This window comes from Phascolarctos cinereus, unplaced genomic scaffold, assembly GCF_003287225.1.
Source record: "Phascolarctos cinereus isolate Bilbo 61053 unplaced genomic scaffold, phaCin_HiC Scaffold_1;HRSCAF=81, whole genome shotgun sequence".
Taxonomy (NCBI): Eukaryota; Metazoa; Chordata; class Mammalia; order Diprotodontia; family Phascolarctidae; genus Phascolarctos; species Phascolarctos cinereus.
The window spans coordinates 81,510,368-81,755,945 of record NW_027555514.1 but is presented as its reverse complement, the minus strand read 5'-3'; the positions used below and the strand labels follow the sequence as shown (position 1 = coordinate 81,755,945).

General features: G+C 36.7%; 2 protein-coding genes, 1 long non-coding RNA gene and 2 pseudogenes across 4 annotated transcripts; 3 read left to right on the top strand and 2 right to left on the bottom strand.

Moving 5' to 3' along the window:
- Window positions 1-10,151: 10,151 nt before the first annotated feature.
- On the bottom strand, window positions 10,152-125,612 carry ESYT2 (extended synaptotagmin 2). Of its 2 annotated transcripts, XM_078152542.1 has the most exons (23): window positions 124,930-125,612; window positions 76,334-76,375; window positions 74,350-74,484; window positions 71,781-71,857; window positions 70,870-70,942; window positions 70,516-70,605; window positions 45,870-45,925; window positions 41,147-41,267; window positions 38,203-38,379; window positions 37,289-37,371; window positions 35,368-35,416; window positions 34,408-34,497; window positions 33,831-33,926; window positions 27,932-27,994; window positions 25,447-25,521; window positions 23,935-24,021; window positions 22,499-22,648; window positions 18,525-18,913; window positions 17,140-17,238; window positions 16,081-16,212; window positions 14,386-14,491; window positions 13,462-13,511; window positions 10,152-13,363 (listed from the first exon to the last, which is right to left on the bottom strand). In XM_078152542.1, exons 1-23 carry the CDS (start codon window positions 125,284-125,286, stop codon window positions 13,318-13,320), a joined length of 2,643 nt encoding a protein of 880 aa, XP_078008668.1. In that variant the 5' UTR covers window positions 125,287-125,612; the 3' UTR covers window positions 10,152-13,317. The 2 variants fall into 2 exon arrangements, with proteins under 2 accessions (XP_078008668.1, XP_020846007.1); XM_020990348.2 differs by lacking the exon at window positions 27,932-27,994 and having other exon boundaries at window positions 124,930-125,611.
- Window positions 18,909-25,451, top strand: LOC110211212 (uncharacterized). Its single transcript, XR_002325305.2, has 3 exons — window positions 18,909-20,304; window positions 23,629-23,708; window positions 25,046-25,451. It is a non-coding gene; the product is annotated as an uncharacterized LOC110211212 (long non-coding RNA).
- On the bottom strand, window positions 46,083-65,255 carry LOC110211170 (programmed cell death protein 5 pseudogene; annotated as a pseudogene).
- Window positions 125,613-145,983: 20,371 nt separating the features above from the next.
- DYNC2I1 (dynein 2 intermediate chain 1) lies at window positions 145,984-230,090 on the top strand. The gene is given in 28 exon segments (XM_020990347.2): window positions 145,984-146,179; window positions 156,810-156,863; window positions 158,562-159,006; window positions 166,492-166,580; window positions 169,214-169,519; window positions 172,152-172,210; window positions 174,246-174,303; window positions 176,622-176,687; window positions 179,004-179,081; window positions 179,851-179,974; window positions 179,977-180,111; window positions 182,705-182,776; window positions 182,779-182,806; window positions 185,971-186,100; window positions 190,796-190,907; window positions 194,646-194,737; window positions 200,602-200,731; window positions 202,228-202,400; window positions 203,889-204,051; window positions 209,713-209,773; window positions 209,775-209,824; window positions 209,917-209,978; window positions 210,926-210,977; window positions 215,267-215,327; window positions 218,869-218,968; window positions 219,938-220,069; window positions 222,026-222,249; window positions 228,733-230,090. Coding segments are annotated over 28 exon segments (3,243 nt in total). The 5' UTR covers window positions 145,984-146,164; the 3' UTR covers window positions 228,905-230,090.
- On the top strand, window positions 159,683-160,318 carry LOC110211171 (E3 ubiquitin-protein ligase RNF170 pseudogene; annotated as a pseudogene).
- Window positions 230,091-245,578: the final 15,488 nt, after the last annotated feature.

Here is a 245,578-nt window from a genome sequence, read left to right as displayed (position 1 = left end):
AAACTGGAAAACCCGAGTTCAGATCCTGCTTCTGACACGTTTATTAGCAGTATGATTATGGGCAAGTCTTTTAGTGACAGAGGTTACTTTTCTGTACTGATGAAGGGAATAACCACTCTCGGAGTTCCCCACTTGATGAAAACACAGGCTTATGCCAAAAAACTTTTTTAAAAAATGGAGAAAGAGAAGAGGAATAACAACAACTCTAATTTAGAGCAGTGGTTTCCAACGTGTTCTGTTCAAACTCCTTTTGTGTTGTGAACTCCTAGAATAATTTAATAGGTTAATCAACATTCTTTTAGATTGATTTAAATACAATAACTACAATAACTTTTGCTCAAGTAGGCTCCAAACTAAAATTTAAAATATGTAATTATAAAAAAGTTATACTGTAAGTATGAAAACTAAATATAAAATTGTAAAATATTACGAATATCTATGTAGGGCACTCTAAAAGCCATTAAAAAAATAATCCAGCAAGTTCTTGTATGCTTAATATTATCTATAAGACTATGAAGTTAATTTTGTTGAATATAAACAACATTTTACTGAAATGTCACAACTTGAAATATAACATAATCACACATACTTAGATTTAAATTTGGTTCCATGTTGAATTTATTGCAGTACTGTGATTTAAACAAGAATAAAGTGAATATATTTGCTTATATCAATACAGTGGTGGAAAATAGAATGAGCTTTCTCACTGAGAGATAGAAATTTTTTTTTTAATTTTTAGCCAGCTAATAGCTTTATATGCAAAATGTTTACTTTTCTGATGGCTAATGGTGAGTATTATATTAAATGATACATGTACTTAGATTTCAGTTGAATATATTGCTTTACAATTATCCCTTCCAAATGAGGACTTTCCCCATCAGGTTTTGACATGTCTGGGGTCTGCATAAGAAATTAAGTGGGAATTTTGGAGGAGTTTTGTGGAGGCCACAGATGACACACTAAGGCCAGCAGACAACACAGAAAAAATTTGGAAACTCAGAAATACATAAAATATACAAACAGTATTACATAATATCAATGTTTTATTTTTTAATGCCATTACAATTTGGACTTCTTTGATACAAAGGGAGGGCTAAAATTTTTTATAACTATTTTCCATAACATAGGGGCACCATGCCCCTAATCCCCACACGGTATAGAAGCAATAACTATATTTTATTTTTCTAATTTAATTTTTTTTTTTTTAGTGAGGCAATTGGGGTTAAGTGACTTGCCCAGAGTCACACAGGTAGGAAGTATTATGTGTCTGAGGTCACATTTGAACTCAGGTCCTCCTGACTCCAGGGCTGGTACTCTATCCACTGCGCCACCTAGCTCCCTCCAATAACTATATTTTAAACAACGTTTATACATAAACTAACCTTTGTAAGGAAAGAATCTTCTGATGGTACTTTCTTCTCTCTTACACTGGCATTCTGGCCATACTCTTACAGGAACTATATTTGTTTAATGACCAGTCTTGCCAGCCAGTTCATTTGAAAATCTACCTTGTTGAAGAATAGTAACATAAGCAGAAGATAAATGTAAAATATTGGAAAACGGCTCCAACACTGCAAAGAGCACCTGTAGATTTCTTTTCTACAGAACGTTTGGGATAGTCTGTAATGGTCTCGAGATAGTTGTAGGAATTGTGGTTTTCAAGCAACCTGACGTTTGCACTGCCAGAATGTTATTTTTTTTTAATTCTGTCTCACTAAGAGAGCTTGTAAAATTTTCTGCCACATATTTGCATGAATGAGCATATTATATCACTTTATTCTTGTTTACAATCAAAATACAGAATTTAACTCAATACAGAACCAGATTTAAGACTGTCCAGTGTTAAGCCAAATATTGCAAACCTTTGTTCAGATGAAAAAGTATAACACAAAAATTAAGTTTATGTACAATTATTAAATGTAAACATAATATCTTGATCATGTGATTACACAGCTGATGAAGTATAATTTCAAGGTAACAAGAAAGAGGGAGCTACTCTGGTATAGTGTAGGCAAGGCTTCTTAAACTGTGGGTCGTGACCTTATATGGGGTCATGTAACTAAATGTGGCTGGCAGTTATGAAAAATTTGGCAACCCTGCAACAACCAAAAATTCAAAATCAAATGCGTAATGAATCTGAGGTGTTTCTGGCATCACTTGCTCATGTTGCATCCCACAACTTCACTGCAGCCTGTGTTCTGAACACACAACATGCGCACTTTGCACTGCACATGCCATCAGGCCATGCAACACCAACAAAATGCTGCCAGAAACACCTCAGCTGAGGTTCAAGATTATCGTGTGTTATGAATTGCAGTGTTTTTACCATATATACAAAGTTTTCTGTCGTTACAGAAATATAATAGTTTACTTACAGAAAATAAAGACTTTTAATATTTTCCTACCATCATTCCTCAGCATGTAAGTATAAAATTAGTATGTCTTTGGATTGTATTGTGTTAGAATGTTTGATTTTAAAAATTTGCTGTTATCTCCTTTTATAGAAACATAAGTATTTAATTGCAGCAAGTGAAAAAAAGCCCTTTAATAATATTTGTCCATCACTGCTATATGTGTACGTGTGAACATCAGTTTTTTAAATGAGGCACAGGCAAATGCAATTTCATAAACTAAAGCTAATATTCATTCGAGAAATTAATAGCAATATTAATTCATATTTTAGGACAAAAATTTTTCAGGTATGGATAAGTAGGTAAATTTAGACAGGAGAGGTAAAAATACTGATGACAATGCCACAGAGTTTTTGCTACCAGGTTTAGTACACCTGAATTGACAAGAAAAAGAAAATATGTCGAATCATTTTTGCAGTATGGATTTACATCTAATGAAGATGGTGTGGAAAAATTTCTTTGCTTAATTTGTAATCCAGTTTTGGCTGTGGAGAGCAGGCAACCAGGCAGACTAAAACAGTATCTTAATACCAAGCATGCAGCATACTGCAATAAAGTAAATGAATATTTTGAACAGTTTTTCAAATCTCCAAATAAAAACAATGTTTTCAGAAATTTGTTACTGTCAACAAAAAGCATTTACTTGCATCTTAGGGAACTTCTTATTTAATTGCAAAAACTAAAAAGTCCTATGTGATAGGAGAAGGTCTCGTGTTACCTGCTGCTATTAAAATGTCAGAATCAGTTTATGGGAAAAAAGTATGGGGATGAAATTTGTAAAATTCCTTTATCAAATGATACTGTATCCAAAAGAATTTCTGAAATTAGTAATGACCAATTCAAGCAGCTTATCACTAGGCTTAAGGACAGCCTAAAGTCTGCAATTCAGTTAGATGAAACAATTGATATTTCTAATGGCACAGTGGCACAGTTGTTACTTTACATAAGATATGTTTATGAAGGAAGCATACATAAAGAATTATTGTTTTGGAAGGGCACACAGAAGGGAAAGGTATATATCTTAAAGTCGATGAATTTTTCACAAATGAAGTTTTACAGTGGAAAAATGGTGTAAGAGACTGTACAGATGGAGCTGGAGCAATGATGGGTAAGAATGTTGGATTTGTAGCAAAAGTTAAAGCTGGTGGCAATAAACATACCACTTTTATTCACTTCATGATCAATCAGGAGGCATTTGTAGCCAAAAAAAAATATATAAACAGAGGTATCATAGGTCATATCATAATTTTTTTTAAATAGAGGAGCAAAGAAGAAATTTCTTAATATATTGGTAAGAGTTCTTGATCAGAAATGGCATACAAAGGATCTCACAGACCAGGTGGACAATTTTGATTACATAAAACTAATTTTTTTTTTGCATAATTAGTGCATCTGGAATTGGAATGGAAATAGTTAATTGGGGGAAAATACTTGCAAGAATTTTCTCATTTCCAAGTTATATAAAGAAATGATTCAAATTTATCAACAGAAACATCATCATAATAGCATTTATATAGCATTTAAGTTTACAAAGTGCTTTAAAATATTGTATCATTTTATCCTCACAGCAACCCTGAGGGGTAGGTGCTATTATCCTCATTTTGCAAATGAGGAAACTGAGGTAGATAGTTAAGTGACTTTGCCTGAGTCACATAGCTAATGTTTGTCTAAGGTGGAAGTTGAACTCATTTTAATGATTCCAGAATAACTCAGCAATTTTAAATATGTAATTTATCACAAAATAAAATTGTACTCCAAATTCCCAAATTGAAACTATTCACAAAAAGCTATGTCTTCAAAACAGTGAATTCAAGAAAGTTGTGAATTCAGATAATCAGATGAGACTGCATTTTCACAAAGCACCAAAGCAAATATTTTTGTAAAATTGGGACTACCGGGAAAAGCTTGGTTCAGAGTAGGTTTGTAAGCCATTTTCAGAATTGTGGGTGTATTGAACATGAAATACAAATATCAACACATGTTTTGTTAAGAATTACATTAAAATTTGTATTTTGTTTTTAATACTTAATTAGTACTTTGGTTGATTAATCTATATTGGCTATAAATGACAGAATTTTGTGTATCATTATTTTCTTTGAATTTACAAGGGATATCAAAAACAAAAGATCCTAGCCCCAGGCACCATCCCTCCCCCAAGACCACTTGCCTGGGTAATTTATACCAGTTTCTCCCACTTATTGGCCACAATGTTCAAAGTGTAACCTGGTCTCCCTCTTGCAAGAGAAGGTTAAGAAATAACTTCATTTTAGAGGTTACTGGAGATAATGGAGTGCTTCTAAAGAGGATTTTTGTGGAACTTCACTATTATTCATGGTGTACCTCTGATTTCTATCTGTGATGTTATCTGATTTAGAATTAGAAACTGGTACATGTTCCTGTATAGGGCCCATCGGCCCGGTGGTTCTCATCTCTTCTCAGATGAGGTCCATGTCCTCAGTTTTAAAGGTGATTGATTGCTGATATTCAATCATGTTTAAGCTACTTGCCCAGGGTCACACAGCTAGTATCTGAGGATGAATTTAAGCAAAGGTCCTCCTGACTCTATCTGCTGTGCTCCTAAAAACATTTTTAACATTGTCAACAGTAACTGCCAAAATATTTTTCCCAAGGCATTCATTTAAATTTGCAAAGCACAATATTACAAGATGAACAAGCTTCATGGGTCTTCATGTTTTCTACACAATATCTCATTTCCAAATATAGTTCTCTTTCATCCTTCCCCAGGGAATCAGCTTTTGTAACAAAGAATGAAAAACAGAGAGAGGGTGGGGTGGGGGAGGCCAGGAATAGTTCAAAACCAACACATCAAACAAGTCAGACATCATATGCAATATTCCACACCCAACTACTCCTATCTTGGCAAAAAGTTGCATCTTTTTTGGAAACAAAGTTGATTGGAGCATTTGGTTTTGTTTTTATTGTTGCTGTTTTCACTTACACTACTTTATCAAAGCTAGGCAGCTTGTTTTATAGCTGATCTATAGTTAAACCTTAGGTTAAAGTGATAATAGCTAAAGTTAACATAAGTGATAGCCGTAAGTTGTATAGAATCTTTTCAGTCATTTCTTGTATGTCTTCATTTAGAGGTACCCAACACACACACACACAAAATATATATATATATATATATATATATATATACATATATATACACACACACACATATATATATATAATTCTATATGTATTTTTATATTTGTTGCGTAGGTATGTCTGTATTTTGTACATATTTGTCTTCGTATGTGTGTGTATATATATATATATATATATAATATATATTTTTGATAGTTGGGTTTTATTTTTTAAAGTATAAATGATTACACCATGAACACTATCTTTGAAAGGTCCTGATCACACTCAACTGGGAAATAGAAACTGCAAATGCTAGGCTCCATTACTCAAGGCACCACCTCCCCCTGGTGATAGCTAAACAAATTACAACTATTGAATTTCAAAGGAACATGACTTGCTTGAATCACCCTATTTTGGGGGCAGTAATAACCACAAAAGGAAATAAGCTGGAAAAAGCAAGGGTAATAGGAATAATACAGTGGTGGAAGGGATCATATTCTTATTTGAGATGGTCTTATTTGAGGCTTTGTACTGGATAAATGTTGAGAAAAGGCTACTAGATTGGCAGTTGTAACTTTGGAGGTAAGTTTCACTTGAATAATGATGCGAGAAGCCAGATTAAAATGATTTAGGAAGACAAGAGGAAATGAAAGCAAGAAGAGAAGATAACTTTTTCTAGGATTTTGTTTGTGAGAGGAAAACATAATATAGGATGATAGTTCAAAGGGATGATAGGGTCAAGTGAGGATAATATGCTCCTTGAAGTGAAATGGCCCAACTGTCTTGGGAAATATTTTAGAATTATTCCAGAAATATGATAACTAGTCATACACCTTAACCAAGTGACCCAATTGCAAGGCATTCACTCCAAAGCCAGAAATAGAAAGATTCAAAGAACTAGAAACAAGGTGATGCTAATCAATCTTGGAATACCTAAATGAACTGTTTAATATTATTGTATAATATGAAATACTGATCTGATCTGCATTCAGACTCCATAGTTCTTTCTTTGGATGTGGATAGCATTTTCCATCATGACATTTTTGAAGATGTCTTAGATCCTTGCATTGCTGAGAAGGGCTATAAAAATGTGCATACCCTTTGACCCAGCAATAGCACTTCTAGGGCTGTATCCCAAAGAGATCATATGTATATATAGAGCCTATATTAGCCTATATTGCATGCTGTCTTGGGGAGGGAGGTGGGAAAGCATGGGGAGAAAATTTAAAATTCAAAAGCATATGGAAATGATTACTGAAAACTACAAATAAATTAATAAAAAGGGGGGAAAAAACTATTGCATACTCTTTGATCCACAATACCACTACTAGAGCTGTATCCCAAAAAGATCATAAAAAAGGGAAAACAACCCACATGTACAAAAGTATTTATAGTAGCTCTTTTTGTGGTGACAAAGAATTGGAAATTGAGGGGATGCTCATCAATTGGGGAATGGCTGAACAAGTTGTGGTATGTGAATGTAATGGAATACGATTGTTCCACAAGAAATGGTGAGCGGGCAGACTTCAGAAAAACCTGGAAAGACTTGTATGAACTGATGCTGTTAGCAGAACCATGAGAACACTACACAGTAACAACCACACTGTGCAATGACTGAGTTGATTAGACTTAACTCTTCTGAGCAATGCAATGATCTGAGACAGTTCCAAAAGACTCATGAGGGAAAATGTTATCCACATCCAGAGAAAGAACTATGAATGCAGATTAAAGCATACTATTTTCTCCTTTTTTGTGTTTTCTTCCTCATAGTTTTTCCCTTTTGTTTTGATTCTTCTTTCACAACTTGACTAATGTGGAAATGTTTAATATGATCATGCATGTATAGCCTATATCAGATTGTATGCAATCTTGGGGAGGGAGAAGTGAAGGGGGCCGGATTTAGAACTCAAAATCTTATAGAAAAACAAATGTTGAAAACTGAAAATAATTTTTTTTTAAGTTAGGTTCCTTAAAGGCAGGGACAGTTATTTTAAGTTCGTGTAGCCCAAGGACCTGGAATAACACCTTGCACACAGGTGTCAACAGTTATCAAGGGCTTCCTCTGTGCCACACACAGTGATAAGCCCTGGAGATAAAAAGAAAGGTAAAAAAACAGTCCTTCCTATTCCCAGAAGATTCATAGTCTAATGGGAGAGACATGTAATCAGGAAGGCACTAGCAATGAGGGAGCCTGGGAAATGGCTTTTTGCAGAAGGTGGGGTTTTGGCTGAAGGAAGCCAGGGAAGCCATGAGGCAGAGATGAGGACAGGATGGCAAGAGAGGGAGATGCTAGTAAAACTGTCCAGAAAAGGAGATGGATCATTGTGTACTAACGAGAACATGCAGATGAGTGTCACTGGATCCTATGGTATGTTGTTAGGGGGTATGGAAGTGAGAAGACTCAAGGTGTGAAAAGTCTGGAACGGTACAAAGGGGCCAGGCTTATGAAGGGCTTAAAACCAGAGGATTCTATATTTTATGCTGGATGTAATAGGAAGCCATTGCAGCTGAATGAGTGTTTGGAAGTGGGATAGGGTCAACCCTGTCCTTTAGAAAGATCGCTTTTGTTTGCTGAGTGGAGGATGGATCGGAGTGAGGGGAGATGGTATTTCTTGAAATTAGCAAATATTTTTCATTCCTTTAATTTGGTGTTGGAGGATGTGTTGGAAAGACCTTTGCAGTAAAAGATGAGGGACTTGGATGATAAGATGCTTTAGTATTTAGTACATGTGTGGTATTAGGACATATACTTAAAACTCTTTGGGGACATCACAAACGCTAATCCTATCTTACCTGCCTAAAGGCGCTGGACCCAGTCTCTTGGTGTCGTCCCTGTGATGCTATGACAGATACCTCACATAAGCAGTTTTCCTTTGTACCAGCTAAGTCCCTCAGTGGATACAGTATCAGGCCTACAGTCAGGAAGACTCATCATGAGTTCAAGTCCGGCCTCAGATACTTACTAGCTGAGTGACCCTGGGCAATTCACTCAACCCTGTTTACCTCAGTTTCCTCATCTATAAAATGAACTGGAGAAAGAAATGGCAAACCATTCCGGTGTCTCTGCCAAGAAAACCCCAAATGGGGTCACAAAGAGTCAGACAGGACTTAAAAAAAAACCCAAAAGCGACAGGACAATCCTTATCGAAAAGATGAAGGAACAACGGTACGTAGTTCAGAGATGTTTAGTGACTCGTCTGTGATCAAGTAGCTACAGTATCAAGGGCAGGATTTACACCCAAGCCTCTTCTACACCCAAAGGCAACTCTCTTTTGAAAGTGATTCTCATTCTTGCAGATTTGTTATCCTAATCACATTTGGCTTAGACCAAAACTAAAAATAATTTTCTTTGTGAAAAATGTTGGGTGCAAGGCAATAAACCTAGAAATAAGAATATTATGGATGATCTACAAATTGGTGATTTGAGGATCCTAAATTTCAATGAATGAAATAGGTTATAACCAGATTATTCAATGTCTTTTCATGTTTACAGTAATCTAGAAAAAAATAGGAATCTATTATGACTGGTATTCAGGTGGGGGAAAACAATTTTATCAGATTTTACAGGTGCTTAAATATTACTTGAAAATAGTTTTCTTCTTATAGTTGATTCTCATTTAATGATTCAATCCTGCAGTTAGAAACCCTGAACTCTAACTGGAATGGCTAAAAATAGCCAAATTATATTTCTTCTTGATAACTACTCTTATTCAACTCCCCCTCCTTTGAGGGCAGGAAGGGGCAAAGACATTTTTGAGTAGAACTGTAGTACTATTTCAAGTATGCTAGACTTTTATTTCTCTTTGTCTGTAGGAACAAATATGTGAAGTAGATAGTTCTGGAGCTGTTAACGGATGAGTTAAGTAATGAGAAAAGATGAATTACTTCATAGTGCTTTCTTAGCTGTGATTGAGGTTCACTTACCTGGTCACACCAATGTAAAGGATCTAACCATCTATATATTTTCTCAGCTTCTAAGCCAGAGTTAAAAAGACAGCTGCCTAAACTGGATCTCAAGTCTTCCTAGCAGATGCACTATGCAGTAGTTTCCAAACAATTTAAGTGAATTGAACTTCTTAAGCCCAGCACCAGCTATGTTCTCATTAAAACAACCAAAGGTCTAATTTTCCATTTAGTTTTCTCCAATCTTTGAATGTCATCTTTTATTTGAACTTTTGTCTTTAGGCTGGGTGGAATCCAGTCTACTGTATGCTCATGAAAAGTCCTAAGTCATATTTAAGGCAATTCTTCCCTGTTACTTACACAACTTCACAATGTTTGGTTTAAAACCAGGTAGAAAGGCGTCAAATCAGGAAAGGAAAAAACGGGAATAGTTCAAATTATTTATTTCATATAGTTGTGAAAACAAAATAAATGCATAGTGTAATAAAATAACCAGCCTTTGAAGGGCAGCTAGGTGGTGCAGTGGATAGGGCACCGGCCATGGAGTCAGGAGGACCTGAGTTCAAATCAGACCTCAGACCAGATGCTTGACACTTACTAGCTTTGTGACCCTGGGCAGGTCACTTAACCTCAATTGCCTAAAATAAATAAATAAATAAAAAAACTATCCTTTGGATCATTTGGACTAATCCTAAAGTTTTATTTTAGAACAAATATTAGAGAAAAGAAAAGTCATAAACCATCCACCATATGAATCATTTATTGAATAAATACATGCATGTATTTTACTTAAGCATGTAAATTACTTAAGCAAAAAAGGATAACCTATAATTAAAAAAATTCCCTCTTCACTGATTTCCAATTTTACAGATTCCTGCAACTCTGAAATAGAAGGAATTGTGACAAAAAGAACAACTTTATTTAGTCCAAATTACAAGTGCTACCCATACTGAATCACGTTTGGTGTACATTTTCACTGATTTTTTTTAAAATTTATTTTTTAAAGCCCTTCTCACCAAAGCAAGAGAATTTTGTACAAATTTTCATAGCATAAAATATAAATGTTGATATGTACAGCAAAAAAGAATTTTTTTCCTTTAATTTTTTTTAAACACTGAAAACAACAATACTTTTGCACTTTATACTTTAAGGCACAGGATATACAATCTACATGTACAAACCAACCAGAATTGCTGTTTGAAACTCATTTAAGTAGATTTTTTTTTCCTGTTTGGCTCAAAATGAAAAGTGTTAAGTCCTCTACTTAACACATGTATCAAAAATTAAAAATCAATACAAACTGAATTTTTCCACTATTAAGAATATAGTTCTAACAATCTAGGCTTCATGATCATCCCATAATCTAATCTTTCAAGTATTTCATACTAGATCCACCCCGCTTTTGTTCCTAATCTTACCATTGTTTTTATGATGCTATAACATCCACCTTAAGCTGTCGTCTTTTCTTTTAAAAAACTAAGGACAGGTACTGGAATTCTCATACTCTACAGATAAAGGGTCAACTTTCAAACCATTCGGGAGTCAAACTCCTTGGGGATAGCAACCCTGGGGTACTTAACTAACAGAAATAGGAACTGTGCCTCACAAAATTGAGCTCTGGGCCTAGGCTACTAAATATAACACTGCCAACTACTTTACCTTTGTCTTTTGTTTCTTTCTCTTGATATTTTTCTCCCCCTCTAGTTGCATTTATACTGTCCTAAATAATCTAATGAAGCATTAGTCCCAAAAAGATATATATATATGTATGTGTATGTATACATATGTATATGTATACACACATATATATATTCTTTTAGGTAAAGAAGCAAATAACTATATGAAAAATTCTTTTGTTCCAGAACTTTAATCCAGATGACTGTGATGTAAAAAGCGTTGCATTTTCAGGCTGTGCCAGAGGCCCAGCAATAGAACTCACTGTAAAAAGGTGGTGTTCAGTAAATCATGGATAGACAACTAGATTTTAACAGGTTAATATATAGATCTTTCTCATGCTATAGGACTGTGAGATATATATTATATATATACACACACATATACACATATATGTATATATACGGAATATATAAACACACTTTCTTCTGGAATGGTCACCAACACGACACATATCCACATTGGAGCCTGTTAATGATGAGGTCTTCCAGTGAAATTTCATTTAAAGATAACACAATTATTTCACTTCACTGTGGCACTATCATTTTTACCAGAATGAAAATGAGTAGTGAAGATACTTACTCCCAGTATAAGTAGACCTCAGGAATCAAAGTATTATCAACTAAAAGTGACGTTAAATTAGAAGGTTCTGGAATCTAATATCCACAACAGGCACTTTGGTACGTTTGGTCATGTGAGCTGTCATAAGTTGTTGAGTTTGAAGAAACTTGAGCTGAGTTCATTATAAAGCTGTTTTTAAAAGAATTTATTACATAACCTTAACTTATTCTCATAGGTAATGAAGTCATTTGTGTCGCTTGACTAAAAAATTTTGTTTTTAAACTAGGTGCATACTTTTTATATATGAAGTATATAGCATATCCCTCCACACCTAAGCAGGCTCCTGTGTGTGAAATATGCTTTCAAAGTCTTTAAAAGAGGATTCTAAATTTTGTATACAACAACGTTCATAACCAAACTAATGAAACCAATAAAATTTTGGGTTATAGCCAATAGCTGCTGTTAGTCACAACCCTGCAGCTACGTTAAATCCCCTTTGGTCATACCAGTAACTTCTACATAGCAGCAGAATGTAATAATGTCTCAGTTTAATGGTGATAATGTCTGATACATGGTATAAACTCAGGATGAACTATCATTAAAAGCACATTTTTCACTTCACTGAAGTGGGGTCAAGAGAAAGATCAGGTTTGAATTCAACATTTCATAATATACATTCTCAGCTTTTCATTGCCAAGTTTACAAATCTCTTTTTAATAGGCTGTTAAAACAATGAAAATTAACATGATTTATGAGTATTTATTTTTGACATCTTAATTTTTAATATGGAAAATTGCTTTACTCATCTTTTAGGAAACAGATAATATATACCTAAGTTTTAGATTACATGAATAAGTTACAATAAACAGGCAATTAAAAATAAATTCAAATGTCTTCATTTCTACATAAGAAAGCCTAGATCTGCACTCTATGATTTGTGGAGCATGACAACCATCTCTTCAAATATAATACTATTATATTTCTTTGTACTAAAAACACTTTTCTTAGAGGAGTCATTATCGTGACTTTTCAATAATAGAACTTAACGTAAAAATGTTAATATTTTGTACACTCTGACAAAGCCACGATGGACAAGAAAAACAGTAATTTTAATAGTCTTCATTTTTTTTCTTTTTTAAAAAGAAACCCCACAAAATAAGTGACTGAGACCATTTTGCTGCAAAGGCCAAATAAAAGGATTATTTGTCATAAATATGAACTTGAAGAAAATATATATATATTCCCTTGATCCATTTTCATCTGACTTCAAACCAGCATGAAGAGATTATAAAAAATAGCCTATTTACATGGCATAGTATGCCTTGGTGATATACAAAACAAGGCAGGAATAAAGCATATCATATATTCATTTTCTAAAAGACACAAATGACAAATGTTTCCATTTAACACAGGTCACTCTACCACTCTATTGCACATTATAATAATAGGCAAAATATTAGAGTAAATTAAAATATGAAATTTAACAATAAAACTGGCTAAATCTGCAAAAAATGTCAATGTGTTAAAATTTATAAAACCTTTGGGGTGTGTAATAACTAAATACATAAAGCTATAAAAATAATATTGAAACATCTGTGAAAATGATGCATTTAAAGTATATAAAGAATGGCTAAGTACAATATGCAAGTAGAAATTCTTCACGTCGAAAGAAGATCTAGTTTATAGCCTGTGGTCTTGTACCATCTTCTGTCAAGTCATACCTGAGAAAATGCATAAAGATTTATTGAAATACACTTAGGGCTAATTTTGTTAACTGTACTAAATCAACAAACATGTACTAATAGCAAGTCTCACTCACCACTGAGTCCAGCCTTTGGCAAGATCCTCAGAGGCCAGAGATACTAACAACTGAAAGAAAAAGAATAGTTCAAAGGATAAATCAGTCATCATTATTTTAACTAGGGAGGCCCATTCTCAAAAGTCTTAGTGTCATTTAAAGCTACTTAAGGCTTAAAACATTTATAATTTGTGAAGATAATCCAGAATTGAGTATTGCTATTCATAGTACATTGTCCATAAGCTTATACAAGGTGTCCCAAAAGTCTTAGTGCAATTTAAAACTATCTTTTTATCTTATCTTTAAATAACCTAATAGCATCAATGAGATGTATAATTTAAAACCTTACTTCTCTGTGAATTTCAACCTTCTCCTAAATTCATCCTTTATCTCAATTACTATAAAAAATGAAATTCAACCCTGAGCACATCAATTTTTCAGCCTCATATGCTTTCCTGGAAGGTCCCTGTATGTCTGCACCCATCCTTCACTGAGTGCGTCTGTGGGGAGAGTGTGATCCAAGGTTATATGTAATTAACTGTTATTTATACATTAACCTTCAAATTAGTAGATATGATATTAATTCTTGTGCGATTTTATTAAGTAAATTGGCTTGTTTCCTATCTCATTAAAAAAAAAAGAATTCCCTCCTTCTGCTACTTCTTAAAGTTTACAGCATCAATGAGACAACCCAGCCAGTAGCAGGAATAGGAAGAAAGGGAATAACATGCACTGCCGCATATCCTCAGTACATATGAGGTACTCTGGTGGTTGTACAATGGTGTTGTACAGTCCAATCCTTTCTTTCTCATAGAGAACTGACCAAATATCAGAACTTTGTTATGTCATACAGACCATCATCAAGCCTTTAAATGATCTTTTTGATAAGTTTAGTTTTCAGAAAGAAGAAACACTTGACAATGTTGATTTACTGTAAAAACTTACTTTACCCAGAAGCCCTTTGTCTTTGGACAAGAAGCCACCACTGTTCTTGACAGCTACATCCAGGGTTCTCCTTTGCACTTCTGGTAATGAAACACTAAAATCAAAGCTAACAGGGATAAAGATGTTACTTGCATCTTCCTAATTTTACCATTAAAAAAAAACACTTTAAATCTTGACATTTCAACTTGAAGCAGCTTTCCAAATTTTAGCTTTTTTTTTTTAACCACAAAACTTAACTACTAGGCATTTTTATTTCACTGTCCATAAATAGAAACTTACAAACCTAGTTTCAACTGGCAGACACAAATGAGGGGTTGCCATGGCATTGTAAATAAGACAAAAATTCCGCTCATGGATTCATGAGTAATATGACAGCAGCATACAGTTCTGTTAAGGGCAAGTGGCTGTCATTCTGGGAAAAGTTACATGCAATGTAACACTAAATTCAAGCCACTTGTAAGATTTCTCTCTAAATGACGTTAGTCTTTTAAAGTCCTAGTCTTGCCATGCTCAGAAGTAATTTTATGCTACAGAAGAAGTGAAACAGACTTCACAAGAGGTACACTGTCTCCAAAACACACTGTGGTGATGGAGATAAACAAAGCCACTGGCATCTGTAAAATGAAAAATGAGTAGTATCTAAGGTTTCTTTTTAACTTTTCTTTAAAAGACAATTTAAAAGGAATATGAATCAGATGGCTAAATTATATATGGAAATTAACAAAAGTTGACATCACTTAAGATTTCTGAAGAAAAATACAACTATACAAATAAATGCATTTTAACCGTTATTCTTTCTCCCAGTGTCTATCTTCAGTACATATTTTTTCACTTAACAGGAGAGTTTAGAATAAGATACCAAACAGGGGTGTGTGGGTGTGGGTAATACTTGTTTGATTTCTTTTTCCTGAATTACTATGGTTATAAAAGGAGTTATAATGGTAATTAAAAAATTAGAATTAATCGAATTTTTAATAAGTGACCTCTCTGTCAAGTGATACTGATTATGACTTGAAGTGATTATTCATAGCATTTCCCTCAAAATAACTGCTTATCGTGGTGTTAGTATGTTATGTTTATATTAATCAGAAGTCCAACAATAAAGTGAAATATCTATAAAATGAAAATAAATATGTATACATACGTGTGTGTGTGTGTGTGTGTGTGTGAGATCTTAACTATAGATCACAGTCTAGTTTTATATAATATGGGGCAGGAGAGTGGGGTAAAAAAAAATGTAAACCAATAGGACAGTATTTTAAATACCATATAACCAATCTCTCCTCATATGAATGAGAAAATAGAGATCCAGAGAAATTAAGTCAAGGTCACACCACTAGCTAGAACAGCTGGACAAAAAGCCAAGTCTTCAGCTTTTCAGTCTGGTAATCTAGACCATACCTCATGCACTCTACCACCCACCAGAGTTTTCAGTCTCCTTGCACAAATGTTAACACCAAAAACAATATGCGAGCCAGCACTAAGAACTGGTTGAGTAAGTCTTTAGACACAGGTTTGCATCCTTCCTCCAACACTCATTGTGTGACCTTGTATAAATCACCAGAGGAAACCATTAATGTCTCCAGCTATAAAAACAGGGATACAACTTCTACAACCATATAGGGCTATTGTGAGAAAGATGCTTTGTAAATGCAGGTTGTTATTAGTAGTAGTAGTAAGACAATGAGAACATACCTTTGATCAAAGACTGGATTTAATGTTTTCTTTGATACATGTGTTTTTCTTCTTCCTGATCTTCTCTTGTCTGGAAGTAAATACATTCGGACATACGGATCAGAGCCATCCTCAGAAAAGGCAATAAGATTTCTGTAATACAAAACAAAAAGACACAATATGTTAGACTTTAAGACCATATAAGCTCCTCAAAAACAAGACTTATTATCTAGATCCTGTAAAAGCTATGTGGCACACTGCCAAGCACATACTAGCTATGTATATCAATAAACAACTTGTTGATTCAAACTGATGCATTAAGTCTGAACTTCATTAATTCCTCAAGTTTATCAAGTCTTAACATTATACAACCAATATTATTTCTTTAATTTGACTTCTTAATGCTTATTTATCAAACTCGAATGGCTTCTAGTTTTAAGACTTCTTTGCCTGATATATATCTACAGATATATTCTCCTATGCCCTCCCTATGGCCTCTTTTACATCATCAGACAAAAGTTTTCCACATTTCCTTCTGGCACTTTCCAATATCGATATTTCTTCTTCTACATAATTTCCTATGCCTGGACAATTTACAACTTCATATTCATGAAACTATCTCCCTCCTTTATCCTTGCCCTGTTTCTTTCATGAAAGTAAATATAAGCAATACTAAATAAACTAATGGGAAAGGCCTTCCTTCCACCAAAAAAAATTAGAATATTTGCCCAACAATCTTATTTCTAGCAAATATATTTAATGAGAACAAGGTATTTTACAAGTGCTTTTTGAAGTAGACTTTACATACCCTATTTAGTACCTTGAAATATATAGAAAACTAATACTAATAGTGATGTTATACTGTTCTACCAAAACACAGAATTTCCTATGTACTAGTTTGAATGATTCTGATAATAAGAAAATCAAATCTAGATTAACCTATTCAAATACAATAATGCATTATCTAGTGTATGTATTTAAACTGTCCACTTAAAAATAAAACTTAAATGATACTATAACATGTTTAAGTTATTTTTTTAAAAAGCCTTATAGACATAGACCAGGATATATAATGCTCACCTACAGGAATGCACAACCACAATAAGTTTATTTCTTTGTGAACTGTGACGTATTGTCAACTGAATCTGCCCCAAGGGAGACTGCCCCAATGTTGTTCCACTACGAGAGCAAAAAAGAGTAGAGAAATTAGTTATTCCCAATCAACATTTCACATAAAACTCCAAATACTAAAGATACATTAGCAATCGTTCTCATTTGGTAAAAAGGTGTCATATGGCTATTAAGAACTACATTTGTCATTAGAGTTATTAAGAAACTAACTATAAACTTAATAGGGAAATCTGTACAAAGAAAGTATTAGGCAAGTTTTGAGGGCATGATTGACTGTTGTATACTCACTCCCCTCTACTGCTCAAAATTTGTCAGGTTTCTTTTTTTCACTTAGAAGTAAACTTCCAAGTAAGACAATAATGTTGCTTACACAATAACATTCTAAAGACATAAACTTTAAGTTACCACTTAAACATTCTGAAATGAGGTCCATTAGGTAAAGAAATTATCATGGAGGAGGTATCAAGAAGAGGACAAATGACAGATTCTATGATCAGCTGTTGAGATATCTAAATCAGCTTATAGTACAAACTGAAACAAAGGAAGGCTGAGAAGGAACAGGTACCTAAAAAGAGCTTCTGGAGCCAGGATTCTTATCAACAAACACACTAAGATGATTCTGTTACCATTTAATATGAAAGTTATTCCCTGCTTCTCCCTTTTTTCTTGCAATTCTGATGTTAAACAGGCTTATTTATAATGCTGTGAAGAGAACTTTCAAAGGTCAACTTTAATTCCCTCCACTGAAAAGAAAAGGTCAGACACCTTAAGCTTATGGTAACTACAGATTATTTTTCATGCTTATCTAATGAAACATATCAGTAACTCACTAATCATACCTTTTAAACAAGGCAGACAATGTAAGTGAAATAAAAGTAAATGGGGAGTTGAACATTTAAGGAAGAAAAAGGATACACAACAAATCTTTTCACATCCCCATAACATGAATTTGTCATTCCAGCTTTTCAGATTTCTTACTGACTTGTGGTTAGCTACCACAGCACTTTTATTGACTGTAACTAGCTTTCACTAGTCCTCTACTTCTGCCTCTTCTTTCCCATTCCTGAAACCTATTCTATTCTTTTCCATATTTTAATAAGGTAATTACTTGATTCTTAGGAAATGTTAACTTCAATTTCAATGCTACTCAAAAACCATAATTAGTTCATATCATCTAAGGTTTTAAGTTGTTCTCTTAAAACTACTTTCGGTCAACTTTTCCATCCAAGAGACAATCAATGTGAAAACTGGCTATGTCTATTTTGTAACATTCTCTCCATGAATTTCAAAGGTTGCATGATAATTAAAAAAAAATCAAGTACTAAATACTCTACTTTTCAAGCTGTCGAAGTCTTTGCCGAAGTTCCTGTGTGGCAATGGGCAGTGAGATGTCTGATGCTATGCTGGGGGTGGGCTCCTTGATGGAAAGGTGGCTTGGGGAAGAGGTAACATTGGAGGTGTGGAGGCTGGAGGAACTTTGGCTGAGATCGGATGGCCACTGAGGACTAGCGTTAAGAGGTTGACCTTTTTCATCCATATCAGTCTTTCTTATACTGTCAGGTATTGATGGGATTGAGACCATTTTGCTGGAATCAGAAACTACAGGTGCAGTGATGTGAGATTTGACAGATGTTTTCCTCCCTTCCTTGGAAACAGAAGGTCTCTTTACTTGGGCCGAATGTTGGTGATCTGGAGACCTTTCTTGTTTTTCAAGATATAGGACCTAGGGAAATAGAGAGCAAAATTCCAAAGTGGAAACATTCAATAATTCAATTCAACAAGCTTTCATGTAGGGCCTATCATATGACAGACTTAGCACTGGGGATACAAAGACTAAAATACAAGTCTCTGCCCTCAAGGAATTTATATTGTGTAGGGAATGCAACATGTACAAAAACAAGTTGAAACAAGATATACACAAAGTAAACATAAAATTATTTCAGGAAGGGGAAAACATTAACAATTAGAGGGATCACGAAAGGCCACAGGTAGGAGGTGGCACCTAAGTCTTGAAAGAATAAAGGTTTTTAAGAACAGAGCTAAGAAGGAAGTGTACTGAAGTCATGGTGGATAGTCTATGCAAAGGCTGAGAGGTGGCAGATACAAAGACGTGCACAAGGAGTAACAAGGATGGACAGAACACAGAATGCATGAGTAAGAGTAATGTGAAATAAATCTGGTAAGGTAGACAGGAAACATTGTGAAAGGATTTAAATGGCAAATAGAAAACTCTGTATTTCATCCTAGAGGCAATAGACACTGAGGATTCCTGAATGGGGAGTGGCATGGTCAGAAATGTGCTTTAGGAAGATTACTTGGGCAGGTGTATAGATGACTGACTGGAAGAAGGGGGAGAAAAGAAGCAGGGAGACTGCCAAATTATGAAGCTATTGCAATTGTCTGTATGAGGTGATGAAGGCATCAACATGGGCACTAACTGTTATCAGCGAAGACCTGGGGACAGACCTGAGAGAGGCAGTGAAGGTATAGTCAGTAAGATTTACAAACTCACTATATATGGGGATAGAAGGAGAGTGAAAAATAATAGGTGACTATGAAGGCTTAAACTTGAGTGACTAGTAGGACTGTGGTGACCTCAAAAGAAAAAGGCAAGTTAAAAGGAGAAAGGAGCCACATTTGTAACCATCTATTTACAAACATAGCCTTTAAAAGTTTAATAGAAGACTTTTTTTAAAAAAAAATTACTAGTTTAGATCTTTACTCCTTTTGCAGTAGGAATATGCTCTGATTAAGTAACTTTCCCAAGGTCACAGACTTATTAAGTGCGTGAGATTACATATGAACCCAAGTCTTCTGACTCCAAGTTCAGTGATCTATTCACTGCACCACCTACCTGCCTCTACTATCTGAATTTTACTAAGTTTTACTACACTTTAAACCACTTCTCTGCTCATTTACTTCTTATAGATCCATATACATTTGTTCTAATATGATAATTTTCCAATTCCTATAGTCTTTTACAGCTTAATTAAAATTTTCCCTCTTCACTGACCTCTTTAAATTAAATCTCTGTCTTAAGGGAAAAGGAGGACTCAGAAGCGCTGCTATAGACATCTATAACTGTCAAGCCAAGGGGCTGAAGCAAATTCAAATGTGAGTATTTAGTAATTTTTGGTCTATGCATGCAATCTATTGCCAAATACTGCCTTCCCCCCCCTTTTTTAGTAATTTATCCTGAATCTACTACTCTATGCTCTCCATAGCCAGAGTTACAGCTTAATTCTATGTCCTTTGTTATCTTCATATGGACCCTTTGCAATTTTCTTTTCACTATACTACATACCTTTAAAATCTGCTACTGTATCATTAATTTGGATAGTAAAATTCTCATCATTATTTTAACCACATAATTTCTTCCATTTCCTTTTCCCTCATTTAAAACAAAAAATAACATGCTAATAGATTACTATTTTTTTTGGATTAGAACCTAGTTTCTCATTCTCTCTTTCAAAGCTTTTTTCAAGTCGTCCCCAAAGATTCTCCTTTCTCTGACATATTTTTTCTTTTTTTCTGGAGCAACTTCCTTTCTTTGATTTCGTCACTTCCACATCCTTCTAGATGACAATTCATGTTCAATACGCCTTTTTTCTTCCTTGCTTCTAACAATCAATCAATAAACATCTGCATCTGAAATTCTTCTCTAGCTAAATGGCAGACAGAGAATAATTCAACCTGGCTCCTCCTCTCTAAACATGCAACATTAACATGACTTTCTATCCAACACACAACATACACCAGTCCCCAGGTGTTTGCATCTTGCTAATAAAACTTCTTTCAGAACACCTCTCCAAAATTATCCTCTAGAATAACTCTTCATTTGTGGCTCTACTTCAATGAATTTTCAAGCACTGTGCCATCAAAGATCCTTTTTATTTGAAAATTAATCTAATATCCTCTATTTGAATAAAAACTCCTAGTAGGGTATATATATGTATGTAATAGCTATACACACATATCAAATGTATATACATATATATATATATTGCACACGAAATGTTTCTCAAAACTCCCCATGTCCAAAATAGAGTTCACTACACTTCCTCCCTCTATCTTCATGGTTGCTTATGAAAATACATCATTGTTCCCATCTCCCATGCTTACTGCCTCGGTGTTATCCCAGATTCCTCACCCCACATAGCCAATAAGTTGCTAAACCCTGCCATTTCAACCTCTTTCTCCTCACATAGCTATCACTGTATTTCAAGCCTTTCATCATCTCTCCCTGGGAGAACTCAGTGGCCTCTTGCCACAAGTCTCCTTACAACTCCATACTCTACACAGTTACCAGTGTTTTCCTATAGCACATATCTGAGCATGTTACTCCCTTGCTCAATAAATTTCAGCTTATTGGCTCTAGGATCAAATATAAACTCCAGTTAGGTTTTTAAACAACCTGCCCCCCACCTACCTTTCTAGGCTCATTACATGCTGCCCTCCTACGCCAACTCTAAAGTTCAGCCAAAACAGACTTTTCCTTGTTCCTTACACATGGCACTCCATATCTCATCTCACTGCCTTTTTTGTATTGACCATCCCCAATGGCTAGAATTTCTTCTCTGAAATATCTCTTCTCTTACCTCTGCCTCAAAGAATGCCTTCAAGCCAGAGCTCAAGGGTCACCTTTTGTTTTTGGGGGGTTTTTTTGTTGTTGTTTTTACTTTTGAGGCATTTGGGGTTAAATGACTTGCCCAGGGTCACACAGCTAGTACGTGTCAAGTGTTTGGTCTGGGGCCGGATTTGAACTCAGGTCCTCCTGACTTCAGGGCCAGTGGTCTATCCACTACACCATCTAGCTGCCCCCAAGGATCACCTTTTACAAGATACTTTTCCCAATTCCTCCATTTGGTAGTGTCCCATCTCATACCTTGTATTTAATTACCCTGGGTTTATTTTTATTTATTGTGAATATCTATTCACTGTGCACATAACACTATACACACACACACACACACACACACACACACACGTTTTCTCTTTTGATAAGAGTATAAGCAACTTGAGAACAGGGATTATTTCATTTTTGTCTTTGTAGCCCTAGCACCTAAGACAGTTCCTAAAACATAAGAGGTGCTGAATAAATGTTGACTGATGTTCAATTATCACCTAATGTGTAAATACAAACCATGACAGCATACTGATCCAAGTTGTTTAACTAGCCTACTCAATTTTTTTTTTAAAATATAAATTGGCCTAATGTACTTGGATGGAAAAATCCAAAGAATATCCATACATCAATTCTTTAAAGTTTCTATTCTATTCTTATACTGATTTCCAGAGATATAAATACCCTGAGGGCAATCTTCATTTTTATAGTGCTGTTTGGACCAGAATTACTGAGCTGGAACCGTTGATTCATAGTCAAGTCATCACTTGCCAGCAGCTGGCTAAGAGGAATCTTCAGGTTCCCCAAGGAACACTGATGCTGTTCATCCTTGACCTACAGGAAGTAAAAAGGCAGGATATATGTTTCAGATCTACTATTGGTAAATGAAGAAAATGGCAGTTTTGACGACACTGATTTTATTTAGGCATATACTTCCATAATTGATTAGCACATTGTAGAAGGGTTTTACTAAAATATAAATCAACAGCTGTTATTTACAGAGAAACTAATGTGTCCTACAAGTACATTCTGTCTGGACTATAGACCATACATTTTATTATGGCACCAAGAGACTCCAGTGCTCAGAGGCGACAGACTATCCAAATTTATTAGAGGTCAGAAAAGAGACTGTTTTAAACCCTTTGAAAACATGTAGCATTCAAACATCAGTATTAGCATGTGAGTAAAATGAAAGAAGAATACAACAAATATGCACTTGTAGTGGGAAAACCTTTCTGTTTTACAATTCGTGGAATTTATATCTAGAGCATTCCAATTTTTATAGAGGAAACAACAATTTTCCCCCTGCACTGGTCTTTCCTGGGTCTAATTCCACTGCCCATCAGCACAGGAGCTTTGACTTACTCCAATTCTGACATGGCCTGGCTCACCAGTCTCTAGGCAGCATTGTGGCCCTCTGTTCTCAGAGATTTATCATACTGATACCTGGTTTAATGGGGGCAACCTCACAAGCAATCCACCAGCCTTAGCTTCCCCAGCAGTGGGAATTACAGATGTGTTACCACACCCAGCAATAATTTGTGATGACATCATCACAAATCACAACACAGGTCTTTTAAAAATGACTAACATATTTTGGGCCCATAGGGGAATTAGTGTATGGAATTTAAGGGCTCCATTGCTTAAAAAGAAAGTGGAGAGCTCAAATCTTAAAAGAATAAAAGGTAGGTAAATAAACCATTAAAGAAGGGTTTATAAAGGGGGCCTAAATGAAAGATGTTGCAGGAGAGTATTCAGACATTTTAGGAATCACTGCATCCAGAAAGGTGACTACTTATTCTCCATTCTCTTAGGATATAAACATAAGTGAGCAAGAAATGGAGTGGAGAGAAAAGACAACAGGAATTTGAAAAAGAAAATTTTCCAGTAAAAGGTAAGGTAACTAAGGTCTGGAATGTGTGATAAGAATTAATTTCAAGAAAAGGAAAAAATACTACTTTTCTTTAAGTACATGATTGGGAGACAGAGGTCAGCAGACAAATTTCAAGAGCCAAGAGCAAATTCCCCTATTTATCCCTTCCCACCTTCTCACTGGATCTTAGGATTCCACAATTCAAAAGTAGTGCAGGGGCGGAAGGGAGGAGAAGTAAACAAAATACCTCAACTTCAAGGTCCTGACGCTTGGGATTGTGAATGAAAAAGGTGAAATTTTCTTCCCAGACAGGTTCGTTGGTCTTATATCGAATCTGAAAAAAGCAGACATATATCAATTATGCAATATTTAAAAATGATTTTTCAGTTAGTGAACTTGATGAAATCAAATGATAAATTTTTAACCTTTCAGAACTGAAATTGAGATAATAAGAAAGAAAGGAAGCCCAAACCGTTTCAGGACATTCTGGAAATCATTTGTTTAATTGCAAATGCCAGTGTTCCTTCCAAAGGTTCTTAACTGGCTTCTATAAGAGCTATGACTATTTTGTTTGACATCAGTTATCTACACTTAGACCTTCTTCCGCTGATTGCAAAGCACTCATTACATACAGGAGATCAATATAAATTACTGAATTGGTGAATTCATACAATAAGAAAGATCAGTCAACATGATTTGAAAATTGTTACTATAACTTTATTGGTCAGAAACATAATAAATATAATACTCCCTTTTAATACAATTATAAATGATGAATATCAGAAATGTCTGTCTTTAAAAAAACACAGAAATATACTATTAATGCTAAATTGATTCCACTTTTTTTTTTAGCACAATGCCTTGTACATGTAGAAGTTTACATATTAATTTGTGATTACAATGGGTAAAAAAAGCACCATGTTTTCCACTGCATTAAATAAACAACAGTAACTTCCACATTGTCTTGCCACTTTAAGACTACCTGCTTATGACAATTTATCCCTAAATGTCCATCCTGGAATTTAAAACCCTCTGTAGTGTGACTCCAGTCTATTTTCCAGGGCAGATTCTATAGCCACATTACTACTCCCCTACTGTACTGCATATCACAGCCAAATTAGCTTACTTGTTATTCTCTTACACAACAGCCTTTTCACAAGCTGTCCCCCACACCTGAAATGTGCTCCTTCTTCACCTGGACTTTGTGGAACCCACCTCCCTTCATGGTCAGATCAAGTGCTACCTCCTACCAGAAACCTTTCCTGATTCCCCCAGCTGCTAACCCCACCCCCATTACTTTATATTAATTTTGTATGAATACATTTATGTGCATACATTTTTGTATTAATTATTTTTAGATACAAGGAAGCATAGCACAGTAGATAAAAGATCCAGCCCCAGCGTCAGGAAGATCTGGATTAAAATTCCACCTTTGACACATACTGGCTGTGTGACCTTGAGCAGATCTCTTCACTCGGTGCCTCTGGTCAACTCTCTAGGACTCTTAGCTGCAGGAAAGTCCAAATCTTCCTTGGTAGAGAGAGCTCTTCCCAAAGAGAAGTTCCCCACATGAATAAATAACCAGAGCAGTCCTATCCCACCTTTCTCTACTTATCTGTGTACAGAGTATATCCTTTCCATCAGAATTTCATCATTTTGAGGGACAAGTATTTCCAGTGCCTATCACATAACAGGCATATAATAAAGGCTTACTGAAGGTTAAATCAAAGAATGTTAAATGAAAATATTATTATTTTACCTTGCTCTCCTGGGCCTTGTGTCCAACTGATATTTGGACCAGTGGGTTAGGGTTGCTGTTTATTTTCTTCCCGGACTAATAACAACAAGAAAAAATAAACATTTAAAATCTTTAAAACAGGTTAACCGTGATTCTCATCTTTTATTCTTATTAAAAATGCTAATCTTTCACTTACAAATTCTTTCACTTTCTCACTGGTCCTTGTACATTTCTATTAGTTCCTAATGCTTACATTAAGGACATCACACAAGAACAAGTCAGCGAAAGGACAATTCCTAAACAAAGTTCAAAGCCATAATTATATCTATCATGTAACTGAATTAAGAACAAAATGGCTGTTCATTTGCAATTTAGAATTTTTTTTCCTTTTAAAAAGTAATTTGTTTTTTAAAAAATGTAGCATTGTTCATTCTTTAATGTGTATTATCATTTTTAAAGCTAGCATGGTTAAGGTGACAAAATGAATAAAGCAGAATGGATGAAAATGGAAAAAAAAATACATGAAATAAACATAACCTAAAAGAAATATTTCCTCCAAAAAACTTAATATTTAAGTTAGTACTAACATACTAAAGTAACCAAAATGTTCCTTTGGTAGGAATAGAAGAAAAATTCCAAGGTATCATATGCACATTCCTACATTTTGCCAAGTGTATCTAAATACTGAATCATGCTTACCAGCTGTTTAGCAGTCTAAGAGGAAGAATAAATGCCACTTTCAAATCATTTACATTTGAAAAACATAAATGCAAATCAACAGTAACTTCAGAAATAAGAAAATATAGTGAGAAATGAAATTTTAGCACAAGCAGCTGACAAAAAAATACAAAATGCACAGTAATGAGGTTTATTTAGAACTCAGCCCCACAAAAGACTAACACAGTTAAACATGAATTAAACGACTTAGTGGAAACTAATTGTAGCACATAAGGTCGCAAAGAGTTCATTTTAGTCACACTGTTACAGAACTAATCTCAAAGAATCTAGCTAATTGTGTTAACTATGAAAACAAAGGACATCAAGAATATTTGGTTTAGGGGGAAATTTCAGTTTACATCTACAGTGATGTATTTGAGGATAACTGCTTATTAAATACACCATGAGCCATAGAAGTAATTCACCTCTAAAAATACAGGCAGCCTACCAGTAAAGACTAAGTTGATATTGTAAGAGCAAGCTTGCTATTATACAACAGAATACAGAAGTCTGATGATATTCAGTGATGGCGTTAGTCTTTTTATGCCCTTCAACTCCAGTGAGAGATACTACTTCTTCCAGTTCACTAGCTAAACAGTCAACAGTTAATCCACTGCTAAAACAAGAGCTATTTATGTACCATTCTGATTCTCCCACACTATTCAAATTTAAAATGATTTTTGTAGATGTGATAGTATAAATCAACACTTATTGAATGTATAGCTTTGGTGGCAGAATTTTCTGGGGGGGGAGAGGAGAGGAGGATGCAGGATAGCAATAGACTAATTTTTTCAGCATCTACATGGAAACATTTAACATCTTCTAAACATTCACGACAAAAATAGTTTTGTTTTTTAACTAGTGGACAATATCAAAATTGATCATCAACATCAAGAGCAAAGATACTTCTACCAAACAGAATTTCAAAACTTCGCCTTTTAGGGAGTGGAGCTCAGTTTTCAATATACCTCATTGAATGGAGATTTAAAGCTTCCCAAGAAAAGCTATCATGAAACAGTACCAAAAGACATGACTACTGATTCAAAGATGGACTTTATTAGTTTATTAACTCAACATGCTGGAAGAAATAATCTTTCAGTGTTCATATAAAGTTGGTCGATAAAATGACTAAATCATACTCTAAATTTGGGGAGATTTAAATAGAATCTAATCATTTTGAGAAATGCAAACCAGTTAAGACAGGGGTATGACTTAAAACAGCTGGTTTTTATCCAATGCTCACTATAGCATAAAGGATATTAAATTACATCTAAAGGGCTGTCATATAAACAGGGATTGACCTTGTTCTGCTTAGCTGTAGAGGAAAAACTAAGAATGATAGATGAAAGTTGCAGGGAGGCAAATAAAATTCCCTACCATCAGAACTATCCCAAAGTGGCCTGGGTAGTGCTACTCCTTCACAAAGGCCCTCAAAGTGGAAGCTGAATGGGCTCTTGTCAGAGATGACAGGATGAGAGATTTAGAGCTGAAAGAGACTTTAAAGATGGAGGAAGGATTCCTGTCCAGGTAGCTGCTGAACTAGGTAACATCAAATTAACTAGAAGAATCTGTGATTCTGTGCAAATGTTTATATTTACCCACAAAGTTGATTTAAATGCTCCTGACCACAAACCCTTGGAAGTAAAGAGGGTGGTATTTTTAATTATGCCAACTACAATTATAAGATATTAGATAATTTTGAATAGGTCTATATGAAAACTAAAGGTTCATCTCTTTCAACATGTTTCAGTTAACTTTGTGACCTTAATGGAAAACTGTATTAGTTTACCTTTAAAGCTTTCTGAACTGCAGCCTTCTTCAAGCCATCATGGTTAAATTCTAATGGATTACTCTTTCAAGTCAGAAGAAAATGAATATACCAAGGGTTAATACAACATGCAATGAGGAGCTCATGTAAGGTTAATGACACAAAAATGGGAACCCAAAATTTAAAAATAAAAAAAGTCCACCACGAAAACAACTAAATTAAAAAAGCAAACAGTAAACAAAAAAAAGCCATTTGTTCACATTTCTTGAAGCACAAGAACTAACAATAAATATTTAATCCACAAATATTCTGAAATAATAACTGTCCTCTATAATACCTTTTTTTTTTTGCCCTTTACTTTCTCTTTGCATTAAAGAACAACAAGAACAACACAACATCAATAAGCTTTTAGGTCAGGTTACATACACTATTTTTTTTTTGTCCCAGTCCTAGCCCTTGTTTGCACCAACTGTGGTTAAATAAAAGGTCAACTAAACTATGAATCAGAACTAGGAAAAAAAAAACAAATTGCATCTAAAAGGAAGTCAGAATATGAAATGATTAAATGGTATCTTGCTTAAAGGCCTATATTAGAATCACTCTACTGAATTAATCCTGTTTGAGACATTTTAAAAAACTATAATCAAGAAGGCCATCCAATTTCATCTAAAAAAAAAAAGGAGTGGGCCTGGAAAGAGATGTCCTGGGGATATTAAGACCCTTCCCGTCTTAATTCTGTCCCGAATAGCTGTGTGACCTTGAATAAATACATCACCCATAATTTGAGGGGCTTCGGTTCCTTTACCAAAAAAAAAAATTGAGGAGACTGGACCAGAAGACACCTTTTAGCTTGCAAATTCTGTGATTTTAAGTTTCATTTCTGACTGTAGTTAGAACTTAAATGATCTCAACCAAAGTGCCCCCTCCCCTTTAAAGATAAGGGTATGTTTTGTAACCCATTATTTTCACACTTTCAAAATGATTTAAACTATTAACTTCATTTTGTTATATGCAAACTTTTCTTATCATTTTGGTTGCAATTAATTCCCAGCTGTTGACCATAATTTTCATTCTAGTAAAACTCCTTTATATTAATTGAAGAAAACTAATTTATCAATCTTCAACAACCATGGCAATCTGAAAGAAGTTAGAAAAGATCATGTAACTATTTTTGACTGACTCTAATTACTGAGATGCTCTAATTATTAAGGACTAACTGATTACTGCCCTATCATACTCTTCAGGTTGCATAATTTAGAAGCATTTCTCCCAAGCTAACCTCTACAGAAAACAGTGGTCAATGTAATCAGATGCAAAAATACTAAGGGCTTAGCAATACACAAAAGCAGAAGTGTGATATGGGTTAATTAGCAATAAATGAAACTTCTGACTATAAGTAATTCATCCTAAGTATGGCAGACATACAGAATTCTGAATTTAAAGAATTCATATAGCAGAAAACTATTTCATTTCATATATTCTGAAACACAACTGTGAAAAATTCTAAGGATCACTGACATCATGTGCTGGATGACAGCACCTGATGCTATATTTTCATATTAATATTAAATCTTGGGTGACTGGTCAAAAAGGAATTCAAAATAAACTTATGTGGGCTGTGAGTATAAAGATAAGTGAATCCCACATATGAAATTCTTATATCACACAGTGGAGTCTGCAGAAGGGGAGTTAGTGGTGATAAAGAGATCTTGGAATTTGGAAAGTTCTACACAACGATCTAAAGCCTGTTGAAAGTGCAATGGTTAAAGGCCCACTTGTACACTTAAGTACCAAAAATTTCATAGGGTCTCATACCATTATGAATCCTTCACTACTAATAGTTACCAACAATTCCATTTAGGACAAACTTCTGAGAAGATGCTACTGTTCATACTTCAATAGAAATTAATGTGAAGGGAAAATAACTTCAATAAATTTGCAAAGCAACCAAAAAAGCCCCATATAAATGGTAAGAAATCCTCTCCTTAAATTATTCACACAGTAGAAAATAATTGAGAATAATCTGTGGGGGGAAAAATGGGACATATCCAACATGATACATCTATCTTTTCAACATATTTCATTTTATAGTATCCTGTTTTATAAGGTTTGTTGTTTTTGTTGTTTTTCAGTTGACATGTATTTAAATCATGGTTCTTTCACTAACTAGTGAGAAACTGGCCAAGACACTTAACTACTCCAACCCTCAATTCCCTCATCTACTTGTCTTTCCCCTACAGGGCTGTTATAAGATCCAAATAAAACAATGTATATGAAAATGCTTTTATATATTATAAAGCATCCCATTCATTTGAATTATCATGAACATCCACTTGCCATATTCACTAAATATTGAAAAACTCTTACAGCTAGAATTTTGCTCTGTGTGAGTGTGTGTGTGTGTGTGTGTGTGTGTGTGTGTGTGTGTGTGTGTGTGTGTGTATTTAGTAAGCTGTCTGCGACTTTCCCAGAAAACGAAAACAACTAAATAGCACCAGTGGAAAAAAATCAATTGAATGAATCAAATCATTAAAAGATAAGATTATGGGAAAGAGGCAAAGAAGCCAGTATCTGGCATCAGAATCAGTCTAGTGAACTCTCAACCACCCATTTGGGGAAATATCCAAGCTCCACACATCTTCTCTACTAACACTAATGATTTTGGGATTATTTTACTGGTTGCCCAACTCCATCAGAAAATGAACTTGAGCAAAAAGGAGGCTGAGATGTAAATAATCATATGTTTTCTTTGTTAGAAGCTAAGAATGAGGAGGTGGGGAAAAAGTCTTCAGTTTTCTACTAATCTCTTAGAATCACTGAACACCTATTTTGTGCAAAGTACATGTGATCCCCATCACTGTTGTCACTGATAATTGAGAGTTGACTATATGTTGGAAGAATATAGAGCAAAAGAATATAGAGTCATAGCTTAGCTTGATATTTGACACTAATTATTTTGTTGGTGCAGGGCACTGGACTAAAGGGAAAGGACAACTGTAAGCTCTAAAATCATCCTTACATCTTACTTGAAAAGCAATCACAAGGAGAATTTGATCAATAAAAGTTAAAATTCCCCTCAAAATTTCTTTAACTGTATGCCAAAATCAACCTAGGAGTCCATATCTATGACTTCTTAAGAATTCACTCAGCTTGTGCTTCTCATCATAAGATGTAAAATACTTACCAACATTAGATAAAAAAAAATTCAAGTAGCACAACAAAATGCATAATAGTAAAAACCATGCAAGGAAATCAAATAAGCATGCTTGGTCATTCCGCCAAAGTTGATTGCTTTAGAAGCACCAGTCCACACTCCAGCAGTCTCCAATTAAAAAGGAAAAAAGTATAACACCAGAGAACTCACAAATAGGGCTCTATAGACTGAGGTAGTATTTTCACAAAAGACTAGTCCCGATGCTCTCCTCTCTTTTAAGTAGCCACACCCAAAGTTTCCCTCGTAGATACTCTTAAGAAGGTGAAAATGGAAGGAGAAAGCAAAGAGTGATGGATTGTGGTAAAATGAATGCACAAGAAGCCCTTCTATTATAAAAGTGTAAAGAAAAAGAGTCAAAGGATTCCACAACAGCTTGCAGAAAGACCCAGTGAGCAAGCTTCTTAAAAAGTCAGCAATTTAGCAAGTAAATATTTTCCAAAAATTCTTTGCCTCTGTCAGCCATACTTCATGCACAAAGTGCCCTTTGTGAAATCTTTAAGCATGTTCATTTTTTTTACATTCTCCAAACTGCAATTTGACATCGTAGAAGTTATATAATATTGAAGCTACCTAACCCAATCAACTTACTATTTTTTTTCAAATACAGAGTACATTCCAAAGGTTCAATATAGCTAAAATGGGGTTTTTAATGGCATACTATTACAGTAAAATGATAATAAACTCTATGGCAGGGTTCTATTATGAGAAAACAACAATTCACAAAGCCCAATTAAATCACATAATCTACACATGTTGACTCCAAAAAATATTGAAGACAGCATTCTAGGAGGCACAGTTATATAGAATACATTTTCTTCCTTTTGATGTAAAATAAAGTATACAAAATGTACAAATATATACACATAAAAACACATTGGTAAACTGTTAAAAAACTCAAAGGAAGACTGTAAAGAAGAACAATGTTAACTATACTGTCATCAATCAAACTGTGGTAGCAACTAGAGCAAAGGCGTATTGGAGACCTTCTTGGGACAAAGTAAAGCAGAACCAAAGGTGTTGCCCTTTGGCAAGATCAGATCAACTATTGTTTTTACTTTTTTCTACCAAGTAAACGAGAATCCTAGTCCAAGAAGAAAGAGGTAACTAGCTGAGGCACTTATGTGAATAACAAGCTCTGCTAGGGCTCCATTTTAATCTTATGTGGCTATGTAAGCAACTACATACACACACACACATATTCTCTGAGTCAAAAAAAAAAAACGGAAAATTCTCTAGCTGAATATTCACCAATATTTATAGGAAGAAACTGTCCTCAAAAGCTAACTAGAAGCTTAATAGAAAATTACAAGATTTTACTAATGTGCAGTAAAGAGTATAATAAACTGCTATGAAGAAAAATGTAGAAAATCAAGCATTTGATGCCTATGAGGTTTTTTTTACCAGATCTGCTGAAACTACACATTGAAACAAAGTATAAACAGTCATTTAATGAAGTAAACAAATGCAGTCAATCAAGATGGTACATCTATGAAGATCTACTAGATTTTGTAAATAAGAAAACCACTAAGTTGCATTGTGTGTATTTTTTTTTCATTAACTACTTTAGGGGACCACATTAACCAATGTAACATGGTCTCTTTTCCATGTTTTAAATTTTGAAAATGACAAATTTGCTTCAAAACTTGACAGCCAAATGGCTATATTTATATAAACAACATTGCGAATAGAAGTTAAGGGGAAAATTTTTTTAATTGTTGATACTTTTAGGTTTAAAAAAGCCTACCTTAATTTTTTTCCCTTTTAATATGCAACAATGAAAACTCAGGTGTTAAGTACTAACAAAAATTCATAACATCATATAAAAATAGAAGCATTCTTTCAACCCACAACTGCCATCATTACCCAGCCTACTCTACAGTCTGGAAACTACAAATAGTAAATACTTTAGATACTAAATCCAAATTAAGCTAGAATGCAACAAGAACAGAGCTCAGATTTTGAACTTAACTTCCGCTTTAGTGTTTTTCTGTTTCAATGAATTATAATTTCTACTTTAAGTTCACATTTTATTGATAATAATCCTTAATGTAATTTCTTGCTCTTTCTTTTTACACATCAATCTTTCTTTAGGGCTACTCTTCATTGGTTTTCACGGTTTATTGATGTTTTTTTTCCACTGCTATCACTTCCTAACTCCTCTTCTCTCGCAATAGGACCATCCCTTAAAATAGAAAAGCACAATTAAAATCAAGTGATCCACTGCCTATATCTGAAAATATATGCTTCACTGTCACTAGTCACCTAGTACCAACTAAGAACATTAGCAGCCTACTGCCTCTCTAATGAGAAGAGGGAAGTACGTTTCATCATCAATCTTCCCTGGAGTCAAGAGACTGCATGATCTGAATTAATGTCACACTCCTACTTTTATGAATGAAAACCCAATGTTTATTTTTCTAGGCACAAAAGTTACTCATATTTAAGAAATCACTATATGTGTGAATCCTATAAAAGAGATCAATCCAAAGAACTATCAAAATCAAAATATGCTTTCTAAGTCAAATTAAAACTCTTTGTCTTTTTTTCTGAGACACAAAGTGACTAACAGTGTGCACAGGAAAACATAAGCAAGGTTAGAACATGTGGCACAATGTGTTTCATAGAAACAGCAAGACACATTCTCAAGCAAAATGTGCTAGAAAGAAATAGAAGCATTCAAGGAAAAGTCACCAGCGTATAACTTACTGGAAGATTTCTTGCTGAATCCAAATATAAGATAAGCAATGCAGAAGAAAGGCCATCATTAGCTTGGTTTTTGTCAGCTTTAATGCCTGTTAGCACCTAAAAACAAAGTACTTGTTAGAAATATTTTGACAATCTGTTTGATACCTTATTTTTTTTATTAGACTAATCGGTTAGACAAGTTAAAACTAATGCCTTCCTTCAGCTCAATGAAAAATAAGATGGTACAGAAGCAAACATGAGTGTCATGAAATCAGACAACAACGTTCCTTTATTCACTATATATCTGTCAAATAAATGGCTCACTGGACATCCGGATCTTCATTCTCTTCTAGTAAAGTTTTGCTCTTACAAAGATGATATCAATTACTTAAAGCTGAAATTTGTGTAAACCAAATATGTGTCCTGTAAATTTATTTTAAAATACTTTGAATGTTCTTAAACATGGAACAGAATCTTGCTTAGGAATAAAAAGGCCTCATATGAAAACTCAAAAATAATGCTGTCATCTTTTTTTAAACTTAAACTTGAAAGGAATGAACCCAAATAAAACCAGGGAGATTGAATGCAGAAACAGTACCTTATCAAGATTCAAAACATTTGGCATCAACGTGAGCCACTCCAGTTTCAAATGCAATTTTCCTTTAGGGACCTCATCCAGAGTGAACCACTGAAATGAAATATTGGGCCATTTTTAAAACCTGATCTGGACAAGTCTTCACCCATAAAGGCTTGCTGAAATGCATCAAAAAGCTTAAAATACAATAATATCTCCAAACATTTTAAGCCTCATTACACTGAAGCATCAATACTTTAAAGGACACAATTTGAAGAATTCAAGTGCCTATACTTGTGTTTAAATGTTTATGTTGTTGAGTAACAATAATGGCCCTGAAAATCATAATTATAAGCAAAGAAAGGTTAGAAAGCTCTATTTTTACACTAAATTTATAATTTGTTTTACTGACTACAACAAAGTAAAAGTTTATTCATTCCTGTTTTATCAACTATAATGTGAAAAAATAAAAACTTATACTATTATTACACAGGTGTGGAACAAATGTATTTTTTTCCCATTTAGCCAAATCCTTCATCTCCTTCAACGCCAACTCAAATCCCACCTTTTCCATTAAACTCTTTCCAGAATATGCAGAATATGGTTTCTTTCTCTCCTATAGATCTTACTTTATATACCTTTCACACAGCCTTAAGATTTCTATTATTGAATTGAGCTATTAAGCCTCTATTACTTAACTTTATAAGTACTTATATCTTATGTCCCAAACCTGTTTATACTTCTTTTTATCCCCTATAGTGCCTAGCATAAAGCATTCAAAAATGTTACTGATTTGTATTTAACTTTGCTGTAGTATTTACTTATATGTAGAAATATATTGGCTAATATCAATATAAGTACTTAGTTCATCAAATTCTGCTTAGGATTGTTTCTCTGTAAAGGTTACAATGACAAAATCAAGAGGTTTAAGACAAAACTGTCAGAAAGGTACCCAAAGAATTTAACCAACAAAAGGGAACTTACTTCATCTAAGAGGCGTTCCTTCTCAACTTCGATCAGATCAATCATAAGACTAAAGAAACAATAACATCACAGCTTCAGAGCACTAGGAATTAAACATACTTTTCTTTTCTTTTTTTTAACAAATGAAGCAATCATAAGATATTAGGATCACAGATTAAGAGTTTTGAAGGCATCTTAAAGGTTATTTGTCCAACTCGCATTTTATAGATAAGTAAACTGAGGCCTAGAGAGAGACATTAAGTGACTGGTCACTGGTGACACTAGAAAGTAGCAGAGGCTTTGACCTCAAATTAAGCACTCTTAAGCACAGACCCACCTAAAGGTATTACAGAAATGCAAGCAAATTAAGAAAGCTATCTATTAATTATCATGTTAAAGAAACGAGTATCTACCTCCATTCTGGGTGTTTATACAACCTTACAGACCTGTCTAAACAGTAACATAGTTGCCATGGATAAAGAGGAGGGAACAAGGATGGGATCTCATGAGGGATGGAAGGAGAAGAGGACGAAGCAGCTACAATAAAGTTGAATTTCTCTTAAGTGCTGCTGCTCTAGCTATTAAGTTGTTACAGCTGCTCAAAATAAAAAAGTCCACACTGTTAATAAGAATCACAACGTTTTTCCTGTCATAAGGGCATTCATATTTAGAAGAATCACCTCATCCCCCAAATTAGAAAGAGTAAACCACCTAAAAGTTTTCCAAAAAGCTCAACATTTTTAAAATAGAAACTAGATAATAAAAGAGAAAGCCCTTGGGTATGAAGAAGGAGTTAGGAGAAGCATATAACTGGGTTTTAGATGAAACTAAATAGGAAAAAAATCGCAATGCATAAATATTCTTCTACCAGTAGAAGATGATTCCAAAAATGTTGTGTAGTTCATCCATAAGTGAACCATCAGAAAGGGGCCTCTGGAAAACTAAGTCAGAAGAGATAACTACATGATGTTAGGAGCAAAGCGAAGGTAAAAATAATTTCAAATTTTAAAAATCTAAGAAAAGTACATTTAGAAAATTAAGACACTAAGGCATGGAAGAATGCCAAGCAGAAGTGAAGAAGGAAAACAGAGAAAATGAAAGCTATTCAGGCTTTGCACACATTCAAAACTTCTTCCTAGAAAAATTCAACAAGCACAATTTGATTTTTTTTTCTTTTTAATAATATGCACTCATTACACTGGACTGTACAATTCAGAATTTTATTACTGGAAAATACCATCTATTAAGGCTATATCAGTAATATACTAACAAGATATTCTGCTTTAAAAACTTTTTAGCTAAACTGTCTGAATCAATCATTTATTCTCCAATGAATTACTGGCATTATGGCAGGCATCAATGCACCTAGAGCAATAAAGTGCAGTAAGATCTCTTTCTATAAGATCGTTTTGAAGTGGTTTTATTTGGCTGTAAAATTATTTCCACATTCTGGAATATTCCCTCCAAATGATATTTCATCTGAGTTTCTCTATAAATTTCATCTTCGTGAAATTATTATTTAGTAACAACAGTGACAATAATAGGGACAAGGACTCAACTTATGATTTCACTGATATAGGGAACTCCCAGATTAGGAAGCTCCCTCTACCAATGTAGAGCAGTATCTTCTCTTCAAGTCATAATCTTAGAGGGTTTCTAGAGCAATAAGCAGGAAAATGACTGACATACTCAGGGTCACACTGCTAGGACACATTAAGAATCAGGACTTGAACCCAGATCTTCCTGGCCTTAACACCGGATCTCTAACTACTATACCACCTTTATATCGAACAATAATAATATGTTTAAGAGATACTAAATCAACCAAACATTATTTCTCATATCATTATCAGTACATACAGTAAAAGAACCTAAATATGGCATTTTATCACAATACAATTCAACAGATTACATTCCAATGTCATATACACATGGAATTTACCTTCCAAGGAAATCATCCTTGTCTGGGTCTTCATCAAAGAGCTCAATTTCTAACTCCTGTCCAGGATGTTCATAAACTAAAGCCTAAAAAATAAAACATCAATTGCTGTTTTCTATTACTAATGGTAATAACACATTTCTAAAAAACTTTAACATTTTCAAAATTTTCACACATCCATTCTTTCCAACCCTCACAATGACTATTTGAAATGGGAGAGGTAGGCATTGTTTTACAGAAGGGGAAACAGAGTACCAGAAAACTTGGTTTATTTGTCCAAGATAAAGGCATGGGAAAAGCAGAGCCACAACAGGAAATCAGATCTTGACTCTCAGTCCAATCTTTTTGCCACTATGCCAAAATATACTCAAATAAATTAGCATTAAAATGCCAAAATGCAAGTAGTGTTCCAAAATATATTTATATATTGTTACCTTCCTGCACAAACATACAGAGAAATTGCAAGGCAGGCAAGCCAGATATTAATTCCATTTTATAGAACAGAAAATGAGGCAAGGGATGGTTGTCTAAGTTCACACAGCTACTTTAAGTGGCAGGGCTGGAATCTGAATCCACATCTACCAGTTCCAGGGCTATGATGATAAATGTTTAACAACCAGCTCATCAGCAACAACAACAACAAAAGACACACTTTTAACTTTAATCTGCATTACTAACATTTTCTCCATCACTTTCTTAAGGCTAAACCCCAACCAGACAATATGTCAAGCCAATTTCTAAGGTATAAATGCTTACACTGAAAATTTACCAATTAGCTCTTGTGAGCCTCTCTGAGCATGCTCCAGCACACCCCTAGTTAGTTTAGTATTCCTTTCACTAAAGCAAATGACTTTGATGGCCTAAGCTGGAAGCATTCGAATCAATATTGTAAAATTAAATACAGTGTGTACAATTACCTCATAAACTTCATTCCACTTTGGGCTGAGATTTTCTTTGATGACCTTGCTTTGAAAGATTTGGTTGCCGACCCGAATAACTCCATAGGGGTCTGATTTTCCCTTGACAAGGCCCTTAAGATAAGTATCTTTACCCTGCAGATCCTGAGCTTCGATGAAATGTATTCTTAAGACACCCTGAGAATGAAGACAAAAAACAAAAGCGATAAATGGCTGCTTACTTTGAGGAATTCTTGACTTATTTTTACATGTTAGTTTTTTCAATATTGTGGCTTTAACAGGACTACTCTAGAAGGGGAAGGTGCCCTTTTAATTAAATTGTTCACATTTTATCCAGAGAAAAATATAACTGCTCAAGTTTTATACTTCTAAGTTTCTGGTACATGAAATTAAGTTAAATTTGGCAACAGACTTAAGGTAAACATGTGCCTAATCTTAAAGTAAGTACATTTTTTTTAAATTTTTTTATTTTTAGGCAATTGGGGTTAAGTGACTTGCCCAGGGTCACACAGCTAGTAATTGTCAAGCGTTTGGTCTGAGGCCAGATTTGAACCCAGGTATTCCTGACGTCAGGGCCGGTGCTCTATCCACTGCACCATCTAGCTGCCCTTACAGTCAGTATGTTTTAAATGGTACCAGAAAACAATTTCTAAATTTCAGTGAATTTTTGGCTTTTCAATGATGAAAATTTGAAGTTAAAACACTATCTTGCTCTCTTCAATGTACTACTAACTAATTCTGTTGAATAAAGTAAAAACTACATACTGTTTTCTGCATTTTCTTTGAATTCTCCAGCATTTATCAGAGTAGTTAGTATGCAGCAGGCACATAATAAATGCTTATTTTCTGACTGATTCTTATCATGAATTTACCTGGTGTGACACAGCTTATACAAAACTACGCCTCTCACCTCCAAAATACAGCTAACCACTATGGCATTTAGACTCCTTACTGTAATCATTGGATCAAAATTAGAACACTTAACAGGCTTATCCAACTTATATAAAAGGCACCTGAAGGAAGCAATGAAGTACTCATTATCTCTACTCCCTCCAAAAGGGGACTGAATTTCTTTTGATCTTAGTGAAAACAATGGATTCTGTGTGTATGACATCCTATATAATACATCATTCCAGAATCCACAGAAGTGACAGGTAACATTACTGACTTCTGCTAGAAAGGTGTGTGTTATAACAACCCTACTAAAAGAAATTAAAGAGGCACCTTTCCATTATAAGACAGAATTCAAATCAATTTCTTGTATCAATGGGAAAAGGATATAAAATTTGTAATAACTCATGAAAACTTCAGGAGATAGAATAATACGACTTTGAGAAGACAACTTTTCTACCCTTCCCCATAAGATCATTTTTTAGAATTTAAATATTTTTTTGAGAAAGTTCTTATATGACCTGAATTTTTTAGTATATTTTAAGCTGAATTCTTTCCTTTTCAAACTAGAAATATCTAATGTAACCATCTCTAAATTAACTGGCTAAAGAGTATATGAGTCATTTTATGTCATTAATGTTTAATGAACAGTATAAATGTACAAATATATTTTGTATACTTTCCTCAAAGAAAGTATTTAAGAAGCCTATGAAGAAATTTCAAGTATACTCCAAATAAAATTATGCTGACATCTTATTTTTCAATCAACTACATGTTAGTCTCTTATCACAGGGATTATTTCTCTCAAACCAGAAAGAGTTTATGAGGAACTAATAAAACATACAAAAGTATTTTTATCATCTTTGTAGAATAGTTCTGGTAGCTTTGAGAGAGTATATTAATTCTTTTCTCTTGAAAAAATAATTTTTTGATGATGCCTTTATTATTTTTTACAAGATTAAAAAAGAAAAACAGGGAAAATGAGCATAACTGGTCAATACATCTAAAAAGTCTGAAAGTATGTGTACTAGACATATTGTGTTGTGGACCTCCTTGCTTTGCAAAGTGGTAGATTGGGACTGTTTTATCATATCTTCTTTTTTGAAGCATGCTTCTTCTTTATAATTTTATTACGTTGAATTTTTTTGTGTGTAGTCGTTCTTTCCCTTGCCATTGCTGTAGTCAATCACGTATTGTTTTCTTGGTTCTACCTACTTCATTCTACACTTCTTGTGGGTCTTTCCCTGCTTCTAAGCATTGGTCACATTCTTCATTTCTTATAGCACAGTAGTATTCCATTACATGCACATCCCACAATTTGTTTAGCCATTCCCCAAACTATGGACCTCTATTTCATTTCCAATTCTTTGCCATCACAAAAAATGTTACTATAAACATTTTGGTTACGTATGTCTTTCCAACCAGAAATGACAGCATCTCTTCAAATCCTACCAAACAATTATCTTGTTAATAGTACTAAGTTTAGCTCAGAGAACTGCAGTACAAGAACTTTGAAGCCAATCCTTTAATACATGTTACCTGATCTCTTTCAGACTCAAATAAGAACCGAGTTCTAATGCTTGGGTGACAACGGTTTCATAACATAGGGAAAACCTCTCCATCTTGAATATACTACTACTAGTATTGTTTCTTATAATGCTTTATCAAAAGAAAAAACAAATGTAGAAATAAAGTATTTAATTTGGATTCTTAGACATGTTTTTTAGGATATCACATAAGCAATATCACTTTCAAAGCTATCATCCAATTCAAATGTAACATTTACTGGATTAAACATCTGGCTTAATAAGTCTTCTTACTTTAAGAATTACTGAAGCTCCATCAAACATTTATAAATTGTCCTAATATTGCATTATACTTTTGGCTCAAAACTTCTTCTCCAAGGTGACTGGGTTAAGTTTATATTTCCACAGCAAGAAATGGACTTATTGAAACAAAAAATAATGTTGGCATCAGAAGAGGTTCTAATCAGTTAATTTTAAAGAAAGAAACGGGTTTTGTTTGTTTTTAAATAAGAATAGAATATGTTTACCTTTGGTATAGGGAATCGCAACTGAGCAATCTGAACTTCACTGACAAGAGGAACTGTGATTCGATTAGGAAGCACCAAGTAATTGGATATTATATCCAGAATGATAGTATCTGATAAGCCACTGTAAGATACAAGAAAATAACTGTCATGTATCAAAATAGGTTTTCATAGGTAATAATTAACTCACACGATAGTGACAAAGTTAAAAATTTCCCTTGCTCACCAAGGTAATAGCCTAGTTTTTTTTTAATATAGCATTCAGAATTGGTTAATAGGAAGGCTTAAACATTCTCACTACTAAAGCTGCTATAATTTATATTGTGGTCTGAAAACATAAAAGGGTTTGATTAACTTGTGTAATTTCCTAAAAGCAAGACAACTTATTGGTTCCATCATTAAATATTTAACATTCAAAATGAAAACATATTTCATTAAATTTCAGTCTCCCACTCTGAATGAAGTAAATGAATATTCCACACATGAATCCTTCTAAAAGACAATAAACTTTTGATTCTAGTATGAAATAGAAATTGTCATTATCTACTATATTACAACCAAGGAAAATTGAGTACTGTAGTGAATCATAGACAAAACAAAACAAATAATTATTTCAACTGATACTTCCAACCACCCTGCCCTCCATTTTTAATAATACCTGCTTTGGCTTTATATAGGGTTGTTATGAAGATCCAATGAAATTATGTTTGAGAAAGCACTTGTTAACTAAAAAATGCTGTATCAATATAAGCTATTATTCTTCGATGTGTAACAGAATACCCTTCATTTTCAATTTTTCTGTATATAAAAGAAGAAAGGCACTCCTTGATAGTACCCTTAGGGCATAGATGCTTAATATACAATTAATATACTTTAGTACTTCCAACTATAGACCTCTATACATGTTATTAAATACTCACATGATAGTGCATCTCCCACATCTCTCCTCTCACTGATAATTAGTTCAACACTCATACTGACTATTTCTCTCTCCTTTCACCCCCTTATTTGCTACAGTGATTTTTACATTACATACTGGCAAAGCAGATGTTCTTTTCCCTGTCTACTCTGGCACAAGAAATGCAATAATTTTCCTAAAAAAGGAAACAAACAAACAAAAAAAAAACACTGTCTAACTGACATAAGTACTTTGGTTACCAGTTGCATCACAATAATAAGACTGCTATAAGCCACTACCAAACTCTACTGTCCTTGTTAATGGTAGGAAAGACCTCCTGAAGAAGGTAGGATTTTAGCTGAGTTCAGAAGGAAATTAGGGAAGCAAAGAGTCAGAGGTGAGGAAGGAGAACCTTCCAGGCATGGTGGAAAGCCAGCACTACTGCACAGAATGGGACACGGAGTGTGATGTATAAGGAACAGCAAAAAGGCCAGTATAACTGGATCACAGATTGTGGGGAAGAAGGAAGAGTCAAGGAGGGGCCGAGGTTACGAACCTAGAAGGCTGGAAGAATGGTGGAATCTTCAACAGAAATAGGAAAGCTCAGTGTGAGGCTTTGGGAATAAAGATGATGAGCTTTATTTTGGACGTAGTGATTTTACAATGGTTATGGGAGAGCCAGTTTGAGTTCCTTTTTTTTCCCAGTAGGAGAATTAACACTTGTTAAATGAAAAAAAATCTAATTAAAAATTAAATATCCAATAAGTAGTTGGGAATATAGAAATGGAGGCTCAGGACACAGTCTCAGCTCAGATATATGAACAACTGAGTTATGTATATACAAATGATATTTAAAACCATGGGAGCTGATAAGGTCACTGAGACAGAAAAGATAAAGAAGGAGCCCAAGAGAGCCTTAAGGGTATGCCCAGTTAGCACTGGATGATGAACCAGCAAAGGAATCTGAAAAGAACTGGTCAGACAAGAACAAAATCAGGAGAGAGTACTGTCTGAAGCCCCCTAAAAAAAAAACAAAGAGAGAATATCCAGATGGTTAATAGTACCAACGTAGCAAAGTAGTCAAGAAGAATGAGAACTGGACAAAAAAAAATCAGATTTGGAAATTAAGAGATAATTGGTAATGCTAAAGGGAGCACTTTCACTTGATTGATGAGACTGAAAGGCAGACTGAAGGAATGAAGGAGAAGAAAAGAAATGTACCTTAGCACTGACAGCTTTTTCCAGGGCTTTGGTTGAAAAAGGCCAGAGAGATAAATAAAGAGATACAATAAAGCTTATGGGGAAATTAAAATTTAATGAAGATTTTTTTAAGGATAAGAAGTTCTGAGCACATTTCAAGGCAATAGGCAAATAATCAGTAGACTGAGAGAAAACTGGAGGAGATGAGTGAAGGGACAATTTGCTGGAAAGGATGAAAGAGGATAGGATCAAAGATACATGCAGATGGGGGTTGCCTTAACAAGGAAGGCCACCTAATTTTCAAAGACTGTCTAAGTGAAGAAGGTAGTGTCAATGCAAAGATCACTGACTCTGGACTTCACAGGCCTGGGTTCAAATCAATCCTCTGACAAAACCATTATGACCTTGGGTATGTGACCCAAATTCTCTGAGCCTTTAGTATGATCTGCTACAAAAGCAAAAAAGACAGTGATCCAGGGAGGGAAAGCAGGATGCGGAAGCCCTTAAGATCATGCCAAATGAAAACTGTTAGAGGAACTGAGGATCTTTAGCTTGAAGAAGAAGACTCATGGGGAATATGTTGTGTCCAAGTACCTCCACGGCTGTCATGTAGAAAGATTCTTAACTTTGCTTGGTCCTAGAGGGAAGAACTAGGAACAGTGTAGAATTTTTAAGGTAAACAATTTTAGGTTTAATGTAAGGAAAAATTTTCTAACAATCAGAGCTATCCAAAAGTGGAACAGGTTGTCTCAGGAGGTGGTATCTTACTATAGGCAGGTGTTTAAGCACTGATCATACTTGTCCTACTAGATTGAAGAAGGGTGTGGACAGGATTATCAAATAGCCTCTAAGATCTTTTTTAACTCTGGCATTCGTGATCCCTTACAACGTCACAGCAGAATGCTATCTACGGAGTATGTTTTTACAAATATTTATTCACTCACTGTATAGTTTAGGAGGAAAGTAACAATCTATTTAGGAAAAAGAAGTAACTTTCCCCCTAATATATAGATTTTGAAGGAAAACACAGTAACAGCCTGTTTAATATCAGAAAAAACCAAAGTTATGTATAAAATAGGTTAGTACTAATATAACTGTGCTTATTAAATATTTCATAAATTCCTAACTTATATAACAGTAACATATTTGAATTATACCTAAGAGCTTTTCAATGGTGAAATTCAAAGACATAAAAAACAAATATGCAAGCAATGGACAAAAACACTCCTTTGCTGATACGATACAGAAATATATGTAAATTGAATGAGTATTAACTTTCAGATATAAGCAGCACCACAAAAGAGTTCACAACTGCTGTCCATAATTACAGAACTTCCTTTTCAGGTTAGTGACTTATAGCTTTGCCATAAATAAGCACCATTCAAAGCTTGGGGCAGATAAACAACAGAACTAGACTGGTTACATTTTTCTCACCAGGAAGGGGTGTGTTCTCTGGAAAGTTTATAAATGCTTACTGCATGAAAAGGCTTTACACTTTCTGTCAACATTTCATTGCTTCAGATTAATGAATAGACTCCAAATAGGTGACTTGACCTCTGAAGTTCCTCATTTCACACCACCCCCCTCTGAAATTCCAGAGAGTACAATGTAATTTGTGCCCAGTGCCTTCAAGCAATCCTTCTGGCAATCAATGATTTTAAATTACAAAATGTGGCAGAGGCCTGGATGATAGAATAACTTGAAAAGCAAATTGAAGCTAATGGATCATCCTTTGATGACATGTTCAAATGTTAGGTTTTTGTTTTGTTAAATTAAGATCTAAATAAATATAAACATATGTGTGTTTATATGTGTGAGGTTTGTGTGTATGCATATACAAAGGGGTGTGTGTATATTTGTAGCTAAAAAGCTATTTTCTTAATTTGTCAGATGAAAGGTGATGGTAATGAAGATGATATCTGATACTTACAGCATTTTATAATTTACAAAGCACTTTCCTCACCAATAACCCTTGGAGGTAAGCAGTTCAAGTATAATTATCCCTATTTTGCACATGAGGAAATTCATGTTCAAAGACTTAGTGATCTGCTCAAGATAACAAAGCTACCAGCAGCCATGGCTCAAATTTGGACCAATGAAACTTATTCACTTTACCATACTTCCTTTCTAAAGGAAAGGACATGGTGATGAAAAAACATCAAAATAGATTTTAAAAGGGGCCAGGGAGGAGGGGGTGGGAGATAGGATTCGGAGGCTTCTGAAATCATTATTACTCTAGCAAATCTGGAGCTAAGTAGGACCATAGAGAGGATTTACTCTAGCTCCTAACCCTCACCCCTGCCTCCCATTTTACTGATGAGGAAACTGAAGCCCCAAATGGTGTACTGGCTTGCCCAAGGTCACACATGTAGCACATAACAGAATCTGGATTCTAATCTAGGGCTACTAACAACTCTAGTGCCCTTTCTCCTTATGTTATGCCACGGCATCCTCAAGTCGCTTATATTCTTACATAGCTGTTATGATGCAACCTCCTTTTTCAGAAGAATATAAGAAAAAGATCCCTTCTTCAACATTATATACAGATGCTCAGCAACTAATCACTAAAAATAAAATCTATTAAAGTATTAATAAGTTAGCTATTAAACCACATTATTTAATGCTTACTTTAGTCCAGGAATATCCAGAAGATTAGTTAGTCCTGTCCAATTAATTTCCAAAAGCTGTAAAAAGACAAGAAAGAAAAAATCATTACTTATACTTTCCTACAAAAGAAAGAAGTTTATTAGTAAGAGTTAAACATATTCTTCTCATTCTACATGTTATACTCATTTTTAAATTTAATGGAAAATAAACAACTACAAAATTCACAACAGCGGGATCAACCTCTCTCTCTCTCTCTCTCTCTCTCTCTCTCTCTCTCTCTCTCTCTCTCTCACTCACACACACACACACACACACACTGCCCCCCCCGAATTCTGAATTCATGCTTCTACCAAACATGTCCTCACTATAAATCAGAAGTATATGAGCTGAAATTTACCTTACTACCATAGAATATATTTGAAATACATACCATCTAGTAAGCAGGAAAGATCTTTCTTAGGAGAAGAAAGATTCAATTAGCATTGTATAGACTAAAATTCTTAGAATTATAAAATGGTAAAACCGGAAGGGATCTGAAAAATCACCTAGAACAGGAGTGGGGAGCCTGCAGCCTCAAGGCCGCATGTGGCCCTCCAGGTCCCCAAGTGCAGCCCTTTGACTGAATCCAAACTCCACAGAACGAATCCTTTTATTAAGTGGACTAATATATGTAATACCAAAATAAAAGTGTTTTTACAAGCTTTCAACATAAAAACTTAGAAAAATGTCAATAAAACAAACTTAAGAGTACACATCAGCATTACAGGGAAAGCTGTTTTTGCCAAACTGAACTAAAGATTCAACTGAATGCTTCTAATCTCTCTGCCCCTGAGCACTTTGATGGATCTCACACCCAGGGAGTTTAAAGCAAAGACTCAAAGCAGTAAGACCCCACTGCTATCACTTCTGATGTTCTGTCAAGTAACTTAAATCTCAGTTTTCCATATTAGCTAGATGTCAGTGGAATCTTTCACAGGGCTAACAAAAGGAACATTTTCACTGCTGCTTAAAGAGCCTACTACCATACTCCTCGCAATGGTTGTTTTCCACTCTCAAATTACCAAATCTACATGTGCACTCCTGACAGACTCACTCAGAACTCCTCACTCCCTTACTCTACTGAGAAGAATGAACTCTCTCAAGCTCTCTTTCCATCCTCTTCCATATACCTTCTACACAAAATGTTCACCTGGCCTTTTCTCCTGTCTCAGGAATTACTATGTCCTTTCCTCTGCAAGGCTACCCGCTCTCTTGAACAACTATCAATGAATTATTCCCTCATCCTCATATATCCACTCATTCTTTAAAAATCTTTTTATCTCATTCTTTAAAAAAACAAAAACAACCAACCAAAAAAAAAAAAAACCACCTCCCTCAAGCGTGCTGACTTAGCTAGAAGGGGCCATAGAGATCATCTAACATAATGCACTCACTCGGACAAAGGAAACTGAAATTCAGAGAGGTTAATGACTTGCCCAAGGCCACAAGGCTTGGACTGGCAGGACTGGGATAAGACCCCAGGTTTTCTGGTAACTCTTGTGCTCTTTCCACTACACCACACTGCTGCTGCTGCTGCTTTTTTTTTTTTAACATAAACAAGTCTTTTTTATTTGCCTCTCTTTCTCAAAATGTATATAAAAAGCAAAGTTACCATTTAATTAGATCTTCACTTCTGCCAAGTATTATCGTTTTCTAGAAAATTTTCAAGAAGTTCATGAGTCTTTAAACACTAGATTTCAATATTAATCATTTTTATCAGAATCCATTACTTTTCTTCTGTTGAACTTAACTGTTATTTTCTTTTCTGTTTGCGGGCTTACTTTTTCAAGAATTTCTATCAGTCCTTGCTCTGATACATTTGCACTCACTTGTCCACATCTTGCCATCTGTATTTGGTAGTTCTCTACTGCTTTAGCCTTTTCTGGCTTTACAAGAGCTAAATCACTTAACCTGGTCTGTGCTGACTGATCCAAAACTTCAGCTAAAATACTATTTCTCATCTCTGCTTCCCTGTGTTTTGCCTCCTGTTGCGCTGGGTTGCCAGGAAAGTCCCTGTGCTTTGCCTGCAGTTCAGCCAGCCTCTGCTTCCAGAGGGCCTCCAGGTCTTCATCTGCCACAGCGGGTCTAATTGGGTGGAAGATGAGCTGACTAGAAACATCAAGGACCGAAGCCCCTTGACTCCCTACACTGCCTCTTTTTCTCTATCTTTTCATTTTTGACTTTGCTGACAAATTCCTCAAAATAGTAATCTACACTTATTACCCAATAATTCCTCAACTCCTTGCCAGCCTAGCTTCTTCCTTTCCATGTCCACCTGCTACTTCTATTAAACTGTTTCTTAAAGAGGGCAGAATAACAAAAAGTACAGTAATCTCAAAAGAGAAAAAAAAAAAGGAAAATTTCTTCCAAAACATCTAGAAAATGCACCAGACTGGATACTTACCAGGAAATTCAGAAAAAAAAATCAAAGTGAGTCATTTTTCCATGCCAAGTAGGCAAAGAGAGACAGAAAGAGAAGTCTGCAGACACTGGGGATGGTGTCTGGCCTACAGCCAAGCATGGAACCCTCCACTGCAAGGAAAGGTTGTACACCATGGAAAGAGAAGGTACCAGATGTAGCACAAGAACCTTAAATTTGCATATGGTACAGGAACAGGTATTTGGCAGCTCTACCCACTTCCAAGTCACAGATGGAAGGTGGATTAAAGGAGGGGGCAGTGGTGTCACAGGATGAGGTATGGTCACAGACCTAGACTGTTAACCAAGAAAGGTTCAAGTTCAGAAGCAAGTAGCAACTATATGGCTTTCACTCCCAAGAACAGAGCAAGTATTCATTTTCAGCTTCTAACCTAGTCTTAAGCAGAATAATCAGAGCAAAAATCCCAAACTAAAGGGGAGCCTTAAGTTCTGCCATTCTGGTTTTTCAGAACATTTCACTGGTTGAAAGCAACCAAGTTCAGAAGCAATCTCCTAAAAGGCAAGCCCAAAAGCTCCCTGCTCAGACCCAAAACCAGGCTAAGAATTCACCAGGCACCCCCTACAAGAAATCCCAATATGAGAAGTCCTAGGAGCATTATAGCAAAAACTGAAAGCAAAGAAAAAATATTTTCATTAGTCAGAAAGACAGAATTCAAGTACCAAAAAGCTACAGCCAAGATCACGCAGGATTTAGCAGCCACCATTTAAAGGAACAGAGAACTTGGGAGTGTGATATTTCAGAAGGCAAAGGATATAGACATATAACCAAGAATGACTTACCTAGCAAAAGTGTATAATCCTATAGGGGGGGAGGGGAGACAAACCTTTGATGAAATAGAGGACTTCTGAGCATTCCTCATGAAAAGACCAGAACTGCATAGAAACTTTGAAGTACAACCAGAAGAGTAAAAAGAAATATAAAAAGGTAAACAAGAATGAACAATCATAAGGGACTTAAAAAGGTTAAACTCTTTATTAAACTGATCAAAAGACAGAATACACACACATAGCTGGGGAGAGAAATGCATTTCACTGAACAGGAAAATAGAAGGAAAAGGTGAGAAACGAGGAAGAATTAGAGGAAGACTAGATTAAGAAAGAGATTAGTCGTAAACAAAACAAACTCCATAAGAGGATATAAAAAAAATTTACAATTCTTTCTGTGATGTCAAGAAATTAGAAACTGAGGAGGTCCCCATTAACTGGGGAATGATTGTACAAGTTATAGTACACAAATGTAATGTAACATCATTTTGCTGTTAAGAAATAATGAAGAGGATGGTTTCAAAGAAACTTGGAATGACCTATATGAACTGATGAAGAATGAAATGTAGAGAACCCAAAGAAAAATTTATACAGTAACAACAGTATTGTAAAAACAAACAACTTTGAAAAATGTAAGAATTCTGATCAGTGTAATGGCTAATCACAATTCCAGAATCATGCTACTCACCTCCTGATAAGTCATTCACAGTGCAGAATATTTTTTGAACATGGCCAATGTGGAAACTTGTTTCACTTAACTATACATGTTTCTAACAGAGGTAAGAGTGGGGGTAGGAGGGAGAAAAAATAAATTTTTGTTGACTGAAAAAATGATATTTTTTTAAAAGTAACTATTCCTTCCAAGATTAACAATGGTTTTTCCCAGTTGCCAGATACAGCAGTATTTCTTTAGTGCTCATCTTCCTACACAACTCTGGAAAGCCATAAAAGACTGCTGATTATAACAATTTCTTGAAAGTCAATGAAGTTTTTAATTATCTGGTAATACAGTATTCTAGTTCTTTTACTTCTCAGATTTCTCCTCTTCTTCCTTCTTTCATCCTTCCAATGGTACTATTTCTATAGATTCTACACTAGATTCTTCTTTCTCTTTACAAGTCATCTCTGGGACTTTATCTTCTCCCAAAGCTTCCAAATATGCTTTCATGTTAAGAAACAGGAAACCAAGTCCTCCAGTCCCACCTGTCTCCAGAGAGCTAGTCTCATTTTCTAAGATGTTCAGGATATTTCCACCTGGATATTCTGTTACAACTCAAACTCAATATTCCTAAAGTCAAAAAGACATTTTATTTCTATTCCAATTATCTCCTACTTCTTGATGTCAAAGACTACTATTCTCTTAATTACACAGGCTAGAAACACTATAGTCATCCGACTCTTCTCACTCCCCCAACACATTCAGTTACTAAGTTCAATAATTTTTCCTTTAAAGTGTCTACTCCACTCCCTTCTCCCTTCAGGGGCAGCTAGGTGGCACAGTGGATTTCACACCAGGCTTGGAGTAAGGAAGACTCAACTTCATGAGTTTAAATCAGGCCTCAGACCTTTACTAGCTGTGTGACCCTGTGAAAGTCACTTAACCCTGTTTACCTCAGTTCCTCAGCTGTAAAATGAGCTGCAGAAGGAAATGACAAACCACTGCCAAGAAAACTCCAAATGAGGTCAAAGAGAGTCAGATACAACTGGAAAAGGACTTAACAACAACCACTGCCTTCTACTAATCAGTAAAATGAAGGTAAACATTTGCAATACCTAACTTCAAAGGACTGCTGGTCAAAAGTTTTATAGGACTTCAGACTAAGATAGCTGCTTGAACAAGAGGCAGATTGCCAGCTCCCATAAATCTATAGTACCAACAGCATGAAATTCACACCAAACTGAGTAATGACTAAGAAATCCAATAAGAAACTACATTATGTTACTTCTTCCACGCTGAAAATTCACAAGAGGCCAATCAGAAGCCCAAAGGCAATAGGAATGGGGACCTTGTCAGCAAAGCTAGCATAGCAGAGAGGATCTTCCCAAGGTGTCCTAGAAATGGGCAAGGGACAGATGTTGTCTGCAAGGCTCCATGTTAGAAGATAGCAAGAGCTTAGAGCCTCACTAATATAGCTCCAAAGTGGTCAGATACCTCCAGGGTCGAGACCCTGGAAGCCTAACAGAATAGCAATGGGCACTGTCAAACCAAAGTTGTTCCACAGCACTCAGAGCAGAACAGCCATGGCCCATCCCAGGGGCCCTGAGGTTCCCAGCACTCTGTCATAAAACACTGTAAATGGCCCTGAAGAGCCAGCCCTTTGAACCTCAAAGATTTAGAGGGGCCTAACTGTGGAAGAGATGGAAGTCAGCATGGAAACCCAGGAGACTCAAGTAAAGACAAAGCTGGGCTAACTATCCTACTCAAAAGCACACTATAGTTGAAGCCAAAACCTAGAACAAAGCCCTAATTCAGACTTTAAAGATGTATAAATGAATAAATCAAAGAAAACATTGACTATATTAAAAAATCATTGCAAATGTAGAAATCCTCCCAAAGAAGAAGCAAGTAATTCAATTATAAACTGGAAATAGACTTGAAGCATTTTCCACAAGCAAGTCCAACATCCTGATCCTAGAAGAGATTCTGAAAGGGTGGAAAAAATAGAAAAGAAAAAAAAACTAGATCCAATGAGGTAAAGAGCCAGGAAGATCTGAATATGAGTTCTACCTCTGACATGTACAAGTACTGTGATCCTGGGCAAGTCAATTAAGCTCTCAGTGTTCCAGTAATTAACAGTTGTAGAGAAGGTGCTGGCTTACACTGGCAAAGAGAGCTTGACCATATGTGAATACCCTTTACCAATAAAGTCCTCTCCCTATCCTGTTGTTATTGTTTAGTAACTTCAGTTGTGTCCAACTCTCTCACCCTATTTGGCCTTTTCTTGGCAAAGATACTGGAATGGTTTGCCATTTCTTTCTCCAGCTCATTGACAGATGAGGAAACTGAGGCAAAAAAGATGAAATAACTTGCCCAGGGTCACACAGCTAGTGACTAGGACTGAATTTGAACTCAGGTCTTCCTGACTCCAGGCCCAGTGCTCCATCCACTGTAGCACCTAGTTGCCCATCCCTATCCTATGTTCTGCTCATTCTCTACAGTAATATATAAACTTTTTTCTAAGTAGTCAGTATTTTATGAAGATCAGAAGATATTACCATTTCTTTACAGTAGTTTTTAGGACAATTTCTATGTCCTGAGATTCCATTAAGAAATATACTAGCATGTGTACTTGAGTGATGTATAATAGAACCAGACAATACAGACACTGGAAATCTAATACATCTTGGAAAGTTTGTTGTTATTCAGTTGTTTCAGTCACATTCGACTATTCATGACCCAATTTCGGGTTTTTCTCAGCAAAGATAGCCATTTCTTGTAAAGTAGGAACAGTTAATAGTATACAGCATTAAGGAACTTATTAAAAGAATTAATGATTTCCCAAAGAACAAACTTAGGAACAAATAATATGATGAAAACTTGCCAACAGAGATAATGATCACAGACTTCTTTTTTAGAACACATTAAAGAAATTTCAGTTCTGCTCATGATACAAATATTGCTATAGAAAACACTCCCTGATTCTGCAACAATGTGCACATTTGTAAAAAAGAGAATAATAATACCTATAGTACACAATTTATTGGGCTATTACAAGGAAAATGGGAAAATATATTGCAAATAAATCCTAAGTCACTCTATAAATGTTGACTAATACTTAAAATATAGAAGTGGGAAACCAACATATATAAACAGTATGAGGAAATGTCTAGGTTGGGTGAATGAGAAAATATATGGGAAGGCATTATACGAGCTAAGGCTAGCTAGTTAAGGAGTCTGTACTTTATTTTAATAAAAGCAAGTCACTAAAAGATCCTTAATAGAGGAGTTATGTGATAACATAAGGAAAAACAATCTGGTAGTAGTGTGAATGATGAACTGGAGGGGAGACAATTAAGATACCTGTGAGGAAGTTACTGAGAAAAGAGGGTCTAGAATAGGGTCATTGGCAATGAGAAAGAAAGAAGTAAATGGGTGTGGAAAATATTGCAGAAGTAGATCTAGGGATTCAGTGAAAGGAAAGCGTCAACTAGGGAATATTAAACTTCAAATTCAATTATATGTTCTATCCCTTGTAGGAAATAATCAAGCCAAACTGCTCAAATTTTAATCTTTATCACAGCTGAAAGAACAACAAAATGATTCAGTGTCAGATTATGAAAATGAATACATGTCCAAATTTTAAGGAAGAGAAACAAAATTCTACTTGACAGTATAAAAACAAAAATGATAAATGTGTAACTTTTGGTTTATAATTTTTTTTTAAATGAGGCCTACTACATTTTCCTCTGTTCCACCAGTTAACTTTTTTGGGGGGGTAAGGGAGGAAGGGGAAGATTGGGTCTTCCTATCTTGCCCAAGTTAGAAATGCAGTGGCCACTTATAGCCCAATAATTCCAGGGTTCAGGCAAACAAGCTTTTAAGCACTTGGATCTTCTTTTACTTAGAGCGGGTTCAACCCCTCCCCAAGCAGCCTAGTGACTCTTTGATGACCAGGGCTTACCACATTTGTACAGCAGGGCAAACACCCAACAGACTTTAGCCTTATTTGCATCAGAACTCCTGAAGGCAAGGGTTTCTTGAGACTTAGTAATCTCTGTAGCGGGGATTACAGACATGTGCCACAATGACCAGCTACAAGTCACTCTTAAACTTAGAATTACTTTAAAATAAAATAAAATTTTTCAGAAGGGTTTATTTCAATTAGCAAAACTGAATTACTTTCATGGATACTTGGAATTCTAGAGTTAAAATATACACCAAAATCTGATTTTCTCTGTTCACGTTCAAGATGAAAACCATTATTTTTAGAATTTAAATTATTCATTCCACGGAAATTTAGTAGATCTGATTCTGTACTATGCTGCATAGTTCAGGGTCTTAATACCTTTTCTTCCTCCTAAATGGATTCCAGATTACATATCCTTAAATCAATTTTCTAATATATTGGCATAATGTACCCAAACTGCTCTTGGTTGTACAAACTCATATAAGTTTTGTATTTCAATGACAGAAAAGAAGTCTTTTAACTCATGTGGAAAAGAGAAGTATCGGGGCAGCTAGGTGGTGCAGTGGACAGAGCAACGGCCCTGGACTCCGGAGGCCCTGAGTTCAAATCCAGCCTCAGATGCATAACACTTACTAGCTTTGTGACCCTGGGCAAGTCACTTAACCCCACTGCTTAGCTTAAAAAAAAAAAGCATTAGAAAAAAGTTCAACTGAGCCATGAAGCAGAAACGACAAAAGCAGATTAGCATGGACACACTCATTAAAGAAACTGAGACCTGGAGAAGTTAAGTGATTTGCTCAAGGTCATAGGAAGTGTCAGAGCCAAAGACTACAAGCAATGTCCTCTAGTTCTGGGGCTTGTGCTCTTTTCAGTTCTGCTACCAATTAACCAAGTGTTCCCTAAGGTAAGTTACTGTACTGGTCTGGGCCTCAGTTTTCTCACTTGTAAAATGACAGGGTGAGACTAGATGATTTCTTTTAAATTCCTTTTAAAATGTTTATTACAAACTTCACAAACATTACTAAACATGAATATGTACACATTAAAAAAGAGAGCTATATACAATAGTGTAAATATCTATTACTTATGGATTATTTTAAAAGGGTACGTTAAATTCAACATAGTATTTGCTTTATTTGTCTCCATATCCTTCTGAACTTCCTTCGGCCATTTTGTATATAAAGTATTTTTAATGCTTAAAATATTCTATGAATGCTCTTTTTTGTCTTATTTTTTAAAAAATTACTATTATTATCAATGATATATTACATGCGGTTTTCCTAATGATGAATCAACTCTGGGTTCCTGATATAAATATTATCTGGTTATAGCTTATAACATTTTTTGCTGATGCTAAAGCTTATTTACAGATATTTTATTTAGTACTTTTGTATTGATATTCATGAGAGCTATTAGTGTACATCAAGAACTCAACTTTTTTGCATGAAGCCTATGGATCCCTTTCTCAAAACAATGCTTTTAAAAGCATAAAATTAAACCCACAGGATTACAAAGTAAACCAAGTATAATGAAATATAGCTATCAAAATATTTTTTAAAACCAACTTCATAGGTTGAAAAGTGTAGAGAAGTGTTGTTCTACAGTTTCTTTTTCTGCTCCATCTCCCTCTAGTTTAGCAATCAGGATCATATTGAATGAAAAGGAGTTTGGTATAGAATGTCTTATTTTTCTATTGTTGCAACAATTTATGCAATATTGGAAGTCTTTTTTGAATGTCTGATAAAATTAACTTTAAAATCTGTTTTCAGGGTTTTCCCTTTTGGAGGTTTCTTACAGGTTTGTTCAATTTTTTTCCCCCTAAGATTGTGTTATTTCATTCTTCTGTTTCTTATTCTGATGATGTGGGCATTTTATAGTTTTGTAAATATTCATCTATTTAACTAATCAAATTGGTTGGCATATAAATAACTAATTGGCACTTTCTGGTCTGGCTGCTTGAAATATTTTATCTTTGAAGACCTGGAGACTTTGCCACATAATTACAAATGTTTCAGATTGGTTCATCTTTCTAGAGCTGGTCTCATCTATTTTCATGCTGCCCTCTGGTTCTAAAAGATGTGCAGTTTTCTTTTTTTCAGTTCTTGAACATAGTACCAATGTTTTCAGCTCAGTTTTGTTTTGTGGTGGTGTTTTTTTTAAGGAAGTTTGATGATTCTTAAATTCTCTCTTCTTGATTTTCTTCGAAAGTAGATAACTTAAATATTTTTTCCCCTAGCTTCTCTACTCCCACCCTGTTTCCCTAATCTTTTGGCTTTGTTTTGTTCTAATATTCCTTGCTGTCTATTGTAGTCATTTATTTCTGATAGCTCTATTCTCTACTTTAGGAGCTCTACTTCTTCAGTAAAGTTTTCTACCTTGTGTTCTAAGTGAGTTACTCCACTTTTAATGTTTTATTCCAGAGCTCTTATTTAAATTCTAATTTTAAAAATCTTCCATTTCATTTTTTTCTAGAAATTCTTTTTTTCTTTGTAAGTCATTAAAAAATTTATTCTGAATTTTAATAACACCAAATAAAATGAGCATTTCCATGTACAAAAAAAAAGATCATATATGAAACTGTAAATCTTTTATGTAGACTTTTGATTTTTATTTTAAAGTATATAATATATTCAAAATGTACCATTTATTTTAAATATTTTATTTTTTTCCAATTACACGCAAAAACAATTTTTAACATGGATTTAAAATTCAGTTCCAAATTATTTTGTGCCTCCCTCCCCTCCCCTTCATTGAAGAGGCAATCAATTATATGCTATACATGCGCAGTCATGCAAAACATATTTCCATTGGTCATGTGAAAAAAAAATTAGACAAAAAAAGTTAAAAAAAAAAGTATGCTTCACTCTGTATCCAGACTCCGTTAGTTCTTTCTCTGGAGGTAGATAATATCTTTCATCATAAATCTTTTAGAACTGTCTTACAACACTGTATTACTGAGAACAGCTAAGTCATGCACAGCTGATCATCATACAATATTGCTACTACTGAGTACAATGTTCTCCCGGTTCTGCTCACTTCACTTTGTATCACTTCATATAAGTCTTTCCAAATTTTTCTGAAAGCATCCTATTCATCATTTCTTATAGCACAATAGTATTCCATCACAATCATAGACCATAACTCATTAAGCCATCCCTCAATTGATGGACATCCCCTCAATTTCCAATTCTTGGCCACCACAAAAAGAGCTACTATAAATATTTTTTGTAGCAATAGGTTCTTTTCCATTAAATAAAAAAATCTCTTTGAGATACAGACCTAGAAGCAGTATTGCTATGTCACAGTATGCAAAGTTTTATAGCCCTTTGGGCATGGTTCCAAACTAACCTCTATTTGGCTGGATCAGTTCACAACACCAACAATACTTTAGTGTCCAAATTTCCCCATATTTAATCCATTACTTGTCATTTTCCTCTTCTGTCACAGTAGCCAATCTGATAGGTGTGAGGTAGTACCTAAAGTTGTTTTAATTTGCTTTTCTCTAATGATTTAGGGCATTTTTTCCACATGAGTATAGATAGCTTTTATTTCTTTGTCTGAAAACTGCCTTTCATATCCTTTGACCATTTATAAATTTCTTATAAATTAGATTCAGTTCTCTATATAATTGAGAAATGAGGCCTTTATGGGAGAAACTTGCTGTAAAAAGTTTTTCATAGTTATGATTACTGTGCATTTCCTTCCATCCTATTTTTTCCTGTTTATCCTTCTCTTTCCTTTCACACTGCCCCCCCTCAAAACTGTTTCTGACCACCACCTCCCACCATCTGCCCACCCTTCTATCAGCCTCCTGCTTCTCTTTTACCCTTTCCCTCCTACTTCTCTGTAGAGTAAGACAGATTTCTATACCCAACTGAGCACGTATGTTATTCCTTCTTTTAGCCAATTCCAATGATAAGGTTAAAGCATTGTCTATCACCCCATGATTTTCCCGTTCTCCCCTCCACTGTAAAAACTCTTTATCACCTCTTTTATGTGAGATAATTTATCTCATTCTACCTCTCTCTTTTCTACCCCTTAATTTTATTTTTTAAGATGTCATCCCATCACAGTCAACTCACACTTTTGCCTCTGTATATGTATACTCCTTCTAACTGGCCCTAAAACTGACAGAAGTTCCTAGAAGTTACAAGTATCATCTTTCCACAGAGGAATGTAAACAGCTTAACCTTACTGAATGTCTTATGATTTTCTTTCCTGTTTATCTTCTTATGTTTCTCCTGAGTCTTGCATTTGAAAGTCAAATTTTCTATTTAGCTCTAGTCTTTTCAACAGGAATGCTTAAAAGTCCTCTGTTTCACTGAATGTCCATTTATTCCTCTGAAGGATTATATTTAATTTTGCTGGATAAGTGATTCCTGGTTGCAATCCTAGATCGTCTGCCCTCCAGAATATCATATTCCAACTCCTCCAATCCTTTAATGTAGAAATGGCTAAATCTTGTGTTATCCTGACTATAGCTCCTGAATAACTGAACTGTTCCTTTCTGGCTGCTTGCAATGTTTTCTCCTTGACCTGGGAACTCTGGAATTTGGCTATCATATTCCTGGGAGTTTTCACTTTGGGATCTCTTTCAGGAGTAGATTCTTTCAATTTCTATTTTACCCTATGGTTCAAGGTTATCAGGGCAGTTTTCCTTGATAATTTCTTGAAATATGATGTCTAGGCTCTTTCTTGATCATGGCTTTCAGATAGTCCACTAATTTTTAAAATAAATATCCCCAATCTATTTTCCAGATCAATTGTTTTTCCAATAAGACATTTCCTATTTTCTTCTATTTATCATTCTTTTGGTTTTCTTTTATTGTTTCTTAATGTTTCATAAAATCATTAGCTTCCACTTGCTCAATTCTAATTTTTAACGAATTATTTTCTTCAGTGAGTTTTTGTGCCTCTTTCCATTCGGCTAATTCTGCTCTTTAAAATCCTTCTCTGCAATGACTTTGAATTTAAATGCCTTTACTTTGCTTTCATTTTACAAAAGCAAGGTCCTACTTCTTAAAAATGACCCTGTCACAAGCTGCTAGTAAGACTAGCTCTCAGGGCAGCTAGGTGGCACAGTGAATAGAGCTTTGGCCTTGGAGTCAAGAGGACCTGAGTGCAAATCTGGCCTCAGACACTTAACACTTACTAGCTGTGTGACCCTGAGCAAATCATTTAACCCTGATTGCCACACCAAAAAAAAAAAAAAGAAAGAAAGAAAGAAAAAAAGGACTAGAGCTCAGTGTTCAGCGTTATGTAGAAGAAAGTCCAATTAGTGGCAGGACATAATGGGAGTGGACTAAGACTTGTTTTCCTGTTTACTGTGGGACCTGATACATGTCACTTCACCACAATGAACTCTCAATTCCTTATCCCCTAAAACTTGGTTGATAATAATACTTCTATGAGCTGCCTCTCAAGACTCATCTATTAAGTAAACTTTAATTAAGTTCCTACTAAACAGAAGGCAACATGCCAGAAGCTAGGAAGAGAAAAATGAGGCAGGTTACCCAAAAAGAATGTTGTGCATTTGGTACAATGAACACAAGTAACTATGACACATTGTAGGGAATGATGAGTAAGGAAAAGACCTCGACAGTCTTGGAGACACAACTTTCTTAACTGAGTATGGGAGAGTAATCAAAGCAACTAAGAAGAGCAACATTTCACAATCGGTCACAACTGCCTTTGTTTCAAAACTTCCAGGAAGAGAGAACCCACTACCTCCAAAGGGAGCCCATCCCATTTTGGAAAGCTTATGATTATTGTGAAGTTTTTCATTTTATCAAGTTGATTTCTAGAGAGTGAGAAGTGAATTAGTAGTGAGTAAACAGAGGCTACAAGTATAGACTATGCTTTCTAAATACTAGTTTAGTAATGAAAAGGAAAAATATGTGATGATAGCTCAAATGTTGTAATGATCAAATATATAAAATATATAAAGAATTTTATAGATTAAAAGCCAGCATGTTAAGGATAAGATACGATTATTATGATAGCAGTTAAACAAATCCTTGCTGAATGATTAAAGACTGGGTAATAACAGTAACTTGCATTTATATAAAACTTCAACGTTTTGTACCTCCACTGAAGTCCTGCTCCAATACCTCACTGTGGTGTGGAGGTGATGTTAAGGTCCCGAAGGCTACACTAAGCTGGAAATACTTTAAGGATGTCTTGATAATATATGCTTGCGGTCTGAGTACCAAGCCTAAGGTGATTCAAAGGGCTTCATCACTAGGAGAGCTGTGAGGTTCTGAACTGTTCAACTTCAGCAAGGATCCAGGGAAGTTTGAAAGGGCAGAAATTTTCATCAGTTAAAGGTTTACTCAAATGACAAAATTACAGACTGAAGATGAAGCTAAGGTTTATAAAGCATGCTCTTCACAATAATTTTATGACTTTATTAGCATTATTATATATACGTTTTTATACACAAGAAAACAGATTATTTAAAATTATGTAAATTAACCTGAGGATTACACCTAGAAGTAAATTCCACGGCTATGTTTGAGTCCTAGTCTCCTATTTCTAAGTCCAGCATTCTCTTCATTATGCTATATTCCCTCTCTTTTTAGAAGAACATTAATATTAATCAAACATAAAATATGAATACAAAGACATTTTAAGAAAAGATTATTTCAGGTTTTCTTTAAGCCTCAGTAGTTTACACTTTTAAGAGTACTCTACTATTAATTTACTATTAATTTTCACTGACAACTCAAATTTCCTGAGCAGCATAGCATTATTTCAAGTTTATAGATAAGGTAGGGTAATATGGTACAGGGCAAAAAGCACTGGGATGTTTGTAGTCAGAAAACCAAGATTCAAATCCTGGCTTTATCACATCCTCGGGTGATCCTGGACATGTAACCTCTGCACAACCCATTTTCTTACCTGTGAAATGATAGGGCTAGAGGGATGGATGAAATGATTGCTAAGGCCCTTTCCAGCTCTAAGTATATGATCCTGTGATTTCCAAGAAAACTGAGGCTAACCGAGGTGAAATGACTTGCTTCTGGGTCACAGCATGAGTACAGTATTTGAACCCCACGATTCTGGCTCCGTACTGCACTATGCTGCCTCGCAAATGTATGGCATGGGGCTGTACTGTGCTAGAACTGCCAAAAGGAGTCCAAGAAACAAAGTAGGTTAGGAATCCCTACAACAGATTATTTAGAGAAATTATCATTATTACCATCACCATGAAATAGCAGTTGTCCACAACTTAGGGCTCCAGGCACTAAAATAAATACCCTTATTTCTGAAGATGCTATGTCCTACTCAGACTTCAAATGAAGTAGGCATAGGCAGATGAAGCTCAAGGGTTGATATCACATAGAGAATCACAGAAATGGATGAACTTTTCTGGAAGCCCATGTAATAATATTCATAATAAAACTATTCTAGAGATAGCTATCTACCTGAATACTTTCAGAAGCATTTATTTAACACATTTTCAGCATGGCTCTGGGCATTTTTGAAAAGTACTACAAAACATTATTCTAACAGTTTATGGCCCACATTTGAAGTCATACATATTAATAACAAATTAAATTAGAATTAAAACAAAGAATATAATCAAGTGCCCTGTGAGTGGGCCAGACTATGGTCAGAAAAAGGGGAGATCAGTGTGGGCTGGAGCAGCAGTAGGTTGAAAAGGCAGAGTGAAATGTGAACTGGGGGAAAATAGGTGGCATTTTGACTTTTAAAGGGAAGACACTCCAAGCTGAGGGAACAGGTTACGCAAAAGGCATCAATAAAGGTGGGAGGTTTTTGAGCAGTGGAGGGACATGATAAAATCTATGTTTTAGGAAAAAGCTCTTGAAAGGCAACTAAAATAGGATGCCTATTTCCACACAAAGAACAAGCCTCAGAGCAACTGAAACCAATGCAACTGCATGAGTAAGACTTCTATTTCGGGAAGCTGTAGAGCCAGTGAGACTTGCATTTCTGAAAGCCATGAACTCATTCCACAAAAACCGTTATGCTTCGCTTGGAAAAGCCACATCTTATGATGCAAAATGTTAGGTTCGTCGCTGCAAACAACTCCAGAGTTGTCATCAAACACTGGAAATTAAGACTATGAAGCATTCCACCGAGATTTTTCTCTTTTCTACTCTACTATAATTTTTGTCTGATTAATTACACACTTCCATAAATCTGAATGAAGTTCTTTGATGAATGACAATTCATTAAAGATACTTTCTTAATTACCATACACTTTAAAATGTGTGTCACATTGTGACTCCCATAATTAAAGACACTGGATTCAGTCACTCTGGAAATAATAGTCCAGATTTAATATAGTTTAGCATATAAAAATGAAACTAGGCAGTTTCTGAACTGCAATTTAAATATACTATAATATTTATATATAGAAGTCTTAATGAAAAATCTCTATAATGAGAAAGCATGATAAAGTAGAAAGAATGCTGGATTTTAAGTCAGGAATACCCAGGTTCATATCTTTTAATTAGAAGGGTAAGAAAAAATAATCCTTACTCTCAAAAACCTCAAATTCTGATAAAGGAAGACAACACACAGAGAACGTTTTAACTTCAAGGCCTACAGAACGGCACAATGGTCGTTACTATGAAATAGCAAAGCAGACAGCAATTCATCTTCTTTAATGCCATTTCCTAGGGACAGCTAGGTGGCGCAGAGCATCAGGCCTGAAGTGAGGAAGACTCATCTTCCCAAATCTAAATCTGGCCTCAGACACTAGTCACTTAACCCTGTTTGCCTTAGTTTTCTCATCTGTAAAATGAGCTGAAGAAGGAAACGTCAAACCACTCCTAGTACCCTTGCCAAGAAAATACCAAAAGGGGTCACAAAGAGGCAGACATGACTGAAAAAGACTGAACAACAAAAATACGCCATTTCCATTGTAAATATTACATCCACTTAACTTCTTGAAAGTGTCAAGTACTTTAGTGATGAGAATTGTCTCTTTTAGGTCTTCAGTAGCTGTGGCTGCCAAGGAATGCTAGGTTGTAGAACCTGAATATGTAGTTTCCAGGTTACATCTCCATAAATGTTACTCCTCAGAATGATGGCCATGGGGGGCCTGGCTAGAAGTGGTGTTGGGGATCTTACTTGCTGTTCTTACAGTTCTTAGGTGCAGAGTCCTAGACTTTCTCTACTGGAGTCTAAGGGGAGGTAGTGGTCTAGGCAGTGTGAATGGTTGACTCATCCAGTACATACTACCCCATCTTTCCCTCAAGAAGCTTTGCTATTTCTCATACAAATGGGAAAAGGACCCACATGTACACAAATATTCATAGCCGCTCTTTTTGTGGTGGCAAAGAATTGGAAATTGAGAGGATGCCCATCAACTGGGGAATGGCTGAGCAAGCTGTGGTATATGAATGTAATGGAATACTATTGTGCTACAAGAAATGATGAACAGGCTGACTTCAGAAAAACCTGGAAAGACTTGTATGGTCTGACGCTGAGTGCAGTGAGCAGAACCAAGAGAACTTTGTACACAATAACAGCCATGTTGTGCGATGACTAATATTGATAAACTTAACCCTTCTCAGCAATACAAGGATATAAGACATCCCCAGAGTCCTCGCGATGGAAAATGCTATCCACATCCAAAGAAAGAACTATGGAAGTTGAATCGCTATCTTTTTTTTCTCTTCTTTTGAGTTTTGTTTCCTCTTTCTAATGGTTCCTCCTATTGGTTTTAATTTTTACTTACAACTTCACTAATGTGAAAATATGCTTAATAGGAATGTAAATGTATAGCCTACATGAGATTGTGCGCCGTCTTGGGGACGGTGGTGGGGAGGAAGGGGAAGAAAAATTTTAAACTCAAAAGCATATGGAAGTGATTGTTGATAAATCAAAATAAATTAATAAAATTTTTTTAAAAAAGAAAAAAAGGAAAAAAATTTAAAAAAAAAGAAGCCTTGCTATTTCATATGCATGAAAGATACTTTGCTGGAAGAAAGTTTTTAACGTTGTATTACCAAGTTCTTTGTAGAGTCTGTCTTATCTCCTCATCTACAAAAGATAATGGCACACAAGCTGCAGTTATTTTTCTGGTGATCGTCTTACAAATGCCATTGGGATGACTATGCTTATCTAGATGGCCTGCCAAGCTTTCTTTAGACCAATTTTGTCTTCTACTGCTTTTATTCATTTTACGAGAAAATACTGCTCAAAATCACTCATCATTCTTTGTCTCCTTAAGACTTTACAGATCAACCAGGAATGACTTTAGCTATTCTCAGAAATGCAATGATCCAAGACAATTCCAAAGGACTCATGATGAAAAATTCTATCCACACCCAGAGAAAGAACTGATGGAGTCTGAATGAAGATTGAAATATATTATTTTTCACTTTATTTTCTCATGAATTTTTTTAGTCTGTCTTTTTCTACAACATGACTAATATGAAAACATGTTTTGCATTATTTCATATGCATAACCTATATCAAACTGCTTACCATCTTATGGAGGGGGAATGGGAGGGAGAGGGAGGGAGAGAATTTAAAACTAAAGATTTTCTTAAATGAATGTTAAAAATTCTCTTTACATGTATTTGGGGAAAAGACAAAACATTATTTTTTAAAAGAATTTACAGATTAATTTCTATTCTAACCCATTGCTCCTTGCGGCAACCATTTCTCTGCCTAGCAAGTAAGTCAAATATTTGCTGACACCTATTTCCAAGGTTTTTGTAAGGATCAGATGAGAAAATATTTATAACATGCTGTGCCTGGCATTTAGCAGGTGCTATATAAAAATGAAAGCTATTATTAGCTATCATTACAAAGTATTTTCTGGGCTCTTTTAATCTTCTAACAATTTCTCATTTTACCAATTACATTTGTCTAATTTCTAGATGACATTATTAAAGTTGGTTTTGATGTCATTTTCACTGTTCACTTCCCTTTTTTTTATTTTCAGAAGCTTATTTAATGAAGGTTAAATCAATTTTACTCTACACATTTGGGGGGGGGCAGGGGCTAAGCAATGGGGTTAAATGACTTGCCCAGGGTCACACAGGTAGTAAGTATTATGTGTCTGAGGCTGGATTTGAACTCAGGTCCTCCTGACTCCATGGCTGGTGCTCTATCCACTGTACCACCTAGCTGCCCCTATTCTATACAATTTTCATTCACATTCTTTCTCCTAGTTTATAAGAAAGTGTGTCCTTCACTCTGATGATGAGATGATCACATTATGCAGACAGCAGGCTCAGGGATAACTCCTGTATCAATAATAAATATTTTCCTGTCTGTTAAAATTTCTCATTCTTTGAGATATTACTTGGTGCTGGCCATGTCCAGTCCCTACCAATTCTTTTTATTTTGATGAAAATGCTTATGATATACAGATGTGAAGCTTTGGTATAACCTAAAGGTTTGTGGCCTCTCTGAACCACTTTCCCATATATTTCTCCTCATCTCCAGCTTTTCCCACCTTTGCAATTCCCACTACCAGAGTCCATACTGACTGGTGTGTCTTATCAAGTTCTTTATAGACTCTTTCTACCATTTTATCCTTAACAACCATTATTAGTGCTTAAGCTGCAATTATTTTCAGGTTAATATTTTTTAAATACTCATCATACTTTTAGTACTATAATATTTTCCTAAATCACAAGTCCAATCATGTCAATCTTCTATTTAATAAACTCCAATGGATCCCTGTTACCTTACGGCTCAAATAAAAAATCCTCTGTTTGACGTTTAAGGCCTGTCATAACCTATCCCACTTTCCTTTCCAAACTTCTTACACCTTATGCTTCCCAATATTCTCTTAGATCAAATGGCACTGCCTTCCTCGTTGGACCCAAAATAAGACATTCTGTCTCCTGGATCTGGATGTTTTTCCTGGCTGTCCCTCACACCTGGAAAGTCCTCCATCCTGGCTTTGCTGGTTCTTTCAAGTTCCTCAAGTCAGATGGGCTTCAATGTCACCTTCTATAGAAAACCTTTCTCAAACCTTCTTAATTCTACTGCCTTACCTCCATTGTTGTTTTCCTCTTAATCTTATGTACAGCTTATTTGTATACATTTGTTTGCATGCTGTCTCCTCCATTAGATTGTGAGCTCCTTGAAGGAAGAGACTATCAAGCGTCTTTCTTTGTATTCCCAATGATTAGCATAATGCCTGGCACATAAGAAGGCACTTAATAAAAGTTTACTCATTGACTAATATGTTATGACCAAATGTTCCATGACATAATAGTTCTTGTAGCTCTTGAGCATACTATAAAAATCCACTGTCAACTTTTTTCTTTGATTCTCTAAAGATTGCTTTTGAGCCATCCTTTCATTTAGGTAATACTTCTTTCTTTCTCCAGGGTTTGTTTACAGCAAGAATGTCAAGATTGTTATCACTCAGTTCCTCTAGAAATGTCTACTTGTTGGTCCTTGGACAATTACATTTAGACAATTAATATTTAAATTAAAATTTGCGGATGGTCTAAAAACAGTGATTCTTAACATGTTCTGCCCTCATTCCTATCACTCTTACCACTGCTGAAGCAAAAGAATGCACACAAACTGCCACTTTCAAAAATTTGCCCTGTTTCATGAGTTGCCATAGTCAAAAAGGTTTTATCATGTCCTGCCTAATAACTATAAAATAACTTCATTTTATGTCCGTAGAACATCCATTTGTCATCCTTATACCTTAACTACAGACCACATAAATGATCTACTGCTTTTCACTTCTCTAACCCCTACCCCAATGGACAATGGTCAGTTTGTTTGGTCAGTGGTCACCTTTATTTTTCTTCTAGAAAACTCTACATTTATATATGAATCATAAACTAAGATGAGTTTGAATATTCAATGGCCTTCTCCAGTCTACGATTAGACTGGAGCCTATGTTGTGGTTTTCCACACTGTAAACAGTTGAAAAGATTGAGCAAGTAGAATCCATGAGAATATCCCTGAGTGGATTCCAGTACTATTATCCTTACTCAGGGACCCTTAGATCTTTACAACTGTACTCAGGCCACATAAAATTCCTGGTATACTTCTGAAATGGGTTTTCTAGATCCACTCCTAGACTGGCCCTACCTGCATGAAATGCATATGAAGTCTTTGAAAAGGTCCATGAATGGGGGCAGGAGTTGGTGCAGTGGATAGGGCTCTAGCCTTGGAGTCAGGAGGACCTGTGTTCAAATCCAACCTCAGACACTTGACACTTACTAGCTGTGTGACCCTGGGCAAGTCACTTAACCACCACTGCCTCACCAAAAAAAGAAAAAAGAAAAAAAGGTCCATGAATGTGGGAAAGGGTTACACTTCAGGGAATGAGAGTCAGGTGGACTACAATAAAGCATCCAAATGGCTAGCTATTCCTCAGATCCAAAGACAATATTGCCAACAGAGCTAATGTTCTATCAAAGAGGATTATCAGTCACACCAGAACCAGCTTTTATCTCTAGGCCTTTAGCAAGAGACTACACTTATAGTAAATAAAATATCCCCTAATTTAATCTCATTAATGAGCTATTCAGAAAATGAATAATCTAGCTAAGGATTTTCTTTGGCTTTTCAATATAAAAGTTCACAGAGCACTAAATCGAAGCATACCCTTTGACCCAACGATACCACGACTGTGCCTATACCTCAAAGGGATTAAAGAAGAAAAGGACCCATATGTACAAAAATATTAACAGTAGCTCTTCTGGTGGTAAAGAACTAGGATGCCAATCAACTGGAAAATGAGGAACAAATATATTAATATAACGTAATTACTGTGTTGAAGGAAATCACGATGTGGAATGAACTATGAAGGAGAACAACTTATACTATAACTACAACACTGTAAAGGCAAACAACTTTGAAAGACGTAAGAGCTCCAATCAATACAATGAGCTACCACAATGCCAGAGGACCAATGAGGAACACGTAACCAACCCTCCTGATAAAGAGGTGACAAACTCAAGAAGCAAAATAAGACACTTTTTTCACATGGCCAATGCAGAAATTTGTTTTCTTTTACTATGCTTATGAGTTAGAAAGGTTTGGTCTTCCTTCTTTCCTTCCCTTTTTACTTTCAACTGGGGAAAGAAGAAGAGGAAATAGAAAAAAAAAAGCTTGCTAACTGGGGGGGAAATGTTAAAAAGCTCAAAGTTTACAGAAGTTCAATAATGTTACTAGCACCAAATTTCTGAATAATAAGGACAGCCAAAAAAGCTTTAAAGTATTTTTTTATTAAAGAGGAAGAATTACTTGGCAACCAGCAGTGGATTTTGTTCTCACATTTTCCAGCTTGAAGTAACTGACAAAAATTCCCTTCAGTCTGTAGCATCTGTGGGATAACTGATTATTGCCCATATAAGGCTGAGGTGTCTAAATTAATGACTCCTAAATCTTCAGCTTCCAGCCTTTTTTATAAGCATTATAAAATTCTGTTTGCAAGGTCTTCAAAAAATATATAAATATACTTTTTTAGAGGTAAACCATACATATGGCAGATTTAAGTGAAATAAGAATAATACAGATTTTTGAGTAAAAGTCAAAGAGTAATGCACTAAATTTTGCTTATCTTATAAACTAGAAAAAACAAGTATTAAATTTCATAGATAAAAAATAAAGCATTAACTTAAAATACTAGGTGACTTACTGAACTTTAACCTAGAAGCTATTTAAAATATGCACAACAGTTTGTACTCATGAAGCATTTAATAGTTTTTTTAAACTAATTATGGACCTCCTTTAAAAAAATTGTGTAAGTCAAGTTTAGATATAAAGGTAAAAGCAATAGACTAGTCTTTAAATATTCCATGCATCTAACAAAATCAAAACTGACCCTCAAAATATAAAGATTAAATTACCAATATATCGATGTATTTTTAAAAATTAACAGAATTTCTTAGTGGAAAAAATAAAGACAACAGTAGAAACTCTTTGCTTCTGTCTGGAAATATAGGTAGCCTTGCTTTTAAAAAATGAGGCCTGAGTTAATCAGGCATTCTTAATCTGGAGTCTTTGAACTTAAAAAATATATATTTTGATAAATGTATTTCAATAGAGCTAATTTCCTTGGTAACACCATGTATTTTATTTTTATGCATTTAAAAACATTATTTCAATAAGGGGTTCACAGGTTTCACTAGAGTGCCAAAAGGTTCCATTTACATACAAAAAACAGTTAAGAAGCCCTGGGTTAGATAAACCCATCACATAACAATATAACACCATATACTGAACCATTTCAATGGATAAATGATTAACTGTGAAGTATTAATGCACTGGTTTGACTACAAACTGCATCTCTAAAATGAGATCATTTCTTCTGTTAAATATAAAAACTTACATATATTATATAAGGCGATTATATAACAACTGAGCTATTTAGGATAAATTGTTGGGGTTTTTTTCTTTTAAAAAAATCTGCATTGTTTTTGCCACGCAAAAAGTATGACATCATTACAAGCTAAAAAACAAAGAAATAAACCAGGAAAAGTATGGAAATTTGGAATTGCCAAAAACTATGGTAAGTTAAACTTTTCCTGGCTGAAGAGCCCAAAAGATGAATCATCCTCCCTCCCTTGCTCTCCTCCTGCCTTCTCTCACTCCACTCCTACAGCAAGCCCTGGATCAGTTCAAAGCTTGGAAGCTTGGTACTCTTCTGCAGGCACCATCCCCCACTTTTCCACTCTCTACAGGTTCCTGGTACTGGCCCAGTATCACCTCTCTACCAACAGTGGAAAGCTTGAGCCCAAGCAGAAGGAAGCAAGTACAAAATCTTGGCAAAGGTAAAGCTTAGGGAGCTCCTTTCTACTCCACATCCACAGGACTGCTTAATAGTCTCACTGATATGTGGTAAAAAAGAAAGCTTGATGAACTTGACAAGGACATCTTTATCTCTAAAGACTCACAGCAAGGATGTAGGCAGCTTATTCAAGTCAATGGAAGGCAGCCTGGCACAGAAAGACAGCTAGATTTGGAGTCACAAGAACTGGGTTCAAAATGCAGCTCTATTTACTGTACTTCACCACTACATGTGACCTTGAGCAAGTCCCTTAACTTGTCTGGGTCCCAGTTCTCATGTGTGAAATGAGGAAGTTGGATGAAATGGGCGATGAGGTCTCTAGCAGCTCTAAATCTATCTTTATATGATCATTCCTTATCTTGCCATGGCAGCAGCAGGGGTGATGGGCAAAGACTCATTCATCATGGAGGGGGCCCTGCGAGGAAGCTATTGCAACAGCCTGAGAAGACAGTTAAGTTTAAACTTTATCTACAGCACTAAAAGTAAAACTATGGGCTCTTCAACTTTTTTTTTTTTTGGTGAGGCAATTGGGGTTAAGTGACTCGCCCAGGGTCACACAGCTAGTAAGTGTCAAGTGTCTGGTCTGAGGCCAGATTTGAACTCAGGTCCTCCTGACTCCAGGCCTGGTGCTCTATCCGCTGCGCCACTTAGCTGCCCCCAGGCTCTTCAACTTTTACATGAGCCAGACAGAAAACAAAATGGCAGCTTATATTCAGATGAATATAATAAACATGTGCAAATTATATCTAATATGCAAAACTGACCCTTTAAGCATAACCATTGTTCATAAAATATATATTACTAACATGAAGGAAATATTGATCTTTTTTAAACAACTTTATCATCATAAACTTTACGAGGGTTTAAAAATTATTTCTTCACAAGAGATTCTTTAGAAAGAAGCATAGAAGTAATCCTAGGATGTATTCTCGGTACAAAGAAAGGAAGGTAAATAAGAATACGTTTTCCTCTTCATCTGCTCTTCTGTACTTTACTCTATCAATGAAGAGATTAAAAAATAGTGATGTGGACTTACAGGTTTTCTGAGGAAGAAAATGGACAGAGCTCCAACTAATGGCATGTCCCCAATCAATGGTTCTAAGATGACTCTCATTGTACCATGAATCTAAAATAAAGAAAAAAAGTTATTATTACCTTTATATAAGCCTAAAGGACAAAGTATAGGAAAACAAAAAAGTATTATTGTTTAAAAATTACAGTTTAAATGACTAGTACTATTGATTTCAAGTTTCTCCAAAATGGTTGTGCCATAGTCCTCAACTTGTAAGCAAAAAAATCTTTCAAAGAAAGTATGATGTAATGGAAAAAAACAAGTTCTATCTTTGATGTACTATATACTGAACATTTAGATTTTTAAAAATGAACTTACCTGTATACTTTTTACTCCAGCTCTACAGAAGTATCTCTTGATCTCCAAATCAATCTCACAATTTCCCACAAAACTAAAAGATGAAAATAGATTATTTTTAAAAAGAACAATTAACAATAACCTACTGTAACCAGACAAATTATTATATATTCTTAGGTCTAGGGCTTAAATGAAATTAAACCAGGTCAAAAAGAAATCAAGTCACAGTCAAAAATATTTAAAATAAAATAAAGAGACGTAATCATTTTATCAATAGCAGAGTTGAACAATGAATTAGACCATGATCTGAAAAGGAGAAAGAGAACAGGCTGGATTACATCTGAGTAACTATATAGTGCTTTTAATGATCCCAAGTGGCTTTACAGCAAAAAACCCTACCTTTTTAACCCAAATATTCTACCAATGATTCTGCACAGCTGAAAATCTTGGCATACAACAGACCTGAAAAATCAATGTTGTAGATGACCCAAAAAGAATACAGAGATGAGTGGTGTATGTAAGTAGGCTGTAGCATATTTTGAATGATGACACAGTTGCAAAAAGTTGTGTGAAGAAGTGTGATGCCAGCCAGTCAGACAGCAAGATAACAGACAGCCTACATGTCGCAGTGGTAACTACCAAATACTTGTTTAAAGCCTGGAGAAAGGACTCTAACACACTGGGTTGATCCTCCTGGGAATATCAATCTGAGACCACAGGCAAGAACTATAGGGGATGATAACGCATGGCTGGATTCTGACCTGCACTCACAGAAGAAAAACCCACACCCACAAAGTCACAAAACCAAAGAAGAAGTGAAGGTCAAGAGGTGGCATTAAATTGGTCAGTGGGTGACAAGCTGGTTGGGTGCATCTTCCCTTTTTCTGGTCAGGCTAACTCCTAAGTTAGTGACAGAGAAGAACAATAATTACCTGATCTGAAGGTCCAAAATAATCTGTCGTTTGTCCACATTTTCAGTGTACACTTTAACACCATTAATCCTCAGGGGCTGAAACAAGTAAGATTTCAGAATTTCTCAGAGACCAAACCCTAGTACTCTATTACATTTTTAGCTTTTCCTCTCTGTACCACTGTCTTTCACAGATGTTCTTATTTAGGTAAGTTAGATATTTAAAAAACAGATACCACAGGGAGAAGGTTTGCATAAACACGCAATTCTGTAATTTTCCTTTCATAAATGAACACTACCATGACAAAAGAGAACTTCATTTAATGTTCTATGTTTAAATGATTATTAGCATTTTCTGAGTAGGAGGTCATCTAACCTCAGCTCCCACACAACTTAGGATTTGGTCTGGATCTAGAGACTGTTTCAAAGAAAATTACTCTGGAATCAACATTTCTGTTTTAAGATCATCAAAATTAGTATGTATCCATTACTTAAAATGAGATCCAGAAGACAGAATGACAGTACCTTAAGATTTCTCTTCTCCCACCAAATGCTCCCCCATTATTCCACACCTTGACAACATTTCAAAATTTTCAAGGAAACGTGACTTTATCAGTGTGGATACACCCTCTACCAAAGATGGCAATTACAATCCCTTCAGACCTTAGCAGGTGGAACAAAAAAAGAATCATCTGATGGTCAAACTTTTGGCAATGAGCCTCTGTGAATTCCACTAAGATGGGTGTCAGATTATAAACACAAACTCACACACCATCCATGAGCTCATACTCAAAATCTATTCCTTGTAAGACCCCGCAGCATGGTCTTCAAGAATCCAGAGTAACTTTCACATCAGAATCAGATTCAAACTCTAGTGGAAGGTAGCAAGCTACTTGAAAAATAACATGCTATCAAGGGGCAGCAAAGTGGCACAGTGGTCAGAGTTCCTGGCCTGCAGTCAGGGAGACCGACGTTCAGATCTGATCTCAAACACTTACTAACTATTCAACCCCAGGCAAATCACTAGACCGCTGTCTGCCTCAGTTTCCTCTTCTGTAAAATAGCGATAAGAATGAGCACCTAACTGCCAGGACTGCTGTGAGGATAAAATAAGATAACAGTAGTAGTGCTTATTAATGACAGTGCCTGGCACATATTAAGTGCTAAACAGATGTTAGCTGTTGCTGCTACTTCTATCATTATTATATTATTCTTCCAATTATGTCCCACAATTTTCACTTTCAGGATCTCTTTAAAAAGGTTATTTGTGGGGGAACTTAACATACTAACCACACACAATTGCCTTTTTTTTTTTAACATCTGTTTCAAGGCCTCTGTGGCAGAGTGAAAAGAGAATAGGTCTTGCAATCCTCTGGAAAATACTGGCTTTGTGATCCTTGTCTTCAAACTCTCTGGACCAGAATTTTCTCATACACAAAATAAAGTACGACTCTAAAGTTTCTTCCTAGCTCTAAGAACCTATGAATCTTATACTACTGAAATATCAAAAATAAAATGCTAACATATGCTTTGTAATTCTCATTTTGTTAAAATTATATCAACTGATTATGATTAAAACAACAATAATTGTAGCTATGTGTTACCCAAAATTTACAAGCACATATGCAAGGCAGGAATGCTAAAATTTCACACAAAAAAGATTATCTAATTGAAAATTATGTAAATCTGGATCAAAATATTCCTTAAAAGGAATAGTTAAAATATAGTTCTCTGTGTCAGCATGATATACAGCTGCAGTAAGTGGTTGTTACATGATCTGGTTTTTGAAAACACAGTGTGTTCCTTTATCCTACTTATTGTTGTTGCTTGAAACTCTACCAGTAGAGACAGCCACCCCTTGGGGTAAGTTTTTAATAAATGTTTTGTTAAAATGTAAATATCCCCCAAGAAATACTGCATAAAGCTAATTATCACCTATTTAACCTAAGAGTGAATTCCTTTTATATCAGCATCTCAATATTTCTAACTGGACATTTTCTAATTTCTCCAATTTAAAACAAAAATGAGTCACAGTAAAAGTAAGCCTAAAATAGCAGAGAGCGATGTGGAGAAGATACGGGAGACTGAGATTTTTTTTGACACAAGGAGTACTACTGGAAGAAGACAAAGCTAGGTAGAAGGCTAAAATGCTAGACCCTGAGTAGCAGGACAGTACAGCAGAGGAAAGGGAAAGCATTCTGACATGAGAGAGGAATAATAAAAAAAGGAAATTTTCATCTTTCAAGTGAAGACAAACTTCCCCTACTTCACAATTTTGCTAGGGGCTTATTCTAACGAATAAATAACAGTACAAATGGGAGAGATAAAATGATAAAGCAGAAAGAGTAAGGCACATCAGTAAGCAAATATCAGTTCTCTCATCTGTAAAATGGGAATAATAATACCTATAGTACTTAACTCAGAGTAGTTGTGATAATCAAACAAGAAAGTATAGAAAGCAATGTGTAAACCTTAAAAGCGGTCTAGATAATTGTTCCCTACTGCTAAGTAGTTCCATAGCAATTTGACTATGTCACATATATCTTTCTCTAAGTGCCTACCAGAGATAAAATAATTCAAAAGACACTGACCTGATGACCCATATCAATCTTTGTGAAACTGAAGGTACTAAGGTGAGCATTTGCTCCCCGCACAGCTGGTTCTATTGTTTCTCGAAACAATTTCTCTATAAACTGGCAAATAAAAGGCCACATGTGCTTTACAGTCTAGGAAGGAAAAATAAGAATCTGTTAAAAAAAAAAGTTACAAAAACACAACCTGTTTAAGTCATCGAGAACAATGTACCTTCAACTGGATTTATTTTTAGATGCTGCCTGTACATTTTATATCCAAAGTGTTTGCTGTACTTCAGATGATGGTGGAGAGGGGGAAGAAGAGAAGGTGGGGGGTGGGGAGAGAACAGGATAGATTAAACAATTCTGTTTATTATTCAGTACGACTGTAACAAACCAGAATGTTCCAGGCAGAAAGTGTTCTAGGTAAATGAGTTTTCTGGTTCTTTCATATTCATCATAGATATTTAATATCTTAATTAAATTTAATTCAGGGTTAGTCAGATAACTCTTTTTGCTAATCTTTTTCATTTTAATCTACTTTCCTTCCTTATAAAGTAAATATTATTTTTATGACTAAGGAACACCTAATATGCCTTAAAGTAATCATTTAACATCAATTTTCACTATAAACCATTAAAAATGTAGAAGGTTTAGGACATATAGGCGAATATGTACCAAAAGGCACACCCTGAGACATGCTTTTGTTTTGAATTTTGACTGTCCCTTCACATAAACCAAAACCAAAAAAATTTCCAGGGATTACTACACATTAGTATGGCCATTACTGTGAAGAATCCGTCATAGAAAGTCAAAGTATAGTGTATTTGCTGTGAACTGGACCAGCCATTCTAAAAAGCAATTTGGAACAATGCACAAAGATTTACTAAAATGTGCATGCCCTGTGACCCATTCATAACTCAAAGAGATCAAATAAAGAAAAAATGGACCCACATGTACAAAAATTACTATAATACACTTTTGGTGGTGGCAAAGGACTGAAAACTATGGGTATACCCATCAGTAAAGGAATGGCTAAATAAGTTATGGTAAATGAGTGTAAGGGAATACTATTCTACTGTAAAAAATGACAAATGGTAAAGTTTCAAAGAAATCTTAGAAGATTTGTATGAATGTATGTATAATGAAGGAAACAGAACTAGGAGAACAATTTAAACAATAACAATAACAATATAAAACCAGTTACTTTGAAACCTCAAAGAACTATGATCAATTCAATGATTACTACAATTCCAGATAATCAATGATGATGATGCATATGACCCACTGCCTGACAGAGAGGTTATGGACTCAAGTTACAGTATGAGACATATAATTCCAGACATAGCCTGCATGGTAACTTAGTGAGATTGTTTTGTTTTTCTTTTTTCTCCTTTTCAATGAACGGAAGTAGAATGGAAGTGGAGGGGGGGTGGGGAATAAGGATAGAGTTGACCTCAAAAAAGAAAGAAAAGGGTTATGGAAGCATTTTCTTACACCCACAGAAGAAAAAAATAGATATGCCAGAAGAAATCATAAATAAGCAGGAGAGCTTTAAAAGTGATACACTGAATTTACTCTATACTCAAGAGGAAGAAATTTACATCTACCATCTTCTATTCTATGGTGTATACATACATACATACATACATATATATATATATATATGAATGAAAATCCTTGTTTCAAGGAGTATAGTTAGTATTAGAATAAAAAATTTTTTTAACAAAACAATAAAGTAAGCAGGAGGTCACAGAAATAGAAAGTATGCTTGCAACACTCCCTTAGGCTTTTCTTTAGCCACAATTAAAAGACACTTCTTCTCAAGGTATAACAAGTAACCCAACATGACTGAGTTCTAGTTATCTATAACAAAGAAAAAAAAAAACAAACAAGATTCTGCTACACAGTTTCTAATGTTATGAATTTTAGAATCCCAAACAATAAAGGGTAACATATCATTTTCTAATTCTTACAGAAGACAAGAAGATTGGGGTCTTACCTTATTTAGCCATTCTGCTCTTTCAGTGTCAGGAAAATGGACCTACAACAACAACAACAACAACAACAACAAAAAAGATATGCCAGATTAATTTGAATATTAATAGGAATAAAAAAACTCAGATTACTATTTAGCATGTCTATAAATACTTGCCCTGATTATATAATATTGCTTTACAAAACCTATTATTTCTATGCTCTATAGCTGCAAAACTAGGTCTATATTACTCTACTAACAATAGTAGGACATGTATAACCTGTATTGAATTGCTTGCCTTCTCAATGAGAATGGGTAGGGAGAGAGGAAGGGAGAAAATTTGGAACCTAAGTTTTAAAAACAAATATTAAAAATTGTTTTCATATGTAACTAGGAAATAAGAGAAACAGGCAATGGGATATAGAAATCTATCCTGCCCTACAGGAAAATAGAAGGGCAAAGGGATAAGAAGTGGGGGGGGGAGATAGAAGGAAGGGCAGATTAGGGGAAGGAGTATTCAGAATGCATACCATCTTGGGGTGGGGGAGGGTAGATGGGGAGAAAATTTGGAACTCAAAATCTTGTGGAAGTGAATGTTGAAAACTAAAAATAAATTAATAAGAAAAAAATTTTAGATTAAAAATAAAAAAAATTAAGAAAAAAAAACAATAGTGGGAAAATAATCTAAGAAGTGAAATAGGTAGCTGCTAGGTGGCACAATGGATAGAACACTGGCCCTGGAGTCAGGAGGATCTGAGTTCAAATTCGGTCTCAGACCAGACATTTGACACTTACTAGCTGTGTGACCCTAGGCAAGTCACTTAACCCCAATTGCCTTGCCAAAAAAAGAAGTGAAATAAAGATATGATAATTTGGCCTTTGACATTTTAGTTTAATAGTGCTTTGATGGGGTTTTTTTGGGGGGGGCAGTTTTGGTGAGGCAATTGGGATTAAGTAACTTGCCCAGGGTCACACAGCTAGTAAGTGTTTAGTGTCTGGTCTGAGGCCGGATTTGAACTTAAGTCCTCCTGACTCCAGGTCCGGTGCCCTATCCACTGCGCCACCTAGCTGCCCCTAATAGTGCTTTGAGGAAGGGAAAAAAAACCCTGCAAGTTTTAAGTACCAAAGAACCAACCTACCTCCTGTATTTTTAACTATTTATAAACATTCTCACTTGTATGTTCTGCTTACACCTGAAACTATGCAGAATACGAAAGTTGGACTCATCATCTTCCATCTAACTAGGCACCTCTTTGACATTTCCTCCTCAGTAACAGCAAAAATCTAAGCAGTAAGTCTAATCATTCCTAATGGAACATCACAAGAGGGATATAAAATGCACTTTCCCCAGCCTCAGCAAAGTGAGAGGCAGCCGAAACTCATCTAACATGGATAAGTGACACAGCTGGGTAAGATCACAATGAAAAAATGTTGCAAAAATCCCATCTCTTTAATAATAAAATTGTCCCATAGACATTCTGTGGCTATGAATTTTCAACACCATGCTGAGGCAAACTTTAAAAAATGGGATATGCTGCAAAGCATTACCAATTATGACTAAAGTGATACAAAATATTATCAACAGTAGATAGGACAGGAAAAGGGGAGGTAAACTCAAACAGAATGACAATCAACAGCCCAAGGAATAAACTAATATCACTAAAACATTAAAATAATAAAAGAAGGCCTTCAGTGCCTAGTACATCCTCTCCAAAGGAAGTACATACATATAAACATCACAAATGGTGGAAAAAGTTTGGAATGGTTACAATCTGTAATAATGAATATCTAAACTGGTGAATAATGTATCTACCAAAGTACTCTTAGGAACACAAGGATTCTGCTGATACTTAATACATATTCTTTTTGATCCCTACTCCTCTATTAAGACACACAGAACACTATAGAAAGTCTGGGCTCCTAAGATGAAATCTGCTATTAAAAAGGAACATATTATCATTTCTGAACCACCAGTTAAGATGAAGACCTTTCTTCACCAGAAAGAATAACCTTAAGGGTATTACTGAAATGTGTTTTTTAAGGTGCTAAATTCTGAATGGCTGGGGGTCAAACTGGTTGGTGATTGAAGGAAACTTGGAATCAGGGATGGTTAAGAAATGATAGGGAAAAAAAAGAATTTACTTACTTGACCCAGCAAAAAAAAAAAAGTTCAAAGATAAGCAAAAGGCAATGTGACAAAATGGGGGGGACCCCCACACTGAGTGTGGATTCAGAAGATCTGAGTCTCAATTCTGCCCCTGTAAGATGTTGGGCCAGCTACTTAACCTGCATCTCAGGGCCTTTACCTATTTGATCTATGAAATGAGAATAGTACCTGTGCTACCTCACATGGTAGATATGAAGATCAAATGAAACAATTTAAAGTTCTTAACAAGTAAGATGCTACACAAACACAAGAGACTAATTATTAAGAGAGAAGAATCACTGGAGAAATTTATCCAAACAAACAGAGCCTTAGGGACTTGCTAAAGAGGTTTCCAGTAATTGTGGAAAGGGCAAATTCAATCTGAAATTAAGGACTGGGTTTCCACGAAGGACCAACTTTACTTAGAAATGTGTTAGTCTCAAGAAGAAACAGGTTGAAAATTAAGTAAGATTAAATTGCAAAAATCTCCACTTTTAATAATATCTCCCCCCCTCAATCCTCCCTCTCCCCATACACAAACATTTTATAGTATGGCATTTCATCACATTGTAATAAATTAGTTTTATTCTGAATGGCTGACGGCCAGTAAATATTGTATATATTTCTTCAAAACTGTTTTCTTACCTTGCCTTCCCCTAAACCCTTCTGAACTACCAGACATTATGATCTGTCCTGTGGTTTCACCTTCCAGACCACAGTCCACATACCCTGAAGGATTTGAAATCATTTAACCCTCTTATCTTTGGAACTCCTTTCACAGGCCTGCAATGCTCTGACTAATGAGTATGTAACATAACCAGTACATCTTCACATTTGAGCCTGGCAATCATCTTGCTTCCTGCCCTACTTTTCTTCCTTCCTGCAACCTTTTCCAGCTGAAATAAAAACAATAGTTAGTATTTATATATTGCTTCAAAGTTTACAAAGCACTTTACAAATATCTCATTGTATCCTCCCAATAGCCTTGGGATGTAGTTACTATTATTTCCATTTACAGATGAAGACACTGAGGCAGACAAAGATTAAGTGACTTGTGCTGGGTCATACAGCTGGTGTTTAATCAATGTAATTTTTCCATTGGTATTAGAAAGGGTATGTCAGCTGACTCCTCTCAATATTGCCGTAATTTCACAAACCAAAACATTCCCTTCTGGGCCACAGGTCCCAATGAACTGTCTCTCTCTAAAGCATGAAGCTCCTTGAGGGCAGAAACCATTACACTTATGTATTTATATCTTTAATGCTTAGCACAGTGCTTAAAAATACTTTTTCACTCATTTCTTCCCTATTAAAGCTGTCATAAAGGTGAACAGTTTGAAGTTGGGCTTTGGTCCCAAAGTTGTACCACTAAAAGGGCAAACGTTTCATTTCCCTCGGATGGTGAGGGACCTTGGATAGTAACTGAACAGAAAAAAAGAATGTTGAACCCAGAATGATTTCATCATTAAGTTATTCCTTCCTCTCTCAATTTAAAGTGACCATTGCAATCTAGGATCTCATATCATCTTACTTATATATTATATCTCACTAGTCAATTTCTACTTACTCTTAGTATGTAACTCAATATTTGGTGAATTAAAGTGAACTCAGGTTGAGCCAGAGTAACCTTATGTACTGGAGACTATTGTAAATCTTTTCCATTGTATTCCACTTTTCTGCCTTATACAGCAAAAATAATTTAATGAACCACTAATGCTTTTTGAACAATCGTTGGGTAATCAAAATTCATTTTTCTCACTATAAAGTATCACTTCTGGTATTTCTGGTAATCCTAACCATTCAAGCTATTTTAAGCATAGATGGGAGATATAGTATCTGCTCTGCTTCAACCCCACCTTCCTTGAAATACCATTTGCTCACATTACTTCCCGCTAAAGAAACGACAGGGCTCCCCTAACGTGTATTACATCAAATCCCAACTTTTCAACTTGGTTTTCATTTGAAACTACTAACCTCCTTCACCATCAACCTATCTCATCAACTACATTTTTTTAATCACTCTAACTTTTAGACTCTTATCCAGCCAAATTTATCTGTTTAGCCCTTTACACAAAGTTTATTTATGCAGGCTTCTTTATACAGGACCTCAGAAACATCTAATCGAACCTGTTCACAACTAAGAATCCCTTCGCATTCTCAACAAGTGGTCATCTGGACTACATCTGGGTGTGAAGGAACTGAAGGCTCTCATCTCATCCATGTCTAACATTCAAAATTCAGCTCAACCCATCTCTTCCAGGAAGCCAGCTCCCCCAAATCTGACCATTCCTTAAAAACTCCCCTCAGCATCTCTGCTCTAAGTTTATACTTTGTGTACACTTTCTACCAGAGTGATTAGCATGTATTTATTCATTTGTTCCACATGCCCAAGCATATTACAAAATCATACTCAAAGGCTTTATCTGTGTTTATCCTTCCAAGAGCACACAATAAAACACTGCATATGTACTCAGTGATCAATGTTTTTTGCTAAGCATAAAATACATTTCATTGTCCTAATTCTTCCTAATTATTTATGATTTAACTTTTTATAGGCAGCTAGATGACACAGCATGTTGAGTACTGGACCTAATGTCAGAAAGACCTGAGTTCAAACAGCCTTAGCCACTTAGTAGCCATGTAACCTTGGGCAAATCATTGCTGTCTGCATCAATTTCCTCCTCTGTCAAATACAGATATTACCCATTCCCTCCCAGAGTTGTTATGAGAATGAGATTATATGTTGTGATTTGTACATCTTAAAGAGACATATAAATTATTACTATTATCATGGGAGGATCACCTAAACTTACATATATTTTCAGTACTTATACTTCTCATCAGAAATTTAAACCACCTTTAAGATGTCCTTACTTTAATACCTGAAAGGATCCATGACTTCATCACTATAGTGGGCATTCTCTAAATCACCAATCCACCCATCTTAGTAGACAGGTCCACGAATTTAGGTTCAGAAAACTTCACTGCCAACTTTCTAGTGATAAGCCTCTCCAAGTCTGGCCAGTCCTACTGAGCAAATCATCCAAGCTCCCTGGGCCTCATTTTCCTCATCAGTAAAATTAGGATAAAAATACCTGTAAATACAGGGTTGTGAGGAAAAAATGAATATGTAAGTGCTTTGTAAACCATTAAGTGATGTATAAATGTCAGTCACTATGATTTTTTTTGTCCACAGTCCATTATCGTGCCCGTATTCAGAAGTTTCCCAGCTCCTTAGCACCAGTTTGAGCAAGAACTACACTGGCACAGTCAAGCAGCATCATTTAATAAAAAGAGAAGGAAACCAATGCAGCCAAAATTAGAAGAAAAGAAGAAAAGTGGGAGAAAAACAATTTTATGCCAAGCTTCTCTGATAAAGGTTTTGTTTCTCAAATATTTAAAGAACTATGCCAAATCTATAAAAATAAGAGCCATTTCTCAATTGATAAATGATCAAAGGATATGAACAAGCAGTTTTCAGAGGAAGAAATAAAAGTTATCAATAGTCATATAAAAATATTCTAAATCACTATTGATTAGAGAAATACAAATTAAAATAATTCTTAGGTACCAACCATCACTACCATCAGACTGGCTAAGATGACAGAAAAGGAAAATGGAAAATGGAAACACTGGAAGCGACGAGGGAAAATAAGGACCTAATGCGCTGCTGGTGAAGCTATGAACTGGTCCAAACATTCTGGAAAACACTTTGGAACAAAGCTCAAATCCATACCCTTTGACCCAGCAACACCATTACAAGATCCACACCTCAAGGAGATCAAAGGAAAAGGACTCAAAAGTACAAAAGTATTTACAGGAGCTCTTTTTATGGAGACAAAGAATTAGAAATGAGGGGATGCCCATCAATTAAGGAATGGCTAAAAAAGCTATAGTACAAGAATGTAATAGAATACTGTGCTGTAAGAATGAAGAAAAAGATAAGTTTCAGAAAAATCTGTGACACTTGTATGAACTAATGCAAACAGAAGTCAGGACAACAATTTACACAGTAAAAGCACTGTTGTTAAAGAAAATCAACTGTGAAATATTTAGTAAGCCTAATCAATATGGTAATCCATAAAACTCCAAAGGACTTACCTCCAGTTAGAGAAACTGATATACTCAGAGGGCAAATTGAAACATATTTTTCCCTTTTTGTTTTTTTTAACATGAATAATGTGAAAACGTGTTTTGCATCACTTCACATATATATTTATTTTTTTAAAGAGCAGCAGATTTAGAGTCGAAAACCTGAGTTCAAATCTCAGCTCTGATCTTTATTATTTACTTATTTATTATGACCTTAAGAAAGCAACATCACCTCTGTGGGCCTCAGATGGCAAATAAGAATAAGACCTCTAAGGTCTCTTCCAGCTCTAAATCTGTGAGTCTGAGGTTACCACCTTAGGGCTCAGCAACCCTAAACCCACTCCTTGGTTTTGTAGATGACGAAAATGAAAACCAGAAAGGCAAACTGACTTGCTCAGTCACAAGACTAAAAGTAGTGGCAAAGCTAAGATTTGATAGATTCCCTAATTTTCTAGGTAGCACAGTGATAGAGCTCTGGGCCTGGAGTCAGGAAGATCTAAGTTCAAATTCAGCCTCAGATACTTATTAGCTGTGGGACCCTGGACAAGTTACTTAACCTCTGTTTCCCTCAGTTTCCTCATCTATAAAATGGGGAAAATAATATCTTCTTCCCAGGGTTGTCGTGAGGATTAAATGAGGTAATAGTCATAAAGTATTTAGCACAGTGCCTGTTACAGAGTAAGCACCACATAAGTGTCAGTTATCATTATTATTATTATTATTATTATTATTATTATTATTATATTATCATTATTATTACTGGTCCAATGCTCATCGTACTATACCAGATACTTATATGGACTGTGATGTCAACAGTTTGTACTTCTTTCAAAGGTGCTAATCACAATCATTCCCAACTTTTAATCCTCTAAGATTATCCATAGAGAACATACTCAGTATGCCTGATGTCTTCCTTTAGCTGTTTTTTTGTTTTTTTGTATGTTTTGTTTTGCTAGGCAATGGAGTTGAGTGATTTGCCCAGGGTCACACAGCTAGTAGGTGTCAAGTGTCTGAGGTCACATTTGAACTCAGGTCCTCCTGATTCCAAGACCAGAGTTCTATCCACTGCCCCACCTAGCTGCTCCATTTAGGTGTTTTTAAAAAACATTTTATAACTATTACTGAGGCTTTGTACTTCGGTTTTCCATCTGTTCTCTTACACTCCTGATAGACACTTGACCCATCCTCCTTTTCTAATTATGCATTTCCTAGATTTAACAGTTCTTTACACTACATTGCAAACAAATCATCATGAATAAAACACTGCCACCTACTTAGGTCCTCCAAGCTTCTTTCCATTGAACTCTGGGTTGCCTGTGATTTTGATTCTTTAAAAAGTATGGTGTTCCCTGATTATAATCACATAGAGACAGCAGAGAATAATGCTGCTTAAAAATCAGTTTTTGGTGAGAGCAAACAACTTGGAATTATCAGAAACATTATACAATTTTCCAAATACCATTCAGATTATCCCCTCTTCAATTCTGGGCCCAGATCCAGTGCCTCTCTCAGACAGATACAGCGATGCACTGTGACAGGCAATTTGATGGGCAGTAAGAATTTCTTCACCATTTGGCTTCTTCTCTATGTATGGTCTGGCCAATTACTTTGGCATGGCTCTGAATGCGATCAAGGACACCATGTAATGTTTCTGAGACTTGAAAGAAGCCAAGTACTACAGGGCTTGTCTCTAAACAGGGCATGTTGCATAACAAGGAAAAAAATCTTTGAAGAACTCTGTTTTATGCTCTGATGATGATAATTCAAACAATCATTAAAATATTATTTCTACAGCACCATCTATCACATTTATCAAAGAATCTTCAAGGAAATGCAGTGCTGGAGGTGGAGACTCCAAAGCTTCATTTTGTTCTACTTAGTCAAATGCTTTTTTATAGTCAGCAATAAACAGAGCAGGATTTAGTATTCCCTACACTTTTAAGTATATAATGACTACAAAGAAAATACTGTAGAGTATAATTTGTAAAAGCCTGTTTTCTCATTTCTTATATTTGCATAACATACACTTAATACTTTGGTAGATGTCAATTACCCTATATGGATAAGAAATTAGGTCTACAGAACAGCTAATGTCTTTGTAGTTGCCTTTTTTTGAATAAAAATAGATCTTTCCATTCTTTTGGAAACTCAGTTTTTAGCAATATCAAACTTGGCCAAGACAGTTTATCATTAAATCAATAGAAGAAGTCTCCTAACTGTTCTTCTTGCTTCCAGTGTCCTCTCTAAGTACCTTCCATGGATATGCCAAATTATTATTACTTTACCAGTCTGACCGCAAAACTCCCCAAGTTCAAGAAGTTTCAACGGTTCACCACTGTCATAGGGGTGGGGAACCTGCAGCCTCCAGTCCACAATTTTTCTATGAAGTTTGGATTCAGTCAAAGGTCCACACTTGAGGACCTAGAGGGCCACACATGCCCTAGAGGCTGCAGGTTCCCCAACCCTGGTAGACTGTTAAATATAAACTCCTCTGTTTGGCATTTAAAGCCATTTACTAACTGACTACAGCTTTCTCTCTTTCTCTCCACCCCAAATGATCTACTGACTTTTTACTGTAAATGACACTACATCTCCCATGTCTGGGTCTTTGTGTAGGCTGATCTCCATGGCTGGAATTCTATCTCTTCCTCTCTATCTTGTAGAACTTCTCACTCTGTTCAGGGTTCAGCACAAATGCCACTTTACTTTCAATCAGAGTGTGTGTGTGTGTGTGTGTGTGTGTGTGTGTGTGTGTGTGTGTGTGTGTGTACACACACACATGTATATATACACACACATATACACACATACATATATACAGCACTACTGAGAATTGTCATGGTTAAAGATATTAAGGAGGCAGAGGCTAAGACTATCCTAACCAGAGGGGTCTACATATTTTATCTTTCCAGCTGGCTCCAAAACAAAAACCAAAGCTCAAGACTCACATTGCATGAAGTACTACTACTAGCCAGCCAAAACTGAATCACTTTGCACGTTTAATAATGGTTTGTTTATCTGGTGTTTCAGAACTGTGTCATGCCCTAAAACAGTTGGCTAGCAACATACCAAAACTTAACAAATATTACATTCTTTCACAACTAAAGCTTTAGTACCAGATCCAGTGTCTTATACAAAGACCAAAAAATATTTAAAAGCTGCTTTCCATTAAGTGGTGGCCAACACTAAAAGTTTTCCTTTAAAAGCCATAGGACTGTGGAAAAGATTTAAGATGTAGTGAAGAAATGCTGTTTATAAAGTCACAGAAGCCCAAATTTTGATAATTAGAGCTAAGAAAATAAATTATTTCCCTACCCAAAGATGAGCTAAAGCAGAAATGTCAAATATACATGCAACACAAGTACGACCAAACTAAATTAAAATATAATTAGGAAATATTTAACAAAATCAATAAAATACAGTAGAACATGGATAATGTTAATTTATGATTTTCTAAGTCAATATGCTCAGGGATACTTAAGTACACTTAGCAGTCTGTTTCTATTTGAGTTTGACATCACTGAGCTGAAGGATATCAAAGTAATCTCCAGTTTTTCCTTAAACAAATTGGCCAAAATTATGAAGATATATGATCATACTATAGTTAAACAAAGGAATTGCCACATAAATTTAGGCTTTTATATTAATTTTATTAAATACTGAAAAATAATTTTAATAATAAAAATTAATGTCTTATTAATTATATAACAATATAATGACTGTTTAAAAAGTAAAGAAAGTACAGAACTTGAATCTTCCAGTATCTTTTGGGGGAGAAGGCTTTGAGGAAAAAAAATGTCTCAAAGCATAACTGCTATAGGGTCTTTAAACTAAGTATGAGTGGTTCCTAGACTCTTTTTACTTTACCAAACTACAGTAACCTGAAGACCTTAGAATATGAAGAAAAACTGTCAGCCTTGACAAGTTTTCAACCAACCCAGACTGACAGCCTGTCTCACCTCCTCACTTCCCTGTACCTTCACCACCTCTAATCTCTTCTACCACACATATAGCAGCGCTCTTTACAAGCTTTCTCAGCTCGATAGATTGCCCTTAAAGGTTTGTGACAAAACTCCAATTACAATCAAACACAGGAAGTTCATACAGCCAAATCTGAAAGAAAACATGCCTAGCATGAATGAGTTCCTGCGAGAAATCTTGGGCAATAATTCTTTTTTAATTCTACAGTAAGTAAGGAGTACAGAGCTAAGCCACAGGAAGAACTCAATATGCACTGATTGTTGTAGGTCCCCTTAACTATTAGAATGCGTTATTTGGTGTCTGGTTTAAAGTTTCTATGACCTTTCTTATCATGTGAATTTTTAACTACATTTGCTAATGCAAATGAAGTGATATCGCTTGCTTGAAAACGTGTGCATACACACATTTATGCATAACAATATTAATAATCAAAGCCTTTTCCCCGGTATAAGGATCCTTATATAGTGAAGTTTATTCCCTCTGCCCTTCAAAATCACTCATCTGCAAGGAGCAAGCTGAATCCACCTCCATCAGAGAGCCTTTGATCCTAATTAGAGAGAACAAAGCCAAGGGCCATTCTCCCAGGACTGGCTAGACAATTTAGAAGTAGAACTCCAAAGGAAGATTCATGTTAATAATTGCTTACTAACCACTATATTTGTGTAGTTTTAACTGTTACTAGCTTTCTTTTGTGTTATTTCCCAATTCTAAATTCATAGGAAGCTGTTCACCTGGGTCCAAATAGCCTCATAATACCTAGGATAATAAATAAGATCCTCCACACACCCCTTTCTTAGCCAACCTCAATTAGATGAACAACCATTCCAATTCCATATTCTCATACCCAGTAACCAATTATAGTACTCAAAGTTCTCAAAGTGTGGAACTGGAAAGAGGTATAACAGATCACACCCGGCTCTCCATCAATCACTATTCTGGGAACCACCCAAAAGGAGGAAATATCCTTAATACATGTTATATATAAAAGGGTTTTCCTCTTTAAAAAAAAAAAGGAAAAGTGGGGAGGCCATGTTTGAAGCTGTCCACCACTACAACCATCCAAGCACCGACCTGGAGGACTACAGCAGCATGCTCTCCTACAGCTAGCTCTCCTGAGGCCTACGTCAGCCAAACACCATATTCTTAAATATATCTCATTAGGACATGTAAATCTTAGAGTGGGCTTTCTCCTTTTCTCTCTATGTGAGAAGCTGAGTTATCACATAATCATTCCTTTTGTCTTCAAATGCTGGAAATGAAACGGATAGAAGAAAATGATCAAACCTCCTTTCATTTTAAACCTCCTCTAACTTTTGAGAGCCTTCATTCATAGTTCTATAGTGAACTATCCTTTATCAACCAGATGAAATTCATAGCTCACAGTGTCACGAGGCTAACATATGCTATGTACTTGAAGGAAATAGCCATACACATTCTCCTTCATTTCTTATTCTAGATCTAATGATGTAGTAATCAGAACACAGACACACACACACACACACACACACACACACACACACACACACGGAGAGGGGGACTTAGGGAGTTAGGAAGTGGTGGGAAAGAGACCAACAGATGGAGTTTCCTGCAGTGCACACGAACTGGCCTGGGGCTCCATTTCCAGGAACACATTATATAACAGTGCTTATATCTGTCCTTCAGCCCTAAGAGACCCTTAACTACAAAGAAAAATTAAGAAGAGTCTCAAAAAAGATGGAGGAAGAAAATCATTATTCACTGAAGAACTGTTGGAAAATTGCATAGCACAGGAAGAAAATAAGATTAGATCAACCTCATACAGTGCCATACAACAAATTCCACCTATAACAATGAATGTTAAAGCACCTAAAGTCTAACAAAAAAAAAGGAAGCTATTTATCACAACTGAAAAAAGAAAATTCATATCTATTTAATACTTCAAACATCTAAACTACCTGTATGTAGTCATAATCATCTCTCTTTATGCCTTAACTAGTCTTCACTTTCCCTCTCATCTCTAACTCTCTGTAGTACTCACCCAGTTCATCAACTGGGTGCTCTAAGACTGCTTTTCCCCTGCTCCATCTCCATCCTAAAATTAATCAGTTAAATTTTACAGTATCATCTGCTCTTGAATATCTTGTCCCCTGTCCTTTCAATGCTCATGCAATGCCAAATCTCAACTCAGGACCATTCCCACAATCCTTATCTGCTCCTACTAACAAGATGCTGAACAGAGCTGGAGGAAATCACACAAAAGAGCCCAGTAACTACAGGCAAATTTATATGGTCTATTATCAACTAGACCCTCACCATAGTAATCAATCAACAAGTAGTTAAAGTTTCAGGGGGAAGGTAAAAATGAAAAGAATAAAACAATCCCCATTCTGAAGGAGTTTACTTTCTAATGGGAGAGCCAAGAACACATGTAAATACAAATAAATACAAAATAGATAAAAGCTGGTTAGGAAGGAAGGGAGGACACTAGCAGTTGCAAGAATCTGGAAAGGCTTCATGTAAAGTGTATTTAGAAGGAAGAATGGGATTCCATGACCCAAAGGAAAGAATGTATTCCAAGCATGAGGGATGCCCAGTGCAAAGGTATACTGATGGGAGATGAAGCATCATAAAAAAAAAAAAAACCCAAAAACAGAGAGAAGCCCAGTTTGGCTGGATTGCAGAGGAGGAAAGTGGGATAGTGAAAGTAATGTCCAATGAAGCTGGAAAGTTAGGTTGGGGTCAGATCATAAAGGGCTTTAAAAGCTACACAGAGAAGTTTGTATTTGATCCTAGAGCCTAATAAGTTTACTGTTTAGGGAAAGGGAAAGGAACGAGCATTTATTAAGTGTCTACTACATGCAAGCATTGTGCTAAGCACTTTACAGATATCTCACTGGATCTTCACAACATCCTGCAAAGGCAGGTGCTATTATTATTCCCATTTTACAGATGAGGAAACTGAGGCAAAGAGTAACTTGCTCACAGTTACACAGCTAGTAAGTGTCTGGGGTTGAATTTCAACTCAAGTCTTTCTTCTTCCTGATTCCAAGCCCATCATTCAATCCGCTGCACAACTTAGCTGGCTGTGTAGCGGAGTTATGAGATTAAAAATCACAATCCTTTTTCCCTGCACTGACTTTCTATTCCACTCACTACAGCAGCTGTTTCACACTTGTCCTTCTCTCCTCAAGGTTACCATACGATCCTTTCCCACCAACACTCCTTGAGGACGTTGCCATACACAATGCTGGGGGGAAAAAGGGACCATTTGCCAAGAGCTCCCTCTTTTCCCCTTTTCTACGTCTCTGAACACCTTGACATCATCTCTTGCTCTCCTCTTTTGCTCTACTTGCTGATAAGGTGACCCTTTTCTTCTAGTGCAATCTCTCTACATGCCCCCCTCTTTGTCAATTAGGGCAGACCGGCCATCCCTCCTTTCAATCATCATTTTCTCTCTCGTACTAACAGTGAGCATGAAGAAAGCAAAGGTAGCCATGCAGGACTAGAAAGCTACAGAACTCACCATTAGCCACAAGATCATCAATACCGGACTTCAAGAATAAAACTCTATGGGTGAATCAAGCAAAAGGTGTTGTGTTGTTTTTTTCTCGTTCAGGGGCTTGAGTTATACAAAGAGAATTACTGATTCACTTTTACAACTCTGCAGTGCAAAAACATCAACTAGGACACATCTTTCTATGCCAATGAAGCAACAGTTTGGCTGGGGGAAGCTATGACAAGATGGCTGGCTTTATTTCTCACAGAAGAGCTGAAAGGAAAACCACTCTTCCAGAGGAAAGAGAATGAGGGAGTGGCTGGGAAGAAACAGCCTGACTTATAGCAGTAGAGTAGGGGTAAATAAGCAGGAGGGACTAAGCTTACTCATTCGCACAACATAGAACTGCCCCATCACTGATTTATGTTGGTATGTCTTATTTCTTTCTCCGGTGAACTTTGAGACCGCCTTTTCCATTTCGCCAGTTCTGCTTTTTAGGGCGTTCTTCTCCTTATTGGCTTTTTGGACCTCTTTTACCATTTGGCCTAGCCTGTTTTTCAAGGTGTTATTTTCTTCAGTATTTTTTTGTGTTTCCTTTTCCATGCTGTTGACTCGTTTTTCATTATTTTCTTACATCATTCTCACTTCTCTTCCCAATTTTTCCTCTCTCTTACTTGATTTGCAAAATCCTTTTTGAGCTCTTCCATGCCTGAGACCAATTCATATTTTTCTTGAAGGCTTTGGATGTAGGAGTTTTGACTTTGTTGTCTTCTTCTGAGTGTATGTTTTGATCTTCCTTGTCACCATAGTAATTTTCAATAGTCAGTTTTGGGTTTTCCCCCCATTGTTTGCTCATTTTCCCAGCCTATTAGTTGACTTTTAACTCTTTGTTAAAGCAGGGTTCTGCTTCCAGGGTGGAAGGCACACTGTCCCAAGCTTCAGAGGTTCTGTGCAGCTATTTACAGAGGTACTTCTAGGGACCTGTAAGTTTTCAGTTCTTCCAGGACAGTATGATATAAGGAGAAATGTTTACTACTCTCATGGCCTGTGCTCTGGTCAGTAAACAACCACAAGCACTCTCTTCTGCCCTGGAACTGTGAGGAGAATCCCCCTTCCACTGTGGCCATAAACTCTGCTACGCTAGTGCTCCACCTCACCCTTCAACTGCCACCCAAGACAACAACCTGGATTCGAATGTGAGCAAAGCAACAGAGTCCTGCCTCGGTGCTAGCAAAAAGACTCCTGAAATCTCCTTCTGACCAGTTACTCAACCCCCTTACCATCTGTGGGCTGAGAGCTCCGAAAGCAGCAGCTGCTGCAGCCACCACTGCTGATTCAGTCACTCCCATGGCTTGCTCCTGGTTTGCTGTGGCCAGAGCTGTGCTAGTACAGCCTTCCATTGACTTCGCTCTTTTCTCACCCAGATGCAACAGACCCTTCCTGCTGACCTTCTAATTTGTCTTCAGCGTCTGTGGGCTGAGAGGTCTGGAAACCACCACTGCTGCCAGTGATTCAGTCACCCTGAGGCCCGTTCCGGGTTTGCTGGGGCCAAGTCTATGCTGGCATGGCCTGTACTCCACTCTCACCCCAGGGTGACAGACCTTTCTTGCCAACTTTCCAAGTTGTCTTGGGCTGGAAATTTGTTTTCACTCCATCTTTTTGTGGGTTCTGTTGCTCTAGATGTTTAGAGTAATTTTTTAAAGGTTTTTGGAGGTTTGGGGGTGAGAGTTCAGGAGAGTCCCTGCCATTACTCTACCATCTTGGCTCTGCCTCTTATTTTTATATACATATATACATATATATGTACGTTTATATAAATATATATATATACACATACATATACACATGTATGTACACATATATACATACATATACATATATATGTGCACATGTATTATATATGTATATATACATATATGTATATACAGAGACATATTTATATATTTGTATCACTATCACTACCAACCAAATCCCCTATGAATCCAAACAAATCCACAGTCTTTACATTGGCAATGTCTAAAAATGGATTATTTTCCCCTCAAAACACAACCCTCTTCCCAACTTCTCTATTTCCAAGAGAGGAACCACAACTCTCTATTTATTCAGATTCCCAACCTTGGCATTATTCTCAACATTAGTCTCAACTCCTTATTCTCTCTCACCCTACATACCAATTAGTTGCCAAATCTTGCTATTTCTATGCTCACAACCATCTCTCCCATCCATCCACTTCACTCTAGTCAGAATGTTACCACATTAATATCAAACATAAACTCCTCCATCTGACTTTTAAAGCTTTTCACAATTTCTAACTTACACATGCTGTTGCATTCTCACTAGACAAATCCTCTATGAACTCCACTTCCTACACAATCCTATCAAACACACCGACCATCTTGCCATTCCTCACAGTATACTCCCAGCCTGGAGTGCTCTCCCATTTCACTCCCATCTCTGGGAATCCCCAATATTTCTTTCTAAGCTCTGCACAAGCCCCACCTTCAGAATCTGAGACTTACCAGTAAGGAGGAACTGGTTACTGGCCTACAAATGAGCTATACAGTGTAAATGTTACTACAAGTCAGACGGACTATATATGTCCCTGTGGGAAGGGAGCAGGATAATTTTTTTGACTTTGTACATTTTTTTAAATGGTGAATAAATAAAACCTTTTCTTTGTTTAATGCTCTTATTAGCCTGAGTGCTCATAGGAAAGCTGAGGCCCCTTTTGTGTAAGCAAAATGAGTCAGATACTGAAATCCCCAGGACTGGGATATAAGCCAGAGAAAACTTGTGGAGTGAATCTCAAAAATTAACTGTTAAGTCTCAGATTCTGAATGTAATCTCCGTTTTTTGAAGGATGAAATTATCATTCAGGTAAGTTAAGAATTTCTTAGATGAAGACAAGAGGGTAGAGTACAGGCTGCGACCCATCTGAGCTCTCCCAACATTCCTACAAACAACTTTAAACTAATGCTTCAATTAATTTTGGAATGGCAGAGCCACCGAAAGGTCAGAGGGAGACCTCTTCCTAGCCTAAGACAACTCAGAAGGAGATCCCCAGCAGAGGTCTGTAACATGGGGGTAGGCACAGGCCCAGAGTTCAGCAGGAGCACCAGCAGAAGACCTTGGAGGCAGCCACAACAAAAGCAGAAGAAATTCTGGGAGCCTGAGGACAGAGACAGTAAGGGAGTCAGACAACTGGTTAGAAAGAGACTACAGTGGATCCTTTGCTGGCAGCTAGTGCTGACTGGCAACTCTGATACCTATACACAATTCTGGGTTGCAATTCCATGGCAAAGAAAAATGTTGGTAGTTGGTCACAAGGGAGCAGGGGCCTTGGTCACAGTTCTAGGACCAAGAGGAAGGCTAGCAGCAGTGAGGAACAGGGGACCTGACCACAGTTCTAGGGCCAAGAGAAGCACTTGCTGCTACAGGGGAGCAGGGGCCCTGCTTGGGTAAAGATTAGAGCACAGGCCAGGAAAGCACTGACCACACCTCTCCCAGGATAACGCTACCTTGAAAGCACCAAAAACTCTAGAACTAGCTCTGAAAATAGCAGCATGAAAATGTCTGAAGCTTGGGACCCTGCCTCTCTACCACCTACCAACTCCCCAATGGTGAGCAAAGCCCAATTTTAACATAACGTTCAAAGTCAAGAAATTGGCTGGAAAAATGAGCAAACAACAACAAAAAACGAACTTTACCATAAAAATCTACAATGGTGGTAGGGAAGAGCAAGACATAAACTTAGAAGTCAACAGTGTAAAATGCTCAAAGAAAAATGCTAATTGGACCCAAGTCCAATAAGAATTCCTAGAAGAGTGCAAGAAAAAGTTAAGAGTAGTAGAGGAATAATTGCGGAAAGAAGAGTGATAAAAGAAAGTTATGAAAAGAGAATTAACAGCTTGGTTAAAAAAAGGGACACAAAATACTGAAGAAAACAGCACTTTAAAAAAATAGAACTGGGCAAATGGTAAAAAAAGATACAAAAATTCACTAAAAAAAAGAACTCCTTAAAAAGCAGAAATAGGGGGGCAGCTAGGTGGCACAGTGGACAGAGCACTGGCCCTGGAGTTAGGAGGACCTGAGTTCAAATCCAGCCTCAGAGCAAACACTTGACACTTACTAGCTGTGTGACACTGGGCAGGTCACTTAACCCCAACTGCCTAAAAATAAAAAATAAAAATAAAAAGCAGAATTAGTCAAAAAGAAAAAGAAATACAAAAGCTCACTAAATAAAATAATTCCTTAAAAATTGGAATTGGACAAGTAGAAGCCAATGATTCTATGAGACTTCAAGAACTCAAAAGAATGAAAAGTCAAAAGAATGAAAAAAAATGTGAAATATCTCATCGGAAAAACAACTGACCTGGAAAACATATTAAGGAAAGATAATTTAAGATTTATTGGCCTATCTGAAAGACATGATCAAAAAAAGGGCCTAGACATCATATTTTAAGAAATTATCAAGCAGAAACTGACCTGATACCTTAGACTCAGAAAGTAAAACAGAAATTGAAAGAATATACCAATCACCTCCTGAAAGAGATTCCCAAAATGAAAACTCACAGGAATATTATAGGCAAATTCCAGAGCTTCCACACTAAGAAGAAAATATTGCAAGCAATCAAAAAAAATTAAGTATCATAGAGCCATAGTCAAGATCACACAAGAATTAGGAGCTTCCATGTTAGAGTAGAGAGCCTGTAATAATATTCTGGAGGGGAAGCTAGGATGACAACTAAAAATAATAACTGATCCAGCAAAATTGAGCATGATCCTTCAGGGGAGAAAATAGACAATCGATGTAACAGAGGGCTTCCAAGCATTCCTAATGAAAACACTAGAGTTGAATAGAAAATCTGACATCCAAACAGAAGTCTCATAAGAAGCATAAAATGGTAAACATGGAAGAGTAATTATAAGGCACTCAATAAAGTTAAAGTGGAAGCTACAATCCTACAGGAGAAGATGATAGATGTAACTAACTGCTCTAAGAATTTTTTCATCATTAGGGCAGTAGAATCTGCACAGACAGAGGCCATAGGTATGAGCTGGGATGATCTCAAAAAAAAAAAAAATGAAGGGGCAAAAAAGAGGGATGCACTGGTGGAAGGGAAAGATAGAATGGGGCAAATTTCCTCACATAAAAGTGGGTCCACAAAGAAGAGCTTTTTATAGTGGAGGGGGAAATGGTGGTAGGAAATGCTTGGGCTCAATCTCACTGGAATTGGTTCAAAAGAGGGATGGAATTGGTTCAAAAAAGGGAAGAATGAATACACACACACATACACAGAATTAGTTGAGAATAGAAATCTATCTCAGCCAATAGGTAAGAGGGAGAGGGAATAAGAGATATTGGGAAAGGGGGAACATATGAGGATGAGTGGATGAGGGGAGGCAGTAGTCAGAAGCAAGACAGTCTTTTGAGGAGGGACAGAATAAAAAGAAAGAAGGATAAACAGAGGAAAACAGGATAGAGAGAAATGCATAATTAGTGATCATAATGTGAATGTGATGAGAATGGGAACGGGATGTGAATGTGAATGGGATAAGCTAACTCATACAATAGAAGCGGATAGCAGAATGGATTAGAAATCAGAATCCAACAATATATTGTTTACAACATACAAATTTAAAAGAGAGACACACACAGTTAAAATAAAGGGCTGAAGCAGAATCTTTTATGTTTCAGCTGAAGTAAAAAAAAAGCAGAGATAGCAATCATGATCTCAAAGCAAAAGCAAAAATAGATCTAAAAGAGATAATCAGGAAAAGTATATTTTGCTAAAAGATACCATAGACAATGAAGTTATATAAAAAAAAATTTAAGGGCAAATTACTCTGATAAAGGTATCATCTCTCAAACATACAGGGAACTGAGTCTAGTTTATAAAAATAAGAGCCATTCCCCAATTGACAGTCAAAAGATGCAAAGAGGCAGTTTTCAGATGAAGAAAGTAAAGCTATCTAGTCATATGAAAATGCTCTAAGTCACCACTGATTAGAGACATGCAAATTAAAACAACTCTGAGGTACCACTTCACACCTATCATACTGGCTAATATGACAGAAAAGGAAAATGACAAATACTAGAGGGGGGTATGGAAAAACAGGTAGACTAACACACTGTTGATGAAGTTGTGAAAAGGTCCAATCATTCTGCAGAACAATGTGGAACAAATGCCCAAAGGGCTGTAAAAACTATGTATACCCTTTGACCCAGCAATACTCCTATTAGGTCTGTATCCCAAAGAGATCAAAGAAAAAGGAAAGGGACTTATGTGTACAAAAATATCTATGGCAGCTCTTTTTGTACTGGCAGAAAGCTGGAGACTGAGGAGATGTTTATAATCAGGGAATGGCTGAACAAGTTCTAGTATGTGATTGTGAGGGAATACTACTATGCTATAATAAATGACGAGTGATGTGGTTTCAGAAAAAACATGGCAACACCTGTATGAGCTTATGCAAAGTGAGGTAAGAAGCAGCAGGAGATCATTGTGCACAGTAACAGCAATGGTGCAGTGACAACCAACTGTGAAAGCCTTGGCTCCTCTGATCGATAGAATGATCCAAGACAACCCCAAAGAAGTCGTGATGAAACAATGCCATGGCCTTCCAGAGGCAGAGCTGATGAATGGAGTATAAATTGCAATATAATTTGCTTGCTTTGTTTTCCTTGCTTTTTTGTGATACGGCTAATATGGAAATACATTTTGTATGATTTCACATGTATGACTCATTTTTGCTTGCCTTCTCAGTGGATGGGGCAGAAGCGAGGGGAAGAGAATTTGGAACTCAAAATTTAAAAGCAAAGAACACTAAAAAAAAAATAATAAAAATAAATAAAATAATAGTTCTTTTTTTAAAAGACATGAGTAAAGAGAAGAAAAAAATTATCAAATTAACTTATCAAATTAACTAAAAATCTCATACTATATCATGTCTATGACCAAGTCTGTGCTATTCTCAACTATATTTTCTACTTCTATTTAATAAATGTAGAACTTTAGGTTCAGAGAATTCTTTTCAATAGCACCTTTGAGAGAGAAATCCTGAAGACCATGAAAAACAAAGTCATTCTATAGAAATGAAGCTGCTTCATACAAAACCTGCTAGAGTTTATAATAAGACAAAAGTTTAAATAAAATTTTTCTAGTTGTAGAACTACTGGGTCCATCTTCTAGTTCAATAATTCTTAACTTTCTTGCGTTGCAGACCCCTCTGGTAGTGTGTTGAAACCTACTGATGTCTCTGAATAATCTTTTAAATACATAATCGAAAGAAATGCTGAATTTCAGTAAAGATTAGTGAAAATGAAGCTGTAACTTTTTTGTTAATCTGAGTTCACAGTCCCTCTAAAATCTCTAAACGGAATTCCAAGATTTCCATGGACTCCTGGTTAAGAACGCCTGCTCTAGTTTCATAAGTCATACAATGACAATTATAAATGACCAAAAACAAAGGATTTTAAAGCTCTCCCTATACAAAAATGTAGATCATATGTAAAATTTAAAGGAAGGAAATCTGCTATCAAGTTTTCAAAAGCCTGCTTAAGAAAAATGAATATTTATAGGCCACATGCCTGGATTCTATAACAAGCAATTTAGAGTAGAAAAAAATTCTACCACAAAAGGGAAAGGAAAAGGCTGTTTATGCAAAACAGAAAGTAAATACATTCATAAATTATACATATCAAAATCTGGAACAAATGAACAAATAGCTTAAATATCTAAAATACCTTTAAAAAGTTTTACAATATAATTTTTATGTCTTTGTATTTGGTACTAACCACACCTCTAAAATTCTAAGTAACTCTATAATTACAGAGTATTTTCCTACTACCACACTGAACTGTCAGTCTTTTCAAATGCAACCTGAAACAAATGAAGAAATGGTTCTGATTTTTCTACAGACATACTATATTTGGGGAAAGTTACAAAAACATGTAAAGAACAAACACTCAAATGTTTAGTTTAGATGGAACAATCTATGGTTATTATGAACTAAGAATACAAGAATACAGCACCAGCCATCAGGTAACGATTGTAGGCACAGCAATTCACAAAGATTCCCTTCAAAGTGAAGGCAGTCACTGCAATAACAAAACATACTTCAGGTATCAAAGAATGAAAGCCCGCTTGAAGGGATAAACAAAAAGAGATGTGCCCGGCTTCACATACCTTACCTCATGCTCTGTGTCCTTACGGAGCCTGCAGTGCCCCACTTTATAAGGAAAATGAGTTCTGGACATCATACATGTGTGCTTAGTTATACAACAGACTAGTTGAAGAATTCAAATTTATTGCATCCTGTTTCACAACTAGGGTTACATTCTGTTTAAATACAGCCTACTTTAGACACTAAAAGCACCTTTACCACTCTGCTATACTATCAGAGTGAGAGAAAGCAAGAAAGGCCAACACCAATAACATAAAAGTGAGTGCTGTACAATTACGGTAGTCAATTTTGGACTGGAAAGAGTTGAGAATATAATGTGAAAACAAAGTTATCAATAAAAAGCTGTTTTTAAAAAATAAATAATACATGACAACATAACAATTTCAAATGTCAGGTAATCAGACAGAAATGTGAATAATGATAAACATAGATTTTTTACCAAGTGTAGTATACTATGTTGGGCTCTGCAGAGTGATACAAAAATGCAGGATACCCTCCCAACGCAATTCTTCCCTTCATTTTTTTCTTCCAGCCCTTCACTCCTTTCTGAATTGTTTTCCTTGAAAGAGAGCTTCTAAACACCTCATCTTATTTAGTAAAGGTCATTTTTTTTATATACTTACAATAACCAGCACACATTCCTGGTACTTCAAGAATTATTATATATAGGCAATCCTCAACTTTTATGGGGATAACATTTCTAGAAAACAGTGGAGGAAGTCTAAACATGAATGTTGATACAATGAACCTATGGTAAATAGGGGTTAGGTTTCTAAAACCACTTAAAACTGTAATCTTTCCCTAGAGATTGCTGAAAATACTTTTGTGCATATAATTCTTTACAACAAAACATTAATTCTTATAATATACACTCTTCTTAATTTCAGTAACCATGAAATACCCATAAAATGCAGGGGAGAGGAGAAGTAATTCTGGATAAGACAGAGAGGAGCAAAGGCAGCAATGCCTGAAGAACACCAGGTAAAAGACAGTAAGGGGCAACCTGCTGTCTCTAACCTCCCTTTCAGTTCCCTGGTTGAACTGTTCCCTGATGAAAAGCACTCGACCTGGGGTGTGTCCTTGTACCCCAGTCCAAGCTGTGAGCTCCTGCCCAGTCCAGCCAGGCTCTACTGTGTGCTCCTCCCTGAAACAGGGGCAATGGGAGAGGCTCATGCAAGAGGGCCAGAGTGACTACCATCTCATTCATCTACGAACTTAGCCACTTTTCCATTTTTTTCAATTCCTTCATCGTGTATTGAAAGGTTGCTATAGCATTTCCTGGAGCAGATTCAAATACTTTTATGAATACAGACAGTCCTCAGACTGTTAGCTGTTCAGTCCACAGACTGCTATGTAAAGTGGACATAGTCAAGAGAGGGACAAAGGGGGCCATGTGAGGTGGAGGGAGGGGGCCAGCACATGGTTCAAGGGCACTAGGGACAAAGAAGTGAGTGCAGGTGTAAGAAGGGGAAAGGGCCAGGGTCAACCACGTAGGGGCCTGGCTGGAACCAAGAGGAAGAAAAGGGGGTCAGGCCAGACATGTGGAGGCCTAACATGGACACAGAAAAAGACAGGCAACACACAGGGCCGAGGACATGCAGTAAACATGGAAGAACTGAGGACAGAAACTGGTGGTGGTGGGGAGAAGGGTGCTGGACACATAGGCAGGTGAACAGACTAAGATAAAGGTCTCCTCTGGCCATGTCTGTTCCACTTTCACTTAGAGGATTTTGTTTTTGTTTGTTTGTTTGTTTGTTTGTTTTGGTGAGGAGTGGAACGCTGCAGAGCACTGAGTTACAGGAAAGAGCAGAGTCCTGTACAGTAAAGTTAACGTAGGTTTTTTTGGAACACAGATTTCTATCAGAATTCTTTACATAAAGCAAGAACTGTCTGTACTTTCCTCCTTTTTGCAGATATAAATTTGCACACACGGTACCTCTTACTTTTTTCTCTACTGCACACAGCCCTGAATGTGCACAGTTGTCAACATGAAAGTGAAAATGAGGTTATTAATGAAACCATGAGAATGTTGAATGTTGAGGCTTGTACTACGAGTTTCAAAAAGACTGCTGTCCTCTCTTCCACACGATCCTCAATCCAGTGACACTAGCTACTCCAATCTGGGCATTTTCCCTGACTCTTCCCCATGCCTTGCATTTTCTCCCTTTCCATCTCTGTCTCCTGGACTCCTAGTTTAGCTAACTCTTCCCTTCTACAAGAAACCTTTCCTAGGAAGAAAATGTTTCCTCATTTATCACGTGTGTATCTTGTTTGTGCATAGTTATTTGCACTGCTGTCTCCCCTTAGACGCTTCTTGAGTAAGGATTCTGTTTGCCTTTCTTTGTATCCCCAGTGCTTAGCACGGTACAAGACACATAGGAGTGCTTAATAAATGCTTGCTGACTTGACTTACGCTGAAGTTATAACATGTGAGTCTTTCTGACTTTATTCTTAATAATGAAAGAATACAATGAATTTTATGTTCTCATTAAAATTATACACCCATGGTCTAGAAAACATATATACTACTTCTGAGCGTTCAGACAGAGCTAATCGTTGTTCCTCTTCCAGAGACAAAGTAAAGGCAACTGCCAGCATGTTAAAGATTTCCATTTACCACTCCCAGGATGAAGACACTTTCAATAGGCCACAAAGTGCCAAGGAACACTGAGAGGAGTAGTCTGAACACAAATAGCCTATGTTTTAATATCACTAGTGCTTCAACCTTCATCTAAAACACACAGAACTTCCTATAAAGGACAAGGGAGTTCTAAAAAAACCCAAAGTTTTTACTCTCAAACTGAACTGACTTCTAGCCAAAATGGTTACCTGAAAGGAAGCAAGACCACCTAGCTCCCACATACCTAACTACCTCCATGAAAAACCTGAAATTTGCACCAGACGGAATAATCCAGAAATCCATAGAGAAACTACAATAAGGGACTTCTTCCACTCCAAAACTGTACAAATCAGACAGAAGCCCAGGGGCAAAAGGAAAGCATACGAGCAAAGTCAGCACCAGCATGGGTGAATTAGTCTATAGTCTCTCAAACTCAGACACAGCCAGAGCCGCACAGAGCCTTCAAGGTAATGTCCAAAGACAAAGCTGTCCCACTTAAAAGCCTCAAGGTGGTCAGAATTTGAAACCCCAGGGAGACGTAGTAAATTAGAAAGGGGTAGCAGTGCTCACCAAGCCAGCCCAGGCACCCAGAGGCTCAAAGATCCTCTCACCTGAGGCTCACTTAAGGCACCTGAATATCCAGGATTCTGAACCTCAAAGACTGGGAGGAAGAAGGAGAGATAGTACCCACAGAAGTAGAGCAAGAACCCAGAGGACCCAGGGAGACCAAACAGGGACAACTACCCCACCCAAAAGCCTACCAGGGGGTGCTGTCTGGCTCTAACACAAAGCTACAATTCAGGAACAAAAAAGCTCGAGGAACAAACAAAACCAAGAAAACAAACAGTATCAAAAAGTCCTGCAAATCCAGCCATTGCCAAAAAGAAGAAAATAACTCCATGACAAATAGAAGCAGAAACTTAGAATGAAAATATGGGTAGAATGTAAACTCTTTAAAGGGTAGAGACAGTTTCCTTTCTTATTTTCATATCCATACCACCTAGCACAGTGTTTGGAACATGGTAGGTACTTAACAAACACTTGCTAATTAAAAGGGTTAAGTGAAATAGGTTAGTAGGTAGAAGGGAAAGTCTCTGGAAACGGTTCCTTACACAACTTACCTAAGGCAATTTGCTATCACTTTCAAGTTCCGATTAGTTAGGAAGGAATTTGGAAGCTAATGCAATGAGCAGAAAAGGCCTGGTAAGATAACACAGGGAGTAGAGGTACAGTCTAATATGGCAAATACAGAGCTACTGCCTAGAGAAGCCTGCTGCTGTGCAAAGAGCAACTCAAATGGGGTACTAAGCACAGGACAAAGGGGGGAGGGAGGAGAAAACATGGGAAGTAGTTTGAAGTAGAATGAAAATAATGTGAAGTAGATGATGAACCAAAGTACAACCAACAACCATTTGTAAGACTCTAATGAGGGGCTAATTTTATTGGGGTAATCAGAGACTTGATAGGGGTAACTGGATATGGAAAGATTATAACAGTCGACATACATAGGAAATATAATATCCCTGAAATGGTCCATCGCACCCTGCAAATCATAAAAGATGAGAAGGGAATATTACAGTTATCACCTGTTAAACACCTGAAAATTTGGGAAATCAAATTTCAAACAATACAGTCAGCACAAGGTTGAAGATCTTCTTGTTGCATATTTGTGCAAGGGAAATAGGTTCAAGGCGAGCGAAATATCATCATGAATTCTACCTGATTTATACCAATTAGGTATAATACACTATAATTAGGAAGAAAAGGGGCAGATAAATTTAAAGAGAAAATTGTGGTTAAACAAGGAACTCATCCATCAGCTAAGTTTTCAAAGAGCCATATACAGAGATGGAAATAAGAATAGAGAGCAAAGGAAAAATACAACAGTTGAGGCATGGTCCTGTAAGATTCTCAGAAAAGCTAAAGTTTAATGCAAGTAAAGCTTAATAATGACTATTAAGAACCACAAAAAGGCCTTTGTGGGAAGCCACTTAACAAGAGACTGGCAAATACAGTACTGATTTTCAAAAAGAGAAAAAATGTAGACTCTTTAAACAACAGATCAGTAGGACTGACACTGATTCTTTACAAAGTTCTCCAACTACTTATAAAAAAGACGGTTTGTGAGCACCTAAAAAAGAAACTGGTGACTACTAGATCCAGTATGAATTCATCAAAAACAAGTCATACCAAATTAACCTCATTTCCTTTTCTGATACCAAAATTAGACTGGTAGACAAGGTAGATGCTATGTAAGTTGAATATTTGGATTTCAGCATGGCATTTGACAAAGTTACTCAGCCTTTTACACAAAATGAAGAGATATGAGCTATACAATAGTAAAGACTGGTAGATTCACAACTGCTTAAAAGATCAAAACCAAAGAGCAGTGATTAATGGATATATTTTTACATAAGAGGGAAATCTCCAAAGGAATGTGTGTCCTTGGTCCTGTTCTGGAAGAAAACAAATTACATTATTATCAACTTTACAGATAATATGAATTTAACAAGGGCACAACACACTGGATGACAGAACTCATATCCTAAAAGGTCTCTGCAGGTTAGAATGACAGGCCAAACCTAATAAAATGAAACATAATATGGATAAATATAAGATCCTGTACTTGCATTCATAAAGCCAATTATGCTGACAGAAGATGAGGATTAATGAAATGAGACAACAATGCCTGTGAAAAGGACCTGGAGTGTTTAATAAACTGCAACTTCAACACAAATTAACAACAGCATGACAGAGTATCCCCAAAAAGTAATTTTTTTCCAACATAAGTGATTTCTTTGGTATGGGGAACTCAGTATGGAAACTCACTAATGCCAATGTATTTCAGCAACTTTTCTGTAACTTACTGTCTTAGAGAGTTGCCTAGGGCACTAAGAGAATAAATGACTTACCTAGTCCTGCAAACTGAGTTTGTATCAGAGGCAAAACTTGAACCTAGGTGTTCCTAACACCAAGTCCAGCCCCCTAATACACCACGTTCCTTCTCAATGAAATCTTGTTATGTCAAGAGCTGAAGAACTGAAGAACCACAGAACAAGGAAAGTGAGTGAGCTGCTTCACTCTGCCCTCATCTCAAGTATCATGTCTAATTATGGGCATCACATTTTAGGATGGACAATGAACAAGATGGTGGATACACTAGGAGAGGAAGACCAGAGGAATCAAAACCACGCCATAGAGAAATCAGTTCAAAGAGCTAGGAATGTTTAACTTGGAAAAGACTTTAGGGGCAAGAATATGACGTCCATGTCCCCACCCATTTGAAGGGCTGTCACATACAAAAGGGACTATACTTGTTTTATTTGGCCCCAGAAGGTAGAATCAGGGACAATGAGTGGAAGTCACAGAGCAACAGATTTCAGCTTGATCTTTCCACCAATTAGAGCTTTCCAAAAGGCTGCCTGGGGAGGCACCTTATGAGTTCTTCCTAATTTTTGAAGTTCTTCAAGAAGAGGCCAGATGACCACTTGCTTGGAAATGGTGCCAAAAACATTCTTATTTCCCTTCCAATACTGGAATGCTATAATTTTTTAAAATAATTATTTATCTTTAGTGAAAGCCTTCTGCCTAAGTTGTAGGAGAAATGTGCCAATCCCTTTATTACCATAACACTCCATTCCAGGTTTGCTTCCACCACTGAATTCTTTCAAAAAACAAACCTAAAAAATTGTACTCCATTCTGAACCAGAGTAAAACATCATGACATTCCTTCAAATTATAATTCTTTGAAAATCTCCTATTAGCAAAAAAAATAAAATTTAAAAATTATACCTGATATTAGACCACAAAATATCAAAAACAACAAAAACACCACTAAACAATCTTTGGTTTCATTCATCCACTTATGTTTATTCAAAGATTCTTGTTTAAGTACTGACTACAAGCAAGACACAGTGCCAGGAACCACAGGGGAGGTGAAGAAGAATAAAATAGGGTCTTTTTTCATAGATCGCAGAATCAAACCCTTAGAGCTGGAAAAATCTCAACCATCATCTAATCTCACATCTCTACTTTTCAGATTTTAGGTATATGAGGCCCAGAAAGGTTAAGCAACTTGCTCAGGGTCAAACAAGTACTTAGTGGTAGAGCCAGAATTTAAACCAACTGTGACTTCTCAGGAAGCATATTTCATCATGCTGCCTCCCTCAGCCAATAGGAAGACTGACTCGTAATTAAATAGTAGCACTCTCCCTCCCACCATTCTAGAATTTTAGACAAAAGATCTGGTGATATTACTCACAATTAAGAATAACTCCTTTTGTTTTATGAATGATTCAGAAGACCACGTTAAAAGCCATTAGTGTAATAGAGACTAGTCAATTATATAGATACATTTAAGCAAGAACTTTATTGCATGAGACTCATTTGTACAGTCAATGTTTAACTTCGAGTAATATCACATTCTTTCCCTAAAAAGGACCTTGAAATCTAAATAACTTTGCTGTAGATGGTTATAAAGTACTGGTTGTCTCTCCATATGAATAACAATTGTTACTGAAACCCTATAAATATTTCACAGACATTAAAATCTTTAAATTCATGTAAATATTTCTTAATTTTTTAGTTAAGTAGAGTTTCTCTTAAGACATTGCTCCATCATTGCTATAAATTAATTAGCCAATCTGTGTAAAATGCATGACTACATTCTTTGGTTATGAAAGGATCACAACTTCCTAACTATAATATTGTTCACTTGATATAAAAATAATGTAATTTTACATCCTCATCCTTTGACATATACCCAGTTAATAATATATTGTACTCTTTTATCACAAACTAAAAAGGAAAGAGATTAATATTATATTTAACTTGCTGGCAATTCAACAAAAAAATGGACTATGGTGATTTTTTTGATACTATCATTAATGTTCTTCCCCCACCAAGAACAAAAAAAAGTAGACAAAGGGTACATTGCAAACAGATAACTAAACTTGTATGGCCAAGAATCTGTAATCCAGAGTCTTAATATGGGAGCACAAAGTCATTGAAATGCAAAGTGATAACACCAGAATCGTCTTAGCTGTTTCAGGATGGATGGCAGCTTCAGAGACTCTGCTCCCGAGGAAATGCTGGACAAAAACAAAAGCAGAAATTCTTCTACACAGCTTCTTACTCAGTCAGGATCACAGGCACCACACCCTTAAATAGTGTCACTGAGTACAAAGGAAACTTTGGAAAATCAGAGTCTTGGAAAAGATTTGATGAGTTTATACATATGGAGTATGGATTGTATTTGTTTTTATAAATATGAATAACTTTGATGTAACACAATGGCAGTACCTTATTGAAAAATGAGCTGTCATTCAAATAGTAGCCCTAGCTACTTCAAAAGTAGCAGTGCAACAAAGGCTAGTTCTGTGCTTAAAGAAATTACATTGATATTAATACAAGAAGAATGAACATTCCCACTCGTTAAACAATAATAGTTGGTTTCTACACTTGACTGTTTTAAACAAGGCACTTCTCACAAAGAGTCTCAGTGATAACAGAACAAAAGAAGCAACTCTGGGGTCCTAGAAGATCTTTTGACAGTATAAGTGCCCATATTACTCAAAATAACTACAGCATTAGACTATAAGTGCAATGAAAAATACCTAAACTGCATCATTACCATGCTTACTTAGCATGCTTGATAAGTATCTGCTGAAAAGTGAACAAGATATGGTCCTCCTTCTCAGATAGCTCACAATATCATTAGAGAGGACAATTCAAATAGGGAATAATTGAATATTGGAAAAAGCAAAGAGACCTATCTAACTGAAGCTCAGGGTTCGTAGGCAAAGTCACAATCTTCTAAATGAATGGACGAAGTCCAGCAATGAAGACCATCATTTTTATGAAGAGTCCCAAATTCTAGGGTTAATGCTTCAAAATAGTACAGAGGAGTAATTAAAATTTACATTACATTTCTAACTGCAATGTGCTCCTTTATCTCTAACTTTTGTTCCTGACTATTTCCACTTCTCCTGGAGTCTACTTCTTAAAACAGTTCTTAACTACCATGCGTCCCTATGCCTTCTGTTTCCAATACTGCCTAGGCACAAAGAGAAAATAAAATCCTTGCAGTGACTCCATGCTTTCCATCCCCCAGTTCTACACTTTCAAATGTAAAAGTAAAAGTAATTATGGCCTAGATGGTGGAGATGAAGATTGATGAAGGGAGAAAAGGTCAGCGGAAGAAGATTGTGAATTCCTGGGCAATGAACTTGGACTTGATCTAAGAGGCTAATTGTGCACCACAAGAGACTTAAAAGCAGGAGGTACAAAAGGGCCATTTTAGGAAGATTTACCTAGCAACTGTTACATAAGACATAATGGAAGGAAAAAGTCAGAGTAAGGCCATCTAAAACGCCGCTGCAGAAATGTAATAAGAGGTAAGAATGGCCACAACTATGATTATACTGAGAATGAAAAACTAGAAAAAGATTTCAACCTTTTACTGTGCTACCTCTAGTATAAAATGATAATTAACCTGTCAGGGAGGACATAAGCTTTTAGCTGTTTTTCTAGGAGTAGTAAAAGATTGATGTTGTCATCCATGGTCCCTCAATGCTCCACAGGAGAAAGGCCTGTATTTTGGAGACAGAGTTCATCTTGTAAGTCATTGGATAAAACAAAAAGAGAATGGCTGATCTTGACCTCATTAATATCATGTTTTAACTGAGCTTAAAAAAAAAAAGGAAGCAGGATATAGAAATTTTCTTCAACAGCTCAGTCTCTTAAGAGACTTGGTATATTCTGTACAGACCAAGAATCCTTAAGGAAAAAAGCTTTAGAAATGAGGGCCATTCAGTTTCTTTCGCCTGCTTTTTTGAGGAACTGAGACAAGGCAAAAAGAAAGCTCCTTTGCAGACAACTCGTCATGCTTTCTTACTGACTCTCACCTTCTTACTCCATCTCTTCCTCCCAACATCCCCCTCCATCAAAAAAAAAAAAAGATCAAGAAAGAAAAACAAGTGAGCTCTATACCAAAAGGGCAATTTGGGTTCAGCTTCTGTGCAGCATTCCTACCATTGTGACATGCTCCTTTTTCAGTGTTCTTGGAGCCTAATGTATAAATTAAGTACGTTTGGGGGTAGGTTTCTAAGGAAAAAAGCATATTGCTGGCAAGAATTGTTATATGCAAATTAAAAATCCAAACAAGTCATGACCCAATATACTGCTTAAATTTCAATCTTTATAACAAGCAGAAAAAAGCTCTGTTCTAGGTGACTTTGATGATAGCAGTACTTTTTATTTATTAGTTCTAAGACCTTAAAGTGATATATTACTATTTATTATTCTCTTCTAATAAAATATTACTGAACCACTATATGGCCGATAAATTTAAGAAAGCATGAGTTCTCTGCTTAAGTCAGGTAAAAGAATTAAAGAACATTTGTTTGGTTAAAAAAAATCCCTCAAAAACTTAATCCTCTACATATAATCAATTCTATCAAACAAGATAACATAGGTAAAACTCTGCAACTTTAAAAGTACCATATAAATGTTACCTACTATTACCTGCTTATGCCATTATGGACCAGGATCTCAGAATCATAAATTTTGAGCTAGAAAAGCCTTTAGAAATCATCTAATCCAACCATTTTATTTTATAGATGAGGAAACTGAGACCCAAAGAGGGGAAGTGATTTGTACAAGGTCACACAGGTGGCAAATACCAATTGTAGGCTTTGAATACCCATCTTTTGGTTTCAAATTTAGCATTCTTTTTATCTTAACATACTTTTGGAGGGGTGGAAGAGTTAAGGGAAAAGTTTTGCCAGGTATGGCTTTGCGCACCTATAGGTCCAGCCACAAGGGAGGCTAGGACTCGAAAATTTCTTGAGCTCAAGAATTCTGAACTCCAGGAGACTAAGACCTTCACTGTCCAAATGAAGTTGGACATCTATACAGTGAGTACCTAGAAGCAAAAGGCCACCAGTTACCTGTCTTATATATGGTAGGTACTGAATAAACAATTGCTGAATTTGACAAAATGATGATAAACAATAGGCCCGCTTGGTTTTAAGCTGGAAGGGGCAACAATTTATTCCTTGTGTGTGATGCATTTCTCTTAGTGAGTTCTACATGTAAAATGTCACTGGAAATTTACAAACAGAAGATATGCCCTGAAAATTCAGTCATCTTTCTGTATTAAGAAGATACAAACTAAATTTAAAGTATCTCTCAACATCTTTCTTAGTATACCAAATTTAGTTAAACTAGAACATTTGATTTTAAGTATATTAAAAACATCAATTACTAATCAAGATGAAAAAAATCTCATTTCTGTCAGCTAGTAAATTAAAATGTGTTACAAATCATATATCTGAAAGCCAATGGAAAAATGAGGGTTACCCACATCACCCACATACCAGAATTTTGCTTACTGCAAAAATTCTGATGATTGTAACAAAGCATCATATGTTGGTACAAATAACAGTTGATAATTCTATAAAAAGCAAGTAAGAAAAAGGAGAAAGGAAGACTGAGTTCCACTTCCAGTTCTTGGGTACACTGGAAGATTTCTGGGAAAAATTAGTCAGTGATCTGCTATTCTACTTTTCTCCTGTATTTAGTGTCAAAATCTAAAGGAATGAGAACCTACATTCTTTTCTTAGGCTAAGCACTAGATGCTTTTGGCATAAGGATTTAACTTTTAAATCAATTTTCTTTTTCTGTAAAATAAAATTAATGTGACATCTCAACGTTTCTTCAACCTGATCTCCTTCCTGGAGGTGAAGACGTAATAATAAAAACTAATTCAGTACCGTCCAATAGCAGAGGCAGCAAAGTGGCCCAGCAGACAGAGCACTGGGTCTGAAGTCAAGAAGACCTAAGTTCAAATATAAGTTCAGTTGTGTGACTGGGCAAGTCACTTAAGCTCTGTATGCCTCAGTTACCTCATCACTAAAATAGGGATAAGAATTATAGCACCTACCTCCCAGAGTCCTTATGGAAATCAAATGAGATAGCAGTTGTAGCGTGTATAGCATAGTGCCTGACACACAGAAAGCACTATATAAATGTGCTGTTGTTATAATTATTACTATTATTGTGAGGATCAAATGAGGTAACATCTGTAAATCACTTAGCAGAGTGCCTAGCAAACAGCAGGAGCTTAATAAAAGCTTGTTTCTTTCCCCACTACTTATTCAGAGGATGATTTTATTCACCATAAGCTAATAAACCAGCTATCTGTAAAACTAAACTGACTTGACAAAAGTTACATCATTAGTGAAATCATTACTGGAATCCTAGAACAACTAATTCTAGGGCCAGCCCACATTAGCTAAAAGTTTCCTGCCACCTCCCTTCCTGTGCTGATAACAATATAGATACCCTTTTCATAAGAGACAATATTATCAATTATCCTCAATCTAAAAAGGTTACCAGGATAAATCCTTTGTAATTGTGCAGTATAATTTAGGTTATATAGTAGAGCTTGGGCCTTGGGGAGGCGGGGGAAGAGGAAAGAGAAAATGAGGGGAAAGAGAAGAATAAACCTTCAAACTTCTTCAGGATGATTGGTTCATAGTATATAACTTCACTTTTGAAAGCATTAAAATAAGAAACTACCAGGAAGCGATTAGCTTTAAAGGCAAGCAAAAGCATCCTTTCTAAGAAACAGCACTACACACATTTGACCTGGTTACTCACATATTAAACAAATGCAAAAAATTTACCACTCATTAGTTTCCACCAATAAATATTCCCAACACCCACTATAGTCTTCACCAAGATGCCGACAATGTACTCAAACAAAACCCTAAGATACTGTCTGCAGCTTGGTCTGGTCAGTTGGTTTTTTTTTTTACAAGAATTCCCCTTCCCCAGTGGGGACACTACTAAAGAGTGGGAGCAGTTGCTACAAAATGAAGATATACATCAACACTTTTATTAACATATAAAATGTGGTCCTTACACTAGCAAAGCCACCTAAAAAGGAATTAAGGCATTCCCAGTTAGCTCAGTCCAGCCCCCTCTGATACTTTCACATGAGATGGTGGCACCATTCTCAATACATCTTAGCTTCCTAAAGGCAGGATCTTAGGTCCAGTTCTTCTGTGTTTCCTGTGACAAAGTGCATCCACCAAGGTAGAGAGAAAGGCTCCCTATCTAGTCACTTATTGGCTGCTCCTGGGTTTCCTCTTCATTGTCAGTAGTAAAAGGAGAAGTACTCCCCATAAAGTTATAGCCCCTGGTCCCAAAACCTCCACTCTCTATTACTTATCTAACAGAGCCCAACTTCCTCTTTCCTTGTCTACTACAGACCATCATAAAGTCTAATTACTGAAATTTATTACAATGGAAACTTCAGGGTACAAACTGTATAGAATTAAACACTCATAAGTTACTTTCATGTCATTCAGTGAATTTATCTAAGACTTAGAGCATGCAATCCACTTTCTGTTGCCAGGAATGAAGGCTCAGATTTTAAAGTACTAAATGTATGAAGTTAAGTGCCTGTCATGAATCTTTAGCCTGCCAGCCTTTAACTTACAGGTCCTAGCATCTGGTTTACAATCATTCTGTGAAGGTGACTCTGTTTTCACTTTTCATCTTGCTTTCTCTATTATCTCCACCTTGTGACACAGATTCTTCAAAGGCTCCCTTTTTCCTATCTCTTCTTTCTTTCTGGTTTTCAGCCATTCTAACACCACAGTGCTACAGCATTTGGGACCCACTGTGCATTCTTCCTTCTCCATTCTTCAGCCCTAAATTCCTTCCTTCCAGATCTTCTTTGTTCAGGGGATTTTACCACTACATGCCTTGGGTGCCACACTCCCCATAAATGGACTATCTGCTGCTTGTCTACTCTTCCTCCATTTTAGCCATTATGGGCCCTATTATTTCCTTCAAGGCTTCATCATAGGCACTTGTATTTTGAAAGCAAGCTCCACAAACTTTCCTACTTTTGGTAAAGGGTTTTTTTTGTTTTGTTTTGCAAATTAGCATAAGTACCTGTTATTCCACGCTGCTCTGAGCCCACCTCCCTCAGCCAGTTTGGAGTTAGCCCTCAAACTTCAGAATTCTTAGAAGAGAGGTGGCATTTTTTACATACTCCCACCGCTACACATACAGTCATTGTAATCTACACTAATATAACTCATATTCTTCTCCACTAAATGACGCTTCCTTCAAACTTCCCTATTTCTGCTGAGAATACTATTACTCTTCCAGTCACCCAGATTCCCACCTCAAAATCAGTAAATCAGCATTTATTAAGCATCTACTACGCACCAAGCACGAAGCACCAGGGATACAAAGAAAGGCAAAAATAGTCCCTGCTCTCAAGAATCTAATAGAAGAGATACATACAGGATAAAATAAGGGGTACTCTCAGGGGAAAGGCACTAAGATCGAGGAAGACTAGGAAAGACTTCTTGCATAAAGTGAAAATTTAGTTGGGAAGTGAAGGAAGTGAAGAAAGCTGGAAGGTAGAAATGAGGAAGGAGGGTAATCTTGGCATGGAGGACAGGCAGTGAAAATGTTCAGAACTGAGAGATGGAATGTAGGTAGTGTGTGAAGAAAAGCAGGGCAGCCAGTGTCATTGGGTCACAGGAGTACATGAAGGGGAATAAGGTTTTAACTGAAGAAGAGGTAGTGAATACCATCATGCTCCTCACATGTAGCAAAGTGTCTGGCACTGATTCCATCCCAGCAGAGATCTGTAAGGTTCAGAAGCTAACTGAAGTCTTCCAGATTATATGGCAAGAGGAGGTTATCCCCCAAGTCACAGGAGTGAGGAACTTGTGGCCTTCTAGATCCTTGGGTGTGGCCTTTTGACTGAGTCATCTATCCCAGAGCTAGTGTGACTTCAGAAAGAGTGAAAACAGTCAACATAGTGTTTGCTGCCCAACAACTGCAGGAGAAATGCCAGGAGTAGAACAGAGGTCTGTACAATTTGTCAACCTGACCAAAGCCTTTGACACTATCAGTCATAAGAGTCTGCAGAAAATGTGGCTGCCTAGAAAAGTTGATCCGTATTGTACATCAGTTTCATGATGGCATGCTTGCATGGGTTCTGCATGAAGGACAATGCTGTCATACTTTTCTGGTCACCAGTGGAATGAAGCAGGGCTGTGTGCTTGTTCCCATGGTTTTTAGCATGTTTTTTGCAATGCTGTCAGATGCCTTCAATGAAGACAAAACAGTATCAAGGTCAGCTACCACACTGATGGTAAACTATTTAACTTGAAAAGGCTACAAGCCAAGACTAAAGTGGAGGGAAAGGGCGCTAATTTTTTGTTCACAGATGATTGTGCACACTCAAAGCAGACTCTGAGACTGAAATGCAACACCATATGGGTTGCTTCTCTGCCACTTTTACTAATTTTGGCCTGACAATCAACACCAAGAAAATAGAGGTTCTCTACCAGCCAGCACCACATCACACAATCCATACACGGAACTGTCAGTTACAGCAAATGAAATTTTGAACGCTGTGTACAGGTTTGCTTCCTTGGCAGTATACTTTCCAGGGACATTTCCCACAGATGATGAGGTTGATGCACACACTGCCAGAGCTAGCTCTGTATTTGGGAGGCTCCAAAAAAAAGTATGGAAGAAAAGAGGTATTTAGGCTATATAAGGAGACTAGAAAGATAGGATGGGGCCAGATTATGAAAGACTTTAAAAGCCAAACAAAAGATTCTAGAGGTAGTAGGGGTAGCATGGTCAGGCCCATGCTTTAGAAGGATCAATTTGACAGGTGAATGGAGGATATACTAGCGGGGAGACTACTACAACAGTCCAGGCCCAAGATGATAAAGACCTGCAACACAGTCGGGGCAATGTCAGAGTACAGAAGGAAGGATACATGAGAAATGTTAAAAAGGCAGAAATATCAGGACTTGGCAATAGACTGGCTATGGGAGATGGGTTGGGTGAGACAAAGTAAGTAATTGAGGATGGCACATAGGTTGTGAGCCCAGGTGACTAGGAAGATGATGTTACTCTCAACCACAACAGGAAGAGGGAAGGATAAAAAGAGAAAGACAATAAATTCAGTTTTGGTCTTGCTCATTTTAAATTGAAGGGGACTTTCAGTTCAAGATGATCAAGAGGCAGCTAGAGATATAAGACTGGAGGTGAGGAGGGAGGTTAGGAGTGGACAAACAGAATCCATTTCTGAGAGTCATTTGCACGTTTCCTTCTCCCAAATATCCAATTGCTAAGTCTTGTCAATTCTAAGTCAATGACACATTTTCTATTCATAACCTTCACTCTAGCCACATGACCAACACCCTGGTTCAGGCCCTCATCACCTCTCACCAAGATTATTATTCTAGCTTCTTAAGTAGTCTACCACCTTCCAGTCTCCTACCTCTCTAACCCATCATCCACACAGCTGATATAATAATCTTCCAAAGGAAGGTCTAAGTCACTCCCCTATGCATAAATTTTCAGTGGCTCCCTACCACCTCTAGAATAATATGAACTCCTCAGCTTGGCAGTTAAAGCTCTATAAACTCACTAATTGTGTGACCTTGGGTAAATCTCTCATATGTAAAATATGATAGTACTGACTAGTCAGGGGTTATTGAGTGGATCAAATTATATATCTTTACATATCTGTAAAGTGCTTTACACTTAAAGCACTAAACAAGTATCATCTCTACGAGTAATTGTTATCATTATTATTATTATTATTATTATTATTATTATTCCATCATCCAATCTATGAATTATTCTCTGAGTTTCAACTCCTCTCCACTTCAAGTTGCCTTTTCTCTAGCGTGGCTCCCACACTTTAAAAAGCTGTTAGTGGCTCCTTTGCAAAATGTCTTAGATTGGTTCATTTCTCTCCATTCCCACTCCTAGAATATTAATGCAGGCCCTCATTACTGCACATTAAAAGCCTCTTATCTGATCTCCTTAACATTAGTCTCTATGCTATCTAATCCAGTCTGAAAACCGCAGCCAGTCATCTTTCTAAAAACACAATTTTCATCCAGTTACTCTTCTATTTAAGAAAACCTGATCAAGCCCAAACTTCTTCAGACTGAAATTTAAACCTTTCCACTTCCTGTCCCTCTGCCCCCATAAAATACATCTCCTACATACTCCCTAATATGAATCCATCTTCTTCACTGTCTACCACAATACAAACCCCCATCTCCACTGTTTTCTCCACACCTCCACCAAGCCTTTCTCAATTACCTAACTATTCGACAGAGACACCGAGGACCTAAGAGGCTGATCATGGATGCTTTAACTTTGCTCAATCTGTTCTCCCCAGCTAGAATGTCCTGGTAGAATTCTCCCCTTCCTTCATGCCAAATTCCATAATGCTTTCAAGCTAGTTCAAGACCCATCTCCTTTCAGCTACTCCAGGTTACAATGATCTAGGCATTTCTGATATCAAATGATATTATTATTAACTCCTATGTTATTTTTCAGATAGTATCAAACAATCTGGCAATTGTTATGCTGTTCCTGGTATTGTTCTTTAATTTGTGCATTCATTCAACAAACATACATTAAGCATTTACCACACACAAGACTTTGTACTAGATCAGAGGTGGGGAACCTGAGACCAAGTTTTACAAAACAAATCCTTTTATTAAGTGAATTTGTTCTATGAAGTTTGCATTTAGTCAAAAGGCCACGCTTGAGGACCTAGAGGGCCACATCTGGCCTCAAGGCTGCAGGTTCCCTACCCCTGCAAGATGCTAGGGATAAAAAGTAAAAGAGTACCCTAGAAAAACTTGAATTTTTTTAGGGGAATACATTTACACAGATAAAAAGAAATAATTAGAGGAGGGCAAGAGTATTAGTAACTACAGGGCTCATGGAAAGTGCAATATAAACTGAATATTAAAGCAGCTCAGAATTCTTAGATGCAGAGGTGTTCTTTCCATGGGAAGTGAAATAAAAACTGAATATTAAAGCAGCTCAGAATTCGTAGATGCAGAGGTGTTCTAACTAGTCATGTATTTAAGACAACTTTCCAATAAGCTCCTCAAGGGCTTTTGCAGCTCACACAGTACCTGGCTATCAGTTAGACTTAGTGCTAAAACACAGGTTAAAAAACATCTCTAGCTCTAACTCTATCTCTGAGTCCCCAAAGATACACTTATTTATGGTCATCATATATTAGGCAGGCTAGAATGGGGTAAAAGAAATGGTAACAGTAAAATATGCAGAACTGGAGTCATAACGCTATTAGGTTTTCCCTCCTTGAAAAATGAATATATCTAGCCCACTGCTGGGTAGGGAAAAAAATAACCTCTAACCTCCTGGTGCTAACCACACCCTTTTCTCTCAAGGCTTCCTATGCAACAAAATTAGAATCCCCAAAGTATTTTTCAACCCAGAATTGAAACATGCTAAAATTCATCTCAAAGAGAACAGAATTTTAGCCAAGCTATCCAAACAAAAAAACAAAGCAGAATCCAAATGGATTTCCTAAGTTAATACCCAGGCATAGCTTTCTGTTTTTAAGATTCAAAATACACCTTATAGAATCAAAGACAATTTTTCACATATCAGTGTAATCTCTAGTTATCTAGGAGGGAATATGCTATAGTAGAGAGAGTGATAAACTCTGGGTGAGGACACCTGGGTTCCATTCCCAGGTCTGACTTTTACTGTGACTGTGGTCGAATCTCTTCGGGGGGGGGGGGAACCCGTGGCCTTAAGGTTCCCCACCCCTGTAGCTTCTTCATACCTTCTTTTCAAACTATGAAAGTAAATGTAAACTCCTCGATAGAAGTTATTTCATTTTTGTCTGAATTTCCAGTGCTTGGCCCAATATATGGCTTAATAAATTCTTATGGCTTTGTCTGTAAAAAAGGAATAACTTTCCCCATTTACCTCATAGGTTAGTTATCAGGAAAGCATTCAGTAAAACAAAACTGTTACAACACTTGCAAATTGTTACTACTTCAGCTACAAAATTTAAAATCCTTTAGATGGAAAGTTTTGGGATTCTTTCTGGTGGTAAAGAAAGATGGGAAAAGACTAAGAAAAGCTCTTTAAGTAATAATGTAATTTCTACATTATGTCCTAAAAGATGAATTGTGAAGAAAACTTGAGATCAATTAGTACCATCAGAAGTAAACAGTTCAAGCAATTTGACAGGTGCTCTGTAACAAAAGCTGATCTAACCAAGAGATGGTAAATGTGTTAAGAGGCACTTGAGTGTAACACAGCATGAAACAATAGCTGGGTCATAGTCTAATTACCTAACCTGTCACTAAGTCATTCCCCCTCATCTGAGGAACTCCAAATATTTCAAAATATTCAGAATAAAGGCATAAATACACCAATATAATATAGGTTCAGGTAAGTTAAACTAAATCTATAAGTGAAGCTAAGATGTACTAATTTCCAACCTTTTGCTTTACTCATTAAAAAACACTACCTCAAAAGAAGATTTATGATTTTTTTTTGAAACTAAACTTTTACCTTATGGTACAATAAAAGTAATTAATGTTATCCTAATTTCTTATATTAAGGTAATCAATGACTGGATCCAATATAATTCAATTCAACAAATCATTAAACACCTACTGTATTCAGAGAGTTACTAAGCTAGGCACTAGTTGAGATAGAAATTTTAGGTAAGGTCCTGCCCTTAGGGAACTAGCCTAGCAGGAGATATGGTGGATTATGTAAATAATGAAAATAATACAAAATGAATTGAGAGGTATAAGCAGAGTATGACTTGAAGCTATAAATTTGGAGTTTTTTGTAAAACATATTGACTCTCTAAGGGAAAGTTCCTCTATTCTCCTTGATATAATTACAGTATATTCTAGCATGTAGTGCTATCATCTTAATTATATGTGTATGTGTATCTCACTCATCTGGTGATCATACACTGCTTAATATTATTAATTCTTGAATAATTCTTTAACCCCTATGCCTGTCTCCCTAACTTGACTTTATATAACAGCATGTTATAATGGAAAAAGCAGTGCCTTTAGAATCAGAGGGTCTGGAGTTATTTCTCAGCTCTGCCACTTACTACTCTTTAATTTCACACCCCTAGGCCTCAGTTTCCTTGTCTGTAAAGTGAGGGGGCTAACCTCTAGGGTAAGAGCAGGAATCATTTATTAAATGTGTTTGTAGCCTCTCCAGTGCTTAACAGAGGGCTTCAAAAAGCCCTCTTAAGTATTTGTTCGTTAGCATATCAAATAGCTGTCAGCTTCCATACTATGATTTTAAAAAACAGGGTTAAATTTAAAACTCTGAAAGTTTGAAATGCATGACAAACTGAGAACAATGTGGTATAAAAAGCACCTAGAAATGAGGAAAGCTCAGCTATTTCTAGGTAAGTCACCCTCTTTACTGGGCCTCATTCCTCTAGATATGAACCTTAAATTTTCCCTCATGATGATCCAGTAATGTAGGAAGCACATGAATTATCCTTTTTTTTTACAGATGAGAAAATGGAGGCTATCATAAGTACTTGCCAATGATCACACACCTAGTAAGTATCTGAGACAGGCTTTCAACGCAGGTTCTGCCCACCATGTCTAAATGATATTTCTAAGATATCTTTTAGCACTAATACTCTAATTCTACAATTTTAAAAATTTAGAATATAAGTATGTTTTATTCATTTTTAAAAGCAGTGGCCAAGATAAATCTCTAATGAAAGCAATGCCTCATATTAACCATATTGCTTTGTGAGAAAGGACAGCCAAATGACACTGATATTAGTCATATGACTAGTTATTTTCAGCTAAAGTAAAATTATAATCTAGCCTTATTCCTCAAACTACTTTTGCTAATTGTAATAATTCCTGGCACATAGGTATTTAATAAATATTTACTGATTTGAATGTAAGAAACCTCTAATCTGCTCTTTAAAATTAACTGAAAACTCACAAAACTTTAGTATGACACAGAGTGAGGGAAAAAGCTGGAATGAGTGACTCAGTGCAGGGGAATGCTATTCTTCCAAAGGTTATTTACATAAGAAGGGATCTGGCTGCACATATTGTGTATTTTAATGATTTAAAAATAAACACTACTCTTAGCTAGGTTTTACAATTGTTCCACTACCTAGCTAAATGTTTCCAAACCATTAATAAGTTTTGATAAGAGCTTTTGTAACAACCTGAGAACCTAAGGAAATGAGAGAACTAAAATTATGGTTTGAGATTCTGTCATAGGACTTCTTATATCTATGTTCAGCTCATTTTATCATACCCAGGATCATAGGATTTCAAAGCTGAAAGGTCATCCAGTCTGGACCCTTCATTTTACAGTTGAGGAAACTGAAGCCAAGACAGCTTAAGAGATATGCCCAAGGTCACCCTGGTAGGAAAGCCAGGGATCCTCACAAATCTTTCAGTTTCCAACAAACATATTTATTTTCAAATCTGACATAATAGCAACAAGATGATAAAGGGAAAACTGTAACTTTAGTTATTAAGAAAAGAGAAGGGGGAAGTTATAGAGAAAACATGAAATTTATACTATAATTACAATTTTATAAATTAAAACAACATCCAGTTGTTATAAAGGAATAATAATAATAAGATGATTCCTATTAGAAGTACTATATAGAGTGGTACTTTTTAAACTGGAAATTAGTTTTGTAACAAGAACTGCTGTATTACACACACATATATACATATAATTATGAGGGGCAGCTAGGTGGCAAAGTGGATAGAGCACTGCTGGAGTCAGGAGGACCTGAGTTCAAATCCGACCTCAGACCAAACACTTGACACTAGCTATGTGACCCTGGGCAAGTCACTTAACCCCAATTGCCTAAAAAGAAAAAAACAAAACAAACAAAAAAAGAGAAAATGATGTAATTTATTTTTATATAATCTTATTCATATTTAATATTTTTGTTGAGCAGCTTCACTCATGTCCAACTCTTCATTACCCCATTTGGGGTTTTCTTGGCAAAGATACTGGATTGGTTTGCCATTTCCTTCTCCCACTTTTTTTGCAGATAAGGAAACTGAGGCAAACAGGGTTAAGTGACTTGCCCAGGGTCACACAGCTAGTAAGTGTCTGAGACCAGATCTAAACTCAAGAAGATGATTCTTCCAGACTCCAGGCCCAGCACTCTATCCACAGTGCCAGCTGTCACTATATTTTATGTGTAATTATATAATTTTATATATATACGTACAACAGCTCCCATTACAAAACTAATTTGCAGTTTAAAAATACCACTGTTCTTAAAAATGCTATTGACTCATACAAGTAGGGTAGGCATATATTATGCAGTGATTTGCTGATCCATCTATATAGCATTTCACTTGAATCACCTGATGGGCCACTGAGGTCAAGAAGTTGTTCCAAAGAGTAAAAGAAATACGTTTTTTACATCTCAGGATTCTAATTACTAGTAATTTCAAAAACAACTTAGCAATTTCGCTTTACTACTTTCCTGGACAGATATCAAAAAGTGGGTGCTGTTTCCTTAGCGAACACAGATTTATTCTAAATACTATGGTTTTAGACAGGTCAGTTCAGAGTTTAATATCCTAATAAAGATTTACTTTTTATTTTATGTAATCAAAGATCCGAACACCTTTTGAAATCTGAACCAGATTTTCCACAACATCTGGTTACTGATATTTTCTTTTGGAACACAAATACAAAAATTCACAATCCAAATCTCATTCAAGGTTCTTATTAATCCTGCCTAAGACTTAGAAAAGAGATAGCACACAATATTGTTAGTAATAAGATTTGGTATACAATATTTGTGTCATTGCTTCTGTTGAAGTCCCGTACATTTGTAACTAGGTCACAGAACATTCAGGTGTGCAAAGTGTATTCTTTACAACAATATTTGTGGTTTTAAGAGTCTAGCCTCTGACACATGCTATGTGACCATGGGCAAATAAACTAACTTTTCACAGTGCCCTAGACAACTCTTTAAGACTATAAACTGCAGAAAGGGGTTTACACCTGCCTGTGCAGGTAGAGGAAATTTCCTTACTTGGAAGTTCCCTGTCCAACAGAATCACAGATCCAGTCTCTATAGTTTCTATTCCTCAAAACATCTGAAATGTTTTATTAAAACTTCAGAATAAAAGGCAATCTATCTCCAGAGTTAGTTTTCCATCTCAATCCTCTGTCAAAAATATCCTAAAGAGCCTGTCTGCATGCTAAAATTGAATTTACAAGTATCGTATCAAAAACTTTTAACTAGAACCCCATGTAACTCCTCATATTTGAACAACCTGATTTTAGAAATTTAATGATCATACCATCACTTATGCTTCAATAGAGAAATTAACAAAGACTTAAAAATTAAGAAAGAGGCTGCATTAGACTAAATGTGAACAGTAAAGAATTGTTTGCCTTCTGGTGATTTTTTTTTTCTGACACAGCAATTCCCAAAGTCTACCTACAGGAGCTGTGACATACTTCAGCAGAAGCAGCGCCCATACCAACAAAATTACAGTCCCTTTAAGTACTGAAATATTGAAATATCGGCGCATATTTCTACAAATTTCCCTCTCCCCACTCACCCACTGACTCTCAGTTTTGAGATCCAGTGGAAGCAGTATGTGGTACATCCCAAAGAATATCGATGAGAAAGTCAAGGACACTGAAATCTCTCTCAGCCTCAGTTTCTGAGGGTGCTGAACTAGATGACCTTTGAAATCCCTTCCAGATTTAAATCTGGGAGCCTATGAAAGCAGAACTACTATATGGAAAGTACTGTATTTTTCCAATCACCTCTCACTGTCCCACAAACTCCAACCAGTCAAGTAAGATGGTATTTACTGAAATCGACCAGTAGTTGGGAATCTGGCACACCTGATGCCTGATAAATATAAAGTATAAATATAACATAGTATTAGTTCCTAGTTGAATTGAAGCGGAATTTGCTGCCTTATATTTAGTAAGGTTCTGCCCATTTATTGTTAACTTAACAATGCATTTAGCTCAATGTGACTGTGATCTAATTATATCACCACCTTTCTCTTCAATTTAAAGCAGTAATATATTTATAATCATTTAACAAAATTCAGCATATTTCCTTATTTAAGAAATGATGGGTATTCAGTTACTACTTTACTCTAGACACATAATACACTGGAATTTAAGTGTTAAGCTAGTAATGAAATTTTAATGCAGAGTTAATTTTGGTTCAAAAAAATCATTAACATTGAAACTTGATTATTAGTTGAAACTACAGCTGGAAAGTTGCAGAACTTTGGCTGTTTTTTTGTTTTGCGTATTGTTTTGTTTTAGGCTTAATAGGGTCTTCCAAAAACTGATTAGTCAAGTATAACTCAATGAGTCACACATTAGGGAAAATAACAAATGTTTGCCCTTCCTTTTATATATGGTCAAAGTGTAATTGCTTCTTGCTTTTGTTCATTTGGCTTTACAGACTCGATATGCAGTCACAGCTGGTACTATAGACCCTAATATTCAGAGGTTAAAAAATAATAAAACAGTTCTTTCTAGAGAAAAACTACAATGACCTAAATAAGGCAGTATAAAATAATATAATGTACTTGTTAAGCTTTTTCAATATACTGAAAGTACTAGAAAATTAAAATTTTCATCTCAAAATCAATTAAGAAACCGATAACTGAAAAGACTGATCAGTATTGTGGAAGCCAAAGATTCAGCATTTACCTAGCATTTTAAATGGGGTGAGCAGGCTGAGCCTGAGGCTCCCTATTGCTTCCCTCAGCTATAATAACCACAAAACTACATCTCAGTTACAGATAAAGGTGTTAGTAATAAAAAAAAAATCCACTCCATCCCCAGTTCTTCAGTTGTCATTTTCTGTATAAAATACCCTCCTTACTAGAGTCTACATTTCATTATAAAAGCTATCTTATCTAAAATTCGTATCTCCCTTAATGCATTGAACACAGTGGGCCTTAATTTTCCATGGCTATACTGGTATTAAATTGCAAAAACATCAAAATGATATCCACCCCTACACCAAGTCTCATCCACTAAAGAGAGAGGAATTACCTCAGTCTCATGAATACAGCTGGCCAGTCAAAATACTTAGGTTCAAATCCTGCAAATGACACATCTTGGCATGGAACCCAATTTAAGTCACAATTTCTCAATGCTTCAGGTAACTTACCAAGAATCTAAGTTGTTGAACAGGTGCCTGCCTATCTGCACTGACAGAGGAAGTTTCCTTACCCAAAGTTCTCTATGCCAGAGGTGTCAAATATACCGCCTGGCAAAAATCTGGAGTGCAGCCCAAACTAGAACAAAAGGTAATTGGGAAATATTGAACAAAATAAATAAAAGTGCAACAGAACTTGCATAATGTTAACATGCAGTTTCTCAAGTCAATAAGAGGCCCTCAAAGAGTACGGTTCAGTGGCCTATTTCTATTTGAGTTTGACACCACTGTTCTATACCAATAAAATCACAGGTTTAAGAATATTTTAAAATTTTTATTAAAAAATCAAAAATATGCAAAAATTTAAGTACTGTCATGTTAAGTGAGTCTGCATCTTTTCTTTCTTTTTTTAACCACTTAAAGATAAGTTTTTATGTTTTCAAAAGAATTAATCTTATATAATTGGTACACTTCCATTCCTTGACATTAGCTTCCACTATTATAGTTTGAACAAGACTGTATACAAATCCAAAGTTCAAAGTCAGGAAATACAGTTCATGTTTTCCATGCCTCAGCTCTACTCAATCACAAGCAGAGATGAGCTATGAAAATCTCTTAACCTGAGAAGATATCTAGGAGGAATACTTTATTAAGTAAATGCTGATGGGCAAGAAACAATACTGTTTTAACTTCTGAATACCCTCTTGTTCAGATCTCCCATTATGACCCTCAACTACAACACATACCCAAGGAAAGTTTCCTGCACACTGCAATGCAAAGCCAAGTAGCATAATACACTTGAAGGTAAGGATTATTCAATACCCAATACTTCAAAATAAAACTGTGAAGATTTTTGAAGAGAGTTTGAAATTTTTCTATGGAATAATAATTAGGGTATCTGGTTGAATTAGATAATCTCTAAGGCCCCTTCTAAGTCTTTACTTCACAATTCCTTGGTTTTGCTTCACTTCAGCCATACAACACAGCAATAAACTCAAATGATTATATCTAAAACATTCCATTAAGTCAAGACAGCACCCAAATCTTTAGAAGTGAAAACCATATCAGATAAACACAGAAAGGAATCACAGAAAATAAAAATAAATCCAGTCAATATGATTTTACGCTCATTCACCTACATGTTCTGAAAAACTTCCCGTTAGATTCAAGTTTCAACTAAGTTGGAAATTCTATTACAGATTTTACAAACCAAAGTGTCACAATGTTACTCATAAAGGCTTAAAATATAAACTTTAAATCACTCTGCCCTCAAGAGATCTTGCAGGCAACACCAGCTATAGAATTCAGCGGAATCGGATTCATCTCAAGGAGGGAGGAGGAAAAATTTACAGGGCAGTATGTGATCAAAAAGAAATACATCATCCTATTTTTTGGGGGGGGGAGGTAGAGGGAAAAGAAAGGGAGGGAAAGAAAGAGAGAAAGAAAGAAAAAGAAAGAAAGAAGAAAGAAAGAAAGAAAGAAAGAAAGAAAGAAAGAAAGAAAGAAAGAAAGAAAGAAAGAAAGAAAGAAAGAAAGAAAGAAAGAAAGAGAAAAGCTTAAGTCATTACAGTTCTACGATCATTCCCCAGGCCTTGTATGCGAAAGCTTGACATGAAACAGAAAAGGGCATCCTGGCTGGCTCAGAACCAAACAAGCAAACTACTCATCTCTCTGGGAAAACAGCAAAGAGCAGCAGTCATTTCCCCCAGAGGCCAATAAGCTAAGGATCATGTAAAAGGAAGAACACGGAATTTCTGGCACGACATTTCAGGATGTGGCAGGCTACAATAATGCACGCAGTAAATCTGGGTCTACAACACCTCTGTCCATATGCGCTCCTTCTTCCAAGAGAAGGGGGGACAAAATCCAGAGTTGTGCCCAAAGGACACGGCACTTTCTTCGGAAAGGGTGGCCCCGGGATAATGTTTGAGAAGGGGATGGCACTCAATGACAGCGGTGGGTCGGTCAGCTGTTTAGGTGGGCAGCGGCTCGAGGGCTGGCGGGGGGAGGGAGGGGACAACCCCTTACATAAGCCGGTTAGGGGAGGCTGGGGAGGGGGTTCACGGAGGAGGCTCACCCAAGCGGGCAGGTCAGAGGTGCAGATGCTGAGCCGCACCGCCTGCTCCTCGTTCTCCAGGAAGGCCAGCGCCCGGTAGAAGCGGGAGGTCTTATGGCCCTTGTTCCTCCGGCACCAGAAGAGCAGCAGCAGCCCCAGCAGGATCCACAGGAAGCTCAGCCCCAGGTAGCCCAGCACGTATACCGGGAACAGCAACACGAAGCTGCGGGCGAACTGCGCGCACAGCCCCGGCACGTCCACGCTCAGCATCGCGGGCGGGGATTCCCCGCCGGGACCCTTGGCGGCCGTGGGGCCGGGTTCTCCCGCGGCCTGAGAGGCAGCATCTACTCCAGGAGCCCTGTCCCCTGCGTCGCTCATCGTGCCCCGCCAAGATCCACCGAGGGCGGCGGCAGAGGAGGCGGCAGCAGCGGCGAGAGGATCAAGCCCACGACCGCCCCCTCTCCTACCCCGGCCCCGGGCGAGGCGAGGCGAGGCGCTGCGAGGCGAGGCGAGGCGAGGCGAGGCGAGGCGCGGCGGAGCGGGCTGCGCTAGAAGCCCAGCGCCGGCGCCGGGGCAGGGGCAGGGGCAGGGGTCGGGCGCATCCTGCTCGGTATCCCGAGCGCCTCTCACTGGGAGGGAACGAATCCTGCCGCAGCTCGCGCCGCCACCGCAGCCGCGCCCGCGCTCGCGCTTCCGCCTTTCAGGCGGCGCGTGACGTCAGCGCGCAGCTGCGAGCTGGCCGGCGGGCAGGGAGAGGTGGCCCCAGCTGGAGGCCGGGGCGTAGGCTCCGGCTGCTGGCAGGGGTGGGGCCCTCCCTCCAGGACGGCCTCCGGGGTGCGCGTGGGCCACCTACCTGCGGGGCCCGTGGGCTGCCTCCGCCCAGGAGGCGTGCGCGGTATTGAGACGGAGAGGGCTCCTAGGTGCTGGGCTGGAAAAGGGAAAAGTGGAGGGAGGCGGCGCGGGGCGTGGGAGCCTAGGCCCCAGCCCTCGTGACCCCCTGGAGCGATGCAAGTGTTCTTATCTCCCCCGTGACCGAGAACTTGGCTTGGGGAGCTCGCTGGCTTATTTGACCTCTCGGGTCCTCTCCCAAATCTTGTCCCGACCCTTCTGAAGCCCACGGAAGTGTTCGTATGCGCTGGGTGTTAAGAAAGGAGAGCGTAAAGATGGGCGTAAAGATGGTCTTCTGTTACTGAGTTGAATTAAGCTTTTCTTTGGGTTTGAGGTTAAACTTTCTGGTGCCTCGCTTGGTGGGGCGGGCGGGGTGGTTGTTTCTTTTGCGGTTTTTGTGGGGTTTTTTTTAATGACTGATAGCTTTAGATAAGTTTGGAACTCTAATGCATTGTTGAAATCACTCTGGGGAGTTTTCAAGGCTCCCTTTTACAGTAAAATCATTATTCCTGTCTTGCCCCTGTTAAAGCCAAAAGCAAAGCAGTTAAATGTTCAGACTGTTCAATGCAGTGCACTCAAGAGTCTTTAAGCTTTAATAGCTTAAAACTGAACTAAGACTTTTGGGCCGCCTTCTGTTTTGTGTTAAACAAGAACCTGAATTATTTCAGTCCTCTTTGGGACGTCAGTGCTTAAGTGTCACCAAGCTCCTTATTAGTCGTGTCAGTGCATTCTTCCTGTTTGTTTTATGGTGGAGATTCTTGATTATTAGAGAAGAGCATTATGAAATTTAAACAAAAGAAGATTATAGGTGATTCCAGGGTGGCAGACTGGTTTCCTACTCTCATGTGACTAGAGCCGTGAAAGGTCTAAGTTACAATTTGTCTTTAGGTACTTATCCGTGTGACCCTGGACAAATCACTTAACTGATCTGTGCCTTAGTTTTCTCAGTTGTAAAATGAAGATAATGATAGTATTTAAACCCCCAGGGTTGTTGTGAGCGTCACATGAGATATTTATAAAATGCTTTGCAAATCTTGGGGCAGCTAGGTATCGCAGTGGGTAAAGTGCTGAGCAAACGCTTACTAGTTGTGACACCCTGGGCAAAATCACTTAACCCTGTTGGCCTCAGTTTCCTCATCTGTAAAATGAGCTGGAGAAGGAAATGGAGAACCACTCCAGTATCTTTGCCAAGAAGACCCCCAATGGGGTCACAAAGAATCCTACAGCAACAGCAAATTATCATCATCATCATCATTATTATTATTATTATTATTATTATCATCCAACCTCATCTTTTATTGGCAAAATCTCACATAATGAGGAAGGGAATAGCTTGGTTTAGTGGGAGGAATAATGAATTTGGAATCTGAGTTCCTATGCAGGTTCTATTTGCTGATTGTGTTTGGGGCCTTGGCTAGCTTGTCTCTTGACTTCCCTGGAGTCTGTTTGCTTATCTCAGAAGTGAAAGGTTGGACTGGATGGCCCCTCAAAAGTGTCTTTTAGTTTCTGTGCACTCAGTGAATGATTTAAAAAATACATGTACCAAGCAGTTATTATGTGCAAGACTCTGGTAAGTGCTGGGGACAGAAGTACAAAAAGGGAGTCTACATCTAATATGTGGGAGACAAGATATAAAGAAAGGGTGTCCAGGCAAAGGGGTTTTGGTCTGGAGAGTCACTGGATGATACATTGGTCCATAAGGAAATCAACTGATGCATCCTTTCCCAAGCAATAATAGTATTTATTTTATTAATAGTAAGTCCAAAGCAATGTGTTCCTTACACTTTAAGGGTGTCAGGTGATATGGAAGCAGGGCCAATGTCAAAGATAGATAATATGGATGGATGTTGTTATTTGCTGTTCGTCCTTTGTTCTGGAAGAGGACCAATGACATCAGGAGGGTGATGTGTTGACTTGCTAGTGAATTGGATTTAAGTGAGGCAGGACTGTGCAGAGTTATCAGCCTCACTCCTCCAGAGTTGTCTGAGTCCAGTGGCAAGATAGAGATCAGGATGACTTGTGATGTCCCCAGATGCACAGTGGGAGTCTTTGGCCTTTTTAAGCTAAGGTCATTCCCAGGTCTCAGTTAGTCTGATTTAAGGTGTATGTATTCAGTGATTTAAGGCCAGGTTGGAAATGAGGCAAAAGATGGTCTAGTTTGCATACTTAAAAAAAAAAATCTGGGAGAGGAAGACCCTCAGGGTTTCTGGCCATAACAGAGGATAGATGGAATGAGAAGTATGGTCTCATCTGTCTGGCTAAACACAGAGTTTGCACTCACTCACCAGCCAACACAACAGCTTAGATCCACAACAGAAGTTCCAAAGCCTATTGAATTAACATCCCCAGAAACTGACGTCATGGTTTCATACTGGAGAGTGTCTAGAGGAGGGCAGCTAGGATGCTGAAGGGCCTTGAGGCCATGAAATGAGGAGAGAGCATGTTTAGCCTAGAGAAAAGACTCAGAAGAGATATGATAGTTGTCTTTAAATATTTGAAGGGTTATCACCTGCTTTCAGAGACAAGAGGTCTTTCTTGGAAGTCTTCAAGCTGTATGATCACTTGTCAATTATTTTATGGTGATGGTCCCATTTGTGTATGGGTTGAAGTCGTCAGAAGCTTACTGAGTTACCTTGCAACTCCTAAGTTCTCTGGTTGTGATTCTGAGATCTCACATCTGTAACTTTTCCCTTTACTTTTTTTTAGCATGTGTTAGCATATAAACTGCTTCAGGGTAAGAATTGTTTCATCAGCTATACTTCTATCTACAGGGCCTAGCATAGTGCCTAGAACATAGTAGGTGCTTATTAAAGGCTTGTTGATGGATTGATCCAAGAACTGGGTAGCTGATTCTGAAGAAGTTTCTCTCCCTGTGTTCAGTCCTTTTCAGTCATAATCCCATTTGGGGTTTTCTTGGCAAAGATACTGGAGTGTTTTGCCATTTCCTTCTCCAGTTCATTTTACAGATGAGAAACTGAAGCCAACAGGGTTCAGTGACTTGCTCAGGCTCACTTAGCTAGTAAGTGTCTGAGGCTGGATTTGAATTCAGGAAGATGAGTTTTCCAGCTGCCCCTGCTTCTCTCCCTATATGTTTCGTCAGCTGGATGAGCTCTTTCCATGAAGCAACCGTTACATTAACACAGAAAAGTAGCCTCTTAGTGGAAGGAGCTTTGGATATGAAATCAGAAAACTTGGATTTAACATAGCCCTGCTGTTGACTAACAGATTTTAACCTTTCTAGTGTAACTGGCAGAGTCACTTTTTCATCTCCTAAACCAGTGCAAATTACAACTTCTCTGACTTAGTAGACATTCTTTTAAGAGTTGTTGTATATCATGTTGGCATTGTTGCGAATTTCTCCAGCCACTCTAGGAAGCAATTTGGAATTAGGCTAAGAGAGTGAATTAAACATCCATTCTCTTTGACCTAGCACTCCCATTGCTGGACACATACCCCCAAAAACTCAGTGATAATAGAGAGGTCCCATATACACTAAAATATTTGTAATAGTATTTTTTTTGTAGTAGCAGTGAACTGAAAACTAAACAGATGTCCATTCCTTGGGGAGCAGCTAAACAAATTGTGGTTCATGAATGTAGTAATGGAATATTACTATGCCATAAGAAACAAGCAATCTGACAAATGCAGGGAATCATGAGAACTCAAACTCATGTAAAATGAAACAAACAAGGCCTGGTTAAAATATGCATGCATACATGTATGTGTATATATATGTATAGTTTGAGAGACAATTTCTGGGTAATTAATCATTTTAATAATTAGGGCTTGCAAATATTGAATAAAAAAATTGGTCATTTGGCTGTCTCTTGTAAACCAAGGACAGATCATGGGGGCCTATTGATGCTTATATGCCCTTGGAAGAGTGAGTGTTCCTGACAAATAGCAATCAACTCTGGTTAACAATTAATGAGAAAAATGAATATTATAATGAGAGGTAGACATATTATAATGAGGGACTGGGGGAATGTGGACTTTGTTTATGTCACTCTTACTCCCAGACTGCCCCCAGCCCTGGACAATCTAGACAAAGGTTCTACATCTTCCCTTCCCCTTCACCCACCCACCCAAGCCTGAGTAGAGCATAATGAGCTTCCCCCCTTGGGTGGGGGTTCGAACAAGATTGAGGAGGCAGTTAATCCAATGTCATTATCAGCAGTGTCCTTTAGATGCTGACTGAATAACCTACAAGGGGCAGATTTCTGAATGAGGACGTAGAAAGGGGAAAAACCTTAATCCTAATTCAATAATTGGTCATTACTATATGGGAGAAATAATCATTTCTCTCTCTCTCTCTCTCATATATGTATGTATGTGTGTATGATGGTTGCAACAATATAAGTGAAAGGGGGCAGCTAGGTGGCACAGTGGATAGAGCTCCGGCCTTAGAGTCAGGAGGACCTGAGTTCAAATCTGGTCTCAGACACTTGACACTTAACTAGTTATGTGATCTTGGGCAAGTCACTTAACCCCATTGCCTAGCAAAACAAAACAAACAAAAAAACAATGTAAGTGAAAGGACAATAACAGCAAAATAATGGAAACGTTGCCAAGAAATTATAGTGACCATGTGTGGCCCTGAAAAGGAAGTAAAGAATGTACCTTCCTCCCACCTTTGTAGAGGTGAGGTACTGTGGGTATGGAGCACAACTATATTGGATTTGATTGGTCCATTAGTAGTTTTATTGAATTGTTTTTTCCCCCTCTAATTCTTCGTTATTAGGGTTGTCGTCTAGGAGGAAGAAAGAGTAGGCTATACTGGAAAATACAGATGATATAAAAACAAAGTATATCAACAAAATTTTAAAGAGAAAGGGGGAAAAAGTTTTTGTGACTGAAAAATTCACCACCCTGATCTGACCCCCTGCTGCACCCCTCCAAATTTAATTGTCCGAGGCCAGACAACAGCCACACAGTTCATTTAAAATGGGAATAACGATAGGACCTGCCTTGCTCTATCTACCTTCCTCACAAATAATATATAAGAAGCTTCGTAGACTCTAATACTCTTTATAACGTCAGATTTCATTATTAAGGCAGACATGTGTAGTAGCTGTTGTACAGCAGCCTGAAGTAATGTGACATTTCAGTATAGATTGAAGAAAAACTGTAAATTCAAGTCTCCACATCACTGCAGACCAATCAAACAGACCAATTTATTATAAAGGAAGAAGAGATCAAGTGTCCTTTTTTGGGCAAAAGTCTGTACGATGGAAGAGGCACAAAAGCCAACAACATATTCATCACGTGACTCCCCATCATGAACTTTATACTCCAGCCAAACTGGACTATTTAGCATTTTTCCTAAGTAAAACTGTTGTCTCATTCAAGGCATCCACGTCGTCTAGATTGTCTCCTCATCTCAGTTCCAGCTTTCAGAAGCTTTATCTTCTTTCAAGGAAGTTCCGTGGCTGTGTTTTCTATCCAGCCTTCCCTGACCCTCACCACAGAAAATGTTCTCCCCTGCTCAAATATTCCTAAAACATTTTGTCTAGATCTCTGTTTTGCCTTCATCATTTGTTACCTTACGTAATACATCTCACCATGAAATATAAACTTTTGGCGTCAGAGACTCTGCCATTTTTATCCTCTAGCACTGGGAAGTCCAGGATTCAGATCCTGCCTCTGAGACATATTGGCCACATTTACTTGGGACAAGCAATTTAATCTCAGTGTCCCAAGGAAGTCTCTAAGACTAAATTGCAGAGCAGATGCACATAGGCAAATGCCACACTGAGAGTCCTCTATACAAATGAAATCACTGCTGTAATCCCTTCCCCTCATCCCTAGCATCTAGCACAGTGTTTTATATATAAATATTTTTTCAACTGAGTTGAATATTCCACAAATAGTAGCTATAGCCTATAACTAAAAGACAGAGTTCATATACAATGTACAAAGGACTACAATTAGTCATTTATATTAGCATTTCTTTTGTCCACACCTGAGTACAATGCCAATAAAAAACTACCTCCTTTCCGTGTGTGTGTGTTTATATGAAGGAGTTACGCAAATATATTTTATGACTCTATAAAAATAGTGCTACATGAAACACTTTGCAGAAAGCATGTGTTTTAGAGGCAAGTAATTGATACAATGAATAAAACACGTACTGTATTTGGAATCTGGGAAACCTAATTTAAAATCTAGCCTCGGATACTAACAGTGTGCCCCTGGGTAACTTAACCTCTGTCTGCCTCAGTTTCCTCATCTGAAGATGGGGGTAATTATAGCACCTACCTCCCAGGGTTGTGAGAATGAGATAAGATAATATTTCTAAAGCACTTTGCAAACCTTAAAGTGCTATATAAATTCTACACAGTTATTGTTATTATTGTTATCTGATTCTGTAAAATGGGTAGAACAGATTTAGAGACTCAGGCTCTGGGCTGAGGACTCAGAGCTGGCCTAAAACTACAAAGTCAGTCAGTAACAGAGCCCAGCTTAGAACCCAGGTCTATGTGAGCCCAAAGACCTATCTGTATAGAGTATGATGCCCCTGCCTGTACCAAGACAAAGAGAAGTGAAACAGCCTTCATTTTTCTGTCTTTACAACTCCTTATTTGTCTGAGCTTGAAATTGTATTTTATTTAATCTAGTCCCTTGGGAAAAAAAAGTTGAAAAACTAGATCGAACACACTTTAGGCTCCTTCCCATTTGGCTTCTGCCCATGAAGACGTGCTTAATGTACACAAATAACCAGCTTTTGTTCAAGATCAGCAGTTTTTCAAACTGAAGCCAATAATTACACTTGTCAAAAGTAAAGGGCTGTTTTGTCCTGTTTCCTAGAACATAAAGAAACATGGAAGCAATGATGGGCAGTGAATTAGGAAGATTTGGGTTTAAGTCCTGCCTCTGATACTTATTTGTTGGTGACCCTGGACAAGTCATTTAACCTGTGTCTCAGGCAACTACCCAAGATTAATTGAGTAAGTCATAGATGGATTGTTATCTGAATTGGTAAAGAGAAATGGTGTCAAACTCAAATAGAAAGCCACTTAAGGATCCCCCCAGGTCACATATTGCTTTGGAAAACCATATATGTTTATGTGGGTTTTTTTAAGTACATCAACACATTAAAATCAGATAGGATGTACGAAAATATTTATAGCAGCTCTTTTTGTGGTGGCAAAGAATTGGAAATTGAGAGGATGCCCATCAATTGGGGAACGACTGAACAAGTTGTGGTATATGAATGTAATTAAATACTAATGTTCCATAAGAAATGATGAGCAGGAGGATTTCAGAAAAATCTGGATAGGCTTATATGGTCTGATGCTGAGTAAAGTGAGCAGAATGAGAAGAACATTGTACACGGTAACAGTTATGTTGTGCGACGGTAACATTCATAGACTTTAACACTTCTCAGCAATACAAGGATCTAAGACATCTCCAAAGGCCTCATGATGGAAAATGCTAACCGCATCCAAAGAAAGAACTATGGAGTTTGAATGCAGATGGAAGCATACTATTTGCTATTTTTTTTCTTCTGTTGTGTTGTGTTTCTTCTTTCTGCTGGTTCCTCCTATAGTTCTTATTCTTACTTACATCACTAATGTGAAAATATGTTTAATAGGAATGTATATGTATAGCCTATATCAGATTATGCAACATCTTGGGGAGGAAGGTGGGAAGGGAGTGGGAGAAAAATTTAAAACTCAAAAGCTTATGGAAGTGATTGTTGATAATTCAAAATAAATTAATTTTTTTTAAAAATCAGATAGGAACTACATTTTTACCTGATTCTGGCTGTATTCAGGCAGTACTCAGGAATGTTGTAGGCAGCATGCCACATTTTTGACACATCTGATACAGAGTTCCCAAAGCCCTCTTGAATTAGACTATGGGGTTTTCCCCTTTTGGTCTCAAGAAGAGAGAGGTCTCTCTTTCAACTCAGGTATGTTTAAGGCACTGTGCTAGGTCATCCTTGCTGAAGTTTGCTCCTCCCCTTATGCTGTGGGTACCATACCCTCCTGCCTCTCCTAGAATTTACTCAGTAAAAATCTGCTTTCTCATCATCACCTCTGGCCTTTTTCTTGCTCCTGTACTCTGCCTTCACTTCCTTAAGTCTTTTTTGTTCAGTCGTGTCCAACTCTGCATGACCGCAAGGACCATAGCCCTTCCTTCCTCTGCTATCTTCCAAAGTCTGTCCAAGCTCATGCTTGTGGCTTCTATCTCATCCTCTGCTGTCCCTTTCTCCTTTTGCCTTCAATCTTTTCCAATGACTTCCATCTTCTCATTATTTTGATAAAGTATATAAAACTTCTGCTTCACCCTTATCAATTCCTTATCTCATCCCCCTCAGTAACAATTAACCCTTTTCTTCTTTTGTCTCAGTATCAGCTGAGCCACACTCATGTCCCATTAACATGGTCTCCTATGTCACTAACATGGGGCCATGAATTCTCTCAGTTTCCCTCTTCTGTTCCTCAGAACTTCTCAGTTTCATCATCTTCTCTCAACTTTCTTCCAATGGAAAAATAATCTTTCTTACCAGGTCAGTCATGACTTCTCTACTCAAAAACCTTCCCTGGGTCCCTGTTTGTTCCTAGGACATAACCGAAGTGAAAGGCATGGTGGAGAAAGAGCTGGCCTCAGAGTCAGGAAGACCTGACCCCATTTCTTCTAATGTGTGTTGGCTGTATGACCCTCAGCAAATCACTCAGTTTCTCAGTGCCTCAAGCAACTCTAAAAATGTAACTTGCAGCATATATATGGTTGTCTTGAATTGATCTTTTACTTTGAGGTCCCTACACTAGGCAGTGTCAAACATGACTGGCCCCAAATGCTGAACCAGATTAAAATGTAATTGGGAGATATTTAACAAAATAAATAAAAATATGTTAAAATGAATAATATCACATTTTAAAATTAAGTCAGTATTTGACCCACAGAGATCCTTATGTACCCATTGACTCCACTACTCTATACCAGTGAAATTACTGGTCTGGTCAAAGAAAATAAGAAGGCTAAATGCCTCTTCTTGGCATTAAAAGTCCTTCATAACAGCAGTACCACAACTATCTAGACTTAGATTACTTCCTGGTACATATTCTGTGCTCTAGCCAAAGTAGATAAATTTTGTACCCCTCCCAAACCACAATTTAAAAAAAACAAAGCAAAACACTGCCATACCTATTTTTCTGGCCTGATTCAAGACTACCTCAAGAAACCTTCCTTAATCACTCTAATGAATACTGACTTTCCTCTTCAGACCTCTCATAGCACTGTGAGAACTCTAATGCATTTTTCATGTAATAATTTTGATACCTTATCACCCTAATTCACAGTTTTGACTAGACCCTTGAGTTCAGGGGCCATGTTTTATCTAACTTTGTCATTTCCCCCAGGACCAGCAAAGTGTCCTGCATTGTAGTTCAAGTCTACTTATCGTAAAAACATCTTACCTTTACCTTATGCTGCTATCTCCGTCGGCAATCATCTTTTCTCTTCTAAATCACAGCTAAAAATTTGGAACTATGCCCAAAGGGCTATAAAACTATGTATACTCTTTGATCCAATACCACTGGCTAGGTCTGTATCCCAAAGAGATTTTAAATAAAGGGGACAATAACTTATTCAAAAATAAAGCATTTCTTTTTGTGATGGGAAAGAATTGGAAAGTGGGGGGGGATGCCTATCAGCTGGGGAATGGCTGAGCAAGTTGTATTATATAATTGTAATGAAATATTAGTATGCTATAAGAAATGACAAGTAGGATGATTTTAGAAAAACCTGGAAAGAGTTATGTGAACTGATGCATAGAGAAGTGAGCAGAACCAGGAGAACACTGTACATAGTAACAGTATTGTATAGTGAACAACGGTGAATGACTTAGCTGTTCTCAGCTCTACAGTGATCCAAGACAGTCCCAGAGGACTCATGATGAAAAATGCTATCCACACCCAGGGAAAGAACTGGCATCTGAATACAGACCAAAGCATACTATTTTGTACTTTTCTTCTTTCCATACTTTTCTTTCTTTCTTTCTTTTTGAGTTTTCTTCCACAAAATGACTATTTTACATAATTGCACACATATAACCTATATCAGATTGCATACTGTCTCAGGGAGGGGGGGAAAGGAGGGAGGAAAGGATAGAATTTGGAACTCAAAACTTAAAAAAGTGTTAAAAATTGTTTTTGCATGTAATGGGGAAAGTAAAATGTTATTTTTAAAAGATCACTGCTAAACTTCTGGAAAGTTTACGTGGGCTGTTCTACTTCCTAAGCAAGTCATTCAGTATTCAATTCTCTATAATTTAGCTTCCATATAGACTTATGCTGAAACTATTCTCTCAAGGTCACCAGTGACCTTCTGATTGCCAAATCCAGTGCACTTTTCTCAGTGCTCATCCTCCTTGATTTTTTTGTATCCCATTTGTTACTGATGGACGTCCCTCCTCCTTTCTTCCTCTCTCTTCCCTTGGTATCCATAAAACGGGTATTTCCTATTTCTCTTGCTCACCCTTTGCTGTTTTTCTCTCCGATTTCGCTCCCTTCTCTTGCCTCTAAAGTGTGATTCACCCCAAGCTCTTTCTGGGGCCTCCTCTTTTTTTGTGCCCTCATCCTGTAGTTTCAGCCTTCCTGCCAATGACTCCAAAGTCTTTATCTCCAGCTCGGATCTCTTCACTGCACTTCAGCTGCGTGCTGGATTTGGATCCAGGAAGATCCTAGTTCCAAACTTGGCTTCAGTTGCTTGCTAGCTATGTAAACTAGAACAAGTCTCTCTCGTCTTTTTCATCTGTAAAATGAGGGTAGTAGCACCTACTTTAGTGAGTGCTTCTAGGGCTCAAGTGAGATAATATAGAAGAAATATAGAAATCTCAAAATCCTATCTAAATACTCATTATTATCATTATTCATTTCCAACTGCCTGACAGACATTTTGTCTTTGATATTCCACTGTGAGTTATGATACCTCTATATGTTCAAAATTGAACTCTTTCACTAGAAACTCCCCCTCCTAACTTCCTGATTTCTGTTGATTGACACTACCATTGTCTTGTCATGTATGCTCAAAATTTTGGAATTAATCTCTCCATTTTTTAATTTAGCTTTCTTTTTAAAAATGTGTTTTTGATACTTTTTTTTTTAAACTTCACCATCACTTCCCAAAGACTCCCTCCATACCATCCCCATTCCCAGACAGAATCCTCCCTTGTATGAAATAAGTGCAGTCAGGCAAAGGAAATCAGCATATTGACCTGGACTAAAAGTGTACACCTCATGGCACACCTGGAGTCTATCATGTCTCTGTTGAGAAGAGGAGCAATGCTTTCCCGACTGTCCTCTTTTATTATGATAGGTCACTGCTTTGATCAGAATTCTGAAGCTTTTGAATGTTGTCTTCCCTTGTCATCGTCTTTTAAGATGTTCTCTGGATTCTACTTACAGTTATAATTTTCCCCAAGATCCTCTGAGTTCTTCATACTATACAATAACATGCTAGTACATTCATATATCATTTAGCTATTAGCCATTCCCCAATTAATACCCATTTTCCTTCCAGTTTTGTTACTACTAAAAGTGCTGCTATATGTGTGTGTGTATATACATATACACATACATACATATATATATATATATGTATATATATATATATACACACACACACACACACACACACACACACACACATATATATAAACCTTTTTAAAGGAGATCTTTGGGGGCAGCTAGGTGGCACAGTGGATAGAGCACTGGCTCTGGAGTCAGAAGGACCTGAATTCAAATCCAGTCTCAGACACTTACTAGGTGTGTGAGTTTGGGCAAGTCACTTAACCCTGCTTCCAAAAAAAAAAAAGAAAGAAAAGAAAGGAGATCTTTTATATCCTTAGTGCATATACCTGTTATCATTGAGTCAAAGAATATGTAGTTTAATTTTTAAGCATAATTTCAAATTGCTTTCCAGAAGAATTGAACTAATTTACAGCTCAACTAAGTGAAAGGTATGTATCTTCCCAGAGTCCCTCCAAAATTCACTGTTTTATCTTTGTTAATCTGATGAGTATGAGATGAAACATTGCAAGTGTTTTAATTTGTATTCATCTATCTTATTATTTGTGAGATGCAGTATTCTTTCATATTACTATGAGAGCTACAGATCTTTTGAAAACTGCCTCTTCATATTCTTTTACCATTTTTCTGTTGGGAATGGTTTATGTTATGTATTTGTTTCCATTTTCTCTATATCTTGGATATAAGACCTTAATCAGAAACAAATGCTACATACCCTTTGACCCAGCAATAGCACTTCTAGGGCTATATCCCAAGGAGATCATACAAATGGGAAAAGGACCCACATGTACACAAATATTCATAGCCACTCTTTTTTGTGGTGGCAAAGAATTGGAAATTGAGAGGATGCCCATCAATTGGGGAATGGCTGAGCAAGTTGTGGTATATGAATGTAATGGAATACTATTGTGCTATAAGAAATGATGAACAGGCTGACTTCAGGAAAACCTGGAAAGACTTGTAAGGTCTGATGCTGAATGAAGTGAGCAGAACCAGGGGAACGTTGTACACAATAACAGGCACGTTGTTCGATGACTGATACTGATAAACTTAACCTTTTCAGCAATGCAAGGATCTAAGACATCCCCAGAGGCCTGGAAAATGCTATTCACATCCAAAGAAAGAACAATGAAGCTGAATTACTATCTTTTTTTTTAATCTCTTCTGTTGAGTTTTGTTTCCTCTTTCTGATGGTTCCTCCTATTGGTTTTAACTTTTACTTACAACATCACTAATGTGAAAATAGGTTTAATAGGAATGTAAATGTATAGCCTATATCAGATTGTACTCTGTCTTGGGAAGGGTGGTAGGGAGGAAGGGGGAGAAAAATTTTAAACTCAAAAGCATATAGAAGTGATTATTGATAAATCAAAATAAATTAATAAAATAAACTAAAAAGAAAAAAAAGAAATATATGCTACAAAGTTCTATCCCCAGTTAACTGCTTCTCTTCTTATTCTAGCTGTATTGATTTTGTTCATGCAAGTGCTTTTAAATTTTATGTAAAAAAGTTGTTTTGTCCTTTATGATCACTTCTGTCCTTTCTAGTTAAGAATTTTCCATAGAAGTGGGCATAAAAGATAAAGTGGCTTACTGGGTTTTAAAAATCATTCTTAACTTCATTTTACCTCATCTTCTACTTCCAAGATGTTGTCAGGTTCTGTTGATTCTACATCTCTAATATGCATTTACAGTTTTTTTTTTAGCGCTATTTACCATGACCTTACTTCTCACTATCATCCCATAGCCAAACTCTCTAACTCAAATCCTCCCCTCTTTATTATTATTTCATGGCTGTGTGTGGTCTAGTCAAACTGAAATATTCTGCATGCTCATCCTAACCTTTCCTGCTTGTACGCCTTTCCAAAAGTTACCCCTCATATCTAGAATAGATTGGCCAATCTTTATCTATTGAAATATCCTTCTTTTCCATCAGTGCCTAAATTGTGAATTCTTTGAACACAGGGATGATGTCATTAAAAAAATCTCATGTCTGACCTATTAGTACTCTATGTGATAGGTGCTAAATTCATTGAATTGAATTGCTAGTGATTTATTAGATTTATTAGAAAATCAACCTAGTAAGTTGGTATGTACCATGTGTAATAAAGTATTTAACCTCTATTCTCTGAATACAAAATAAACCAAAGACAAGTGACTTGTTTAATACAAATCAGCACTTCTGGGAGCATTATCTTCCTAATGACCTACTATCCTTGAAGCTTTGTGCCTATTAAATTACATATGTGAAGGAAGGATACACAAAGTATACTTCTGTCATTCCACAGTCCCTTTAGCTCTACTGAAATAATCTGATTTCCTAAATATTTATTCGTTTCAGTCATGTTTTGGGGGTTTTCTTGGCAAAGATATTGGAGTGGTTTACCATTTCCTTCAGCTCATTATATAGATGAGGAAACTGAGGCCAAAAGTTTAAGTGACTTGTCCAAGGTCACACAGATAGTGTCTGAGGCTAGATTTGAACTCAGGAAGATGAGTCTTCCTGACTTCATGCCTGGAGTCTATCCACTGCACTACCTAGCTGCCCAAAGTTAAACATACAAGTATACTGAATATTGAGGGAATGGGTAGTGGGGGGCAGTTTTGTACCAGAGCATTTTAAAATACAAAATATTCACCTATGATGGTATTGAAATAAAGTAGAAAGGACACAAAAAGCCCTAAAATGCTATTGTGTTTTTCATAAGGAAAGAATAAGAGTTTAACAGAAGCTACAATTTTGATACCTGTTCAGGAAACCGCTCCAGTTTGGGGATGAGAGGGGGAAACAACCTTTTTTACAACAGCCCATTTTTGCTTACACCCCTGCCTCTTTGCCAATATCTTCCCTTCCCCTTTACACCCTCACTTTATAATAGAAACTCTAGAATCTTCTATAATGGAAACTTCCATGATCCATTGAGAACCTTGCTGACCAATCCCAAGCATTCCCTTGCCTGTGACATCAAAAACAGGAAACCAATCAGTGACACCTGAGTGAAAGTAACTCCGCCCCTCCCTATGAAACTTGCAGCCCTCTTCTGTTTCATTGCCCTCTGTAGAAGGTCATTAGGATGCTGCATTATGTAGAGTTGCTTCAGGGTGGTAGCTCACTGCTCTAGTTTTGAAAGGGTTTGTTCTTTGCCTTGGGGTGTGTGGAGGAGTCAGGGTACTATCTAGGTTCAACTATTACATTATACAATATAGACAGAGAATACAAATGAAGAAGATATGTACTTAAATGTACATCTGGGATGAGCCTCCAAAATGTAATCATTCTCTCGGCTGCTGCCTCCTGACATGAAGAGCACCAGTATGCTTTTGGAGAATTTTCTCTCTTTTTTGGTACATGGAATCCTGAGATCATGTGTTCATGCTACTCTCTAGAACAGGATAAAGTTTTATTAAAAGAAGGAAAACAAAGAGAAATGTCTTTGAATGAACAACTATTAGTCAAAAAGACATGTATGTATGTATGTTTATAATTTGAATATCGATCTCCTAGAGAAGTGTACAATCCCAAATATAAGGGCTTCTCTAATGAAAGCTCTTCACCACAAATCTATCTTATCCAGGATTTCTTTTCTTCAAAGGTTGCCACTGTTCCCCACCCCAATATTCCCTTCCTACTTCTCGTTTTAGCAATCTTTCTCAGCTATTAGCCCCACTTCTCACAATGAACATTTCTGGGAAAGAGAAAGAGAGAATACTCTATCACTTACTATGCTAATCTTGATTCATTCATACCATCACACCATCCCTGCACCATCACTGGGAGTCTTCAAGCCGAAGCTGACCAAGCAGAGATCACCACTTTCTTGACAATGAGGACTCCTTTTTAGATGTGGTTTAAATGAGATGATTTCTGAAGTCCAGTCCCAATCTGAGGTTCTGTAATTCCATTATCAGAGATTTTAGACCTAAAAGGGAAAAAAAACTGCATTCATTGCCCTCGATTTGTAGATCAGAAAATTGAGGCCCAGTAAAAGGAAAAGATTGGCTCAATTCTATAGTATTTCCATTCGGTACAAGTGTTGAAGTATTTACTGTTAACAGGATTTTACTGAGCCAGTCTCTAACCTGAGAATGACTAAACAGCAGACCAGAGATAAAGTGCCAGTAATCAGGTAGCCGTTTAATTAATTATTTTCATTATTAGAGACAGATTTGCAAATTGAGAATTCTCTTCATCTGTTTGCTGCTGAACTCTAAGGACAACGGGACTTTTCTATCTGGCTTGCAATGAAACCTTTCATATGTGTTGTCCCCCTATTAGAATTTGAACTTCTTGAGGTCAGGGGCTGTCTTTCTTTTCTGTTTGTTTTCCCCAGTACTTAGCCCAGTGTTTTGTACACACTATGTACTTAATAAACGCTTTATTCATTCATTTTCATATACATAGAACACAAATGATTACATATGAAACCAAGAATCTCTACTTCACACTATTACTTTTAAAAGTATATATGCATATATTGTAAATTCTATATTATTACTTTTGAAACTGTCCTACTTATCTTCTGAACTTCCTTATGTGCATTTAAGAAATGTTACTGCTTTCTTTCTTAGCATCACTATTTTTTTTACTTTTATTTTTTATTATTTTTGGGCAATTGCAGTTAAGTGACCAGGTCACACAGCTAATAAGTGTCAAGTGTTTGGTCTGAGGTCGGATTTGAACTCAGGTCCTCCTGACTTCAGGGCAGTGCTCTGTCCACCACACCACCTAGCTTCCCCCTGGCGTCACTATTCTTAAGCTATTTCTTTCTTTCCTTCTCCCTCCACCCCAATTAACTAAGAGGGAAGGAATGGAGGGAACCCTTGCACCAAATAAGCATTATGTATCAAAACAAATCTAACAGAGGAGCCATGTCCAAAAATGTATGCTTCTGCACATCATGTCTGTTACCTGTCTGCCATGAGGTGGTTAACACATTTTATTGTAGGTCCTGTGAAGAGATGGTTGGTTGATCATTGTTTTAATAACAATTCTTAAATCTTTCAAAGTTATTTTTCTTTATAATGTTGTTTACTTGTATCTAAACCACTGTTTACATGTGTGTTCAGTTCTCCTTTGTCTACTTGAGATAAGATTGAGGTTAATCTGATGCCCATGAATTCCCCTACCCTTTTTTCCATGCTTGCATACTCTTCTTCTCATGCACCCCAGTTGTGAAGTAGCAAGATTCCATCCCTTCTTCCTCCTTTATATATTGGTGTATTCCTTCTTTTATTCCCCCTTTTCTTTATTTCCTCTTAAAGCCTCAGAACAGAACCAGTCTATCTCCAGCACCTCTATTTTTCTTATTTAACTCTCTTAATATCCTCTTGAAAACATTAAGGCTTAGAAGGGATATATTTTTTCTCCCCATCTTAGAATTTTAGTATTATATCATCACACAGCTCCTTCCAATGACTATGTATTCTCCTAATTTCTTCTCTAAACTCTTTTTATTTATTTCTTTTTAATTCTTTAAGCTGTTTCTTAATGTCTTCTAGGTATTCATGTAGTCCTTGTGGAAAATGCCTTTTTTCCCTCAAGTCTCTGCTTAACAGTTGTTATGGAATTAGTTTTGTGATATATATTATGTATATAATACATATATATTTGTATTATGTATATAATTTTGTATTATGTTGGGTGGCATTTTCCTTTGATTTGCTCATCTCTCTAGCTTTTAGTTCCTGAATTTGGGCTTTCATCCAAGTTTAGTCTCTGCCCTCTGCTTTGCTCTTGAATAGGGTGGTTGGCCCTCCTTGGTCTTGCCCTGAGTTCCCTGGGTTCTTGGACTGACCTTTACCTCTTGAGGTTTTCTCGCCCTCATATCTTTGAGGTTCTTAGCCTTCTCTGGTATCTCAGGACAAAATGTTAGAAACCCCAGAAACCCTGGGTTTGGGTTGTCCTGATCTAAGTGCTACTGGAGTAGGGTATTGTGCTGGTTCCTACCCACTACCTGGGGCTTCCAAGATCACCCACTTTGGGGCTTTCTGACACCCTGGGACTTTATTAGGGGTAGATCTCCTCTTTTGCTGCTTCTGGACTCAGAGCCTTGCTGGCTCTACCTTGTCCAGTCTCTGGTAGTGCTGACTGGAGCTTACCTTGCTGGAAGGGCTGTTTCCTATTGCTCGTGGGCTTCTGAATGAATTTTGGTGCAGTTCTGGGGTGGAAGATGTCATTTATAATTTCTCATTAGATTTCTTGATCATTATTTGTTCTGGTGTTTACCTCTAAGTTTTTATTGGAGGAAGCATGTAGAAGGTTGGTAGTCTTCTTTCAAGCTGCCATATTGGCTGCAAGTCCCTAGTTGGCTTTTATTGCCTCTAGGATAAAAAAATGAACTAATCTTTTTGGAATTTTTAAGCCCTCCACAACCTAGCTTCAAGCTACTTTTCCAGTCTTATTTCTGTATTTTCTTTATTTTACAGTGTAGCCAAACTGCCTTTATTACTGCTTTCACACACAACATTCCATCTTTGATCTTGGTGTCTGCACTGACTTTCCTTAAAATTCTGTGTTGCCAGTCCAAGTACCATCTTCTATCTTGTCTTTCTTGAACTTCCCAACTTCTGATTTCCCCCCCATACTATAATTTTTTTTGGTATGCAATTTTATATATATATTATATATATATATATGTTTTGTGTCCCTTAATAGAATGTAAACTCCTCGAAGACAAGAACTCATGCTTATTTTTGTCTTTGAATCCCTAGTCCACAGTACCTGGCATATGAGAGAGACTTAAACAATGCTTGTTAATTGATTGATTGATTCTACTGGTGGGTTATCTGTAGGTAGTATTAATTAGTAGAACTATAATTTGAACCCAAGTCTTATAACTTAAGATGCAGGCTGTTTCCACTAAAGCACTTTTGTATGGCTGAACTAGGAGCAAGAAGCCCTGACTGAACTAGTAGCTCATTGGAGTTAAAATTTCTGACAGGCAGTAGCTGTACTGTAATGGTTCTGTCATTTACTAGATGTACTTAACTAGGTAGGTTATGTGAACTTGAGGAAATCACTTAAATTTCTTTGAATCTTCTAACAGGACCTTGAAGACAGATGAGAGAAACCTAAATCTGGATCTGAGGTTTCTTCCCCCATGCTCCCTTTTTTATTTTTTTTCTTTCCATTAGGTTAGAAAGGATTTCAAAAGTCATGTAGTCTAATCCTTTGATACTATATGAGAGGAAACTGCAGTACAGAAAGGGAAGAAGCTTTTCTAACATCACAGAGCAACTTAGCATACCAGAACTCAGGTCATTTAGCTTCCAGGCTAGGGCCTTTTGTATAGGACCATAACAGTTCTCTTGCCTTTGATTTTAGGAGGATCTGGTCCAGGTCACTGAATACAGAGAGGACTTTGGAGCTTTCTCTATATATTTCTCTTGAAAGTGTCATTGACACTACTGTCAAGCCAGTGACAGCATGACCTTGGTTTCTGTGACCTGCTGCCAGCATTGCATATTAGTTCTTTCCTCACTCCTGGCTTTCAAACTAAGTCTGGATCATTAAAGAATGGATACTTCTTAGTGTCCAAGACATGATTTTAGATTCTTTCTTTTGTGAAAATATTTAAGTGAAGGCAGGTCACCTAAGTGATATGTGTGTGCATATATAAATAAATTCAAAACATTTTCCAGAAATGTAGCTAAATATTATCCATTAAAAGTTAGAAAAGTTAGAAGGGCTGTAGTTTAGCTTTCTTTTAAAAAATCTATAAACCCAGTAGTTAATTATTTAAAGCATTGATAATAGCTCACATTGAATTATGAGATCATTTGTTTTATTCTGCAAAGAGCTGAAATATTTCAACAAGTACATTTTTGACGATATGAAAGACATTTTTATTAGCCATTGCAAACCAGCTTTCATTTCAGAAGCAGGTGAGCTTTATTAGTGAATTAGCTGCATGGCATTTTTTCCCAATCATTTTGTTTTCATGAGGAACCTCGGGAGAAATTGTCATGATCAAGAAGAAACATTTATTTCTGCAAGATTTGGTTCTGGTTTAGAGGCTCATAAAGGCTTTCTTTCACATATCCATTTCATTTTATCTTCACGATAACCTGTGAATGGTAGAGCATTATTCTTTACGTGCCCTTCTTTAAGATGTGGAAACCGAAATTCAAAGAGGTTTAGAGACTTCCCAAAGTTCACACGTAGAACGCTAACGTTGGGCAGGGAAGTGGCAGATTCGGGACTAGGGCACAGGTCAGTTTATTGCCTCTTGCTCAACAGTTACTGACTCAGAAGTATGAGCGCTAGTTTCTGGCATTTCAAGGTGAAAGGGGAATTATGTAAGGAATTTCATACAAGATAAACTGACATCCATACTGACTGCTGGGAGATTACAAGCTAACACTAGCACCAGATCCCCTTTTCCTCCTAATTCCTAAAGGTTCAGCTTAGTTCCCTTCCCGCTGTATTTCCCGTGCCTGGGTTGTGCTTTACGGAGTGGAGTGGAGAGAGATGGGCCCCCCCTCTCCCCCCGACAAAGGATTTGTAAACTCTGCAAAAACCTCGCAGAGGTCACAGCCCCTTCAGCGCATCAAACCCTCGGAGCAGAGAGAGGGGTTGGACTGCGGTGAACTAGAGCGATCGCTTGCTCGGCCGTCTCCTGGTTCTGCCTGGCCCGTTGCTAGGGAGAAAGGGGACGCGCGCCGAGGCCCCTCAGAGTGGCCTCAGCGCAGGCGCCTGGGCTGCTGAGTCGCATCCACTACAGGCCTAGCTGAATCTTCCCTCGAGTTCCCCTCTTCTGGGTCCGGAACACGGAATTCATTGTCCTCCCGGGACGGGGGAGAAAACGGGGTGTGTGGGTCTGAGGAGAAAGATGGAGTCAGGAAAGGTTAGTGCGGGGAGGGGGCCGGGGCGCGACTTTGGAGAGCCCTTCAGGGCCTTTTTCCGAGGGCCACTGGGGTCCGGCGGTTCTTTTTCGGTCCCCTGGCCTTGCCCTTTCTTCTTCATCCCTTGCTCGGAGGAAAGCGGTTAAAAACGGATCCGCCTTTGCTACTCACGTGTTAGCAATTTCACTCCTAGGAGAAGCTGCTTTAAAAGTGGGTTGGATGCAGAAAGGAGGACTTGGGGAAGGATGTGGACAGAGTCACTAATTTTTTACGTGGAAACCATCCTTCCCTCCCCGCCCCCATCCCAAAAAAAGATACAACCCCCCCCCCCACACCTCCCCGCCGCGTAGCCATGGGATGGTAGTAGCCCTGGTTCTGCTTTAGCTGGAGATCTCTGCCTTTCCTCATGGTCGAGAAAGTTGTTGTTTTGAAGGGGTGGGACAGGTTTGTTGTCTGCTCCTCTTTATGCGGTATTTTGTAGGAAGTCAGATTCTTGAGATGAGCAGAGCAGCAAGCATTTAGGTGACACTTCAAGATTTGCAAAGTGCTTTACACGAATCTGCACGTGCACACCCCTGGGGGGGTAGGTACCATAAGTAGTATTAACCCCCAAGCACGCTTAGAGGAACGAAATGATTTTGCCCATGGCCACGAGAGTGCCACAGGCAGAATTCAAACTCTGGTTTCAGATTTCAGCCCTTATGCTCTTATCTGCTGGACCATCCACACTCAGCTTGATAACAAACATTGAGAAACCGTTATCAGTCAAGCTTCAAGCATTTATTAAGTGGCCAGTGTCTTGAAAGGCTCTGTGCTAGGTTCTGGGGACACAAAATAAAATGGGGAGAAAAAAAACAATCATGAGTGCAAATTGAAATATGATTTTCTCACTCACTTTATTTTTCTTGCTTTTTTTGGAGACATGGCTAATATGGAAATACGTTTTTGCATGATTTCACATGTTTGATACATTGCCTTCTTGGTGGGTGGGGGAGGGTGTGGAGGGAGAGAGAATTTGGAATTCAAAAAAGTTTTTAAAAATTTATTTATTTTTAGTTTTTAACATTCACTTCCACAAGATTTTGAGTTCAAATTTTCTACCCATCTCGTCCCTTCCCCCACCCCAAGACAGCGTGCATTCGACGGCTTGCATTCTGAATACTCCTTTTAATTCAAAAAAATTTTTAGAAGAAAAATGTTAAAAAGAAGTACTTTTAAAAAGAAAATAAAAAACCAACCCATCTTGTTCCTTAAGGAGTTTACATTGTAACAGGGGAGACAAGTACATATAACTATACACAGTAAATATAAAGAGAGTAAATTCAAGCAAACACAAATAATTAAATATTGGTTAGTTTGAGAGGGAGGACATTAGCATGTGTGTGTGTTTGTGTGTGTTCTGGGGAAATCAGTAAATGTTTCATGGAGAAGGTACTGCTGTAATACAAAAAGAAAAAAGAGTGCTTTCTTTTCTTGAAGAAAACAGAGATTCTGTGATGCCAAGGGAAGAGGACCAGGCATGCAGGATTGCTAGTGTAACAGCAAGGAATATTGGAGAGTAGTGTGTAAGGAACCAAGAGTGGTTGTACATGGTGGAGGATGGGGAAATATCCATTGAGGCTTGAAAGAGAGGTTGGAGACAAGTTGTATAGGACTTTATAAAATTTCAATTAAAAATTTTTTTCCCATTTATCCAGTTACTTGTTTGCTTGTTCTATCCATGCTGTAGTTTCAGTTGATTCATTTAATGATTCAGCTATGTTACTTGTCAGGCTTATTGAATGATAATAAGAAGAGACACATTTCTATCTAAACTTGTAAATGGCTTATCAGCATTCAAACTGAGTATATACTTTGTCAAAATACTCTATCCTCAGAGTTCTACTCCATACTCATACTGGCTAAAAAATGCAGAGGCTTATATAAAGCTATGAATGTATGTAGAATAATTCATTTGAACTTGTATAGGGCATTAAGAGCTAAAGAGAAAGAGAATTTAGAGGGAGTAGAGAAATAGTCTCTGGACAGAAACTTGGAGAAGAAGCCTCTATGAGAGCCCCTGATGGGAATGATGAGCCAGGCAAGGATCAGCCAGATAGGTAAGAGAACCTTGAAAAAGAAGCGACATAAAAATCCAGAGAGGGGAGAGCGTCTAGGAGGAGAAGGGAGGCCCAGAGTGTCAAATACAGCAGATAGGTCAAGAAAGATGGGGGCAGTGGGGGGGAGGGGGTGAGAGGAGCATTAGATTTGGCAGCTGGGATTATTGGTTGTTTTGGAGAAAGCAGTTTCTATTGAGGTCGGCAGCCAGATAGCAAGAGGGTCATCATGATGATTACAGTAGTGACCTACCAAGGTTTTCAGTTTGAGAGTTACCTTGTTTATATGCACAGTCTAGCACATCTTAAACTTAGGTGCTTCACGTATGATTTTATTATAATAAGCAAGATTAGCTTAATTATATGTGAGGCTGCTTGGTGCAGAGTAAAGAGCCCTTGATGTGGAGTCAGGAGTGGCCTGACTCTAAATTCTGCCCCTTAATATGAGCTATGTATGACCATGGGCAAGTCAAAACTTCCCTGAGCCTCAGTTTTCTCATCTGTAAAATATAGACAATAATACCTACAGCACCTACTTTGCAGGTTGATGAAGAGTATTTAAGATAACATGTGAAGAACTTTGTATATCTTAAAGCACTATAAAATAAATCGTTCATTTTTTCAGCATATCATCTGAAAGAATATGAATATTATGTAAAGGATTTTTCTCAGGCATGTTCAGGTGTCTGTTAAGTTAAAGTACTGTCTCCATGCAAAAAAAAAAATCATTTATCATCAGCTAGGTACTGCAGTTGATAGAGCACCAGGTATGAAGATGTGAATTCAAATATGACCTCAGGTACTGCTAGCTTGTGTGTTGTGATCCTGGACAAGTCACTTAATCTCTCTTTGCTTTAGTTTTCTCAGCTGTAAACTAGTAATAATAATAATAGCACCTAGCTCACAGGGTTGTCATCAGGATCAAATAAGATAATTGTAAAGCATTCTTTATAAATGTTAGCTATTGATATTATTAGTCATTGTAACTTAATTCTGACTTGAAGTTAGAACCTATATGTGTTGTGTCTCCCTATTAAAACGTGAGTTGTTAGAGAACAGGGACCATCTCTGCTTTTCTGTTTGTGTTCGTAGTGTTTAACTCAGTGCTTTGCAGACATTAAGAGCTTAATAAATGCTTTTTTCATTTATTCTTTCCATTAAGCAAGTACTTTTGGGGTGTAGAACAGTGTTAAGCAGTAGGGGAAATACAGAATTTAGGTAAGACTTATCTGTCTTCATTGATTTTCTAGTCTTGAATACAAATGACAACTGTAGTGCTTGGTTAAAAAAAATTTACCTATTTATTTCTTCACTCATGTTCTGTTTTGATAAATCTTCTTGGCGGGGAGTTGACCCTGGGTCTTTGAATGCTGTGCCAGTGACTAGCTCTGGTGGTGGTGGTGTCCTCCATAATCGAAGAGGACCAAAATGACAGCATGATGTCAGGGTCAGTGTACAGTATTTCTGGCTATGGCTGATCATACCAATATGAGCTCCGAAGGCTTTACCACAGGTCAGGTACAAACAGTTCACATGAACATTTGGGAGGGATATTTCCAAATTTGTGCATCTAATGTTTCTTTTAAGCTATTCTATTTTGCTTTGCTCATAGAGCCCAGTGCTTTCTTTGATGCTGACACACCATGCTGGAAAATCCTGTGCCAGTGTCTCTCACGTCACACAGTTCTTCAGAGAGACCTTGAGAGTATCCTTGTATCTCTTCTTCTGACCACCATGTGAGCTCCTGCCTTGTGCGAGTTCTCCATAAAATAGTCTTTTAGGCAAATGTCCATTTGGTATTCAAACAACTTGGCCAGCCCATCGGAGTTGTACTCTCTGTAGAGTTTGAATGCTTGGCAGTACAGCTTGAGAAAGGACATCAGTGTCCAGTGCCTTATCATGCCAGGTGATCTTCAGAATCTTCCTAAGACAATTCAAATGGAAGGGGTTCAGTTTTCTGGCATGGTGCTGGTAAACTAGCCAGTTTTTACAAACATGCAATAATGGGGTCAGTTACAGTGGCTCTGTAGATCATCAATTTGGTAGGCAGTCTGATACCTTGTCTCTCCTACACTTTTGGAGCTTCCCCAACACTGAGCTAGCTCTGGCAATTTGTATATCAACTTCCATCATCTATGTATGCATTCCCAGAAAGTATACTGCCAAGATAAGGGAACTTATCCACAGCATTCAAAACTTCTCCATAAGTATAACTGATAGTTCCATGTATGGATGGCGTGCTGCTGGCTGGTGGAGAGCCACTGTTTTCTTTGTGTTGGTTGTCAGGCCAAAATTAGTACAAGCAGCCGAGAATCAATCCATGCTCTATTGCATCTCAGCCTCAGAGGCTGCATTGAGTGCATAATCATCTGTGAACAAAAAGTCAGCACCACCTCTCCCTCAACTTTAGTCTTGGCTTGTAGTCTTTTCAAGTTAGATAATTTATTGCCTGTACAGTAGCTGACCTTGATGCCGTTTTCGCCAAATCTTTTTGATGGGGAGTTAACCCTGGGTCTTTGAAAGCTATGCCAGTCGCTAGCTCTGGCAGGCCCCCTATAAAAGCTAGGAGGGCTTTACAGGTGCCATGTACTGATGAACAGTCTAGCTCAGAGATTCTCAAAGTGTGGTCCATTTTCAGAGGATCTCCAAGGTTGAAACAATTTTCATAAAAATATCAAGGTGTAACTTGCCTGCTGAAATACTCCTCCCTTTTCCAATTACGTATCTATGTGAGGCTAGATTTTTTTCGTATATTATGATTAAAACAACATATTGCAACAGATTGAATGTAAAAGCAGAAATAAAAATCTAGCTGTCTTAATATGAATCCAGAAATTTTTAAAATGTGCAAAAATAGTAAAACAGTACCAGTTTTCTTACTAATTTTTGGTTTGGGAAAATGTAATTATTTTTCATAAAAACGTTATGTTAACATGTAATGGGCTTATTAAGTGAATTAATAAATATGTATTTTAAAATTTATCTATTTTAATTTCTGTTTAGTAAATATCAATAAATATAACCCCTTATAAATAAAAGCTCTTAGGTGGGGGGGGCCTTACTATTTTTTAAGAGTATAAAAAGGTCCTGAGAGGAAAAAGTTTGAGGACTTCTGGTCTAGCTAAATCCAGAGGACTTCATCACTAGAAGATTGTCTACCTTTTTTTTTTTTGCTATAGCATCTCATAATCACTTTCTCCTAAGAGATAGAGACTGATCCACATTGGTTGAAAAAATCCCCCACTGATAAAGCACGAATCCTTGAAGAAACTTAATTTACATATTGTAGCTTTCATTTATCAACTTTACTGTATGATAATTTGATGTCGTTAGTAGACAGTTTTCTTGTCCTACTGGCTAATGATGGGCTCCTGCCTATGACTTCATTTCCTCACTGCATCTCCCTGATTCTTTAGGTTGATAGGTTTGTTCTCATGTTATTGTATTGAAATTATAATTCACAACCCTGTATGTTTGCCCAAGAAAAGATTTTTTTGGATGCCTTTCCTTATGACATCCCCGTTTTCTCCAGCTCCCCCCCCATGTATACATACATACATACATACATACACACATACACTCAGGTTGAAATTTTCCTTGTGACAAAGAAAAAGAACTGAGCAAAAACATCTGCTACAATTACAGTGTGTATGGTATTTTGTCTTGCTAGTTCTCTGCCTTGAAGAAGATGTTTTATGGTCTCTTCTCCACAGGCTTCACTGGTTTTTCCTGATACTTATGAGTTAACTTCCTTTGAGTGAGTCTTTCATTTTTTTCATTGTCATGATTGTTCTTCTGGTTCTGCTTGTTTTGCTTTGCATCAAAGTTCATGCAAATCCTCCCATTTTCCCAAATTTCTTATGTTTTTGATTTCTTACCATGCAACAGTATCCCATTACATTCATACACTATGGTTTTTTCATTTCCCAACTGAAAGGAACCTACTTTGTTTCTATTCCTTACTTCTACCAAAGCGGAAGGTAACAAGCATTTAAGTGCCTACCATGTGCCAGTCACCATGATAAACACTTAAAATAGAATCTCTTTGATCCTCATAACCTCCCTGGGAGGTAGGTGCTCTTGTTTTCTCTGTTGTAGAGATCAGGAAACCTGAGAAGATAGTGGTTAAGTGATTTGCCCAGAGTCAAACAGCTAATAAGTTCCCAAGGCTGAATTTGAGCCCAGGTCTTCCTGACTTGTGGCCCAGTACTCTATTTACTATACCACCTAGCTGCCTCTTGCACAGAGTACTGCTGTGAATATCTTGGTATATATCAGACCTTTGTTTCTTTCTCTTTTTTTTCTTTCTTCAGACAGTTGGGTTAAGTGACTTGCCCAGGGTCACACAGCTAGTTAGTGTCAAGTGTTTGGTCTCAGGCCGATTTGAACTCACGTCCTCCTGACTTCAGGGCCAGTGCTTTATCCACTGCGCCACTTAGCTGCCCCTTAGACCTTTGTTTCTGTCTTTGGTTTCCTTGGAGTAAATATGTGTTCGTTAGTGATATTGTCACAAGGGTCTGAATCAATCACTTTCCTTGAATAATTACAAATGGAAATCTAGAACAGCAGCACCACTTCATAGCTCTACCAAAAAAGCATCCATGTACCTATATTCCTATATCCTTTCCAACACCTACTATACTGTTTCCATCTTTGGCTGTCTTTGTCAGTCAGTTAGTGTGTTGTGAGGTGAAACTTTAGTTCCAATTTGCATTTCTCTTGCTATTTAGGTTTTAGGACATGTTTTCATGTGGTCACTTATAGTTTGTATCTCTTCTTTCGAAAGCTGTTCATATCCTTTGCTCACTTATCTATTGAGGAATGGCTCTGGATGTTATAAATTTGTGTCACTTCTCTCAAATGAATTGAGATTTCATGTACATTTGCTTTTCTCTAGATTATACTCTAGGGATTAGAGTATGGTATTCCCCATAGAAATTTATGGCCTTCAAGATATATTGTTTAGTTCTTCTTTCCCTAGTCATTCTTTTTCTGGAACCCATTTAGTTAGTTACATTTGTGTTATTTCTATATCTATAGCTAGAGGCTTATTTTAAATACAGCATTAAAAAAATAAAAATTTAAACCCAGCCATCTCCTCAGGGCCAGGCATTTCTTCTCATTTAAAGAGTACTTGCATTAGGTTCTGTGTTGTAAGTTTGTCATTAACTTTTCAGGATACAGCCCGGGGTCATTAGAAACATAAAATGTTATCTAGAATTATTAGTAGTGTGCTTTTTTTCTCTCATAAAGAGAAAATTTGTGCTTTAATGAAGATGTTGCAATGATTTTTATGGTGAAAGTTTCTAAAAGTTATGAGTTTATGCAGTTTTCAAGCTTTAAGGTTTTTAGCTTTATGTAATTTAATTATCATTAGTATAAATAAAGTTGGTTTTCAGATGAATGATATGACCAGTTAGTCCCCAAGCATTTATTAAGTGTCTGCTATGTGCTAGGCACTGTGCTAAGTTCTAGGAATATAAAGTGCATGATAGAAGAATGAAATAGTCCTTGCCCAAACAGTTTATATTTTATTAAGTAAAACATGTGCATGTAAAGGTGTGTATGCATAAAAGTTATTGATACTTGCAGCTGAGGAAGGCATCAGCAACTGAGGAGGTCGGGAAAAGTGCCTTCTAGAAAGTGGCTGTTGAGTTGAGGCTTGAAAGAAAGCTAAGGGTTTTAAGAAGCAGTGTTGAAGATGAGATTTCTGGTGATGAGGAGCAGAGAGTGTGGAAGGTGTGGAGGAAATTGGATACTGAGTATTACTTAAGAAAAAGTTAAAAAGGCCACTGTGACTAACTATAGTGGACACAAGAAGAGGAATGTACAATAAGGGTAGAAAGATAAGTTGGGGCCAGGTACTGAAAGCAGCAGAGACAGGAGTTTACATTTGCTCCACTTTGCTCCAGAGGAGATAGGAAATCACTGGAGTTTATTGAATAAAGGAGTGACATGGTTAGACTTGGAAGATAGAAAAATTATTTCAACACCAGTGTAGAGAATGTATTTTATTGGGATATTTTGGGGGAAGGGAGAATGGATGAAGAAATATAAGCCAAGCCTGATGCTGGGGATACAAATACAAAAGAGAAGACTTTCCTTGCCTTAAAGGAGCTTACAGTCTAACATTACATTTTATACACACACACACACACACACACACACATACATGCACATACGCAATATACTTGTAGTGTAATACTTTATGTAAATATATAACTGTAACATATAATTGCTTATATAGTATACTTGTAGTATGTGACTTGTAGAAGTCTTTTGTGTGTATATACACACACACACATATATATATTATTATTATTATTATTATAACAGTTTAGTATGCTTGATGTGATAGACTATCTTTGAAGACCAGTTTACAGATGTAAAGGTACATCAACAGAAATTTGGCCACTAGGTAATGGCCATGGTGACACATAAACTAGATAAAATACAATTTGGCCTCAGTCCTATGCTTGATTTCACAATAATGGCGGCAGAGTAGCATAAAGGGGGGCAGAAGGTATTAAAAATCTCACCTTTTTTATGATCTCAAAATATCAATTTAACTATTGATACTCATAATGTGAGATATTTAATCAGTAGCAAACAAGTTACTCCACTAATAGAGCTCAGTGGCTTGGATTTAGTAGGCACATACATTTTTTTAATATTTTTTACCAATTACATGTAAAAACAATTTTTAACACTTGTTTTTAAACATTTTGCATTCCACTACTGCATTATTGGTGGAGTTGTGAACTGATCCAGCCATTCTGGAGAGCAGTTTGGAACTATGCCCAAAGGGCAGTCAAACTGCATACTGTTTGATTCTGTAATACCACTACTAGGTCTGTATCCTGAAGAGATAATAAAAAAAAAGAAAAGGACCACATGTACAAAAATATTTGTAGCGTCTCTTTTTGTGGTAGCCAAGAATTGGAAACTGAGGGAATGCTCATCTGTTCGGGAGTGGCTGAACAAGTTATGGTATATGAATGTAACGAAATACTGTTGTGCTGTAAGAAACAATGAACCGGCAGATTTCAGAAAAAACTGGAAAGACTTATTTGAACTGATGCTGAGTGAAGTGAGCAGTCTAGAACATTGTACACAGTAACATCAACATTGTGTGATGATCAACTATGATGGACTTAGTTCTTTTCAGCAATACAATGATCGAAGACAATTCCAAGAGACTTTTGATGGAAAATACTATCCATATCCAGAGAAAGAACTATGGAGTCTGAATATAGATCGAAGCATACTATTTTCACTTTTTTTTTTTGGTTTGTTTTTCGTGGCTTTTCTCTTTTGTTCTGTTTCTTCTTTTACAACATTACTAATGTATATGTATATATAGCCTATATCAGATTGCTTGCTGTCCTGGGGAGGGAGGAAAAGAGGGAGGGTGAAAAATTTGGAACTCAAAATCTTATAAGAAATGAATGTTGAAAGCTATTTTTCTTTTTGTGGGGGGAGAGGGCCAGGCAATGGGGTTAAGTGACTTGCCCAGGGTCACACAGCTAGTAAGTGTTATATAAGTGTCTGAGGTTTGAACTCATGTCCTCCTGAAGTCAGGGCTGGTGCTCTTTGCACTGCACCACCTAGCTGCCCTGAAAACTATCTTTACATGTAAATGGGAAAAAAAATAATACTATTTACTAAAAATATTTGAGTTACAAATTCTCCCTTCCTCCTCTCCTCCCTCCTTGAGAGGGCCAGCAATTTGATGTAGATATACATATGCAGTCAGTGCAAGACACCTTTCCGTTAGCCATATTGCAAAAGAAAACACAGACCAAAAATAAAAAACCCAAGAAAAATAAAATTTAGAAAAACATGCTTTGATCTTCATTCAGACTATATCAGTTCTTTCTTTGGAGGTGGATAGCATTTTTCATCACAAGTCATTTGGAATTATCTTGTATCATTGCATTGCTGAAAATAGTTAAGTCATTTATAGTTGATCATCATACAATATTGCTGTTACTGTGTACAATAGTCTGGTTCTGCTCACTTCACTTTGCATCAGTTCATGTTAAGTCTTTCCAGGGTTTTTTGAGAGCATCTTGCTCATCATTTCTTATAGCACAATATAATTCCACCACAATCATATACCATAACTTGTTCATTCCCCAATTGATGGGTATCCCCTCAATTTCCAATTCTTTGCCACCATAAAAAGAGCTGCTATAAATATTTTTGTACATATAGGTCCTTTTCTGTTTTTGTTTTTGTTTTTTTAGTCTCTTTTGGTGTATAGACCTAGTAGTGGTATTGCTGGGTGAAAGGGTATCACAGTTTTATAGCCATTTGGGCATAGTTTCAAATTATTCTTCAGAATAGCAAAGTTTTATTATTTTTTTGGAGGATTCTCTCTGATACACGTCCTACATATACTTCTTTGAATAAGACTCAACAGTATTAATTTCTAAAGATGTGAGTGAGAGGGAGGAAAATATGCAAACTGAAGCATTGCCAGAATGGTTCATTTTAATTCCTTTGTACAATTTTACTTTATTTTTCTTTTCAGAGAAGAACTAAAGATGACACTTGGAGAACTGATGACCTCAAGAAATACCTTCGGGTAATGTTTCAGAGATTTAAATGAAGGTTCATTTAATTTGTGAATTATTTTTACTGATAACTTTATTTGGCTCATTAATATATATTCCATTATGAGTGTACTATCTTTTTCTTTTTTCTTTTTGATGAGGCAGTTGGGGTTAAGTGACTTGCCCAGGGTCACACAGCTAGTAAGTGTCAAGTGTCTGAGGCCGGATTTGAACTCAGGTCCTCCTGACTCCAAGCCAGAGCGCTATCAACTGTGCTACCTTGCTGCCCCGTGTACTATTTTTTAAAAAGGGGTTTTGGTTGGGTGACATAGCACCTACTTTTATGTCTTTGTATTATTATATGTTCAAATGAATTTCTCTCTTGGATGACTACCCATAGTTACAGAAATAGTGTAAAAAGCATGAGGCTGAGAATGCATCTGCTGTAGGGGTCATGATGGTAGGAACTTTCAGATCCCGGATTGTTGGGTGAGTTCTTGCTCTATATTCATAACTAATAATTCATATAATACTTCATAATACTTCAATAATTCATAGCAAGTAGCAAGCCTACTGAGATTTATTGTAATGGTAAAGTGTATCAGACACTCTCTGGTTTCTGTTAGGTATTTTTGAGAGTAGAGTAGAGTTAGTGGAAGATGACATCACACAGAGAAGTTGCACAGTGGATAGAGCACTGCGCCTGGCATCAGGAAGGTCTAAGTTCAAATTTGACCTCAGACACTTATTAGCTGTTGACCTTGGGCAATATCTTAACCCTGATGGTCTCTGTTTCCTCATCTGTAAGATGAACTGGAGAAGGAAATGGCAAACCACTCCAGTATCTTTGCCAAAAAAACCCAAATGGGCTCATGAAGAGTTGGACGTGACTAAAATGACTGAACAGTAGCAGAGGGATAGAAATAGACTTCTTTCAAGGGCTTCTCCTTCAGAATCTGTAATCAGGATTCCCAGAGCTACTGGTAGATTCCTATCAGTTGCTGAGTAACTTGGTTTATACAGGTCTTACGGCGGCATCATTTGTTTGTATTTCGTGAAACAAAAGGGGGAGATGAATATCCAGAACTATACCAGAGATCAGTTTTTTGTCATAGTGTCAACACGTGTTGCTGCCACCATTGATACAGCCCAAAAGCTGCAATAAGGAGTTGAAAATTTTAATACTAAAAGCAAAAAGAGGGCCTAAGCTTTTGCCCAGAGGCAAGACAGGCAAGCAGAAATGGGTTTGGGGAGAGGAGTTTATAAGAAAATTAAGCAAGATAGGTCAGTTGTATTATACTAATATTAATGTTTATGGTGTAGGATTATATAATACCCATAATACTATATATGAAACAATGTGAATCAAAATACAGTTGAAGTCTGAAATGATTGATTTAGCCCTTCATCTTGCTGAGGTTAGAAAGAAGTTGATTTGAATGCATATATTCTTTTAATTTATTTTTAGTTTTCAACATTCACTTTTATAAGATTTTGAGTTCCACATTTGTTCCCTTCTGTCCCCTCTTCCTTCCCCCAAGATGACATGCAGTCTGATATAGGCTATACATGAATGCATATATTCTGACATATTTATAGGTGGATGTAGTTATTCGCTTTTGAAGGAGAGTAATGATTCTTACCCAATATCAAATATACTTTAGACTCTTCAAGGGTAAAGACTGTTTTTCTAGTGTAAGATAGTATTTTCTTTTCCGTCTTTATTCTAGGCATCACAGTCAGATACTCAAAAAGAAGAAAGGAAACATAGAGAAAGGAAACCACACAGAGATTCAGAAATGAATGACTTGTTTGAATACAAAGAGTATAAACACAAAGATCAAGAAAGAGAGATAATGAAAAGCAAAGAAAGGACAGGGGAAAGAGACAGTCATATAACTAAAGACACTGGGAAAGGTTATTATGGTGATAGAGACAAAGATAAGCAAAAAGAAAAGAGAAAAGAAACAAAAGAACAAGAAAGAGAGAAAAATAAAGAGAAACATCGTGAACAGGATACCGAGAAGGAAAAATATCACCGAGGGAAGGACAAAGATAAAGAAAGAAAATTTAAGAAAGAAGATTTTAAGCAAAGTGTCATATCACATCATAACTTAAAGGGATTTGAAATGCGAGATAAAGATCTGGAAAAATTAGAAAAGAAGATTTTTTCAGGTAGGTTGACTTGTCTTATTGGGCACATATTGGCTGTTTCTCTTCAATTTAGCAAAATTTCTTAGAATTGGTCAGCTGGAATTAGATTCAGTTTTTTAAAACTGCCCCTTATTTTCCATACCATGATGGTGTAACTACACTCTTAGGCATCGCTACTGTTAGCTACCAAAATGATCTCAAATTTATTTCTCTGGCAAAAAAATGTTTTGCTTTTTGGAAAAAATGTTTTATATAAATTTAAAAATGTTTTGTTTTAATTTCATTTTCATGAGCATTTAGGTTTTTACTGAGTAAATTTATAGGTGGATAACTAGAGGCTGTACCAGATGAGTGCCCCAGAGCCAGGCACACAGTGGACTGGCCACCTAAGTTGTGTGTTGGGTCCATGTTCCCATACCCCTGCTGGTCTTCCCTGGTGGGGATCCTGGCTAGCCCTTTCCTTGGGCTTTTTTATTGATTCGCTGGGGCCTCAAGTATAAGGGAATGGTGTGGGCAGGTGGCTGTCACTCCCAGCGGTAGAACTGGAATGACCAAACATTAATTACACACACACACACGCCATGTATGTGTATATGTACATACACATGTGTGTATGTATGTATATATATATATATAAACACATATACATGTGTATAAATATGTATATACACACACATACACACACTTTTAAGAAATGCAAAACAAAACATTACCCGGATGAGCAAGAGATAGTAGGGTTGCTTCGGGAACTTCAGAAAGAACAGTATGTGCCTGAAGCTGATCAGCCGCAGTTATATACTGGTATGTCCTGTCTAGTCTGGTTACATCAGGTTTCTCTTTCTGTTAAACAAGCTGTGGATGTCTTTTTTGTAGTACCTGAATTATTCTATACTGGCAATATGGTTCATGGTTTGGGGCCATTAGTTGTCCAGTCTGCAAACAAATGCTTACCTTATTCTTACAAGTATTTGGTGAAGATAATCAGACTCAGGATGTCTCAGAATTGCATCAAGATATTAATAACTGTAATCAGAGATTCTCAGGACAACCCAGATCTATTATGGAAGGAAGTATGGATCTGCCCACTTTACTGAGACATGCATTCAGGGAAATGTTTTCAGTTGGGGGCCTTTTCTGGATGCTCTGCATCAGGATATTACTTTGTTTATTGGGAGCTTTTTTCTATCTGATATCAACTTTGGATTTTGTTCCTGAAGCCTTGTTTGGAATTCTAGGATTTCCAGATGATTTCTTTGTCATCTTTTTATTGCTTATATACATCTCTATCATGTATTGAAAAGTGCTAACACAAAGGCTAAAACAAAGGATGTAAATGATTGTTGCTTGAGCTTATGTGGAAAACCATTCAAATGAATCGTTATAAAACATTTAATATCATTTTGCAGGTTTAAAAACATCTTAGGAAATTTTGCTAACAGGAACTGTATCATTGTGTTGGAGGTTATAATACTGAAGCTAGATTTATAACCATCTATAGTAATGTCTATTTGTTTAATAACTAGCTATAAAACAAGGGGGGATTAAGTGAAAAGAAATATTTTTATATCTTTACCTATCTTTCAAAACTAAACCAACTGGCTATATAAAAAGTTATTATTAAATATGCAGTTTGCTATCTTCCTATGTGAGGAAGTAGAAATATTATAATGGATAATTTTCTTAATAGTAAAATGTTACATAAAATTTTAAAAATAAAAAAGAATTTATAGAAAATTCTAGACATCAGTTTTTTTCTATGAATGTTTCAAATAATTTTAATTTCTTTGCAGAAAATTACATGTTCAGAATTTTTACTAGTTGTTGGTCTCTTAATGAAAAAAAATTTTTAAGTTCATTGTTCCATTGAAAACTCAAGATCCCTCAAAGAACCTGTACTTTACTTCACAATGGATCCATGATCTTTTCTAATTGGGACTTTCCTCCAGTGGTTCATGTTGTCTTAGCAGAAAAGTAACCACTTAATACATCTTGCTGATCAATAGGTTGACTGTGCCTATTCATAACTTCTTATCCTGTGCAATTCTTGTCCATGTTTGGAAGCGTGTGGTACATTGGAAAAAGTACTAAATTTGGAGTCAGAGGATATGGACTTAACTCTTAGCTCTGACACGTGCAACCTTGAGTAACCTTTGGGGAAGTCACCGACCTACCAGTTTCTTCGTCTATGACAATTAGCCATCCTAAGATGTCACCACGTTCCCTTGTAGCTCTAAATTTACAATTTTGTGTTTCCTCTATAAATATAAATAGAGGATCAACTGGACATGCTACAGGCTTTCTTTCATGTTGGTCATTTAACATTTCAAGGGAAACCAGTCTTGTACTTGGCTGTCTGTTTATTATCCCTTACTCTCACTGCCATGTCATAGCAGCAGGTTTTTTTTCCTTTTCTGATCATTTATTACCGCTACATTGTCCTTTGTAGCACTCCTCGGGCATGTATTATGGTTGGTAATCTGTCACTGTTCTCCCAGGCTGCCACTACTCTGGCTTCTAGCTTTTCTCCCCAATCCTGAATTTATAATCAGCCAATGCAGATACATAGTATCTTCCTTGTTTGAATCCCTCAGCATCTTGTCCTATAAAATCTCATACTCTTAACATCACCATGTGCCTTCTCTTTTCTTACTCATTGGGTTTTGCATGATGGTGGAAGAAGTCATACAACCATGCAGACTGTCTACTTCAAATTTGGATTCCCTAATTTCCCCTTGGCCCTCACTGCAAAGTAATCTCTTTTCTCTTTTCTCTTTACTGTCACAGTCCTCTAGAAGAAGGACCGTTTCAGACCTTTGCTTTACTCTCCAAATTTGCAACACCAGTCTTCACCTTAACCTCTCAGCAGAAGACCTTGTTTCATACTTTTCTGAGAAAAATAGATGCCATTTGCATTAAGCTTCCTTTTCTCCTTTATTCTGTTTTTTAAAACACCTTATGTTGTTCTCTATGTGCTCTTCCTTTGCTTTAGTCTCTGAGGAAGAGGACCTATTTCCTTCCCTTACACTTATGCCTTTGATCTTCTGTTTTCCCATCTTCTCTAGCAAATTGCTTCTACTATCATCTTCTCCTCACTATTTGTTATTTTTTTCTTTGAATAATATTCTATTTTTCCCAGTTACATGTAAAAACAATTTATAACATTCGTTTTTCAAAATTTTCTGTTCCAAATTTTCTCCCTCCTTCCCACCTCTTCTCTCTTTCTAAAGCAGTAAGCAATTTGATATAGGTCACACATGTGTAGTCATGTAAAACATATTTCCATATTAGTCATTCTGTGAAAGAAAACAGACCTCCCTCCAAAAAAAACCCATGCAAAAAAGTGCTTTGCTCTGCATTCAGATTCCATCACTTCTTTCTCTAGAGGTGAATAGCATTTTTCATCATGGGTCCTTTGGAATTGTCTTACATCATTGTATTTCTGAGAGTAGCTAAGTCTTTCACAGTTGGTCATTGCACAGTATTGCTGTTACTGTGTATGTTCACATAAGTCTTTCCAGGTTTTTCTGAAATCATTCTGCTTTTCATTTCTTATAGCACAGTAGTATCCATTACAATCATATACCACTCTCCCTGTTTTGTTTTGTTTTGTAGTTTTTTTTCTTGTTATCCACTGTCTCTTTTCTTGTTTCCTCCAGACATACTCAGAACTCCCTTATTCCTATTAAAAACCTTCCCTTGACCTTACCATTTCCTCAGGCTGTCATCCTATATCTTCTCTTTCATTACCAGGATTTCTAGAACAAGCTGTGATCACTTATTGCCTCTACTTCCTTTCCTGTCACTCACTTCTTAATCCCATGCAGTTTGGCTTCTGAACATATCACTCCATTGAAAATGCGTTCTCAAAGTTACCAGTGATCTCTTTAAGTGCCACCTCCAGTGGCTTCTCAGTCCTCATTTTTGTTGAAATCCCTGTTCTATTTTGGCATTGTTATTTTTCAGTTCAAAGGCATGTATAAATTAGTGGATTTTTTTAATTCTAAATGTTTATTCTAAATAGTTTTCCAGAATAATTGAGTTAACTTAACAGCTTCATCAACAGTGTCTTAGTATGCCTACCTTCCTACATCCACAATTTTACCCATTCATCTTTGTCATCTTTTCCAGTCTGATGTGGGTGTGAGGTAAAATGTCAAAGTTCGAATTTCTCTTGTTATGGTGATTTGGAGTAGTTTTTCATATAATTGTGAGCAGTTTGCTATCCTTAAAATTATTCATTTATCTTTTGGGAAGTACATCCTGATCTTACATATTTTTGTTAGTTTCTCAGACATATATCTAAGGAAGTAGCTAAGTGTTTAATATCAGGTTTTTATATTGGAAATTTTTGGTGCTGTTGACAGCTTTCCTTCTTTTCCTAGATACATTTATTTTCTTTGTGCAAAGTTCTTAAACTTTATGTAGTAGAAATTGTTTATTTGCTTTTTATAATCTCCTCAAACCTGTGTCATACTTGTGAAAGGTATCTCCTTCCATTCTCTGATCTTTAAATGTGACATTTTTTATGTTTAAGTCATATTAATATAGATGGGTTTTGTTTTGTGTATAACATATGTGTAAGATGTTTTTCTTTCTTTCTTTCTTTCTTTCTTTCTTTCTTTCTTTCTTTTTCTTTCTTTCTTTCTTTCTTTCTTTCTTTCTTTCTTTCTTTCTTTCTTTCTTTCTTTCTTCCTTCCTTCCTTCCTTCCTTCCTTCCTTCGCAATGGGGTTCAGTGACCTGCCCAGGGTCACACATCTAGTAAATATTATGTGTCTGAGGCCGGATTTGAACTCAGGTCCTACTGAATCCAAGGCTGGTGCTCTATCCAATGCACCACCTAGCTGCCCTAAGATGTTTTTCTAAACCTAATTTCTGCCAAGTTCCTTTTTAGTTTTCTTGGCTATTTTTGTGGAATAGAGAATCCGTGCATCAGTGGTTTGTGTTTTGGGGTTATTGAACACCAGGCTACAACTTTCTGTTGTTTCTGGTCTTGCTTTCTTCGTCTGTTGTATTGATCAAATTTTGTGTTCTTTAACTGGTACCAAATAGTTTTGATGATTACTATACAGTAGTGTGGTTCAAGATGCCTTCATTTCTCCATTTTCCCTTATTTTCCCTTGAGATTCTTGACTTTTTGTTCCTTCAGATGAATTTTATTGTATTTGTTGAAAGCCTTCCACAATTTCCTAAATTTGAATTCTACCTGTTTTCCTCTTTCTAATCAATTTTGGCCCCAACTCGTTGTCCATTTGTCATGCCTACTTTATATGGGTTAATTAGTTCAATGGACTAATTTATCTAATTGTATGTCATAGTTGAGATAATTGGTATTATTCATTCATTTGTTTTTCTATGTATGGATTGCCAGACCTATCTTTTCTATATCTTTTAAGTAATCATGAGTCTTACTGAAGAGGATTTGGGAGGATGGGCCTTGATGCAGTCTGCCCAGTATAATTCCCAAACAAGCCTACCTTGAGGACATCCCCATCTATAGCAGGGGTTTTTAACCTGGAGTCTATAAACTTGGATGGGAAAAAAATACATAGGTATTTTCACTAATTTTTGGTTTCTTTTGTAATTTTATACATTTATGTGTTTAAAATATTATTCAGAGAAATGGTCAGTAGGCTTCACCAGACTACCAAGGAGGCCACGACACTGAAAAGATTAAGAACCGCTGATCTGTGGGGAAATCCCTCTTTTATTTGGAATCCGTTCAAGACTTGGGACCACAGATTTATAGCTAGAAAGAAACTTCCAACTCCTTATTTTATGCATAGCTGAGTTCCAAAGATGTGCCTAAGGAAGATGATTTTGACAGGTATATGAAGAGGGGAGAGACTGGAGGCAGGAAGACTTAAAATAAGAAACTTATACAATAGTGTAAGCAGATACTGAGGAGGGTTTGGATGTAAGAGATGTTGGAAAGATGGATTTGAATTGGCCACTGGCTAAATGTGGGGTGGGGATGGGACTTGGAGGGAGAGACAGAGTCATCTTCTCATACAGTAGTGAATATCTTTGCCAAGCTATGTCTCTCTATTTTATGTTTTGCTTGTTAGTAATAAGTAGATGATTATTGAGCTAACTTGTCTCTGTGATTACATCTATAAAGGAATCTTGTATTATCTTAACATGTTCAATAGATACATATTCTTGGAAAGGAGCCTTTAAGCCTGCATTTTTTTCTTATGACTCAGTTGCTCCTTTGTAATCAACATACAATAGATCTTGTAGGATCTTGTATTTTCTATACCTCTAAGTAATTAGTGTGATCATGAATGTGTATTTTGGTATAGAAAATTGTCCATGAAAGCCTGCCTCTTCCTGTTGCATATTTTCCATGAAGATTACTCTTGATACATATGTGGATAGGTAAACATCTTTTCTTGGGGGGGGGTAATGATATCATACATAATTTTTCCATTTGTTTAGCATCTTCTTCTCTTAGATATCACCTGAAATTGATCCTTCAGTGCTTTCAAAATTGTGTCTGTTCTAGCTCGTATTTCTCTTTTGCGTGCTTGTTCTAAGCCTAGCTTCTCTTCCTGATTTATCTTCTTATTTTAAATTACTAATATAGCACATTGGCTACTCAGGTTCTAGAGCCCAGACTTTGATCCAGAATGAGAAAAGATTTCTGTGAAAACACTGGCTGGTCTGTTTGGTTCTTTGCTTGTATCCTGGATTAGTTTAACTTCCCCTATAAATAAATGAAAATTATATTATGCTGATGGAAAGTATGTTGCTTTAGAAACTATCTGCTTTATTTTAAAAAATAATGTTTTTTTAGTTCATGATATTTATTATTGCTTTTAGAGGGGTTGGTAGTCTAATATACAAGCCATATTTTATTAACTAAGAAGAAAATAGTGTAAGATATAAAAATCTATGCCCATTGTTTCAATTGTCAATACAGGCTCCTAATCTTCATTATTCATTTACTGAATCAATGTCAATTTAATGTAGTATTTTAACTTAAAAGGGAAAAAAAATCTATCTGAGAAATAAGAAATGTCAATTAAGTAGAAAAAAATACCATGTTGCTTTTTTTCCTTGTGTAATATACTCTGCAATTGTTGAATTTTTTAGTCTTAAGTTAAAATGTAACTTTTTACATATAATTTACTCTTAATTCATAAGCACTCTAAGATATAGTATTTAAAATATAATAAATATTAAGCCCTTAGAATAAGGAATAATCTTTTTTCTCTCAAAATAAAATAATTTTTGTTTTTCTCCTTCCTTTCTCCTTCCTTCGTTCCTTCCAAATATATAAGCATTTGACTGTACCCATAGCTCTTCACCCCAGTATTAGGCAGTGTTAGGACCTACACACATTCACAATTCTTTCCTTATTCAGTGAACCATAGCCACCAAGGAATAATCTTTTAATATATGCAATAAATAGTGAAAAACTGCAAAAGCCTAATAGAACCATGTTTTTTTGTGTTAGAATTTCTTTGTTTAGCATGTAAATAAGAAAAATTTCATTTTTATAGGAATTAGAGGAAAAGATAAAGACAGAGAACAGAGAGATGATTCTGAAAGAAAAGATGAAGACAGAGAAAGAAAGTACCGAGAAAAGAAGGTAAGCAAAGTAGGCACTAAATTCTACGTTGGTTCCAAGTGGGGGGAACTTTAATAATTATGACTAAAAAGGATTCTCGTTTGAGCTGTTCAAAACATAAGATGTAAACAGATCAGGACAAGGCCATGAGGTAAGTGGAATGAACTCTTGGTTATCTATGCATTCGTACAGTTAGTACCTGGAACATAATGAGTAATAAATATGTGGAGGATTTTCTCCTTTGCCCTAATTACATTTGGGTCCTCGATTCACAGTGATCAGGAAAATGTAGCAAAAAAGGACACTATCAGGAGAGACAGTGTGAACAAGAAATTCAGGCATTTTGCTTGACCTTGTTTGATGATTTTTATGCGGTCTTTTTACATTCCCTCTTCTTACATCGATGAGATTGATAGAAAGGAAGTACGATCTTGATGACTGGCAGACACATTAAAAGAAGAGAGTTAGGGGACTGTCTGAGTTTACTCAGCAGCACATATCATTTTTAGGCCTGGCAGAGACTGGTAGAAGTCTTTAACTGAAGAGAAACGTTTGAAGAAATACTGGAGAAGCTGCCTCCTGTCATACCTATTGTTAACACTTCAGTTTTAGCCTTCAGCTGCCTGATTAATCTATTTAATCTATTAGGTCAGGTCAGTGGAAGGTGGATGATAATACAGTATTACATAGATGTTTGTTGAATGAATCAATGAGAGCACACAGGTAATTGCTGTGGTGAATAATACCTGTGGGGAAAGGAAATGACTGTTCGGAGGAACCTTAGACAAGGGAATCTTTTGATATCTGTTACTTCCATTTTTCAGATAAACGGAGATTAAGTGATTTGCTCGAGTTTATTCAGCTAGTTAGTGTGGCACAGTTGGGACAAGGTGACTCCCTGGTCCTGTTCTTTTGATGATGTCACACCCTCTTCCTGAGTTTGAGGTATCAGGGTGACAGAGTTAACTGTTCCTTTAGGTAAAGAGGATGAATTGGGAAAATTGTCAAAAATAAGACAGACCATAGATTGTGGGAATACCTCCTTTCAGTGAGATGGAGAGGTTTTTAGTAGAACACCAAAAACCATTTCTTAGGACAAGTAGTCTTAGGCTTTACAAGAAAATAAATGTACTGGCTTGTTTGTTTTTTCCTTTGTATTTATATTTTTTTCCTGAGTAACAAAGGCAACAAGGGAGATGTACCGGTGGTCAAACCTGTGTAACAGTAGTAAGTCACATAGTAACTAAGATAGTTGTGATGAAATATGATGAGAAAAAAAATAGAAGAATTTAAAGTAAACATCCCAGAGAAAGCCCAGGTCCATTTTAAATAACATTCTTGGAAGCTGAGGGAAAATGTTCACTCTAAATCAGAAATATCACAGAGACCTCAGCCCAAAACCCTGCTTGGTAGGATGACAGACAAGAGGCTATTTTAGGAAAGAAATACTTCTAATTTTGGAAAATTGAATGGTAGCTCAAGGAAAAGAAATAAAGAAGCCTGTAGGGAAACCTAACTAGAGGGCAATTAGGTAGAACATAAAAAAACCTTCCCTGATCACTGCTAGTCAGAGGTAACCTGCTTTGCTTTTCTGTGAAACTTTGTATACTGCTTTCAGCCTCTCAGTGACTTAGGATGAGGTATGATGGTGAGTCAGGGTTTGCTTTGCCTTCCTTATTTCTGTTCCTCCTCTCCCTTCATTTCCCTTTTGCTGATGAAAAGCACAACTGACAAATTTGAAGACATTTATCATTAATATATTCAGTGTACAATAGTTCTGGAACCAGTGGAATGACCATGGTACAAAATTTGCCTTGTCTTCTGTACTGTACTGGGTTAAGGTGGGAAGCAGTAAGTTGGTCCCAGGTCTGTGGACCTGATGAAGAAAGAAGATTTTCATGACCACCTAGCTAAAGTTCAGTTTAGTTGTTTTTCAGTCTTATCTGACTCTTTGTGACACTATTTGGGATTTTCTTGGCAAAGATACTGGAGTGTTTGCCATTTCCTTCTCCAGCTCATTTTACAGATGAGGAAATGGAGGCAAACAGGGTGAAGTGACTTGCCCAGGGTCATTCAGCTAGTAAGTGCCTCAGGCCAGATGAGTCTTCCTGACTCCAGGGCCAACACTCTAGCCACTATGCCACCTAGCTGCCCATTAGCTAAGGTTAGCCATTCATATATAAAGGACATATGTAAATCAGAGAGTCACAGTTGTAGTTGTAGACATATAAATATATCCATTTTTCTTCTCATAACAGGTAAACTCTGTCTTCTGTGTAGTTAAGGACTTCATGTTTTTTACAGTCAAAAATTATCCAACTTAACAAGTGGGAGATAAGGTTGGATAGATATACTGGGGCCAGATTTGGGAGTCAAGTTGATGAGTTTGGGCTTCATATAATAACAGGTTTTTGAGAAGAAGAGTGAAGGATGAAAAGTCTTGTTTAGGGAAGATTGGTTTGGCAGTGGTAGGGAGAATAAATTGAAAGGATGAATAGGAGTCAGAAAGACTAGCTATGAGGCAGTTATAATATTCCATATTTGAGGTAATAAGACTCTAGATTAGGGTAGAATAGAATAGAAAAGAAGGTACTAACTGAAAAAAGGCACTTCAAAGTAAAAATGACAGGACTTAACATTTTTAAATATTGCAGTATGGTGAAAATAAAGAGTTTACTCTCAAATATTATCTGCATAAAGAAGATGGAGAAAAAAAGCACAAGAGGCAAAAAGAACAAGAACAAGAGAAGAAACACAAAGAAAAAAGCAGCACTAGGGAAAAGAGAGAAAAGGTATCCAAAGAAAAAAGCAGTACTGCCTGTGACAAGGATGGGGAAGAAAGACATAGAGAGAAACGACATAAAGATGGAGTTCCTTTTGAGGATGAGAGACTGAAAAATATCACAGACAAAAAAGAAAAAACATCTAAAGAAGAGCATAGAAAGAAAAAGGAATCCAAGGTAAAATTTTCTCTTACTTACAAACTGAATTTTATTATTTAGTCCTCCAGCTTGTGCATGCTAGTGGATAACAATGTATGAGTGGCCAAGTCACATTTGATTCCAGTGAAGTGAATGTGGAGATTTATAGCTCCAGATATGGGAGATGAACATAACTGAAATTAGGATTGTTTGATTAGTATTGAAAGATGATAAAATCTTCATGTACCGACAAATAAAGCCATTACCTGTCATTCGTATGTTGAATACATTAATGAAAAGTGCTTTGAAGTGCTCAAAAATTCTCTGGAAATAATGTTGAAAAAGCAAGAAGTTGTGGCTTTATTAACACTTTATATAAAATTGCTCTTGACTGTAAAGGATCTAATTATATTACACATATATGTTGATTTAAATGCTCTGGTTGCTTAATACAATTCTAGACTCACTATTGAATTTCAAAGAAATCAAATCAGTATTAATTTATCTGTTCATTGCCTGGCTCGCTAATGAATTAGAAACCTAGGCTCTTTTATTTTGTTTACTTGCTTACAATAATCTAGATTTATGAATTGCTTCTCTTTACATGAATTCAAGACATATTCACTTTTATTATTTTGAAGGAAAGGGTAGCTCTTAGCCCCATTTTATAAATTTCTGGGACAGAAAAGTAAAGTAAGTGTTGGGGCTTACAGAGCAAAACTGGTGAAGCCCAAGTTCTTACTAGCACTTAGTCACCTGCTTTCCCTATTATCATTCTAATTTTAGAAGCCCAGAATTAAAATCATAGTATATAGATGAATAGAAAATCATTTTAAGAATGTTATCTTGAAAATATTTCACTTGAAAAAAAAGAAAAAAATTTCACTTGAAACTGTTGTCTACATTAGCTCTGCTCCTGTTTTTTTTCCTTCCTTTCACTGAAAAATGTCATGATTGACTGCCCTTTATCTTTTGTATCTGATAGAGTTTGTCTTTGGGGATCTACTTCCCTTTTAGTATCTTCCTCCTCTTCCCAGTACTATCCCCTCTCTCCCTTCTTCTCAGGTGCCCTGTGCCTTCAGGGGATCCAGAACTACCCTCCTCCTCTCCGCCTGATACTTCCAGCTCTGTTTTCCCCTACTGTATACCTCACTACCCACTCTTTCCTGAATGCCTTGGAATCTGGCTTTCTTTCCCAGGACTCTTAACTATTTTCTGAAAGGTACTTAGGCAAGCTAAGAGCCTTTCTCTGCCTTGATTCACTGACTGCTTCATTTGACCCTCTTGACCACCTGCTCCACTTGAAGTGTCCCTTCCCCCCCTTTCTATAAGAACCTACTCTACTGGTTCTACTTCTAGGTACTCATTTCTTTCCCTTCCTGATTTCCCTTCCTTCTCCTGTTACCTTATATGGATTATGCAGTCAGAAGTCTTTTTTTCAACTCTTTATTGTTTCCATATACTTCCTGTCTTGGAGGACTTATCTCTTCAAATGGGTTCAGGTATAGGGATTTATGCTGATGATTGTAGTTACCCTGGGATTGAAATCTTGGAGTCAGTTAGACTCATTCCCTTCTTTTATTTCCCATATCCAGTCATCCTGTCCTGTCATTTTTACTTTGAAGTGCCTTTTTTCAGTTAGTACCTTCTTTTCTATTCTATTCTACCCTAATCTAGAGTCTTATTACCTCAAATATGGAATATTATAACTGCCTCATAGCTAGTCTTTCTGACTCCTATTCATCCTTTCAATTTATTCTCCCTACCACTGCCAAACCAGTCTTCCCTAAACAAGACTTTTCATCCTTCACTCTTCTTCTCAAAAACCTGTTATTATATGAAGCCCAAACTCATCAACTTGACTCCCAAATCTGGCCCCAGTTTATCTATCCAACCTTATCTCCCACTTGGCCTCAATACACATTCCATGTTTTCACCAGGGATGCGTTCTAACTTGCCTCTTTATAGGACATGTTCAGAGTAGCTTAGTAGATGAAGGAGGGACCTTTGGAGTTGGGACAATTGACTGTGTGACCCAGAATAAGTGAGTTTCCCAGTGTAATTATTTTCTCAGAATAGAAAAAGGAAAGTTTCTGCCAAATTTCTTTATGTAAGGGGCATTAATATATCAATAATAGAAAATTTTGGATCATCCTGAAAAGTTAAAAGTGAAATATACAAAATCACGTAATTATAAGCAATTTTTCAATAAGGATATTTGTCAAACTTTTTAATACCTAGTAATTTGTTATATATTAAAAATATATTTTTAATATATAAAATATATATTTAATTTATAAAATATATAAAAATATTATACATTCTTAGAACTATCTGAAAAAATAATGATTGTTAGCATTCCTTTATTCATCTGTCTCTCAGGCATGGTGCACTGCTTTATTTCAGAGATTACTAGATCATAAAATAGATTATTTTAGGACCAGTTGGAACTGCAGTTCACATTTTTTTTATAGCAGAATTAAGGTTTTTTAAAATATTGATTTTCACTGATAACTTTTACTTTTAGGTAACTCCCATTTCCCAGTGTATCTTTCTCCCCTTGCCCTCTAGTTACTGTTTTCAAATTTGAATTCATATCTGTTTTATGATTGATGTTTTCCTAATGATAGTTAAGAAACATAATAAAATTTATTATTACTTTGTTTCACAGACTAGTGAACACAGAAGTGGAGGAGCAAATTTCAAAAGAGAAAATATATCTGGCAGCCAGTAAGGAAGATGAATAATTTGATTCCAGATATGTATCTCATAGTTCTTTTAGAGTTGGCTTACAAACTCTACATGTTGGCTCTAATTTTGATTAGAGTAAATTATAGGTGAATGAATGAATGAAAAAGCATGTTAAACACTTGGACTGTGTGCCAAGGACTGCGCCAAGTGCTGGGGATATAAATACAAAAGAGAGACAGTTCAATCCCTTCCCTGAAGGGGACTCATTGTGTGTAATAATTGTCTTCCTGAAAAGTGGCATGTGATTATTGTAATTAAAATCTTATTTTAAATGTGGTGGGAGATTTTGGTATCTAGAGAAAACCTTTAGGGAGTAATTGAAAATAGAAAATATTACCTTTATTTTATATTTTCTGTAAGTCTATTATTTGGGGTTTCTCCATGATGAGGTACCCCCTGTACACTTTTTGGAAGTATAACCAACTTGGGAATATTAATAATGTGCTAGAGGGGCAGCTAGGTTGCGCAGTGGATAGAACTCCAGCCTTGGAGTCAGGAGGACCTGAGTTCAAATTGGGCCTCAGACACTTAACAGTTTCTAGCTGTGTGACCTTGGACAACTCACTTGACCCCAATTGCCTGGCCCCCCCAAAAATGTGCCAGAAAAGGTGATTGATTTACTATCTAGTGTACTCCAATAACCTGAAAAAGTTACAACACTTGTAAATGAGCTATTTATTTCCTTTTTCACAAGCATGACATAATTAATTATGTTTCCTATAGATAGGAGTATAAAAAAGTGGTCATTATAAAAAGTTTTTTCATTTGAATGTATGAGTAAAGACATTTGACTTTCCCTTTAAAATTTGGCCAGAATGCATTTAGTACCTTTATTTCTTTTGTTGAATAGGCTCTAGGCATATTTGCGAATTTAAAGTTTATCTTTGTTGTCTTGATACCTCCTCTTTTTTTTTTTAACTTTATATTCCAATTCCCAGGGCCTGTTCTCTCTTGCTCCTGAGATTCCTAGGGCTTTTGTACTCCTTTCTTATGTCCCCTTCCCATTTACTCCACCAAAGATCACTAGCCTTTTTCCTCCCAAAATCAAAAGACACCCTTAAGATGGTTTGCTATTTGCTGAGATCTTTTGATAAAATTAATTTATAGCAACTTGTGAATGAATTATGGGCTTGACTGTTCTGTGGAATTCTTATAATTAAAAAAAATAATTCTTAAAGGTAAATGAATCTAAATATTGGTGGAGTGAGCAGAATTTTTAAATCAAAGGTACTTGCTAGTATCAGTATCCTCCTTCTCTTTGTGAAGAAGAATTGATGTTAGCAACTTGGCCCTCCCACTTCTGAAAATTTGAAATCTCTTGCTTTAGAGCAAGAAGGATTTCTTGACCTATGGTCCATAGGCTGCCACCAGTTTATCTGTGAACTTAGATTAAAAAATAATTACATCTTTATTTTCACTTACTTCTTGCTGAAACTTAGCATTTCCTTCAATTATGAATTAAAAAAAACATTCTAAGGAGGAATCCATAGGTTTCATCAGTCTGCCAAAGGAGTCCATCACAAAAAAGGTTAAGAACTCTTGCTTAAGATCATTAAAAGATATAAGAAAGATTTTGCTCAGAATTGTGTGCTTTTTGTAAAACCCTAATTTTTAAAAAAATTTAAACACAAATATTAAATGTCAAAATGTTGATAGCCTTTATTTTTTTTTTTGCCAGCCAGGTAATTAGCCATTTAGAAGTGTACAACTGAAGAAATAGGGTTAATTTTAAAGGGGAACTTATATTGATTTATAGAGATACAAGTCTTACTTTATGTCTAAATTGGGATGGAGTATGTAAAAAGAGAGTTCAGGGATTTGCTAAAAAGCCTCCCAAAGGTAGAGTGCAGACTCAAACCATCAATATTTAAAATGATAGGCTTGTACTTTTTTAAGTTTGGAGAAACCTCATTAATATTTTGCTACAAAGATAGTTATTCTTTCTGTCATGTGAAAAATATGGTGTCTTAATGTTTATAATGTTTAACTTAACTTTATAATGTTTGGATTCTAGGCATATAGAGAATTCAGGAAAGAATGGTGGAAAGGACAACAAAGACACAAGAAGAAAGGTAAAACAATTTGCTTTGGGAATTACTAGGTCATATACATTTTATAAATAAAATAAAGAGTGTATAAACTAAATACATGTAGCCTAACAGAGTGTCATGATTGAATAAGAAATAGAGCACATAATTCACATGCACATAATTAAAGCAATTTATCTTTTATTATGTGGTCATAGTATGACAAAAAGAGTGAGAAATTGATACTTTAAATTTAGAGGGAATACTCTACTCTGGAAAAATTTTCATCTTTAATTTAGACAATTTGACTCCCAGTTTCAAGTGTTTCTGTTATGCTGTAATGTTTCTTTTAACAAGGCCATTTTTAGCTTGTTTCACACCCCAGAAGATTTAAATTTAGTGTGTAGACAGATCATTCTTAGGCAAAGTCTTAATCATTTAAAAGATAGTGTTAATAACATTATTGCTTATTGATTTAAAAAACTTATCCTCTTATTGAAGCATAGACAGTACATTTAAAAGAAGACAGAATGGTAGGTACTTAATAAATGTTCACTGACCAGTTGTTTGGTCATTATAAGTCTTCTCTAGTATACTCTACTTGAAAAATTGTCACCTTTAACTTAGACAATTGGATCTCTAGCTTCAGGTATTTATATTCTGCTGAGTCATGTTTTTTACAGTGTGGCCAGTTTCAGTTTGTGTCTTACCCTAGATGATTTCAATTGGTATGTGGATGGACCATTCCTAGGCAAAACCTTAAAATTTATTTTTGATTCCATCTCCTTTTTTTTAACCCTTTTCCCTCCTTTTGGCTCTTATGCGATCATTTAGCTGTCTCATTAATGTCCCTAACTGTGTCTTTCCTCTATACTTGCCTTCCTTTGAGTGCCCCATTATCCAAAATTACTTCTCTTTCCTATCTTATTTATTTCATTAAACCTCTTATGTTACTACTTTTTGGAAGAAGTTTTAAGTCAACCTGATTCTTTGATGAAAGTAATTCAAGTAAATTGTGAATGATAGGTAGTTTTAACTTGCCCAAGGAAATATTTGCACCTCTAATTGGTAGAATATGTTTTTAACAGACTCACTAGTGTTTATAGGCATTTATTTTCCTTCTTGTTTAGTTCCTTTTTATCAAATCTTAGTCACTGGTCTCTATTCCCCAATTTTTCATTAACTTAATGTTTCACTTTCTAGGATTCAAGTTATAGATTTTTTTTTTAATCTGTAATGTACTTTTAATGTAACTTGGGATTTGATTGTAAATGAAATAATCAGGCCAAAACTTTTAAGGGGAGGAGAATATAATGTATTTTTCCATAACAAGAACATTAAGAATTCTTTCAGTGTGAGCTAGGGAAAATTTTTTTTTCTCTTGCTTTTTCAAATAGAATCTTGATATTTATGATTTGCCTAAGTCACAAAGTATTCAGTGGGTTAGTGAGTCAGTCTCTAAAGCATTACTAATGTTTTAGAAGAGCTGAAAAACTGTGTGCATAGTGACTGTCAAGTAGGAAGAAAAGTCCATGCATGTCTTTGCCTTTAAAGATGTTTTATTGTTTTAAAAATATCACCATCACATGTCAGTACCATCTCTCCCTGCACTCTCAAGCTGTCACCTCACCATAGAACTTTTTTTTTCAATTTTCAATTAATTTATTTAGTTTTCGTTTTCAACACTCATTTCTATAAGCTTTTGAGTTTTAAATTTTCTCCACCTCACTCGTCTTCCACCTCCCTAAGATGGCATGCAATGTCCATAGAACTACTTAAGGCAAAGAAGTACATTTAAGCAAAATAAGCAAACGTATTGTCTGATAACATAGAGATAGGGTGGGAGAGAACACTGCTTCTGGAATAAATTGCTCATCCATTAACTCTTTCAGGATAGCAGGTTAACAAGACCAGAAGGCAAAATTTATAGTGCTTTTGTGACCTGAAATTTATAGGTATGATTAATGCATACCCTGTAAACGCTTGAGCCTTTCGTATTCACTACATGTGCAGGTCTGTAATTAATGTTTCTTGAATATCAGTACAATTAAGACTTTACTGTGACCTCTCTGTGTCAAAATGTATCAGCATGATTTCTGAAAATGAAGGCAGAGCTCACTTGTAGGACATTTCACTGTTCACCCCAGAGAATTCTTTTCATCCTTTACAGTCATGGGTATTATTATTCAGTTTCAAACAGTATTGAATAGTTTTAGATAATGGCTTTCCTAGAGACTTTCTTTTAGAAAAAGGTGACATCTACTAGTTATATTTGTAATTGAGATCCTGTATAATAGGTAACATTGAAGCTTACTTTTTAGACTGTTTCCTTTATTTGCAATTTTTGTTTATGTATCTTTTAGCAAACTAGTGAAGAAGGAATGTCAGTATGGAAATCCGCCCCAAGGCAATCAAGTGAGGAAACTGATGTAAGGAAGAAAATGCACCTTTTACATAATGATGATAATAATGACAACAATAGTTTCTGTAGTTCTTTAATGTTTGTGCCTTCCATGCAGAGTCTTCCTTGACTCTTACAGCATTCCTGGGAAAGAGGTATTATTGGTATCATATGCTCTGACAGATGAGGAAACTGAGACTCAGAAAGGTTAACTTATTTTCATATACCTGGTTGTTGTTCCTCCTTCATTCTTTTTTTTTTTTAGGCAGTTGGGGTCAAGTGACTTGCCCAGGGTCACACAGCTAGTAAGTGTCAAGTGTTTGGTCTGAGGCCATATTTGAACTCAGGTGCTCCTGACTTCAGGGCCGGTGCTCTATCCACTGCGCCACCTAGCTGCCTCATTCCTCCTTCATTCTTGAAGAGTACTAATGACATCATAAGGGTTATGTCTTGACCAGCAAGTCAAATAGATTTAAGTGAGGCAGAGCTGCGCAAGTCTTTAGCCTCATTCCTCCAGAGCCATTGAAGTCTGTGGCAGGACAAAAGTCAAGACAACTGGTGATGGCCCAGGAGGCAGTGGATAACCTTGGTGTCTTCAGTGTCTGACCAAGCTCTTAGCACTCCATAGCACCTATTTCAGCCATCTTCTTGGCCTTTGGAAAAAGTTGTTCTCATCCTACCTACCATTTCACTAGGGGACATCTTCACATGCTCGGAGTAGACATTTCCTAACGTCACCGACAGGTTTTTGAGGCCTGTCAGTTACCCTCAGTGCACTCCAGCTTATGATATTCTTCCAAAAATGTGGAACCCAGAACTTAACACATTATGCCTATATGAGATCTGGAGTGAGTTTCTTCTGGCTCTCAGGTCCTATGCTCTGTCAAATAAGGTTCTTGAGGCCCAACAGGGATCAGCCAAACCCAAGAGAAAATAGTCTACATCGCCCTCCTTTTCCTTTGGTTTGGCTCTAATGGCTGTTTCTCTCTATAAGGAATACCTGGTGGCTTTCCCTTCAGTTTTTAGAATCAATAAGGTGATCCTTATCCTACTGATTTCTCTTATCATTAGTGATTTGGAGTATGCTTTCATATAGTTGTGAGTATTTTGCATTTTTCCTTTTGAGAATCATTGGCACAGTATCTGACACATGCTAGTCCTTTCTGAATACTCCATGTACTTCAGGGCTGTTCATCCACCTTGGTGTTCACATGTGACCCAACTGTCACCTGTGGCTCCAAGAAGCCGTAGCATGTGCAGCAACTTCACCTCTGTGAATCCGTCTCAGCAGATGAGCTATATTAGGTTGAGAGTAATCTACAGGCCTCACGCCTGTCGGTGAGTTAGAGAATGTCTGCTGCAAATGTGTGAAGATACCCCTGGTGGAATGGGAAGTTGAGAATCATTTGTTCCAACAGCCAGGAAGGTGGAAGAAGCACGTGCTGTGGAGTGCTGAGAGCTTGGTCAGGCATTGTAGATGGGAACGTCATCCATCACGTGCTGGGCCATCCCTAGTTGTCTTGACTTTTATCTTGCTGCTGGACTTTGGTGACTGTGGAAGAAAGAGTGAGGCCGACAACTCTGTGCAACTCTTCTTCACTTAAATCCAGTTCATGCCTAAGTCAAGACATCACTCATGATCTCATTGCTCCTCTTCAGAAATGAAGGACGGGCAACAACAATTTGATTTTACTGGTTTGTTCTTGATCTTAGTGAGAAAAAGTCTACGTATGAAATTCGTATTTCAGCAAAATTGAGAAAAAAAGAACATAAAAGAATGCTATATTTATTCCTACCAGCCAACTACATTAAGAGCAGGACAAGAATAAACTCTTTGACCCATAAAACCTCCTAATTCATATTCCAGTAACTCAGAATCTGTAAAAATTCAGTCAAGGATGGGGGCTGAAATTTATCTCAGTTCATCAATCTCTTTTTCCTTCAGAGTACCAATTAATAGTATAAAATGGGGTATTTTCTTGTGAGGAGAATATGCATGAGCAGTATAGGGAGAGCCTGCCAGGAATTTGGAAGCCACTAAAAAACCATGGAGGAACATTAACATTAGTTGTGATGCTAGGAAAAAATATGGTGTAAAGTAGAAGCACATTTTAAAAATGTTATACTTTTCTTGTTTACACTGATAGAACAATAGCATTAATTCATAAATATTTTGAGTATTTTTCCTCTTATCTGGATTTTGATTTATAAAATTATTGAAAAAATATTCACTAGTCAAAGTAAATAAATACTAAAATTAATTTAACCCACTCAATAGGTTCAAAGGAGGTTCAACAGTTTTACCCTCTTTGGTTTATTCTTTGTTTTGTTTTTACCTGTCTAGGATGTTGAAAAGGAAGACATTGATTTAGAAGATGATGGTGCTGATGACTACACAGCCAATTATGAAGATGATTTTGAAGTACTCATAAAAACTAGACTTTTTTCTTAGCCTGAATTTTTTTATTCTTAGCAGTAAATTTATTATAGCAATTTCCTACTTGCATTATATTTCGTATTATTACCATTAGTATTCTATATTTGAACCATTTGGATACATTTTTGTCTATGAATACCCTACCATATTTTAAACTAAACCTAATACTATAAAATAATCTGAAGATTATAAAATTTGGAATATTTTCAGTTGTACTCTGTCAAAAAATATTTATGTGCATTTGCATGTTCTCTTTATGATACCTATCTGGCAACATTGGGTAGTTAATTTCTCTGACACCAGGATACTTTCAATATATGTGTGTGTGTATGATATAATGTTTCTAGCATAATTCAAAATATAATAAAACATAGAGAGTTAATGAAAATACAGTGCTAAACTGAAGTATATATTTTCTGTTTTTATAGATTGTTTTTGGTCCAAAATTTAGATTTCTAAATCACTTAAAAACTAAAGTCTTCATGTGGGGAAATTCTATTAAAAGCAAATCCACAATAGTTATGTCTTTTTTCATGTTAAAATACCCACAAATATTTAAAACAGTGTAACTTTTGAAGAGTTTCTAACATCTTAGTATTTAATTTCAAGTCAGCAACATAATGAAGTTGCTCCTTAATGATTCTGTCATTTGAATTGAAATATTCCTGAATTTTAAAAACAATCTCTAGAATTGCTTGAACTTTAATTATGGTTAACCTTAAAACAATCAGCAAAATCCTTATTTTTTTTGAAGGACTATGAAGATGATTTTGATAATGGTGATGGTGATGGAGCTGATGATGATGATGATGATGATGATAATCATGATGATGACAGTGGTGGTGGTGCTAAAGAACAGATAAAGGAAAGGGAAGAAGAAATCCTCTAGCCAGGAAGATGGAGATACAAGAAATCCAAAGAGCTATTCATGCAGAAAATGAAAGAATTGGTACATTACCTTCAAAGCGAATTCAAAAGCAGTTTCAAACAGAACTTGAAAAAGAACCAAGGACAGGTATACAAGTAAATGTAAATGATTTTTGTATTATTTTAAACTATTTGGGTAACAATACATACACTCAATTCACATCTCAAAATCAATTTCTTATTGGTGAAAGTGATTTTTATGAATTCATAATGATTCACTTTCTAGCATAATTGAGCATTTACCAGATTCTCAGTAAATTGATTATTAGGAATGACACTATCTGAGTTCAGGTTAATAGAGAGTGTTTGGGAGTCAGAAGCCAAGAATCACAGGACAATTATATTAGACTAAATTTCATCCTTTTTTTGTATAAGAAACTAGTGTGGTGCTTCACTTACAGTTGATAGCAAATTTTTATTGTTGCTAGTTTGATGTGACTGGGACCCTTACTTTGAATTTCCCCTTACTTAGTCTCCTTATTGACTCTTATTGAGGTGGCCAGAACTTAAATGACTATAATGGCACATGGTATTCAGAAATGTTGTTGGGAAGCAGGGAAGCAAGGTTATCTAACATAGCCAGGAATTGCCTAGTTTGTGGGGTTAGACATATTTCAACTAAGTCTGTTATAAAGAGATTTTTAAATGAATCCTATTTCCCTACTGATTTTCATTAGGAAAAATTATAGCCCACAGACTCAAAATTTTAGAATAATAGTCCAAGCAGTTGTAGGATAAAATTATAGACAGTGAAAGGATACTAGAATACCAGGAATTCTGGTAATATAATTGTCTGCTTGAACCCTACGTTATGTATTTCTCTATCATATAGTAAGTATGAAAGAAGTACACAGAGTATACTTAAGTTTTATGAATTTACCTCAGTTATTCACAAAGTATAAAACCGTTTTAAAATTTTAACATGACTGAAAGATGTGTATGTATACATATATGTGTGTCTATATGTATCTGTAACGTACATGTGTATATATACACATATGTATGTATGTGTGTGTACATATACACATATATAACTTAATGTTCTTTGTTTTTTATCTTATCACTTGAACTTACTGGCCTCTTTCCCCATATTTCTACTTGGTTGTTCCCGTACGTTTTGTTAGCATATCTTTGCTTAAAGAAGATAAACACATGAAGTTAAGATTACAAATGTTAAATCCCTTAGTTAATGGCTAAGGCTCTAGATTCTGGCTTTGGTGTTGGCTAGTTATGAGTCAACTGTGTGTATAAAACATGATTCACTTAGAAATTTTCTTTAGAACAAATTTTGAGAGAATATTTCAGTTTCACAAGCCAAGTAGGTTCATATACAATTTGTGTATTAATAATAGTAATGATAATTGACATTTATGTCATGTTTTATGTTTTACAAAGGGCTTTACGTATAGCATTTCACTTGTACATAGTTGTCTAGCAGCTGACACTGAACAGTGATCAGCGCATAAATAGACTGCATTCAGGGACTTAGCTGATGGCTGATAATATATTTTGTTGAGTTTCTTGAAGTGTTGCTCATAGTTAGACTCTAGTTCCACAAGAATTTAGCCATAGTATATATGGTATGGCAAGATAGTATCAATGGCAGGAACAAAATAGGTATGGGAAGAAGCCCACAGATGTGGTTAAATTGGCATATGCTATATTATTGAGAGAATTTGTGAAATAATTAGTTCCTTAATTTTGGAATGCTGTTAATGGATTTCTGTTAAGCAAAGGATGCTTGTATTGGAGATGCTGTTGTCTAATGTTCATTGACTTCTGCTGGCCCTAACAAAATTTGTTCAACATGCTCTTTGTTGCCTGGAAACATCCAAATTTAATGACCTCCAGAAGGCACCATGTCATCAGCAAACCAAATTCCAATGACTGCATTGTAAAACTTCCATATCATACCTCTAAATTGCTGAGAAATGTTGTGTATTTTTCTGCAAGTACCATAGTTTCATAGCAGACAATTAAGTACCATAAGATTCTGTTTTTCAGTACTGATTTACTATATTTAGGTTTGGTACCATATAGTATCAGTAGTCTGAATTACTGAATTACATTTAACACCTAGGAAGCTCTGTTGGAGGATTTATTTCTTTTCTTCTGCTTTCAAAGCTAATGATATACTATGAAACACATTGTTATTTAAACTAGATCAGTGTGAAAGTAGCCTAGTAAATAAATAATAAATCATTTAATATGAACATGTATTAAACACTGAAATTTCAGGGTGCCTAGACCCTAGTTAATCATTTATTGAGGCATTGTGCGAGTTGTAAAAAATGTCAACGATTTCAGCATGTATGGCATTTTCTACATTATTTTGCTCTTTTTTATATTCTAGTTATTTAAAATATGTGTGATTTGATTCCTCAGTTAGGTTGTAAACTCCAGTAGGGACTGATTTGTATTTCCCTTTTTTCTTGCAGAGCTACTAGTATAGTGCTAAATAAATACTTATTTATTGAATAAGTATCTCAAATTAAAGACCAAAACTATAAAAGTTGTGGATGCTTGTGGTACAGATCCTTTTATTACAACTCATTTTTGTTTATCTTAAACTAATACCCTATTAAGTGTAATGGTTATAGGTGCTAATAATCTATTCTATGCCAAACCCATTTTCATTTTTAATAGAAAACTTTACCAAAACAATTTCCATTTTCATGCAGAAGCAAAAGAATCCCCTTCTAGAGGCTCTCTCTGTGGAATATTTATGGACTTTGCTGCAGCTTCACAGCGACAAATTGTCGGAATCATGCCCTTAAGCAGCGGTGGGTGGCATGAATTTATTTATGCCGTTACAGATTTTTACTAAACTTCTGTTATTCATTTTTTGTCATATTTTTAATACTTAATCACTTAGTACTGATAACCTGATATGAAGTTTGCATTATAATGTCTATAAAATCATGCTGTTGTTGTTCTGTAATTATTCTTTTCCAAATGTAAATTATACTGTGTTAAATTAGAGTATGGTTCTTTTTCAAAGGGTCTCTTGGAGGAAGGTGCCTTTTGAAGGTGAACATTCAGAGGAACATGAATAAACTGACAATTACCTGACTCTTGTGAGGGGTAAAAAATGAGAATGAGGATCACATTATCAAGATCCTCTAAAATAAATGTTTTTTTCCTCTTTATCTGAGTCTCTGTATAGTACATTCCTAAAAAGCATGTTTCCAAAGAATCCTTAGTCAAACAGGAAAACGTGATTTGACAAAAATGAGAACATCATAATAGTATGGCTCCCGTTATGATAGTGACTCTTACAGAATAAAACTGCCTGTCTATTTTTAACCAAGGTGTTCCATTCAGCTTGATCATCTAAGTAATTATGTAGACATTTGCAGTAGAACCACAGTGTAGTCATTCAGCTCTATTTTAAGTGTTATGTCTGTAGGCCACCTCTGGCTCAGTATGGTAACTCAGGTGTGAGATGGAAATTGAATGAGATATTTGTTTATCCATCTAACATTAACAAAAGGGCTTTAACTTAGTCATAGTAGGGAGAACACTCATAGCATTGAAAGGACCCTCAACAAGGATGCAACCTTGATCCAGTTGAGCATGGCTTTCCTGCCTCTTTGTTACCCATGATGATTCAGGGTCAGAAACCTGGGGAGGAACTCCAGTCCCTTGTATCCTGGCTATTTATGTATACATGTATGTGTGTGTGTGTTGTGTGTGTGTGTGTGTGTGTGTGTGTATATGTATATGTATGTATGTGTATGTATATATATATATACACACACACACACACACATACACATATATATGTGTGTGTGTATGTATGTAAGCAACTAATATAAATCTTATGAAATGAGACTACATTGGAATGGGTATCTGCACTTTCCTTTTCTCAGGAGAATTAGGAGACACATAAAGAAAGTATTTTCTTTATGAGGCAGAAGTACATTTGGGATTGTATGTAGGAACCAAGCATTGTGAAATTATGAATTTTCTTCATGTTACTCCTTTTATTGGTAATAGTAAGTATTAAAATTTATTTAAAAATTCCATCTTACAGAAGAAAGAAAATATAATAAAGAGTACATGTAAGATATATAAAAAACAATACAAGATAGAAATAGAGTTTATACAGTATAATTATTGAGTTACTTTAATGCCAAGTTAAGTGCAAAAATAAAATTAATATTCTGATATATCAGTGAAACTTTGTCATCACTCCAAGGTCCCACCCCAAAGTTTGAGATCTTTCAGGAGATCTCAGAACATTACCTAGTAGATATCCAAACTAGTTGCCACTGACACATCCTCCTCTCTGCAGCATGGATTGGAGGGGGAAAGGCTGGAAGGAGGCAGACTAGCTAAGAGGCTATTGAAGTAGTTCCAGGTTAAGGTAAGTAAGGACCAATGTTAGGATGGTGGTCATGGGAATGGAAAGGAAGAGACATTTCCAAGGAAGAATTAGCAGATCAAAGAAAGGAGAGTCTTTGGACATCTCCCAAAGATGATTCAAAGGTTATAAGCTTGGGTAACTGAGAAAATGGTCAGTACAATTAATAGAAATAAGGAAGTCAGGGAGGAACTGGTTTCTTTTGGGGGGGCACATTTAGGGTAGCTAGCAGCGAAAGATTTTGTTTTTAGTAAACATTTATGAAGTGCCTACTACGTGTAAAGGCTTTGTGCTAAATGTTTCATGGAACACTTAGGTAGGACTGTCTACCAGGCAGTTGGAAATAGGGACCTGGCTATGTAGGGAGAGGTTGGGTATATATGTGGGTATACATTTGGGAATCATTGCTGTAAAGGTTGAAATCGTGGGGTAGGAGGAAGTAAGCAAGAGAGGGGGAAAGAAAGGCTGAGGATCAAACCTTGGGAAATGTTCACATTTAGGGAAAGTAATCCAAGGCAGCATGAGGTGATGTGAAGGAACTGGATTATTTCAATTCCAGTCATGCCACTAACGAATTGAATTTAGGTAAGGTTTTTTTAAACATCTTTGGGCCTTAGTTTATTTAACTAGACCATGAAAGGGCTAGATTATATGATATTTAAGATCCCTTCTGTTGTAAAATTCTATCTGCGAAGTAGTATAACTGGGATAATGTAGAAGAGGAGAGCCAAGAGAGTTTCTAGGAGGAGGAAGTTAACAGTGTCAGATATTACTGAGGGGTCAAGGAGATTGAGGCCTGCAGATAATAAAGGCCTTTTATTTGTGGAACAGGAGTCATTGGTAACTTTGGAGAGCAGCTCCAATAGAAGGGTTGAGCAGAAGTCAGGTCAGAAGGGGTTAAGAAGTCATTGGATGCCAGTGAAGCAACATGAATGGCTCTTATAAAAGTTTATTAGTAAAAGGAAGATGAGAAATGAGGCAGTAGCCTAGGGGCATTAGGATCAAGGAAAGGCTTTTTCCTCCTTTTTAATTATTTTTTAAACTAAGAGAGATCTGATTATATTTTTAGGCAAAGGGTGAAGAGCAAGTGGAAAGAGGGAGACTGAGGCTACAAGAGAAGGGGGGTGGGTTATTGATGGAGTCAAAGTCCTAAGGCTGGAAAAGATGTGATAAAGAACATGAGTGGCAAAGTTAGCTTTGATAAGAAGAAACAGTTCTTCTGAGACAGGAGAAAAGGAACAAGAAAAGATCCGTAGGATTTTTTAGATGAAGATGGAAAAAACTGAGAAAATGCTCTCCAGATGATCTCATCTTCTCACTGAAGAGTTTAGCTTTTCTCCTGAGGGTAAGAGAGGTATGGATGGGATTGAGAAGTAAGGTAAAAGATTTGGTAAAAGAATAGCAGCTGTGGAAAATTCAACAGGGAGGTGATAAGTATGATGAGGGTAGCATCTGAGATACTGGAGTAATTCTATGTCTTGTAAATTGAAGTATAGAAATATTAAGGTAAATATTAAAGGCTCGTGAATACTTAAACTATGCTTCTTAATTTTGTGTTCTGTTGTCTAATTCATTTTAAAGGACACGCAGTGCAAAGTTACTTCGACTGATTGACATGGATTTTTCATTTAGTTTTTCTCTCTTGGATCTGCCACCAGTAAATGAGTATGATATGTACATAAGAAACTTTGGTAAAAGAAATACTAAGCAGGTGAGTGTGTATTTTTTTTCAAAAATAAGCTTTATTGGGGCAGCTAGTGGGGCACTGGTCCTGGAGTCAGGAGGATCTGAGTTCAAATGCAGCCTCAGACCAAACACTTGACACGTACTAGCTGTGTGACCCTGGGCAAGTCACTTAACCCCAACTGCCTAAAAAAAAAATTTAAAAAATATGAAAATTAAAAAAATTAAAAATAAGCTTTGTTCATGCCTTATGTTTCTGAATTTTATAGTAATTTCTGAATGAGTCTTCTTCATTGTCCCCTTTTCCTCATTGTAACAAAGAAAGAGTTCTTCAAAAGCTACTACATTAATAATGTTTGATAATTATAACAATAAATATAACATAATATTAATGCCTGCAACATTCTGCCCCCTCTACTTTCTTGTTATTGTTGTTTTTTAGCTCAGAAGGGGAAAGTTTGTTTCCTAATGTCTTCTTTAGGACTTGTATTGGTTTTTACAGTGACTTTGAATTCCTCTTTCTCTTAGTGTTCTTCTCAGTCAAACAGTCAACCAAACTGTCAGTCAACAAGCATTGATTAAGTGTCAGGCACTGTGCTAGATAGGCACTGGGGATTCAAAGACAAAAAGAAGAAACAATCCTTGCTTTTAAGGAGACAACATGTACATATAAAAGTAGATACAGAATTTTATATACACGCATATGTATGTGTGTATATACACATGTCACATTATGTGTGTGTGTGTGTGTGTGTGTATGTATAATATGAAATAAATAAATGGTGCTTGAGCTGCTTCCTGAAGGATGTGAAGGCTTCTGTGAGGTAAGAATGACGAGAGAGTATTATTGTAGTTATTATATCTATGGCATTCCTGATTCTGCTTTTTTCATCCTATGTCATTTCATACATATCTTTCGTGTTTCTCTTAATTCCTCATATTTGTCATTTCTTAGTTTATAATAATATTGTCTACTTTCTTACACCACATTGTATTCAGCCATTCCTCCATTAGTGGAATAAAGCTGGAATTTTGGAAACGTTACTCTCTGTGTTACCAGTGTTTTGTTACCATGATATGTGCATCTGTGAATGTTTTGTTAGAAGTCTATGGCTTATGAAACTAAAAGGCAGAATTAAAATAAAAGATGAATTAAAAATAAATTTACCTTATTGTAACAGAGAGAAAAGCAGGAATTGGGGCAAGTTTCTTTACTTGAAGAATTGTAAATTTGAGAAAATTAAAAGTATTTTTTTCAATATCACAGATGCAAAACTCAACTTCAAGAGGTCAATAAATAGGTTCAGGAAGAGTTTAAATGCCTTTATGAATGATAAGTCCATAATGGATTGAGTAGAAAGCTACTGACATGTTTTCCACAAACATTTCCTGATTAGAAACCAAATGCTTGTCAATGAACCATTAGTCTAAGAGGCAGCAGTGTTACAGTTCTCTCTGAAGAGAACTGGGTTTGAATCCCATATCAGCCACTAGGACTTGGGGCCTATCAAACTGAACCTCTCAGAGCCTAAGGTTCTTCATCTGTAAAATGGGGATGATAAAGCATGTGCCTTTTACTTCAAAGTATTGTTGTAAGGAAAGTTCTTTGTAAACCTTAAAGCATGATGGGTTTTACTATTTTTATTTTATCTTCTGTAAATTCCTATATATTAGTTATCTAGTTTTGTTGAATCTTGATGTAACATTTTCCATATCTAACCCTTTCTCTTCATTCACATCATCAGTACCTCACTTCAGACCCTGATCATCTCTTGCGTGAACCACTGTAGTAGCCTTTTAATTGGTTTTCTCCTTTCTGGTCTCTCTCTTATTATCCATTGTTCATAATGTAATCTTAAAGCTCAGGTCTCATAATTTCTCTCCTACCCAAGAATATTCAGTTGCTTCCTATTGCCTCTTGGATAAAACATAAACTCCTCAGGCTTGAATTCACAACCTGTCTTTCAGCTTTCCATAGCCATTTCATGCATTCCACGTTCCAGCCATACTAGCTTATTTCCTGCTTCCTCACATTGGCTTTCAATGTCTCCCTTTTTTGGCTTTACACGAGCTCTCCCTCATGCCTAATGTTCACTCTCTCCTTCACCTTTCTAGGATCTTTAGGTGCTACTTCCCATGGGGGAACTTTTTCTGGTCATCCTCTGCAATGGTTCTGTTGTCTAGAAATGCTGAGTGAGAGAGTTCGAGGTCATCGATTGTCCTTTCTTGACATTCTGTTATTAAGTATGATTAATGCAGTTCTCTCTCCCCTTTTATTGTACTGGTTTGTTTGGTTCTTTTTTTTTCTTCTTCTAGATTCCATTTAAGGTGAAACACAACGGTTGGGTTTGAATACGCTCTGCTGGGCTTTCAGTTAAGCTACAATAGTAGCAGCGCTCAAGATAATAATACTTAAAAAAACTTATTTCATAGAATCACAGACTTAGAGCTAGAAGGGATTTTAGAGGTTTTCTACTCTTAACTCCCTAACTGAGCCCTAGAGAATTGGAATGACTTGTCTGAGGATATACAAGTAAGTGGTAGGACTGGAACCCAAACCTGGTTCCTACTTCCATCCATCGCTCTTTTTGCCGTGCCATGCTCTATGTGTATGCCACAGTGCACATCCTGTCGTAAGGATCCACTTTATACTTAATAGTCTGGGCTCCCTCTGCCTGTCTAGCCACATCTCCTATTACTTAGCACCATCCTTAGCTTGAGGCACACCAATTTCTTCGCTGTACTCCATGTGACTTGTGCATTCCATCCTCCCTCAGATGCCTTTCCTTTCCTTTCTACCTATCTTGGTTCTCCCTGCCCTTTAAATCCTACCACCCCCATGGAAACCTACCCTGACAGCTCCTTTATCAGTAGTGTTCTCTAACATTCTACTCTAACATTACCACTGCCTTCTATCTCTAATTATTCTCCTAATTTCTCAGTTACTTCATGTGTGCATTTCTCATCTCCTCAATTAGAATATATGCTTTCAGAGGGCAAGAATTATGACTTCTCTTTCTCTTGTGTCAGCTATGGTCTCTATTATGTCTTAAAACTTGAAAAGAGCTATGATTTCATCCATGTGGGTACTTCCGCCACTGATGTGTATTGTTACACATACACACACACACACACACACACACCCTTAGTAGGTGGCTCTTTGTGAGCTGCTGTGTCTAGTAGCTGACCTTCTGATTATGAACACTTGAATCACTTAAGTCTTTGGGTGACAGATGCCTTTGTCAGTCCCTTTCAGGGACCACAGTGGGACCTTCCCTGCTTGTTAGGACCTGCCAGATTTTCTGCTGCCTTGCTGTAGCATTTGAGGAGCCATTATTATCTTCACGCCACCAAGAACCACCAGGATAGTATTTTGGTCAAAGAATGACTGTCATTTAATGATTATTTAATATTAAGTGTATGCTCTGTGTAAGGCACTGATGATACAAAAACAGAACCATGCATGCTTACTGAACTGAATTGAAGTAAGCGTATGAACTGTAAAATATTGACAATTATTATCTCAGTGTCTGATCTTGAGAAAATAAATTATTCAACCTTCTTACTCCTTTTTTCTTGAACCTTCAACTGAATCTTGTTTTTATAAACTCTAAAATGATAGCTTTGTTAGGGGACATACTTTGTAGAATAACAAAAAAATTACACATTTTACTCTAGGTAAAACAGTTGCTAAAGCAGTAATGCACACAAGTTCCAGATAATCTTGAGAATAAAATTTTTATTTTAAAGTTATAAAACAGCTTTCATTAATGTGACTGACAATTTAGTAAAACAAAATTTTCAGATGGGTAAGGCATATGGAAACTGTACCTGGATTTTTTTCCCCCTGTCAAGATTAGTAGGTACTTTGGCTAGACATATAACATATAAACTTATGTGTGAGGTTATGTATGTCTGTATCTATGGCTGCACTGTTTGAAAAAAAAAATACCTTCCCAAACACTATAGGAAGCACTGTGTATCAGCTTTGCAGAACTCAGCCTCTTCGACTGAAGTCATCATTGAATGCCTTATTTTGTTATGGAGCAATGATTCCTTTGTCTGCCCTAATATTATTGGATGAAATTTGATAGAGATAAATATAGAGTCTTACGGTTGTGTTCTAAAAATCAACTTCACAAGTACAGAATGGATCATCTATACCATAGGGAGAAGTGTTTCTGAAAAACATCTAGGAGTTTTAATAGATTGCATACTATGAGTCACCAGAATGTTATGGTAGCCAAGACAATGTTAGGTTGCATTAAGAAAGGCAAAGTGTTCTGATATGTTGCTACATTTGAGGGAAAAAAATTGATTAGCTAGAATTAGAATTAGAAAAAAATTGATTGTCTAGAGGAAGGGCACACAGGATGGTGAGGGGCCTTGAGACTGTGCCACATGAGGATCTTACCCTACCTTGAAAACTGAGCCACAGTGTAGCAGAACCACTGACAGTCCCTACTTTGTTGTAAAGGCTTCTAATATGCGTCTATGTGTCTTTTATTTGAAGACTGACATTGTTAAGTGTAGGAAGGTTCATCACCAGAACACTGGGAATCAGGTGTGGATGTTTGTTGGGACAGCAATCACGGAGGCTGTCTGTTGAGGTGTGGAGGACCGCATATGTATGGGTGGAGGGAGAGTCCATACTAATCATGTCAAATATAAGGAATCGCCATAATATTTAAAAGAATAATTGTAGCTTATTTTTGTACTTAAGGCATATGTTCAGTATAATGAAGATAATGTTGAAAGAGATGTTCAAACTGATGAAATAGAAACCCATGAAGTATGGACCCAACATCCTGGTGAAAGTACCATTGTATCGGGAGGTAAGTAATTTTTTAGTTATGTAAAAGCCTTGAGTTATTTCACATTTATTTTTTTAATGTGCCTTTTCCCTCCCTATAATGTATGTCTTTTAGATAGTTATTATGTTGCTGTCATGGAAAATATTCTTTACTGTTTTAAAGGAATAAGTCATGTGTCTACTTTAAGTTATTCATTTAAATTTTGAAAATTTTAATTTTATAAAATATCATGACTATAGTTAAGTAATGTACACATGGCCATTCAAAGTATGTTCTAACAAGGTATTTCCATGCATTTGTAATAAACAATCTTTTCAACTATGAGTCTTTTGTATGATTGTGGCTCTCTCAATTTCAGGCATGATACTTCATGCAGATAGGGTTATATATAGTGTACTTAAAGTGAATGAAGAGTCACAGGATTGACTTTTTATTTGGAGAACAAAATTTTTGTTCAAGTAATGTATGCCCACTGAAACATTTTGAGATCTTCAATGCCTGTGTAGGAAGGACTTCATGCACTGGGCTGTGTTCAAGACAGTAAATAATCATTTTCCCTGGCCAACCTTTTTAAATAGAAGTCAAGTGTAGGCCTTTCGTGAGGTATATATTACATGTACGTACATGCTTACAGTCAACCCAGTACCCCCTCCAAGGCTTTCACAGGAAGTGTCCCAGCTGTCAAAAGGACTTCTCAGCCTCTTCCTGATGGATTTAAGGCTAAGAGGATTTAATAGCACTCTGGGATCAGAGCAACTGTTTAGTACTATTTTAGGTATAGTATGAGTTGAATCTTCCACTCAAATCTTTCTATTATGCATATTTCTGGTATTTAGGTAGGTGACCCTGTGTTCTAGAAAGCAGCTAAGAGAAAGCTCTTGGCAGCTGCTAACAATTTGCAAAGGCTTCAGGTACGAGCTTAATGACGGACCATATATCTGCTGAGGACCAGGCTAGTTAAGTTTAGAGAGACAATCACCGGGTTGATTGTAGGATGAAACATTTTTTGGCAATAGCAACTGTTAAATAGGAGAGGTTGGAAGGATCCAGATTCATAAAATCACAGATCCTTTGAGAATTAATATAAATATAAATTACATAGACTTTTGTGAGCTACCCTGGAACTTATTTATAACGTTGCTTCTGCGTAGTACAAGTTCCCTCCTTCCCTGCCACAAACATTTGTTAAGCATCTACTGTATTGTTAAGCATTGTCATGTATGCAGACCTGAAGAGGATTCAAGCATGGGTTCCATGACAGACTATATGTCTTTTGTCTGAGAACTGGCTTAGCTTAGTCTGGAGAGACTCACCCTCAAATTGGCTGCGGGATAATGAATTTTTTGGCTATGGCAACTCCAAAGACTAACTATCGAGCAGCATAGGGTCTTGATATGCATTGATAGAAAGACCATGCACATTGATAGAGTCCCAGATTCCTGAAGTTCAGAGCATCCCATTAGCTGCTGAAGAAGATGCAGCGTTTAGCTCAGACAATAGTCCTTGCCCTCACAGAGCTTAGAGATGGGCTGGAATTGGGGGTAAGATACAAAATTACATGACTGAAATATACAGCATTTAAAGTGCAGCAGTTGTAAAACAAAGTGCTAATGTGATGTCTGATTGGGTGTCTATCCGCCAGGGGAATCAGAGCCTGTTTCATGGGAAAAGGTAGCATTTACCTTAGAATTTAAAAACTGGGTAGGGATTCAAGAGGTAATGAGGGAGAGATGTTCCAAGCTTTGTAGATACCTCCTGTAGTAAATTTAAAATGGAATCCAATAGGATGCAAATTTGGGGGAGTATATTATGTATAGAAATGGGAGGGTATGAAAAATCATTAATTTCTTGTTCTTATGACTGTAAATGTGTATCTTAGATTTACATAGCTTTTAAAAGCACTTGGCCATATGTTATCTCATTTTATCGTTACATACTCATGTAAAAAAGCAGACCGGTATTATATCTGTTTTGTAGGTGGAGATTTTGAGGCTTTGAGAAGTTGTGACCTGTCCAGGGTCATATGGCTAGTGTGTCAAGGAAATGGAACTAAAATAGCTTAGTGCCCTTCACACTTTGTCATGTTGCCTTCCACAAGCCAACTTAAAAATGAGCTTTTGGAATGCAGCCTAGTCATAAACTGGGTATAGCTATACTCCTTTGTGTCAATTATTTCATTTTCAGTGTTATTTTAAAATAAATCAATCGATATCCATTAAAGCCTCAAGAATTCCTGGCGTTATACTAGGTGCTGATCCTTATTATGCAGGTATAATTGAAATTGCTTACTCACTTTTAATTCCTCAGCATATTCCTGTGAGGGAAGGAAATTATCACTATCTTCCCTTATAAAGATGAAAGCTAATTTCTGAAAGGTAATATACAAACATATAAATTTATGAAAGAGATAAATTAATAGTAACTGTTTTGTAAAAGGAATCACTATAGGCATCTTTAAATAATTAGCTTCCTTAGCACATTTAAAATAGAATTAAATTTACAAAAAATAAATTTTCAGTCATACAAAATAGCACCTCATTTTGATCCTTCCGCTGATTAGCTGTGTGATGACAGGCAAGTCACTTTACTTTCCTTTGTCTTCATTAATTTACTATACCAGTGGATAAATCATACCTGCATTAACTCACACAAGTCTTGTGTGATGATCAAATAAGATAAGCTGTGAAGTGCTATATGCATGCCATCTGTATTATTATTATACTTTAATACTTTAGGGATCTGTAATTTGATACATGTGTTTGTACTCCATGTACTGGTGTATATCACACCCCCAACCCCACCTGTGCCTTAGTATATGGTTTAACAAGTTGCTGTGGCCAGACAAGTTCCCCCAGCGACCTTCTGGTCATGAGCTTCTTTGAATTTAGCTGGACAGCCAGTCAGATGTCAGAGGCACAGTCTGCCACACCAGCCCTGGGGTTACCTTATCTCTATATGGGACATCATCCACCTTAGTCGATAATGATGTTGGTACTCATATGACCAGAGGCATGTATGGAAGAATTAGCATGGAGTGTGTGTATGGAGAGGCAACATTGGGTAGTGGATAGATAACAGCTTCAAAGTCATGAAGACCTATGTGCAAGCCCCACGCCTGAGATCTTCTGGCTTTGTGACCCTGAGCAATTCAGTTATCTCAGAGGTGGGACTTCTAATCTGCACTGATGAGGAAGTTTCCTCACAGGAGCTGCCTGTACCAATGAAATCACAGGTCTGGTTAAAAAAATACATCTGCAGAACCTGAAGTAAAATATGTATAATATGTCATTAGCAGATTTAGAAATTTATGACCTATTTCCTGACAGCTTTTTAGTTACTTTGTTGTTATTGTTGTCATTGTTGTTGTTCAGTTATTTTCAGTTGTGGCTGACTCTCTGTGAACCCGTTTGGAGTTTTTTGGTAAAGACACTAGAGTAGTTTGCCGTTTCCTTCTCCAGCGTATTTGATAGATGAGAAAACTGAGGCAAACAGGGTTAAGTGACCTGCTTAGGGTCACACAGCTAGTAAGTGTCTGAGGCCAGATTTGAGCTAGAGAGGACTCCAGGCCCGGCACTCTGTCCACTGTACTAATCTAGATGCCCAAAATTTTACACACCTTCAAGCTGGAAGTTTTAGTTACTAAAATCTTTTAAATCACAATGTGCCTCTTAAAGATTGTTCTTATCATTTTGTGGTATAGAAATACTAGTAATTATAATAATTGTAATAATAATTAGCATTACCTAATTTTTTTTTCAGGTACTAAAAACAGCAGAGATATATCTGATGGTACATATGTAACAAAGATTGACACACCAAGGTTAGCTAGTTTTCTCCGGGCTGCTTGTCAGGTATAGTCAATGTTCTACAAATGTTTGTGCTTACGGTGTATGGGGAAAGGTTAAATACCTGGGCTGTCTGTGTTGCCTAAGACAAACCTTAAGAAAAATGATGATTAATATAGTATATATTAAATATTTCTGTATATGTGACACCGTTCAAGCTGCTTTACATTTTGTATGTAGTTTACAAGAAAGTAAAATGGCAAAGACACGATCTATTATTATTTGTTTTGTATGTTCTGAAGTTAACATAAACAAAAATGTTATGGTGTATTATTTATAGCTAATAAACATAGCAATGAAAGAAAAATAAGACAGTAATACTTTATTATTTCATGCCTTATAGTTATGGGTATTTGGATAAAGTATGGTGGAGTCTTCCACCAGATCTCACCACACAAAATAAAGTAACAACTAATAGAGCACACTTAACTTCAAGGATCTAGCACCATTGTCATAAAGGGTTTTTTTTTTGTATATTCATTTTTTTTTAGGCAGCTGGGGTTAAGTGACTTGCCCAGGGTCACACAGCTAGTAAGTGTCAGGTGTGTGGTCTGAGGTCGGATTTGAACTCAGGTCCTCCTGACTTCTAGCTGCCCCTTGTATATTCATTTTGAAGATTTTACATGTTTTGATATGTATTTTTTGGTTATACCAGGTCCCATTTAGCTTCTTGGGGAGTTCAGAGAGAAAATTAAATTGAGACTGGGATGAGCAGAAGAAATCAAATGGGTTATAGTAGGATATGAGGGAGAAAGGTGTAGGTGACAAGGTAAAAATGTAACAGGTCATGTTGAAGGTAGAGTATTTGGTCTTACCCCTTTGTTCTTTATCTCCTACATCCATTCCATCACTAAATCATATCAGTTTTTTTTTCCAGATGTCTCTCAGATTCATCCTTTCCTTTTCACTTACCATTTCTCAATTAAATTACTGAATCAGTCTTCTAACAGGACTTTTTGATTCTGAGATTTTTCTTTTCCAATCCATTCTCCTATTGTTGCCAGATTAATATTCCTAAAGCACTGCATGAATGAAAAATGTTAATTGCGCTCATACTATATGCAAAGTACCAGGGATACGATTAGGAAAGCCAGGCTTAGTTTTAGGAAAGCTGCTTTCCGGGAGCTAACATGCTAATGGAGGAGACAACACATATGGGAGGTTTCATCTGCAGGTCAGTAGGAAGGCCCAGGGGTTCTTATGATGCAGCAGTACAGCAGATTATTTAATTATGGTACTTCCTAGCATAAGAATTTATAGTAGGGCCCTGTTATCTACCACCTTAGTTCTCTGTTTAGCTTTCAAGGCCTTCATAATTTGGTCCCACTCTGCTCATCCACCTTATCTCTTTCTACTTGTAATATAATTTTTAGAGGGCACCACTCAGTGAGGAGCATGTTTGAATCCAAGGCAAACCATTCAACATTGCAATGATATAAGTCTATGTTCCAACTGTTCCAAAGAGGCCAAAGTTGATCAGTTCTATGAAGACCTACAATGTCTTCTAGAAATATCATCAGAAAAAGATGTCTCATTTATCATAGGAGATGAGAGTGCTGAAGTAGGAAATCAGAAGATAATTGGAATAACAGGAAAGTTTGGCCGTGTAGTACAGAATGAAGCAGGGCAGAGACAGAGAGTGTTTTGTGAAGATAACGCGCTGGTCATAGCAAACACACTTTTTCAACAGTCCAAAAGGCAATTCTATACATGGACATCACCAGATGGTCAGTATCAAAATCAGATTGATTTCATACCATGCAGCCAAAGAGGGAGAAGCTCCATATAGTCAATTAAAACAAAACCTGGTGCTAACTGTGGTTCAGATCATGAGCTTTTTATTGCAAAATTCAGACTTAATTTGAAGAAAATAGGGAAATCCATCTGTTCATATGTTGTTGTTGTTGTTCAGTTGTTCAGTCGTATCTGACTCTTCTTGACCCCATGGACCACAGCATACCAGACCGTTCTGTCCTCCCCTGTCTCCTGAAGTCTGTTCAAGTTCATATTCATTGCTTCCATGACACCATCTATCCATCTTATCCTTCTCCTTTTGTGTTCATTGTTTCCCAACATCAGTGTCTTTTTCAGTGATCTTGTCTTCTCATTATGTGGTCAGAGTATCTGTCCTTCCAATAAGTAGTCTGAATTGATTTCTTCAGGTGTTGACTAATTTGATTTCCTTGCTGTCCAAAGGACTGTCAGAAGTCTTCTCTGACACCACAGTTTGAAAGCATCTATTCTGCAGTGTTCAACCTTCCTTATAGTCCGACTCTTGTAGCCATACATAGCTACCAGAAAAACCATAGCTTTGACTATCTGGATCTTTGTTAGCAAGGTGATGTCTCTGCTTTTTGGTATGCTGTGCAGATTTGCCATTTCCAAGGAGCAAGGGTCTTTTAATTGCATAATTACAGTTGGCATCTTCAATGGTCTTTGAACCCAAGAATATAAAATCTGACGCCACTTCCATTTCTTGCGTTTATTTAGGATGTTTTTTGTCACTGCATCCTGTACAATATTGCGAAGCTCTATCCATAGTTCTTCAGGTACTCTTATCTATCAGATATAATTCCTTAAATCTTTCATCACTTCAACTGCATATTCATAAAGAATTTTATTTAGGTCATCCCAAGAAAAAGAAGAGCAAAGAAGTAAAATAGCTGTCTGATGAGGCTTTACAAATAGCTGAGGAAAGAAGGAAAGTGAAAGGAAAAAGAGAACTGAATGCAGAATTCCAGAGAATAGCAAGGAGAGATAAGAAGGTTTTTTTGAATGACTAATGCAAACAAATAGAAGAAAACAATAGAATGAGAAAGGTAAGACTTGATCTCTTCAAGAAAATTAGAGATATCAGAGGAACATTTCATGCAAAAATGGACACAATAAAAGACAAATATGGTAGGGACTTAACAGAAGAAGAGACTAGGAAGTGGTAGCTGATTCCAAAGGAAGATGCTGTACACTTCAAGAGAATTGATGGAGTCTTAATATAGATGGAAGCATATTCTTTTTTACCTTATTTTTCTCATGGTTATTTTTTTTTCTTTTGGTTTGTGTTTCTTTCATAACATGACCAATATGGAAAGATGTTTTGCATGAGTGTACATGTATAAATTGCTTACCATTTCAGAGAGGGAGAGAACTTAGAACTCAAAAAAGTTTTTTTAAATGAATATAAAAAAGTGTATTTACATGTAATAAGGAAAAATAAAATATTATTTTAAAAAAAGAAGAGGTAGCAAGAATATGTAGAACTCTACAAGAAAGATCTTAACATCACTGATAACCATGATGGTGTGGTTACTGATCTAGAGCCAGACTTCCTGGAGAGTGAAGTTAGGAAGCATTGCTCTTTAAAATTTTAAAAGACAATGCATTTAAAGTGCTGCACTCAATATGCCAGCTGGTTTGGAAAATACAATAGTGGCCACTGGATTGGAAAAGAGCAGTTTAATATCCCAGTCCTAAAGAAGGGCAATACCAAAGAGTGTTCGAATTACCAAACAATTGCACTCATTTCACATGCCACCAAGGTTATTCTTAAAATTCTATAATCTAGGCTTCGGCAGTATGTGAATTGAGAATTACCAGAATTATAGGTTGGTTTTTGAAGAGGCAGAGGAACTAGAGATCAAATTGCCAACATTCACTGGATTATGGAGAAAGTAAGGGAGTTCTAAAAAAAATAAATCTACTTCTGCTTCATTGACCAAACTAAAGCCTTTGACTGTGTGGATCACAAGAAAATGTAGGAAATCTTCAAAGAGATGGGAGTACCAGATCATTTCGCTTGTCTCTTGAGAAACCTGTGTGCCAGTCAAGAAGCAGTTGTTAGAACTGAATGTGGAACAGCTGATTGTTTAAGATGAGAAAGGCATATAAGAAGCTGTATAGTTGTCACCTTATTTATTTAACTTATATGCAGAGCAGCACATCATGAGAAATGCCAGGCTGGATGAATCAAAAGCTGGAATTAAGGTTGCTGAGAGATCAACAATCTCAGTGATACAGATGATACCACTCTGATGGCAGAAAATGAAGAAGAATTAAGAAGCCCCTTGATAAAGGTGAAAGAGGAGAGTGTTAAAGCTGTTTCAAAGTTTAACATTGAAAACAGCAACTGGTCCCATCACTTCCTGGCAAATAGAGACAAAAAGGAAGCAATGCCAGACTTTATATTTTCGGGCTCAGAAATTCCTGCAGATGGCAACTATGGCCATGAAGTTAAAAGACACTTGTTCCTTGGAAGGAAAGCTATGGCAGATCTGGACCGCATACTGAAAAGCAGAGACATTACCGACAAAGTTCTAGATGTTATGGTTTTTCCAGTAGAAATGTATGGCTGTAAGAGCTGGATTATAAAGAAAGGGGAATGCCACAGAATCAGCGCTTTTGAATTGTGGTGCAGAAGACTTTTGAGAGTCCCTTGGACAATGAGGAGATCAAATCAGTCAATATTTAAAGAAATCAATTCAGACTACTTATTGGAAGGACAGATACTGAAGCTGAAGCTTAAATACTTTGCCACATAACAGGAAGACAAAATTCATTGGAAAAGATCCTGATGTTGGAAAAGATTGAAAGCAAAAGGAGGAGGGGACGGCAGAGGATAAGGTGGATAGATGGTGTCATGGAAGCAATGAACATGAGCTTGGACGGATTTTGGGAGATAGTAGATGATAGAAGGCCTAGTGTGCTGTGATCCATAGGGTCACAAAGAGTTGGACATGACTGAGTGAATGAACACTCCCTTTAACAGCGTAGACCAGCAACTGTTCTGAAGCTTATGGTCTTAGAGAGTTACCTAGGATACTGAGAGTTGTTAAATGTCTGCTGTGTTTTGACCACCATTTTAGGGAATGGTAGAGATACAAATTAAGTCAGACATGGTATCTAGCCACATGGAGCTTAGCTCGTAGACTTACTGTTTCTTCAAAGGAGGACTTTGTTGTATGTTTTTAACCAAAAGATTAAATAAATGAGATGTGGGCCCTAATCACAGAAGCTTATAGTCTCATAGGAGAATAAAACACATATTCTAAAACTATAGTATAACACATGGTAAATGCTTAAGAGGGGTATAACTTAAATGCTCTGGGAGGTCTGAAGAGAGAATGGTCATTTCTCAGTGCATATGATCCATGGAGGCAAATGTGCTGTTGTGGAATGATCACTGATTAATTGTATGTTATTATCACATCTCAACTTTTCTCTTTAAATGATGCCTGTGTATATGATTAAATATCTCTAAAACATTGGTATGAAAATATGGCACTTGTCATATTTAAGATATGAATTATAGAGGGTGCATGATACATATTTTTATACCTTCTACTTCACTTCAGAGCAGACAGGACCCTGTCTCCTCTCTAGCCTTTTCAGACTAGAAATGTTATTTTTAGCAATTCAATAAAATTCCACAAATATTGACTATGTACTACATGGAGAGCCCTGTGTTAGGCATTGGGGACAATATTCAGTTGGAGTAAGATTATTCCTGCTCTTAATGGAGCTAACAGTGAAGTAGGAAGATAAGCCACATAGGGTGATTACTATAATAATATATGACAATACAAGTCAAGCACAATAGAGTGCTACAAAGCAAATGCTGTGTTAATTACAGCACATTCTCCTGTAACAAAATAATTTAAATAGCCTATAATGTTGCAGTCATTTTAAATCAACTTCAACTACTCTCCAGAAATAGCAGAAAATTAACTTTTTAAACTATTGGACTGATTTAACTATTGAAATATGATTTTAACCAACAAATTTTCAGGGTGGAAAAATGTAAAATAATTTTCAAGGAAAAATCAACAAATGTGAAAATTCCATATTTAAAAAACATCATTTTTTGTGTTGGACAGGTGATTGCTGTATTACTTGAGGAAGATCGTGCTGCAACTGAACCCAGTTGGAATCTCAGGTCTCAAGAAAATGCCCTTAATATTAGTGAAAGCTGTGCCCAGATGAACACTAACCTACCATTCCTACAAAGTAAGACTTTATTGTGTGTCCTTCATCTAATAAGCGATATGATCAGTCAGTGATGAATAGTTTAGGTTTGGAGAACAGATGACTTGAGTGGTGCCAGAGGGGGCATTTGATAGCTGGCTTCAAGTATTTGAAAGGCTGTTATATGGAAAAAGGGATTCAGTTTATCCTGAATAGCTCCAGAAGGCAGAACTAATAACAACTGATGAAAGATAGGGTTTTGCTCAGTATGAGGGAGATTTTTATTAACAATTACAGCTGCCCCAGAAGTAAGGTGACAGTTCACCCAAAGCCACAGTCATTTTCAAGCTAAGACTGAGTGACACCTACCTCTTAGGAATGTTACAGAGGGGACACTGAATGTAGACATTCAGTAGTAAGTAAGAGTAGATTATCTCTAAGGTCTTTTATATCACTTGAGATTTTATGATTGTCTGAATCAAGAATGTCCTTTCAGAGACCGAATTGGTCACCAGCATGGCATTAAACTCCAGATTCAACTGAAAGTCTCTGAAGCATTGGTTTTCTGTAGCCTTCTATATATTTGTGAAACCTAGATCTACAACAGCTGCTAGCAGTGTGCCAAATTGTCATTACAAAACATGAAAAACTTGTTTATAGCAATATGATATTCAAATGTAAAGTGCTTTGCAGGCTTTAAAATGCTCTATTAATTAGATTAGGTAAAACATTTATTAAGCAGTTTAGGCATGATGCAAAATAAAAATGTGGATTATGTTATTTTTCTTATTATACAGAATTGATGTTCATAAACAGAAGAAATGTTTTAAGAAAGCCCTAATTTCACAGGGAAATTTGTAGAATTATTAGATTGGGGATCATCTGAAACAGTCCTTTCATTTTACAGATTAGGAAACTGAGACCCAGGTGTGAAGTGAAGTGAAGTGCCATTGCTATAGAGATAATTCAGAGCAGATATAAGATTGGAGCCCAAATCTGACTGTTCCTCAAGCACTCCTTTTGTACCACTTGTACCACATCATACCACGCAATCTTTCATGTCACCTGATGTCTCTTTCAGTTCTACTACGCTAAGATTCTGTGAAAGGACAGTACCTCACACGATGGCTTGTCTGTGTATTTTTGGGAAACTAATGAAGTTTCTCTTTTTGAACAGAGATTTCAGACCAACTGAAGTGATAGTTCTATTAAGTTTTATTTCATGATTGAACCTGTTTGAATGTAAATGTCTTCTGCATAAGGATTATTTTGGTTTGCTCTTTTTATCCCCAGTGCCTACCCAAGTACCTTGCATATAGTTAATGCCTTAGTAGTTAGTTTATTGAATTGATTTGGAGTGAACATAATGGAAAAAACCCAGAATGTTTATTCAGCCATACTTATATAGCCGCAATTACACCATAAACATTGAACTTTTCACCGTTTTGATATTTTAAGTTAGCTTTGATTAAATAGGGATTTTATTTCAGCAACCTACTTTTCACTTGAATGAAATTTTTCCTTCATTTCTTCCCTAGATCGAAAAGTGTCCTCTTTACATGTTTCTGAAATTCAGAGACAAACTTTAGTTTCTGTTCATGAGTTACCTGAAAAGCCGTTCTCTGATATACTGGATAAAAGATATATTCTCTGTGTATGGGACATTTGGCAGCCTTCCAGCCCTCAGAAAATTTTAATCTGTGAATCAAAGGTACAGTTAAGGGTTGATCTTTTCAGTCTGGGAACTGTGTACTTATCAGCCAAAAGGATGAACATGGAGGGCTTTGTAATTCATTGAGTTGGACATGGATTGATGAGAAAGGGGAGCAGAAAAGAAAGAAAAAATCATGGGAATAAAGTGCATCAGAGAGTATTTTAAAAAGTGAAAGGAGAGGGTAAGAAAAAGTTTGTGTTTTTTGTTAGACACTGAGATATAAAAGATGGTTTCAGTGCCCCACTGATTGTCTGCTTCATAAACTTATAAGTGAAGTAGAATGATAGTTTCCCTACTCAGTGGTTCAGTTCGGGAAAACCAACTTTGTTCTATTATTGGAGGAAGTGGTTGTCTGAAGGTAGTTCCTATGGTCAAGGAAGATTATTTGAAAAGCTTGAACTTCGCGCTTGAGAAAAACATTTTTCAAACTGACTATGGTCTTAGAACCATCTATTGTATTCTTTTATTTGGTTTGGACTATGGCTACTCTATATGTTGTTAATATCTTTAGACCTTTTGGAAATTAAAAAAAACTGGAGTGTTTCTGCTACTATTGCAATTAAGAGGTTATGGATTTTCCCTTGAAGATTATTATCTTAAGAATTTTTTTGCCTACCTCTTGATAGAGATTTGCTTTGAAGATCCTCAGGATACAGTTTAAGGCATACTTTTCAAGAGTCAGTCAGTCAAGAAACATTTATTAAGCACCTACTATGTGCCAGACACTGTAGTGGTGCTGAAAATACTAAGAAAGGCAAAAGGCAATCCCTGTTGTCAGTGGGCTCACTGTCTAATAGGGGAGACCGTATACAAACAGCTATGTATAAACAAGCTGCGTGTGGGATAAACTGGAGATAATCAACAGAGGGGAGAATTAGTAATTAAGATTAAGGGGATCAGGAAAGGTTTCCTGTAGAAGGTGGAAAATTTAGCTGTTACTTGAAGGAAGCCAGAGAAGCCAGGAGGCAGAGTTGAGGTGGAGAGCATTCTAAACATGGAGGATAACCATTGAAAGTGTCTAGAGTTAGAAGATAAAGAGTTTTCTGCAAGGAATAGCAAAGAGGCCAGTGTTTGGTTTGCAGAGTATGGAAGGGGGTGGAAATATAAGCTATAAGAAGATTAGAAATGTGTGTGTGGGGGTAGGTTTTGAAGGACTTACTTACTGTTTCTCAAGATTTGGGTTGAGAAAAGGGAAATTTTAAAATTATTTTGCTCCTTCTTTCCCTTTTCTTCCAAACTAGAGCTCCTGCCTAAGAATAATTTATTTAGTAATTAGTTGTCAAGGATTGAAAATATATTCTGTAATACAAACACTTACTATAAATAAAATGGTGGGAGTGGGAAAAGGAAAGTCAAGTAAGTCAGTTATGTAGGAAGAGGCTACTGCAAAAGTTTCTGCAGCTCAGCAAAAAACAAGGTTATGTTTTCTTTGTAGTTTTAGGACAGTTCAATTATTGTAGTTTCTTTTCTTGGTTTTCTTGAAAGGTCATGTGCTGCTGTTTTAGCCCTTTTAAAGCAATTTTACTATTTGCTGGAACAATCCATGGCTCAGTAGTTTTGTGGGATCTACGAGAGGACTCCAGGATGCATCACTACGTAAAATTAAAAGATTGTGTTTGGACATTCAGAACAGCAACATTTTCTACTGGTCAGTAGTTTCGATTTTCTTTTCAAGAAATGGTATACACACACACACATATACATAAACATATATACACATAATATCGTTCTATTATATACTATCATTATACTATTGTAGTGTATATGCTATTGTCAGTATACTATTATACTATCATTATACTGTTACTATAGTTTATATGTGTATATATACTATATATGATATATATTTTTTAAGTTAACTTATTTACCAGTGTTCAGTCAAATCTGCTTACAAATTATGTCTTAGAATGTGTGGAAGTAACTTGGGATTCTAAGAGGTGGAGATGAGAACAGAGTACCTTTCAGGCATGGATGAAAGCATGGAGATAGGAAATGGAATGTCATCTGGGATAAGCAGCAAAAAGGACAGTTTATCTGGACTGAAGAGTTTGTGAAGAAGAGTATATAGTGTATAATAGTGCTGGGAAAGTATGTTGAAGTTAGGTTGTAAAAATATATTTTTAAAAACAAATTAAGTCTAGCTGAGTATTGATTTCATCTGATGATCATTAAGTAGAGTATGCCTTTGGTGACGTGTTTAGTCATTCCCAACTCCTTAGCAATACCCTTAGAACTCTGAGGAGAGATGCAGTGGCTTCCCTCTGGAGACTCCCCTGCCAGTGTAAATGTGAGTTGGGAGAATATTTCAGAAACCTGGTGACACATGGATGATGACTCAGCAAAAGAAACTGAATTACAGGGCTTGATAGATGAGCCAAGAACCATTCAGAAGGACAGGGTTGTCTCCTTTCCCAAACCACCTTGTATTCATTTTGTATATATTATGTGTATATATGTATAATGTTTATATCTATATATCTACACACATAGTATATATATATATATATATATATACACACATATTAAACAAATATATGCTCTAGATAGCATATGTACATATATTATCTAGAGATTATATATATTCATGTTGTCTCACCCATTAGAATTTAAGTTCCTAGAGGGCAGGGACTTATTTCGCTTTTGTACTTGAATCTCCAAGGCTTGGCGCAGTGCCTGACACACTGTAAGTGCTTAATAAATGTTGTATTGAGTGATGCCGGTGAAGCACATGAGCATCACTGTTGCTATATGACTGGCTTACCTCTTCTTTCTGACATACATACCGATTGAATAAACTCAACATTAGCAATTTTAAGACACTTAGACATGTCAAAGGACTCTAGAATATCATTATGAACATTTATTATGATGGTAAAGTATTGTGGCTATAGAAGGCCAGGAGATTTGACTTTCCTGCTCTCAGCTTGTGCCTTTATCATTTGTCTCTTTGGCCCAGTGCGAAAAAGAATTCCAGTTACTTTAGGGTTGTATGGATTCTTTGTAAATGGCCATTTACTGTATTTTCTCTTGTGTCCAATATTCACCAGAGGCTGGATTGTCGCAGTTTCAGGTTTTATGCAGAAATAGAACTTTTCACATATCTCTCTCCCGGAACAACAGTCACTAAGGGATTTACTCCTTAGGCTTCAGCTTCACTGGGAAGAAATCGGGCTCAAAATAACATTGTAAAGTGACCTCTACTAACTCTTTTGAAATTTCTATCTATTTTCTTTGTCCAGGAAAAAAAATTTTTGTAGTCTTTACGCAGTGAAATTGATGTCTGGGTGTGAATAATGTATTTCACTCTTTTCTGCTCATTAAATGATAACTAGTTAATTGTCATAAATGATGCTTACTGAGTTGCTTTCATTTGGGGGACAAAAATTATCCGTCTTTAAAAAAATTTTCCAATTTTTTCCTTCCTGAGTTTTAGTGGTTATTCTCTTTGTTTCTAATGGAACTTGAAAGTAATATGTCTCTGTTTACTTGCTGCTTGATTTTCCACATCATTAATAATTCAGCATTATAGATTGAGTCTTAATGTTGCATTAATACTGTTTATGTGCAACTGCTGTTGTAGCCAAGTGTAATACAGGTAGTTTAATTATAAAAGGAGTCTTGGTTATATTTTAAATGTGATTATTTGTAAAAATATAATCACTTAAAACAATGTAATCATTTAAATATAGTACAAAAGCATAGTTCTTTATTTATTGGGAATATAGTAATTTGTGAGATTTTTTTCTTCCTGTTTTTAGTAAATATGCATCTTTGTTAGGTATTCAGATGCCTGATAAATCTGATGATTGTATAAAAGAAGCTTGCTATATCACTACACACTGAATGTATGCTGCAGAACTGTGCTATAGATGAGGCTAAGCTCTACAGAAGTACTTCTAGTTAATTAATTAGATCTTCTAATTAATTAATTAGATCAATTAATCCATTCTCTAATGAATCCATCTCACATGAGTTTCAAGGGAGACCTGAGTTATTCCATATTCACAACTGGAACAGATTCTAATACAGTAAATTTCCAGTCCATATACAGTGTATCCCAAAAGTCTTGCTGCAGTTTTAAGCTTTGATAAGCTTGTATGTCAGCCTTATTTAAAAAGTATATTAAAACTACTAGTTTTATGATTATATCTGTTTACATTGTTCAAATACATTGGTTTGTTTAACATTTTTTTCTAGAACCGTCATCTTATCCTCCACCCTCTCTCTGTCACTATGCTCAGTGACTGTTATTCATCTTTCTTCTAAAAGAAAGTTAGTTGAGTTCCTTGAACTCATTTCCTGTAATCAACAATTCCACTCTGCTTCAGGTGCCAACTAGGGTGATTAACTTTCAACTTCACCCTTATTTGAAATTGCCATACATTCAGGATAATCAGCTCTGAAATGCTCCTCTCACATCACAGTCTCTTGTCCTGCCTCTTCCAGTTCCTTATTCCTATGCCTGTTTTTTTACCTCATTATGACCTTTAAATTTCCTTGATTTTTCCATATTGTCCCGTTTTCTCAGTGTTATTTTGGCTTTATTTCCTTTTCTACTCTGCTTTGACTCAGTGGCCAACCATTTTAATATTGCTGTGCTTTCCATACTTGAATTCCTTGTCTCCTTGACCTTTTGTTCTTTTTGACCTTAAAACTTTGAACACTGAATAAATTCACCCTCTTCTCAGCTTCTGAGCAGCTAAAAGCTTTTGGAGGAAATAATAAAACACTGCACACTAGGCCCACTGTAAATTTATGCTATGTAATATAAACTGGTTTGCATGACAGTCCTGTTATTTATCTCTGGTGATTTCACATTCACCACAAACAGCTCTTTAAAAACATTTAAAATGCAAGCTCCCTTGTAAGTTTCCTGAGAACCTTGTTTCTGCATCACATGTATGTTTGCATCTATAGGCCCTAGGGTGGTGCCTTGCCTATTATAGTAGGCATTTAATAAATGTTTTCCAAATTGAATAAAAAAGTTGTCTCAAGTGAACTTGTGCTTGATAACTTTACTAAATTTTTCACATTCTCTAGAAGTTTATAAACGTTAAGTATTAAATTGGTTTGATCAATACAGCTTTGAGCAACATAGGTGAAAATAATGGTATAATTAGATTGGTGGAGAGAAAATGTGGGAAATTATTAATCCAATGGAATTGAATGAAATAATATTTTGCTAAAAGGAAATGGGAATTAGGGAAGTGTATACATGTATCACTAAATCAAGCAAGCAAGCATTCATTACAGCTAGGTGGTTCAGTGGTTAGAGTTCTGGACTCGGAGCCAGGGAGAGCAGAGTTAAAAATCCTGCCTCAGATGCCTACTAGCTGTGAGACCTTGGGCAACTCACTTAACCTGTCTCAGCCTCATTTTCTTAGCACCTTCATAGGGTTGTTGTGAAGATTAGACAACATGTAAAGTGCTTTGCAAACCTTAAAATGCTGTGTTAATGCTAGATATTCTTCACTGTGATAGATGCTGGGGATACAAAGACAAAAACAGTAGTGTCTGGCCTCAAGAAGCTTACATTTTATCAGGGAAACCACTTCTCTGTATATAAGTAAATGCCCACCATATAAAAAAATAAATAAAAAGTAATTTTAGGAGAAAAGGCCCAATGTAGGAAGGGGTACTTGAGCAAAAGTTGGAAGAACATTGGAGATTTGAAGAAGTAGAGGTGAAGAGTTAATGCATTTTAGGCATGGGAGACACTCTGTGAAGAGGCATCAGGATAGCGGGTGGAATGTCAGACATGAGAACACCACATAGCCCAGTTTGACTGGGTTATTGAATGGGAGTAATGTGTATTAAGACAGGAGAGGCAAGCTGGAGCCAGTTGTGAAAGGCGTTAAATTCCAAAGGAAGGAGTTTGTATTTTATCCTTACATAGCCCCTCGAGTTTTTAGAACAGCAGGATGACATATTCAGACCCATCCTTTAGGAATATCATTATTTGTAGTTGTATGGAGAATGAATTGGGGTAGGGAGAGACTTGATCTGGTAAAGCAACCGGGCAGTAGTCCAGGCAGGAGGACTTGAGTTACATGATGAAAAAATACTATCCACATCCAGAGAGAACTGATGAACTCCAAGTTCAGATTGAAGTATAATATTTTCTCTCTCTCTTTTGCAATGTGGTTAATATGCCTGATTTCACAGGCATAATTGATATCATTTGCTTAACTTCTCAGTGGGTGTGGCAAAGATGGAAGGGAAGGAGAGAATTTGGAAAGCCTTTTAAAAAGAAAAGAATGCTAAAAATAAATTAAAAAATATTTTTAAAAGAGGACTTGAGCCTAGTAGAGGAAAATATGGAAGTTAAGAATGTGTGGATTTTGAGGGCAAGATAGTGATTTCTGTTTTGGTTATGTTGTTTGAGGTGCCCGTGGAACTTGCACTTGAAAGTGTCCAGATGACCATTGGTGAAGTGAATCTGGAGTTAAGATGAGAGACCAGGGTTATAGAAATAGATTTAGGAATCATTTGATTAGGGCAAATAATTGAACCAGTGGGAGTTGGTAAGATCCCTTAGAGACTGGAGAGTTAGCCCACGATAGAGCATTGTGGTATGTTCACATGTGTGAGTGGAACATGGATGATGACCCAGCAAAAGAGACTGAGAAGGAACAACCAGAGAAGTCAGAAGGGAATGAAGAAGCAGTGTCATGAGAACTCAGAAAGGAGAGAGTTTCCAAAAGGAGAGGGTGGTCCATATTATAAAACATTATGGAGAGGACAAGAAAGCTGAGAACTTAGAAAAGGCCTTTAGATTTGGCAGTTAAGGAGGTAGGTCAGAAGATTTAAATCAGAGTGGGAAAACAGAAAAGAAAAGGTTTGGAAAAGCCACTGCGTAATAGAAAGAGTTGGTTGGGAAAGAATAAAAGATTCCCATAGTGCAGTGAAGATCAAGTTGAGATTAGATGAATTATATTTTCATTGGATCCAGTAAACATGGTTGTAGGTCTTAGATCAGGACAGTTCAGCAGTATGTGGGCAGGAGTAGATGTGGTGGGTGTTAGGAATAATCCACGGCTGGAGATTTAATGTGAGTGTTAATATGACAAAGATGAGAGGGATACTAGAGGAGCAGACAGTATAAAGCTGAGTTGGTCAAAGACTGTAAATATCAAGACTGGGAAGCCATAGCATCAAATGTAACACTTGTAAGATTTTTATGATGTAAATTGTGACCTTTTTACAGATTTTAGGAATAAATTATTTTCCATTTTTATACTATAATGTGAATGCAAATGTGAAGGTTCAAAAAAGTGCAGTGGCTTTTGTTTTGTTTTTAAAACAATAGATGGTGTTCTTACTATAGTAAACCACAGAAGTCCCGTTCAATCAATAGAACCAGTTTCAACATGTCTACAGAAAACAGAACTTTGTGCTTTCACCTTTCTCTAATCAAGAAGGTATGTGATTTATAATTCTCAGATAAACATTAAATACATTTTTATTTATAAATAATTGATAATTCATGTTTCTTTTCGGGGGTTTTACTTAGAAATATCCAGTTTGTCATTCCACATTGCTTCATTGGATGAAAATGGAATTCTTAATATATGGGTGAGTAAACTACATGAAAAAAATTTATATTTGCCTTCAATGAAGAAGCATTTTAGATCATTGAAATGAGCAGTTACCTTGTGTGTGTGTGTGTGTGTGTGTGTGTGTGTGTGTGTTTTAAAGCCTACAACTTAAAAAACATAACCCTACCCTATTGGTCTTGTTAGGTCTTTCCTTTTGTATAGTACATTTTATGCAACATTCTCTGGGCATTTCCTTGGCAAATACTATTTACTCATCCTTCTTGTCTTCCTCCTCCTTTTACTCCTTCTGCTGCTATTTCTACTGCTGCTGCTGCTGCTACTACTACTACTACTACTACTACTACTACTACTACTACTACTATTTAGTGTTATATACATTAAAACAGTAAGGTTCCTGAAATTGTAAGAAGCATTATAGAGGATCAAAGGCCATGTGAGTCATTGATAAATGATACCAATACAGTTTCTGTCTCTGAACTCTGAAGTTTTGGGCCTTTGTGATTATGAATAATATGAACGGAAATAGGAAAATGTGGCTGATGAACAGGGAGGAAAGTTTGAGGTTTCCCTGGCATCTCAAATTGGAAATATCCATCCTAAAGTTGCAAGTCCTTTGGAAATCAGGAATTAAGGTTAATCTACATAGAAGTGATAATTGAAGCCGTGGAAATAAATGAGCCTACAGAGGGAGAGAATGTAGAGAGTGAAGAGAGCAATAAAGTAGAATGAGTAATAATAATAATAGCTGGCATTTATGTAGCACTTTTAGATTTGTAAAGCACTTTATATATGTCAACTCAAGTTAAGAATGTTATATTGAGTTTAATAATTATAGTTTTTCTCCCAGTGTTTTTGTCACTGTTGAATGTTAGCCAAAGCAACTTGGTGTAGTCAAGTTTTGCTTAGATTGTTTTATAATTATTATTGATCATGAATTATTGATCATGAATTTTCTAATTTTAGGTGGTGGTTGAACTACCAAAAGTGGATTTTGCAGGTTCCCAAAGTGATCTAGGTAACTACAAAATATAAAAGGAACAAGTGTGGTTGTGAATGCTTAAAAAAAATCCTACAAGAAAAATGAAAAAGTTTTGAGTTATTTTGAAACAATTCTAGGGGAACACGCCATTGTAACACATTAAAGCTAAGTAATTAAAAAGTTTAAAAATATTTTACTGTATTATATCGAGTTACTGTAAGTATATTATTTGAATAACACTTTTGTTAAGCTAATGTGATCAAGGAATGAGCCACTAGTTTGTACAGTGGTAGAGTGCTGGACTGGGAGTCAGGAAGACCTGAGTTCAAAATCCCACATCAGTTGTTTCCTTAGCTATGTGACCCAAGGCAAGTCACTTAAACTTTTTCAGTTTCTTCATCTATAAAATGGGTTTAATAATAATATCTACCTCACAGGCTTGTTGTGAGGGTAAAATTATATATAATATATGTAATGAGCTATGCAAATTTCAAAGCACTTTATAAAATGCTAGTTATTATTATGAATTTACTTTTTAGTTAACAGAGCAATAACCAATCCTATTTGTCCCTATTGTTATAAAAACAGTATTTAGTAGTATTTTCCTAAGGTAAGGGAGATATGTACTTTAGTTATATATACTTCTGTTAGCCAGAAAACTACATTTTTTCCTTAATTGAAAATGAAAAAGAATCCTGTGCTTGTAACTGCAAAGCAGGAGTTTCAGAACTTTATTTTTATTTAGAACTTTATTTTCAAATACATTTTCATGACATTTACTATTTTTAGTTTCCCTAAACAAAAAGTCAGAGCCATTAAATATGTTAGATCAAATGCAAAAGTTTTTGCAAAATTTGTAAGCACAGTAGTTTTTTCTCTCCTTGCCTACAACTATCACCGTGGTGAAAATACCATGTATTTGTTTTTAAGTAGTTAAAGGTAGTTAGCTAGAGTTCTACTGAATATAGAGTTTGGATTAAATCTTGACTTTTCTAGACAAAGTAAATATGAAATCATTTAGAATCTTAACTGGCAACCTAAAGTAAGAAAGTAACAGTAAACTAAAGCATACTAAAGGCTAAAAGCTGTTATGTTATCTCAAAGTGATTTTGACCAATACTATCTGCTCTCCATTTCTTAGCTTATTCTTTACTTTGTGGCTTATAGTTCCAACATGAATCTGAAATAATGAAGCATCCAGGTGCATTTTCAACAAAGGATAATATTTATAGTAAAAAATTTCCCAAATTTCGGACTCCATTTCTTCATTTAATCTTATTTACTTCATGTAAGCATCTAATTATCAATAAGAAACTGTAGTTTAATAGTAATGACTTAGATCTGCCAGATATTGCTAGAAAGTGCAGTTATCCAATCCATATCTCAACTTTGCCCATCATGTTTTCGATATATCATGGGTTGGCATAAAAAATTAAATGGGAATTCTTTGGCAGTTGTGCAGAAACCGTGCAGAAAGAGTTTGGAAATGCAGAAATGCATAAAACGTATGTATAGGATTGTATAATAGCAACATATTTTATCTTTTAATACCATAATAATTCAGACTTCTCCTGTACAAAGGGAGGGCCAAAAAATTTTACACAGATTTTCCAGATCATGGGGGTGCCCTCTAAACCCCTGTGATTGTGGAAGGGATAACTCTACTGATGAAGATTACAGAGTCTTGATCTGGAGGCTAAAGACGTTAGAGAAACAGATGTTATTTTCATTACTGGTAACCACTGAAGTCAAGAAGTTCAGAAGTGAATAGTATTAGTAATGCTGAAGCTTAGAATGAACTAGCAGAGAAAGAATGAGCTGGCAGAGAAAGCTAATGGCAGCAATAAGGGGTGTTTTGGTTGTTGTTGGCCATATTGGGGAACAGAGGAAGGCATCAGGCCAGTGCTTAGGGTAGACGGAACAAGAATCATTGGCGGCAGAGAGGAGGCAGACTTACCTTATTTTGCTTCTGTTTTCTCTGCCGTGGGTGATCTTTGGACCGGAAAGGAGAGAACAAAGCTAGTGAGCAGGAAGTTGATACCCAAGATAGATAAGGAGATAGTAAGAGATATTGCCTAGTTGGCCTTGATGATCATAGTTAAGTCACCAGGCCCAGATGAACTTCGTCATAGGTTACTGAAAACATTAATTGATGTGACTGCCGTACTTCCATCAGTAGTCTCTGAAAGATCAGGGAGAATGTGAAAGGTGCTACAGGATTGGAGAAGGGCAAATTCCCAGTTGTCAAAACATGAAGGGAAAAAAGTCTTCACACTATAACAGTGAGTTGACTCTGATTCCTGAAAAAATTCTAGAATATGTTATTAAATGAATGGTTAATAAACACCTCATAAAGGAAGTGGTAATCACAGAGCAGGAGAATGGCTTCATGAAGAGCGGGTCATGTTGCACTAACACTTTTTTATTTTTTTGACAAAGTTTGAAAATCAGGAGAATGCTCTACTATTTCTTGCGGAAATGATGGAGAGATGTGGGCTAGAAGATATGTAAGATGGGATTCACAACTGATAGAATGGCCAGACCCAAAGACTAGCCACAAATTAATTGATTGAACTTCTCCAGTGGATGTTCTGGTATTCTGTGCTTGGCTGTATGCAGTTTAACATTTTTATCAAAGATGTAGCCTTGGAAGGGACCTTTGAGATTGTGATAAGAGCAGTATAAGCTTTACATAGGCCAGGTTGGTTTCCCTAGGGCAAGGAGGCCATCCCTTTGGATTTGGTTGGTCCTTTTGTCTAAGGCTTGAACCGATGATGTGCTTTCCTTTGTCAGACCACAGTTATGGGCATCACATTTTAGGATGTAAATAGATAAGCCAAAGGGTATCCCAAGAAGAGCAACCAGGCTGATGAAGGCCCCCACTTCCATGCTATGTAAGGATCAATTAGAAGAATTGGAGATGTTTGGTCCAAAGAAGAGAAGACTTGGGGTGGGCAGGAGGAGGAACATAATCATTATCTTCAGGTATTTCATAGACTCTTATTTGGTAAAGATGAATTAGAGCTGTTCTGTTTGGTCTCAGAGTACAGAACCAGGAGCAATGGATGTGAAGGTTACAAAGGGACAAGTTTAGACTTGATGTGAGGGAACATTTCCTGACAATTATAGCTCTCCAAAAGTAGAATGGAATGCCCTCAGGAGATAAAAAGGCTCTCCGTCATTGTAGGTCCCCAAGCAAAGGCTAGATGACCATTTCGTGGGGTATGTTGTAGAGAAAACAAATTTGCAGTGGTAGGTTGAGCTTCTGTAAAATAGTAAATAGCTTCTATCTCCTTTTCTTTATCTTCTAACCCTTATTTTTAATAATGAATTTAATATTTCTATATTTCCTTAATTTCTGAAAATAGCTCTGTATTCAATCAAGTGTACTTCAGGAATATTTCACCACTAATTTAATTTAAGGCATTGTAACAAGATGCAGAATAACTTTATTAAAGCATAAGGAATTTTGATGCTTGATAAATTCTTAAGTTCTGTGCAGAGATGTGGTTTGAATTGATGTGAAAGTAGCTTTTAGATGCTTTAGGTTGTGAAATTGCTGATAAACTATCTGAAGTTTTTTGAATATGATTTATGATAAGAGCATAGTATTCTATAAAGGGATGTTCCACCTCTCCCTTAACGAGGAATAGGGAACACTTTTTAATCAGGAAAAATCATCGTTTTAGACTATTTCTTCATGTAATGTTGGTAAAAGGTAATTTCTAATGAGCTGAAAAAGATAAAGGGGGGAAATTCCTTGGTTAATATTTCCAAGTTAATATCCCATTTTCTTCTGCAATCATTTATTAAGAGCCTTTGTGCAAAGTGTTAGGGAATAGATCAAGAAACTACAATTAGTATTCCACTTTTAAGCTGTAGCTAGGCTCCTACATTGCCCAAGAAAATATTTTACTGAAGGATATTAATAGGAAGTCAGATTTGAGATATTACCTTGCTTATCTTTTTAAGTTACATATCAGCAAAGTATATGACAGAATATATACATATATATATAAATACATATTTATTTAATTTCAAGATATACTAGACCAAAGTATACATTATACCCACATGTTTATTAGTTATAATTAATAATTGTTATTTAGCCTGCTCGTAAGTATGGCTCTATGCATGCATTTTAATTATATTGATTCACACTTTGCCATCTTTTCCTAACATAAAACATTTAAGTAATAACAAGTGATTTTGGAGTTTTTTATAAGACATTTAAGTAATAACAAGTGATTTTGGAGTTTTTTTTAAGGTCTTTAGTTACCACTTGTACAAATAGAATAACTCGTTTTTGGTCTGGCTATTTTTAGGTTTAATACCAGGAGGAAAGATAAAGCTGGTACACAGCTCTACAATTCAGTTGAATAACAGGTAAGTCCCCTATATCATGTTTAATATGCTAAAAATAATATTTTTATCTTATTAGGCTCATTACCCTCCCTTAAAAGCAAGATAGAAATGAGATTTTGCATTTTAAAATGAATACATGATGAATTTTGGCAACCATTATATTATTTGTACTATGAAATGGTTCATTGGTAAGAAGCATATATGCTTAGAGAAATGTCTGATGGATCTATGACTTTGTTCCTTAGGTCAGGGACCTTTTTTGTATCGTGAAGCTGTTTGGCAGTTTGGTTAAGCCTATTAGACCCTTCTCAGAATAGTATTTTAATGTGTATAAAATGAAATACATAACACTGCAAATGGGACCAATTATATTCAAAGAATTATCAAAATATTAAGAAAACAAAGCAAAACAAAACTTCACAGACTGCACAAAACCAAACTTCCTTCTCTTAGGATACGGATGCTTTAACTTTTGTAGATCATTGTTATTTGATTTGTATTTTAAATCTATTTAAAATATGCCATGTCAAGAAGTCAAGGATCTGTGATTTTGTTACTGAGGGAATTCCTTCCACCAATGAAGAGTGCAACCTGTCTGTAATTTAGTACATGAGTCTTAGAAATTGCCCGAGGAGGGGCAGCTAGGTGGCGCAGTAGATAGAGCTCCATCCTTGGTGTCAAGAGGACCTGGGTTCAAATCTGGCCTCAGACACCTGACACTTACTAGCTGTGTGACCTTGGGCAAGTCACTGAACCTGATTGCCTTACCAAAAAGCAAAAAAAAAGAAAAAAAAGAAAAGAAATTGCCCAGAGAGGTTGCTTGATTTACCTGTGGTGACGCAGTGTCAGAAGAGAGATTTGAATCCAAGTCTTCCTGACTTGATATCTAGCACTCCACCATGCTGTGTGGCCTCAATTTAGATAATAGGATACCAAAGTTAAATTGTCCTTAAATAATTCAGTTTCTGGAAGCAGATGTAATATTTATGTGAAACTTTTTTATTAGTCTGGGAACTATTCCAGAAATAAAAATTCCTCCTTCTGTATGTATAAATCCTTCTTACTGTATGTAGCTAACTGAAAATTTGAGCAAATTTCATCAGAACTTTATCTTGTTTGTGGCATCTATTTCATGATATTATATCTTATAACAGTATCACTTAATAGTGTGAAAATAGGAATTAATTTTGATATCTTTATTGTGTTGATTATTCCCCCCCAAGCTTATCCCCATTACACAGAATTCTTGCTCATGGTTTTAGATATATACTATTTTATTATTTTTAGGAAAGCTCTATTTATTCCTATACCTTCTACTGTTTTTTTTTAACAGAAATGGGTGTTATATTTTGTCAAAAGCTTTTCTTGCATCTATTGAAATAACTATTTGATTTTTGTTGGTTTTGTTTTAACATGGTCAGTTATGTTCTTAGTATTCCTGATACAAACCAGCCCTAAATTTCTGGTATAAATCCAGATTGATCAGTGTTGATCTTTGTAATATGTTACTATAGTCTCCTTGCTAATATTTTATTAAAAAATGCTTTCATCAACATTCATTAGAGAAATTGACCTTCAGTTTTCTTTCTTTATTTTGATTCTCTCTGGCTTAGGAATCAAAACTATATTTGTGACATAGAAGGAATTTCATAGGGTCCCTTGTTTGCCTATTTTTCAAGGAGTTTATATAGTATTGGAATTTACTGTTCTTTAAATGTTTGGTAGAATGCACTTGTAAATCCATCTGGTCTTGGTTTGTCCAGAGAAAGAACTGGTAGAGTCTGAATGCAATTCAAAGCATACTTTTTTTACTTCATTTTTCTTGGGGTTTTGTTTTGGGTTTGTTTTTTTTTTTTGGTTTGTGTTTTCTTTTGCAACATGGCCAATAAGGAAATATATTTTGCATCATTGCGCATGTATGATCTATGTCAAATTGCTTATGTTCTCAAAGAGGGGAGAGGAGAGGGAGGGAGAAAATTTGAAACTCAAAATTTATAAAAATAAATTTTAAAATTGTTTTTGCATATAATTGGAAAAATATAAAAATTTTAAAAAGAGAAATGAGAACATTTGAAACAGCTTTTATGGGGAATGGGATAACAAATTGATTAGGGAGTAGTAGGATGATTTCCTTGTTGCATTGAAAGACCAGTTGAAATTAAAGCACATTAAAGCACATAAATTTGTAGTGCACCCAGCATTTGGTTCCAGGGACATTTAGTGACTTGCCCAAGGCCATACAATAGTAAATGTCAGAGGGAGGGTTTGAACGCAAGACTTCTGCCTCCAGAACAAGTGTTCTTTCGTATCTATGTTTTTATTTATTTATTTTTTTGTGAGGCAATTGAGGTTAAGTGACTTGCCCAGAGTCACACAGCTAGTGAGAGTGTCCTGTGTCTGAGGCCTGATCTGAATTCAGATCCTCCTGACTCCAGGGTTGGTGCTCTCTCCACTGTGCCTCCTAGCTGCCCCCTGTTCTTTCCTATCTAGTCCAACCTCTTTGACTTTACAGGTGAGGAAATTGAAGCTTAGTAATGTGAAGGGACTTACTTGAGATCATTTAGTTAGTTAGTGACATGGTAGGATCTAGATCCAGTCCCTTTGGGCTTGGGGATTAGAGTTCATTCATTCACATGCATTCATTCATCAGCCATTCATTCCGCCATTCATTGAATACTCACTTTATACCAGGCAATGTGTTAGATGCTGGGAATATAAAGACAAAAAAGAAATAGCCCTAGTACACGGTGCCTGCTTCTTCTACTATTTCTAAGTTGTTGTGTTGTCTTGTTTTTTTTTGAGAAAATGACATGGATTGTATTTGGATTTGTAAATTAACCAAAGAATAAGTCTTGGAATTTATTATTCTGCTTTGAATCAGATGAGTTTGGGTGATTCCTACAGAGAAATATTCAATTAATTGTTCCTGACCTAAGATGCTGTCCGTAGTTCATAGCATGTTTTTTGTTTGTTTTTTTGTTTTTGTTTTTTTTTTTTACTTTTGTCTGGTGCCCTTTCAGTTTTTCTCATTAGAGAGAAAACCACAGTTAAATGCTAGTCTTCCTTTCAAACATCTCTGACTCCTGTTATATGTTAAACAGGGAAGCCACGTGTGTGGCTTAGGGCCGTCTTCCAGTAGCTGCGTCCGTTAGCAGGTGAGATCAAGGCTGATGTGCATTTGAATGCAGTGGGCTGTTAGGGCACCACCAACCACTTTTATTTATCTTTTGTTTTATTCTCATAGCATTCATGTTGAAGGCAGGTGATATTTTTCCATTTTATAGGTTGAAAAATTGAGTTAGGAGCAGGTTAATTGATATGTTGAAGGTCATTATCACATAGTTTTACTTGGATCTGAACTCTTAACTCTTTCCCCAGTATTGTATCAGATAGCAGATAGGCTAATTTCTCCAATGGAAAATAAGCAGTTTCCTCTGTGTAATCTAACTATGAAGTAAATGCCTATGCCAAATATTTAATGCCATGTTAATGCTATTTACATATCCTTGAGGTTTTTAAAGACAAATTCTATTCACATTGTTTTTCTATTGCATTTTCTTAGCTTTCCCCCTAAAGTTAACACAAGTGTGAGGCCTATGCAGACACTGATTGTTAAGTTTTTACCTTCAGATCCTAATCGTTACATTATTGGTACAGACAGGGTAAGTAATATTCAAAATTTCCTTCTGTAAACTGATTCCTTTCATTTCCCAGGATTTTCCCAAAATGCCTTTAAAAATCATTCCATGTTTTCAGTGTGAGTCAGTAAATGATTTTTCCTCATAAATTTAATGTGCTCACTATTCCCAGAGTGGACCAGGGCTGGATGTATAGACCTAGAATTCATTTGAATAATTCAGGGGTGGGGAACCTGTGGCCTTGAGGCCTGGAATAGATGATCACTGGGGGCTGATGAGGTCAACAAGTGGAAAGCTTTAGAGAAAAAAGAGAAGGGTGCTGTAGCCACCACCCTCGTTTAGGGTCCTCATCACCTATTGCCTGTACTATTGCAAGAGCTTTCTAATTATTCTCCCTGACCCAAGTCTACTCATTCCAATCTATCCTCCACAGCTGCCAGAGTGATTTCCAAAAGTGCAGGTCTTACTACAGTGAACTCTCCTTTTACTACTAGGATAAATAAAAACTCTTTCTGGTGTTTTGAAGCTCTTCAAACCCTGACCCCATCCTACCTTTCCAGCCTTATTATACTTACTTTCCTCTAGCCTCGCTCTTTCTCATGGAGGACACCCTATCTATCACCTCTGCTTCTACTGTCTTCCATGCTTGGCATGCACTTCCACCTCATGTCTGCTTCTCAGAATCCTGTTGTACTTGAAGACTAACCTTAAACCCCATTTTCCACAGGAGGTCTTTCCTATTTTCCCTGCAGCTCTTAACTACCTCTCCGTTCCCCCCAAAAGTTATGTTATGTTATATTATATCTGTATTATATATGTGCATGTTGTCTTCCGTGTTAGAATCTAAGTGTCTTCAGATTGGGAATAATTTAACTTTTTTTAATCGCACAGTGCCTAATGCATAATAGTTTCTGATAAATGCATTTTGATTGAATGATTGGAATACATTCTGTCTACTTTAGATATCTGTTATCAATTTCTTCATATTAATAGGGTGTTATAAGTCATGGTGCAAGACATGATTCAAAAGTGTCGCCAAAACTGTTCAAACCTCAGCAACGTGAAGAAAGACCAGTGAAAGTTACTGTGATTGACTTTTCACCATTTGGAGAGCCAGTGTTTTTGGTATGAAAGTTTTTTTTTTAATGTATTCTTCCTATTTGATTTTATTTTCTGTTTGGGGAGCATGATGCTTGTGAAGATTTACTTGTAAAATTATTGCATATGCAAACATTATTCCTATTCTTTAAATAAATAGGATGTTAGTAACTTAGAGTTTTAGGAAGAACAGTGGGATTTTTTTTTAAATTAGTAACTTCTAAGTTAAAAAGCTAAGATCCTATGTTGGTACTTCATTGTGAGAGGGAGGAAGCCCTGAACTCTGAAAGGCTGTGGTAGGCCAGGGTCAGCTTTGACAGGCTTTACCAAGCTGCCAAGGGCCTGGAGTGTGTGCTGGGTGATTGTAAATCATATGCGTACCAGGCAAAAGGTGTTGTTGTCAGAAGGCTGGCTTTCAGACACTTAATTCTTTTTGGTTCATAAAAACCACCTCCCAAGGCTTGGACTGATAGAGGTTTACATTGGCAGATGAAATCACAGATCTTTATAGTTTTAAAGTACACTGTATAATTAAATGTACAAGGTTATGTTCTGTGAAATTTCCCCTTGATTATCTCTTGCAAAACAGTAAATTGCCTTTTGTCTCCTCCTCCTTTAGCTTTGCACTGCTTGTAATGTCTTAATTACATTTGTAGTTTAAACTAGCCTATTGAATTGAAATGAATAGCAGTCATGCTTTTCTGTATTCCTCCTGCCAATTTAGTCCTTTCCCCCAATTTTGCTGCTTGTTTACAAGAAACATGTACTAAGGAATATACAGATTGGTTGACTAGGATCTTTCTCCATCCTGGCATGAATCTATAATCACGGCAAGTAAGGTGTTCGTATATTAATAATGGTTTTTGCCCTTGGAGATAAAACAAATAAGTACCTCATTAAGTAAAGCCTTCCTTGTTCAGCACCTCTTTATGTGTGCCCCTCAAAATCTGAAGCCTGCAGTTTAGAAAATTTCATAGATCATGTGTCCAAGGAGAATAATCGAAAAGGTATTTATAATTATGGTTTTCTAGTACTCTTGTTCCAGTTTAATCAAAATATGAATTGTTAATAATAATATTATTCTCTTTTTCAATTAAATTCAGGTTTATGTCATTATTGCTATTGTTATTACTACTAGGGTAGAACAACCTAGGCTCAGTAGGAAAAAATCAGAGCTAATTTTTTTTCTTTTGCTCGAAGAAGTGTCCTAATTTTATTCATAATTACCTGTCAGTGTATGTGGCAAGACATATTCTGCAAAGGTTATAAATTTAAAAAAACACAACTCACTCCAAAAAACACTAAGAAAAAGCAATGAGATTTTCTTTGGAGATTACATGAGAACTATAGTGGTGTTAAAACAGTTTTTGTTCAACCTTAGCTGTTAAATGATAAATGAGATCACCAATCTGCTTCAGTTTTTGAATTAAAATTAAAATTGTTGTTGAATTGTTGAATTTCTAAATTTTGTCAATATTCAATAGCTTAGCTTTTCTGAATTTTTGCCTCTTGTTTTCTAAATGTTAGATATGTATGTAAATTTGGTTTTAGCCATTGCATATATTCTCCCTTGGGAAATGACTTTTTGAAAATAAAATGAATGAAATCAATTGCACATTTTTTCAGGCAGCATTTAATTCATGTTATGGTGGCCAAAAGAAGTCATAACTCCTCAGTTTAGGCTATTATTTTGAAGCGTGAGGGTTGATAAATTAGTGGGTTTTGCTTCTTTGAAGATTTTCACCTAGGTCATATAAGTAGCAAATGGGTAGAACAGATGTATAATACTATAAAAATAGTTGGCTATTCTTTTGTATCTAAAGGCAACTTTGGTAGCCTATATGTTAGTAGCTGATATTTCAACTTTCATTAATAATTAACATCTATTTTAACTGTGGAATTTATCATACCTCTCAGAAGTATCATTTTATTGAGTTGTTTATTTTTGGTTAGCCTATTTATGTTTTTCTTTCTGTGTTACAGGCTGGCTGTTCAGATGGAAGCATTAGATTACATCAGCTAAATTCTGAATGTCCAATTTGTCAGTGGAATAACAGTACCAATGGCCAGGCAATTATCGCCTTAAAGTGGACACAGACAAGACCTGCTGTGTTTTTGGTCCAGGATGACATATCCAACATTTACATTTGGGATCTATTAGAAAATGATCTGGGACCTGTCGCCAAACAACTTATCTCTCCAGATAAGTAAGTCAGATAAAATTTGTAATGAACTGTCAGAAGCATTTCTTTGCATAAGGTCTTTGATGGTCAGTCTGTGAGCCTTTGATTTTTCCTTCTGTTTTTCAGTTGATATTTGAGACCACTAGGCTACATCAGAATGTTATGGATTCTGAAAGACTGCCTATATTTACTTATATGTCATACCCTACAACTTTCTTCTTCCTCTTTTAAAAATTAATTATTGTTCATATTTGGTTAAATTCAGGTTATTTGGATATTAGACTTATACTTAATACCCAAGAATTGAAATAGGTGCACCTGAGAGCAAAATCAGTTTAAGAACATAAATTAAATTTCAGCTTTTGAGGAATTTATAAGCATATGTTGTTCCCTAGTTATTTGGTGAATGTGGGATTTAGAGGCAGAGACCCACCAGACTTGTCTGGTTATTCCATAGTCTGAATAGCTTCCTTTATATAGGTTCCTTGGATAAAGGGATTCAAGGTAAAAACAAAAAAGATAAAGAATCTGAGGAGACACAAGAGCATCATTTGTGAGGCTGGAGTGGGGGCACAAGATGTACACAAAAAAGGAAATACAAGGTAACTTGAGGATGGAGTGAACATGGACACTGAGGGCAGTCAGGAAGAGCTTCACAAAAGAGGGGGTACCAGAGGTGAGCCCTAAGAGAAGCACCGAATTCTCAAAGGTAAAGGGGAGGAGGTAGTGTACACAAGGTGTAAGAAATGGGGAAAATCCCAGAAATAGGAGAGGGTATGTTGAATGAAAGGAAAGGCAAGTTTGGGCTGGAACACCAAGTAGGGGAAGGAAAAATATGAAATGTCTGGAAAGGCAAGTTGTAGCCAGATTGTAAAGAGCTTTAAATGGAAGGCTGAGGAACTTGTATTTGATCCTAAAGGCAAGAGGAGTCATTGAAAATGTTTAGTAGAATAGTGACATGGGCAGACCTGTACCTTAGGGATCCTAATATAACAGTTGTGCGGAAGATGGATTGGAGAAGGGACAGAATGGAAATAGAGAAACCAATTAGGAGGCTGTTCTATTGAGAGATGATGAGGGCCTGAAATAGGGTAGAGACATGATTGTCCGAACGGGGAAAAAGAGATGCAAAAAAGGCAGTAGCTTGAGATGGGGTAGCATGGTTAAATGAACATTTATTAAATATGGGGGAGATCTGGACATGTTTATAGGCATCAGGGAAGGAGTCAGTAGATAAGATTAGAGGTATGAGAAAAGGAAAATGGTTAAAGACAAAATCTCCTAGAAGAGAAGGTTGGGGATCCAAGGCACAGCGTCTCCTGTTCCATAGAGACTGGCATAAAGGAGGAAAGACTTAGGGAATGACATAGAAGGGCTCGGTCATATTGAATAGACTCTGTTTTCTTAGTAAAATAGATGTGTAAAGAGGAGGAGAGTGAAGGTGTTGGCAAAGGGGCCTTGAGAAACGAAGAGAAGGTTGGGAACGGCCACTGTGGGAAATATGATAGAGTCAGGCAACGTCTACCAAGCTAAATTGTTCACCTTTGTTCACATGTGTCTTGTTCTTTATTTCTTGTGTGCCTTTTCTAATACTACTTATTACTCATGCAATTCCACCCCACCCTTTCAACCTATTGACATCTTTCAAGCTGTAGCTAAGTGTTCTTCGAGAATGAAAGAACAGACAGCAACTTCTGTGAGTAGAGAAGGAGCGTCCCACTAGGGACCAAACTTCCAGTTGGGCAACCTGGTTTTCTTTCCTTCCTTCTTTCTTTCTTTCTTTCTTTCTTTCTTTCTTTCTTTCTTTCTTTCTTTCTTTCTTTCTTTCTTTCTTTCTTTCTTTCTTTTTTCTTTCTTTCTTCCTTCTTTCTTTCTTTCTTCCTTCTTTTCTTTCTCTTTCTTTCTTCTTTCTTTCTTTCTTTCTTTCTTTCTTTCTTTCTTTCTTTCTTTCTTCTTTCTTTCTTCCTTCCTTCCTTCCTTCCTCTTCCTTCCTTCCTTCTTTCTTTCTTTCTTTCTTTCTTTCTTTCTTTCTTTCTTTCTTTCTTTCTTTCTTTCTTTCTTTCTGTCTTTCTTTCTTTCTGTCTTTCTTTTTTTCTTCTTTCTTTCTTTCTGTCTTCCTTCTTTCCTTTCTTTCCTTTTTTTTTCTTTCTTTTCTTTCTTCTCTATCCACATAGGGTATTACATCCTTACCTGCCAGTGCTCTGCTCAAAGGAAATGTAAATTTTAATCTCTAAACCTTTTTTTATTTTGTTTTGTTTTGTCTCGAAGACCAGCCTTAACTCCACTCTGGTCCTAGACCTGCTTGGTCACTATTTGAGCCTTGTTTGACTCAGAATGAATGTAAATAACAATTGTTTCTGTTTTGGCCAGAAACCCTGAGGGTCTTCCCCTCCCAGATCTATTTTTTTTTAGAGGCCATTCTTTGCCTCATTTTTAAAAATTAAGCCTTAATCACTGAATGGGCGCTGCCTCAGTCAAACTGAGGCCTGTTAAAGACCTTACCTTGAAAAAGCCAAGGTCCCCCACTGCATCCTGGGCCATCTCCAGTTGTCCTGATCCATATCTGGCCACTGGACCCAGATGGCTCCAGAAGAGAAAGTGAGACTTTGCACAGCCTTCCCTCACTTAAATCTAGTTCACTTGCATGTCATATTATCACCTCCTTGGTGTCATGGTCCTCTCTGAGAATGAAGGACAGACAGCAGCAACAGAAAGTCTTCTGCCTGAAAACCTATAGCCTTTGATTTGCACTATATTTGTATAACTCACAGCATCATAGGATCATAGATGTGGAGCTGGAAGGAGCCTTAGAGTCCATCGATTATAGGTATAGATTATAACTCTTCCTTCGGGGCAGAGACTAAGTCTATCCTACTTGTTCAATTTAGCAAGCATTTATTAGCATCTCGTATTTTCAAGGCACCAAAACACATGCTGAAACAAAACTGCTTCTGCTCCCAGGCATTATATATGGGAATATACAATATACACATCTCTAAGATTATATGTGCTAAATTAAGAAGGGAGAAAGGTTTAGCCACTGGAAAAGCTTCACCAAGTCAAAGGCAACAGAGCTGTAAAATGCAGGAAATTGAAGGGCATTTTCATTCTAAGCTAATTCATTTCTGGTTAGGCTAATCTTGGGCGAGTAAATCAGTTACCTTTGGTTTACTTTTCTCATCTGTAGAACATAGGGAAGAATAAAGGGAATTGCTGTGTTCTCTCCATGCCCACACAGGTTGGGCCATCTTCCTTTAGCCCTTCTCTCACACCACTTTTCTCTAACAATGCTAGAAGGAAGGAGGAGGGATTTCAGAGCTGTCCAGAAATCTTATACCTTTTCATGCAATTTTCAGGTTTTCAAACGAGTAACTCCTGTGCCAGGGAGTACTTTGTCTAGGTTGGTGGATCTGTTCCTTTGAATATTATTTTTCTTTTTAATATACAAACCTGCCTTTTGATATGAAGGAATACAGAAACCAATTTGCGTAATGCAAATTTACATAAAGCAAAAACTAGTTTATGGAGTTCATCTGTAAAACTGTTTTTATCCTTGCATAATGGGTAATGAAACATCTTCTATAAACATGTAATTTTATAGTGATGCATTATGTCTGAACCTGCATTATTTAGTTTTAAATCATTACTTATTTTTATTTGAGGTAGATTTTTCAAGGTTATGTGCGAGGTATAGTAGAAAGAGGTATGGCCTGAATTTGGGTCCGATGAATGCTGGTTTGATTTCTGGCTCTGCCACTTACTACCTGAGATGCTTCCTTTCTCGGGGCCTGTGGTTCCTGATATATAGAATCAGGGGAGTTGACCTCCAAGGTCCCTTCAGCTCCAAATCTGTGATCCTATGAGTTAAAGAAATGGCAGAAGGGATAAGGAGTATCCATGCCAAACACAATTTATACTTGTGAGTGGAGGCAGGAGATAGAGGGGGGAACAGATAGTAATCCAGGTTGGTAGGAATGTATCAACAACAATAATAACAGCAGCTAAAATAATAGTTAACATTTAGATAGTGCTTACTAGATTCCAGGCACTGTGGTAAGCACTTTACTAATATGATCTAATTTGATCCTCACAACAGTCCTGTTAGTATTATTATTATTATTATCCCCATTTTACAGTTAAGGAAATTGGGGCAAACAGAAGTCAAGTGACTTGACCAAGGTCAAACAACCAGTGAGTGTCTTAGGCAATTGAACCTTTATTTGAACCTAGAGGTGATAGAAAGCCACTGGAGTTTATTCAGAGAGAGGTGACATGATAGGACCTGTGCTTTAGGAAAATAATTTTGACAGCTAAGTGTGGGATGAACTGGAGTGGGGAGAGACTTGTGGCAGGCAGATTGACCAGCAGTCTGTTGCAATAGTCCAGGCATGAGGAGATGAAAACCTGCACCAGGGTCATGGACTTATCAGAGGAGAGAAGGGGGCTTATTTGAGAGCTGTTACAAAGGCAGAGTCGACAAGCTTTAGCAATAGATTGGATATGGGGATCCAGGTGAGAGAGAGACAGAAATTGAGGATGACAGCTAGATTGAAAGTCTGGGGGACTGGAAGGATGGTGGTGCATTCAAAAGTAGTAGGGAAGTTTGGAAAAGGGGCAGTGTTTTGGGGGAAAGATGAGTCCAGTTTTGAACATGTTGAGTTTAAGACATCTAGAAGACATGCAGTTCAAGAATGTCCAATAAGCAGTTGGACATTTGAGCAGAGAGGTTAGAGTTAGATGAATAGGTTTGAAAATTGTCATCATAACATGATAATTGAATCCAAGGGAGCTGATGCGATCATCAAGCAAAGTAATACAAAGGGCGAAGAGGACCCAGTACAGGACTCTGTGGGACATCCATGATTAACAGGCATGACGTCGAAGCAGATCCAGCGAAGGAGACTGAGAAAGGGGAGGAATGCTCAGTAAGGCTGGATAGATTATGGGGAGCACTAAATGTCAGGCTAGAGAGATTGTATTTTATTGTAGAGACAACAGGGAGCCGCTGAGTATATTTGAGGAGGGGAATGATTTGGTCAGACCTTATTTAACCTCAGGATGGCAGTTTTGGCAGTTGGATGAATGAGAGCATGCATTGGAAAGAGGAGACACTGGAAATAGGGAAATCAGTGAGGAAGCCATTGCAGTAATCAAGGTGAAAAATCACCACCAGAGTAGTGGTTGTGGGAATGGAGAGAATGGGAGAAATGCTATGAAAGTGGAATCAACTGGATCTGGCATCTATGATTAGATAATGTGTGTCTGGAGATGAGGTGAGGAGTCATAAGATCAGAGCAGCATAGATTTAGAGCTTCATTTTACAGATGAGGAAACCAAGGCCCAAAGAGGATGCATGACTTGCCCAAGGTCGCAGGAACTAATGAGTATTTGGACCAGGCTTTTTGATTCCAGATTCATTATTCTACTCCTGTGTTGTGAATCTGGCAGGTTTATAGTACCCTCAGCAAAAATATAGATGTGAGGAGGAGATGAATGTTTGGTTGGTGGTGGTGGCAGAGCAGCTGAATTGCTGTTTTCACATGTTAAATCTGAAGTACTAATAGAATAGCCAGATGACAGTTAGAGATATGGGATTAGAGTTCTTTGTAGCTCCTCAAAATAATCACTTCAGTAAACACTTGACTAAATTATTGAATGGATGAATTAATGGTTTCCAGCCCCTGGGATGGTTTCCTAATGGAATACAACCAAATTGCTCCCATTTCTCAGAAGCCTGGAAATTCAGAGAGACTCACCTAGCATATAATTTCTTCCAGGTTGGCAACAGAATGTAATACTGTGAACACTAGTCCCTTCCTAATTGGTTATTCTTCTCAGTCTTTCCCCAGTACAGTACATCTTCCACTCTGCTTCCAGAATGATTTCCCAAAAGCACATGTCTAAACACACCCCGACCTCCTTTTCCAGCTTTATCCCACTGCGCTTTCATGTTTTCTCACACAGAACATTCCATTTCCTCTCCCTTTTCCTTTGCACTGGCTGACCCCAGGCCTAGAGTATTCTCCTTTCTCATGTGAACCTCTTAGTGTCCCTTATTTCCTGCAAAATTCAGCTCCAGCTGCACTTGCTACATGATGCCTTTCCTTCTTCCTCCCCAGACTACCTTGTATTTATTTTGTATGTATTTATATGTACATATCATTTCCCCCAATAAACTGTAAGCTCTTTGAGGACCAAGGACCATTTCATTTTTACCTACTTTGTAACCCCAGCACCTAGTGCGATGCCTAGCACATAGTAGGTGCTTAGTAAATGCTTGATTTAGTGATTGATTATACCCTTTATTGGTCTGAGAGCTGACCATCGAGCACTCATTCTTACCGGCTTGAACATTAATCCAGAGTTGTTGGGTTTTTTGAATTTTCTGTTTTGCTCCTTGGTTTGGAGGTCAGAAAGCTATCTCGGAAATGGAAAAGAAAACAAACAAGGGGTATTGTGTGTCTCCTCATAATTGATCTGGCTGCAAATAAATGCTTTCTTTTTTAGGCTCGTAACTACAACAGTCATGGGTGATCCAGAAAAGACAAACAGATTCCTTGGTCTGGCACTGGCCAGAACATCTGGGATGATTGAAATTCAGTACCTGAAGAAGAAATGGACGTCACCCAAGAAAGAAGAGCAAAAGAGACTGCGTTTGCTTTTGCAGGAAGCCCTCTAGAAACAGAAAAATAGTTTCCTAAGAGATTCATAAAAAATGAACATTACCCAGAGAATTTTCATTCAATGATTAAAACTGCATTAGGTGTTATTAAGAGGTGTATACTTTAATAGCTACTACATCTATGTGCATGTATATTTCTGTATATAGTATATATATTCTATATATAATTAATTTTACTATTGACTTCAGTGTTTCCACTAAAATCAATATTTTTAAACAGGAAAAGAAGTGATACTTTCATATCTATTGAACTGAAAAGGAAATATACATTATGGGCACTCCAAATGTATTGTTTATGGAGGATCTTTGTATATATATTTTTCAGAATAGCTCTAAAATGCGATCATCAGATTCATTACTGTCTTTTAAATCACCCACCAGGAAATGAATTTTAATGGACTGTTTTCTTATTCACACAAAAATATCTATGCCTGTCCAAGTTAAAAGCAGTTCCAGTGTTGAACATTTCTTTGCTAGTTGTTTTTTTCTCAAAAACTCCTTCTGCCTCATTTTTGGGCACCATTTTTAGCAACATTTATCCAGTCTTGTAATATTAAATACCCTGTTAAAAAGATAATTTAAAGTCAAGAAAACCTGGAAGTGATAGACTTTTCCAATATTAGAACTGGAAGAAAGGAGTTTAGAGATTATGTAGTTTAATTCTTTCACTTGACAGATGAGGGAATAGGCCCAGCAAGGCTTGCTTAAGCTTATGTAATCAACCAAGTAGAATCCTGATTCTCAGCCCATTGCTTCTTCTATTACATCAGGCTGACAATTCACACGAACAAGTGGACAGGTAGGAGCATTTTTTTTCCCTTCGCGGGTTGTCGAAAAGGTCCATATGGCCCATTAGAGACATTGAAACTTTTGTTTCCGTGAAGAATAATTCAATTCAACAAGCCAAGTAGATAAAAATCTACTCCAGAGACAATTCACATGGGAGGTATCATTATTAGTACCATGCTTGACAAGATGTAGCCAGAGAATCATCTGTTTAGAATGGAACCTTGCAATCATCAAGTCCAACTCTTTTCCTGAATTCAGAAATCCTTTCTACAACTCTGACATGGTCTTCCATTTTCTCCCTAAATATTTTCAGTGATGACTAGACTAGCTCCTCCCTTCATAAGAGTTTTGTTATTGTATCACTCAAAATATTAGAATAAAAGTTCTTTTGTTACATTGAACTAAACATCTACCTTACTCTACTGCATCATGAACCCATTGTCCTCTGTAGCTTTTTAAATATTTGAAAACACCTACCGTACATCTTTTAAGTCTTCCCTTCTCTAAACACCACAGTTTCTTCTTTCATTATTTGTGCAGCGTGGTTTCCGTATCATTCATGACTCTAGTTACTCTTCCTTGGACACAATGTAGGTTGTTAGTTCTTCTCTAAGATGTGGTACCACTGATAGAACACATATTCCATATGTAGTTTGAATATTAATAAGACTGTACTTCCCTGGATCAGGACATGTGGTTCAAGCTAATGATGTTTTTTCTCTTTTATTGATGTCTTTTGTTCTTATATCACCTCCATTTGTCAATATATCCTTCTTTCCTCTGCAGCCCAACCCTCATAACTAGAGTGCCTTCTCTGGACTGCCCCACTCCCCTCAGTACTCACATTCTCTTGGGGAATCACTACCCTATGTTTCAAGGTACTCTCTGGTTCTACACTCCTAAAACTATATAATTCACAAGCCCCCTGCAGTGGGCTTAACTTTAATAGTCAGCCAGACAATGAAATTAGCTTAAAGCAAGGTGTTTATCAAAATAGCGTAGTAAAAAACAGTAGCTACAAAACGTTCCTCCCATAAACCCACAGTGCATTCTTCTACAAAATATTAGAGAGGAACACAGATGGAATCCAGGTGGCCAGGGTGACTCACAACCCCTAGTGCCCTAGGACCACAAATGTCTCCTTGGCGTGTCCTAGCTGCTTCCTGCTGGAGACATTACTCCGTCTGTTTCCCTGGACTTCCCACTGTATTCCACAGGTGCGTCTCCTGGACTTGAGTCTGTCTTAGGAGCAACATCTCCTATTGGTCCCCACTGAGAGATGCCATGGCGGATGAGACTGGGGAGGAGAGGGGGATTCTCTCCTACCCAGGTTCCCCTTCCTCCCTCCATCTGTCCCTTCCCCTCCCAAGAGGTGTAAGGGATAAGCAGTTTCTCAATTATCAGGCATAACTAATTCCCTTTGTGAGTATGTCTGCAGAGCTGGCTCATTCGCTTTTTACAGACAATTAGAGGTGTTGTTGATCTAGTTGATAGAGGAAATTCACACCTTTTAAAGGAGCAATGAAGTATAAAGTTTTGGTTTCTTTATATACTTCCTTTACAAGCTGTGAATTGATTCTCTATTTCTGAACCCCTTAAAATCTGTGAATGAGCAGCTCAGAGTGTGAACTACTCAAGGCTTCAGCTTTAGCCCTTTACGCCCTTTACTCGAGGCGTCAGTACAACGAGTCTGAGACATTTCATTAAGTCTTTGTTGCCTGCTCATTTAGTACTTTCATTATGTGAGCCAGGGGAACTTGGTTGATCGAGGATCCCTTGATCAGCCCTGCTATTTATGGCAAGGAATTAAAAAAAAATAGTTCAGCAAAACAGGCATGTACATATATATAGAAGCTAACAATATATATATCGAGATATGTTGTGTTCTACTTCCATAATCTCCCCCCACAGCAGAGAGGGGATAGCAGGGAATAGCTTGGGGCCAGATTTGATCGTCATGATTGTACAACATTAGCATTCAGTTTTAGTGTTTTTGTTCTTCTCATTTACGTTGTTGTAGTCATTGTGTATGTTTTCCTGTTTCTGCTTGCTTCACTTTGCATCAGTTCATATGTCTTTCCATGCTTCCCTGCATTTTTCCTTTCCTTTCCTTTCCTTTCCTTTCCTTTCCTTTCCTTTCCTCCCCCCCCTCCCCTCCCTTCCCTTCCTTCCCTTCCCTTCCTTCCCTTCCCTTCCCTCCTTCCCTTCCCTCCTCCCTTCCCTTCCCTCCCTTCCCTTCCCTTCCTTCCTTCCCTTCCCTTCCTTCCCTCCCTCCCTTCCCCTTCCCTTCCCTTCCCTTCCCTTCCCTTCCCTTCCCTTCCCCTCCCTCCCTCCCTCCCCCCTCCCTCCCTCCCCCCTCCCTCCTCCCTTCCTTCCTTCCTTCCTTCCTTCCTTCCTTCCTTCCTTCCTTCCCTTCTTCCTTCCATCACCCAGACTGAAAGTGCATTTTGGCCTGGACCTTTGACCTGTTCTTTTTACAACATAGGCCAGTTCACACCTCCTTAGGTAACTTGGTGGTCTCCCTTGCTCTGAAGTGGGGGGTAGGGGTGGGGATCACCATATTAATACCAAACTTAGTGAGGAAACTTGATTAGCTTAGCTCAGTGAAGTACAAAACTCCCAAGTTCAAGAGAGCTGCTAGTCTCAGCCTTCCCAGTAGCTAGGATTACAGGCAGGCATCACCATGTTGCCCAGTGTGTTAATAGTTGCTTACCTCAAAATAATATTCCATCATGTTCATGTGCCACAATTTGTTTTTCCATTTACCACTTGATAGGTGTCTACTTTGTTTCTATTTCTTTGAAACTCCAAAAAATGCTGCTGTAAGTATTTTGGTATGTATTGTAGTTTCTTTTCTATCTTCTGCTACGAGGCAGGGAGGCAATATCTACTTAGTAGTGGAGTATCTGGGTTCAAAGGGTGTGGACATTTTAGTTACTTGCTATCATTCCAAATTGCTTTCCAAAATGATTGGACAAATTCACAGCTCCACCAACAGTTTATTAGTGTTTCTGTCTTTCTATAGCTCCTTCAACAATTTTTTAAGGGGTAATAACGTAATGTTTCTTCATACTGAGATAGTTGTCACCTAAAACTCCCTCTACCTTTTTCACGTGAACTACTATCTATCCAGGCCTCCCTTATACTATTGTACTTGACCAATTCCAATTTTTAAACGTGTATATATAGAGAGAATTTTATATTCCTATTAAGTTTCATTTTGTTGTTTTTAACCTGTTATTCTTATGCAGAAAGTGGTACTTGAGCTGCATTTTCAGGGGAAGAGAGAAAATCCTTGAAGTAGAGGTCAGAAACAAACACATTCTGGTCTTGGAGGTCAGCTAATGCAAAGGTAGGGAGATAGGAAATAGTGTACTGTGAGGAACAGAGAGATGGCCAGCTTATCTGGATTGCAGTGGGTAGTAGGTAGTAGGAAGCCACTGGCATCATTTCACAAAAAGTCACACTTTTAATTTTTCTGTCACTATTCTTACGGTTCACACCACTATTAATCATTCTTTATGTGCCTCTCTTTCTGTCTTTTTATGCAGAACTTAATCCCTCTTAAGCCAATTTCTCTTCTGTAGACCATGGCCATAGGATCATTCCTGTCTTTTCTGTCACTTGTAGTACTTTTTTTTTTTAAAGCAGAATGACTCATCCTGCATATATCCTGACAGTTGGCATCTACATTGACCATATCTGTCATCAAGTTGTAAAGTCAGCAGTATGTTTCCATAAAAATATCACTTTTATTTCCTCAAATTCTTTGCCTTTGAGTTTTTCTTGGCTTCATGGATTTCTACACAAGTGTGTAATAATTTCTTGAAATAGAGTGCACTATCCCACAAAGGAGTATACTTTCTTGACATTTATTGCTACTCTGTTTCTTTTGAACACATTGGGCTCTTCTTTAAAGCATAATAATCAACAGAAAGCTAATAATGTTAAGCTTGTTGCTAGGTTTGGGGGCAGTAAGGAGCTTGTTTTCATGTGAGTTATCAGTAGCCCAGAATCTGTGCATTATGGAATTAGATAGTAGAGGAGAATTACTTGACGTTAAAACAAAAAGCAATCCATTCATGGTAGAATGCTAATACAAATGCAAAAATGAAAGGCATGTCAAAACAAAAAAGACTAGGTTGCTGTTTTGTGAACGCCTACATTCAACAAATATTTAGAAGCAGAGCCAGAACTAAGAATCCTGGCACCTGGAGAAGAGGTATTGGGACCATCTCCAAGAAAGTCTAGGTGATGTCCCTGTGAACTTTGATGGGGAAGGTATGCAAACCCCCCCGGGAAGACAGTCTTAAAGTAGGCAAAGTTAAGAGGGACAGAGAGAGCAGCCCAGGTTATGCAGTGGATAGAACACTGGGCCAGGAATCAAGAATGCTTGAGTTTTATTCTGGCCTTAGACACATACTAGCTGTGTGAAGCTGAGCAAGGCATTTCACTTTGGTATGCCTCACTTTCTTCAACTATAAAATGATCATCATCACACCTGCTTCCTACGATGGTTGTGAGGATCAAATGAGATAGTATTTGTAAAGCAATTAGTACAGTGCCTGGACAAAGTAAGTGCTTAATAAATGCTTGTTTCCCTGCTTCCTTCCCTCCCCTGACTTCCCTTGGTCAATGGACTTGTTTCCTCACCCTCTCCCAGGGGCCACCTTTCCTTTCAGCCCTCATCAGGGAAGGTATTATTTTTTTTTCAGCCAAAGACAAGGTTTATTAAAGATCCGCCATACTGCCAGACTTTTGAGGAATATAGGAGTCTGCAAGTATTGGCTAGATTCTAGGAATCTGAGCAGTGTCTAGATTGTAAGAATCAGAGTGGAAGATATTATTTTAGGAGCATAAAGTATAAGAATAATGATTACAGGACCACAAAAAGAAGGAAATGAATACCTCCCTTCCCCACCAATACATCCCTGGAGCAAAGCCCCTGGCATCCTGCCCAAGGTATGGCATCAGACGTTTGCCTATGATGTATGTGCAAAGCACCATGCTAGGCACTGATGGCGATACAAAGATAAATAAAACAGGATTCTTGCCCTTATTTTTAGTCTTAAAGAGGAAAGAGGCATGTATACAACCATACTACAAAATAGAAATTGGGTGGATCACACAGGTACAAATACTGTGCCGTGAGGGTTGTGAGAGAAAACAGCTCAAAAATGAGGGGTCAGGGGAAACTTCATAGAAGTTAATTTATGTGTAAAACTTTATTGAGGTGGATGGTAAAAGATTGGCTTGTAGTTGGATGGACAACATATAGACTTCTCATACATACACATATATAGATATATGTCTATATGAAAAATATTGCAAATATTCTGTAAATTGAGGTCAATATTGAGCAGGATGAGGGGATGGCCATTGGGAAATCACCATATTCTTTCTAATAACCCAAGCTTCTCCCCGAAGCAAAGATCCATCTTCTTAATATCAATATTCTTCTGTTGTTATTAGAGTCACAGTGAGTCATGGGTCATTCTAATTTATGAAGAAATTAAACCAAGCACCACCCAAAGAGCAATGGAGAGGCATGTGTGGTGGTTGTGAGTAGGTCATGACACATTACAAACAAAGGACTATATGAAAGGAAAGAGTCTGTTGTATGGGATGTAATTGAAAAAAGTCTATGACTAATTATGTGTTTGTTGATTTTGCTGAACTGTTTTTTCTTTCAAAAGCTTTGTCACAAGGGAAAGATTGTAGGTTAGGAAAGGAAGAAAGGGGTATCTTAAGAAATGAATGTGATGTAAAGGCAAAAGGCATTAATCAAACTTTATCAAAAGAAATGTTTGACCAAAAAAGATGACCTATTCACATGGAAGGAGGAAGAGATAACTGATGGATGGTTCCATGCTCTGTTAATATCTTTGAACTGTCAAGAGAACATGAAGAAGGTCTCCAGCATATCAGATAGCTCCCTTGTGACAAATTTATGGAAGTACAGGGCTAAGAGTTATACAGTATAGACAGATGTTTTGGAGGGAATAAATATGTGTTATCAATGAGATCATGGGTCCTTTTGAGTATTTAAATAATATGTTACATTGAGAACAAATAAAATGCATGTATGCTGTCTAGTTCCTGTTTGTTCCTAATTCCAGGTGATCTTGATGATAATTAAGGTTTTTTTGTACACCTAGAGATTCAGAGATTACTTTTCTCATTTAATTTTACAGAAGTTGAGAGAGGTAGTAGCATTTTTATTAATGTACCGTTAGAATGACTATCATGAGAATATAATATTAATATTTAGTGACTGAGTATACTCAGTTCAGATGTGTGCTGGAGCCACCTTGAACTGGCTTGTGAGAGCTAAATTTTAAATGTTCAGTGTGAGCATTTACACCTCAAATCAGCAAACATTAATCAGGGTTTGATTTATTGTTTTATAAGTTGTGTCTTGATTTATTATTTTGGTGATTGAACTTAAGAAACTAATGTATAAAATGCTAATAATGCAGATTAAACTTAAAAGTGTGTCTGATGTACATTTTCCCTTAGAGAGTCATAGCCAGTTGTTAAACATTTGCCAGCATAACCCTTGGTGGGTGCCCTAGCAGGTAGCTACCTCAGATTCAAAGTATTCTGTGGGTCTACATCTCTAAAACTATAGCTCATGAGCCCCCACCTATGTATTTTCCTTGTCACAGGACAAAATCAGCTCATAGAAAAAGCATTGTGAAATGAGATGGTGAGATTAATAGCAGTAAAACATTTGCCCCAGTTTTATCATCAGGAAGAGTACGTAGTCTTAGAGAACACAAGTGGAGTTGGTGTGACCAAGGCCCATGGATGGATAAGCATCTAATTCTGCTACACATACCTCCTAGTGATATCATTGCACTGTTCCTGCTGATACTGTTCTCACAGTCCCTGCTGGATAAATATGGAGCAACATACTTATCTTTCACCACTACCTGTTGGTTCTCATTGCATACTGCTACAATTTTTTTAGACACTGTCCTCTACTGGAATTATGGTTCTTGAATACGCTGCTTGACTTTAGTCACTATCACCTCTAGTTTTTGGCTCGGCTAAAATCCTCGGCTAGAGTAGCACTATGTTATTGTAGCCAGCTTTTTAAGAAAAAGCTTAGACCCTTAGTTTTCTCCTACTAAGTCTGGGCTCTGAAGCTCCCATCTTGTGAACTGAAGCTGTTCATAGACAGGGAGAATAGGCTTTTTAGAGAGAAAAAAAGTAGAGTCTTCCCAAATAGCTAACGCCCTTAGGCCTTTCTTCCTATTACTATGACTGGTATGGGATTGGTTTCCTCAGAGATCTCACCCTAGCTTATGGTGACTATGCAATATATTTCCCAAATTTTCATTCCAGAAGACTAGCCTATTAGCCAGGTAATGGTTATTTGCCCAAATAAAATAGCTTTGGTTTGGGGTTTGGGGTTCTCCAATTTTTAAGCCCTAAGTTTATCTAGTTTGCCCATGTAGATGAGTGGTCAGACAAAAGGTAGAGAGGCATGCCAAAAACAGAGGGCGATGTCATTTTCTCCCCTCTGCTACATGCTTAATGACCTTCCTAGACCCTTCATATGATGATAGGATGACTCATATTCTGAAAGGGGCTTTGCCCAACATATATGTAATTATATAAGTAACAGATTTGAATTTCTGGAAGAGAGGCCTCTGGGAAGTCCACATTTGTGTAAATTCCTTTCCCCTTTCATGTTTTATAGCTATTCAACTTCAGGTCATTGTATCCATCTTATCCAAACATTTCCACCATTCCTAGAATATAAAAAACACATCGAAAACTTTAGCTTTCATTTTGTACTTTGTTTTTTTTCCTGTTGCATAATGAGATTATTTCCTAAATGTTACCAGAAGCCTTACAGCAAAGAATACATTCTTAGCCTGGCAAAATGAATGAAACAGGAATGAAATCCTTTTAAATGAAATGTGGGGTCTTCTGAAGTAGGGTATTTTCCTTTTTGAGTAATGTATACATTGACATGTATATTGGATTTTAACTGTACTCTAGGATTTTAAAAAACTTTATTGGCCACACCCTGTAGTGGTGAGGGGGAAAATAGTGTTTGGAAATAAATAGTAAAGCTAAGTTTTAGAAGGTGATGAGAAATAGGGCAAAATAAACCACAAGGGGGCAGCAAGCTTTAGTTCTTTAGTTCTTTAGTATTCATTGACCATGGGAAGAAACTTAAAACTTGACCAGGATGCCCAGAGAGACCTCATCACACCCCTGTAATCCAGGGCATCCATTCTTGAGACATTTAAGTGGTTTGAAAGCAAGTATTCTTACAATGCTGTTATAGAAAAGAGATGCATTCTTTTATAAAAGCATACTCATCATTTAATGATCAACCTGTTAGTGGTGATGAGCCTCTCTGTACTAGGATAGTTCTGGGACAACAGGCACAGTTTTGTTTTCGAGGTGGTCCTCAGTGGGTTTCCAGGTTGATAGAACCTGCCAGAGATTGTGCTTTGTTAGCATAGTCTTCAAGAAACCCAGATCAGCTAAATAAGACAGTGAACCGGGGTGAAAGGATACCACCCTGGAAACATATGACCAAAAAACTGGTTAGTCAGTCATGAATCATGGGCAAGGAGAATAACAGGCAGGTAACTGGAGGATAAGGCCTCAAACTAATCGGATTGATATTCTGTGGAAGATTTATGGGAAGGCATAGACAAGAATTTTATGAACAAGAGGGTACAGATTGCTTACACTCTGCACTGGTATAGAGAATATCCATATCAGTAAAATGACGTATTCGTGGAAGTATTCAAATTTATTTTCAGCTGTCAGTATGCATCTTATATTAATAAGGTCAAAAATAAACACTTAAGAACATAGTCATAATATTGGTTATTTGCCTAGTCAAATAACCTGTCTCTCTACATACATACACACATCATTTTCCTTCCTTCCTTCCTTCCTTCCTTCCTTCCTTCCTTCCTTCCTTCCTTCCTTCCTTCCTTCCTTCCTTCCTTCCTTCCTTCCCTCCTTCCCTCCCTCCTTCCCTCCCTCCCTCCTTCCTTCCTTCCTTCCTTCCTTCCTTCCTTCCTTCCTTCCTTCCTTCCTTCCTTCCTTCCTTCCTTCCTTCCTTCCTTCCTTCCTTCCTTCCCTCCTTCCTTCCTTCCTTCCTCCTTCCTTCCTTCCTTCCTTCCTCCTTCCTTCCTTCCTTCCTTCCTTCCTTCCTTCCTTCCTTCCTTCCTTCCTTCCTTCCTTCTTCCTTCCTGCCTGCCTGCCTGCCTGCCTGCCTGCCTTCCTGCCTGCCTTCCTGCCTGCCTGCCTGCCTTCCTTCCTGCCTGCCTGCCTTCCTGCCTTCCTTCCTGCCTTCCTTCCTTTCTTCTCTTGTTCTTTTTGTCCTTTCCTCTTTAGCTTCTCACCACTTTCTTTCCTTCTCTCTTTTCCTCCTTTCCTTCCTCATTATTCTTTCTCTCACTCTTATTTTCATATCAGGCATCCTGCTATGGGTGGATAGGTGGTTCTTTTGTACTTTTGCCCTAACAGAATGGTCCTCAGACTGAAAAACGTCACTTTGAAAACACCTTTAGAAGAGCAGGGGCCTGGGAATCAGGACACCTGATCTCTTGTTTTGGTTCTGCTCCTTGTGTCACCTTGGGTAAGATGTTGAATATTTCCTGGGCTTCTCTTATCTTTTCTGTAAAAAGGGGACAAACCCAGATCCCTTCTAGCTTTGAAATTCTATAATCCTAAGTATAAAAGTGTCAGAGGACTGAGAGCAAAGAAACCATCAGCTATGAAAAGGGGTAGACCAAGTCTCAGCTGCAGTCATTTTAAAGGAATTTAGCATTGTTTGAACCTTTGTTTTAGATTCTTTCTGAGAAAAAACACCTGAATAATTGGCACTAGCTTGAACATGACAGTTTACTATGAGCACAATAAACAGGATTTTAGATCATTTGAAATTCTGAATCTTCTTGTACTTTGCATGGCTTCTAAAAGCTATTACAACTTTTCTTAAAATGGAATTTTCTTCTTCAAAGGTATGCACTCACGACATATTAGTTACAAAATGCCTCTCTTTCCACCCCCCAAAAAATGCAGCTGTTTCTCATCCTGCCCCACTTTTCTTTCTTTTAAATAGAAAAATTTCCATTGAGTATTTTCATAAATAGAACATTCATTTAAAAAAATTACAGTCATAAGTCAACATAGTATAACATTTTTTAAAGTACAAAACAGGAAATTTTTCAGAGTTCTGGATTTGGAAGCATAAAGCCTGAGTCTTTGGGTTTCCTCTGTCTCTAAATCCAGAATATTCATTACTATACTACACTGACTTATTAAGAGGTTTCCTATTTTATACATTAACTCTATTACATTATTTTATTGTACTGTCAACTTGGGCAAATGGCAGCACTTCTCTAGGTCCTGGCTTCTTCATTTGTAAAATGAAAAGTTTGGACCAGCTAAATCCTGAGATTTCTCCCAGCTCTAATTTCCTATAATCTATGGGATGGAGGAGAGAGGATTAAGTCACAGTATAATGTTGGGCAAGTCACCCACCACTCTAGGTTTTAGTTTTCTCAACAACAAAATGAATGATTTGAACTGGATGTTTGACAAGGTAACATCTGGCATGAATACTTTGTGATTTCTATGCTCTTAAAAGGAAGAGTTTAACTTCAGGTTTAACTATAAAATTTAACTTCAATCTTATCAATATTTTTTCCCCTTAATTTCAAAGAGGTCTATGGACACCAAGGATGGGGCATATAATAGGCAGGATCACGCTGTGTGGAACCTTCCAGACTAGGACCTGAAAGATGCCCAGTGGCTGTGCCTTAGGGCAAGAGGTGGTCCCAGATTTGGGGCAGAAAAGCCTGGCATTGTGTAGGGAGCAGGACGGGTGCCTACTGGCAGCTGAGTCACTCACATACCCATTGAACCAACAATACCACTACTGGTTCCATACCCCAGATAAATCAAAGAAAGAAGAAAAGGACCCATATGTACAAAAATGCTTATAGTAGCTCTTTCTGTTAGTAAAAATTTAGAAATTGAAGGGGTGCCCATCAGTTAGTTGGTGAATGTCTGAACAAATTATGGTATATGAATGTGATGGAAGAAATGATGAGTGGGGTAGTTTAAAATGAAACTTGAAAAGATTCATTTGTGCTGATGCAGAGTAACGCAAACAGAACCAGAAGAACAATTTATACAATATTGTAAAACCAAAAAAATTTGAAAGACTTTTAAGAACTTTCAGCCAGAGTTCCAGAGGGAGTCATGATGAAAAGTGCTACTCGCCTCCTGATAGAGAGGTGATGGACTCATGGTATCATTTGAGACATATTTTTTTTATATGACCAAGAAGTAATTTATTTGGCTTGACAATACATTTTTGCTACAAAGGTTTTGTTTTTCTTTTTCACTGAGGGAAAGTGGGTGAGACGGGACAAAGATGAATTTTTGTTCATTAAAAAACAAATTTAAAAAAATAAAGAGAGAATGGGTTGGATTCACTTTAGAACAGACCGTCCCCTGTCCTGGCACTACTATATTTATAGTCAGGCTATCTTATTTAGTACTGCCATGTTCTTTCTGAAATGAATTTGTACCATATCTTTGGGTGAGAATCATCTGTGTTTGGTTCTGTTGCAATGGGACACTTGGAGCCCGAGTACATGATCAAACAGATGGCTAAGCAGAGGCACAAAAGGTACATATTTGAGTTTAGCTCCATATGGTCATCCATTGTCTTCGAAAGCATACTCAAGATCCCTGGGTGGTGGTGGCCTGCAAGAATAGACTCGAAGAGCTCAGGCTTGAATGGTAGAGCTGTAGGTTCCTCAGAGACACCTCACTCATGACCTACCATAATTTATCACTGCTCTCTGGCTCTAAATGACTTGAGTGTCGAGGGTCATTAATTGCTACAAATCCCTAATACCAAACTTCTTAGTCCAAAGATCTTTCTCCTGAAATAGTTCTCCCTTGCCCTGAGTGGCTGGTGTTTCTGAATAAGAAGCCAGTTATGGGATTAATCACAAGGCATGATTCAGGAAGCAAAGTGGAAGGACCTTAACAGTTCCAGATTATAGATAGTAATAATGTTAAGCAAATAGATCTGCTTGCATCAGTGCCTTCACTGGTACCACTATCATTGCCCAAAGGCCAGGGAGTACTCCTCCATCTCTCTTTTCTTTTTTAAACCATGAAGCCATTGAGTCAGACCCTGGTCAGCAACACCAGTTATCTCAAGGTGAGATTCAAATCTCTTCTATTCTGACACAATAGAACATTCAGAGTTTGAATAAATGGTAAAATGTTTGCTTAACAGTTAATTAGTCAGCTAGCATTTATTAAGCATATATTAGGCACTGTGCTAAACACTAGGGATACAAAGACACAAAACGAAGAATCAATTGTTGCCTTCAAGGAGCTTGCTGTCTAATGGGGAAGGCAACATGTAAGCAACTATGCACATATATGTGTGTATATATGTGTATACTCTATAATATATATGTATATATGCACATATAAGTGCTTATATATATATATATATAGTTATGGCAGAAATATTTCCCACTGAGTTCCATGTGACAGGTTGTGTGTGTGTGTGTGTGTGTGTGTGTGTGTGTGTGTGTGTGTGTTTAGTCACGTCTGATTCATTATGACCTCATTTGGGGTTTTCTTGGCAAAGATACTAGAGTGGTTCCTTTTCTAGCTCATTTTACCAATGAGGAAACTGAGGCAAACTGGGTTAAGTGACTTGTCCAGGGTCACTAAGGTCAAATTTGAATTCAGGTCTTCCCGACTCTAGACTTGGTGAGCTATCCACTGTACCACATAGCTGCCCTGTGATAGGTTACTGTTGCAAAATAAATTTATCAGAACACAGAAATTACAGAGGTAAAAATCTAGGTTTTATCATACGTAAGTACATGTTTGGAAAGTAGAAAAACAACCTAGAACAAAGATTAGAGTTTCTGACAAAGCCTTCATAGAGGAAATTATTTCAGAGAGACAGAGAAATAATATATATTTTTTTAACATATTAACATTCTTTATGGCCCAAGAGGCCATGAAAGTCACACAGGACTGGCCAAACAGAGTTATTATCTCATGTCTCCTTCAATTAAAGTTAAAGGAACTAGTTAGAACAAATAAGTAAACAGACTAAATACAAATTTAAACACGAAGTTTAAAAATTGTATGCTCACAAACTACAAGAAGTCACAATGGGCTAATGGAAGGGAAGAGGTTCACATGTTACAAAGATAAAAATTTGGTGTCAAGGAAATTCTTCCAGAGATAGAATTAGATAAATCAATTTGGGAGGATTTAAAAATGTTTGTAGATGCTGTATTCTCCTCTTCATTTCCTCTTGCCTTCTTGTCTCAGGAATGTTAATAGTTTTTTGTTGTTTGTTTCGGCAATTGGGGTTAAGTGACTGGCCCAGGGTCACACAGCTAGTGTCAAGTGTCTGCAGCCAGATTTGAACTCAGGTCTTCCTGACTCCAAGTCTGGAACTCTTTCCACCATGCCCCTAGCTGCCCCAAGAATGTCAATAGTATTACTATCATTCCATGAGTCAGATTTTAACTGGATGAGGTTAATATTAGCAGGAAATAGGCTTTAGATAGTCAAATGTTCCCCAGGGAATGGCATGCTAAAATTGAATAAAAGGAAATAAAAAATTATCATAACAATATTTATATTTTATAGAATAGATAATATACTACTTAAGACAATATATAACCATCAATAATAAGAGTATAATTTAACAATTGTAATATAAAATTCATGATTGTTAATAACATATAATAAATAATGTGCCATTATAGGCAGCTCAGTGGTGTGAAGGATACAATATGGTAAACATTTATTCAGTGCCTACTGTGTGCCAGGCACTGTGCTAAATGCTGGAGATACAAATAAGAAAAGGCAGTCCCTGCCCTCAGGTAGCTTGCAATTTAATGGAAGGAACACCATACACAAAAAGAAGCTGAAAAAAGGGAGTGTGACAATGATGTTGGAGTTCAATCCAAGCAGAGCAATTGGCGGTAAATAAAATGGATAGAGTGATGGGCCTGGAGTCAGGAGGACCTGAGTCCAATCCATTCTGATACTTGCTAGCTGTCTGACCTTGGACAAGTCACTTAACCTCTGTTTGCCTCAGTTTTCTCATCTATAAAATGGGAATAATAACTCTATCTACCTCCCAGGATTGTTGTGAGGATCAAATGAGATAATATTTGTAAAAATGCTTAGCACAGTGCCTGGCACCGCATACACACACACACACACACACACACACACACACACATATACGTGTGCATATGTATATGAATACATACATGTATACACACACATATATATATATATATCCACTGTACATAGTTATTTGCATGTGTATACATATATGTATACCTTATATATGGAAGAGGAGAAGAAGGGAACTTAAAGGCCTTCAAACTTTAATTCCCTTTGAGATGGGATTTTAGACCATGGGATCATAGATTTATACTTCAGACATCATCATTTTACAGGTGAGAAAACCAAAACCCATAAAGGTGAAATGACTTGTCCAAGATCATAAAGAGTAAGTGGCAGAGCTAGGATTTGAACTCTGGTCTAAATCTGACTCCAAATCCAGTGGCTTTTCTATTAAATTATGACCCTCTGATTATGCTAATCCTGGGAGACAGAGTAGACCCTTAGGTGAGTCAGTCAATCAACAAGTGTTTATTAAACTCTTACTATGGGCCAGGTAGGCAGATGGTGGCGCATTGGATAAGGTGGAGCGTGAATGAAGTGCTGGGCCTAGAGTATTCTTGATTCATCTTCCTGAGTTCAAATCTGGTCACAGACCCTTACCAGCTGTGTGACCCCGGGCAAGTCACTTAACCTTGTTAGCCTCAGTTCCTCATCTGTAAAGTGAGCCGAGAGAAGGAAATGGCAAACCACTCCAGTATCTTTGCCAAGAAAACCCCAAAAGCAGTCAACAGAGAGTCGGACACTACTGAAAATGACTGAACAGTAGCAACATGGGTCAGGAACTATAACAATAATAATAATAGCATTTATATATAGCTATGTGCCAGGCACTCTTTGCATGTGTTATCACAGTTGACCTTCACACAACCCTGGGAGGGTAGGTACTATTTTTCTTATTTTACAGTTGAAGAAATTGAAGGAGACAGAGGTTAAATGATTTGCCCAGAGTCACAGACTAGCAAGTGTCTCAGACCGTTTTTGAACTCAGATCTTCTGACTCCAGGACCAGCACTTTAACCACCCTGACACTTTGTTCCTATGGTAAATGGTTGGGGATAGGAGATGTGCTACCTTCCCTTATCTATTACTCACCCTCATTGCAGATTAACATTGCCATTAACTTAATGACTTTTTTATGGGAGCTAAAACACCTTTTTTCCTTTTTTACAATTGCTTCCAGAAATAGAGGCTCTTTCCAAAGTGCAGATGGCTGTTTCTCCACCCAGAAGATACTTGGATCCAAGTTATGTATCATATAGTCTTGTTTTTTTTTCTTCATGGATGTCAGACTCTTTAGAATACAAAGCGTGGCTCGTGTTTGATGTGTGCTTTTCAAAAGGTTTTAGTTCAGTTACTGCTGCTCTTTAAATAGCAGCCATCATAAGGAAAGGAGCTCTCGCCCATATTTAACGTTTATGTATTATTCATGATGCACTTCTCTCCACACGGAGTTCACTTCTGTAGCTGGTAGCCTAAATTTACTTTACATATGCTGAAGAGTGACTGAGTCATAGTTTTGCCATAAGGTGCTATTTTAATGAATACAGCCCTAGCTGTAGTCACCCATTTTCTTTACTTGCTTTCGGATGTTTAGAAGGCTTGAAAGGAATCCCAGGTTACCATTTGGCCCTTTTTTGA

Bases quoted from the DNA above. Each gene is read 5' to 3' on its own strand.
- ESYT2 (XM_078152542.1), bottom strand. From the start codon at position 125,286: ATGAGCGACGCAGGGGACAGGGCTCCTGGAGTAGATGCTGCCTCTCAG. The intron at 74,485-76,333 runs GTAAGACCCCAA...TTTCCTTCCTAG, and splicing joins GAGCAGAATGGCTAAATAAG to ACTGTAAAGCACATGTGGCC. The intron at 34,498-35,367 runs GTAAGTTCCCTT...ATTTCATTTCAG, and splicing joins AGGAACGCCTCTTAGATGAA to TGGTTCACTCTGGATGAGGT.